Here is a 249,057-nt window from a genome sequence, read left to right as displayed (position 1 = left end):
TCCAATTAGACCCCTATCCTGGGAGCCTCCATATGCCACTCTAAAAAAAGAAAAAAAAAAAAAAAAAAACCCAAACCAAACAAAAATAAACAAACAAAAAGGAAGTGTTTCTCTCAGTATGGCAGTGTTCCTTTCAGATTTTGGTGCCCCACTTAAAAACAGCTGTAATTTTTTGTTTTTTTTATCTTTTCTTCTTGGCTGTGCCCACAGCATGCATAAATAAGTTCCCGGGCCGAGGATCGAACCTGTGCCACAGCAGTGACAACAACGTCGGGTCCTTAACCTGCTGTGCCACCAGGGAACTCCAAAAGCAGCTGTTTTGAAATATAATTTAGAAGTTCCCGTTGTGGCTCAGCAGTAACAAACCTGACTAGTATCCATGAGGACTCGGGGTTGATCCCTGGTCTTGCTCAGTGGGTTAAGGATCCAGTATTGCCATGAGCTGGGGTGTAGGTCGCAAACGTGGCTCGGATCTGGCATTGCTGTGGCTGTGGCGTAGGCCTGTGCCTGCAGTTCTCATTTGACCCCTAGCCTAGGAACTTCTGTATGCCTCGGGTGCAGCCCTAAAAAAACAAAACAACACAAAACAAAACAAAAAGAAAAGAAAAGAAATGTCATTCACACACCAGACAATTCATCCGTGTAAGGTGCAAAATTCGCTACCATCACCACTGCAGACAATGTAAAAAATTTTTCATCATCCCCCAAAGAAATCCTGCACCCCTTAGCCGCCTACCCAACCCCTCTCTTCCCCTTAGGCCCTGGTGACCATTAGTCTACTTTTTGTCTCTGTAAATTTGCCCTTTCTGGACATTTCACATAAATGAGATCATAGAACATGTGGTCTGGTGTGTGTTGTGTGTGAAGAACACAGTTTGAGATCCGCCCTTCTCTACCCACTTCTCCACACCCCCCGGGGCCCCCTCTTGTTTTCTGCTTCAATGAGTCTTTTATTAGGATTATTATTTTTGCTTTTTAGGGCTGCACCTGCGGCATATGGAGGTTCCCAGGTGAGGGGTCCAATCGGAGCTACAGCTGCCGGCCTACACCACAGCTACAGCCACGTGGGATCCCAGCCACGTCTGCAACCGACACGCCAGATCCTTAACCCACTGAGCGAGGCCAGGGATCGAACCCCCATCCTCATGGATGCCAGTGAGGTTTGTTACTGCTGAGTCACAATAGGAACTCCTATTATTTTTTTTAATTGAAGTAGAGTTGACATACACGTTGTGTTAGCTGCTGGTGTGCAGCATAGCAATTCAGTTTTACATATATGGACATTTTCTGTTTCATATGCTTTTCCATTATGGTTTCTTTTCTTTTCTTTTCTTTCTTTTTTTTTTTTTTGTCTTTTTGCCTTTTCTAGGGCTGCTCCTGTGGCATATAGAGGTTCCCAGGCTAAGGGTCCAATTGGAGCTGTGGCCACCGGCCTATGCCACAGCCACAGCAACACGGGATCCAAGCCGAGTCTTCGACCTACACCACAGCTCACGGCAACACCAGATCCTTAACCCACTGAGCAAGGGCAGGGATCAAACCCGAAACCTCATGGTTCCTGGTCAGATTCATTAACCACTGCGCCACGACGGGAACTCCCTCCATTATGTTTCTTACGGGATATTGAATAAGTTCCCTGAGCTGTACAGTAGGACCTTGTTGTTTATTTATTTTATATATAGTAGTTTGAATCTGCTAATCCCAAACTCCTAATTTATCCCTCCCTCCCCCCATGAGTCTGAGTATTTTAAATATATCATTTAAGTGGAATCATGCAGAACTTGTCCTTGTGTGACTGGCTTATTACACATAATGGCTCCCAGGTCAATCCATGTTGTCAAAAATGGAAGGATTCCCTTCTTTTTATCTTATTTTATTTTGTATCTTTTTAGGGCCACACCCGCAGCTTATGGAGGTTCCCAGGCTAGGGGTCTAATCAGAGCTGTGGCCGCCAGCCTACACCACAGCCACAGCAATGCCAGATCCGAGCCTCGTGTGCGACCTACACCACAGCTCTCGGCAACCCCAGATCCTTAACCCACTGAGCAAGGCCAGGGATAAAACCTGCAACCTCATGGTTCCTAGTCAGATTCGTTTCTGCTGAGCCACAACAGGAACTCCAGATTCCCTTCTTTTTAAAGGCTAAATATGGGGTTCCTGCCGTGGCTCAGTGGTTAACGAATCCAATTAGGAACCCTGAGGTTGCGGGTTCAATCCCTGGCCTTGCTCAGTGGGTGAAGGATCCGGCGTTGCTGTGAGCTGTGGTGTAGGTCACAGACGTGGCTTGGATCCCACATTGCTGTGGCTCTGGTGTAGGCTGGTGGCTACAGCTCCGATTACGCCCCTAGCCTGGGAACCTCCATATGCCACTGGAGCGGCCCCAGAAATGGCAAAAAGGCAAAAATAAATAAATAAATAAATAAATAAATAAAGGCTAAATAATATTCTGCTGTTTGGCTATACTTCTTTTTCTTTTTTCTTTTTCTGCACCCCAGGCATATGGACGTTCCCAGCCCAGGGGTGGAATCCGAGCCACAGCTGCGACTGATGCCACAGCTGCAGGATGCTGGATCCTTAACCCACTGCATCCCAGCAAGATCTCCTCTATCGCTTTTTCTTTCCACAGTCACCTGTGCCTGCACATTTGGGTTGTTTCCACGTTTGGCGACTGGGACTAAATAAGCGATCTTTGGGGTCTGTCTTCTTTCACCTGAGACGGTCATCATGTTGTAGCTCATGACACGACGTCATTTCTTTTATCGTCAGATAACATTCCACTGTATGGATGCACCACATTTCCTGTATCCATGTGTCTGCTGATGGACATTTAGGCTGTTTCTACTTTTGGAATATGAATATGGTAGCCCACTTTTTTCTAAGATAGTAAATATTTTCTTGGTTCCCTAGAAACTCTGACCTTACCCTGAGCCTCAGTTTCCACTTTTGTCAAATGGGAGAAAGGGTCCAAACAGTTGCATTAATTTAGCACCTACTGCATGCCAAATGCCATGCTCCCAAGGATTCACTCAACAAACTTGAAGATTTGGAAACAGAGGCAGGATGCAAATAAAGTCACCATCCAACGAGTTCCAGGGAAAGGACCCCACGTCTTACAAGAGGCCCTCCTCCAAGCGAGTGAGTGGGTTGGGGGCTCAGCCAGGGGCTTGTGTGTGATGCACTTGGCCCAGATCCTGACCCATGGAAAGCACTTGGAAAATATTAACCAGATTCTGGCAGAGGTGAGTTCTGGCTGGGGGACTGGGGCAGGGTGGCAGCTGTTTATTGGGTACAAGTTCTGTGTAAGGGGCTCCCTGAGTGTATCTTTTTCTTTTTTCTTTTTTAGGGCCACACCCGCAGCATATGGAAGTTCCCAGCCTAGGGGTCTAATCGGAGCTGCAGGTGCCAGCCTACAGCAACATGGGATCTGAGTCGAGTTTGTGACCTACACCACAGCTCACAGCAACGCTGGATCCTTTAACCCACTGAGCAATGCCAGGGATCGAACCCACAACCTCATGGATACTAGTTGGGTTCTTAACCCACTGAGCCACAAGGGGAACTCCCCCGAGTATATCTTAAATGCATAGCATCTCATGGCACCTTTGCCCTGGCCCTGGGAAAAGGAACTGTTTCTCTCTCAGGCAGGAAGCATGCTCAGAAGCTCAAGGCAGAATGTTAGAAGCAGTGGCCGGGATTTGAACCCAATCGGATGGACTCCACTGTCTGCAGGCCCCCATGCTGTGTGCTAGGCCGAGCACATGCCCAACTCACTGTACCCCAGGCCTCACTGCCTGGTCTAAGACAGCCTCCCCATCACCCCTGGGACATGGATGGTGTGACTGTTCCTGGTGCACTGATGAGGTCCCCAAGGCTCTGACGGTCACTCTGGTCACACAGCCAGGAAATGGGACGAAAGAGACAAAGCCAGATGGAGAGGGGACTATCCCTATGTGCCACGGCCGTGGTCCAGGCGAGAGGAGGCCAAGAGCCTCCAGATGGCTCTTCCCTCTGCTTGATTCAACTGGGATCAAAATGTGAAACCGGGAGTTCCCGTTGTGGTTCAGCGGGTTAAGAACAAGACTAGTATCCATGAGGATGTGGGTTTGATCCCTGGCCTTGCTCAGTGGGTTAAGGATCTGACATTGCCACAAGCTGTGGCATAGGTCCCAGATGTGGCTCGGATCTGATGTTGCTGGGAGTTCCCATTGTGGCTCAGTGAGTTAAGAACCGGACTAGTCTCTGTGAAGATGCAGGTTCAATACCTGGTCTCGCTCACTGGGTTAAGGATCTGGTGTTGCTGTGAGCTATGATGGAGGTCTCAGATGGGGTTCAAATCTGGTGTTGCTCTGGCAGTATCTGCAGTTCTAATGCAACTCCTAGCCTGGGAACTTCCATATGCCATGGTGTGGCCGTAAAAAGAAAAAAAGAAAAGAAAAGAAATTAAACATAGAACTACCAGATGATCCCACTATTCCACTTCTGGATATATACCCAAAATAACTGATCTCAGGGACTCAAACAGATATTGGTACACACACGTTCATAGCAGCATTATTCAGTGGCCAAAAGGGAGAAGCAACCCAACACTGACAGGATGGATAAACAAAGTGGTACATCCATACAGTGGAATATTATTCAGCCTTAAAAAAGGAAAGAGATTCTGACACGTGCTGCAAGATGGATGAACCTGGAAAACATTATGCTAAGTGAGATAAGCAAGTCACAAAAGGACAAATACTATGTGGTTCTCCTAATCTGAAGTCTGAACAGTCAAATTCACAGCAACAGAGCACAGAACAGTGGTTGTTGAGAGGCTGGGGCAGGAGGGAATAGGGAGTTGTTGTTTAACGGGCACAGAATTTCAGTTTGGGATGATGTAAACATTCCGAATGTGCTGTTTTATTTATTTTATTTTATTTATTTATTTATTTATTTGTCTTTGGCATGTCTGAAGTTTTTTATTTTTTATTTACTTACTTATTTTTAGTACTCAATGCATTTACTACATTTATGTTTGTACAATGATCATCGTAATTCAATTTTATGGGATTTCCATCTCACACCCCCAGCGCATCCCCCCACCCCGGGAACTGTCTCGTTTGGAAACCATGAGTTTTTCAAAGTCTGTGAGTCAGTATCTGTTCTGCAAAGAAGTTCATTGTGTCCTGTTTTTAAATTCCACATGTCAGTGATAGCATTTGATGCTGGTGTCTCATCATCTGACTGACTTCACTTAGCATGGTAATTTCTAGGTCCATCCATGTTGCTAAAAATGCTGGTATTTCGTTCCTTTTAGTGCTGAGGAATATTCCATTGTGTATATGTACATCTTCCTGATCCACTCCTCTGTCGATGGACATTGAGGTTGTTTCCATGTCTTGGCCGTTGCAAATAGAGCTGCAGTGAGCATCGAAGGACGTGTGTCTGGAGATGTTCTGTATGTGCTTAATGTCACTGAATCGTGCACTTAAAAATGGCAAAGATGGTCTATTTTGTCTTATGTATATAGTTTTTAAAACTTTGAAAACTTTAAGAAACTGAAGGTGCCAAAAGGGATTTTTGACATTCCAAAGCTTTAAGAAGATATCACTAGCAGACATGCACAACAGGAAATGCTACAGAAAGCCCTTCAGACAAAAGGAAAAAAGACACCTTCCTCTGGATCAACAAATAAGAATGAAGAGCAGCAGGAATGGTAACTATGTAGGTTCAAATACACACTGGTTTTGGTTTTTTGGCAGCACCTACAGCATGTGGAAGTTCCCAGGCCAGGGATCAAACCCCCATTAAAGCAGCGACTAGAGCTGCTGCAGTGACAATGCTGGATCCTTAACCTGCTACGCCACAAGGGAACTCCCAAACGGAAAAGAAAATTGATTATTGAAGCAAAAGTCCTTCCAAGGTGTTGTGGAGTGTATAACACATGAACAAGTAAAATGTGTGGCAGCAGCGCAAATGGCAGGAGGGGGAACATGCAAATGTGCTCTTACAATACTTGGCCTATTCTTACACCGTATGTGAATTAGGAGTAGGGCAGGTTACAGTTACAACAAACGCTAGAGCAAACACTAAAATAATAAAACAAAGAGCCAATAAACCTACGAAGAGAAAATGGAATCATCAAGAAATACTCAATTAATCCAAAAGAAGGGTTTTGTTTGTGTTTTGCTTTTTAGGGCTGCACCTGCAGCTTATGGACGTTCCCAGGCTAGGAGTCAAATCAGAACTGCAGCTGCCAGCCATAGGTTACAGTTAAAACAAACTCTAAAGCAAACGCTGAAATAACAAAGAACCAATAAACCTACAAAGAAGACAAAATGGACTTATCAGGAAATACTCGGAATTCCCATCCTGGCTCAGTGGTTAACAAACCTGACTAGTATCCTGAGGACTCGGGTTTGACCCCTGGCCTTGCTCAGTGGGTTAAGGGTCTGGCATTGCTGTGAGCTGTGGTGTAGATCGCAGATGTGGCTCAGATCTAGCGTTGCTGTAGTTGTGGTGTAGGGCAACAGCTACAGCTCTGATTTGACCCCTAGCCTGGGAACCTCCATATGCCGCAGGTACAGCCCTAAAAAGCAAAAAAAAAAAACAAAAAACAAAAAAAACCCACCAAAAAACAAAACAATTAATCCAAAATAAAGTTTTTTTTGGTTTGTGTTTTTGCTTTTTAGGGCTGCACCTGCGGCATAAGGAAGTTCCCAGGCTTGGGGTCGAATCAGAACTGCAGCTGCCAGTCTACACCCCAGCCACAGCAATACCAGATCTGAGCCACCTTTGAGACCTACACCACAGCTCTCGACAATGACAGATCGTTAACCCACTGAGTGAGGCCAGGGATCAAACCCTCACCATCATGGATACTAGTCAGGTTCTTAACCTGCTGAGCCACAATGGGAACTCTAAGAAATACAGGGTTTTTAAAAATTTTTTTTTGCTTTTTAGGGCCCCACCCATGGCATATGGAGGTTCCCAGGATAGGGGTCAAATCGGAGGTACATCTGCCAACCTACACTACAGCCATGGCAATGCCCGATCCTTAACCCATTGATCGAGGCCAGGGATTGAAGCTGCAACCTCATGGTTACTAGTAGGATTCATTTTTGCTGCTCCACAACAGGAACTCCCAGAAATTCAGTTTTTAAAGAATTGGTTCTTTGAAAAGCTTCATAAAATTGATAAAAATCCTCACTAGATAAAATCAAGGAAATAAATGGAAAAAATTCCTGAATTCAGAATGAAAGAAGGGACATCACTGCATTTCCTAAAGAGACTAAAATAATTTTAAAAAGAGCATTTCGGGGAGTTCCCATTGTGGCTCAGTGGGTTAAGGATCCAGTCTTGATGTGAACTGTGGTGTAGACCAAAGACTGGCTCGGATCCCGCGTTGCTGTGGCTGTGGTCTAGGCTGGTGGCTATAGCTCCAATTGGACCCCTAGCCTGGGAACCTCCATATGCCACAGGTGCAGCCCTAAAAAAGACTGATAAATAACTAAATAAATATAAAATGGTACCTCACTTTGGAAAACAGGTAGATGGTGTCCTGACTAGTTGGATCTACATTTCCCTATGATTCAGAATTCTCTTGGGTATTTATCCAAAAGAAAATTAAATATATATATATATGTATATAATTAAGACTTTACACAAATGTTCATAGAAGATTTGTTCATAAAATTAAAAAATTGGAAATAACCCAAATGCTCATTAATATGTGAGTTGAAACAAATTGCAGTATATCCATACACAGGAAAGTACCATTCATCAATAAAAAGGAATAGGACACCTCCATGCAACATCATGCATGAGGGAGTTCCCACTGTGGCGGAGTGCAAATGAATCTGACTTAGTATCCATGAGGTTGCAGGTTCAATCCCTGGCCTCGCTCAGTTGGTTAAGGGTCAGGCGTCGCTGTGAGCTGTAGTGTAGGTTGCAGACGTGGCTTGGATCCTGCATCACTGTGGCTGTGGCTGTGGTGTAGGACAGCAGCTGCAGCCCTTATCTAACCCCTAGCCTAGGAACTTCCATATGCCGTGAGTGCAGCCCTAGAATGCCAAAGAAGAGAAAGCATGAATCTAAAACCATTATGCTGAAAGAAAGAAGCCAGCTCCCAAAGTGTACAGGTGACGTTATTTCATTTATATGAAATTCTAGCATGGGCAAAGCTAATCAGTCATAATCTAAATCAGATTTGTGACGGCCTGGAGGAGCTAAGGAAGACTGGCTGGAAAGAGGCACAAAAGAACTTCGTAACATATATGCTCTGTACCTTGATTTGCATGGAGATTACGGAAGTTTTTCAGCACTCAAAGAACCACGCATGTGCAGTGTGAGCATTTTTATTACAGGCATATTATACTTCCACAATGTTGACTTTATTTTTTAAGAGCTGAATCTGTGGCATATAGAAGTTCCCAGGCTTTAAAAAAGAAAAGATTATTCAATATTAGCTTTTGTGTGTGTGTGTCTTTTTAGGGTCACACCTGCAGCATACGGAATTTTCCAAGCTAGGAGCTGAATCCGAGCTACAGCAGCTGGCCTACACCACAGCTCACAGCAATGCCGGTTCCTTTACGCTCCGAGCGGGGCCAGGGATCGAACCCATAATCTTACGCATACTAGTCGAGTTCGCTACCACTGAGCCACAATGGGAACTCCCATCATGACCTCATCTTAACCAATTACATCTGCAACAATATGATTGCCAAACCAGATCATGTGCTTTTGGTACTGGGGATTCGGGCGCCACATTTTTTTGTGGGGAAGACACCATTCAACCCTTAACAGATGCCAAAAGACAATGGAATGACGTTTAAAGCACCGAAAAGAAAATATAACTTGTTAACCTAGAATTCTATATGGTGGGAGCAACCTTTAAACATGAAGGTGCATGAAAGGAAAAATAGGTTAAGTTGGACTTAAAAATTGAAAGTCAAATGACAACTCACAGAATGAAAGGAAATATTTGCAAAGCATAGATCTGATGGGACATGCATCTAGAATATATAAAGAATTCGTTAAAAAAAAAAAAAGAATTTGTTCAATTCCCATAATGAAAAGACAACCAGGAGTTCCCGTCATGGCTCAGTGGTTAACGAATCCGACTAAGGACCATGAGGTTTCGGGTTCGATCCCTGGCCTTGCTCAGTGGGTTAAAGATCTGGCGATGCTGTGAGCTGTGGTACGGGTCACAGACACAGCTCAGATCCCGCGTTGCTGTGGCTGCGGTGTAGGCCAGCAGCTGTAGCTCCGATTCGACCCCTAGCCTGGGAAGTTCCATATGCCGAGGCAGCAGCCTAAGACATGTCAAAAAGACAAATAATAATAATAATGATAAAATTAAAAAATGAAAATAAAAAGACAACCCCAATTTTTTTTTTCCTTTGCTTTTTTAGGGCTGGACCTGAGGCACATGGAGGTTCCTAGGCTAGGGGTGAAATCGGAACTGCAGCTGCCGGCCTACACCACAGCCACAGCAACGCCAGATCCAAGTCCTGTCTGTGACCTACCCCACAGCTCAGGGCAACGCCGGATCCTTAACTCACTGAGCGAGGCCAGGGATCAAACCCGAGTCCTCACAGATACTAATCAGGTTCGTTACAGCTGAGCCTCCGGGGGAACTCCTAGACAACCCAATTTTAAAATGGGAAAATGATCTGAGTAGAAATGTATCAAGTGTCCAATTCCAAGTGTCCAACAAGCGCATGAAAAGACACTCAAGATCATTAGTCACTAGGAACATGCAGGCCAAACCTACAGCGAGGGAGTTCCCTCCATGGCTCAGCGGTTAACAAACGCGACTAGGATCCATGACAATGCAGGTTCAATCCCTGGCCTTGCTCCATGGGTTAAGCATCTGGCATTGCTGTGCCTGTGGTGTAGGCCAGCAGCTGCAGCTGCAATTCGACCCCTAGCCTGGGAACCTCTAATGCTGCAGGTGTGGCCCTAAAAAGCAGACCAGAAAACCAAACACGCCCCCCCAAAAAAACCCAGTGAGATACCTCTTTAACTCACTATCGTGGCTGCAATAAAAAGGACAAATAATAAGTGTTGGCAAGGATGTCGAGAATTTTGAACTATCCTACAGCCAATCCTTAATTCCTAACCCACAGAAACAGATAACCAATGACTGCTGTTGGGTTTTTTTTGCTGTTATTGTTGTTTTCCTTTTTTGGCTGCACCCCTGGCACATGTCAGTTCCCAGGCCAGGGACGGAATCTGAGTCACATCTTGGACCCATGCCACAGCTGCAGCAATGCTTTTTTTGCTTTTTAGGGCCGCACCTGTGCATATGGTGGTTCCTAAGCTAGGGATCAAACAGGAGCTACAGCTGCTGGCCTACACCACAGCCACAGCAACATGGGATCTGAACCACGTCTTCAGCCTACACCACAGCTCATTGCAATGCCAGATCCTTAACCCAGTGACAGAGGCCGGGGATCGAACTGCCCCAACCTCACGGTTCCTAGGATTCGTTTCCGCTGGGAACTCCCGAATGCCGGATCTTTAACCCGATGCACCATGTGGAAACTGAACTGGCAATGCCACAGAGATGAACTGGACCGTTAACCCATTGCACCACATCAGAAACTCCTGGGTTTTTTTTTTCTTTCTTTCTTTTTTAATCTTTTTGCCTTTTTCTTGAGCCACTCCCTCGGCATATGGAGGTTCCCAGGCTAGGGGTCTAATTGGAGCTGTAGCCGCTGGCCTACACCACAGCCACAGCCACGCAGGATCCAAGCCGAGTCTGTGACCCATACCCCAGCTCACAGCAACGCTGGATCCTTAACCCACTGAGCAAGGCCAGGGATCGAACATGGTTCCTAGTCGGATTGTTAACCACTGTGCCACAACGGGAGCTCCCCAAAGTAGATTTTAGGTAGAAGTATCCCTACCTAAAGAGTGAAAAGGGACATTTCGTGATTTTAAATGGATTAATTAGAAACACATAACAATCCTAAACTTGCAAGTCCCTAAGACATAGCTACACAAGCAAAAGCATCAGTTAACAGAACTAAAAGGAGAGGTAGACAAAGCCACAATCAGAGCCGAAAACTGCAAGATGCTTCACGCAATGATTCACAGAATGAGCAACAAATATATCAGAAACAATACAGATCCATACATAAAATTCATCAACTTGAACTGACACCCACAGAACACTACAACCAACAATGGCAGAATATACATTCTTTTCAAGTGTATATGGCTCTTTTATTTATTTTATTTTATTTTTAGGGCTGCACCTGTGGCATATGGAGGGTCCCAGGCTGGGGCTGAAGCAGAGCTGTAGCCGCCAGCCTACACCACAGCCATCGCAACATGGGATCCGAGCAGAGTCTGTGACCTACACCACAGCCCATGGCAATGCCGGATCCTTAACCCTCTGAGCGAGGCCAGGGATCAAACCTGCATCCTCATGGACCCTAATCGGGTTCATTTAACTGCTGAGCCCTGATGGGAACTCCCACATGGCCCTTTTATGTCACTGCTGTTTTTCCAGCTTTACCTGCCTGGAGCTTGGAAGCTGCCACTCCATCTTAACAAGTCAAAAGCTGAGCAGATAGAAAAATCAACAGCCCTGCTAGGATGCTTAAGAGAGGTAAGGACACAGGGCAGATGACTGCTCCCAAGACTGGAGAGACTGAAGAGTGAAAACAGAATAAAAATTTACCAGAGCAGAGGTTCATGAGCAGAACCTGCAGCGGGAACCAGCGCCAGGGGAGGAAAACCCGAGCTGTGATCCAGGACGTGCTGGAGGCTCAGTGTGGGCACCTCTGAGCATTAAAAACACCAGGGGGACCCAGTTACTGGAGGGCCTCCACAATTTTGTGCGCGGGACCTCCAGGAGCTGAAGCTCGTTCCCACATCAAATACTTGAGGAAAATGCCCCCCTGCTTTTGGCCGGGGGAGGGGGAAAGAGGGCCGTTTTGAAACTCATCAGAGGTCTCTGTCCTTCCTAACAGGGCCCGTCCCAGGGAGACCTAGTTAACCCGAGCCTCACTGCCTGGGGAGGGGAGTACCCAATTTCCGCCCACACCAGTCCTGCTCTCCCACTTAAGAGGGAGAAGAAACTTCAAAACACCTGGGAAGCTCATAGTCTAGAGGCATAAACCCACTGAAAGACGGAGCCCAATCGCAGGTCTGCAGAATTCTTCTCTGCCCCTCCACCTCACCACCGCATTGCTAAATGCCTATCTAGTTCCTTTTGCCCAGCATATCACCTATGGATAATAATAATAATAATAATAAAGGGAGTTCCTGTCGTGGCTAAGCGGTTAATGAATCTGACTAGGAACCATGAGGTTGAGGGTTCGATCCCTGACCTCGCTCAGTGGGTTGAGGATCCGGCGTTGCCGTCAGCTGTGGTGTAGGTCGCAGACGCAGCTCAGATCCTGCATTGCTGTGGCTCTGGTGTAGGCCAGCAGCTACAGCTTTGATTAGACCCCTAGCCTGGGAACCTCCATACGCCGCAGGTGCGGCCCTATAAAGACAAAAAAAAAAGAAAAAAAATTTTTTTTGAAAAAGAAGAGAAAAAAAAAGAAACCGCTGGAGAAGAGTGGAGTGAAATATTTAAAGTGTTGAGAGAAAGAATTCCGTGCAATTATCCTTCAAAAATGAAGGTGAAATAAGGACTTCCTGAAGCAAACCAAGATTGAGAGAATCTGTTTCTAATAGATCTCTTATGTTGTAATAATATTAATTATTTTTATTAATGTATATTATACTATATTAATATAGTATATTTATATTAATGTATATTAGTTATGTTAATCTACTATATTAATCTCAGCAGATTTCAAAGCAAGGAAAGTTATCAGGGATAAAGAAGGGCATTATAGGAGTTTGCTGGTGACCTAGTGGTTAGAGGACCCAGCATTGTCACCATTGCAGCTTAGGTCACCACTGTGCTATGAGTTCAGTCACTGGCCCAGGAACTGCCACATGCGTGTGGTGGGTGCCGCCGAAAAAAAAAACAACAGGAAGAAGGAAGCACATTACAAAGTAGACCATAGAATATTCTGAGCTATAAATCAAGCCTTTTAAAATGTCAAGGGATGAAAGTCATGGGGTATATATTCTCCAATCACTTTTTCTTTTTTTGGTCTTTTGTCTTTTTATGGCCGCGCCTGGGGCATATGGAGGTTCCCAGGCTAGGGTCTAATAGGAGGTACAGCTGCCGGCCTACCCCACAGCCAGAGCCACGCCGGATCCTTAACCCACTGAGCAAGGCCAGGGATCGAACCCACAACCTCACGGTTCCTAGTAGGATCCGTTTCCGCTGCGCCATGACAGGAACTCCTCCAATCACTTGTGAATTAAATTCCAGCACTACAGTAGTGAGATAATTAGAATATTTCCATGTTTGGAAATTAAGGAACATACTTCTAAATAACCCATGAATCAAAGAAGAAATAAACATGGGAATAAAGAATTTCTTTTAACTGGATGACAGTAAAAATGCAACACAGCCAAACTTGTGGAGGCTGTAAACATGACGCTCACCTGCTGTACAGCCCAGGGAACTGCATCTAGTCACTACTGACCGAACGTGATGGAGGATAATGTGAAAAAAAGAATATATATAAATGTATGGCTGGGTCACTTTGCTGTACAGACAGAACATGTAAATCAGCTATAATAAAAAAATTTAAAACGAACATTATGTTTAGAGGGTGATATACAGTTGTTGGTTTTTTGTTTTTTGGGTTTTTTTTTTTGTCTTTTTAGGGCCACACTCCTGGCATTTGGAGGTTCCCAGGCTAGGGGTCTAATCGGAGCTGTAGCTGCTGGCCTACACCAGAGCCACAGCAATGCAGGATCTGAGCTGCGTCTGCGACCTACACCACAGCTCACAGCAATGCGGAATCCTTAACCCACCGAGCGGGGCCAGGGATTGAACCCGCATCCTCATGGATACTAGTCAGATTCATTTCTGCTGAGCCACTACAGGAACTCCAAATGTACAGTTTTAATGCATTTGTCAGAAAAGTAAAATTTAAACATCAAATATCTAAGAAGGTAGAGAAAGAACAATTCAAAGTAGAGAATAATATAGATAAGAGCAGAAATCAACTACATGCGACTCTGAAAAAAAAAACAAACAACACGTGACTCTGGATTGGAACCCAGATAGGGAAAAAACATCACTAAAAAAGACATTATTGGAGTTCCCGCCGTGATGCAGCGGAAACGAATCTAACGAGCATCCATGAAGACTCGGGTTTGATCCCTGGCCTCACTCAGTGCATCAGCGACCAGTCGTTGCCGTGAGCTCTAGTGTAGGCCACAGACGCGGCTCGGATCCAGCATTGCTGTGGCTGTGGTGTAGGCCAGCAGCTGTAGCTCTGATTTGACCCCCAGCCTGGGAACCCAAATACGCCACAGGTGTGGCCCTAAAAAAAAAAAAAAAAGGCATATATCAGTGATAAATTTCCTAAGTGTCATCAAAGCATGGTTGTTATTAGGATAATGTGTCTTTGTCTGTAGAAATTACCTGCTAAAACATTTAGGAGTAAAGGATCATGATGTCTTAGTTGACTTTCAAACATTCACCCCCATCCCATCCCCGACATCACAAGTAGATGAGAGAGAAAGCAAATTAAGCCATATTCATGAGCAGTGACTCTAGAAGAACCATGTATAGATAGATACTAACCTTGTAACTTACATGGGTCTTTTCATTTTCAAAGTAGAACATTAAAAATAGCCTCACCTGTAATAGCTTCCTTTCTGTTCTTGAAGGGATCAAGCTTGATCCCAAGGTGAGGGCTCGCTCTTGCTGGGGAGATGGGTCTTCAGGTGTATTCCTGGAAGGGGTATGGCTAAGTATGAGAGAATATGCATCTGTTGTTTTGTTAGCTCTTGTCAAATTTTTCCCTACCTACCAGCAGGTGCATGAGAGTGTGTTTCCAGCTTAGTGAAAAATGCCACTTCAGAGCATTAAAGGGAATTGTTCTTACTATGAGCATCTTTTCATATAGTTAAGGACCACTCATATTTGTTTCTCTGTGAACTGTCCATTTCTTTCCCACTTTTTTTTGGAGGGGGGGGGCGCGCTCGTGGCATCTGGACATTCCCAGGCTAGGTATTGAATTAGTGCTACAGCCTCCAGCCGATGCCACAGCCACAGCCACACCAGACCTGACCGTGTCTCCAGCCTACACCACAGCTCATAGTAATGCTGGATCCTTAACCTGCTGAGCGGGGCCAGGGACTGAACCCGCATCCTCATGGATGCTAGTTGCGTTCGTTAAATGCTGAGCCACAACGGGAATTCCTCACTGCTTTTAATGTTCGGTATTAATTAGAAAGATTTTCCCACTCCCAAAATGGAAAGGAATTCATTCATGGATTCTTCTCGTTGTGTTTCCATTTATTCCCAGAGATTTCTGATTCATTTGGAATTTATGAATGTATATGGTGGGAGGATTGGGTCCAATTTTATACATATATAAATACACACTGGGGGGTCTCTTTTTAAAAATATTTTTTATTGAGATTTAACCCACATACCATAAAACTCACCATTTTAATGAGTACGATTTAGTGGTTTTTTTGTTTCTTTGTTTTGCTTTTTAGGGCCAGGCCTGCAGCATATGGAAGTACCCAGGCTAGGGGTCCAATTGGAGCTGCAGCCGCAGGCCTTCACCACAGCCAGAACAACACCAGATTCCAGCTGTGTCTTCGACCTACATGGCAGTTCACTGCAACCAGATCCTTTAACCCACCGAGCGGGGCCAGGGATCAAATCTATATCCTCATGGATACTAGTCGATTTCGTTACTGCTGAGCCACAACAGGAACTCCTAGTGGGTTTTAGTATTTCCCAAAGTTGTGCAGCCATCTTTGCTCCGATTTATTTATGTTTGCATCTATATGTGTGTGTGTTTGTCCTCAAATGACTATCTAGGGGGGGTGGGGGGATGTGCTTGGGTTGTGGGATGGAAATCCTGTGAAAATGGATTGTGGTGATCACTATACAGCTACAGATGTGATAAATTCATTGAGTAATTTTAAAAAATGTCTATCTAGTTGTCTCTGCGCCACATATTTAAAACTTCATCTTTCTGCCAGAGATTTGAGATGCAGCCTTGTCACTAAATGTCCAGGTATTCAGGGGTCCAACTCTGTTCTCCTGGTCTGCTTGTCCATCTGCTTCCGTGCGTGGGACATCCTTGCTAACATCAACAGCCCCCACCCAGGATTCCAGAGGGGGCAGGGGGTGGAGGGGGTGGGGGATGCCAGACAAGGTGCCACGCCTCTTCACGGCCTTTTATCCAGTTCTTTCTTCGTTGCACCAAGCCACATTGCCCTATTCCAGTTCACTAAGAGATTTAAAGACTTTAATCCCTGGCGACTGAGAAGAAACCAATTGGGCAGGAAGATGGTCAGCAGGATATTCTGGGAAGGAGAGGTACCAAGGATCAAGATACCCGCCACTCTTGGGTCCCCCATCTCCTCTCTTGGCTCCCCCAGCCCCCGTGGGGGCCCTCCCCTTCTCCGGACGTCTCCCCGCCCACTTCTTGAGGACAAGTGAGCCCGGGCCAGGTACTGTTCCATTGGGCTCTCTGCCTAGGGCCGCCCGGGGAAAGCACCTGCACAGCGTGGTTGAGGCATCCGGGGGTTTGGGAGGTGAGGTCAAGCGTGTCCAGGGCCTGCCGAGCGAAGTCTTCAGGCTTCATTACGAACAGCCCGCTTTTCAAGGGCCAGGTCATATTGGTTTCAACCACTAAGGGGCTCACTGTCTGCAGGAAGAAGGGAGGTCAAGAAAAAAACTCCTCTCCCCTTGGGTCTCCCAGGCCCTCTCTGAGCATCCCGGAGTCCCACCTTTCATGCTGGTCACGCCCACAGAGGGCCCCGGCCACGCCCTACACGCCACGCCCCCTCGAGAACCCAATGCTCCACTGAAGCTCTTCCAAGGCTGGATCCGGGGTCCTCTCTCAGACCGCCTCTTAGCACCCAACCGCGTACCCACCCTCCCACCCCGCACCCCACCTCTGCTCCTAAGAGCGTCCTAGGTCCAAAAGCTCCTCCCCCTCGTCGCAGCCCCGCCCCTCCTGAGACGCCACTCTTATCGTGGCCCCTTTTGAGCCGAGTGAGTCAGGCACCTGCATCAAGATCCCCTTGGAGCTGTACTCTGCGCCCACTGCCGCCGAGAAGCTTCGCACAAAGGCCTGCGGAGAAGGAGAGGGAGGGTCCCAGGACCAAGCGCCTTCCCTGTGCAGACTTCTCCAGCCCCCTCTGGCCCCAGATTTAGAACACTCCCAGCTCCTGGAGGCCCCCAGGCTTCTCGCCCAGGTCCTCATCCTCGTATCGTTATGCCTTCCATTTCCATACAATCGCTCTCCTCCAGCCCGGCCAGTCTCTGAATTTCCTGACCTCGACCCGCCTCACTGGCTCTCCGGACCCCTAGCCTCGGTTCCTCTTAAAAAAGGAACAAAAAAGAATTCCCGTCGTGGCGCAGTGGTTAACGAATCCGACTAGGAACGATGAGGTTGTGGGTTCGATTCCTGACCTTGCTCAGAGGGGTTAAGGATTCGCCAACGGCTCGGATCCCACGTTGCTGTGGCTGTGGTGTAGGCTGGCAGCTATAGCGCTCCGATTAGACCCCTACCCTGGGAACCTCCATATGCTGAGGGAGCAGCTCAAGAAAAGGCAACAAGACAAAAAAAAAGAAAAAAAAAAAAGGGAACAAAAAGGAGTTCCTGGTTAAAAGAAAAAAAAAAAAGGGAACAAAAAGGAGTTCCCTGGTGCTCTGAGGTTTAAGGTCCCAGCATTATTGCTGCAGCAGCTTGGGTGGCTGCTGTGGCGCTGGTTCCATCCCTAGGCCAGGAACTTCCTCGTGCCACCGTCAGGACCAATATATACATTTAGTTAGTTATTATTTATTTCATATATACGGAAAAAAATTTTTTAAAAGAACAAAAAGATCTGTCTTGCCCATTGGCTTGCGCTGCAACTATCTGTCTGATGTATGAATGGCCCGGGACTCATGTGATGTATCCCAGGCATTCTGGACTTTTTCACCATAACCTTCAAGGCCAGAATTAAGAACTATTACAGGATTTCAGCATGGCAGCCAGCCCTCCCCAGGCAGTGGGTGCGGGTACCTTGGAAGCTGCATATATTGCTAAGTACGGACAGGGACGACTGTCAGCTGATGAAGAGATGTTGATGATGATGCCTTTGGCCCTGGAGGAGGAAATATGCGTTGGAAGGCAGTCACTGCCAATGGGGAAGAGCCGGTCTGGGTGATTCCCCCACCTCCCCCAGGAGTCCCTGTCCTAATCTGAGAAAGATCAAAGAGACAGGGAAGAGTTGGGTGGGACAGCAGGGCAATGGAAAAAGCCCAGGGTTTGGAGGAGGAAAGATCCAGAGTGAAAGATAAAGAGACTGCCTCTTACCTGGCAACCATCTGGGGCAGGACGATTCGAGTCATCTGCAAGAAGGAATGGAGAGAAACCTGTCCATCCCTTCCCACCCCTTTCACCTGCCCAGATGCTTGCCCCTCCTCAAGTTCACTCTCATCTCCCTACCTCCCTCAGGGAATATTCCCCTAGCACTTCCTCCATGCCAGTGCTGGGGGATGCTGGGTACCACCCAGCATGGTCAAAGCTACACTGACCTTGGACTGAAGCCCTCCTAGGCCAGTCTCACCTGGGCCACAGACAGCATGTTGCAGTTTATAACATCCAAGATTTTCTGTGGGAAAAGGATAGAACCCATCAGTCTTTCCCTTTACCAGCCCTGCCACGACATCCACATTTTCTTATTTTCTAGCTTTTCTTTTAAAGTAGAACACTTTTAAAAATAGTAGTATCTACTAGAATTTAAAATGCACATAACCAGAATTCCCACTGCGGCTCAGCAGTAACGAATCGGATTCGTATCCATGAGGATGCTGGTTGGATCCCTGGCCTCCCTCAGTGGGTTAAGGCTCTGGTGTTGCTGTGAGCTGTGGTGCAGGTAGCAGACACAGCTCAGATCTGGCATTGCTGTGGCTGTGGTGTAGGCAGTTATAGCTCGATTCATCCTCTGGCCTGAGAATTTCCATCTGTCATGGGTGCAGCCAAAAAAAGAGAAAGAAAGAAAGGAAGGAAGGAAGAAAATCATGGAAACCATGATTCCATGGTTCCATGATTCCATCATTCCAAAAGTTTTTTCTTTGAAAAGTTTAATAAAATTGACATTTACACTGAGTAAGAGAAAAAAACACTGGAATTATCAAAATCAGAAATGAAAATGGGGGAGTTCTCGTCGTGGCGCAGTGGTTAACGAATCTGACTAGAAACCATCCAGGTTCAATCCCTGGCCTTGCTCAGTGGGTTAAGGATCTGGCATTGCCATGAGCTGTGGTGTGGGTCGCAGACGAGGCTCGGATCCCTCATTGCTGTGGCTTTGGCATAGGCTGGGGGCTACAGCTCCGATTAGACCCCTACCCTGGGAACCTCCATATGCTGTGGGAGCGGCCCAAGAAAAGGCAAAAAGACAAAACAAAAACAAAAAAAAAAAAAGAAAGAAAGAAAAGGAAATGAAAATGGGACATTACTACCAACTACGGAAATAAAAAGGATTACAAAAAGAACACTATAATGTTCTGTGGACAACTGTACCCCTATAAATGTATGATCTAGATGAAATGGACAAATTCCTAAAAACATAAAACCTACTATGACTCAATTAGAAAGAAACAGAATATCTGAATAGATTCATAACTAGTAAGGAGATTGAAGCAATAATCAAAAATTTCTCAAGAAAGAAAACCCCTGGATAGATGGCTTTGCTGATGAATTCTGCCAAACATTGAAAGAATTAGTGCCAATTCTTCTCAAACACTTCCCAAAAACTGAAGAGGAGGGAACACTTCTTCACTTATCCTATGAGGCCAGCATTACCCTGATACTAAAGCCAGACAGAGACATTGCAAGAAGAGAAATCTACAGACCAAGTGTTTCTCATGAATACTGATGCAAAAATCCTTAACAAACTGTGAGCAAACGGAATTCAGCAGTATATTAAAGGGATTATACACCATGACCAAGTGGGATTTGTTCCTGGAATGCAAGGATGGTTCAATATATGAAAACTGACTAATGTAACACAACTCATTAACAGACTAAAGGAAGAAAACCCCATGGTCACCTCAGCTGATAACAGAAAAGTATAGGACAACTTTCAACACCTTTCATGATTAAAACATTCAAACTAGGAACAGAAGGAAACGATCTCAACATAAGAAAGATATGAGTAATATGCATCTAATAATATGAAAAGCACCACAGCTAACATCACATTCGATGGTGAACTACTGAAAGCATTTCCTATTTCGGCCATTTCTTCTTCTTTCTCTCTCTCTCTCTCTCTTTTTTTTTTTTTTTTTTGGCTATATACATGGAAGTTCCTGGGCCAGGGATCAAACCTGCAACACAGCATTAACTTGAGCCACAGCAGTGACAACACCGGAGCCTTTACTGGGTGAGCCAGGGAACTCCGTGCTTTTGCCATTTCTATACGACACTATATTAGATGTTCTAGCCAGAGCAACTAGGCAAGAAAAGAACTGAAAGGCATTCAAATGTGAAAGGAAGAAGCAAAATTATCTCTGAAGATGATATGTATGATCTGACATGTAGACAATCTTACAGATTCCACAAAAAGTGAGAACAAATAAGCAAATTCGCAAAGTTGTAGCATACAAAATCAACACCAAAAGTCTGCTGCGTTTCTATACATGAACAATGAGCAACCCAAAAGTCAAGTTACAAAAACAATGCCATTTGCAAGAGCATCAAAAGGCATAAAAGAATAAATATACTTAGGAATTAACCAAGGAGGAAAGGCATATACTGAAAACTATAAAACATTATTGAAAGAGATAGAGAAGAGATAAATAATTGGAAAGACATCCCATATATATGGACTGGAAAACTTAACATTGCCAAGATGCCAACAAGACCCAAAGGGATCTGCAAATTCAATGCAATCTCTTTCAAAATCCTATCAGCGGAGTTCCCGTCATGGCACAGTGATTAACGAATTCGACTAGGAACCATGAGTTTGAGGGTTCGATCCCTGGCTTTACTCAGTGGGTTAACGATCCGGCGTTGCCGGGAGCTGTGGGGAAGGTGGCAGACACAGCTCGGGCCCTGCGTTGCTGTGGCTCTGGTGTAGGCCGTCGGCTACAGCTCCGATTGGACCCCTAGCCTGGGAACCTCCATATGCCGGGGGGGGGGGGTGGCCCTAGAAAAGGCAAAAAGACCAAAAAAAAAAAAAAAAAGTTCCTACCAGCATTTTTTGTACAAGTTTAAAAATCCAGCCCAAATTCATATGGACTCTCAAGGGACCTTGAGTAGACAAACTAGTCTTGCATCCATCATTTCCACTTCTGGGTATACGCCCCAAACAATTCAAAGCATGTACACAAACAGATATTTGGACACCAATAGTTCTCTGCAGCATTCTTCACAATAGCTAAAAGGCGGAAAAAACCCAAGTGTCTACCAAGAGATGAAAAGATACATAAAAATGCGGCGTATACACACAATGAGATATTATTCAGCCTTGAAAAAGAAAACATGGGAACACCCTGAAAACATTATGCTAAATGAAATGCACCAGGCGCAAAAAGACAGATACGGTATGATTCCACCTGAACGAGGCATCTAGAATAGTCAAAATCATAGAGATAGAAAGCGTGGTGGTCACCAGGAGCTGTGGGCAGGTCACGGTTTAACAGGTAGAGTTTCGGTATGGATTCTGAACAACTTCCGGAGGTGGATGGTGGGGACTGTTCCATAACAATGTGAATGTGCATAATGTCACTGACCTATGTGCTTAAATAGACTTAAAGTGACAAAATGCATAATATATATATTTGCCATAACTTAAAAATAAAGAAAATAAAAGGAATGAAGTCCTCATACTCGCTACCAACATGGGTGAAATTGAAAACGTGATGCTCGGTGAAATAAGCCAGACGCAAAAGAGCACCTATTCTACAATCCCCTGTATGAAGTATCCAGAATCAGCAAGGTCAAAGAACAGAAAGTAGAAATAGATGTTACCAGGGGTGGGAAATAGGGAAGAAGAGGGAGATACCGCTTAACAGGACTGGAATTCCTGTTTGGGATGATGAGAAAGTTCTGGAATAGATGGTGATGATGGCATGCCACACTGAACTTAATGCCACTGAGTTGCACAATTTAAAATGGTTAAACTGAAGAATCCCCATCATGGTGCAGCGGAAACGAATCCGACTAGGAACCATGAGGTGGCGGGTTCGATCCCTGGCTTTGCTCAGTGGGTTAGGGATCCAGCATTGCTGCGAGGTGTGGTGTAGGTTACAGACGCTGCTCGAATCTGGTGTTGCTGTGGCTGTGACGTAGGCTGGCAGCTACAGTTCTACTCTGACCCTAGCCTGGAAACCTCCATATGCTGTGGATGCAGCCCTAAAAAGACCAAAAAAAAAAAAAAATTGCTGATATTTTCATTATCTTGGTCAGATGTGGGCCTCATTACAGTATCCTTTATTACTCTTGCTTTCGATCATTATTTTTCCTCTGCTATTCCTGATTATATTTTTTTGCATGCTGGATATGTAGTGTTTTTAAAAAATCTGAATTGCTAATTGCAGTCTCTGGACTACATTGGTTTTCTCTAAAAATGATTGATTTGGTTTGGTTTTGCTTGTCCCAGGCAGCTAAATAAACTAGGGGGCGCTCAAACATCAAATCGACTTAATCCCAAGGGGAATGGAGGTCTTTCGAAAACCAGATTCAGTTCCTGTGAAACCTCCTTTATCTCTTGGATTACTGCTTTCAGGATCCCAACCTAGGGCCTGGGCTATTTTCCCAAACTTTGAGCTACGGTATTTGTTGCAGCCCCAGCAGTGTGTGGAAGGCTCTGCTTAAGCTCTTTAACCGCACATCCACATGGACAGCAAATGTTGCTTCAAAGGTCAAATGCACCTCCTTAGATTCTTTCTTCCCTCGAATCCTGGTACGACCATTCCTCAGGGCCTTAGCAGTTCTATGACACCTTCAAACAGTTATTTAAAAATATTTTTATCCAGTTCTCCAAATCGTTCTAATTTACAGGGTAAGTATTAGACCTCAACTTCCTTTAATACAAGAGGCAGTACACACGGGCTGCTGCTCCTTAAATTTTCTAAAATGAGCATATGCATTACTTGTGTGTGTGTGTGTGTGTGTGTGTGTGTGTCTGTCTGTCTGTCTGTCTGTCTGTCTTTTCTAGAGCCATACCCACGGCATATGGAGGTTCCCAGGCTAGGGGTCTAATAGGAGCTACAGCTGCCAGCCTATACCACAGCCACAGCAACACAGGATCCAAGCCGCGTCTGCAACCTACACCACAGCTCCCGGCAATGCTGGATCCCTAACCCACTGAGCGAAGCCAGGGATCGAACCTGTCACCTCATGGTTCCTAGTCGAATTCGTTTCCGCTGCACCACGACGGCAACTCCACTTTTGAAATAATAATATTTAAAATGTAAACGCCATCCTGATCTTCTATTTTGTCTATGTCTAATCATCACAGCCAACATTTAGGGAGCACATAACTTAGGTTTATGTGCTTTATTTTACTCCACTGTCATGTCAGCCCGCTGAGGCCGGCAAAAATACCGATTCCCGTTTGATAGATATGAAACTAAGCCACTGACTCTCCCACGGGGGTCATTTCCCCTTAAAGCGAACAGCGCGGAATATACCAGAGCAGAACTAGACTCAAGGTAAACCCTCGCCGGGTCGGGCGCTGCAGAAGGGCGCCCCCTGGACGGAGACCTCCTTCCGGTCCCGGGCAGCAGAGGGTCCCAGCTTTCAAGACAATTAGCCAAGCGCCTGTACTGATCGGGATGTTCCAACAGAAGGAGCAGTGTGAGGAAGAGGTGTCCGCGGATTAGTTTTTACTCACTTTGCCGATGTCCTCACAGTCCAGCAGTTTCCTCAGGTCACGTGTGTACGATCTGCCCACATTGTTCACTGAGTGAGAAGGGACAAACCAACCGTGTCACTCCAACAGCGCCAGGAAGAGGCGGTGGGAGCAGAGGGAGGGCGACCACAAGAAAGTTCCGGGTCAGGGTGAGCACGGGGCAGGTAAGGGCAGCGTCCCTCCCAGCAGGCACGGGGACATACCCAGTACTCCGATCTCCAGGTCCTTCAGTCCTGCCTCAATGGCCTCGTAGATCTCCAAGCCCCCGGTGAAATCCACCTGGATGACTCGTGTGCTTTTCCCATGAAGCCGCTCTGGCAAGAGGGAGCCAGGCCCTAAGCTGGCATCCAGTCCCACCTCTGCTCCCATGCCACCCCGGTCCCTGTTCAGCCCCAGCCCCTAACCCAAGCTTGCCGGGCCCGGGACGCGGAGGCAGCTGGCTCCAGGCGCCCGCCTCGACCACGCCCCCGACCACGCCCCCCTCTAGCCTCAGCCCCTGACCCAGAACTTCCCCCGCTGCCCTCTTCCCCTTCTCACCTATCTCCTTTGCCTCGCGCTCTAACTTGTTCAGATCCCGGCTGATAAGGACGATGTTCAGACCTCTGCGGGCGAGCTGCGGGGAATGGGTTTACGGATTGATTTGCCAACTCCACGAACATGCACCGTGTGCTGACAGCGTGTTCCCCTGTTGCAGGCGCAGCGGATGCGGAGGTGAAAAGAGAAATACCAAGATCTGCCTTCCTGGAGCATGCATCCTGGGGAAAGAGCAGGCCAGGCAGACGGAAAAGCAAGCGCAAAGGCCCTTGCACAAAGGCTAGCGGCTTAAAGGACGGCTTTCAGTCCAGCGAGCACTGAATGAAGTGACCAGTGGTATCGGAGCTCCTCCACGTGGTCGGGGAACCAGATCCTGGAGCCCTGGAACACCCCAGGAAAGGCTTCGCTCTTATTCTCAGTGACAGAAGAATCCAATCATTTATCTACTTTCCTGCCCTCCTTCACACATTTATTCAAAAGGTGTTGAGGAGTTCGCTTTGTGGCTCAGCGGTAAGGAACCTGACCAGTATCCAAGAGGATGCGGGTTCGATCCCTGGCCTTGATTACTGGGTTAAGGATCTGGCATTGCCGTGAACTGTGAGGTAGGTCGCAGATGTGACTCAGTTCTGGCGTGGCTGTGGCTCTGGTGTAGGCCAGTGGCTACAGCTCCGATTTGATCCTTAGCCTGGGAACTTCCATATGCTGGGGGTGGGACCCTTAAAAAAAAAAATGTGTTGATTGAGACCCTGCTCTTTGCTGGGTGGTGCTGGGAACACTGGCTGCCCAGGACAGACAGAGTCTCACTCAGCAGCCAGAGGGCTCGCTCTAAAACACAAACCTGGAGTTCCCACCGTGGTGCAGTGGTTAACGAATCTGACTAAGAACCATGAGTTCCCGGGTTCGATCCCTGGCCTTGCTCAATGGGTTAAGGATCCGGCGTTGCCATGAGCTGTGGTGTAGGTTGCAGACACAGCTCGGATCCTGCATTGCTGTGGCTCTGGAGTAGGCCAGTGGCTACAGCTCCAATTCAACCCCTAGCCTGGGAACCTCCATATGCCGTGGGAGCGGCCCAAGAAATGGCAAAAAAAAAAAAAAAAAAAAAAAGACAAAAAAAATTAATAAATAAAACAAAAATCTGTTTGGGGTGAGTAGATGCAAACTGTTACATTTAGAATGGATAATCAGTGAGGTTCTACTGTACAGCACAGGGAATTATATCCAATCTCTTGGGATAGATCAGGATGGAAGATAATATAAGAAAGGGAATATATATATATAGATGTATGACCGGGTCACTTTGCTGTACAGCAGAAATTGGCACAGCACTGTAAATCAACTCTAATCACTAAATAAAAAATAAAACACAAACCTGTGCCTGCTGCCTCTCTTACTCTGAACGTGCCCTGACTCCCCAAGATCTTAGAGATAAAACCACATATTCAGAACTGCCTCTCCAAGGTCTCCGAGGTAACACTCCACTCTCTGGCCCCAAGTGGCCTGGCTCCAGCCTGAGCCTCCAGCTTCCATTCTTGCCAGTGGCCTATGGGAATCCAGCCACAGCAGACAGTTCTTTTGATCCCCGAATTTTCCTACCTCTGGTCCTTTGCACATGCTGCTCCTTCTGCCTTGAAGGCCTTTGCCCTTGAAAGAGAATCGGCAGATCATTTGCGGAGTGGATGCTGAGCAGCATTTTGGTGCACCTCCCACCCACTCAACCTGCCTGTCTGAGGGTGATGTGTTATGTGAGACTGCGTGTCCATCACTTTGGAGGGAGTCTGGGCACAAATTTCTCAACAGCGCCTGAGAGGGTGATGCTGTGAAGGTCATTTATTCATTCAACAAACATCTGCCCAGGATCTGCTTGTGTCTGGCCCTGTGCTAGGCCGTGCTGACCAACACAGCCACAGCCCTGCCCTCGTGGGGCTCACCTTGCAGTGCTGGGACATCGCAGTTCCCAGACAGCAGTGACGCAGACTGGCCAGCATTACTAGCTGATGTGCATCCAGACACAAATACTCTCCCTTTCCCCCAGGGTTGCCCTTCTACTCGTGCGCGAGCCTCTGCTCCCTTCTTCCCCACTCCAGGACATCACTCCAGCTTTATCCCTTCTCTTCCTCCTGCATCACCCCTCTCCCTCTTCTGGATGATTCTCATCAGCCTGCAAACCTGCCAGAATGTCTCCCACCTGTCCAGGTATTGCGCCATTTCTCATGGCCACACCTTGCTTTACTCAACATTCCAAGCGAGGACTGTTTTCCCTGGCTCCCTTCCCACATCCTCTTGTCCCCACTCCAATCGGACTCCTGCCCCTACCGTGCCACTCACACCACTCTGGTCACTAATAACTTTCACGTTCGTAAATGCTATGTTCTCAGCACCTCCTGGCAGCAACTGACACTTCATTACCCCATTTTCCTAGAAACACTGTTTTTTGTTTTTTGTTTGTTTGTCTTTTCAGGGCTGTACCCGAGGCATATGGAGGTTCCCAGGCTAGGGGTCCAATTGGAGCTACAGCTACCAGCCTACACCACAGCCACAGTCATGCAGGATCAGAGCTGCATCTGTGACCTACACCACAGCTCACGGCAACGCCAGATCCTTAACACACTGAGTGAAGCCAGGGATTGAACCTGCAACCTCATGGTTCCTAGTTGGATTCATTAATCACTGTGCCACAACGGGAACTTCTGGTCTCAGTTCTTGTGCCTCCTCAATCTTCCGGGTGCTCCAGGGAGCACCTTGGGGTGGTTCAGACTGTGCTCCCCTTCTCCATCGACACCCACTACCGTGGCCATCTCATCTAGTCTCATAACTTTATTATTAATTTTTTTAGGGCCGCATATGCGGCATATGGAAGTTCCCAGGCTACAGGTCTACACCACAGCCACAGCCACCCTGGATCCAAGCCACATCTGCAACTTATGCTGCAGCTTGCGGCAACAGTGGATCCTTAACCCACTGAGAGATGCCAGGGATTGAACCCAAATCCTCACAGACACTGTCTGGGTTCTTAACCTACTGAGCCACAAAGGGAACTCCTAGTTTCATGACTTTAAATGGCATCAATTAAAGTCATGCTTCAATTTATTTCTCCACCCAGACCTCCGCTTTGAACTTAAGAGTGGCATTTGCAGCTGCACACCTTTCAACTTGGATACTTAACCAGTATCTCAAACTTAGAATATCTAAAACTTGACCCCTTCCTGCTTCCCCGAAACCTGGTCCCCCCCTCAGTTCAGCTCCATCTCAGTAACAGCAGCTGCACTCTTTAGGTATTCTGATCAAAAATCTTGTAGCAATTTGCCAAAAATCAAACAAAGATATTACAAGGAAAGTACAAACTAATAAACTCATAAACTTAGAGAAAAATTCTCAAAAAAGTATTAGTGAATCAAATCCAGCAACTTAGGAAAAGGATAACAGACAATGACCAAGTGGGTTTTATGGCAGGAATGCAGGTAGAGTTCAACACTTGAAAAATCAGCAGTTCCCATTGTGGCTCAGCAGGAAAAAATCTGACTAGTATCCATAAGGAGGCAGGTTCGAATCCTGGCCTCGCTCAGTGCGTTAAGGATCTGGCATTGCTGTGAGCTGTGGTGTGGGGGTCACAGACTCGGCTCAGATATGGTGTGGCTGTGGCTCTGGCTGGCAGCTGTAGCTCCGATTCGACCCCTAGCCTGGGAACCAAAGGCGGCGGGTATAGAAGGGACCCTCCTTAACCATATAAAGGTCATGTAAACACATATATACACACATGCATACATTCAAAAAACCTGCAGCTAACATACTTAGAGGTTGAAAACAGAATGCTTTCCCCTAAGATGAGGAACAAGGTAAAATGTTTCACTCTTTCACTCCTCTGAACATTCTGTTTATTATTTGTTGTCTTTTTAGGGCCATGCCCAAGGCGTGTGGAAGCTCCCAAGCTAGGGATGGAACTGGAGCTGAAGCTGTGGGCCTACACCACAGCCACAGCAGCGCCAGGTCCGAGCTGCATCTGCGAGCCACACCATAGCTCAGGGCAGTATGGGACCCCTGACCCAGTGAGCGAGGCCAGGGATCAAACCTGAGTCCTCATGGATACTAGTTGAATTCGTTTCTGCTGTGCCACACGGGAACTCCCCCTTCCGGGCTTGGCTCAGTGTTGTCTTCTCAGTGAGATTTCTGATCACCCTGTGTAAATACTGGCACCCGCCCACCCCCGGGTTCCCTGTTCTCCTCTCCTGACTGACGTTTCTCCTTAACTCTTTTTTCTTTTTCGCCAGGCTTCTGGAAAACTTAAGTTCCCAGGCCAGGGATTCGAACCTGGGCCACAGCAGTGACCTGAGCCACAGCAGAGACGATGCTGGATCCTTAACTGCTAGGTGACCAGCAGGTACTTCTTAACTCGTTTCACCATTTGTCACACTACCCATTCTGCTCGTTTACTCTATTCACACCTGTCTTCTCTCACTATATCCGAAGTTCCGTGAGGGCAAGGTCTTTCCTGTCTTTTTTGTTCACGGCTGTACTCCAAGCACCTAGAAGATGCCTAGCACAGGAAAGTGGCATATAAATATGTTTTGAGTGACTAGATCAGGGCAATGATGGGAGAGATCAATGGTCCCTAGAAGCCCAGGGTAAACACTGTCACCAGCCTGGGGTGCAGAGGGAAAGCCTCCCCGCGGAGAGGATGAGGAAACAAGAGGAAGCACAATTCTCAGTCTGGTAGGGTGCGCTGACAACAGCCAAGCAGATAGGAGAGGCTCCAAGCCCCACCACCCGCTAGGCTCCCACCACCCGCTAGGCTCCCAGCCCCACCGCCCACTCGGCTCACCTCATGTGCATAGGCCTTGCCGATGCCACTAGTGGCTCCTGTCACCACTAGAAAGGAGAGAAGGGGCAGGGGGCAGGAGGGGAGCTTGACCAGATCCTACCCCCTGTCATCCCCTCCCCTCTCCCTCTTGTCCCTTTTCATGCCTTTTCTTGGAACCCTCCTCACGGAGACCCAGCTCCTCCTGGTTCTTGTCCGCGTCCTTCATGGACCCCAGTCGCTGACTCCTGCGCCCATCACCAGCACAGGTTTCAGGACGTCATGCATCCCAGCGCCTCCCTTACCCTGGTCGCTGCAGCCTTCGCCTATCTTCATTCCAGGAGTCCCTGGCCTCGGCCCTGATTATGGGCCCTCACCTGCCACCCGTGCTCGTTCCTGCTGCCCCCACCCCTACCTGCCTGCCAGGGAGCCCTCCTTCCTCACCTGCCCAGGCTCCGTGCGATCGGAGCCAGGCGTTGCCCCGGCGCACCTGGGGCAGCAGGTAAATATACACCGTGCTGCCCACCCCCCAGATCACCCACAGCAGCAGGCACAGGGCGGTAACTGCTCCCAGCACTCTCAGCGCATCCCACTCCGACTCCATCCCAACTCTAGCCAGCAAGTCACCCAAGCGACGGCTGGGGCCGCAGCCTTGGTGAGCCTCTATTTCAAGCCTGGCCTGCGGCTCCGCGTGAGCCCCTCCCACTCCGCCAGGCGAGTGTTCCGCCGCGCCCCTCCCTCGAGCCACGCCCCACTGGAATATAGTCTACCCGATGGCCACACCTATCCGCCCAAGCACCGCCCCTGACGCTCTCGCCCGGCCCTCCTTGGGCCTACGGTGAGTCCCGAATGCCTGCGGAGCGGGTCGGCAAACAGCCTCCGCTCAGCCCACAGAGCTGAGCAAAGGCTGCTCACAGATGCCCTTTGTTTGGGTCACTGGAGTCCATCTATGGTTGGTGCGGGCCAGAGCTAATAATAGCAATCAATCGCGAAGGGCTTTTGTCAATACAGTGTGTCAGAAAAACTTGACTTACAGATACCTGCTTGCGGGATTACAGTGGTTTTAATTCCTTTTTTTGTTGCTTTTTAGGGCCGCGCCTGCGGCATATGGAGGTGCCCAGGCTGCATCAGAGCTGTAGCTGCCGGCCTCCACCACAGCCACAGCAACCCTGGATCCCAGCCATATCTGCGACCTACACCACAGCTCGTGGCAACGCCAGATCCTTAACCCATGGAGCGAGGCCAGGGATCGAACCCGCCACCTCAGGTTCCTCGTCGGATTCGGTGCCGCTGCGCCACGACGGGAACTCCCTTCCCCCTTTGCACATTCTTCTTTCTCCCCCCTGCTTTACTTTTGGTTGTTTAACAATAACGTATTGTAATTATTATTTAATAATAAATTATAATTAGGTGATAATGAATTAGAGTTATTATTATACGATACAATTGTTACTTAATAATAAATTCATGTGGTAGAATATATGCAACATAAATTTTACCTTTATTTATTTTTTTAAAGCCATGCCTGTGTCACGTGGAAGTTGTTGGGCCAGGGATGAAACCCAAGCTACAGCGTGGACAATGCCAAATCCTTAACTGCTAGGTCACCAAAGAACCCCAGATTTTACCATTTTAACCTTTAAGTGGATGTGTAATTCATCAATAATTCCAAATATTGTGCAAATTTTCACCACTATCCATTTTCAGAAATATTTCATCATCCCTGATAAAAGGCAGATAACAGGTCCCCAGTGCAGTCACTCGTGCTAACAGCCTGGTCAGAAAAACAAAATTTAATAAATAACCTAACTGCAGTTTTAACCTTCTGGAATTTAACCTTTAGCCATTCAACCTAGAATCACCTCCTCAGTACAGTGAGATAATCCTCCCAATAAGCCCTTCCATTTCCCTTAGGAAGGTGGCCTTGACTGAAACAACACATTCTTCATTTGTCTTTAGAAAACCTTCCTTTTCCACAGCTCAGTGGAGCTCCTTTCTGTTATCCAATTTATGAAGCATTGCCTAAAAGCCAATTTGATCTTTAAATTTACTCAGTTGAATTTCTGTTATTTAACAGATTTGGTGACAGAGGTGGAACCAAAGACTAAGGACAAAAGGAGTCATACATGAATGTGCCGGAAACTACATCCACAACGGCCACCCAGCTCTGTTTTGGATGCTTGGCCACAGTGAGTCTATTTTGACTTTTATTTGGTTTTTTGTTTATTTGTTTGTTTGCCTTTTCTAGGTCCGCTGCCCACGGCATATGGAGGTTCCCAGGCCAGGGGTCAAAGTGGAGCTGTAGCCGCCAGCCTATGCCAGAGCCACAGCCACACGGGATCCTAGCCGGGTCTGCAACCTACACCACAGCTCCCGGCAACACCGGATCCTTAACCCACTGAGCAAGGCCAGGGATCGAACCCGCAACCTCATCGTTCCTATTTGGATTCGTTAACCATCGAGCCACGACAGGAACTCCTAAATCTACTTCTTGCCCTAAGGAAAATAATAACATGCTGGAAGATGGTAAATAATGTAATGTAGATGTATGCCTAGGTCGCTGTACGTACAGCAGAAATCGACACCAACACTGTTCATCAACTATACTCTAATAAAAATAATCCATTAATCAATAAAGTCTATTTCAGCAACCCGGAATCCCCTGGTGGATCAGCAGGTTACAGATCCAGCATCACTGCTCTGGCACGGGTCAATCCCTGGCCCCAGAACTTGTGTGTGGCATGGGCACGACCCCCAAAATCTTTTTAATTAAAAAAAAAGAAAGTCGGAGTTCCCTTTGTGGCTCCGTGGAAACAAATCTGACTAGTATCCAGGAGGACTCGGGTTGGAGCCCTGGCCTCACTCAGTGGGTTAAGGATCCGGTGTTGTCATGAGCTGCGCTGTAGGTCGAAGATGTGGGTCTGATCCCGTGTTGCTGTGGCTGTGGTGTAGGCTGGCAGCTGCAGCTCCGATTCGACCCCTCGCCTGGGAACTTCTCTATGCTGCGGATGTGGCCCTAAAAAGCAAAAAAAAAAAAAAAAAAAAAAAAAAAAGTCCCTTTCAGCACCTGAATGACTGCAGCCTCAGCTGTCACCCCTTAGGAGCTGAAGAACCACCTGGCTGAGCCCAGTGAATAGTCCAGCCCGCGAACAGCGCTGTTGTTTCAAGCCGCCAGGTTTCAGGGCACTTTGTTGTGCAGCAATACACAACCCCAACCGTCCGCCTGGCTCATTACTGCATTCCCAACACCTAGTGCACTGAGTGCCCTGAGCGACAGCCCATCTGCAAGCCCCTCACCACGACAACCCTAGGAACCAGCTAAGGGTCTCATCCTGGCTTAAGAGCTGTACCACTTGGTGGGGCTGCCATAACCAACTACCACAGACTGGGTTGCTTAGACAGGAGCCATTTGTTTTCTCACGATTCCAAGGGGCTAGAAGTCCAAGATCAAGCTGCTGGCAGGTTTGCTTTCCCTGGAGGCCTCCCTTCCTGGCTTGCAGCTGGCCGCCTTCTCGGGGTGTCCTTACAGGGTCTCTCCTCTGCACATGCCTGGGGCTGCTCTTTGTGTCCGAGAATTTCCTCTTCTTAGTGGGTAGCAATTGGATTAGGACTCACCCGAATGGCCTCTTTTAACCTAATCACCTCTTTAAAAGCTCTGTCTCCCAGAGTTCCTGCTATGGCGCAGTGGGTCAAGAACCTAACTGCAGTGCTTTCGGGTTGCTGTGGAGGGTTTGATCCCTGGCCTGGTGCAGGGGGTTTATGGGTCTGGCGCTGCAGCTGCAGCTGCGGCTCAGATGGAACTTCCATAGGCTGTGGGTGTGGCCATTAAGACAAAAATAAAAATAAAAGCTAGACCTCTATCTCCAAATAGGTCACATTCTGAGGTACCAGCGATTAGGGTCTCAATACATGACTTCTGAGAAGACCCAAGTCGGTCTTTCACACTAGATAAGGACATTCCTGCACCGGGAAGCAATTTTCCCAAAGTCACACAGCTCAGAGGTGCAAAGCTGAGACAGGAACCCAGGCCAAGCTGGCTCCGGAGGCCCTGCCTTAACCGCAGAGCTGCACCACCTGCTGAAGCAGGAAGTGACCTGGTCTCAGCCACCACCATTCTTCCCTCGGTCTCGAAGAGGCCAAGGACTTAGCCAGAGTTAGACCCAGCAGAGATCCAGGGCCACCTCCGAGGCCCTGAGGTCTTCCACCAAGCCGGGCACTCAGCCCCCGGCATGGCTTGTGCCCTTGACTCAGCTCCTTGGTTCGGGGCATGTGGGCCGAACTGTGCTGCCTAGTGACCTCCATGTCTCACTCAGCCTTGGAATTCCCAGGTTACCTTAAATGGCCAAGGGGGGGCTTTAGAAGCAGTGACTAAATGAAATAAGAGTCTTGAGGAGGGGAGTCATCCTGGACTATCCAGATGGGCTCCAGATGTGATCACAGGTATTCTTATGAAGGGGAGGCAGGAGACTGGACAGAAGAAAGGAGGGGAGTTCCCGATGTGGTTCAGCGGTAACAAACCGACTAGTAACAAACCCCCACGAGGGTGCAGATTCGATCCCTGGCCCCGCTCTGTGTGTTAAGGATCCAGCGTTGCCGTGAGCTGTGGTGTAGGTCAACACATAGGCTCGGATCCTGTGTGGCTGTGGTGTAGGCCAGCAGCTGCAGCTCCGATTCAACCCCTAGCCTGGGAACTTCCATATGCTGCGGGTGCAGCCCTAAAAAGACCAAAAAAAAAAAAAAAAAAAAAGAGAGAGAGAGAGACAGAGAGGAGGCACAGTGACAACCTCAGCAGAGAAAGATCTGAAGGTCAGTGGGTTGTGCGGGGGGAGGATGGGGCCAGTGGGGCCAGGAGCCGGCGATTGCAGGCAGCCCCCTGAAGCTGGAAAAGGCGAGGAGACGGATTCTCCCTAGGCGCCTCCATAGGGAATCCAGTCCTGCTGATACCCTGATTTTAGGACTTCTGATTTCCAGAAAGGCAAGATCATACATCTGTGTTGCTTTAAGCTATTAAGTCTGTGGGACTTTACCACAGTGACAATAGGAAACTGTCCTGTCCATACCTGCATCCACGCTGGGGCCCAAGCCAGAAAGCCAGGAGCCAGCCTTGACCTATTCTTCCCTCCACCACCCAGAGCAGGTCTGTCGATTTCTTTCTAGAAGGCCTTTTATTTTTTCATTTTTTTTTTTTCTCTTGGGCCGCACCTGTGGCATATGGCGGTTCCCAGGCTAGGGTTCGAATTGGAGCTGCAGCCGTTGGCCTACACCACAGCCACAGCAATGAGGGATCCGAGCCACATCGGATCCCGAACCACAGCTCTTGGCAAGACCGGATCCTTAACCCACTGAGCGAGGCCAGGGATTGAACTTGAGTCCTCATGGATGCTAGTCGGGTTCCTAACCAACTGAGCCACACCGGGATCCCTCCAGATGGAGTCCCCTAGACTCCATCCACTTGCCTCCATCTGTCTCGTCCTCACAAGTTGGGCAGGTGGTGCATGCTACCATGCTGCCTCATCGAGACCCTTACACGAGCCTCCTGCTAACCAAGAGTTCAGAAACAAAGCCCCAGCGGAAATAAAAAGGTGTTTATCGGGGGCTTGTTAGTGTCACTGAGCAGGACCCTATGGAGGCCTTTCCAGAACGGACCTCCGCGCATGTCCTCCACCTGCCTTTTGTCTACAGAAAAACCTTAGTCAAAGATTCCATTTAATCAGAGAAGTGAGGAATTCCAGAGAAAAACAAAAGCAGGCAAAACAAAATAATAACAGTTTAGTCATTTGACGAAGGACCAAGGATCTTTCGTTCTTCCTCAAGAAGATATTCTGAGCCATGTCCTTGGAGCTGTTCAGCAGGTGCTGAAACCCCCACTGGGTGGATGAAGTTAACTGGATGCTGCCCACAAGCACATAGACCCCAGACCAGTTGGAACCAGAAGGTTGATGCCCCCGACACCCAATGACCTCAGCACCCACCAATCAGGACAGTGTCCCTGAGCTGACCACGCCCTGCTCCTTGAAGACCATGACTCCTCAATACCCCCTCCGGGGGGCCAGTCCTTGGGGCGCTAGCCTGCTGGGTTCCCCTCTTTGCCTGGCAATTAAGCTCCTTCTTCTGTTTCCTCCAACTCTGCCGGCTTTTCTCTTTGGTCTCAGTGTACAGAGGCAGCCGAGATTTCAGCTTGCAGCCCAGGAGACTCAGATGCAAGGAGCACTTGAATTGTTTTCTGCCAGACTACAAAGCAGGAGAGGCTCATAAAGGCAAAAACTACAAGGTTACAGCTGGTTCCATGAGTTGTTTCTTAAGGATTATAACTGGAGCTGGCAAGAAGGGTGCTTATTAAATATGGATTAGATTGGGGTCTGAAGTGGTTGCTTGGTAACAAGGGGAGACCTTGAGACCAGGAGGCTGCAGTTGGCAGGTGTGGCTCTGATTACGGCTGGGAGTGTCCTTGGATCGGGTACAGTTAAAGGAAGTTCAAGTTCTCAGTGGTGCAGAGAGGTGTCTGACTCCATTTGTGTACACTTGAACTTCAATTACCTCATATCATTTCAATTTGTCACCACTCCTAACTGGGCTCGCTGAGCCCAGTCTTGTTTCTTCAGCTAGTAGCTGATACGATTGTTTCAAAGTACAAATCTGATTACGTAACTTACTGCTTAAGTTCTTTTTTGATGTCCGGTTGCTCTTAGGAGAAAGGAACCCAATTCTTTGGTTTTTATTTTCTTTTTCTTTGTCTTTTTAGGGCCGCATGTGCAGCATATGGAGGTTCCTAGGCTAAGAGTCAAATCGGAGCTAGCCTATACCACAGCCACAGCAACACCAGATCCAAGCCGCATCTGCAACCTACACCACAGCTCACTGCAATGCTTGATCCTTAAGCCACTGAGCGAGGCCAGGGATCGAACCTGTGTCCTCACGGGTGCTAGTCAGATTCGTTTCCACTGAGCCATGACAGGAACTCCCAGAAACCCCGTTCTTATGGGGGCCCCCAGTCTGGTCTGGCCCTGTTGACTGTTCCATCACACTTCGCCCCCAGGTCTTTGCACGTAGTATGCCAGGCTCCTGCCTCAGGCCCTTTATCCCTGCTGCCCCCCTCTGCCTGGGACACCTACACTCATTTCTGATTTGCCTTCTGAAATATTTAAGATGTGCAAATATTACAAGGAACAATGAACACCTGTCTTTTTTTTTTTTTTTTTGGCCATGATCGCGACATGCTGAGGTTTCCGGGCCAGGGATTAACCCTGCACCACAGCCGTGACAGTGCCAGATCCTTAACCCACTGAGCCACGAGGGACCTCCCCCAAACATCCCTGTCTTGACCATTCAGTTCAAGAGCACAGTGTCATCAATTTAGGGGAAAACTGCTAATTACGCCTCCCTGATAACACCCTTCTCCTTGCCCACCAGAAGCCACCGATACTGCAATTGGGGGCTATTTTACTGCTCCCACTTTCCATTAAATTTATACGGTACTTGCTTATAAACCCAGCCATCCCCAACAGTCATGTGCTTGTTACTTAACGTTAGATGAAGGATAACATCCCGAATGTAGGCTGCAGCCTGCTGTGGTTTTCTGATGGTAAGTTGTGGGGAGGCGTTCCTGTCGTGGCTCAGCAGTTACAGCTACAGCTCCAATTCGACCCCTGGCCTGGGAACTTCCATAGGCTGTGGGTGCGGCCCTAGAAAGAAAAAAAAAGAAGTTGCGGGATTCTCCCTTTAGAAAAGTCCTGTCCCCTGCTGTATAGCATTCAATTCTACCCACATGGCACAATGTGTATCTTCATTCTTCCGTTAATTACCAGTGTCTCTATGCATAAAGAGCACGTGCTGGGGGGCGTGGGGTGGGTACATGACCAGCCTCACCAGGCACAGGTTCAGCTGCCTCCCAGGACAGTCCTGACCGAGTACATTTTCACCCCCGGGTGTAAGAGGGCTGTTGTTTCGCCTCCACACCAACAATCGGTATTGTTAGATTTCCAAAATGCTGCCAATCTGATAGGTGGGCAATGCTGTCTCGTTGTGGCTTTCATTTCATTTCCGGCCATTTAGAGCTACCCCAAGCACCATTTTTCAGCTATCAGATGGGCAAAGATAAAATCCGTTGCTGATGCTGTGTTTGCCATCGGAAGGAAGCGGGCACTTTCACAGGGAGTTTGCGGGGGAGGGAGGGGGTGTCACTGGCCCAGCTCCAGGAGGGGCAACTCTAATAGGAAGCTTGCATTTCTGTGTCTCCCTGTCTCTGAGGTCAGGTGCAGAAAGACTGTACATTCTCTCTCTCTCTCTCTCTCTTTTTTTTTTTTTTTTTTTTTTTTTTTGTCTTTTTGCCTTTTCTAGGGCCGCACCCGTGGCAGGTTTCCAGGCTAGGGGTCTAATCGGAGCTGTAGCTGCCGGCCCTCACCACAGCCACAGCAACGCCGGATCCTTAACTCACTGAGTGAGGCCAGGGATCAAACCCGCAACCTCATGATTCCTAGTTGGATTTGTTAACCACTGAGCCACGAAGGGAACTCCACATTTATTCTCTCAATGCCCATTTCCACAATGCGCGGATACCTCATCCCAGGCTGAATATTTTCTCTCTTATTCTCCCTTCCCCCTCCACCTCCCACTCGCAGGAGAAATCGCCAAAGCTTTTCCCAGAACACAGGAGTTGCTGTTGCTTTATGTGCATATAGGAGGGGCTATGGGGGACCTGGCTGCTTCTTAAACAGACTTCCTTTTTTTTTTTTTTTTTTTTGTCTTTTGTCTTTTTAGGCATATGGAAGTTCCCAGGCTAGGGGTCGAATCGGAGCTGTAGCTGCTGACCTATGCCCCAGGCTCAGCAACTTGGGATCTGAGCTGCATCTGCCACCTACACCAGAGCTCCCGGCAATGCTGGATCCTCAACCCACTGAGCGAGGCCAGGGATCGAACCCATGTCCTCATGGATACTAGTCGGATTCATTAACCACTGAGCCAAGACAGGCACTCCTTAAACAGACTTTCAGTCAACTCATCTTATAAGGAGAACAGACTGGTGGTTGCCGAAGGGGAAGGGGTTGGGGCAGGGATGGTGTGGGAGGCCAGGGCGAGCGGATGTGAGCTATGATACGTGGAGGCGACAAACGACAAGGGCCTCCTGCAGAGCACAGGGAACTATAGTCAGGGTCCGGTGATAAACCATAGTGAAGAAGAATACTTTTAAAAAGAATGCGTATATATATATATATATATATATATATAAAACCGAATGATTTTGCTGTACAGCAGATATTAAAATTGAGACAACACCATAAATCAAGTATACTTCGATTTAAAAAAAAATCAATTCATCCTATTTCTTCCTTCTCCCTGCCACTGTAGCTCTTTCAAATAACTCCTGCAGGAGTTCTCCTGTGGCCCAGCGGGTTAAGGCTCCAGCATGGTCACTGCAGCAGCTTGGGTCACTGCTGTGGCGCAGGTTCCATCTCTGGCCTAGGAAATGTGGCCAAAATATATATAAATATACACACGCATGCACACACACACACACACACACACACACACACACACACACACACATACATGAAAACAAAGCACTATAGTGTTATATTCCAGTTAATAAAATGTGCTGTTTAAAAAAACCCCTGTAACTTGAGGACATTTTGCTGCTGAAATTGGCCGGTTCTCAGCTGTCCATCTCTTCTAGGTTATTTTTCTCAGGACTGCTGAGACCTTCGCCACCCATCCGTGTGTGTCCCTCTTCCCAAGCCCTGCTGCTGTCGTATCCTCATCCCTTCTTTCCACCTCATAGGAGGTAGACATCCAACAGTCCCTTTTAGAGAAAACTAGAGCAAACCTGTGAGGTTGGATTTGGACTAGAAAGAAATACAGCAAGTACGTGCCAACAATCACGGTCCTTTGTATTCATCCAAAGGAGTCGAAGATGTATATTTATGCGAAACCCACACACGGGTGTTTCTTGTCGGAGACCACTGCACAGCTGAACCATGCGGAAGGCAAGCACCTGCTGACTCTGAGTTCTAAAGTGCAGGGTCTGCTGCAAAGACGTGATGCATAAACTGCTAGCCTGTGAGCAGCTGCACTATGTGCAGCTAGAGGTGTGCACCAGTGCTAAGAGTGTGGTCGTGATTCACAAAGAGGTGGCTTCGTCATCGCCTGTGCTGGCTCCTGCCCACGATTCTACATTTGGCACCTTCCTTAGTAAAAGTCGTGTGGACTAAAGCCTCGGCGCCTTTGTTCTGCAGCACAGAGTGCCTCCCGGTCCCCCACTTTCTAAACCTAAGTCTTGTGTGTTCTGTTACACTGCGCAGTCCCTCCTCCAGGATTCCCCGTTGCCCTGCAGCGCTGGACAGGCAGTTTCTATCTATTGGCTTTAAATGCAAAAAGGCTGAAACGTGGAGGCAGCCAAGATATCCTTCAGCAGGTGAATGGATAGAACAACTGTGGTCCATCCAGGCAACGGGCTGTTATTCTGTGCTAAAAGGACATGAGCTATCCAGCCATCAGAAGTCATTGGAGGAACCTTAAATGCATATCGCTAAGTGAAAGGCTAAGAACTGCATGATTCCAACTATACCATCTTCTGGAAAAGGCAAAACGGGGGAGGCAGTAAAAAGATCTGTTGTGGTCAGGGGTTGGGGGAAGGGAGGGAACAGGCAGAGCACTGAGGATTTTTAGGGCAGGGAAACTAGTCTGAAAAGACACTTCACTGGCAGATACGTATCATATATATCTTGGTCCAAACCTATAGAATGTATAATAAGCGTGAATGTTCATCTAATCTCCAGGCTTTGGGTAATAATAACATGGATGCAGGTTAGACTGTAACAAATGTGCCCCTCCGTGGGGGGGAGGGATGTTGCTAATGGGTGGAGGCTGTAAGGAGCAGAGATGGGGGCACAGGGGAATTCTCTTTATGTCTTGCTCACTTTTGCTGTAAACCTAAAACTGCTCTAAAAAGAGTTGATTTTAAAATCTGTGTTCACTCTAGCCTGGGAACCTCCATATGCCGTGGGTGTGGCCCTAAAAAGACAAAATAAATAAATGAATAAATAAAATGTATGTTCGGTATGTAGGTTAGACCGTTCTTTTGTTTGTTGCCTGGTTTTTGTGTCTCTTCTACGTCTGTGTATTGAGAGGGCCTGGAAGCAGCAACACCTCACGAGCAATGAGCACACCCAACACCCACATCTTGGCTTCTAAACACCATTTCCACTAAAAGGAACCAGGGACCCTTGCAGAGACGGCTGATTCCCAGGCTGAGGCAGAGAAAGACACAAAGTGTGCCTAGATCATCTTGTGCTGGAGACCAGGAAAGCATTCAAAGAAGAGTAGAGAAATGTCAAAAGGACATAGAAGCCAGCTTGAGAAAGCTCCTCCTGGCCAAACCGGAGACAATTTGAGCATCAAAATCATGAGAGTAAGATGTTGCTATAACCCATCAAATAAAATAGGAAGCTGGACCACCCCTGATGTGACCTCACAATCCCCAGAGGGTCCGAGGGGCTGCTGCTCTTCTGTCTCAGTTACCCCAAGGCAACATGAAAGAGACGAACCAAAAAAGTCAAAGGCTCTCCCACAGTCCACTCCCCATCTACTTGCGGTGACTTCAAAATAGATCCACAAATGGCGATACTCTCATCCATCAAAGGTGGATGTCACCCTTCCCCTACTCTGCCCCCGAATCTTGGCTAGACTTCAAGAACTTGCTAATAATTGACAGAAGGGATGGTGCCCGACTCTTGTGTGCCTCTGCTTTGCCCATGAAATATGTTGAGACCTGAGCTGCTATGTAAGGAATTTGATTACTGTGGGGCTGCCATGTCAGGAAGAAGCTCAAGCTCTAGGAGGAGGCCACATCCAGGCACTGGAGTCGGCAATTCTAACCCTTTAGTCACTGGAGTCGGCAGTTCTAACCTCTGAGTCAGTGGAGTCCAGCCACCTAGGTTACACGTGGCCAACTCGCCTGCCAGCTGAATACCTGAGTGACCCGCAAGGAGCCAGAGAGTCTTCAGCTGAACCGTGCTGGAGCTCTGGACCCCCAGCATCTGTGGGTCATAATAAAACAGTAGTTTCAAGCCACTGAGTTTGGGGCCATTCGTTACAGGGAAACAGGAAGCAGCACACTATGGCAGAGCACCTCTTTGTCCCTGAGCGCGTCTCAACATTTTGTTGGTCCTCAGATCCAGATTTCTTTTTTTCTTCCAGTTTCTCCAAGGTTAAATCTGAGGAAGGGAACCAGCAGCTCATACTAGTTCATCACTTTATCATCTCGTGTGCGCCGCACTTGTCACCTGTGAGCCGAGGCTGGGTCGCTATTAATCTGCTGTAATCCCACAAGAGGCCACGTGAGGGCGTATTTCCCGGCTTTGGCCAGAGGCTACCTGCCGTTGGTGTCTATGCTTGGTTTCCTGGACTGCTTCACAAGGGTGGATCCAAATCCCCATCAGGCCTGAAGAAAGGCCTGGGGTTAAGAATTTCCTGAGGAAAAAGTTCCTCCACCCGGAGCCCAAGCCCTAAGGGACAAGTTTCCTAGGTGCGCCTGGGTGTATCAACCAGCTTTTTTTCCTGCCATGTTCCTCCACCGAGGATGTAGCTGTTCCAGGGACCAGGTTCGATGCCTCTGCTTCTCTTCACACGGGCTGGCCCAAGCCCAGCAGCTGTTAAAAGTACAAGGCCCGGGGAGTTCCCTTTGTGGCTCAGCCGTTAAGGAACCGGACTAGTATCCATGAGGATGAGGGTTCGATCCCTGGCCTTGCTCAGTGGGTTAAGGTTCTGGCACTGCCGTGAGCTGTGGTTGTAGGTGGCAGACATGGCTTGGATCCTGCGTGGCTGTGGCCAGCAGCTACAGCTCTGATCAGACCCCTAGCTTGGGAACTGCCATGGGTTTAGCCCTAAAAAGCAAAAAAAAAAAAAAAAACCCCAAGGCTCAGGGTCTCTGGTATCAGCAAATTCCACTGGGGCAACTGTGGTTTGATGCAAGTTCTGCAATTTGGGCCCAGATTTCCCATATTCTCTCAGGGCTCAGCTCTACATATAAAAGCAAGTTTTATTTATTTTTTAATTTTACGACTGCACCCCATGGCATATGAAAGTTCCCAGGCTGGGGATCAAACCCAGACCTCTGCACTGACCAGAGCCACTGCAATCGGATTTTTAACCCATTGTACTATGATGGGAACCCCTATTTTTTTTTTTAATTTACTCAAATTTTAATTATTATTATTTTTATTGGCTGCACCTGTGGCATATAAAAGTCCCCAGACCAGAGATCAAACCCATGAGTTCGAAGCAGTGACAAGTCTGGATCCTTAACCCACTGAGCCACCAGAGAATCGGGGATGTCTTATTTGTAGCACACTGCAAAAACACCAGTCTCAGGGAGTTCCTGTCGTGGCTCAGTGGTTAACAAATCCGACTAGAAACCATGAGGTTGTGGGTTTGATCCCTGGCCTTGCTCAGTGGGTTAAGGATCCGGCATTGCCGTGAGCTGTGGTGTAGGTCACAGACGTGGTTCGGATAGATCAGTGGCTACAGCTCCAATTCGACCTCTAGCCTGGGAACCTCCATATGCCGTGGGAGCGGCCCTAGAAAAGGCAAAAAGACAAAAAAAAAAAAAAAAAAAAAAAAAAAAACCCACCACCCACCAGTCCCAGAGTCTCCTTCAAAAAACACATTCATTGGAGTTCCCGTCGTGGCGCAGTGGTTAACAAATACGACTAAGAACCATGAGGTTGAGGGTTTGACCCCTGCCCTTGCTCAGTGGGCTAACGATCCGGCGTTGCTGTGACCTGCGGTGTAGGTCGCAGACATGGCTCGGATCCTGCGTTGCTGTGGCTCTGGTGCAGGCCAGCAGCTACAGCTCTGATTAGACCCCTAGCCTGGGAACCTCCATATGCCGCGGGAGTGGCCCAAGAAATGGCAAAAAGACAAAAAAAAAAAAAAAAAAAAAAAAAAAAAAACATTCATCTAACGGCATCATTCTCTGCTTACTGGCTGTTGAATAAAGACCAAGAATCTTCCTGTGGTTTAAAAGCTCAGCTTCCTCCAGTCCCTGCTGGTACAGCACTCACCACCCTCAACACCCCTATCTCTCTCCGCTCTAGGTGGAAAACAGAAGCTATCACACTCCTTAGTTATTAAACAGGCTGGGCCTTTGCAGATGCTGTTCCCTTTGCTTGCAACTCTTTTCCACCCTCCCGGTTTCACCTATTTACCCCTTCAGGGCTTGGCTCAGGCTCACTCATCACTTTCTCAGGGAATCCATGTGACCTCCCCTGAAACAAGGTCAGACAGGAGTTTCTGTTGTGGCACAGCAGAAAGGAATCCGACCAGCATTCATGAAGATGCAGGTTCAATCCCTGGTTCAGTCTCAGTGGGTTGGGGATCCGGGTGTTGCGATGAGCTGTGGTGTGGGTCGCAGAAGTGGCTGGGATCCTGTGTGGCTGTGGCTGTGGTGTAGGCTGGCCCTGCCGCTCTGAGACGACCCCTAGCCTGAGAACGTCCATATGGGTAGGTGCAGCTCTAAAAAGAAAAGGAAAAAAAAAAAAAAGTCAGTGACATTTCAGTTGCACACTCACAAAACTCCTGTCCTTTTTTCCCACATCTTTTTAGGGCCTCACCGGCGGCACATGGAAGTTCCCAGGCTAGGAGTCCAATCAGAGCTGCAGCTGCCGGCCTACACCACACCCACAGCAAGGCCAGATCCCCACTGAATCTGTGGCCTACACTGCAGCTCACGGCAATGCTGGATTCTTAACCCACTGAGTGGGACCAGGGATTGACCCTGAATCCTCATGGGTACTAGTGGGGTTCTTAGCCTGCGGAGCCACAACGTGAATGCCAAAATTCCTGTACTTCTCCAAGGCACGAATCATAGTGCCCGAAAAATGACAAAGTATAGATTACAACGATTAACTATCCATTTATTTAGGAGAACATTCCATTCATGTCTGTCTCCCCAGTGGACTGTTATCTCCGTGAGGGCCCGGCCTGGCTGCTGCACCCCCAATGCCCAGCACTGGACAAGCACAGAACAGGAGCTCAGTAAACATGTGGTGAAGTAACAAAATACAAATAAGTGCAGAACCAGGGCCAAAATATCTGGGCCCTGATTTCCCAGCTACGGCTTCACCTCTGTTAAGTGAAGGGTCCCTTTCTTGGGACTGACATTTTGGGCGAAATCACCAACGCACCCCCAGCTTAGATGGCAGACAAGAGGAACTAACCAAATGAAGAAATGCCTTCTGTGTTAAGGAGTCTGCCTAGAGCGCTCCTGCCCACTTCTCCATCCTGGGGGCTTGGCTTCAGCTTGGGACAAGAGAGGGGGGAGGGGACCAAGTGCAAATGGGACCAAGGGACTAGGGCAGGGAAGAGACAGAGCAGGTGGGAGAGAGAAGGAGCTGAGCCCGGGCCCTGCCCCACCAGAAATCCAGGTCCCTTCAACATCCAGGGAACAAACAAAATGCACGTAGTCCTTATTTGGAAAGCCGTGTCACACTCTACCCAATGTTCCAGGGAAGGTCTGATTTGGCCCCTAAGTGCCAGCTGGGGGCCACTCTCGGCCTGAAGAAGCAGGAGGAGGCCTGTCTTGTACTGGCAGCCTGGGCAGGAAGCACCATCTTGGCCTTGAGGGTGGAGCAGACAGATCAGCTTGGGCCTGGAGAGCTGGGAGGAGCACCTCCTAGGGTCAGGAGGGGGCATCACCCTGATGAAGAAACCATCAGGGGGGTCCCCAGAGCCCAGAATTAAATAAGCTGGTAGTTTAAATAGGATGAAAGAAGCAAAAAGGAGAACCAAACCTAAGGGTACAGCTGGACGCAGGGAACAAGATCAGGCCAAGGGGGTGGCGCTAAGCCCAAGGAGAAGGAGCCAGGAGAAGGCAGAGCAAGGACTCGAAGGAGACAGAATCTGGGCCAAGCCTGGGAGCAGAGAAAGGGCCCAGACTAGAGGGACAGAATTGCAGAAGTGGGGCTAAGACCAGAGAGCCGGAACCGGAGTTCTCATTGTGGCTCAGTGGTTAACGAATCAGACTAGGAACCATGAGGTTGTGGGTTCAATCCCTGGCCTCACTCAGTGGATTAAGGATCTGGTGTTGCCGTGAGCTGTGCTGTAGGTCGCAGATGAAGCTCGGGTCCCACGTTACTGTGGCTCTGGTGTAGGCTGGGGGCTACAGCTCGGATTCGACCCCTAGCCTGGGAACCTCCATACGCAGCAGGTGCGGCCCTAGAAAAGACAAAAAAAAAGGGGAGGGGGGCGGAACCAAGAGAGTAAAGGAAGACATCAAGGAATCTGTGCCAGATTCTGGAGCTCCTGTGGGAAGAAACAAGCAGGACCAGCCCCTGTGAACAAAAACCAAACTCCAAACTGAGAAAGGCAGAGGAAAAGAAAGGTGAGGCTCCGTGAGCCCCCAAGATGGAGACAGATCAGGGAGCGGCTATTTACCCAAGAGTTAGAGCCAAGCTTCAAACAAGAGACTGTGAACCCCGGAGTAGGGGCCAGGGTCGGGGCTAGGGCCCGGCGCGGCTGCACACCTCCCCCCACCCCATCCCTCTACACAAACACGGGAGAGCATTTTCCAGGGGGCAAGGTCAGCCCTGAGGGTGACAGCAAGTTGGGTGGGTGGCTACACAGGACACAGAGCGACATCCCAAAGGCCGCCAGGGCGCAGTCAGGCAGGAGAGTGGGTCATGGCTAGGCTCGCGGTCCCGGGTCTTGTTCAGGCTCGGTTCCCGGCACGCCGCGGATGTCGGGCAGCAAGCGGCAGCCGGCTACGATGTCCAGGCGCTCCGCCAGTGCGCAGAGGTCCCCCCGCGCCAGGCGCACGCTGTGGGCCGCCGCCAATCCCGCGGCCTGGGCAGCCGCCAGCCTACCGGCCAAGGCGGCCACATCACGGCCCGCACGACGGTACACGCCGCTCACCGCGGCCGCTACGTCGTGGTCCAGCCGCGCCTGGCTCTCGGCCAGCCGGAGCTGCAGCAGCGAAAGCGCAGGGGCGGGTGCCGGCGTCTCCTCCTCACCCCAGGTCTCCCCGGCCGTCTCCCGCTGCACCACGAGCGGAGGCAGGTCCCTCGGCGCGGCCTTCGGCTCCGGCTCCGTGTCGGAGTCGGTCTCCGCGGCCTCGCCAGCCACCCGCAGCCCCGTGGGGCGGCCACGCGTCGGGCCCGAGGGGCCCAGGTACAGCTCCTCCTCCTCCGAGACGCAGAGAGCTCCGAGTCGGTCTCGGCCGCCTCCCCCGGCACCATCGTCTCAGGCCTCCGCAGCGGCCTCCGCCGACGACTCTGGGACGCCATGGAGCCGAGCTAGGGAGAAGACGCACGAAGGGACGATGTGAGAGGCGGGCGCCCCGCGGTGGTTAAAAGGTGCAGGTTCTGGATTCTCACCCCTCCACTCTTAGCAATTTGGGGCCAACTGCTTCCCTTGCTAGGGCCTCAGTTTCCTTTTCAGCAAACAGCGCTCACCGTCCCTAATGATGATGATGTGCGGCGGGGTGGTGGCTACTGGACCCCAGCCTCTTCAGCTGACTTAGGAAAAACTGAGGACCACCAGCTCGCTCAAGGCACGAGTTCCCACACTCCCAAACTAAGCTCTTTCGGATTTTGCCTCCTAGCAGAAGCCACACCCTCCGCACCGTCCTTCGCAAGTATACGGGCTCCTGAGCCGCGCAGGGACCAACGGCTGGGTCACAGACAGGAGGACAGTCCAGCTGGACTCTGGGGAGGGTGCACCAGTGGGGGCGGGGTGGGGAACGCTATCACCGAAGACCGTACCGGGTCACCGACGCTCCGAGCCTGCGGGATCCGCTACCCAGCTGAAGTGCGCTCTTTACCGAGAAAGGAGGAAGGCGGCAGCCCCAACCAATAGGAGGGCAGGTTTTGCAGGTGTTGACGGCCAATCACCTGGGCTTCTCGGCTACCAACTAGGAAGCTAGCCCCTCAAGACCAATTTTGAGGGCGTGTGCGACGAGCCACGTGAATAGGGGCACAACCAATAGGAAAGCGGCTGGGCTGGAGCTTCCGGGTTGTGGTGTGAGGCTAGTGGACAACTAGGGATTCTAAAAGGGAAGATGTCGCGTGTAACCAGTGACTCGGCCAATGGAAATGCTCGAGGGCCCAGAAACAGGGAAGAGACGGAGGGAAGGGCGGAGATGCCTGTCACGTGCGGCCAATGTAGGAAAAGCAAGCCCTCCCCCTAGTCTCCCAGGTTCACGCGCGCACCACGAGAGCCCAGGGAAGGAAGGCGGGGCTAGTCTGAAATACCAATGGAAGCGAGAGTAGGCGGGCTCGCGCTCAGACACAGGAGGCGGGGCTTCCCCAGCTGGGCCAATGAGAGCACGAGGCGCTGGGCGGTCCTTAGGCTCTAGAGGCCGGCACATGGCGGACGCGGCACTGTTCGAGTTTCTGCACACCGAGATGGTAGCAGAGCTGTGGGCGCACGACCCAGACCCCAGCCCCGGGGTGAGCGCCGGGCCCTGGGGGTGGGGAGAAGGGGAAAAGAGGCACGGGCCGAGGCAGGAAGGCCAGATCGAGGCCGCGGGCGGCGCAGGTCGAACTCCTGCCCGCACCTGCCTCGCTTAGGTGACCTCGGGCGACGGCTTCCTCCTCTGCAAAGCGGGGGTCGCAGCAGGGCCAGCCTCGCGGGTTACTGCTAGAACTGAACGAGACAGCTCGGAGTAAAGCCCTAAGCTCAAAGCCTGGCACAAAGTAAGCGGATAGTAATTAGAATAAGTATGATTACTAGCTATATACTGAGGACTTACTGCCTGCGTCCCTCACGCTGGCTGTGAAAGCCGATTATTCGATTTCTCTGTGCCTCATTCCCTGACTTGTAAAATGGGATCATAACAGCACCCAAGACCCAAAGTGAGGCATTCATTCATTCGACAAACTTACTGAACGCCTGCTGTATTCCAAGGACTATTTTCCTGTCCTCGCGAAGTTTACTCTTTAATAGAGAAGTCAAACAATAAATAAAAGTAGACCATGCCACCAGCTAGTGAGAAGTGCTGTAAGGAAAAGTTAAGTAGAATCGAGGAAAGAAAAGGGATGGATGGTGGATGGTGGAGGAAGGCCTTTTCTGAGGAATAGAAGGGGGAAGGGCATTTGGAAGGGGGCAGGAAGTCTTCCTCAAAGCTTAGGGTAAGAAGCGTGCTTGGCAGGAGTTCCCGTCGTGGCGCAGTGGTTAACGAATCCGACTAGGAACCATGAGGTTGTGGGTTCCATCCCTGCCCTTGCTCAGCGGGTTAACGATCCGGCGTTGCCATGAGCTGTGGTGTAGGGCACAGACGCGGGCCCGGGCCCGGGCCCGCATTACTGTGGCTCTGGCATAGGCTGGTGGCTGCAGCTCCGATTAGACCCCTATCCTGGGAACCTTCATATGCCACGGGAGCAGCCCAAGAAATGGCAAAAAGACAAAAAAAATTGCTTGGCAATTTGGAAGTTGATCCTTATAAAAAATAAACGCTCACGGAGTTCCTGCCATGGTCCCTTGGACTAAGAATCCTGTCAGGGTGGAGGTGGGGGTTTGATTCCCAGCCACACACAGTAGGGATAAAAGGATCCAGGGGCTAGGATTCAACTCTTGGCCCCAAAACTTCCGCATGCAAAACTTCCGCATGCTGCTCGTGTGGCCATAAACAATAAATAAATAAATGCTCTGACTTTAAAGCACTAAGTGCAACATCAACCCTCAATTATAAAATGTTTCCAAGAAGAAAGGGTGAGGGAGAGAGCAGGAACTTAGTAAGTGCGGGGGCTGTGCCCACTTTTTTCATTATTATTCCTTTTATGATCTCATCATGTACATGCAAGACACTTTTATTGGCCTAGGTCTTCTTCCCCATTCGGGAGCCCTAACAAGGGTGCTGCTTGTTATCATCTCAACAGGGTTTTTTTTTGAGTTCATTCATTCAATGAACTGTAAAACCTGCAAGGTGCCAGACCCTGCCCTAGGCTCTGGGGATTACTCAGCAAATTGTGCAAAACCCTTGCCCTCCTGGAGCTTACACTGTAGTGAGGGAGACAAGTAAGTGAACAGATTTTGCACATTGAGGAAAATGCTGTGAAAAAGATAAAGCAGAGGAGGGGGAGTGACTGGCCTGGGGGCTGGGGGGAGGGTGCAGGGTCTCAGCACCCCATCCGTCCCAGCTTTCAAACCCGAAATCCAGGAGTCCCCAACCTCTGCTTCTACTCCCTTGCCTCCAACCATCTGCCAAGCCCGGCCTGTTCTGCTGTCTAAATGTCTCCATCTGTCCCCTCCCTGCCCCACACCAGTCTCCTCCCTCATTTCCCAGCGTATTCCACCTGTCACCTCGTCACTGCCCTGACACCTCTAAATCCTCCTGGTCTTGGCTCAAATGCCCCTCCCCCAGGAAAGCCTTCCCTGAGGGCCCCCCCCCCCCCCCGCCCCGTGGAAGTAGGTATCCTTGTTCTGTTCGCACAGCCCCCTCCCCATATCGCATTGAATAGGGAGCTGAATGATGTCTCCGCACAGTCCTTTGATTCTCAGCTGCCTCCTCTGCCAGGCTGCAGGCCATGTGGCAGGCAGCAGGTCCTCAGTGTGGATGTGGGGAGGAAGGGCGCACAGCCCCTGTGCCCTGGAGGAGGGTGGCAGGGACGGGGATTTATTCAGTACTGTGACTGGTAATAGCCCCACCACCTGCCCTCCTGGGCCTCACACTCCCGGATTTCATTCGATCCTCCCAACAACCCACAGAGGTCAGCGCCATCCTCCTCGCTTTGTAGATGAGGAGATGGAGGCATTGATGGATGGAGTCCTCACTGTCAAGTTGCAGAGTCAGGAATGTAACCAGACCTCCCACTTCCAGAGCCTGGGCTATAAACTCTCGCTTGTCTTAGCACATCTTCCTCCGGGAGGAGTGTCATGGGTTTCTGTGCCCAAGCAGGAATGGGGAACACGCGGCTACTGAGGTTTGCGCAGCACAGGGTTTTCAGAGCACGAGTGTGCCTGGGACCCTCAGCCTGGCAGTCCCCCCGTGCCAGGGTCCCACGCCAGAGATTCCCATGGAGCTGGCCTGGCGGGGGGCGGGGGGGTTATGCTGGGCATTGGGCCTTCCGGCTTCTGGGTGGTCCCTGCACGTAGCCAGAGTGATGACTGTCGCCGTCTCCCCAGGTTCCCTCAAGCCAGGGAGCCCCATCTCTCAGAGGCACATCGTGGGAAGCTGCTGTTTTCCCACAGTCTCTTCTCTGCTGCCCCTGCCCCTGCCCCTGCCCCCGGCCTAGTCCAGCAAGCATTCTGTCTGAACCACCAGCAGGCCTCCTGTTTCTTGGACACTGATCGTGTCTCCAGCCCAGCATTTTATCTGATTTCATCCTCAGAACAGCCCTCTGATGTGGACATTATCATCCCATTTTACAGAGGAAGGCGGGCTTTCCCACGCCACCCAGTCCCCCAGCAGAGACAGAATCAGGACTCGGGCATCCGCTCCGGAGCTGCTCTGGAGCTCCTCGGTGGCGTCAGGCCTGCCCCTCCCACCAGCCCCAGAGCTCCTTGAGGACAGGGCCCAGGGGGTTGGGGGGGGTGCTGGCTCGACGCTGTCCCCACAAGCTCAGGCGCCCAGGAGCCACAGTCCTCCTTTAGGGCTTTCTGATTGCCCGGTCCTGCCTGGTTACCTCTGGACGGTTACAGGTTGTAGGGAAGCCTGGCTGGAGGAACCGGGAGTTCAAAGGGCCTTTGTTATCAAAGCAGGAGAAGTTCCAGGAGGAGGAGGAAGCTGTGGTTTCTCCACCTCAGCACCTTCGAAGATAAGGGGAGCCTGTGGGCAAAGGAGTGAACTCCTCTGTGTGCCTAATGAGCTGTCATCCACTGGCTGTTGGCCCAGGAGCAGCCGTGCTGCCACGTCCAGCGAGCGCCCAGGCCAGCCCTTTGTCCCAGGAGGGCCTGCGGTGGGTGTAGCAGCCATCAGATACGGCCCTTGTCCTCCGGCAAGAACCTGGGAAGCCAACTGGTTCCTGGCAGAGAGGACAGGACGGGGGCAAGTGCCTCTGAGGCTGCGGAGCCACTGGTGGGGTCTCCGTGCGGGAACTGGGGCTCTGTCCTGAGAGCCAAGGGACCCGTAGAAGGTTTAAACTGAAGTGAGCCAGGTTCAGGTTTACTCTTTAGAAAGACCTCCCTAGCCACGTGGGTGAGAAGTGGATGGAGACTGGGTGGGAACAAGCGCCGCCGCCGCTGCCGCTGGAGCCCGGAGCCTGGAGCAGAGGCTGGGGACAGATACAGGGGTCGGGGGAGGAGGGACAGGGCGAGCTCTGAGAGGGTCCGGGGAGAAGGCGGAGTTTGGCATCGTTTGGGTGGATGGTGGGGAGAGAGGCCAGGGTGACGAGGTGGGGGGTGCTGGCTTTTCCCCTCTCACTCAGTCACTCAACACACTTCTCTTGAGTCTCGCACTCGGGGGAAGCAGGAAGTATTCCCTCCTCCCTGTGTTTTCATGAGGGCAGGTTAAGGCAGGAACCAGGGCTGCTCCTTCCTAGTGTCTGCACAAACCACCCTCCCCGCCCCAGGCCTGGCACAGAGTGGCTCCGCAGGTGGGGGCCGAACCGCACAAACCGTGGGGGCAAGGCAGGCCGGGCACTGCAGGCCAGGACGGGAAGGGGGCACGGTTGGCTCTGCTCGTTTTCCGCTCATCCCCATGGGAGCTCTGCGGCCCTTCAGCCTGAACACCTGAGCCAGCCTTTAGCTGCGCTCCTTTGCCTCCTGCGTCGCATCCAGCTTCCCGTCCTGGGCGCGTAGAATTCCAGACATTCGGGATCTCGTCCAGGTGTCAGCCTTTTCTCATTGTTTTTTCTAATTTGTGGTTTTTTCCCTCAACAATCTGTGGGGTTTAATCCACCTTCCAGACCTGTCTTTTTCTCGGCTCCCTTGTGAACAAACGTTTCTTTTGGCTCCCACGTTTTTCATTTCCGAGAACTCGTCCTGTCCCAGCATCCCTTCCCTCGGGCGCCGGTGCTCCTGAGTGGGTACCCTTCGTGCCCACGCCGATGAGCCTTCCCCCAGGGGGTCCCCCTCCCTGTTTCTCCTATGATCCCGTTTCCTCCCAGTGGGGCCAAGGCAGGCGTGGGGAGACTAGAAACACACCGGCTCTGGGCCAGGCTCCAGGCTCCGGAGGCACAGATGGATGGGAGAGCCCTGCCTCACCCTCCGTAGAAGGATGAACCCCTAGCATCTGGAGAGAGATTCGCAAGGACCAGGGTGTGAATGCTGCCAAGTCCCGGGAAGTGGCTTCTGCCGCCTTCCTCCTCCACCCTCTGCCCTGTCACCCTGTCACCCCCTGCCCTTCCCTCCCTGCCGCCCCTCCTCCTTCCTGCTCGCCTCATCCCCATCTCCCAGCCGTCCCAAGTCTTTGCCATTCAGCAGATACTTAGCTGGCCCCTGCTGAGGGCTGGGGACTGTAGGGCCACCAGCAACAGCACTGCAGAGCGACACAGCCGCAGCGGCCTCCAGCGCCGGGGACGTGGAGGCGCAGGACCACTAGGTTGCTTGCTCCAGGGTCGTGTGTCCAGCCGGCACCAGGGCCAGAATTCAGACTCGGGCAGTGTAAAGCTCACCCGAGGGAAGCCCCCCCGCCCCAGCCCCCTGGCCGGGCTGAGGACCCTGCTGGCTCTCTGGCACTGGCCCGGGGTACCTTCCCTCCCCAGCCCCTCCTGGCTTAACTCTACCTGCTTCCTCAGAGGCGTGCGCCCTGGCTGCACAGCCTCCATCCTTCTTGGCAGCCACCCGAGATGGCCACGAAATCAGCAGGGGCACCACCCGTTCCCCCCACCCCCAGCCTCTCCCCCGCAACGCCAGCCCCACCGGGACAGGGACTGTGTGTTTCCTCAACCGCGCTGCACATCAGGAACCTTTGGGCAGCACTTGTCGTCACACGGGGAAAAGGCATCCTCTTCAGCCTGCTCTCTGGGGCCCCCTCCCCACCACGACCCCACCTCAGGGCCTAAGCCACGTTCTCAGGCTTTCCCTAGCCCCTCTCCTGCACACCTGGGGGGGCGCCCTCAGCCCTCCCCCGAGGTTGCCATCCCCGGGGCACCTGTCACCCCCACTAGGCACGGTTAGGCAAGCTCCTGGAGGCCATGAATGGGGGGTCTCGGGGTCCCCCCTGTCCCCTGGGAAACCCTCCGGACACAGATGCACTCTCCGGCAGAGCCTGGCCCGCCAGGAGCTGCCCCCTAGGAGGAAGGCAACACAGCAAGGGCAGAGAAGGCTGGCCGAGGGCTGGGCAGCACTCCGGGTGCTGGGCTCCGTCAGCCCACAGGACCGAGTCCTCCTTTGTGGGGTTTCCCTTCCAGCCCAGAGCTGCTTCCCCCATCAGCCAAGGCCTCCTCATGCAAAGCTGACAGATGCAGAGCCGGTGACAATGATGGTAATGCTTCCTGGGCCCAGCCCGGTGCGCCTGGCTTGTATTCACCAACTCCCTTAACGGTCCTCATTTTACACGCGAGGCACCTGAGGCACAGGCGGGACTCTGCCCCAGTCCCGCAGCTCGCACGGGTGGGGGGCTGATCTGACTCCTGACCCCGAACCCAGCCGCCAGGCCCGTGGCCCCCTTTGCATCTCGCGCCCCGGGCTCAGCTCCCACACATCACTCATTAGTCACTGGCCCTCCCTGAGAGGCGGCCCTGCTGTGCCTGCGGGAACCGGAGAGCCAGTGTCATCCAGCAGGAAACTGTCCTCCCCCAGGCCCGGTTCCTGCAGGAGGAGCACGGAATGGTGGGCCAGGGCCTGAGTGTCGCGCAGCCTAACTGCAGAGAGGGACCCTTGCTCTGAAAGGCAGGCCACCTCTGCTCAGGCTTCCCTGCTCCCAGCACACCCCCAGGCAGGCCTCAGCTCCCGCCACCTCATGAGGACAGAGAGCCATGGGGGTCACCCTGGATGCTCACCCCTCTGCCACCCACGCTCAGGATTTTTTTGGTTTTGTTTTTTTCTTTTTAGGGCCTGCAGCACATGGAGGTTCCCAGGCTAGGGATCAAATCAGAGCTGTAGCCACAGCAACGTGGGATCTGAGCTGCTTCTACGACCTACACCACAGCTCTGGCAATGCAGGATCCTTAACCTATTGAGTGAGGCCAGGGATCGAACCCACATCCTCATAGATACTAGCTGGGTTCTTAACCCGCTGAGCCACAACAGGAACTCCCCTCTGGGAGGTTTTACCTAACCCCTCTGCACCCTGGTCTCCAGGTGTGAAATACAGCCTACCTTACAGGGTTGTTAAAGTTTGTGGGTTTTTTTTTTTTTTTTCCTGTCTTTTTGCCATTTCTTGGGCTGCCCGCAAGGCATATGGAGGTTCCCAGGATAAGGGGTCCCGGCCTACGCCAGAGCCACAGCAACGTGGATCCGAGCTGCGTCTCCAACCTACACCACAGCTCAGGGCAACGCCGGATCCTTAAGCCACTGAGCAAGGCCAGGGATCAAACCTCAAACCTCATGGTTCCTAGTCGGATTCGTTAACCACTGAGCCACGATGGGAACTCCCGGGGTTGTTAAAATTAAACAAGGGGATTTGTACCAGGCGCCTGGCACAGCGTACACTCACTGTCCGTTCAGCATCTGTCTCTTGTGCACCTCCAGTGGGCCAGGCCCCGTACTGGCCACCACAGGCTGTCCTGGTATTTCTGATGTCCCTGGTGCAGGCCCCCCTCCGTCGGCTCTCTCCAGGTCACACAGATTGAAAACAGGTCACTCCTCCTCCAGCTATGCCATCCGCGCGCCCGGGCATGTGCAGACACCAAGTGCAGCCCTCCCGCTGCCCCTGTCCCTGTGCTGCAGCCTCTCCACCGTGGGGACCTGGCCTGCCCTCCAGAAGGCCACTTGACCACCACTGCCTTCCCGAGCAACCAAGGGAGCACTCCCCTCCACTGAGCCCCTGCATGTCCCTTCCAGAATTTTTTTTTCTTTTTTTTTTTTTTTTTTTTGTCTTTTTAGGGCTGCACCTCGGCATATGGAGGTTCCCGGACTAGGGGTCTAATTAGAGCTACAGCTGCCGGCCTACACCACAGTCACAGCAACGCGGGCATCCGAGCCGTGTCTGCAACCTACACCATAGCTCACAGCAATGCCAGATCCTTAACCCACTGAGCGAGGCCAGGGATTGAACCCACAACCTTATGGTTCCTATTCGGATTCGTTAACCACTGCGCCACGATGGGAACTCCCCTCCCAGAATATTTTAAGGCTTGATGATCACAACTGACTTTCACAGCTTCCTGCTGGCCAGGTCCCATGTGAGCCCCTGGGCAAGTCACCTTGGGCTTCCGGGACCATCACAGTGCTCCCCCAGACGGGTTGTAAGGGTGGACACTGCAAGTGCAAACAGGAAGCGTTGGGTGTCCTCAGGGCCGCAGCTGAACCAGAGCAGACCGCATTTCTCCTGGATCGAGGGGGAGCGGGTCCTGAGGGCTGGTGGGGGCCGTGGAGGTGTGTGAGGGAGTTGAGGAGTCATGGGGTGGAAGGACAAAGCCAGCCTGTCCGGCGGGCCCTGCAGGAAGACCCTCCCCACCCCTGCCCTGGCGGGGATGGCGGGTCCCCTGGCCTCTGCTACACCGGGTGGCTCCCGGTTGGAGGTGGCCGAGGCCCCTGAGCCTCTCTTCCTCCACCTTCTAGGGACAGAAGATGAGCCTGTCGGTCCTGGAGGGCATGGGCTTCCGCGTGGGCCAGGCCCTGGGCGAGAGGTGAGAGGTGGTTAGGGCCTGAGGTTGGGCCCCTTCCTGGGCGCACCTGGCGGGCGGGCAGAGTGCGTTGCTCCGCACAGGAACAAGCCTGGCTCTCTCCCTCTTCCTCACCCGGGGCCCCCCAACCCAGCCCCGGCCCACTGTGTCTGCTGCCACCCCCCAGGTTGCCCCGGGAGACGCTGGCCTTCAGGGAGGAGCTGGATGTCCTCAAGTTCCTGTGCAAAGACCTGTGGGTGGCCGTGTTCCAAAAGCAGATAGACAGCCTCCGCACCAACCACCAGGTGACAGCCAGGGGATGGAGCCCAGAAGAGCGGGGCGGGGACCCCCATGAGGGGAAGCGGCGGCAACCCCCCCGCCCCGGACCTGCCCAGGCTGGGAGGCAGGCGCCTGGGTTTCCCACGGCAGCCACCGCCCCCTGGGCACCTCTGCACAGTACTCCCTCCGAGGGAAGGCAGGAGGCTGTGGTGGGCGTGGCAGCTATTTCCAGGCTCCCAGGATGAGACCCCCTGGGGCTTGCGGCATCCGGCCTCGGCCTGACAGCCTCGGCCTGACACAGCTTGTCTCGATCTGGTCTGAGCTCCCATTAGGCGCCCACGCCGTGCCTGTGCCCGTTCCCCAGCTGAGCTGGCCGCTCCCCGGGCCTGGGCTGCAGCCACCCACCCGGGAAGTAGCACGACCAGCGGGGGCGGACACTGGGCCCGGCTGGAAAGGTCCTTGTGCCGCTTTAAAGGACAGGCCGGGACTGCAGTGGCTTTGAGGGAAGGGTCCTTCCAGACCTCAGTGCAGCAGGGCTGGGGCACTGGGCCCTTGCTTCCTCTCCCCCCACCAAAGGCACAGGCGCCACCCCAGCCCTCACGGGCTCCTTCTCCGTCCCCAGGGGACCTACGTGCTACAGGACAACAGCTTCCCCCTCCTTGTCCGGATGGCCTCAGGCCTGCAGTACCTAGAGGAGGCACCTAAGGTACAGGTGTGGGGGTGGGTGCCAGGGCCCCAGCCCCGGGCAGCCTCTCCCCGCAGTGGCCCCCCGTGGCCTGGCTGCTGGCCTGCCCTCTCTTCCCTTGGTGACCTGTGTCCCCTTGCCCCCAGTTCCTGGCCTTCACCTGCGGCCTCCTCCGTGGCACCCTCAGCACCCTGGGCATCAAGAGCCTGGTGACCGCCTCCGTGGCAGCCCTGCCTGCCTGTGAGTTGTAGGGGGGGGTGGGGTGGGGGTTCCCAACCCTTGAGTGTGGCCAGGGGCCCCCTACTCCTGGGGCCGGGCCACCCAGCCCCATTTCACAGCGGGGAGTCTTCGGCCCAGAGAGGGTGAGTCACAAGCCCAGGCCACACAGCTGGTGCCGCCCATCCACGCCCCTGCCCCCGCCGTCCCCCAGCCCGGAGGAGAGAACTGTCAACGAAAACCTGTTAGTGGTTTGGAACGTTCTTCCCAGCACGGGAACCCAGGTGACATGACGGAGGTCACCCTGGTTGGCACTGTGATAACGGACTCCAGAGGCAGCCAGGCGCCCGGAACCTGTGGCCCATGTGACGGGGCAGCCCCCGGGGCCCCCACAGGGCCCTCTGTCAGACAAGCCGAGGCCCCATCCTTAGCCAGAGGCGGCCTGCAGCTGACTCTCCAGCCCCCTCTTTCCCTCTGCTGGTCCCCAGGTACACTCATCGCGGGGGACCTAGGGCCTGAGTGGGCCAGGTCTGAGCAATACATGCCATGGACGCCTGTGCCAGGCCCCACCCTGGCGACCTACATGCTTGGCCTTGGTGCCCCCAGTCACCCACACAGCCCTGGGATGCAGGCCAGGTGGGAGGGAGCATCACCCCCTTAGACCAGCGAGGAAACAGGCTGTGGGTGCAGAGCAGGGCTGAGCACCTCTGAGCTGCTCGGGTGCTGCCCGGCCCCTCCGACTCCAGCCTCACGCTAAAGCCAGATCTTCTCTTCCAGGTAAGTTCCAGGTGGTGATCCAGAAAGCCTGAGGAGCCCCAGGCCCCACACCCCGCTGAGCCTCACCCCACCCGGACCCCGGCCGATGCCTGTGGTGAGGGCCAGAGGGCCGGTGCTGGGGAGATGGGGGTCCCACCGCTTCAGGGCATCACAGGTGCTGAACAAACGGGTGTTGCAGGGAGGTGGGGCATCCCAAGGCAAGAGGGTCCCTGTCACAGTGGGGGCAGGTGTGGAGGGCTGCCCGCATCAGACACGTCCCAATAAAGATTCTGTACGTGGAACTAGATTCATGGAAGATGGGGGGGTCATGCTCAGTGCCAGTGGGGGCGGGGAGGGCATTGGCAAAGCGACCGTGTCACAGGTACTGTGGGGGAGGCAGAGCACCCCGTGTGGCTCCCCAGCCCTCATTTCCTCCCCTCCTGGGTCCCCCTGCGCCCCAGCCTCTGCCCCAGCCCTGAGGCTTGCCGCCTCCGGCCCCGCACACCTGGCAGGGGAGGGCGGCCCCTGGCGCCGACAGCCTCTCCAGCATCAACAAGTCCAGGGCTGCTCTCTGCCCAGCAGGGGCCACGGAAGGGACCTCTCCCTGGGTGCAGGGCCAGGGGCCCCCGGAGCGCTCGCAGGGCTGGGCTGGGCTAGGGGCTGCCAGGACCGAGGATGGATGGAAGCGGGGTGCGTCACTCTCAGCCCCCCCCCCAACTCCCCAACACACACATGCTCCAATACACACTTCACGTGCCTGGCAGACACAGCATCATACCCAGAACAGCGGCCTGGGTGACGGGTCCCTGAGGAGCTCAGCCTCTGCGCGCTCGCCCATCCCCGGCCCCCACCTCCCTGTTCACATTCATAGCATCTGGGGCCCTCCTAGAGCTGGACTGTGCCGGGCTCTGCCACCTGCTGCCTGATGTGGGTAAGTACCCCTGTCTCAGAGCTGAAAACCCAGGCTGGGGTAAACCCCAATGGGAGGAAGGAGGGTCTCCTAGCTTAAAACACCCCCAGCAGGAGCTCCCACTGTGGCGCAGCAGGATTGGTGGGGTCTTGGGCGCTCTGGGGCACAGGTTCAATCCCTGGCCCGGCACCGTGGCTTCGGGATCTGGCGTTGCCACAGCTGTGGCTTAGGTTGTGGCTGCAGCAGATCTGATCCCTAGCCCGGGAACTCCGTATACCCTGCGGCAGCCAAAAAAAAAAAACCCTACCAAACAACAGTGACAACAAAACACCCCCAGCAGGGGCGGGAGGTTCCCCTGCCTCCACAGGGACCAGCACAGACACCCCAGCCAGCCCTTCTCTGGCGCACACAGCTGAGCACCACAGCCCCTGGCCTGTCTCCACGCCTTTGCACATGCTGTTCCCTTCCTGGGCTGCCCCACCCCTGGCCCACTCCCCAAACTCCTGCTCCTTCTTTCGTGTCCAGCAGCCACCTGGCCCCTGCTGAGCACCCTGTCCCTGGAGCGGTTACTCTGGTCCAGTGCCCGCACCCCTGGGTGGGCCTCTCGGCAGCCTCGTCCTGCCGCGCCACTGGGTTTAGGAGTTTACCTCCCGCCAGTCTTCCTCTTGGGTCCCTCTGGGTCCCTCTGGGTCCCTCGGCTGGGTGCTGGCACTGTCCAGCACAGAGCCTGCAGCTAAACTGTCCTGTGGCGGGGGGGGGGGGGCAGGAGATTGGGGGACTGGCTCAGTCCTGCCTTCAAGAAACCCAGGGAGGAGTTCCCGTTGAGGGGCAGTGGAAACGAATCCACCTAAGAACCATGAGGATGAGGGTTCGATCCCTGGCCTCACTCAGTGGGTTAAGGTCCGGTGTTGCCAGGGGCTGTGGTGTAGGTCACAGAAGCGGCTCAGATCCAGTGTTGCTATGGCTGTGGTGTAGGCCGGCAGCTGTAGCTCTGATTGGACTCCTAGCGTGGGAGCCTCCGTATGCCTCAGGTGCGGCCCTGAAAAGACAAAAAGACAAAAAAAAAAGCAGCCCAGGGAGGGAGATTCCCCCCTCTCAGACACCTGCTGGGCCCCCCTGATGGGGCTGGGGCACTGGAAGGGGGCAGAGTCCTGAATTGGTGGAGGACAGAGAGGAAGAAGCTGCTTGAAGGCCTGGAGGCAGGAGAGTCGCCCCGGGGAGGGAGGGGCCGTGTCTGCTCTCAGGGGAGCCCTGCAGGCCGGTCAGTTCCCTCTTCCCTCTTCCGGGCGCTGTTTTGTGGGTGTCTCCTCCACCTCTGGGGGCCTCCTGCCAGCAGCGACCGCAGGGAGACAGGACTCTGGGGGGGCGGGGGGCATGGTATCTAAGGCGCCTCCTGCCAGCCCCACCCCGCTCCTGCCTCAACTGGAATGTGTGCAAGGCGCCTCCACCTACCCAGCAGGAGGGAGCAGAGCCCAGTGTGCGTGCAGCTGAAACCCTGAACCACTGCCCGCAGTGCCCGGCTCTGCCTCCCTGAGACCGGGGGCAAGGACTCCGTGGGTCCAGGCCTCTGTGTCCCCATCACTCCCGCCCCACTGGGGCAGGGGCAAGAGGAAGGGGTTACGGTAGAAAAGCATGTATGCTACGTGTGGCTTCTGGTGAGCCTGGTACGTGCACACGTCGTCAGCATTTTATGCGAAGCATTTGGAGCAGCTGGTAAATGGGCTGGTTGGTGCCCGCGAGCGTGAGCTGCCGGTGTTGCTGTGTGCCGGGCCCTGGGCTCCGTGGACTCCTCCTGACAACCACGAGAGGCGGCCACGGCCGCCGGCCCACTCAGCAATGAGGAAGCCGAGGCTCAGAGAGGTGAAGTCACCTGCCCAAGGTCACACAGCTGGGCCCTGGAGGAACTGGCCTCTGAACATGGGATTGCATCCTCTGCGGGCCCGGACTCCCTGAGGCTCCGTCCCGGCTTCCTTCCCTCCCAGGGCACAAGTGCCCAGGCCCTGTAGGCCCTGTAGGCCCTCCGGCGGGTCCTGCCCCAGGCAGCACCGAGGTGTGCCGTCTTGGTCCCTTACCTGGGGTACCGAGCAGGGAAGCCCCCCCCTGGTCCTTGAGAGCAGAGCGCACAGGACAGGGCGGGCATCCTGGGGAAGGGGCGGGGACAAGGCGGGCAAACCGGTCGGGTGGCTGGGCTCCCAGATCCAGGGCCTCTCAGCAGTTGGGCCTGTGCTGACGCTGCCTGGCGGTGGGGCTGGCACAGCAGGTCAGCGGCGGCGGCAGCGGGGCAGGGAGCTGGGGCGGCAAGGCTGCTATCAGGTACAGGGGACCCCAGGCTAGGGGGATGGGCAGCGGGCAGGGGCCACACCCCTGGCCCCCAACCCTCTCTGACCCCGACTCCATTCCCACCCCCAATTCCTCTGGCCCTCGGCTTCCCCCGTCCCTGCCTCCAAACAGCATCCTTCCCCCCCTTCTGCTCTGGGCTCTTCACATTTGAAACCCAGTGCACCCCAGCTTATCCCCAGTTTGTGAGCCTCTCCCCAGATTGGACCATGCTGACTTCACCTGTTCCCCTCGAGTCCCCCACCCTCCAACCACTCACGGTCCCCAGGGTCCCAGCCCTGAAATTTCAGCAGCTCGGTGGCTCACTGACCCCCACCTCTCACCGCACGGGTTTCAAGTTCCTTCAAAAGGCACCAGCCTTCATCTCTCACCTCCCGCAGCAGTGCGCACCCCCAGAGCCCAGTGCCCCTCTGACTTTCCTCGGCTCCCAGCCCACGTCCACTCGGCACCCCGCTGTCCTCTCTGAAACTCCCAAAGCTCCCAAACACCCAACCCTTGGAAATCTCACCCACCCCAAATTACCCCCTAACACCCCCTAACCGTTCCCTGTGCTCCTGCCTCGGGCCATCCCTCCCTGTCCTGCCCTCTCACTGTTACTCTGAAGGGCACCTCTGCCCTACGTGGGTGACCCAGGACCCTAAAATCGGGGGTGGGGTCTCATCCATCCCAGGGCCCTGGGAGCCGTCCCCTGGGTGGGATCTTACCGCTGGTATCCAAGGGGCTGGGTGCTGAGCCCGGCCTCTCCCTCTTCCCCCTCTCCAAGCAGGCCCCCGGCCACCATGCACAAGCACTGCACCGTCCACTTCTCCAAGGGCGCCCTGCCCCTCCGGACCCCTGCCGAGGCCTATTTCTTGGACCCAGAGTTGGGGCACCAAAAAGGTAGGGGTGCAGTGTGGGGGAGAAGAAAGACCTGTCGTGGATGGGCAAGCCGGAGAGAGAAGCTCCCAGCGCTTACTAGAGAGCCATCTGCATAAGGGACCCTGAGCGAATGTGGGAGCCCAGGCTGGGGGTGCCTGCAGGGGAGGCCCACCTGGCCTGCCCCTTCCCTAGCGTGGGAAGAATTCCCTCCCCAAATCGCCAGGCCTGGGGGGTGGGGAAGCAGCACGGTGGGGGGTAGGAGAGCCAGCCCCGACCCCACACTGAGTGTGGATGGACCAGGCGGCATCCAGCCTGCCGTGGTGACCTGGTGACCGCAGGTGCTCCTGCTTGGGGGTGGCGATGGGACAGTTACCTCCCATTAGGGCTGATCCAGCCTCCTTGGGGCCTGCACCTCCCAGGGCAGCCCCGCTTCCACCAGCCTGGTCTGAGCCGAGGTGCGAGGCTCACCCCTCTCCCCAGTCGCCACCCTGCCCCCTTTCCCCTCCCATCCCTTCAGCCTCCTCTGGGCCAACCAGTTCAGCTCCCAGTGGCTTCTTCTCAGTCCCCCTCCCCCACCAGGAGACACCCCAGGGACTGAGGAATTTAGGGTAGCAGGGACTCCGCAGCGTCACCCCCCAGCCCCTCCCCTGGGAGAGCACAGGGCACGGCCTGGCCCACACCCCCTCCTCATTTTCTCTGGCTTCTCCCAACCTCCACCTCAACACCCGACCTGGTTCCTGCCAGGGCCCCTCCGGGGTCAGGGACCCAGGCCCGGTCACCCCCTACTTCCTTCCTTCCAGGATGCTGTCGCCAGTGGTGCCATGACCCAGCGGCACCTCAAGCCCACAGGCCCTGTCGGCCGTCCCCCCAGGTGTGCTGGCAGCTGGCCTACCACGGCCACCAAGGGGGTGGCGGTGTCTGTCGCCGGGGCCCCCAGGCCCCCATCCTGCAGCAACAGCAGCAGCAGCAGCCCCAGCCCCCACCTCCCAGACCCCTGCGGCAGCGGCTCTGCCCTACTCTGGGAGCACAGAGGGGGCCATCTCCAGCCACCACTGCCCCCAGGCAACTGGCCAGCGCCCTCCAGCCGCCCCCCGCACCCACCACCTCACCCACAGCAGCACCCGCCATGGCCAGAAGCAACCCAGCCCTGCCCTCCGCAGTCGGCATCCTCCTGGAGCCCAGCAGGCCCACGGAAGCCCGGCCCCTGCCCACCCCTTCAGCCTGCGGCTCCTTCACCTCCTACAACTCCGGTGCTCACCCAGCCTTCCCTTCCCAGGGCTCTGTTCCTGCCGCCTCGCTTCCTGCCTGGGCCTGGGGCCTGCCCTCCTCACCCCTCACCCTGGTCCCTGACCTTGGGCCTCAGGGCAGCCACCTCGGCTTCACCTGTCACGATCCAAGGCTTCCAGGCCAGGCCTGTCCGAGGTGCCTCTGTCCCGGCTGGCCCACTTCTCTCCCTCTGCTGACACCCTCGCTCTGCCTTCTCTCTTCCTGGCCCCCACCTCCGGGGCAGGGGGCTGATGAGCACCGGCTTGCTGGCCAGCTCTGGCGTGGGGGAGACAGGTCAAGGGAGCAGGTGCAGCGAGAGGGAGGGGCTGGGGGATGGAGGGAGCACATGCGCGCCCCCTCATTCATTCTGTGACTCGGTACCGGATGCAGTGCAGGGCCGGCTCTGTTCTGGGGGTGCCACAGCGAGCGGGGCAGGTAGAGACCGCTGCACTCACAGAGCTCACATTCTATTGGCTGTGAGGGCGGGGATACAGGGAACTCGATAAATCAGGTTCAACAGTGTGCCCCCAGGTGATGATGGGGCTGGCAAAGAATCAAGCAGGGCGCATCGGGGGTTGCAAAGGAAACAGGGCCATCAGGCGACATGTGAGCAAAGATGAGGCTGTGCTCTCAAGTACGGGGCAGCAGGATCAGCAAAGGCAAAGACTCCGAGGTGGCCTGTTCAAGGGACAGCAAGGAGGTCTGGGTGGCTGGAGCCGCGGAAGGGAGGAGGAGAGGGTCAGACAGGGTCCAAGAGGGCAGAGGGCAGCCAGATCCCGGGAGCCTCATGGCCAAGGTGAGGGCCTGACCGTCTCCCCCCTGGGGAGGTGGGAGCCACGAGGGACAAGATGACTCAGGATCTGACTGTAGGAGGCAGGGTGGGAAGCAGAAGTCCAGGCCAGAGGTGCTGGCAGCCTGACCAGGGAGGTGGCAGAGGACTTGGGGACACGTGCTGGTTTCTAGGTCTGGTTTGAAATTAGAGCAACAGGAGTTCTGGTCATGGCGCAATGGCAAGGAATCCGACAAGGAACCATGAGGTTACGGGTTCGATCCTTGGCCTTGCCCAGTGGGTTAAGGATCCGGAGTTGCCATGAGCTGTGGTGCAGGTCTCAGACGCAGCTCAGATCCTGCGTTGCTGTGGCTGTGGTGTAGGCCAGCAGCTAGAGCTCTGATCCGACCCCTAGCCTGGGAACCTCCATATGCTGAGGGTACGGCCCTAAAAAAAAAAAAAAAAAGAAAGAAAGAAAGAAAAAAAAAAAGGTAGAGCAACAGCTAAGCGGGGACTCAGCTCCAGGTCAGGCACAACCTCAGCACAAGAGCCTCTGGGCCTCATTTCACATACGGGGACACAGACGCTCCATGGGGTAAGGTCAGCCAACGATCAGGCAGAGCAGGCTCAGATCCTCCCTGGCCACCACCTGCCACCTCGGCCTCCCAGTTGTGCCTCCAGGCCAGGCCCCTGGCGAGGGACAGATGCTGCAGCCCACAAGGCTTCCATGAAATCGGGCGTGTCATCCTCACCGTGCCCCAGGAGGCTGGCTCCGCGCCCCCACTACCAAGCGCTGCCTTTCCGGTGCCCCAGCTGCGGGTCTAAGGAGTAGTGCTCAGTGGGCGCCCTCTGCGGAGTGGACGCTGGAGCGCTTGCACACCAAGTCCTAGGACCCGGATTTATACTTGATCCTGAGCCTTCAAGGGCCACTCCAGATCACAACATTGACAGAGGGCCTGCCCTTTGGCACCCACACTCCCTGGCATCTCTGCGCCCCACTTTCCAGAGGAAGGGACTGAGCCTCCTAGGGGCATTGCTCTGCCCGGGTCATGCGGGAAAAGGTGGTGGGGCCAAGACCAGAAGACGTGTCTGCCTGGGGGCAGGGGCTCACGGAGAAGGAGAGGGACCAGGGTAAGCGCTGAACAGGAAGCCAGCCGAGGAGCCTCTGGGGGTCGGAGCCTGTCCGTGCTTGAACCAGGCTAGCCAGCAGGAAGGAACTTTGCAGTGTGGAAATGGGGTGTCTTAAGTATTTGAGGGCGTGGCGTCTCAAGAAAAGCCCATGGGATTTTTTCCCCATGGGAACCATGAGCCTGGGGCCAGGGCAGCCAGGTGCCCGCACACCCCTGGGCCAGGGCCAGGGGGCATCTAGCCTCCCAGGCTTGGTCTGGTGGAGCTGGGGCCCGGGGCAGGGGCACATCGGGCCCTGGAGGAGGGGGCTGCCTGCAGCCACAGAGACCTCTGGCCGGGGGGGGGGGGGGGTGTGTTTAACCTGAGTCACAGCTGGGAGTCAGGGAGGGGGCTGCCGGTGCAGGCAGGGGCTGGGGGTGGGCACGGGGGAGGGCGGAGGGGAGGAGGGTGGTGCCCGGGCAGCCTCGCTGACTCAGCTCCCCCCCTCACCAACCCCGGCCCCCAGATATCCTGACAGAGGATGATGTGTACTGCAGCTGCCTGGCCAAGACCCTCTGCCACGTGCCTGTCCCTGTGACCGTGGGTTTCTACGCCCCCTTTGGCTGCCGCCTACACATGATGCTGGACAAGATCACAGGTGAAGATCTGTGTGCTTGGGGAATGAGGGCCGAAGGGAAACGGAGCCTCTGGCCCCTGCCCTGCCCCAGGCTTCCCCAGACCCGCTTGCCCCCGAGGCTGATCCGCCCCAGTCCAGGTGCCCAGAAGTAGGCCTTAACCAGGCCCCTCCCCACGCCTCTACTCCACCTCCTCCCCCCCCCATATCCCTAGCAGGGAATCTTTCTAAAATACGCAGCTAGCCCTGTCCTTCCCCTGCTCCAAGGCCTTCCAGAGCTCCCCAGCACCCGAGGGGGAAAGTCCAGCCTCCTCCCTGAGGCCGCAGGCTCCTGCCGTGTCCTTCCTGGCCTCTGTGCTCCTTCGACCCATCTCTTCTCAGCCCAGGGCCTGGTGCCCTCAAGACTCCCACCAGATGCTCCTAGCTCAAGACCGCAGCTGAAACTGGGCCAGTTTGGCGGCAGCTCGGCCCTGGTTCAAACCCTGCCAGAGCTCAGACCCCAGCCCCGGTCACGGCCAGAGAGGCCCGTGGTGACTCTTGCCTCCATGGGCCCAGCCCTAGTGAGCATCTACTGAGCAAGCACACGTCCTGCCCCCGTGCTGTCACAGAGCAGCCAACAGGGTCCTGGGAGGAGGAAAGATTCGGCTCGGAGGCAAAACAAAACAGTCGTGGGCAGCTTCGGTTCTGCATCGGGTGACTCCGACTCATGCCCTCTGGTTCACTCACTCGCCTCACAGCAGGCAGATCCTGCCCCGACCTCTCATGATCCATCCTCCCAAACATTCCCCCAGCACCTCCTCGGCATCCAGGGAACACAGGGTGACCAAACATCCGGGGCCCTGCCCTTCCTGGGCTCACAGACCAGCAAGGGAGACAGACCTGTCCCCAGACCGGGATGACCCAGAGTGGGCAGGGCTGGGGTGGGGGAGCCCAGGGTCACCTGACCCAGCTTGGGGGGTCAGGGAAGGCTTCCTGGAGGAGGAGACGGCTGAGCTGAGAGCTGGAGGAGGAGCAGTAACCCAGGAAAAATTGGATCGAGGGTGTACCGATGCCACCCAGCATTTGTCTTCCTCAGCACTGGCATTCATTCTTTCATTCCTTAGACCCCTCCCTGCCCCTACCCATCCTCTCTCCTCTGTGGGCTCCATTTCTGCCCTCCTCAGACGCTTGCCTGCTCAAGCCTGGCCCCAGACCACGCCTTCCCGCACTTCGGCACCTTCTCAGCTTTTTGCGACAGGCCCCAGTTCTCCGTTGACCCTCCAGGCCCCCCTCCCGGCGTGAGCCGGGTCTTGCGGCTCACGCGGTGCCCCGCGCCCTTATCCCCCGCAGCGCTGATGCAGCAGGAGGCGACCCAGCGCGAGGCCGAGGAGCTGCAGCGCGTGCAGTGGCGGCCGCGGCCCGTGCGCGGCTGGGGCTTCCCGCAGCTGCTGTGGTACCTGGTTTTCCTGCAGCCGGTCATCACCGAGGTGCACCTGCGGCGCAAGAACGTCAAGTTCCTCTTCATCCGCTTCAGCGCCTGGCAGTACGCGGGCACCGACAAGCTGTGGGCCGGCCTGGTGACCACGCTGTGCGAGGGCATCCGCCAGCACTACGGCGCGCTGCCCTTCAGCGTGTACTCCGTGCTGGGCAACAAGCCGGCCACGACGCCGGACTTCTGCCAGCGCGAATGGCACTGCCGGCGCCGCGTGTTGCTGGCGTTGCTGGCGCTGCTGGCGCGCTGGGCCTGGGCGTGGGCCTGCTCTACCTGTCGGTGGGCGCCCGTGCGTCGGGCCACGGGGGCGCCAACGGCAGCCTGCTCCGGGTGTTCGGCAGCGCGGCCACCACGCTGTCGGGCTCGGGGCTGCTCATGGCCGTGTACTCGGTGGGCAAGCACCTGTTCGTGAGTCAGCGCAAGAAGATCGAGCGGCTGGTGTCTCGCGAGAAGTTCGGCAACCAGCTGGGCTTCATGTGCGAGGTGAAGAAGGAGGTGGAGCTGCTCACCGACTTCCTGTGCTTCCTGGAGATCTACCAGCGGCGCCGGCTGCGTGTTGTGCTCGAGGTCACCGGGCTGGACACGTGCTACCCGGAGCGCGTGGTGGGCGTGCTCAACGCCATCAACACGCTGCTATCGGACAGCCACGCACCCTTCATCTTCATCCTGGTGGTGGACCCCAGCATCCTGGCCGCGTGCCTCGAGAGCGCCGGCTCCATGAAGGGCACGGCCGACAACGGCTACCTCTTCCTCAACCGCACTGTCACGCTGCCCTTCTCCGTGCCTATCATGGGCCGCCGCACCAAACTGCAGTTCCTGCACGACGCGGTGCAGAGCCGCGACGACCTGCTCTACCGCGAGATGACGCGCAAGCCGCGGCCGCCGGGCCGGGGCGGGGGCCGGGGCCGGGGCCGGGGCGGCGAGGGCGCCGAACTCCTGGCGGTGGAGACTCAGCCCGGGGCCCAGCGCGCGCACAGCCTCATCGACGCCGAGGCTGCGCGCTGCATCCAGGAGGCGCTCTTCTGCCTGCACGACGAGCGCGACTGCCTCTACGAGTACGTGCCCGACAACGTGGTGTCCATGCGGCGCATCGTCAACACCGTGCCCATCACCGTGCGCCTGCTGCAGCAGCAGCAGCAGGGAGACTCCGGGGGGCCGTCGCCGCGCCAGGCCGTAGCTTGGGTCGTGCTCGCTAACCAGTGGCCGTGCCGCCTCAGCTGGGTGCTGCAGTGCCTGGAGGACCGGCAGCAGGCCGGGGGCGCGCCCGAGGCCCGCGCGCGCCTCTGGGACGTGTTCTGCGACAACAGCCGCGAGCTGCACACCATGACCAAGGCACTGCAGAACGTGCTCGACCTGGACGGCGACCCCGAGCTTTTCGAGCGCTTCCTGGGCACCGACTTCCCCTTCACCGTGGCCGAGGCGCAGAGCCTGCTGCGCTGCACCGTCAACCTGGACCACTCCATCCGCCGCCGCATGGGCCTCATCCGGGCCGTCAGCGCCCTCAAGCCGCCCAGCCCGCCCAAGTCCCCGGCCCGCGACGCCCCCCATGCAGCCAACGGAGCCAACCCCGCCCCCGGGGCCGGGCACTCCCCTGTGCGGGCCAGGGAAGCCCACGACCCCCGGGACAGGGCACACGCGGGCAAGCCCAGACCCACGGCCTGAGCGCCCTTCACTGGGGGAAATGCAGCCCAGGTGGGCTTGAACGGAAGGCGCAGCAAGGGGCAACACCCGTCTGCCCCCCATGAGGGTGCAGGGGGCCTGACTGGCCCGAGGCCCAGGATCCAGTGTCCGCAATGAGGCCTGCGGTGGCCACATTCTCCAGACAAATCCGTGAGCCAGAGAGAGATATTGGCAGTAGCCATCGGGAGTGGGGAAGTAGGTCAGTGCCAGCGTCTGAGCCGGGGCAGAAGGACCCATGAGAAATGTGGGGTTCAAGCGCAATAAATGAAGATGTGAAAGCCTCGGATTGGTCTTGGTGCCCCAGTCTCCCAGGCTCAGCGAGGGCTGGGGACCGGCCTGCCCTGTCCTGCCAAGCCCACTTCATACCCGGGAGACTGGCAGCCTCCTGGCTGGCATCTTGGCAGCAGAAGGGGCTGCGGGGGCGGTGGGCGAGGCCGCGGAGGCAGGGGAGATGAGATGAAAGCCAGACGGATGTGCCGGTTGACTCAGGCAGTGAGAGCGCCCAGGCCTCAGGGGATCCAGGTCCTTGTCCCCACACCCTAGCTTGCCCCTCTGTGGGCAGGGCAGGTGCTGGCATTTCCGAGGGCGATGTCCCTGGTGACCTCAGCAGGCTGCTCCACTCTCGGGGGTGGCCCCTCCCCTGGTATAATGGGTTAGGACTCCCTGGCACCTCGGTCAGCTGAGGCGGGTAGCGCCACCTCCCCCCGACAAGTAACTGTCTGTCCAGGGGGTCACTCCAGGGCCACCTGATGAGCCCTTGATGAGGACAGGGAAGCTGAGGAACAGAGATGGGGCACATGTAGGACACGCTGATGGGCGCCAGAGCTAGGCCGTGGTGGGGGGTTTCCTAGGGCTGGACTCTACTGTCATCACTCCCCCTTCCACCAGTGCGACAGAGACCTGCCCCCTCCTCTGGGCAGACGGCCACCCTCTCTGGCCTGCGAGCCCAGCCCAGTCCAGCGGCGGCGGGGGGACCAACATTTAGCATACCCGGTGTGACCAGAGGTCTAGAGTGTGACTTCTGAGCCAGGACCGAGAGCTGAGGGGACATGCAGCCTGGGGGCGGTACTGGGCTCATGCCTTAGCTCCAAGGCTGGGCAGAATATGCCAACCTCCCGGGCCAAAAGTGGACACAGGACAGAGAACCAGCCCGTTCTGGTTAGAGGAGCTGCCGGGACAGAAGCGCTGACAGTCCTGACCTGTTGGGACATGTTTTCCAAAAGCAGGGGGAAGGCCTGCCCAAGAACGAGGCCACCACTGAGAGAGACACGCACAGGTCCTTGTGGCACTGTTAGATGGGTGTCTCTGCAGACGGTCTACTGGAGCCAACACACACCCCTTCCCTTTTGCTCCCAAGCCAGTATGACTTGGGCTTCTGTTTCTTTTTTATTGTTCTTTTGTCTTTTTAGGGCTGCACTCCCGGCATACAGAGGTTCCCAGGCTAGGGGTCGAATCAGAGCTACAGCTGCCGGCCTACGCCACAGCCACAGCCACGCCAGATCCAAGCCACGTCTGCGACCTACACCATAGCTCACGGCAATGCCGGATCCTTTACCCACTGAGCGAAGCCAGGGATCTAACCTTATCCTCATGGATGCTAGTTGTGTTCGTTAACTGCTGAGCCATGATGGGAAATCTGGGCTTGTTTCTTACCACCCAGAGTCCAGGTGGAAACAAACTGGCCCCAGGAGCGGGGTGCCCGGGAGGCAGGACTGGCCTATAGATTCCGGTGACGTCAAAGCAAGACTGAGGACCCCCACCCCAAGCCCCGCAAGCCCCAGGAGGATGCTGCTCCATTACGCGGTCCAACTGATCAGTGGTCAAACTGTTGCCCAATTTATCTTAGACTCTGACCATGTGCCTGCCAAAGCTAGAGCTTTGGGAGACTTTAAAAAAGTTCCTGCTGTGGCACAACAGGATCTACAGCACTGGGACGCTGCGGCCTGGCAGAGCGGGTTAAGGATCTGGCGTAGGTCCAGTGTGGGTTGCAACTGTGGCTCAGATCTGATCCCTGGCCTGGGGATTTCGTATGCTGCAGGGCGGCCAAAAAAGAAAACAAAACCAAAGCACCAGGGTGTCAGAGCGGCTGGGTATGGCGAGATGGCTCCCTGCCCACCAGCCTTGCGGTCCCTACAGCGGGGCTTTTGTTGGGAGCCTGCATGGGGAAGGGAGCGCAGGCGAACCCTGTCCCTCCCCCGCCGTGGCCACAAGAGGCAGGTTTACCCTCTCCACTCTGCTCCCCACTCGCCTGCCGGAGCAGCAGGGTCTCGAGGCCTGGGGGACGGCAGAGCCACCAGAGGGCGTGGGGCCTGGGCTCCGGAGTCACCTAGTGAGAAGAGCTGCCTGTCACCCTGAACACCCATGTGCATGAAGTGTCCTCACGGCTTCCCCCAGAGCATGTCCGTCCCCCTTTCACGTGGGATCAGGGTCCTCCCATTGACCTCGTTTTCCCTGATTACCCCGATAAGGACCCTGTTGCCAAAGAAGGCCCCCTTCTGAGGTAGCTGGGGGGTTAGGACTCATAGCTTTGCGTGTTGGGGGGGTGGGGGCACAATTCAACCCTAAGGAACAGTCGGGAAGGCCGAACTCCCCACCACAGGCTAAACACGGTGCAAGGAAGAGCAGGGACAGGGCTGGGGAGAAGAGCCCCCCGGGCGCCACAGGAGGGAGAGGCGCCCCTCCTGCCACCAGCCCTGGATCGCCAGCCTGGAGGTAGAGGGAGCGCAGAGCTCCCAGCACTGCTCTAAGGGCCAAAACCCCCACGGGGGTTGAGTCCTGGGCAACAGCTAAATCTGGCTCAAGACCTACTGAGAGTTTGAAGGAACTGTACCGACACACCCCACCCGCAGAGAACAGGGGTCTCTCAGCATCTGAAGCCAAGCTCACACCCCCCAGTCTCTCTGAAAAGGAGGCTGAGGGAGGGCAGCCTGGCGGGGCTGGTCCCAGCGCCACCTCACACCGGCCAGAGCTGTACCAGCTGGAGGACAGCGCTGTCCGTGGTTCGGGAACTGGCCATGGCGCAGGCATCTCCCCAGCAGGGTGGGAGCCACAGGCCAGTGCCCGATGTGCATGGCTCCCCCGAGTCCCCCACCCAGATGGGCGCCCTACCCGTAGCTGTGGTTAGGACACTTGAGACGGAAGTGACTGAAGAGCAGAGACGGGGCCAGATGGAGAGGTGTTCATTCCAGCCGCCGGGCAGCGTGGGCAGGAAATTCCCAGGTTCGTGCAGGAACTGAAGGGGTCCCGTCAGCGGCACTGTGAGTCTCGTAACCTTCGACCGCATCCCTCCCCTCCTGGAGCTGGCCTCCCACTCGGGAAGGAGAAGTGTGTGCCAAGGCCTTTCCCCTTAAGTGGTTCTCTCTTCCTCTGAAGGGCAAAGCTCAGATTTCCCAGAAGTGCCCAACAGCCCTCCAGCCACACCCCAGAAGCTGCCGGTGACCCGCCAGGCCCCAGGGGGCAGGGCGCTCTCCACCTAAATGTCTAGGGCTGCCAGGGATGGCCTGGTACCTCTTCTCCCTGGGCCACAGGTGACTGAGCAGCAGAATGACCTCTGAACCCAGGAGTGTGAGCACAGGAGGATGCGGCACCGACGTGGGGAGGGGGCTGGGAAGACGTGGCTCCTGCCCATCTGGCCTCTCGGCTTTCCTCTGGGTACCACTGCCTGTATCCTGGAAGATGCTCGGCCGCCGGGACCGGCCGGCCCCTGCCCACCCCTCTCTGTGCCCAGAAGCCCGGCAGGGGAGACCTGGGATGAGCGCAAGCAGAAAGCAGGCGGATGGGGAACGCAGCTCTGGTTTATTAGAAAAGGTGTGAACAGAGTTGCACCAACAGGAGCAGCCCCTCCCCGCCCTCTGCCCACCCTCACCCCACCCCCGCGCCACCCCACCCCGGGTTGTAGTGCCTTTCAGGGGCAGCCTCAAGTGGCCCGGACAGCAGGGTCTCCTGAGCCCTGGCTGCTCCCGACCCCAGCTCCCTGATAGATTTATTGCACTTAAGAAAAAGAAAGCTCTGGTCCTCTGCTCCCATCTCCCCCCCCGCCCCCAGCCCAGGCCCTCTCCCCGCCTGGAGCTGCTCTACAAATGCCAACCACCACCACCACCACCACCACCACCACCACTCACCGCCCCTCCCGAGCCTGCTGCCTGGTCCTGCGCCCGGGGCCACCGGGGGACCATCCCACCACCACCTAGGACTCCTGGCCTCGACGAGGCAAGCCTGGCCAAACGGGCCCCTGGGGAAAGGTGCCTGGCCTGGTGGCCAATGTCCTCAGAGCCGCACCCACCTTCTCCCGTTCCTCCTCCCATCCACCCCCAGCCCAGAGTCTTCGAGTGTCAGACACATAAATAGAAGTGCTTAAGTCAGGGTGGGGAGGGCCACTCCCTGTAGCTCCTGCACCCCGTGTAGTGTTGCTGCGAGGGGCAGGGGTCCCCAAGAAGGCCCCCCACCCCCTGGCGTCCTGGGCCTCAGGAAGGCTGGGGGTGAGGGTGAGCAGATTCTCATGGCTCTGGCCTCAGCTCATCGAAGACCGACCAGAAGAAAGGAACTTGGGGAAAAAAGATTGGGGGGAGGGGTCTGTCAGAGCCAGGGGCCCCATCACGGGCTCCCCAGCTCCCGGGGCCCCCGGCCCTCACTGCACCTAAAGTGTCACAGTGTCTCCTGCCCAGATTCCTGACTGGCTTCCAGAAGCAACTCCTCGAGCTCCTTCTCGTTCTTGGAGCAGCTCAGCTCTGAGCGGGAAGAAGGGGGGAAGCCTCCGGTCAGGCAGATGGGTTGGGGTGCCAGCCTGTCCCCGCCAGCCCTGCCCAAGCCAGACCCCAGGGTAGCAGAGGCCCAGGTGCCAACTGAGACCAGCGGACTCCGGTCAATAAATCTTAGGTGGCCCACCCCCAAGGGGCTCCCCGGGATCCAAGGGAAGTAAGGTGGGGACTGTGGTTCCAGTCCCACGTGTCCTGCCCCTTTCAAGAGGGGGAAACTGAGGCACAGCAACAAGCAGGCGCCTGCCGAGTCCCAGGTGGCACCCAGGGCCCCCGTCACCTGTCACCTGGCCCCGGAGCTCCTCTTACCGTGTTCCAGGCCACAGCTGCCCGCCTTGGCCTCGCACCCTGGCGGCGGCTCTGGGGGCAGTGCGAGGGCAAACTCAGGCTTCAGGCCGTTGGGCAGCGGTGGCCCTGGCTGGGGTGGCTCCGGCTGGGGCTGAGGCTCGGATGACCCTGGGTCCCGAGTGTTGATGGCCTCAGCTGGCGAGAGGGCAGGCGAGGTGGGAGGGGAGGCTGAGGCAGAAGGGGACGGGGGACAGGGAGGGGCAGGCAGGGAAGGAAGGGCATGTGGCACAGGAGGTGCTGCCCTCTCGGGTGGACTCTCCACCCGGGTCACCACAAATACCTTGTGGCCCCGGCCCGGGCTGGACACGGAAATGCGCTGCTCAGAGGGGGAGGAGGGGCAGCCTGGGGGGCTCCTGTCCCCAGGGCCCAGGGAGTCCGTGGGGGGCACCAGGGCTGGGCAGGGGGCCTCAGCCCTCTCCCCGTCCTCCTCCGCCCCGTCCTCGCCCTCGGAGTCTGAGTCTGAGTCTGAGTCTGGCCCAGGGCCGGGGGCTGTGGCCCCGTTCTCCTGCGCCTGGGCGGTGGGCTCCTCCCCAGGCCCGGGCTCGGCTCGGGCTCGGGCTCGTCGCCGGGCTGGGGCTCGGTGACGGTGATCTCGGGCATGGAGGCCGACAGCTGCAGCCGCTGCTCCTTCTCCTCCCGCTCCCGCGCCAACACGAAGTTGCGCTTGCAGCCGTTCTGGATCTCGGCGAGCAGCGCCTTCTGCGTCTCGATGAAGCTCTTCACCTGTGGGCGGAGCGGGCCGGGCTCGGGCTCTGGGCGGCCGCCCACCTGCCTGCAGCCGCCTGCCCGCCTGCCCTCCTGCAGCGGGCCCTCGCGCTGCCCCAGACTGGCCCAGCCCTGCCCGCCTGCCCGCCCGCAGGGAAGAGCCGGCTCACCGCCTCCTTCTTGGGCTCGCGGTCAAGGTCCAGGCGCAGCAGAGAGTGGTTCACCTTGAGGGCCAACGACAGTGCCATGAGCCCGCCCGTCTTGATCTCGTTCTCCCGAAGGTCCAGTCTCAGGAGGCGGGGGCTCTCGGCGATGAACTCCGCCACCGCCACCGCGCCTGGGAGGGGGACCGCAGGGGCTGGCCACGGGCCCACACCCGGCAGGCCGCCCCCGCCCGGCCAGCAGCGCCCCTGCGCCCGGCCCCGCGCCCTACCCTCGCACGTGAGCTTGGTAGAGGCCAGGCCGAGGCGCAGCACGCTGCGGTTGCCAATGAGGCCGTTCTTGAGGTTGCGCACGCCCTCGTTCCCGATGGGGTTGTGGCCCAGGTTCAGCGTCTCCAGGCTGTGCGTGTGCGGCTGCAGGGGCCAGCGGTCAGAGCCGGCCAGGAAGGAGGCAGACACACAAACGCATGTGACCTCTCCTCGGCAGGGCCCCCGCCCCAGTCAGAGTGCTGGCATGAGCCTGCTTCAGGCCGATCCCTCGTGTACCTACGAGTCTCCCAAGCATCAGCTGCCCTGTGCCCTGCCCAGCCCTCTGAGCGCCCAGCCAGTGCCCTCGCCGGCATCCCGAGGGCTCCGGGCACAGGCCTGGCTGTGGGTGATTCTGAACCTGGAAGGAGTCTTTGTATCCTGTGGGCTTGCTTTAAATACCACAAGACAAAAAGATGCAAGACTTACTCAATGCTTCCAGAAACACTACCTTTCTATGCAAAACATTTTCTCCTCACACAAAGCACGGTACTAGGCTCTGGTGCTGGATGCAGAGACAGTTAAAGAAGGGCCAGTGTCCTCAAGGGAAAGAGGGTGCAGAAGCTGAAGCCAGGACCAAAGAAGGCTGAAGGAAGGGCGAGGTCAGCCTCCCCAGAGGGCAGGAGCAGCAGACTGGGAGCTGTCGAGAGCTGGGGGGGGGGGGGGGGCACAGGCGGGGAACCGGGCCGCTTGCTCCGCTCTCGGGCCCACTCACCAGCGTCATGCCCAGGAAGGCCATGCCCGTGTGTGTCAGCTGGTTGTTCCAGAGCACCAGGGTCGCCAGCCCCTTCCTCTGCTCCTTGAGGCCCTCGCAGATGTAGGCCAGACCTGGGGAGGCCCGTGGGCAGGTCCTGTCTGTGGTCCGGGAATCCCGTCCCCACCCCCAGGGGCACGGGAGCCACTCTGCAAGCGAGCACCCCAAGCTTCCAGGGCCCCCCACCGCCCCCTCAGCCTGCCCAGCCCCCCAGACTCTGGCCCGGCCACCTCCTGTTGCTGCATCCCTGCCCTGGGCCTGGCACACATGGCTCCCCGATCCTCTGCTGGGCACACTCCTAGCCCATCTGCTCCAGACTTCTGCTCAGACAGATGTCACCTGCTCACAGGGCAATGCCCACCAGCCTAACCTCAGTAGACAGCTCCGCCCACCACTGCTGCTGGGTTTTTCTCCAGAGCACGTCTCCTCTTACTTACCTGGGCTTGGTCCCTCCTGAGGGCAGAGATCTCTGCCTCGTTGTGACCCCAGAGCTGAGAGGCCCGTCACAGAGCAGGCGCTCAGTGATGCTGACGGCCCAGTGCCCTAGAGGCAGGCACAGCCTCCGGTGCCACTCTGCGCCCCTCCCGCAACCCCGGCTACACACTGAGCCCGGGGACTCTGCTCAGCAGGGACAGGGATGAACTCCACCCTCGGGCTGCCAAGGCCCTGCTGACCACAGCTTCGTCCCCTCTCACTCTCTGCAACCCGTCCCCCAGACACCTAATACCTAAGCGCTTTCCTGCCTCAGGGCTGCTGCCCCTGCCAGGCCCTCGAGCTGGGTTCTTTTCCTAGGCTTTTAAAACGCCCAGTTCTGCCCCAGCCTCCTTACCTCTGCCCGGAGGCCCCTGCCCGTGCACCTCAGACAGCTTCCGACTGAACCCTTGTCCAACGTGCTTGCTCTCTCAGGGCACTTCCCCCAGAATGTGATTCCTTCAGTGATCTGGCCAGTACCCCGCCTCATTCTGCAGGGACTGTTCCCTCCTCCAGGACGCCCTCCCTAACCCCCAGACTGGGTCAGACACCTGCCCTGGGCTCCCACAGCCCCGTCCAGTCCGAGTCGTCGCTGCAGACAAACTGTGAGCCCCACGAGGGCAGGGCCAGGTCTGTCTGGGCCACCACTGTGTCTCTAGCACCACGAGCATCCAGCTGGGCACATAGTCGGGGTGGGGAGGCTGGACCTTGAACACACCTGAGTCCAGCACGTGGTTGTTACGGAGGTCCAGGATCTGAAGGGAGCAGTTGAACTTGAGCAGGTTGCCCAGCTGGGCCGAGTCCTGCAGGCCGTTGAGCTTGTTGTCAGCCAGGTACAGCTCCCGCAGAGTCATGTTCATCTTCAGGGCCGTGGCTGGGAGGGGGAGAGGGTGCTGTGACTGGCCAGGCGCAAGGGACCTGGCCAACAGCCCGAGCCCATCAGCCCGCTGCCCTGGGCTCACCGAGCAGCATGAGGGGCCGCCCCGACAGGCTGGCGTTCTCCAGGTGCAGCACCGCGAGGCTGCTGCGGATGCGCAGGGCACGGGCCACGAAGGGCGCCGAGTGGTCCAGCAGGGGTGTGTTGCGGGCATCCAGGTACTGTAGGCAGCTGGTCTGTGCCGCGGGCGCATGGGGTGGGGTCAGGCTGGCCCCAGCCCTCCCTGCCCTGGGGAAACCTCCGACCCCACATCCCAGCATCCCAGGGAACAGCAGGGCCATTCGTTTTTACAGCTGGGGACACTGGCCAGTGGGGATGAGCAAGGATGTGCTGGTAACAGCCGAGCACCCTGACTCCTGTTGGGCAGAGATGCCCCATGTGAGTGAAACGAAGCGGGGACCACAGCTGCCTCCAAGGAACACATCATGGGCAAGTAGAGAAGGGAAAACCATAGGGGGAAGGGGCCCTCGGGCCCAGTACCCGCTGTGGGCTCATGGAACCAGGCCTCTGGAGTGGGACGGGGCACCCAGGCGAGGGCAGGGGAGTGCCCACCTTGCGCATCATGTGGGCGGCAGCCTGCCAGCCCCGTGTGCCAATGTGCTTGTTGAAGGAGATGTTGAGGTGGGTGGCTGACTCGTAGTACTCGATCATGTCAAAGAGAGCCGAGGCACCCTGGGCAGAGACACGGGGCTCAGCCGCGGGGTGCGGGGCGCGGCCGCCCAGGGGTGGGTAGGAGGCAGAGGCTGAGTGCCTGGGGCGGGAAGAGCCCCGATGCTGCTCCCTCCACTCCCTGCTGGAGCCAGTCTGCTTCCTCTCACCTGCCCCCCAGAGCAGTCTAAGTGACGGGCTGAGTGACCTGGACAGGCCTCTGGTGTCCCTGGGCCTCAGGTCTCCAGGACACCCCCCACCCCTCCGCCCCCCGGCCTCCTGGTGGCCTCTAGGTCTGCAGAGGTGAGGCCATCTGGGCACAAATGAGGAGGCTGCTTTCCGAACATTTCCCATATTCTCCCCTGCAGATGCTGTGACACCCAGCAGGGGGGAATCCTGGCAAGGCTCCGGGTGGCCATGTGCCTCTCACCAGGCCTGGCCCCCCATTTCTCCAAAGCCCCTGCCTTTGGGGCGGGTCTATGAGACCCTTTCTCTGGGCCCCACCCAGAGCCCAACGTTCCCCCATCGACTCTTGGCCACACTGGTCTCCCTAATCCTGTCCCCCACGAGGCCCTTCCCCCAAAGGGCGAAGGGGCAGAGGGCTCAGGGTGCAGGTATGGATGGGGGCAGGCTGCTCACATCTTCATCCAGGTTCGTCTGCTCCAGATCCACGACCTTAAACTGCAGCCTCTTGAAGATCTCTTCTAGGGCCTCGCAGGTCTTGTAGTCAAGCTTCTCGCCTGGGACGAGATGGGGCGCACGTGCATGCGTCTGAGAGGGGCCTCTGCGTGTGCAGGGCAAGGACTGGCTGGAAACCCGGGCTCCGGGCCAACGGAGGGAGCAAAGGCTCTCGGCCCCTCCCCACAGCTCGCTGCCCCTGCTTCACCTCCGGGAGGACGCCGACACCTCTCGCAGCCCAGCCCTGCCCGCCCTTGGCCATTACCCCTGCCCATTACCCAAGGGCCCCTGCCTAGGTCCAGACACACACCTTTCAGGTCCAGACAATCAATGCGGTGCCCAAGGTCCGTGAACTCCTGGAAAAGCAGAGTGGATGCTGGTTAAGACAGGGAGACACCTGCAGTGGCCAGGCTGGACCTCCCCAACAGTGGGGCAGCAGGGGCTCTGAAATGTGCAACCTTGGAACATTCTAGAATGACCCATCTGGAGGACTGGCACTGAGGCAGTGCTTTACCAACGTGTCCAGGCTGGGTGGGTACCAGGACAGGCGCCTGTGAGAGATAGCTGGGGGCGAGCAGACGGGTACAGTAGCACCCCACTCATGTAAAGACGGAAGCCGCCTTGTGTCTATGTACCGCTTACAACAGCACAGAAAGCCCAGGGGACAAAAACCCCAAGCTGTCACCTGTGGGGACTCCTGGGGAATAGGACTCGGGCAAGAAGTGAGAAATAGACTTTGCTTTTTATATCTGCAGCAGTCCCACTTTTTAAAAAAATCAGAGAACATACATTACTTTTGTAATTCAAAATCTTAAATTTCCTATACCTAGCTTTCCCCCTGGGGAGGGGAATTGCTTTGGGGAGTGAGGTACTTGAAAAGCGATGTTGTGCTTTATATAATCCCGCACTGCTTCGATACCCAGCAAGAGTTCGATGACGTTCAGAGCTGAAAAGAGGATGTTTTTCTTTTTTTCTGCTTTTTAGGGCCGCATCTGCGGCACATGGAGGTCCCCAGGCTAGGGGCTCCATCAGAGCTGCAGCTGCCGGCCTACGCCACTGCCACAGCCACAGCCACAGCCACGCAGGATCCTTAACCCACTGTGTGAGGCCAGGGATCAACCCCGCATCCTCATGGACACTAGGTCAGGTTCGTAACCTGCTGAGCCACAACAGGAACTCTGAAAAATGCATTTTCAAAGACCTATTTACCCAGGCCCTTGGCTGGCCAGGCTGGGAAGGGGAATGCTCAGTGTACCCTCTCTTGCTCGGTGCCGGACCGCAGGCCCTGAGCTGGCTGGGGTGGGGGTGGGGGTAGGGGAGACACAGCTTCACCCCAGGGCCCTCCCCACCCTCCACCCCCGCCCCCCACCTGGCATACCTGAAGCTGCCTGAGGAGCTTGGGGATCTGTCTGCAGTTCAGCTTCTGGCAGGCCTGCTTGTAGGCGCCAATGACCTCATCCACGGTCACATTCTGGGCTGCAAGCAGAGAGGACCCAGGCCTGTGACCCTCCACCCCCTGGGCCGCTTTCACCCAGCCCCACCACTGGCCTCTGCCCGCTCCTTCCTCCTCAGTGTCCACAATGAACCTTTCTTCCAACAATCAACTGAGTTCAGTCTTGCCGCTGGAGGCTCTCGCTGTGACCACTACTCTGGGGAGGTGGCCCCGGGTGCCCCCAAACCAAGTTAGCCCCAGGCACCACACCTCCCCATGGCTCCCCAAACACCTTCACATAAACACTTCACAACTAATATCATGCCATGCTTCTACCTGTCAGCTGTCCCCCGTGCTAGACTGGGAAACCCAGTGCAGGGCTAGGGCTGTCTTGGTCACCACTGTGTCCCCAACACCGTCCAGCTCTGGCCCAGATCAAGCTGGAGTTTGGTTTGTGGTTTGTTTTTTTTTTGTCTTTTTGCTATTTTTCTTGGGCCGCTCCCGCGGCATATGGAGGTTCCCAGGCTAGGGGTCTAATCGGAGCTGTAGCCGCTGGCCTACACCAGAGCCATAGCAACGAGGGATCCGAGCCGCGTCTGCAACCTACACCACAGCTCACGGCAACGCTGGATCCTCAACCCTCTGAGCAAGGCAGGGACCGAACCCGCAACCTCATGGTTCCTAGTTGGATTCGTTAACCACTGCGCCATGATGGGAACTCCGGTTTGCGGTTTTTTTGAATGAGAAAATGAATCCACACTTCAACCCCATGAGGAAGTTGGGCTCAGAGAGGTGAAGCACCTTGCCCAAGGTCACACAGCTGCTAAGTGCTGGAGCCAGTATTCAAACTCAGCTCTTAACTGCAATGTCACATGGCCTCTCAAACTCCCCACTCCTAAAACATCCTCCAGAGCGAAACATTCCCTGGACGGTACTCAGGCTGTGGCTTCCTGTCCCAGGGACGCAGCTGCGGAGGCCCTGACACAGCCCCGGTGCCCACAGTAATGCAAAACGGACGAGGGATGCGTCCCAAACCCAACAACTGCACAGCCCTGTCCTCGGGAAGCGTGGGGCCTGTCACCGAGTAGAAGGTAAAGCTGGCCTTTCCGTCTGCACAGATTTGCCTCTTCTGGACATTTCATGGAAACAGTGGCAAACGCCAGGCGGCCTTTGATGGCCAGCTTCTTTCTGGAACATAGCAGTTCTGAGTTAGTGCTGCGCAGTACCCGTCTCAGCTGTGCATCGTGTGTACCCATTTGCCAGGTGGAAAGATACTTGTATTCTTTTCAGTTTAGGGCTATCAGAGCATGGGGTTTTGACCAGGAGAGGCTCCGAGCAGGGGAGGGACAGGGTCAGGCCTGGGAGCAAAACCTCTTGAAGTCAACAGAACGGAGTGGCCACGGGGATGGCGGGGGCACAGGCCAGCGGGAGCCACTGGGTAAGCATCTCTGAGGGGGTGCTGTGTTGGGTGGGGGTGCTGGAGGAAAGAAGCCGACCCACAGAGGCCCCAGCCTCCGAGGAGGCCAGACCAGTTCCTCGGCCCCATCTCTTCCTTCTCTTCCTCCTTGGGTGGAAGCAGGCGGGGTGGAGCCTGGGAGAAGCTACAGGCATCAGCAGCCCTCCCCAGGGTCCACCCCCCCACCCCCCGCTGACCTGGGGAGGGAGCTCTCTGACGTGTGTCCCGTGACGGCTCCCAGCTCTGGAGGGACAGGAGCAAGCCCTGCCTGGAAGGCAGCCCTTGGGACTGAAGCAGCTGCCTCAGGGTGTCCAGCCAGGCAGGGTCCATGATCCCGAGGGGACCCATGAATCTGAGTGGGGAGAAACCTCCTCTTTATTTTCACTAATTGAACTGAAATGAAATTTAGCATTTCCTTCTTATTAACACAGCACAAGAAAAAGAAAAGAAATACTGTTCAGCAGACTGCAGGACTGTCATCAATAGAAATGGCAGATGTTTTCACATGACACTCATTACAGATTTTGAAGGCTTATCATGACTTTGGTAATCATTTGAGCGGCTATATCCTATTATTTCATGTGTCAATGAGGAAGAGCGTAAATGCTAGGTTGTGATTTTTAAACTTTTTAATAAAGTCTACTTTAACTGGTATCCCTTGTGACCCTATTTTATTTTTTGCCTTCAAAAACCGTCACTCCGGAGTTCCCGTTCTGGCGCAGTAGTTAAGGAATCCGACTAGGAACCATGAGGTTGCGGGTTCGATCCCTGGCCTCGCTCAGTGAGTTGAGGATCTGGTGTTGCTGTGAGCTGTGGTGTAGGTCACAGACACAGCTTGGATCCCACTTTGCTGTGGCTCTGGCATGGGCTGGCGGCTACCGCTCCGATTAGACCCCTAGCCTGGGAACCTCCATATGCTCCAGAAGCAGCCCTAGAAAAGGCAAAAAGACAATAAAATAAAACAATAAAATAAAATAAAATAAAAAATAAAAACCATCACTCTGGAGTTCCCACTGTGTTACAGTGGGTTAAGAATCTGGCTGCAGGGAGTTCCTGTCGTGGCGCAGTGGTTAACGAATCTGACTAGGAACCCTGCCCTTGCTCAGTGGGTTAACGATCCGGCGTTGCCGTGAGCTGTGGTGTAGGTTGCAGACGCGGCTCGGATCCAGTGTTGCTATGGCTCTGGCGTAGGCAGGTGGCTACAGCTCCGATTGGACCCCTAGCCTGGGAACCTCCATATGCCATGGGAGCGGCCCAAGAAATAGCAAAAAGACAAAAAAAAAAAAAAAAAAATAGAATCTGGCTGCAGCAGTTCAGGTCACTTTGAAGGCACAGGTTCGATCCCCAGCCCAGCGCAGTGTGTTAAAGGATCTGATGCTGCTGCAGCTGCAGCGCAGGTCACAGTTGAGGCTCAGATTCAATTCCTGGCCCGGGAACTTCCACATGCAGCAGGTGTGGCTATAAAATAAAAATGATAAAAACCATCGCTCCAAGAAGGGGTACCCAGGTTTTTATCAGGCGGCCAAAGGGCAAAAACTGCTCCCCTAGATACACTTGCTTCAGTGAAGGCCCCCAGGCCAAGACTGGGAACGAAGCAGGGGCTGGGCACACACAGGATGATTGCCAGCGGCTCTCAGTGTCCTAGACGGCTACGGCTACGGGAGTAAGACCCCCAGGCAACCTCTCAAACTGCAGTGCGTCCTCCGGGTGTTCAGCTGTCATGTCCCTTCCTCCAGGAAGCGCCCCCTGACTGCCTAGGACTTCTGGCTCCCCACGTCCCCTAGGATCTGCCACCCCGGCCCTGCCTACTGTGTCGGTCTTTGTTCTGAGGAGCTTCCTGGTGAATGTGAGGCCCAGGGCCTCTGACCTTGCCACCTCCACACGAGACACATTCAGCCAGGCACCCATGGGGTTTGGATGTAGACACAGCCTCACACACGGTCACGGCCAGAACGCAGGGGCGGTGCACGGCTCACTCATGTACAGCAGAGGAAGCTGAGAGCAGGGGCAAGAAAGACAAATGTACTCAGAGAAGTTGGGGGCCCAAGGCCCAGAGCCACCGGAGATAAGAATGCCAACTGCATCCTGTCCCTCCTCTGACGCCAAGACACATGGTCAAGGTGGGGGCAGCCCTGGGGAAAGACACTAAAGGAACAAAAGCAGAGGTTCCGTCAGTGTGTTGCAGCCTGGGCTCAGCGGCCTATGGGCACCCCAACCCCAAGTCGACCTCCCCAACAGCATCACGTCCCCAGGCCTGGCCCGTCACCACTGGGCAAAGGCGAGAGCATCAGGTGGCTGGGGAAGGACCCTGCAGTAATCATTCCGTGTGTATATTTCATTCGTATACTAAAAAAAGAGAACTAGCACATCAAAACCAGCATTTTGCATATATTATCGCTCGGGACTGAATGAGATGAAACATATTCAAAATTTTTAAACGAACCAACTTAAAAAAAAAAAAAAAAAACGGTAAGGAAACGGCAGTACAGGTGGTCGGGAGAAATAACAGAGCATTTATACAGCACTTCCACTGCACCAGGCGCCACCCAGGCACTCTCTAAGCTGGCAGAGCTGGCCCAGGCAGGCTGGCTCAGGACCAGCCCCTACACACTCACCCATCTGTGATGATGTGAAATCATTAAGGCCTCCACCTCGGGTCATCCCGCCCACTCCCAACGGCTCCAGCCTGAACCTAACCCCCCGGGCCGTGGAGAGTCAACGAGCTGCGGCAGCTCCGAGGCTTCAGAGCTCGAGGCCCCAGAGCTCGAGGCCCTGGCCTCCAGGGTGCGTTCACGTAAGCCCGGCTGGACCCCAGGCTCACAGGGAACGGGGGCTGGGAGGAGGGCGCAGCAGCACGGACAGCTCCTGCAACGCAGTGATGGGACACTGGGGTGGGCCGGGCTGACAGGTCCAAGAACCAAGCTGGAGCCTGGGCTGCTTCTGAAGGGCAGGGCTGCAAAGCAGTGAGGACCCGCTGCAGCCTGCCGATCCCCGCCCTGCTCTCCGCGCCATGGGGAGGCCCTTCCCGGACAGCATCTCGTGCTCCCACCTGATACTTGGGGTCTCTCGGCAGGTTCGGGGCACAGGCTCTGGAGCCAGTCTTTGACTCCCAGTAAAGCGACTTAACCTCTGTGCCTCAATCACCTTATCCTGAAAACTCGTGTGACTCCACCAGGGTCACCATGGTGACCGAGCATGAGCCCATCCCTCAGCTCAGGGCTCAGCCCACACCAGCGATGGCTGTCATGATTCCTCCCCCACTGGAAGGCAGGGACCCACGACACTCTTGTCAAAGCACCTGTCAGTGACGGAAGGGTTGGCGGACACACACGTGGAGTCTGTGTCTCAGGCCAGGGCGTGTCTGCTTAGCTCAAGGCCACAGCTCTGAAGGTCCCACTGAGGCAGGGGCTGCTCCAGGCAGCTGGCAGGGAGGCGGGGTGGCAGTGCGGGCGGGAGGGAGAAGGCTGTGCGCTGGGCTGGGCTGCGCAGAGGTCGTGGCTCTGAGGAAGAGGACCAGTTCTCATCCGGTGAGGCTGTGCTAATGCTCACAACGACCTCTCCCCCGCTCGGAAAGGGACATCTGTAGGATCTCAGGAGATAAGGGTTGTGGGGGCCCCGCTAAGCAGCTGCCCAGCGCCTGGCCCGACTCAGCAGGAGACACGGCTGGGGGAAAAGATGACAATGACACTGGTGGTCACCACTTGCCCGTGTCGGGCAGCTCCTCTGCGTAAGACACAATGCTGAGCGCATTCCAGGCAGTTCGCTCGGCCAGCTCTGCGATCCTAGGAGACTGGCCATGACGCGCCCATCTTCTAACAGGGGAAGCAGCAAACTCAGAGAGCAAGCTGAGCGTCCAAGGTCGCGGAGCCAGGAGCGGCAGGGCTGGAACACACACCCAGCCCTGTCTTGCTCTGAGATTGGAACATGGCTTAATTTTCACACTACCCTGACAGGCCTGAGGGGGAGGCAGAGGCCAGGGGCAGAGAGTGGCCATGGCGGTCCCTGGACTCTGGCTGGGGCCAAGGGAAGGTGTGAGCTTTGGGGAGGGACGCAGCTGTGTGCAGCTGGCGCCAGCATCCCAGGAAGAGGCTGCGGGCAAAGACAGCCTGCTCCCCGCACCACCTGCCACAGCCCTCACTAAGGGACAGAGAGAAACCCAATGCCAGGCATCAGATGACCAGCAGAGACGGTTGTCTCACCTCTGCACACAGGTGCAAAAGCACCCACGAGGTGCAAGGACAGGTTGGGCAGCAGGGGGCAGCAATGACTCAGGCCAGCCATGCCAGCCTAGAGCTGGTGGGAAAGACAGTCATTCAAGTGGGAGTCAAAACCCAGGGAGCAACGGGGTGGGGGGGGGGGGCAGGGTTAGGGAGCCAGCTCTCACTGCTGGAGCTTCAAGAGCAAGTTGTGGACACAGATGAGACAGATACAAACAGAGCAGTGGGCAGTGGTCCCTGGGAGGGGTAGGTGTGACACGGTGGGAGCAGACTTGGCAGGACCCAGGGCATCAGGAGGTGAATGTGTGGGAGGGGTGGAGGTAGGAGGTGAGGTGGGGGACACAGGGACCTTAGCAAGAACTTTGCTCTCTGAAACAGGAGCCACCGGGGCTGGGTACAGAGCCACACTGGGAGCCACTCAAGTTCTGGGGAGGACTGAATCCATAGGACAGCCGGGCTGGGGAGGGCAGAGCCCACTGGATCCCCTAACAGGGACTGTCAGGGCTGGCACACCAGAGGTGAGGTTTAAGCGCATGGGCAGCTCCGAGCCAGGCCTGGGTTCTACCTGCCTCCATTAGCTAACTGCACGTGGCCTTGACTTCCCAGAGTCTGGCTACCGCATCAGCAGCTCCTACCTCAGGAGGCTGCCTGTCACGCCCTTCCCACCCTGCAAGGGAGGGGCACCATCGCCATCACCCTACTCGACAGGAAGGAAACCGAGAGTCTCATGGCAGGCAGATGACCAGGCCCACACAGGACCCTGGCTCTCAAGGCTCTTTCCTGCAAGGTCCTCAGGCTTTTGTGCTCCCACACCTCACGGTCTGTGGAACCAACCCTCCCTACCCAGACCCCTGGGGCTCACACCCTCGGCCTGGAAGGCTGGCTCAGAGGGGACCAAGCCAGTGTTCAAAAGGCACAGGGGGGAGTTCCCGTCATGGCGCAGTGGTTAACGAATCCAACTAGGAACCATGAGGTTGCGGGTTCGGTCCCTGCCCTTGCTCAGTGGGTTAACGATCCGGCGTTGCCGTGAGCTGTGGTGTAGGTTGCAGACGTGGCTCAGATCCCGCGTTGCTGTGGCTCTGGTGTAGGCCGAGGCTACAGCTCCGATTCGACCCCTAGCCTGGGAACCTCCATATGCCGCGGGAGCGGCCCAAAGAAATAGCAAAAAGACAAAAAAAAAAAAAAAAGAAAAGGCACAGGGGGAGTTCCTGCTGTGGCTCAGTGGGTTAAGAATCCGACTAGGGAGTTCCCATTGTGGCGCAGCAGAAATGAATCTGACTAGGATCCATGAGGTTGCAGGTTTAATCCCTGGCCTCATTCAGTGGGTTAAGGATCCAGCGTTGCCATGAGCTGTGGTGTAGGTCGCAAATGCAGCTCAGATCTGGCATTGCTGTGGCTCTGGCATACGCCGACGGCTATAGCTCTGATTAGACCCCTAGCCTGGGAACCTCCACATGCTGCTAGTGTGGCCCTAAAAAGACCAAATACAAAAAAAAAAAAAAAAAAAAGAATCCGACTAGTATCCACGAGGATGCAGGTTTGATCCCTGGCCCCACTCAATGGGTTAAGGATCCAATGTTGCCATGAGCTGTGGTGTAGGCCACAGATGAGGCTTGGACTGCATGCTGCTGTGGCTGTGGCGTACGCTTGGCTGCAGCTCCGAGTCCATCTCCAGCCTGGGAACTTCCATATGCATCAGTGCAGCCCTAAAAAGCAAAACAAACCAACCTCAAAGGCACAGGGAAGTGGGGGGCCTAAAGCTTAGAGCCCCCAGCAGCCCCACAGCAGCTGCCGTGTCAGACGTACAAGGTGCCCCTGTGCTGAGGCTGCCTTGCCCTGGGAAAGCACCAAGCGCCCTGCTTACCCGCCCGCCTTCCCCAAGGAGACCGCACTGGTCCCCCAGCTCCCTCATGACCCCAAGTGGGACACCTATGTTACTGCCACTCCCCACAGATCCCCGCCTCAAAGGGGCCCTGACCACACAGCCCCTATCACAGTGACTGGTGGAAGACGGGAAGCTGACCCTTGCAGGACCAGCCAGAGCCGGTCCCAAGGCCTGCGGTGGAGCTATCAGGAAATAAGGGCCTTCTTCCCACAGGGGTGGCTGAGTTTGCCTCCCACTTCTGGAGCTACAGACAGCCATCCTGGCATGCACCAAAAGGAGAGCGCCTCCTCCGAACAAAGCCAACTCGGAGGAAAAGGGAGCTCAGAGGTAAAAAGAGACAGTCCTGACGACGTTGTCTGGGACCCTGGGTCCAGCCGGGCCTGAAGCCAAACTATTCAGGACCCCTCGGATCCCTATGACAACAAATCCTCCCTTTTGGCTTCAGCCCCTCTGACTTAAGCTTCTAACTCAGAAGGATTCTAACTTTGATACCGCCTTGCTCGTCATGGGTCACATCTTCCAGGGTCTGCTGTGTGCTCTGGGCGGGTGAGGAGGACAGGCGTGGCTCTGCCCAAGCCCCTGCCTTTCCTCAGTTCCCATCTGGGAGGAGAGATACACAGATGATCCACGGAGGCCCTAGGAGAGCGCTGCGAATGCTCTGGGCTGAGCTAGGACAAGGCGGTCAGGAGGGAGCCAGGTCTCAGAGGCTCTTTTTAAGCCTCGTCCAGGAACTGGAGCCTCCCCACTCCCACCCTGACCCCTCCCTGCGCTGTGCTCTAGCCACACCCGAAACTCTCCCCTTTCCCAGAAAGGCCCAGTGCTTCACGGCACCTCATACCCTCCCTCCTCTTAGACACCACACTCATTTCGACCCTCAGCTCAGAGGTCCCCTTCTCCAGGGGACCCTCTGTGAGCCCTCAGCTGGTCAGGTCCCTCCTCTGGGTCCCCCTATCTCAGCCCTGCCCACACTCAACTGTCACTGTCTAGGGACCAGTCTATATCCCCTGCTGGACTGGGAGCCCCAAGGTTGGGGTCCATGCACATCCCCTACACTGCCCAGCTCAGGGCCAGGCACAGAGAAGGCACTGAGACAGGATCAGGGACTGACAGACACGTCTGGGCACAGTCCGAGGCCTTGAAGGGAGACTGGGCTTTCTGACGCTGGGGGGCAGGGTCCTGCTCCATCTGCAGAGACTATGGTGGAGGCTCGGCTTGAAGGCCACTGAACAAGGAAGCCTGGAGGGAGGTGAGCAGGATGCCAGGGCCCAGACCCTGCCAGAAACGACTCTGTGTGAATCGTGCTCTCGAATGCAGAGGCCCCTGCATGGAAGGATGCCAGCTGCTCCCTGTTCCACCCTCACTCGCTACAGGTGTTCTGCCTGGCACTTTGAGACGGAATCTTTAATCCTCATTGTAATCCCGCAGAGCAGAGATCCCAGGCCAACCACCATCACCGCACGGAGGAGCAAAGCTCTCAGACGCTAACTGTCTGCCAGGGTTGTACAGCTAGAACGGGGCAGGGCCTGTTCGCAGCCCACCTACGGCCCTCAGCCGCTCGGCTTCAGGCTGGACGAAGGAGTCTGGGGGGCCTAGAAATGCAACCTTCTCTAATAGAGGATGCGGAGGTTGCCAGAGATCACGGTCCCTGGGTCTGGAAGCTGGTCCTGGCCTCAGCAGAGCTGCCCTCCGGGGTTCCCTCACGGCGCCTGCTGAGATGGGGCTCCACCCATGGGGCCGGGGACTGCAGGGCAGAGGGGCGGGGCTGGCCAGTGTGTTCTCCCCCGGGGACAGCCTTCTCCCCTCCCTCAAAGGCCCCCATAAGCAGCCGCCGATGCCCATGTGCCAGCCCTGTCCCAGAGCCCCCCATGTGGTCAGGGAGACAAACCCGGAGGCTGCCGCACAGCAGCGTCACAGGCAGGAAGGCGGGGGGCACACGGAGGCGCGGAGCACTGGCAGGCTGTGATCTACTGGGGAGGGTGCCCCTGGAAAAGCCTCTCCGAGAAGCTCTTGACTGAGACAGCAGCGAGGGAATGGCATCCTGGCAAAGGGAGCTTTGTGAACACAGCACAGCAGCAGAGACCGCAGCACCTGCCTGCATGGTGGGCTGCAGGCCTGGGAGGGGCTAGGGTGTGTAAGAGGAGGGGGTCGGCGTGGAGGCTGGTGGGGGAGCGCCCATGGAGGGCCTCGGTCCGGAGCACGGGATGGGAGGGTCACCCTAGAGGTGCTGCTGGCAGCGCTTCCTTCCAGAGGCCCCACGAGACCAGGCCCGACGCCAGTGGTTCGCCTCTGTCCACGGCCACCTCCCAGCCCTCAGGTCCTGGCTGTGGGAACCCTGCCATGCGAGTGTCAGTCTTCACTGCAGCACCTGCCAGTCTTTCCAGGGTGGGGGAGGCACTGCCAGCCCCTAACCTCCCTCCTCTATTTGAGGGACTCCCCACGTGACGCCACCCAGACACCCACTCCCGCCCCTCCTAGGCCCGGTTCTCCACCTACCTGTGGCACCCTCCACCCCCTACACCTCTCTGCTGGGAATCCTGCAACCAAGAGCATGGGCCTCACACATGGGGTGACACCCAGGAGGAAAGCCCCAGGAGGAAAGTCCCAAGGGGGGTGCGGAGTGGGTGTTGAATCCAGGCCTATGCTTCTGATCCCCGACTCCAGCCACTGCCCTGCATTCATTAACAAAGCACTGCTCCGCCTGACGGCAGAGGAGCCGGGGAAGGGAACGCCTCTCTGGTGCCTGGAAGAGCCGTCGTTTTGCACCTACTTCTAGACAAAGTGATTTACAAACCTGATCTCATTTATGCCTCCTAACAGCCCTGAGAAGTAGGGGTTCCCTCCCCCCCATTCCAGACGAGGCCTGAAATGGGAAGTGACCTGCCCAAGGACGCTTTTCCAGCTGGAAGCAGAGGCGGCAGCTGATCCGGTCTGCCGTCCCCACATCCCGCATCCTCAGCCTCGGGGCTGGGGAGGGGCCCTTCACTGTGAGAGCTGTCAAATTCCCCGCCCTGTACCCCTCTAAGAAGGCCTCCTCCAGTCCACTCTGCAAAGCAGGAGACCGCGAGCCAGAATTCTTAAACGCCCTGTGATTCTCAGAATAAAGAGAAATTCCCATTCACACACCGACATGCCATTTGCCACCTTCCAGACAAGCCAACACCACCGACCGGACAGCACATGCTGGTGACACTACTGGGAGGCAGGCCCACCCGCCAGTATAATCCCCTTCGAAAGCCATGTGGCTACACCAGTCAAAATTCCAAAACACACACTCATGTCCGCTCTGGTGCAGCCACTCCCCTGTGGAGATTCATCTACAGACACGCTTGCAATAGTGCAGCGAGATACCTCGACGCTTCCTCAGAACAGCACTGTTTGCGAATAGAGAACTGAGCAGCCATCAGCAGGGGAGCAGTCCACAAACCCTGGTCTGCGCAAGCGCTGGAAGCCTCTGCGGTCAGAGACTGAGGACGCTCTCGGAGCCGGCGGGGAACCACCTCCAAGGCACAGATGAGAAAAGCACGGCGCAGAGCGGCGCCACCGTGAACGCCACCTTTATGACATGAGGGGGAGACATAAAGACAGGGATCATCGTGAGAAAGCAAACGAACCCAGATGGAGCCTCGAGGGAAAGCCCCCTCAGGACTCAGAGAACGAAGACCCCCAGTCCTGGGCTCCCCAGTGGCCCCAAAGCCACATCCCAGGGTTGGAGCCTCCTTCAGGCAGGGGGGAGGCTGTATTCTTCCCCAAGCGCCACATACAACCGCCCCCCACAGGCAGGGCCACAAGAGAGCAGTCTCGTCCCAGCCCTGGGGGGACGACAGCAGAGGACAGACAGTGACTGGCTTAGGGTGCAGTGCCCACTACTGCAGCAGCAAGGCAGCTCCCGGGAGCCGGGAAGTGGACCGACAGGTTCGTTATGCTCTGCTGCTGCCTGTGTCTGGAAATGTCCATAATACGAAGTTAAACTAAGCGGGGCAAAGCAACTGCTCAGAGCTGGTGGCCTGCATGGGGCCCAGAGGCAGCATTTGGGAAGGGAGGGACATCTGGCTCACGCCTGGGGCTGGCACCTTGGCTCAGGCCAAGGCCAGCCTTTCACAACAGCCTTAATTACAAAGCCAGGCCTGGCCTTGGTGGCAGCCACGCTGGTGGCTCCCTAGGGCCTGGCCCAGCAGGTGCTCAGCGAATAAGAATAAGGGCTGAAGGCAGGCAGGCAGCAGGCAGCAAAAACACAGGCCTCAGCCCTGGACCGTGAGGGACAGGACAGCTAGATGGAAGGTCGTCTAGGGGAATCTAAGGGGCACAGTGAGGAGGAGGGGGGCCGACAGTTCCAGCACAATCCTGGGGATGGGGTGTCCCCAAGTTCGCAGGGAGCCCTGTGACAGTGACACTGACTCGGGCTCCTAGTTGAGACTTCAAAGCTGCTCCACGGCTACTCGCCTGCCAGGAGGGAGCGTCCTTGGATGTCCTCGCCCACCTCAGGTAGAATCCAAGGCCTGGGACTCCCCAGCCCACTACCCCTGGGGACCTCTCCCTGTCAGGCCGGGGGCTTCCCCAGGACCCGGCATAGATCAGGGCACCACCGCCTGCTCCAGGGACCAGGGGCCGGGGGCCTGGACAGAGAATGAGGGCAGTGCCACGGCCCAGACAGAGGGGAGGGGAGCAGCTGCCTTTGCCAGCAGGTGGAGGCCCAAGCAGGGATTTCTAGCAGCTCAGCCTGTACTGAAAAAACCTCTGCTGGTGACTCTTCAGGATAAATGAAGGGACACTGGTCATGAGCTATTCTTCCCGAAGAAGAATCGCTAAGGCTTCCTCCACCCCCACCAGCCTTTGGGGAACTGAGAGGGACTCACACTGAGGCTAGAAATGCTAACCTCCCAAGCAGAGAGGGCCCGTCCCACTGGGTTCATGTCGCCAGTGATGACGTCAAACACAACCAGTCCCAGGGTCCACCAACACCAGGCGCCACTCAGGAGGATCTCCTCTGCCCCTCACTCCAGCCAGTCTGGTCTACAAGCTGGCTCCAGCCTTGGCTTGGGCAGCCCCTTGTGTCCCTGCCAGGGCCAAGGAGGGCAATCTGCAGGTGGTGGGTTTGGGTCTACACCTTCAGAACCACATGCCAGGGTGGGCGGTACACAGGAAACCCAGTGGGGGGGGGGTGTAGAGAGACACCCCCCCCCCCGGAAAGGAAACGCCATCACCTTCGCAGTCCTGGCCCCTCAGAGACAAGCAAGCCATAATGAGCTAACAGTGACCGCGCCGAGGAACGGGCCGGGCTCTGCTGCCGCTGCTCTCCACAGTCTGGGCCTGCCCTGCGACTGAGCCCTGACCTCCTCGCCCAGGACAAGGCCCCCGACGCAGCCCTGAAACGGGCTCGCCCCTTTCTCTGCTCATACACCCCTCCCGGCCGCCCGGTCGCTGGCCTGACCCTGTCTGTTCCTGTCTCCAGGTCTGCAACTGCCATTCCCAGGGCTCAGAGCTCCCCCACGCCCAGCTCTCCTTAACCTGTTGTTCAGGACTCAGCCCAAAAGTCACCTCCTCTGAGAAGCCTTCTCTAACTCCTCTCTAAAGCAGCATCCCAGGAGTTCCTGTCATGGCTCTTCCAACCCAACTAGGATCCATGAGAATGTGGGTTTGATCCCTAGCCTCGCTCAGTTAAGGATCCAGCATTGCCATGAGCTGCACTATAGGTTACAGACAAGGTTCGGATCTGGCAGTTGCTGTGCCTGAGTCACAGGCCCGCAGTTGCAGCTCCGATTCGAGCCCTAGCCTGGGAAATTCCATATGCCGAGGGTGTGCCCCCCCCCGAAAAAGCAGCACCCCACAGACACCTCCAACACCCATCATTCTCCACCGAGTCCCTCCGAGTCCTCAGGGATACAACTCAGTGTGTATCTGTTAACTTGCTTGCTCCATCCTAGACCAAGGGCCCCCTGAGTCTAGAGACGTCAGTGCTCTGTCAACGGAACAGCCTCCGTTCCTTTGGCTCAGAGCCCTGCGACGCGTGGCGGGTCATGCACTGTGCCCTGGACAGGAGGCCCCTTGGGAGAGGCTGGGATGGCCAGTCCTTTCCTCTCAAGCCTGTGCCCTCCCCAGGCCTGCTGAGGGGCCGTGATGACCGCAGCTTCCTGGGTGACAGGAATGTCCTTCCCTGACCCTCCTGGGAGGGAGGCTGGTGCTGCCTCTAACCCTAACCCTAACCCTAACCCTACATCCACATGCTGCAGGATGCCTGCTGCAGGGGGCAGTGGGCTGGGCTTCCACAACCAGCCAGGGGCTTCAGCCGGGGCCCTGGGCCCCAGACGGGGAAGAGGAAGGACCTGCCTACTCCCATGAAGGGCGCGGATGGCAGGGACCGCTGGCCTCACCCTTACATGTGCGTCCTGACCTTCCAAGCCGCCTGGCCCCAGTGAAGATCCTGTCACAGAAACAGAGGCAGTCAGAAGATGCCTACAGCTTCCCAAGCTCTGGGGGCAGAAGGAGCCCAGCAGATCCCCACCCTGCCCACCGCAGAGCCTCACACTCTGCGGGTGCTGGATAAAGCCAATGGTGCTCTAGGATGAAGGGGGAAGTCGAGGCCTTAATCCTGGGTCCCCGGCCGCATAGGGCGCACACAGAACCCAAGCTCCTGCTGCATGATAGACAATTTTCAATTCTTTTTTTGTCTTTTTGCTATTTCGTTGGGCCGCTCCCACGGCATATGGAGGTTCCCAGGCTAGGGGTCTAATCGGAGCTGTAGCCACTGGCCTACGCCAGAGCCACAGCAACGTGGGATCCAAGCCGCGTCTGCAACCTATACCACAGCTCACGGCAACGCCGGATCGTTAACCCACTGAGCAAGGGCAGGGACCGAACCTGCAACCTCATGGTTCCTAGTCGGATTCGTTAACCACTGCGCCACGACGGGAACTACACAATTTTCAATTCTAAGGTATCACTCCAACAACAGCCAACACTCACACGGCACTTTGCTAGAATCATTACTTCATTACCACTTTCGACGGCCCAATGAGGTAGGATTTCCTCCCCATCTGGACCTGAAGCAGAGGGCGTCAAGGAGCCTGGCCAAGGCCACGGAGCCAGGGAGGGAGGAGCTGGGATGCAGGCCTAAGCAGTGTGGCTCCACGGCCCCCGCTCTTAACCACCCCCCACCCTTCTGTCCACAGCCACTGTCTGGGGCCGATACCCCGCCCTGACCCTTTCCAGAGGCGGGGAGTGAGGCTCAGGAAGTGGAGAACTTGCCAAAGACGCACAGCCAGGACAGCGGAGCACGCAGGCCGGCCTGGCTCTGGAGCCCACCTCATCGGGCTCGGGGGGCGCCTGCCCTGGGGGACAGGCCGAGGTGTTTGATGTTCTTCCCTAAACCACAGCCTGGCCCGCCAGCCTCACCACCGCCTTCTCGACCCCAGGCTCTGGCCCACATCCTCCCCCAGGCTTTGCGGGTCTGGACCAGCAGCTGGCTGGCGATCTCTCTCTCCTCCCCCTCTGAACGGCGAGCCCGCGAGGCGGGGCCGCTTTACCTTGGCTGTGTCTGGGCACAGAGCTCAATACCAGCCTGAACCACCCGGAACACACATCCAACCCTGCAGTGGGTGGAGACCAATGACACCCACCGAACACAAGCGCCCAAGACTGTCCCTCTGACTGCAGGCTTTCTTGGGGTGGGGGGGAAAGCGTTGCTGGGAGGTCCCCTGCGGCCTCCAGGAGCCCCCAGCTGGAAGGGGTGTCCCCAGAAGACGTGTACCTCTGAGGACACTGGTGGCTTTCTGCCTCGTGACGTGAATCCACCTTCTGGACGGCGAGCTGTGCAGCCTGGGGGTTGAGGGTGTGGCCTCGGGAGTCAGTGTGCAGCGGCTGCCCCTATTTGGGGTGTCTTCGGAGCCCAGGCCCCCTTGTCTGAGAGCTGTCCCCAAACCCCCACAAGGGCGGGCCGGCCCTCCCAGGCCCCATCTGACAGGAAGGATGTGGGATCTTTGCTAAGCCTTCAGAGGCTCCCAGGTCAGGGACCTGGGCCGAGCAGGCCTGTGCTGACCACCAGATGGCCAGGCTTATCAGGCTGGTGACCAGACGACAAGAGAACAAATCGGCAGTACATGCGGCCCGGAGAGCTGGAACCAGCTCTGGTCCCTGTCAGCTTTCGGGACCCCCAGGAATGGAGAGAGGCCCCTGCACCCTTTCCACAGACATCCTCGTTTACCCCACAGGGCCCCAAGTGGATTCTAGCCCTGACAAACAGATCCCAACCGCCACGTCGGGGAGAAGGCCCTAAGCTATTGATGGTCGAGTCTCCTCTTCTGGAAAATGGAGCCAATGGGACTCTTTCTCCCCCGGCCCCCCCGCGCCCCCTCCCTCACTCCCTCTCTCTCAGCAGCCCCAGCCCCCCCCCCCACACACACATAGGGGCTTCTAGAAGCAGTCCCTGAGATCACTCATGTAAAGTGATTGGTATGAGGCTGGCGTGCGGTTGAACAGTTGTCGCACCGACACTGGTGCTCCTGAGAAAGCAGATGCTGGATGAGCACAGGACAGACAAGGTGACCGGCTCCGCCCGGAGGCTCCTCTGCGCCTCCCCCCAAACCAGCTGCCTCCACCTGTCCCCTGCCACCTGGCTCGGAAATACTGGTCGCGCCACTCCTGCTTGCACAGAAACAAATATTTACCCAGGGCTGGGCACCTGAGGGCACAGAAGTGAAGACTTAGGGACAAATGAGCACCAACCAAGGAGCAGGAGAAAAGAGGCCTCCAAGGGAGCCCAGGCCGGGCTGACTCCGTCTCGACACTCCAATGTGGCCCAGGGGCCGCATGACTGTTCCTCAGTGCACCGTCTACACAGGGGAGACACTGCTCCTGACCCCCCTGCCGGCTGTGAAAAGTCAAGTACACAGGACGGGAACTCTCTGCTCAGCGCTGCTGCTGGGCTGAAGGGCGCAGGCTCCTGTGGGGCTTCCAAGCTCACCTCCAACTCACCCTCTGCAACTCACGGTCCGCCCTCATCTGAGAAACGGGGCAACAATCCCAGCCACCTTGTGGGACAGGGTGTGGACAGACAGGCTGACTCATGGAGAGCATTAGCGCTGTGCCTGGTCCACAGAGGGCACTCTGCAGACACCAGCCACTGTCACTGACGGATCCACAGTGAGCCCAGCCACTCCTCTGGGACCCCACGACATTTGCCTTGTCCACTTTTGTAAGGGTGCACGTGGCCTCTTGCTCCTGCCCTTTTGAAAAGGACACCCACGCCAACCAGCTCCCAGAGGGTTGGGTGGCCCCACTCTTCGGGGAAGCCTGGCTGCCTGGCCCTGCCTGCCGCAGCTCCTCTCTCAGCCGCCGAGGGCAGAGGCCATGTCCCCTCCTTCTGCTACAGAGCCAAGCATGGGTCCAGGCTTCTTCTTCTTTTCTTTTTTTTTTTTTTTTTTTTTTGGCCACACCCATGGCATATGGAAGTTCTCAGGCCAGGAATCAAATCCGAGCTACAAGTGCAGCAACACCGGATCTTTAACCCACTGCCCCACAGTGGGAACTCCCTGAGGCCAGGCATCTTGAATGCTCAGCCAGGTGCAGAGGTACTGAGTGATGGGCCAGATGGGCCTGGGGCCCAAGTCTAAGGCCCGCCAGCATTGGATGCTGGACCCCACTTCTCCCTCTTGATCCCACCTGCCTCAAGAGTGAGTGTCTCAGCAGTAACTCAATAGATCCTTCACTGAACACCTGTTCTGAGCCCCACCGTGTGCAGGCGATGCTGAGGACCTGGCATCCAAAAGAGCGTGGCCCTGTTCCCAGTCCAGTGGGGGAGACAGCCCCGTCCCCAGACAGTGATGACCCCAAGTGGGCAGGAGAGCACCTAACCTGGTCTGGGGGTCAGGGAGGGCTTCCTGGAGGAGGGGCTGCCTAACAACACTGGTCACACAAGCCCAGGGACTGTGAGTCTCATTCACCATCACACCCTGGCACATAACTGTCCCTGGCACAGGGCAAGTGCTCCATGGGTATCTGTTGAAGGAAAGAAAAGGGGGAAGGAGAGAAAGGGGGAGAACGAGTAGGACTCAGACAGGTAACAGGGAAAAGCCAGTCAAGGGGGCTGGGCATCACGGTGTGAACATCCCCAGCCCTAGCAATGACACCCGGCAACGCCACTCCTCGGTCTGTCCTTGGGAGAAGTTCTTGCTCGCGCCCCGGGTGACGTACACACGGATGTTCACAGCTGCCCCAGTTGATGATACCGCAAGCCAGAAACAGCCCAAACGTCCAGCAACAGCGCAACAGACCGTCTAAGGCACAGTCACGCAATGGAAGGCTCTCAACTGTCTGCAAGGATGAAACTGGGAAACTGAACGTGAGAGGAAGGCAAGCCCAGGAGCCCACTCACGACACGATGCTGTTTTTATAACCCTCAAAACCGAGCAAAACCAAACAGCATACTCTTCAGCACACACAGACGATAAGACTTAAAAAAAAAAAGGCATGACCATCACAACGTGCGGAGAGGCGGCCACAGGACTCCGCACTCCCCACCTGTCCGGCCAGAGGCGGGTTAACGGCAACGTGCACCCCGAGTCTGGGAGGCCGGTTCACGGGTCTTCATTACATGACACTCTGACGTCCGTGTGTGTCACATACATAGTTCACATGCCAAGAAAAGAACTGAATGACCATCATTTTAAAAGCAGAGGGAGAGAGAAGAGTGTTGCAGCAGAAGGAACAGTGTGTGCAAAGGCTCCGAGGCGAGAGAGCTGCCGGTACCCCCGGGGAACTGAAGGTCATTGTCAGAATCAAGTGAGGCAAACGGGGAAGGGACTCAGCACAGGGCTGGGGCACCGAGGTGCTTGGAAAAGGTCTGCAAGTCATTCAGCGGCTCCCTGCTTCCCATCACTGCCGCCCATCAAAGTCCTAGGTGGGCGACAGGCCAAGCTCGGGGAAGGGGGCCTCTGAGAAAGCTGGTGCTCGTCGGGGGACAACTAGCTCTGTCAGAACCAGGCGGGCTATTTCAGGCTACCCGCCTTGGCTTCCGGTCAGGGGCACCAGATGGCCAGCTGGACTCAGAGGCACTGGGGAGTTTTAGTTCGGAATTTTAAAATCAAATAACTGTGAGCTGTTGACTGGCCCAGCCGAGGCTCCAGGGATGGACACGGGATGCCTGGAACGTCTCCCTGCCCGACCTGACTTTGCTCAGCTATGGAAAGTGAGGAACACCATTCACCCTCGTGAGGTCTGCTCAGAAACTAAAGGACCTATTCGCTCTTTCTTTAATCAGCAACCTGGGCTGGGAGACAACAGAGAACAAAACAGATCTGGATCCCAGCCCTTGGGGAGCAATTGCTAGGAAGGCAAAGAATCACACAAATAAAAACGACAAATTAGAAGAAAGAAAACACTCTTATAGGAAAACAGAGGTGATGGGGGAAGTGACTGGGAAAGACCTGTTAGACGAACATTTAGGCCTAAAATTGAGTTAAGAGCCAGAAATTCATTCATTCCTTCAAGTATTTTTCAAGTGCCTGTTTCGTGCCAGACACTGCTCTAGACGCCGGGACTGCAGCAGTGAATGCGACACTTAAACTTGCCTTCCCAGGTCACGCACACTGGAGCAGGTCGGCACGAGGCAGTAAGCGGACACGAGCAGACCAACGTAACCACAGAGAAGCTGGGGAACGGCTCCCAGGCAGAGCGAAGAGCCAGCGCAGGGGCCGGGCATGCGGATGCTGGAGGAACTGGGGTCTGGGGCTGAGCCTTTGCGTCTGTGGCAGACTGGACATGTCCAGAGACCGGGGTGCCCTGGCTTCTGCCACCTTCCACAAAGGAGCGTGACCTCAGCAAGGGACTGACAGCACCAAGTCAAAATGAGGGGACCCACTGGCTTCGGCAGGTTGCTCGGCCTGGTGCACAGCAAACAGCAGTTGCGGTTGTGTGTACAGGGAACCTCTCTGGAACCTGCTGTCCCTTGGCCTGGGTCTGGCCGTCATGAGCAGGCCCTTGCCCGCACTGCACTGCCCAGGGCCCGGGCTGATACCCCTCCTCTGCACTCTCGGACCTGCCTGTCGGTGCCCTCTACCCCACGCTGCTCAGGCCAGAAGGGCGCCCTGCTACCGAGAGCCACTGAAGAGTAAAGCGGGGATTGACTCCTAAGGAGGAAAGGAGGCTCGGCTGCCTCCACCTTTGCAGCAAGGCAAATGATAAATGGGAAAAAATATATCTGCACAATGAAATTCCAGAGAGTCAATATCTTAAATAGAGACAGCAGGCCTACAAGACATCGCCAATCAAATACGGGCACAGCGCATGAAGAAGCAACTCCGGAAGTATGCAATGTGGTTAACGATAAACAGGTTAACTACTAATTAAGGAATGCTCAGTAAAACACAACACCATCTTGGCACCAAGACACCCGAATGCAAGTGCTACTCATTCATCATTCATTCAGAAAAAGAAAAAAAAAAAATCAAGAGATACAACCAAGTCCTGTCCCTCCAGGCTTCCAGTCCTATGTGGGCACAGACAGTGTGTGAAACTTCAAAGGTTCCTACCCTCTGACCCTGTAGAACTACCTTCTAAGAATTTCTTCTGGGAAAGCTACCCATGATGAGCAGAAAGATTATGGGCCAAGATGAACAGCACTGCGTTATTCCTGCAGCTCAAGACTGGAAAGGACCTAGATGCTCAGCAACGTGGAAACGGCTGGAACAGATCACAACACCCTGACAGTGGATTTTAATCAGACTTTGTAGAAAACAAAAAAATGATGTGAAAACACAGGACATTCCACTGTATACACAGGATTCACCTAGTTTTATTTATTTATTTTTTTGCTTTTTAGGGCTGCACCTGCGGCATATGGAGGTTCCCAGGCTAGGGGTCAAATCAGAGCCACAGCTGCCAGCCTACACCAGTCACAGCAACGCCAGATCCAAGCCGCATCTGCGACCTATATCACAGCTCACGGCAACGCTGGCTCTTTCGCCCACTGAGCGAGGCCAGGGATGGAACCTGCATCCTCATGAATCCTGGTCAGATTCGTTGCCACTGCACCAGGACGGGAACGCCACCACCTCGTTTCATTTTGATGGATCTGTGGCAGCACATCCAGCCACAGGAAAGAGATGGGCAGGAAGTGCTCTGGCATTTCACGCTGACGACATCCCAGGTGGTGCGTGTCGTTTCTGAGAAGCCTCGCCTCTAGAATATATATAGATCTCTTACAGCTCGACAAGAGACGAACCATCCAGTTTTTAAATGGGCAAAGGATCTGAAGAGACATTTCTCCAAAGAAGATACACAGATGCCCGAGAAGCACGTGAAAAGGCGCTCATCAGCGTCAGGGAAATGCAGATCAAAGACCCCCACGAGATGCCACTTCATACCCTCGGTGGCCAGAGTCAAAAGGACAGTAACCAGGAAGTGGCTCAGAGGGGCTGGAACCCTTGTCTGGTGGAGGGAGTGCTAAGGGGGCCCATCGCTTGGGAAGACAGTCTGGCAGTTGCTCAAATGGCTGAAGTCCTCACACGACGGAGCGATTTCAGGCCTAGAAAAACGAAAGCTACGTCCACACAGAACCCGAACGTGACTAACCACGGCCACCTGAGGCAAACCGGCCAGACCGTGGAAACACCCCGCACACACCTCCAAGGATGGAGAGAGGACACGAGGCGTCTCCACGCGATGGAACATTACTCAGCCATAACAAGGAATGAAGTGCAGACATGGGCACAGTGTGGGTGAGCCCTGTAAACACGAAGCTCAGGGAAAGACAAGAAAGGCCACATGTGGCACAATTCCATTTACAGGAAAAGTCCAGAAGCGAACCAGAGAGAAGCAGATGAGCGGAGGCCTGCAGGCCGGGGGGAGGGCTCCCGGGCTTCTAGGGGGCTAATGAAACGGTTCCAAACCCGACTGTGACAGCAGAGCTACAGGTCTGTGAAAAACAGAATTTACACTTTACACGAGTAAAATGTACATGAATCACATTCCAAAAGAGCTTTTTTAAAAAATTCCAGATGGTGAGATGAAGAAGCAATTTTCATTTTCTTCTTCAGACTTCCCAACTCTTTAAAAAAAACAAAAACCAAAACCAAAACCAGTGAACGTACCCCACTTTTAAGTTAGAAAAGGACCAAAGCAGGGATCCTCCCCTAGTCACAGCCATCATGAGCTTCCGGGGTGACAGCACGTGCTCTCCCCCTGCTCCCTCACCAGCTCCGCCGGGTGGGGCGGGGGTGGGCTGAGCCTCACACAGCACGAGCTTCACGGTGGGCTCGAGAGGGAACCTCCGTTCCCACAGGGCCCAAAGCCCTTCTATAAAAAACAACACACGTGGAGTTCCCGCCATGGCACGGCGGGTTAAGGGTCCAGCATGCTACAGCTCAGATTCGATCCCTGGCCCTGGGAACCTCCATATGCCTCGGGCGCGGCCAAGAAAGAAAACACCACCTTCACACAGCAAGGCGGGGAGGGGAACCCAGATGCACAACCATGCAGGTCTCCTCTCCTGCCATCCCCTAGGACGTGCCACTCTGCCCCCCAAAGCTACAGAGGTGGCTGAGGAGAGCGGCAGGAGCTGTCCCGAGTGCCAGGCCATCTTCTCCTCCCCGCTGCCTCGCTTATAAAACAAGGAGGTTAGAGTTCCCGCCGTGGCGCAGCAGAAATGAATCCGACTAGGAACCATGAGGTTGCGGGTTCAATCCCTGGCCTTGCTCAGTGGGTTAAGGATCTGGCGTTGCCGTGAGCTGTGGTGTAGGTCGCAGACGCGGCTTGGATCTGGTGTTGCTGTGGCTGTAGCGTGGGCCGGCAGCTACAGCTCCGATTAGGCCCCTAGCCTGGGAACCTCCGTATGCCGCAGGTGTGGCCCTAAAAGGACAAAAAAATAAAAAATAAAAAATATAAATAAATAAATAAAATAAGGAGGTTATCCCTCCACCCCTGATAATATGGACGCTGCAAAGTGGGAAGAGGCCAGTGCTCGCCGCAGATTCTCAGGGCTGGGTGGGCAGCGAGCACAGGCATTTGGACCCAAAGGCTGGTGGCAGCACAGGGTATCAGATGGCCCTGCCTCCCAAGGCCTGCCTCTACCCACCAAGCCCACCAGCCTAGGATGTCTGCCCCTAGGACCAGACAAGGTGGGGGCTCTAATCAGGGCTCCGTCTCTGGGCTCTGCCTGTACCCACCCCTCAACTCCATCCTAATGGAACAGCACTCACTAAGCACCACGCTGTGCCTAGAGCGGCGGAAGGGACAAGTGGGACAGACCGGCCAAACCGGCCCGGCCCTCCCGGGGCTCACAGTCCAGTGGGGAGACAGGGAGAGGGCAGCGGGACCTCGGCGCTGTGGATCTGGAGGGCTGAGCCCAGCCCAGCAGAAAGAACATCACCACCCTCCTCCCTGGCCCGGAGGCAGGCGGCACTTTCTGGGCACTGTCATCAGCGGAGGGAGAGCTGGGTCAGGAAGCAAGGATCCTAAGCTCAGGAAAGAAGGGGATTACCGAGCACAAGGAGAGGGAGGAGAAGGAGTGGGACGGAGGCCTGAGCTGGGTGGACACCACTGGCGTCCTCCTCCCCCTCCACCTGCAACACCCCTTGCTGGTGGGGCAGGGAATCAGCTCGCCTGCCACAAAGGTGGACTCGTTACAGAAACCTGGGCTCTCTTGGTGCCCCCCCCCCCAATATGAGGAGGTCCGGGACTCACTCAGTGCCCTAAATGGGTGACGGTGACCTATGGACAGAGACAGGGAAACATGCACAGCGGGAAAAGACCTTGGACACCACCTCGCTGCACAGAAAGGGCAGTGCCTTGGCCTCCAACCCACAGCAAGACAGCAGCAAAGATGAGTGTGCATCCCAGACCTGCATCCCCCGCACGCCACCGGGCTGCCCAGCTCGGGGGTCTGCCAGGTCTGGCTGGGGGACACCAGAGGCGGACTTGGTGCCCTCCTCCCCTCTTCACACTTCCTTTTCTGGACCCAGGCAGCATGAGGGCAGGGCCTGCCTAGTATCTGAGGTCCAGCATCACATCTGGCTTCCTCCTCTACCAACCACATGAGCACCTGCTCGAGCCGGGCTCAGCACCACATGCTGTGGGTACCAGGGGGCACAGGGGCACCAAGCCAAACCCACCTCTGCCCTCATGATGCTCACAGTCAAGGGGGGCAAGAGAGGATACCTGCAGGCCCACAGATAAACAGATCACTGACCACCTCATGAGGGGGGTGGGGGTACAGGATTTAGAGGGCCAGGAAAGAGGGGTTTGTGGATACCCGCAAAACAAGCCAGAGCTGTGACAACAAGGCAGGCATTTCAGGACAGGATGTGGGGAGCACCTCGCACGTGGGAACTGAAAAGAAGTCATCGCTCTTGGACCAAAGAGGGCCCAGGGGAAGGAGAGCCTGGTGTGGTCAGCGAGGGTGGCAGGGGCCAGGCCTTCCAGGCTGTTTTGGGGATCAGGATTGGGTCTGGAAGGCGGTGGGGGAAGTGGTCCATAAGTGTGATCTGAAGCTGCCAGGAAGTAACAAGGTCTGCTTTTTCGGGAATGGAGCGGGAGCACAAGAGAGCACTCAGGACTCCTCCACTTGGCACGCGGCAGAGTGAAGCACAGGTGAGGGAGGGAGGCGAAGCATGAACAGATGACCCAATGAACATTTCCTTGGCCCCTGCTCTCTCAGTGCCCCGAGGTGCCTGGCCCGGGGCACTCGTTAGCAGACCCACTTCACTCGGAGTCCCCGCGGTGCCTGGGTGTGTTCAGTGGTTTGCCTCCTCTAGGAGCCAATCGGACAAGACGCGGTCCCTCATGGCACTTCTGGGCCCAATGCGGGGAGATGGACCCAAACAAATAACAATAGTGAGAGGTGGTGTCATGGGAACCCGGGAGAGCACAGCAGCATCTTATGGGGGACAACTCGTGCGCCAGTGCGGGACGGGTGAGCAGGAGCTGGTCAGGAAACGCTGAGCAAAGGGAGTCTGTGGGTCCAGACAGGGGGGACGGACACCTGCTTTGGGAAGGGCTCCCACCAGGCTCAGAGCCGTGGCCTTTATCCTGTGGTGAGGAAGCAGCCCTGGGAAGCTCCTGGGGACAGAGTGGAGGATGAGCATCCTTCCTTCGGGTCTGAGCAGGGCTCTTCCCCTCACTACCTGTGCGGCCCAGGCACCCGTGAGCCTCAGCCTTCCCCTTCCAGCTGCCGCGAGGACTGGGTACATGTGCATGAAGAGCTTAGATCACCGCCGCCGCCGCCATCCCGAAGCACGACCCTCAGCAGGTCACTTTCCAGGCATTTGCCTTCATCTTCTGGCAGCCCTGCTCTTCCTCCCTCCCACAAGCCCTGCTGCTCTGAGAAACCCAGAGAGTTTGGCTGTGAAGGTGCGGTGCTTTGCAGAAAGGGGAGGGCTGCACAGAAGCCGGCGGCTTTCCCAGGGCCCTGCCGACAGCCGGAGACTAAGGCTGGGCCACACGGAGGGGTGGGTGTGAAGGTGGCACACAAGTCTGACCCCCGCGGATACCAAGAAGGACCCGCCCACCCCACTGTGGAGGACATCCCAGCTGGGCTCCCGCAAGGCCTCCAGAGCATCAGATGCGGGGCTCCTGCTGGAGAGCAAGAGGGCGTCAGGCAAGTCACATGAGCCGAACGGCTGTCAGCAGACACGTCCCACCCACCTCCCCCACCCGGAGGCTACGGCTCCACACCAGCTGTGGAGCAAGGCAGGGGGGAGAAGGACTACAGAGCGCCTACTGTGTACCTCATCCACCACCAAGGTGGGGGCCTGCGGGGTGCCAGGCACTGTGGAAAGTTCTGGGGACACAGAGGGAAGCCAAACCAAGACAGGCCTTCGTGGAAGTGACTGGGGAACAGGCGGGGGGGGAAACACAAGCAAAGCATGATGGGCGTTGGGCACTCCCGTGGGCGTCAGCCGCAGAGCCCCCTCCTGGAAGGGGGCCCTCCACGTCTCCCAGCAAACGCAACACCAGACCCCAGCCTCTGGTCGCAGTTCTAGCCCAGAAAGCCCCCCCAAAGTGAGCTGCCTTAACCCGAGCAGCATCGGGGCCAGGATGGGCAGTGATGGTGGCTTCCCAGAAGCAATGACGTCCAGGACCAGGGCACTCTCACCAGACTGGCCTGAGCAGGAGTGCACTCCTGACGGCAAAGGCCTGGGCCTGGCTCCTCCCGGAGTCAGAAACCTTTGAAGGAGACTCCCCATCTGCCAAAATGGCTTCACAAACGAGCAAACTGTGACACGGGGAGGTTCCAAGATGTGCCCACATCCACAGAGCTGAATCCACCCTGGGCAGCGTGCTCATCCCTCCCAGCCCCGGGACGCGGGCTTGCTCCCAGAGAGCAGGGAGCCAGGCAGGCTCGGAGGGACACAACCGCGTCCAACCCGAATGAGCCCTTCCTCAGGGCCAGACGTGTTCTGGAATTCAGAAGTCCTGGCTCTTTCCCTGAAGGGTGACAGGATACCTACATTAGGTAGACCCCCAGCAGGGCCTGGGTCAGTTTTTAAAGTGTCTGGACCTGGGAAGTGTGCGAGCTAAGGAGACTTGCACAGCCCTCATGCCGCTCACCCCCCACCTGAGGGCAGGATGAACTAACGGGGGTGGGGAGACAGAGGCTGAGACCCAAGGAGAGAACGAATGGAGGGAACTGTCACCTTGGAAGTGTTACAGAGAACACCTCAATGGCAAAACCTCCTTGGGGAAGGGGAGGTTCAGATAATTCTGATGCATAGGAGTTCCCGTTGTGGCTCCGTGGAAACCAATCTGACTAGTATCCCTGAGGATGCAGGTTAGATCCCTGGCCTTGCTCAGTGGATTAAGGATCCAGCGTTGTCGTGAGCTATGGTGTAGGTCACAGACGCGGCTCAGATCCCGCGTTGCTGTGGCTATTGGGTAGGCTGGTGGCTACTGCTCTGATTTGCCCCCTAGCCTGGAAACCTCCATATGCCCCTAAAAAAAAAAAAAAATCTGATGCATAAATCAAGAAGTAAAATGTCAGCTACTAGCTACTGCAGGGCCACACAAAGGCGAGCCTACAGGCTCCTGACCCGTGGCCACCTCCCTGGTCCCCCAACCTCTCGCCTTCCTAATGCTACATTCCCAGAAGGTTCTGTAAAAACCTTCTGCGGGCTCCCTGCCACCCTCAGGCTAACACGCCTCAGGGCCCCACCTGAGTGCTCCCTCCCTGCCTCCTCCAGGCTTGCCTCTGAGCGCCCTGCCTCCGCCTCGGGACTCCAGTAAGACTAGCTTTCTCCTGTGCCTGGGATGCACCTGACTCACGCCCTCTGCCTCCCACCCTCTGCCCGTGCCTCCAACGGCTCTGCACACGGGAGGATTTCTTCAGGCCTTGGACGGCCCTTCCTCCAAGAAGCCACCTTTGCCCTGCCTGCCAGCCTGAGCGCTCTTCCTCCCCAGAGGCCTGAGCACCCTGCTTGCTGGGTGTCCCCCTCGCTCGACGAGGACCTCCTGGGCCCTAACGCTGCACTCACCATGTGAACGGGGGTCACCGGGTCAGCCGGAGGCACTGAGGACCTGCCACCTACGACACTGTGCGGCACAGGAAGACCTCGGGCCGGGAGTCCAAGCAAGAACCCAACACTGAGGACAGAGGAGCGACAGGCTCCCCGGGCTCCGGAAGCTGTCCGAGAACCACCGCGAGCCCCTCTGAGTGCTGGCTGGCCGGGCCCCTCGCGCTGGCTGTCTCCCGTCCCTGCTACCACCCTGCAGGGCTGGAAGTGCCAGCCACATTCTCCAAAGGGCAAAGGGCTCTGCGCCGAGGAGAAGAAATGCTACAGGCCGCAGAGCCGGAGGCACGGCCCACCGCAACTCTCGCAGGCCGTACCCGGGGGCTAAGAGTGCGGCCCGGGCCGGCTGCCTGGGCTCGAATCCCAGCTCCACATTCCTGGCTGTGTGCCCCCTCTTGGTGCTTCTGCTCCCGCATCTGCAGGCTGGAGAGGAGAGCACCTGCGGTGATGCCGCTGGCCCGGAGGCGGCACGAGGAGGGCAGCGAGTGGCGATGCGTGGGCTCAGCCAGAGAGCAGGGCTTGGGCCCGGGCCCCTCTGTGCTCTGCCGCAGCAGGCTGCTGCCCACGTCCAACCCCTGCATCTGCTCAAGCCAGATGCTCCGATCTGCTCTAGAAACAAGCCTCCGAGGCCAACCCCAGCCACCCCTGCACTGAGGTCTGGAAGGCACTCTTGGGATGGAGCGCCGAGTGGCCGAGCTGACTCAGGAGCCCTGAGCGAAAGAACAGCCAAACCTGGCTGCCTGGGGAGCTTTCTAGAAACATAGATTCCTGGCCTCCATTCCCAGAAGCCGCCTCAGCCACAGCAAATCCAGCCCGGGACGCCTGGCTTCACAATTCTGCATACTTTTGGGACCAAATGCCTCTGACGGACAGAAGAGTGGTGATGCCTGGCACTCAGAAACAGAAACACACACCACACACACACACACACACACACACACACACACACTTCCCACGACCCCTCAGTGACTGTGCACTGAGGGCCTGCCGTGCACGCCCCCAGCCCAGCACAGACAGACGAGACTCCAAGCAGCTCTCTCCCAAGTGCCACCGGCGTGGGCGATCTGAGGGAAAACCGCCCTCCCTGGCACTCGTCAGTCCAGTGCCTGAGGCCTCCCGGGCGCCAGACTGAGGTCACAGAGGGGACTCGCAGTCCTCGCCCTTGAAGAGGGAAATACGATGCGAACACAAAGAGCTGCAGGTGGAAAGAATGAGGGCGGCCCGCCTGAGCCTGAGTGCGCAGGCGCTCCCATCACAGTCCCGTCCGCGCAGCCCTGTCCCGATGGGCAGAGGGCTGAGGCCCATCCTACGGAGGGGACCAAGGCTCAGGGAGGAGCCGTAACTTGTCCACAGTCACAGCCGGTGTCTGGGTCTAGACTCTTGGTACCTTGCTGCCTCTCAGGTTGAGGGGCCAAGACACGCTGATTAAGTTTCAGTTCCAAGAGGTGAGGCAACCTGCCCAGAGTTAGCCAGCTTGTAACAGACAGGACCAGGCCTGGAGCCTGAGGTCCTTCCCCTGCCTAGTCAGGGATGTCGAGGATGCCTCTGAGGGACAGACGGCAGGTGGGGTTCCAACGAGGGAAGCGCTGGAGAGATGAGTGCAAATGCACAATAGTGACAGCAATGGCGCTAAGGGCTGGGGCTGTGGGTGGGGGCGGAAGGCTGGCGACGCCAGGAATAACAAGGGAGACACCCACCGAGCCTCGCTGTGGACGTTGTTACCTAACTGAGTCCTCACCATCACCCTACGAGGAGGGACTACTGTCAGCTGTATTTTATAGACAGAAAAATCATGGACAGAGAGAACAATTGCCCAAAGTCACACGGCAAATCGCCCAAAGTCACATGGCAGCGTCTACGTGCCAACACTGGCCATCAGAGGTGAGCTTGGGCCCCGGAGGGAAATCTGGGCAAGAGCATCAAAGCTGCCCCCACACCCCATTCCCTACTCCCCAGCAAGACCACCACTCCAGCCTTAACTTGGAAGAGAGCCTCTCTCCAACGCTGATAGGTACCTTTCCACCTGTCAGACCAGTTTCAAGGGCTAAATGTGCAGCACGGGTTTCAATGGGAACAAACAATAAGGCACTTCCTTCCTCTTTGATCCCCGTTTAAGAACAACACCACGGCCACTGTCCCATTTCCCCCTCCCGCCTGCCCCACTCAGGAGGCCAGAAGTGGGCTTGTTTGGGCCCCTGCACCCTGCAGGCACCTCCACGTCCCATAAGGAATTTCCTGGTGGGCAAAACTCCCTCTCCCCCCTCCAGGACAGACTCCACAGGCTGGAGGTCAGGGAGTGGGGAATGAGTCACTGGCGGGACTGGAGGGAGGGGGAGAGAGCCTCCCAGACTGTGGCCACTGTCACATGCTCCCTGATGCCTGCCTTGCAAACCCCGTGTCTCCTCCGCACAAGGCATTCAGCTGGGAAGACACCGAGCCTCTGGTCGTTCTTGCAGTTTGGTCTGAAGAGTTGCTGGTACAAGACTGGCCTTGGACCTCAGAGGAGCTAGGACCACAGGGCCCGCCACCACAGGATGGGGGGGATCGGGCTAGCCCCTCCTCCACTGGTGCCCATTCCCACCCCCCAGGGGGAGAGGAGCGCACACATGCCCAGCCTGGCAGGACGGAGGCAGCCTCCTCCCAGCTTCACTTCCCTTCTACTCGCAAGCAGCTGGCCACAGAGACCCTGCCCCACCAGGTCCAGCCCATGCACTCGGATATCCTGGGGGGTCAGCAGAGCAGGGATCACAATTTCACAGATGAGAGAACAAACAAGCTCAGCAAGAATAAAAGGCCTTGCCGGAGCCACAGTACACTGCTACCAGGCTGCCCCAGCGCACCCCGGCTAGATGGCTCCCAGGTACGGCCTGGCCTCACCCCTTCCAGAATGGCTGCGCACATGGCCCTGACGCTCATTCAACCACCACCGCTGTCTGCCTTCCGAGGGACTGAGTGGAAAGAAGGACGGATGGTGTCTACTCCTCCATTCCAGGGGGGAGGGAGCCCACCAACACAGAACAAACATGGATGGTGGCAGCAGATGGCCGTTAGTGCCATGAGGAAAATAACCAGGCCCCCAGCGCTGGGGCAGGCAGGGACACCACATGTGATGGGAGCCCGGGAAGGCCCTTCCAAGCGCTGGGGTGGGAAGAGCCTCTGTAGGACCTGAGACCCTCCCGCCTTCAGACATCTCACCTCCAGGAGTTCCCCAGGATGGGACCTCTGGGAGAGCCAGACGGGGCTCAGGCAGACACCCCCAGAGGCTCCCACCCAGTGGGACCACCACACTAAGTCCCAGTCCCAGCCCTCTTACGCCCCAGCCAGAGGCTCCAGCAGGGACTGGCCCAGCTTTCCTCCCAGGCTAAGGCTCTGCCAAATAGGCACCCTGTGCCGGGGCCCTGATTCCTCTAGTGGCCACCTGCTCCCAGCCCAGGCCGCTTCTCTCTCTTTGTGATGGAAACCAGCCTCCGAATGACCTCTCCTCCAATTCAGGCCCACCAACTCCTCCTTCACCCTTGGCCTTGGGGTCAAGTCACCACTGCGGCCCCAGAATGACTCCTTCATCACTCTTCCCACTAGAGCCACAGCTCATATAACATGCCCTGAGCTTTCTCACAGCTTACAGACCAACTCCAGCAAATCTCCTGCCCCCCACCCCCACCCCCCGGCCCCAGACTGGCCAGGTCCTTCCTGAAGCCCCCAGCCAAGACCCTTTGACCTCTCAACTAGGCAGCACCTTGGCCCAACTTTCTGCAGCCTGGCAAACCTCCACGCCACCGCCCCTCTGCCAGTCGCTGGCCAGCAAACCACTCCACTGTCCTCCCCAGGCACAGAGGCTAGCCACCTGCTGCTCAGTCCTGCTGGGCCCTCCAATTCCCCGTCCTGCAAATCCCATCGTCCAGACTCACCAACTTCACCCGTGATCCCTCCCCTGCCTGGGGCCCAAGATCACCCATCTTCTCCACTGGCAGGCCAAGTCCTCAACCCCTTTGGCCCACCCAGACAGACTAGCCCTCCCAGTCCCTAAGCTGGTCCGTTTCTCCAGTCAGACCCACTGACGCCTCCAGACTGTGGGTGCAGACCACTCCTTGCCGCCCCCCCCCACCCCCATGAAACTACAGGGAATGACAGACCCCTTAGCCTGCAAGCTAGCACCACCGCGTCCTTACCCCGGGCAGACTAGTCAGCAACTGACCTCCCAACCCGTCCCAGCCAGACTCCACCTGACCCTCCTCCTGGACATTCTTCCTCCTCTGGAACTCCCTCACTGCGTCTCCCAGACTGCCCGTGAGGCTCGAAAACAAACCAAAACCCACTGAATCCGCCCGGACAACAGCCGCTGCTGTTCATGTGGCAGGCGCTTACAAGAACGACCTGACTCAATCCTCACGACTGCCCCGCGGTAGACAGTAGCACCTCTGCTTGCACAGGAAGAAACCGGAGGCCCAGAGGGGAGAATGGCTTTCCAAAAGCCCGGCAGCTGGTAACACACAGCTGTTCCTCTTCTGGGGACCTGCAGACCAGGAACTCTGCCCCCTGCCCTGCCCACTGCCAGCCAGACTCTCCAGCTGCACCCCCACAACGCTCCAGCCCACAGACGGAACACCGTCCCTTCCCCTGGCCCCAAGCCCACAAACGGACCAGCAGGTCTGCCCCTCTCCTGGAAGCCCGTGAAGCAGAAGCATCCAGGCCCCGCTTTCCTGGACTGGCCCCTCAAATGACCAGTATCACCTAACATCGGCCCCCCTGCAACCTTAGGAAGACTCGACCCGGCCAGTTTTCACTCGCCATCTTACGGAGTCCTCGCTGAAGCCCCGTGGCGTGGGTATTCCCACCGACACTTGGGAAAACTGGGGCTCCGAGGAGTTAAATAACCCGTCTGAGGTCAGGCAGTGGGTAAATGGGAGTCAGGATTCGAAGCAGAGCCCTGCTCTGCCTCTCCGGCTCTGAACTCCCTGGACTGGATACCACGCTACCACCAGGGCCGACTCCAACTCTTCCCTTCTTCAGACCCACTTCTCCAAGCCCTCCAACCCCAAAGTGACCACCTATCCCCCTTCAGACCCACTCCTCCAAGCCCTCCCCCGATCCCACCTATCCCCGGGGCGAGAGCACAGGGGCTTGGCTGGCTCCCAAAGCCAAGAACTTGAAATCGCCCTCCGCCTCTTTGACAACTGGCCAAGATGCCATTTATGGAGGCTCCGCGTGTGTTCAGCTTCCAGTTACCACATTTCCCACTCTCGCATCAAAGCCACCAATTCCTCCACTGCCCACAGACTAGCAACGGTTCCTCCTCTCTCCCCACGGCCAACAGACTGACTTGTGGAGAGTCACACAGCCAGGCCAATCCCTCTCTTGGTGGGCTCCATCCCAGAAGGCGGACACACCTCTCCAGGACTCGATACTGCCAGTCGTCTCTGGAGCGACTGTCCACCTTCCCAGCCCAACGGATAAAACACACCCCTCCAACTGTCCTTTCAGTCCCAACACTGAGTTGACCTTCCCCAGAGGACTTATAACCCAGGCACTCACTCTCTCTCTCTCCCAACATCTCAAGCCACCAAACTTCTTCAACCCTCTCACCTTCTACTGACCGGCATCTCCCATTCCCCAACTCTTTCTCAAGAGGGAAGAGAAAAAAGGAAAGGAAAAAAAAAAAAAAAAAAAAAAAGATCCTTCTAGAGCCAGGCTCCAAAGTTTCTCAGTTCCTGAATGACTGACAATGTTCTGCTTCCCTTTTTTGGGAGAGGAAGAGGAGGCAGGCAGTAACTTTTTCTTCCTAATGCCAAGATCCAAAACACCTCCTCTGACTATCTCTCACCCACCTCCCACCCCAAATTGACCAGCAACTCAGCTCCTTTATTTACTTCTCAGGAAGCTTATTTACCTTGATTCCCTCTTCTCAACCCCCAGATTTACTAACTCCTCTACAACCATAGGCCAGGTTTATTCCTCTTCCTCCTTTCACCCAAGGAAGGGAGCAACAAGACCACCCCTTGCCCTGAGGCTTGCAGGCCAGCGATTTAACCTCTTTCCATCCCCATGGGCCCATCAAACTCCTTCAACGCCCATGTTGACCCACTCTCCCTCCTCTAGCTGCTCTATCCTCCTTCGAGGGAACTACGAACTCAAAGCCCTCCTAATTTTCCATGCCACCAAACTTTCTTCCCTTGCTCACAGTTTTAATTCCTAAAACGATCGCCTTCAGCGTCCCTTGGAGTGGGGACGTGGGGAACAGGTATAAACCAGCTACTTCTCACCTTCCCAACCCAAGAGCCACCTCCTCTCTAACACCCTCCAGCTCTAAACTGACAACTCTCTCCTTAAACCGTCATTAGGTGCAACTTATTGAGCTCCACCTCTGTGCTGGGCGCTGCACCGACACCCAGGTCCCCCACCAGCCCGCCCCCGCGCCCCAGCCCTAGCTACCGTGTCTCCAGGGGTCTTTGGGTTCCACAGCTCCGGACACGATATCTTCGTCGGAGGGGAATGTGACGCGTTTGGCCGCAGCCTTGAGGCGCCCGTCGGCCGGGGGCGACGCGGGGCTGGGAGACCGGGCCTCGGCGGGGGCCTCCTCGGTTTCGCCGTCCGCGCCCGGCCCGGGCGGCGCCTCTTGCGGCGGGATCTCCATCGCCGCCACCTCCTCACGGGGGCCCCGGGGACATGCCCCGGGCCCCGGACTTGTCTCTCCGGACCCTCCCGCCGTCCCGGGGCATGGGCTCCGCCACTGCTTCAGGCGCCGCCTCCGTCCGCTCTCCTGGTCGTCGTAGTCGTCGCCGCCGGCAGCTCCGGCGCACCTCCCCCGAGCCCCGTGCGCGCCTGCTCGTTCGCAGCCGCACTTTCGTTAAGGGCCTGTGAACCCGTCTCGTATTCAGAAAAGCAGAAAATCACTTCAAGCTGTTTTCAGGTAGAGCTGTCTAGTGGGTTGTTTAAAGGGCAAACAAAAGGCAGAAAGGGCCACAGGAAAAAGAAGCGTGAGCGGTGAATCTGCAGAGCCGGAACTGCAGAGCGGGGGGGCGGGGCGAGGTGGACGCCGTCTCCCAGAGCAGCGCGCAAGCGCGAACCCGAGCCGCCCCCTCCCGCCCCCCGCGGGCCTCTCTCGTCACGAGCTCAGGCAACCGAGAAGGGAACGGAGTAGATAGAAAGAAAAGCCATCTGCTTGGTGGGGCTGGGCCAACCGATAAGGAGAGAAGGGGTGGAGAACTTGAAAGGAAAGGCGATAGGAACTGTGTTAATATATGAGTACAGGTTGTGGATGCTGACAGAAAGATCCTCTGCCTGGGGACAAGCCCGTCGCCACTTGCTAGTCTCTAGCCTTCTGTTTGCAGACTACAGTTTCAATAATAACTCTGTATTTGGATAGCGTTGTATAAAATACAATTTAAATTTAAAAACTAAGCGTTTCCTTGTGGCTTAGCGGGTTAAAGATCCCGAGTTGTCACTGCAGCGGCTTGGGTCACTGCTGTGGCACTGGCTCGATCCCTGGCCCAGGGAATTCCACATGCCTGTGCGGGTGCGGCCAAAATAAGAAAAAAATAAATTTAAAAACTAAAATATGAGCCACACTAAAATATTACAGCTCTGATTTAATTTTTTTAAAAACTAGACCAAAGAAGAAATGCCAAAAGCAAGGGGCGAATCTGCCACCCAAACTACCAGGCGATGGACCAGGTAGATTACTGAGCCAGTAGCAAACTAGCACGAACTCAAGCCACCCCCACACAAGTGCTCATCCAGGCGCTTAATATTCGCTCTCGCACTTTCGTCATGCTCTGCCAGCCTTTCCAGCCGCGGGGAGGGGTGGGTGGGCGGGGCTAAAACCAAAAAAGGGGACAAGAGGAGGAGCAAGCGACTCGTTGCCAAGGCAACTTGAAACCCTGGCCCAGGAATCGCCAGAGGTAGCGTTGTGAATGGACAAATGGGAGTTTAAGTTCTCCACGTGCTCCATTCAGCTTCACCACTGAAGACAGACAAAGCGAATCTCCTCTATATTTAATGGAACCTTCCCTTACATTTTTTCCTTTTGGCCACGCCTAAAGTTCTGGGCCAGGAATCCATCCCATACCACACCCGAGCCGCTGCAGCGACAACCGGGACCCTCAGCCCATTGAGTTACCAGCGAATCCCTTCACTTACATGTTTAAATTGATGTGACTATAAAGAGGGTAGAAATTACTTTTTTAAAGTAAATCTGCTGAGGAGTTCCCATCGTGGCTCAGTGGCTAACGAATCCGACTAGTATCCAAGAGGTTGCGGGTGTGATCCCTGGCCTCGCTCAGTGGGTTAAGGATCTGGCCTTGCCATGAGCGGTGGTGTGGGTCGCAGACACGGCTTGGATCCTGCGTGGCTGTGGCTCTGGCGTAGGCCAGCAGCTACAGCTCCGATTAGACCCCTAACCTGGGAACCTCCATATGCCGTGGAAGAGCCCTAGAAAAGGCAAAAAGACAAAATAAATAAATAAACCTGCTGGAAGACTACTAAGTAACGGGGCTAAGCTAAGCAAGTGATGAGGCCTGCCATGCCACACAGCTGGGGCAAAATGAAGAGGGGGCGAAGTTTCACCCTAACCCATAACCCCTCTGCTTTTCCTCAGTGGCGCCACCACACACGGTCCGACCAGTCCGCAGGGACTGGGAAGAGAATGGGCCTACCCAGAAGCCAGGCAATAGGAGGAGTGCTTGTGAGTGACCATGTGACTCAATGTGAGCCTTACCCCTGTCCATCCCCACCTACCTGAAAGAGAAATCAAATCCAAATCTCCCAAACCGGGCATCTGGTTCTCTCTAGCCATTCCCAGAGACTAGGAGAGTCCAATCCTCCCATTCCCTTGATGCGCCCTCCCCGTCCTGGCCCAGCTCCACTGGGCTCAGCTCCTGGATAACCACCCTTCCACTCCCCAAATCTGGCTTCGTCCCTGCAGGTTACATTAAAAAACAACAATAACAACAAACAAAAGAAAACCAGAGGCATATTTTCCTGGGATAATTGGCTCTTTGGTGGGAGGGTAGTACTGGGGGGTATGTCCAAGGGGGTTGAACTGTGCAGCCTCTTCAACAGACATTTCCCACGAGGCAATCTGCCTTCCTTTACTCCCTCACCCCCGCCGCCCCAAGTCTTCAGGAACGGGTGACAGGCCCATATACCTGCAGCCTTTAGAGTTCTGTGAGGTAGAGCATTCCTTCCAACAGGATCTAAGACTCCTGGGATGCAGAATTTTACTGACTACACCCTGGAGGTCTTAAGAAGCCAGGGCTGCTTGGAGCTTGGCTCAAAATTCCAAGAGAATTCAGAACTCTATGGCCCAAAGGTCCCAGCTCGTGAGCAAATGGAGGCCAGGGAGACGGCAGCTACACCCCAGGCAGAAAGATGAGACGATACCAACTTCACAGCTTGAAGGCGTATGCGATAATGTCACTACACCGGAGCAGCGCCTCAGCCTGTACACCGATCGGGGTCTGCAGCTGCGACACATAGAAGTTGGCCACGTCCAGGTCCGTAGCTCCGAAGTGGGCAGTCACCTGCACGCCCTCGTGCAGCGTGAAGCTCACCTGGCGACCCACCATGGCCAGCAGGCTGCGGAGGTAGCGCTCCCGCAGGGCGGCTCGGGCCTGCTGTTCCTGGGATTCCTGAGATTCTTGAACTACAGGAGACTCCGGAGTTTCAGGAACCTGTGGTTTCAGGAGGCCCCTGCGAGCGTCGGGGGCAAAGCCTCGGCTCAGGCCATCCGGGCCCCGGGGGAGCCGGAGCACAGGCACGGGGATGGCCAGCGGCGTCTGCATTATCCTGGCTGTTGGGGGAAGAAGAAGAGTGGGGAGCCATGACGGGGAGCGTAGGGCCTCAGAAGGAGGGAGGCCGGGAGCAGAGGCCTGTCCACCGCATCTCCCCTTACGTGGCCGTAACCCAACTCCTGGCTTCCCTCCTAAAACCCCTGCCACCCCTCGGCCCGTGCCCTCTGCCCGGGCACCGTTCATGAAGTCCACGAGAGCAGGGCCTGTCACAGCTTTCACCACAGCCTCACCCCCAGTGCCTGGCAATAGGGATCTGCTGAGAGAACAAATCCTGGCTCCTCTCCTCTCTCGGGCACGGCCTGTCCAATCCATCAGGAAGTGCGTGCTTCCAAAAGAATTCCCAGCCACCCAGGAGCTAGCTTGAAAAGGCCAAATCTGGAGGGATCCATGATGGTTACGGATTATAACCCATTGAGTAAAACAGAAAACTGTGAGTCCATCCTCAAAAAGAAAGAAAGAGGAGTTCCCATCGTGGCACAGTGGTTAACAAATCCGACTAGGAACCATGAGGTTGAGGGTTCGATCCCTGGCCTTGCTCAGTAAGTTAAGGACCTGGCATTGCCACAAGCTGTGGTGTAGGTTGCAGACACGGCTCGGATCCTGCGTTGCTGTGGCTGTGGTGTAGGCCGGTGGCTATGGCTCTGATTAGACCCCTAGCCTGGGAACCTCCATATGCTGCGGAAGCAGCCCTAGAAAAGGCAAAAAGACAAAAAAAGAAAGAAAGGAGGAGAGGGGAAAATCCTCTTTTTTTAAGTACGTACGTACTTTAAGTAAACGTTGCCTCAGTGTGGACTGGCAGCTAAAATCATCAACGGATGCTGAGACTTGACGCTGAGCATTTGAGAAGGTCCAAGATATCGACATAAAGTACCTCCTCACGAGGTGCGCTTTGTAAAGAGTTAAGAGTAAAGAGGAGGGGGTTCCCAGCGTGGCTCAGCGGTAACGAATCCGGCTAGAATCCACGTGGACACAGGTTTGATCCCTGGCCTCGCTCAGTGGGTGAAGGATCCGGTGTTGCCGTGAGCTGTGGTGTAGGTCGCAGATGCGACTTGGATCTGGTGTTCTTTGGCTGTGGTATAGGCCGCCAGCTCCAATTCGACCCCTCGCCTGGGAACTTCCATATACTGGAGGTGCGGTCCTAAAAAGACAAAAAAACAAAAAAGAGTGAAAAGTAACTCTATATTGCAGAAACCTGGCGGACACCTTCCTAATTCAGGCATTAAAACCACCATGTGCAGCAATGGGACAAACACACACCATGTGCATCCTGATGTGACAGGCCAAGGACAGGGCACCACTTCTGCAGAATTCCTGCCAGAAATGGATGACCTGACTCCACCTGAATCTAATAATGAAGAAAATCAAATTGAGGGACATTCTCAAAAAAAAAAAAAATTATTCTGGTTCTTCAAAGATGTCAAGATCATAAAAGAATTTTAATTTCACATATATGTCGATATTCACAAGCTAAATCTTCTTACTTGGTCCAGCCACCGTCCCTTCCTGCCTCCTCTCCGGATTCCCGCTTCCCCCTTCCCCTGCTGCCCGTCCATCCCCATACAGCGCCGGAGGGACCCTGTTATCACCTGAGGCAGATCACATCTCTCCTCTGCTCAGAGGCCTCCCCTGGGTTCAGAGTCAAAGCCAAAGTCCTCACCACAGCCCGCAAAGCCCTGGGTGCTGCGGATCCCGCCAGCCACTCGCCCTCCGCCCCAGCCACACTGGCCGCCTTGTGGGGCCTCGAGCACGTCTGGCCAAGTCCCTTCGTGGGCCCTGGTGCCTGCAGCTCCCTCTGCCTGCACCTGCTCTCCCCTTCCCAGACCACCCTGCCTCAAAGATCCCTCGTCCATCCCCTGAGTCGGCGTCCCCGTCATTGGCGGCACACGCCGCTCCTGGACATGACGTTTTATATTGATTTTTCTGCTTACGATCTTTCTCCCCTAGGAAACGGCTGCTGCCTCACAGGCAGCCACCTGGCTTTTTGCCCCCTGCTGTATCCCCAGCTCCTGGAACACTGAGTGGCACCAAGCCCAGCCTCCTTAAATACTGTTTCTGCTGGAAGGAACGGAGTGGAGACTGAGCTCCCAGGCCTGCTTAGCTGGGTGACCTCAAGCAAGAGACACTTTCTTCTTCCACTGTATGGAGAAACAGCACCAACGGCCACCTCTGCTTGCTGTCAGGACTCAACAGGCTCAGGCAGGACAGGGCCTGCTACATACTAGGCTCGCCACCAAAGTCGTTACAGTTGAGTAACAGCTATATTCGTATTGGTACTGCTGTGTGACCGAGGGTAAGTTACTTAACTGCTCTGTGCCTCAGTTTCCCTGTCTATAAAATGGGGATGATATAAGAGGACCGACCTGACAGGGTTGTCCTGGGGACTAAATGACCTAACACAGGTGCACGTTCGGCACTCACCTGGACCATATTATGGGCCACTGCACGGATGCTGACTGACTGCATGTAGGGAGATGCTGGCTCTGTGGGCAGGAGGAGGAGAGAGGGAAGGACCTGTTTCTGGCAGCTGCCCCCCTCCTTGTGTCTCGGACCCCCTCCTCTCTAAAGTGATTCACTGAAGTGACTGACACGTATCAGGCACCCAGTGTCCCATCCCAGGGTCACTCACCATACACAGGTGACTGGGATTGTCCTTTGTCTTGTGAGGCTCTCCCTGTCTCTGTGGCTCAATTGTCAGCTCCCTGTAAGAGAGGATCCTGCAGAGAAATGGGCCAAGGCTGAAGACCAGGGTTTCTCAACTTCAGCACTATCAGTGCAAGGGTTGGATCAGAGTTCCCAGCGTGGCTCAGTGGAAACGAATCTGACCAGTATCCATAAGGACACAGGTTCGATCCCTGGCCTCCCTCAGTGGGTTAAGGATCCTGGGTTGTGTAAGTCACAGACACGGCTCAGATCCCATGTAGGCCAGCAACTACAGCTCCAAGTCAACCCCTAGCCTGGGATCTTCCACGTGCCACAGGTGCGCCCCCCCCAAAAAAAAAGATGACAAAGAAGAATATATAGGGTTAGATCATTTTTGCCCCACTGGGTGGGGGCACTGCCCAGTGCATTGGCATAGGGTTTTAGCAGCATCCCTGGGTTCTACCACTAGAGGACAGTAGCGTCCCCCACCCCTACTCCAAACTGAGACAATCAAAAAAGTCTCCACTGGTGCACAGAGTGGCAGGAGAATTACAGAATTACATCCCAATAAAGCCATCTTAAAAAAAAAAAAAAAAAGAAAGAAAGAAAGAAAGAAAAAGATCTTCAGGAATTCCCTGAGGGCCTAGTGGGCTGAGATCTGGCATTCTTACTGCTGTGGCTCGGGTCACTGCTATCGTGCAGGTGCGAGCCCTGGCTAGGGAACTTTCACATGCTGTGGGTGCAGCTGAAGAAAAAAGATCTCCATATATTACTAGATGTCTCTAGGTTACCCAAAAAAATCACCTCTGGTTGAGAACCACTGATGCAAACAGGAGGCAGGCAGGTAAGGATGACTCCTGAGCACGAGAACATATTCACAACCTAAGGGACCCCTTCAAAGAGGGGCAATTTGACAGTTTCTGTGAAAACTGCAAATGCACATGAGTCATTCAGCCCATGAAAGGGAATTTTCGCTGTCTAAAGTTTTTGTACCTTTTGAATTCTGTCTGAATTTGGATCTCTTTTGGATTTGTATAACTAATTCAAAAGATTTTTTTTTTTTTTTGCCTTTTTTCTTTTTAGGGCCACACCCTCCGCATATGGAGGGTCCCAGGCTAAGGGTCTAATCGGAGCTGTTGCTGCCGGCCTACACCACAGTCACAGCAACGTGGGATCCGAGCTGCGTCTGCAACCTACCCCACAGCCCACGGCAATGCCGGATCCTTAATCCACTGAGCAAGGTAAGGGATCGAACCTGCAAACTCATGGTTCCTAGTTGGATTCATTTCCACCGAGCCATGATGGGAACTCCCAAAAGAATTTTTAATTTTTTTTTTCTTTTTATGGCTGTACCTGTGGCTTATGAAGGTCTCAAGCCAGGAGTTGAATCAGAACTGTAGCTGCCGACCTACACCACAACCACAGCAACACTGGATCAGAGCCACATCTTCAGCCTACACTGCAGCTTGCTGCAACGCCAGATCCTTAACCCCCTGAGTGAGGCCAAGGATCGAACCTGTATCTTCACTGACATTTTATCTGGTTCTTAACCCACTGAGCCACAACAGGAACATCTTTTAAATTCTGACTTTAAAAAGGAAAAGATTGAGGAGTTCCCATCGTGGCGCAGTGGTTAACGAATCCGACTAGGAACCATGAGGTTGCGGGTTCAATCCCTGGCCTTGTTCAGTGGGTTAAGGATCTGGCGTTGCCATGAGCTGTAGTTTAGGCTGCAGACGTGGCCTGGTTCCCACGTTGCTATGGCTCTGGCGTAGGCCGGCGGCTACAGCTCTGATTAGACCCCTAGCTTGGGAACTTCTCATGTGCAGAGGGTGTGGCCCTAAAAAGACAATAAAATAAAATAAAAAGGAAGAGATTCACAACACTAAATCAACTATACTTCACTTAAAAAAAATAAAGTATGCCACAGATGTAGCCCTAAAAAGACAAAATAATAACAATAATAATAAAGTATCGTTCCAGCCTTATCTGAAAAAAAAAATGAAAAGAAAAAAAAGAAAAGATAGTGTCATCCTCCATATGTCTTAAAAAATGTTAGATTCTGGGAGTTCCCGTCATGGCTCGGTGGTTAACGAACCTGACTAGGAACCATGAGGTTGCAGGTTCGATCCCTGGCCTCGCTCAGTGGGTTAAGGATCTGGCGTTGCCGTCAGCTGTGGTGTAGGCGGCTGATTGGTGTATGGCTATGGTGTAGGCCAGAAGCTGCAGCTCCGATTAGACTCCCTAGCCTGGGAACCTCCATATGCGCAGGTGTGGTCCTAGAAAAGACAAACAAACAAACAAAAAAGTTAGATTCTGGGAGTTCCCATTGTGGTTCAGTGGAAAAGAATCTGACTAGTATCCAGGTTCGATACCTGGCCTCACTCAGTGGGTTAAGGATCCGGCGAGCTGTGGTGTAGGTCACAGACGTGGCTTGGATCTGGCGTGGCTGTGGCTGTGGTGTAGGCTGGCAGCAGCAGCTCCAATTTGACCCCTAGCCTGGGAACCTCCATGTGCTGTGGGTACGGCCCTAAAAAGAAAAAAAAAAAAAAAAGTTAGATTCTGGAAGTTCCTGTGTGGCACAGCAGGTTAAGGAGTCCGCATTTGCTGCAACTGTGATGCAGACCACAACTGCAGTGCTGCAGTGTAGGTTCAATCCCTGGCCCGGGGAACTTCCACATGCTGTAGGTGCGGGGTCCCGCCCCAAAGAGCTAGATCCTCCCTCAGGAATCTGAAGTCCCTCTCCCAGCCTTGCTTACTGTCAACCACTCCCCAAATCTTTCTGCCTCTGACCCAGACCTTTCTCAGCCTCCATGAACTGGTCGCCAAATTCTCCTGATCAGATATCTCACGGGTGGCCCAAATTTCTATGAACGGAACATACAGCAAAGGTCTGCAAATCTCCTTCATAAAGGGGCCGGTGGTAAATATCTTAGGCTTCATGGGCCATAGGATCTCGGTCACAACTACTCAGCTCTTTCAAGGCAGCAGCAAAGTAGCCAGAGACCAGGGAAACATGGCCATGCTCCAACAAAACCTCATTGGGACATGTAAATGCATATTGTCCGGAGGTGATATTTGCATTTTATATGCTTTCATGCACCACGAAAGGTTCTTTTGTTTTCCAATCACTGAAAAATGTAAAACCCACTCTTGGCTCTCAAGCCACACAAGAACAATCAGCAGGCCACAGCTCACCTCCAGGCTCAAAGGACAAGGACATGAACTAGGGGACACCAGGTGGGTCTGAGCCCTTCTGGATTCACTACAAGGGAGGTGCCCTGGGAAATAAAACATTAAAAAAAAAAGACCTCCTAGGGCTGTCGGAAGACTCATTCGGGCACAGGCAAAGGATATCCCACGGCATCCTGGACGCCTCACTTTCTCTCCCACCCATGTCCAATCCTTCAGTAAAGCTTGTCCCCTCCACCTTCAAAAAAGGCATCCAGGGAACTTTCACCACCCTACGCCAGCCACCATCACCTCTCACCTGGACTATTTCAGCAGCCTCCCCGATGGGCCCCGGATCCCACCTTCGCCCCAGTCTCTTCCCCATACGGCTGTCTGAGGGGTCCTCCTGTTAGAGCTAAGTCTGATCACACCCCTTTTCTGCTCAGGTCCCTCCCCTGGCTCCAAGGTAACAAGGCCCTATCGCCCTCTAACCTCATCTGCCAACCTCCTACCTTTTGGTCACTGTTGTTAGTCCTTGAACATGCCAAGCACATTCCTACCTCAGGGCCTTTGCACATGCTGTTCTTCCTGCTTGGATTCCTCTTTCATATGTGAGATATATATTTCCAGATACATGGCTTACCTTCCTCCCTTACTTCACTTGGGTCGCTGCTCAAACATCTTTTTTTTTTTTTTTTTTTTTTTTGTCTTTTTGTCTTTTATAGGGCCGCTTCCCATGGCATATGGAGGTTCCTAGGCTAGGGGTCTAATTGGAGCTACAGCCGCTAGCCTACGCCAGTGCCACAGCAACTTGGGATCCGAGTCTGCAGCCTACACCACAGCTCACGGCAACGCCAAATCCTTAACCCACCGAGCAAGGGCAGGGACAGAACCCACAACCTCATGGTTCCTAGTCGGATTCGTTAACCACTGCGCCATGACGGGAACTCCCAAACATCGTCTTTACAGGGAGAAATTGATAGCTCTTTCACCCTGCATTATCTCTTTTTTCACAGCACTATCGCCTCCAGACAACATGCATTGACTTGTCTGCAACGGGCTATCTGTTATGCCATAGAAGTAAGCCTTTGAGAGAAGGGATGTCTCATTGCTTCAAAACGCCATCCTCAGTCCCAGTCAGGGCTTGGTAATCAGGGGGACTTGGGAATACTTGTGGAAGGATTCACTCCCCCTGTGATTCGAGTGCCTGCTCTGTGCCTGGCTCATGTCGGGTGGTGCTGAACACACAACTGGGAGTGAAAGAGTCCAGCCCTGCTCTCCTGGGCTCACAGTCCAATGCATGACACAGACTTGGTCTCCAGAAAATGACGACCCAGAGTAGGCAGGGCTGGAATGAAAGAGCCCAGAGGGGACACCTGGCCCTGCCTGGGGGGGTAAGAGGTGGTTTCCGGGAAGGAGCTCAGGGAAGATCTCTCTGATAAGCTTACAGTGGAGCAAAGAGTGAAATGAGGAATTGAGCCATGTGACGGTCTGGGGCAAAAAGCATTCCAGTCCGAGGGAAGAGCAGATGCAGAGCCCATGGAAGGGTGACTGAGGCCCAGCCGGGAGGCCAGTGCGCAGGAAGTGGGAGCAGGACAGAGGGCCCAGGGGCCTTGAGGACCTGGGTCTCTCCATGGCTGCGTTCTGAGCAGAGGAGGGGCAGGGTCTGCCTACAGCCTTCATAGGATCCTGCTACCTGCTACAGATCAGATTGTGAGGGGCAGAGGGTGAAGCGGGGAGCCCAGGTGCCACTGCAGCGGTCGAGGTGGAAGACAGTGGTGTCAGGGACAGGGTGGGGGCAGTGGGGCTGGGGAGAAGTGGTCAGATTAAGGTATCTTTTTTTTTTTTTTTTTTTTTCCCATGGCATTCGGAAGTTCCCAGGTCAGGGATGGAATCTGCACCACAGCAGTGACCAGAGCCACAGCAGTGACAACCTTAACCATTGGGCCACCAGGGAAATCCTATGATACATTTTGAGGGTTGAGAGCCCTATTTGCTGATGGACTGAACAGAGCCCAGGAAGACTCCCAGGTTTCTGCCTGATGGGCACAAAGATCACAGTGAATGGAATTAATGGGATTTCTACATTTTCACTATCTCACCACTAGGGCTGAGAATGGGATTAAGCAATATATACATTTTCTAATGACCACTGCATTCCCAGTTTAGTCAAGGGTCATCAGCCCCCAGGGCTTTCTCCAACCTAGGCTACCCTTGAGTGTTTTAGGAGAAACACCCTCCTCTCTAGGGCTAGTCCTTCACTGAAGGATTGATGGGAATTATGCAAGAGGCCAAAAAGTTGTGTTCAATTCCTGGCCGAGACAAACTTAAAGTGGCCCAGTGTAGGACCTGTTCTCGCTATTCGGGGGGGAAAAAAAGTCAATCCGATTTGGTCATACCAGCACAATCCCCATTTTCCTCAAGAGGAAACTGCAGCTGGGAGAGGCCCAGTCATTTACAGGGTGCAAGCTGCTGCATGGCAGGAAAAGGGAGCAAAGCCAGGTTGGTCTGATAACAGAGTCAGGGCCATCTCTCCTGCCCTATGCAGAAGGGCAGTTTTTTCAGCCGTTGGAGGTTTGGGAGTCAAGGCGTGACCTGATAAGACACTGGTTTGAGAAAGGTCACACAGGGTGTGCCCAAGACAGCAAAAGCAGGCATTATCCATCCTCCCTGGTGACCAAGCCTCAGCGTCCTTTATCCTCTCAGACCCCAGCCAAGGATGTCCTGCCCAGGTTTCAGGGGAAAAAAACCTCTGAACTCATTCCCCACTGAAAAAAACTAAAGGCCCATCACTTGGGTTAATGGCAGGGTCAAGAGATTCACAGACCTTAAGAAAATGGCAATGACTGGATCGGTGGACAAACATGTAACAACACTTGAGTTGTCAGGGAACCCACTGAGTTTCCAGGTTAACAGCGAAGACCACCCAAGTCACCGAGGTACTGACCGGCCTACACCCCCCCCATGGGCGGGCCCCGTCTGGATGCAAATTCGTTCCATGGGGCCTCGGGAGAGGGCCAGAGGGCCGGGACCCCAAGCGCAAATACCGCCCCCCCCCCACCTCTGCCCACTGGGCCGGTCAGTTTCCTTTCCTTTCCGCCCTGGCCACCCAGCGCTCTCCTTTTCTTATACTAAGTAGGTCCTCCCGGCCCTCGGGCGTCCACTCCCCACTCCGCCCTGGGCTGGACGTTCTTCCCACCTCCCGGCTGTGAGGAGGCGAGCGATTCCACTGAAGCAAAGACGGGGGTCTGAGGACTGCAGCCGTTATTACTGCTATGAGCGTTGTCGTTATTATTTTTCCGAGAGGCTGCATTCCGCCCTGCCCCCTCCCCGGACCCCCCCGCCCCGTCCCGGCTGGAACGTCTCCGCTGCTGCATTCGGAACCAGAGTCCCGGGTGCAGGCGTTCGGGGACCAGAAAGTCGCAGCGGCCGGCGTGGCAGGCGCGGCGCGACCTGCCTCTTCCCGCCCGTCTGTCCTGCCACGCGGTGGGCGTCCCGGGCCGGGCCCAGCGAGCCGAGAACGTGCTCGCGACCCACCAGCAACACGCCCGCACTCACCGAGGTCCGCGGCGGCTGGCGCCCCTACTTCCGCCGGCGCCCCGGCCACTGAGGCTCGGGCAGACCGCGAGCTGCCGAGCCTGGGTTCCGCCCGCGCCGCCGCCGCCCCACGTGGTCGCGAGCGGGCTCGCGGGCTCGCGGGCTCGGAAGCCAACGCAGACCCGGGCACCACACTCGGCCGCCGGCTTCGCCCCGCGCTCAGATCTGTTCCGCCAGTCTGTGAGGTGGGGGCGTCCAGGATGCCCATTTTACGGACGAACAAGTTGAGGCTCAGAGAGAGGAAGACTTCCTCCTGGCTGGGTTAAGGGCAGAGTTTGGAGTTGGCGCCCCCACCCCCTTACACGTGCACGCTCCCACGCTCGCCTCCAGTCTGAACCCCACCTCCCCTACTTGCAACCCTGAGATGGTTCGCTCAGTAGCCACACTCGGAAAAAGCCTTGCAGAGCAACAGCTGGTACAGAACAGAGGCTGAGGTTTTGTCCTGCATCCCTGTCTCACAAAGGGGAAACTGAGGCCCTGAAAGGCAAAATGTCTGGCCTGAGCTAGAAACTCGCTGCTCTGGGCTCAGAAGTCATTTTTGCCACAGGTTTCACTAAGGGAGGGAGTCGGGGGTGGCTTGTGGCCATCTGCTTCCCCTCAGATCCCCAAGACCTAGTGCCTGGTACACAGACCCTCTGCAAATAGCTACTGAAAGAATGCACATAGGTTCGGGTCTTTGGAACATGATCCGCCGGTTCTCCTTGCCTGGACCTGCAATAAACTTTTCTCTGCTCCATAAATAAATAAATTCATAAATAAATAAAGCAGGCACATAGCGGGAGCTCAATACACAACTTGCTAACTAAATTGTGAACAGTTAGGGGCTCTATTTGTGAAGAAGACAGACTTGGGCCTGCCCTCTCAGAACCTATAATCTAGGGAGGCTGAGAGGAACAGATTAGGTTAGCACAGGAGCAAATGCATCAAGTTCTTCCAGGCTTGAGAAGGAGGTGAAAAGAATAAAATAAGAGCAAGGGGCTAGCAGGTGGCAGGGTTGGGGAAGCTTCTTTAATGGGAGGTGGGGCGGGGGGGGGGGGAGGGGGGGAGGACTGGCTTGAAGTAGAAGCCACCTCCAGAGACAGATGGGAAACCTGAGGCCAGGAGGGAACCAGGGACAGATGGAGGTCATGGTGTGTAAATTGTAAGGCCCTGGGCAGGGTGGGGCTACTTTAGATACTGTGGTCAGGGAGGTCCTCTGCTCCTGGGAGGACAATTGAGCTGAGACCTGAATAACAATATGAGAAACCCTCAGGCCTGCAGGAGATTAGCATGTGCAATTCCCTCGGAGCTGGGCTCGGGACACTCCGGGGAGGACTGACCCTGGCCCTGACCTCAGGGGGCTTGTGTTGGGGGGAGGGGCGAGAGGACAGTAAACAAACAGCTCTAGATCACGATGCGGTCGGTGCCAGGAAGAAAAGAAAACTTGCAGGGTTGGAGGGTGGGGCAGGGTGTTGATGCCACTTCAAATAGCGATCAGAGAGCGCTGCTTGGGAGGAGGGAAGTTCCAGGAGGCCCCAGCTGAGCAGGGAGGCAAGACTGTGGGCTATTTGGTTCTCCTGGGGATTCCAGGTCTAGGAGCAGAGTGGATATATGCGATCACAGCCCTTCTCTGCTCAAAACTCTCCCGAGGCTCCCGGCTCAGAAAACCAGAAGACCTTAAAGCGGTCAAGAGATCTGACTTGGATCTGACTGCATTTTCTCACAGAACTCAATCAATAGAAACTTAATCAGTACAGAGCCCACACCACGCCCCCCTTCCAATACCCAAGACCGGCTGGCTTAGGTCTCAAACTCCATCGTGCTTTTTCCCTGGCATGGGGAAAAAAATTGAACCCCGCCCCCACATTCCATAATCCTGTCCCTTTGTAACCCTTCCTGGCTTGATTTTGTTCCGTGGCCCTTGCCATCCTGGAAGGCACTCTGTGTTTTACCTAGCTATCACCTTGAGAGTCTTGTCTCCCTGAACAATAAACTAAGCCCAAGGCCACGGTTATTGACGGTCTCGTTCCCCGTGGCAGCCTCAGTGCTTAGTCCAGAACCTGGCGCACAGTAGGCGCTCAATCGCTGTTTGCCCAAGGAATTTTTATTGTAATCCGTCTGATGGAATAGACCAGACGACTCTCGGCGCCTGGTTAGGAAAGTGGCCCCTACCGTATTCTCGCGTGGGCGTGTGGGCGCACACCTTGTGCCTCAGTTTCCATCATCTCGAAAACGAGATCAGGAAGAGCTGTTTGTGTCCGTGATCGCGTCAACTTGATAAGGTTTGGTCATTTAGCCAAACGCAGTGGGCACGGTCGCGATTGAGTTAGGCTGAGGGTGGGGCAGTCCCCTTCCGCCAGGCCCCGCCTCGGTGGGCGGAGCCACGGGCCGGGCCAGCACGTGTAAGAGTTCGCGGCGGGTCGCCGCAGTCACTCACCTGGACGCCTCGGTCTGAGCGCGCACGGCCTGTGCGTCCTCCGCCCGCCAGTCCGCCTGCCCGTGACCCATGTCCCGCCGCAAGGCCGGCTGCACGCCCCGCCGAATAGACCCCGCGCCCGCCGCCAACCCAGACGACGAGACGGAGATGCCAGACCTCGTCATCTGCGTGAAGCCCGAGCCGGACGCGCGGCCCCTACAGGCCCCGGGGCTGGGGCCCTTCAACCCGAAGGAAGTGCCCGCGCCGGGGCTGTCGGAGGGCGAATCCCGCCACCCCCACGGCCCCGTGCCCGCCGCCGGCCTCATCCACGCTCTCGGCCTGCGCAGCCAGTGCGCGGCGTGGACGCCGCTGACCCCGAACCCTCAGGGTGAGCGCCGCCTGCCCCTGCTCCGGGCCCACCTCCCCTCCCCTCTCCCGGGTGGGGCCTCCTTCTGGGGGCACAGACGCCGGTGCGCCCCCCAACCCCCCGCCCCCGCGGCTCCTGCCCCTTCCCTATTTTCCTTGCCGGGTCCTGGGCTCCAGCCCCCGGGTTTTGACCTTCGGGTTTCCCCTCTGCCTCGGAACCCCCAGCCCCCATCCTGGCCCCACCCCACGCTCACCACCCGCTTCCTCCCTGCAGACCGCCAGCCGTGGACCGACAAACACCCAGATCTGTTGACCTGTGGCCGCTGCACGCAGACCTTCCCGTTGGAGGCCATCACTGCTTTCATGGACCACAAGAAGCTGGGCTGTCAGCTCTTCAGAGGCCCCAGCCCCAGCCAGGGCTCAGGTGAGTAAAGCCGGGATGCAGTCCTGGTCTCAAGTTCAAGGGCCCGGCTTCCTGTGGGAGAAGGGGCTGCGCTGGACAGGCGGGGCAGTGAGCACTACTTCCCCTTTCTGGCTCCCCGCCGGGTGCAGCCTAGGCGTGGCCAGGGCCTGCCCTGTCCTAGGGCTGGGACTACAGTGGTAGTGAGGGGGGGGCGGGGGCGGGCTGGGCAGGGAGGGAGGGCCACCCATAGGGTGTGGCCAGCCCCAGAAGACTGGTCGGGGATTTGCCATACACACACACACACACCCCCAATCTGGTTTCACTTCTCCTTCCCCTTGGCCAGAAATAACTGCCCAGGTGGCTGGACCAGTGTGGCAGTAGGGGGGACCTCTGGGGAGGGCAGTGGCCATGGGGGAAGGGAGCTGAGGCCAGCTGGACTGGGGGTGTTGTCTACCCCTCCCACCTCCTTATCACTTCTGATCGAGGCCCTGGGCACTTGCTCAGAGCTGGGGAAGGGGCTTCTGGTTTCCTTCCCTGATGGAATCTCCCAGCCCTGCATGCTGGGAAGCCCCCGTTTTGAGCCAGGTCCTCCCTGGTGTTCTGGATACCTGGGTTCCTCCTCTAGGGTGGGAATTAAAACCCTTAACTTGGTACCAAATGAGCTTAGCTTTCCTTTCCGGGTCAGTGCTGATCATGTGGGGCTTATGGCCCCTAGGGTGTGCTCCTGGGATTTGTGAGAGATGGAATTATATTCAGGGCTGGGCCAGGGAGAGGGTCCTGTAGTGGGAGAGGGGAAGAGGGATTGCATTGGCAATGGCTCCATTGGCCCTGGCTCCATTGGGCGGCTGTAAGAGTTAGAGCAGAGTTAGATCCAGAGCAGGGAGGGTGGCCCTCCAGGTGGGTGGGCGGGCAAGGGAGGGGCTGTGATGGAATGGGTGGAACAAAAACACTGTAGGTAGCATGTGGACCTGGGAGAGTGATGGAGCCTCAGCTAATGTTTACCGAGGCTTGATGAACTCAAAGTCAACTGTTGTCCATTTGAGGTCCAGGCACTCCAAAGGGAGAAGACCCCTGGGAGCCTAGCAAATGAGGAAAGTGAGGCAGAGAGGGTATCTCTCGCCCAAGGTCACGCTAGGGAGGAGGAGAGCCAGCTGGAAGTCAGGCCAGGCTGACCCTCTCCGACCCCCACCTGTGCTCTTGACCCTGGTGTCGCATCAGGAAAGCTACCCCCCCACCCCCCATCCAAGACTGTCTAGCATTCCAAAAATACAGGTGAGTCCATCTAGGAAGTACCTTACTGATGGTACCTGGAGGAGCCAGAGAAAACGTCCACTTGGACCGGGCTCTCAACTCAGGTTCCACGCAAAGGGCAGGGGACCTAGTTCACTACCCGTCACCCCTCTAGGTGGCTGCTAAGCCTCCTCCCCATCTAGACCTTAGCCCCCTCTTCTGCAAGGCAGGAAAGGGGGATCACGCGTGGAACCCGGGAGCTCAGGGCCTGGCACAGAAACCCACTTAGTCATCAAGAGCTGTTTTTTTTATTAAGCCGTTAATTTTTCTTGCAAAGCTCTTGTCTCTCACTCCTCAGGTTTCTGGATTGAAATCCCAGCTCCACCCCCCTTTCAAGCTGTGTGACCTTGGGGCAAGCAGCTGTCTGCCTCAGTGTTCCTGTCTGGAGAATGGAGGTCTTGTATTTCCTGTCCTGAAGGAAAGCCCGGGGAGGAAGCTGAGCAGGGCCTGTGCCTAGCATGCTGAACTGGGTCACCTCTTCAGCAAGGCCCTCCGGACCCCAGGATAAAACAGCATTCATGGTCCATCCCTCTGCTCTCACTTTTTCTTGAAGATTTTTCAAGGAGAATCCCCACGTACTCACCATCCGCTCTGTGGATTTTCCTTGCCTCCTGTCTGTCCCCCCACCTCTCTGAGCATCAGTTTCCGAGGGCAACGTGCAGTTTCTTCGCGTCTTCTTTCTGCTGCCTCTCAGCCCTTGGAATAGAGCCTCTGCCACAGCAGGTGTCCAGCTGGCAGCTGTCAACTGCAACTGCTCTGACTTGCCCGTCACAGTTACACTAACCCCGGCCCGTTCTCTTCTCTTCTCCACAGAACGGGATGACCTGAAGGCTCTGAGCTGCCTCCGCTGCGGCCGGCAGTTCACGGGGGCCTGGAAGCTGCTGCGCCACGTCCAGTGGGACCATGGACTGTCCATCTACCAGACGGAACCCGAGCTCCCGGAGGCCCCGCTCCTGGGCCTGGCCGAGGTGGCCGCGGCCGTGTCGGCCGTGGCAGGGCCAGAAGCCGAGGCCAAGGGCCCCCGGGTGGGGCACCCCCGGCGGAGCCCCACCTGCCCCATGTGCGCCAAGACCCTCAGCTCCTTCAGCAACCTCAAAGTGCACATGCGCTCGCACACGGGCGAGCGGCCCTACGCCTGCGACCAGTGTCCCTATGCCTGCGCCCAGAGCAGCAAGCTCAACCGCCACAAGAAGACCCATCGGCAGCTGCAGCCCCAGAGCCCCTGCTCGGCCGGGTCCAGCCAGGAGCTGGCCTCCGCCGCCCCTCCGGAGCCGGCCGCCCATGCCGCCGCCCCAGCCAGTGCCCTCCCGTGCAGCGGCGGCGAGGGGGCCGGGGCCGCTGCCACGGCGGGTGTCCAGGAACCCGGGGCCCCCGGCAGCGGGGCTCAGGCGGGCCCCGGCGGGGATGGCTGGGCAGTGGCCACCAAGGAGCAGAGGACTGACCCCACCAAGACCCAGAAGACGTCACCCAAGAAGGCGCCAAAGGCGGTGGGCAAAAGCCGAGGCCCCGGGCCCGGGGGCAGCTGCGAGTTCTGCGGCAAGCACTTCACCAACAGCAGCAACCTGACAGTGCACCGGCGCTCGCACACAGGCGAGCGGCCCTACGCCTGTGAGCTCTGCTCCTACGCCTGCGCCCAGAGCAGCAAGCTCAACCGCCACCGCCGCATGCACGGCCTCGGGCCCGGCGGCCCCCGCTTCGAGTGCCCCCACTGCTGCGTGCCCTTCGGCCTGCGGGCCACGCTGGACAAGCACCTGCGACAGAAGCACCCTGAGGTGGGCGGGGACGCCTGAGCAGCAGGGCTCCCCCCCCCCCCCCCCGCTGTCCCTGGTGCCACTGTTAACCACGTCTGTGACCTCCTTGTCCTTCCCCTGCGAGTAAATCCTCCCCCAGCTCCACATGTTTGGACTCTGGCTTTCTTGGGGTGTCGGAGGTGGGGGGGGAGGCTTCCCTCCTTGGGGTGGACAGCTGGACGGACCGGTTTGGAATGAAGGGGTGAGGGGAGAGGCCAGCCCCAGGTGCCTGGGGCACAGCAGGACTGGCACAGAAAGCTGTGCTCCCGGTTCCCGGTGTGGGCGAGGCCAGGGCAGGGGCCGAGGCGAGGGCGGGGAGAGGCCTGGACCTGTCACCAGAGGCCCCCGGGCAAAGTCCTGGCCCATCCTCCACATGCTGGGAGCTCAGCCCAGTTCCCACCGCATGGCACCCCTGCCCTCACCGAGTGTGGCAGGAGCAGTTTTCTTTACCAAGGAGCTGCTGCTGAAGTGCCCAGACGGGCGGGACTTCCCACCGGCCACATGGGTGCCTGTCCACCGAGCTCCTGGCCCAGCTGGCCTTGGCTGGTGGGCACTGGGGTCTGGGCGCCCTGCACCCACCACATAGACCACACGGAGGCCAGGTGAAGGGAATTAAATAACGTGTGATTTTATTTCATTAGAGATAAAACCAGCAGCATCACAGCTTGAGCCCTTGCTGCCCCCATCCCTCTGCCCCCTAAGCTTCTGCCTAATGTCGGTAATGGGGGCTTCGGGATCTGGATCTTGAGCGCCTGGAGAGAGAAAGGGGCGAGAGAAGCCCCATGAGGGTGGGCAGGAAGCAGGGGACCCACTGTGTGCTTGGGGACACTGGGGCTTCAGTGATGGGGAAGCTGCTGCAGAGAGGGCTGACCCTGCAAGGGGAAGGGGCTGGGAGTGGTGGAGAAATCGGGGCTGGAATCTCCTGCCAAAGGACAGCTGTGGTTCCCCAGGGAGCCGGGCCAGCCTGCTTACCTTCGGGAAGAGCTATATTCTCGACCTGGAAAGAAAGGACAGAGGTCAAGGACAGCTGAAAACAAGTGCCCAGGGCCGGCCTTCCCGGGTGTCTCTGGCTGTGGCAGCACCAGCCACTCCGGCCTGCCCACCACTGGGTCCCTCGGCCCACACCTGTGCATGGGAACCAGCTTTGCTCCCAATTCCTGCAATTTTCCCTTGTGTGTCATTTACGTGCATCTGAAAGGTTTAACTTAGGCTAATGTGGAGGATGGATAGTGGTTTTTCCTTTTTTTTTTGGCCACACCCACAGCACGCAGAAGTTCCAGCGGATCAAACCTGCACCACCGCATGACAACACTGAACCCTGAACCCGCTGAGCCACCAGGGAACTCCAATACTATGGATTTTTGTAAGCCAGTTTTTCTTTTTTGTTTTTTGTCTTTTGAGGGCCGCTCCTGTGGCATATGAGGGTTCCCAGGGTAGGGGTCTAATTGGAGCTGTAGCTGCCGGCCTACACCACAGCCACAGCAACGCCAGATCTGAGCCAAGTCTGCGACCTACACCACAGCTCACAGGATCCTTAACTCACTGAGTGAGGCCAAGGATCGAACTCGAAACCTCATGGCTCCTAGCTGGATTCATTTCTGCTGCGCCATGACGGGAACTCCTTGTAAACAGTTTTGAAACCTTTTGCTAACGCCCCAGAACCTCAGGCCTGGCTCTCCAGACCAAGCCACCAGGGGACACTCACTGTAACGGGGGGAGGGCGAGCGGCTCTGCCGGCTGTACTGGCGTTCCCATTCTTCTCTCTCCTTCTCTCGGCGTTCCCGCTCCCTGCAGGGGGAAGGGGCAGCAGACCAGGGGGAGGGGTGGGCATGCGGCTGCGCAGGTGGAAGGATCACCCGAGGGCACGTCCTGCTCCTCTCCTCACTTGGGAACAGGGGCACTGAGCTCAGAGAGGGTCCCTGGCTGCTGGAGCAGCCTCTGAATCAGTCCACCTTGCTAGGAAAGGCTTGCTGCACAAACACAAAGGCGGTGGCGGGGGGGGGGGGCATTCCCTGGTCTCCTGTCCTGCTCAGGGTGCAGTCAGGACACAGAGATTCATGTGCTAAGAGCCTGACTGGCCTCTGTCAGAGTGACTGGGATCTGCAGCCCCAAGGGCTACATTTCTCGGGTGCTCCTGCCCGGCCCTGGCGGCAATGAGCTCTCCCAGCGAGCCATGAGGGGACAGCTAATCCATCCCCCACGCAGCAGCTGAGCAAGCGGAGGCCCAGACAGGGACAGCCCACGGCGGGTGGGTGGCAGAGGCAGGCAGGCTGACTGATTACACGGCCGAGTCCCCAGGCACCCTGCCCCTCCAGTCGGGACGAGAGCACGCGGCATCCTGGGGAGCCCAGCACACTATGGGCGGGTGACAATCAACTAACGGCAGCTCCAAGCCCCGCACGCCAGAGCCTCTAACAAGACCCCACAGAGAGGGGCCGCCTGATCACGTCTGTCACACGAGTCCCAGCTCGGAGAGGTTAGGGTGCTTATCCAAGAACTCACGGCAACTACAAGGTGCAACCAGAAACAAGTACAGGCACCACAGCCTGGGGACTGAGGGACTGGCCTCCTTGCCCACATCAGCACGCCTCCAGTTCTGCCCACCGCCCCGGGTGGGCTGAGGCTTTGCGGGCACTAACCCCTGAGCTACCCTGTGTGGTCGGCACCAAGGACCGTCCTCACTCCAGAGTGTGGGCCAGCGCCCTCCCCAGGGCCACACAGGCAGAGAGGCAGTGCTGGGGCCGGACCCCGAGGCTGTCTGACCCCGGCTCCCGGCCGTTCAGCTCTGCAGAGTCGAGGTGAGAAGAGAAGCAGAAGCAGAGGAGAGGCGAGGAGGCCCTGGCTCCTGTGCGGAGCTGGCTTGCGTTCAGCAGACGTTTAACAAGCACCCATGGTCTAGGGGCTGAGCACCCAGCAGGAGCCTGGCAGCCGGGCCTGACTGAGTGGGGATGCCAGCAAGGGCAGGGCAAGGGCACAGGGCACACCGGGCCGCCAGGGAGAGGAGTGCTCTGAAGCGAGCAGAGTGGAGCCAGTGGACGGTGCTCTGGGGTGCTGCTCCGCACAGGACGGCCGGGGAGGGCCCCAGAGCAGCAAGGGAGGGAGGCGGGGGGTATGGGGCGGGGGAGCAGGAAAAGCCACCCAAGCTGGGCTGGGAGGTCACGGAGTTGGGAGGTCACGGCACTGCTTGAATAAGCTGGGGACGGGGAGGAGACGAGAGGCCTGAGGGCCAGGCGAGGGCTTTGCTTTTCATCCACCAGGGGGCTTGGCCAGGGCTCAGGCGGTGGAGAACGTGAGGCAACCCAAGGCGGCAACCAGGAGGCAGGCAGCGGGGATGGTCTTACTTCATTCGGATCTTGCGGGCCATGGCTCGAAGCTCGTCTTCCCGCTCCTGCAGCAGAGTCACCGGTGAGGGCGGGCCCGGCGGGCACCCCCTGGGAGCCCCATCCTCTCTCTGGCACCCTTACCTGGCGTTCATGCTCCTGCTGGATCATCTTCTCCTGAGCTGCCTTCTTATCTGCCTTGACTGTGGGGAGGGATGAACACTGAGGGAGGCCCTCAAGGCCCACGTGGCCCCAGGGGTGGAGGCTGAGCCTCAGCTTCTAGGGAAGGGCAGGGCCTCCCCGGGGCCAGGCTGCGGGGAGGCGCCGGGAAGAGCCGGGGGAGGCGGTGGGACATACACTGCCTGTTCAGTGCCTTCTGCATTCTCAGCTTCAGCTTCTCCTGCGGCGTCAGCTTGGGCTGGGGAAGGGGGAGAAGAGGCAGGAGACCGGGTGGGTGTCCTGGAGCTCCCACAAGCCACCACATCCAAGAGCCTGGGACTTGCGGGGAGCGTGTGGAGGACAGGCAGGCTGTGGAGACCGGCTGTGAGGGTTGGGAACCCCGGTGGACAGTTGAGGGGAGGTGGGGCACGGATCGCAATCCCGGGGGCTGGATCTCCCGGCCCACCCGGGCCCCCCTGCAGGCCCACCGGGCCCAGCTCTCGGGCACTGCTGCTGGCGGGAATTAGACGGGCGAGTTCCAAATTCTTACTGACTTTGGCAGCTCCTGTCTCTTTACCAGCGGCAGGTTCGGTCCTGGGAGGAAAAAGGGCAGCTGCCACCTTTGACCCCGTACAGCCTCAGCACTGCCCTCAGACGGGACAGCAAAGGCCACAGGCCTCAAGCACCCGCAGGAGAAACCATGTCCCTCTCGGATTCTGCGGACAGGGCCATGCCCTCCTCTGAGCCCTCACCAAAGGCAAGGCCATGACCCCTCGGACCCCCCAAGGGCTGAGCTGTGGCCCCCCCACCCCAGACCTCCCAGGGCAAGATCAGTTCCCTTCCAAAAGAGAACAGTGGCATCAACCCTCCCCACGGCGGGCCGACAATCCCCTTCCACCAGCTCTGGCCCCACTCACTTTTTCAGCTTCTCGCCCACAGCGGGGGACGCCGCCGGCCTGCTCAGCTTCTCCCTTGGGGGCGATGGCGAGTGACTCTGGCTGTGGCTGCGGCTGCGGCTGCGACTCTGACTCCGACTGCGGCTCTGGCTGGGGCTGCGGCTCCGAGTCAGGCTGCGACTTCGGGATGGGCTGAGGGACCAGCTGCTGCGGCTGCGGCTACTGCTGTGGTGCCGGGGGCCCCGGCCGCCTCGCCTGTACCGGTCTCCGGAGCGGGAGCGGCTCCTGGGGGTGCGGCAGGGCAGGAGGGGGGCCGTGAGGATCCAGGGGCCCCTCCCAAGCACCGATTCTACAGTCGCCCCCGCTCAGCCCTGTGGTTGTTCTGTCTGCAGGTATCTCCGCTGCTTTCCCTCAGAAATCCTCCCGGGCCGCCCCCAGTCTCCGGACACACAGGCCCTGAAACGGCTCTTCGCTTCTCGCTGGTCAGACACTCCTTCACCCACCTCCCTGGGAGGTGACCTCTGGGAGGGCAGGACTTGGCTGGTGGCCTCCCCCTGCTGGGGTCCAGGGGCTTGTCACCAGTGGGGATGCCTCCTCGCCCCCTCACGCCCACCAGACTGCAGCACAGACCCATAGGATCCATACTGAGGACGTGCAAGCCCCATGCTCCCTCTGCTCAGGGCCCTGGGGCTCCTCGGCAAGCGCCCACCCTCTGGCTGGTCTCCGATGTGACCAGGGCCCCCTCTCTCCCCTAGCCCTTCTCGGGCCATGGCCCTGGCTCACTACAGGGAACGAACTGGAAGGCAAACTTATGCCACCTACTGATTCCAGCGGTACTGTCCTGGATTTTACAAAACACAAATTTGTTGGCAATATTGAGAAAGTAAGCACCATTTTTTAAAAACATGACTCAATTTCTCTCAAAAAACTAAAAGACTGGGCAACACCACGCCTGCCACTGAGTGGCCGACAAGCCTGGGGCACGGCACGCGTGCTTCTGGTTCACCAGGGCCCACCTGGCCTCTGCGTTACCGGCCAGACCCCGTAGGTAGCTGACACCGTGATCCATGTAACAGTAACAACCACCTAACAGAGAAAAACTCAAGCGCCAGACCCTGTACCAAGAGCTTACACAGAATTTACCTGTCACACGACTCAAGCAAGGGGCTACTGTCATCATCTCTCTCAGAGATGAATTAACAGGCCCTGAGAGCTCCCTGGCAGGGCCAGAACGGCCGCCCAGCCAGCTGTTCCGCAGTCCGGGCTCTCAGCCACCAAGCCGTGCCCCCCCCCGCTGCCCCTGGGAAAGAGCAGCGTCCTGTCCCTGAGCGACTTCACTCCCACCCCACACGCAGCACTCCCTCCACACCTCGCCTCCCCTCCACAAGGGGAGCTGCCTTGACTTTCGGGCCGCTCCTCTGAGAAGGCTGCCCCGGGGACGGCGGCTGTGCTCCGGCACTGCCCTGCAGCCCCCGCAGGGGGCACAGCCCTGCCCCCTGCCACCCAAGGACTGGAAGAGAGGGGGCCCATGGCCAACTCAGGCCCTCCACCCCTCTGCACGCCCCCAGCCCCACGCACCTGCTTCTGCGCCGGGGCCCGTAACCAGCACGCCGGGCAGGCGAACGGGAGTAGCGGTGTCCGTCTCGGGAGCCCCCACCCGAGTGCCGTCGGCTGCGGCTGTGGGACCTCGAGTAGCGCCGGGAGCGGGACCGAGAGCGCGACCAGGACCGGGAGCGGGAGCGGGCGTGGCGGCCGGAGCGGTAGTAGCCCCCGCCGCGGCGGGAGCGGGAGCTGGAGCTGGAGCGGGAGCGGGAGCTGGAGGTCCTCGAGGCGGAAGAGGAGGAGGAGGAGGTGGAGGAGCGGCGGCTGCAGGTGCGGCACGGAGGGCCAGTCAGCACCCGCCCGGGCCGCGGCCCCCTGCCGTCCCGAGCCCCCCCACCAAGGTGGCCGGGGGGGGGGGGGGTGTAGGGCGGACAGCGTGAGCGTTACCGACCGGGCGCTGGCATTACGTCCCGGTGTGGGGCCGCCGGGCTGGGGAGGCGCGGGGGGCTTCCCTGGGGGGCCCCCGATGCAGCTGCTGCAGCTGCGGCTGCAGCTGCCTCCTCGTCGCTGCCCCCGAAACTGGTGATGAACGTGATCTTCTCCTCGCGGCCTGGGGTCGGCGAGCGGGAGCGGGAGCGGGATTCGGAGCTGGATTCCGAGGGCGACCTACGAGAGCAGCAAGCAGGGAGCTCCATCGCCAAGCTCCTTGAGCCTGAGCCAGCTGAGCAGCTAACAACACCTACTGGAAAGCAGGAGAAAGGACGCGCGGGGCACGGCCAACCCTGGACAGCCAGCACCAACGGCCAGAGCCGGGGCGGACACCAGCTCTGCGAGGACGTGGCTCCTGGGCACAGACGCCCTCTCAACACAGCCAGGCAGGGAGCGACAGAAAGCGTCCCGACTTCACCTGCCCGCTCAAGAGGCACGAGCAAACCGAGCGGGACCGTGAAGCAGACGCCTTTGGCGCAGGGGTCGAGGGAGGGAGAGGGTCGGCAGGTGCTCAAGCGGGTAACGGGACCCAACTGCACTTTCCTAACAGCCCGGACCAAGCACTGATCTGTGCCAGGCCTCTCACCAAAAGGTTCCGCGCCTTATCTCACCTGTCCCCGCTCCTTGAGCCTCGGGGCCAGGCCCCTCCCACCCCATTTGGAAAGGGAACCGGGGTCAGACTGAGGTCTGTCCACCCTCAAAGCCTCTGCCCCAGACACTCCCACAACCAGGGGATGCGAATGCTCGACCAGGCCATGCGGCGGTTGTTTCTGGGAGTTCCGGTTAAAGAGACTTGTTTTCTAAGTCACACCTTTCTCCCATGTTTGGTCATGTTTAACACAAGACTATGCTACCTACCTTTAAATCAAAACATTTTAAAGGTTCACATTGAAAGGAAAGAGAAATTGGGAAAGCAGACAAACAGTCTGGAAAACCAAAGAACGATCCAGACCCACAGCCCACACCAGGCGCTAAGACCCCCCAGAACACATGCCCCAGTCTGTGATCTCCGGGCAGCCTCCAGGGTGCCCCCCACCCCCTCCCCCCATCAGGAAGAGTGCTGGGCCCTGGGAACTCACCGCTTATAAGGGTCGTAGGTGGGGCTGTCTCGGCGGGCATAGCTAAGGAGCAAGGAACAGGAGGGGGGGGCAGGAAAGCCCGGGGTTAGTGTGCGTGGAATTAAGGCCAAACTCCCACCTGGGGCTCCCGGCCAGGCCCTGGGCCCACCCTCGATGCCTCCTGCCACCCTCCTCAGATCTGTCCAAAGCCTGAACCTTAGCCCCAACCCCCAATGTCCCAGGCCCATCCTGACCCTGAGCAACACGGACTGTGGCAGCCTCCCACCCAGCTGGCCTCGGGACCCCAGACTAGAAGGGTCCCTCCTCCCACTCCACGTCCCGGGTTCTGCTGGGTCCTGGCTTACTAATGACAGTGACAACACACCCAGGGGAGCTAACGTGTCATAGATGCACACCACGTGTCTGCCGCCAAGTGCTTTACTTCCTCATCTCGATCGCTCTGTACAACTTTCTTGCTTTGTCTTTCTCGTCTTTTTACAGCCGCACTCGCGGCATATGGAGGTTCCTAGGCTAGGGGTTGAATCAGAGCTACAGCTGTCAGCCTACACCACAGCCACAGCAATACCAGATCCCAGCTGCGCCTGCGACCTACACCACAGCTCAGGGCAACGCCAGATCCTTAACCCACTGAGCGAGACCAGGGATCGAACCCACGTCCTCATGGATACTAGTTGGGCTCGTTATCACTGAGCCACAATGGGAACTTCCTACAGCTTTCTGACACGGGTACTGCCATTAATCATACATTGCAGCTGAGGAAACAGGCCCAGAGGTGACTTGTCCAGGGTCACACAGCTCACAAATGCTGGAGCCAGGTCCCAAGTCAGGCCATGTGCCCTGAGCCCAAGCCTTTATGCACTACACTGACCTGCACCTCTATGGCCCAGATGACAGCAAGAACCACCACGACTCTATAATGAACACTGTCCAGACGGCACACCAAACCCTAAACCCACAGCAAATCCCTAAACCTCAAAGCAACCTTCACTGACTCCCCCTGAACAGAGGAGATATGGCAGAGAGGAGTGTGTCTGCCCAGGGCTGCCAGGCCTGAGAGGCTGCGGCAGGCTGGGCTCTCTGCACCGCACTGGACTGCCTCCCGAAACCTGCCAAGACCTGGCTGTGGGCACTGGCACAGTCCCCTCCTGGGTGGTGCTGGTGCCCCTCCCCAGAGAGGAGACTGGAGCCCAAGAGAGGAAGTCACTTACACAAACTGACAGTGAGGGAACGACCAAGCAGGACCCAGTCAAACAGAACCTGGGGCCAGACTCAGGCGCCTCCACTCTGCCCTCCATCCTTCCAGCCACCCCACGCCACCTCCCCGCTGGCTCCCAGGGAGCATGGGAGGGCAGGTGTCCCACGCCCGTCATGGCCATTCCAACTCCAAACCTTCCCTATTCGCTGTCCTGCCGGGACGACTCTCCCTACAAGTTGCACACTTGCCCCTAAAGTCTTCCTGAGCCCCCTGCCTTTGCCCAGAGCCTGAAAGACTGAGGCTGGCAGGGCAGGGGCCCAGGGCAGAACCCAGCCTACCTGGGTGGGCTGATCTTTCGGCCCCTCAGCCGCTTCTCCCGGAACTCCCTCCGCTGGCGCCGGGAGCGACGGCCCTGGAGCAGGGCAGATACGAGGCTGGTGAGGGTAGGCCTTCCACGAGGGACACACCTGCCCGCCACCCCGGCCCAGCCCTCACCGAGTACATGGCCTTCTCCTCCTCAAGGGCCTTGGCGTGTTTGATGGCCTCTGCCTCCTCCTTGTCTTTCCGGAGCATCCTGTGGAGGCAGGGTGAGGGGCGTGATGGAGGAGGGGGCATGCCACAGGGGGTCTAGCCTTCATTCGGCACTAGAATTGAGCACCTACAGCACGCCAGGCAGCAGCATTAGGGATTACTGAAAACAAAAATCCTCACCCTCATGGGCTAACAAAAGACTGCTACATTGGACAGCGAAAACCTTGACGGGAAAAGAAATCATGGAGGGGGAAAAGAAATCCAGGGGCCCGGCAGAGGCTGCTGCAGCTTTCCACAGGGAGGCCAGGGCACAACCAGAGAAGGTGACAGCTGACGAGAAACCTGGGGCAGTAAGCTACGCAGATGCCGGCAGAGCCAACAGAACAAGGGGTGGCCCTGAAGTCAGATGGGGCTCAGGTGCCAGAGGGGTAAGGAGGCCACGGAGGCTGGGCAGGAGTGGAGCAGGTGGGGAGAGGACCAGACAGCTGAGACCTTCTGGCTGTGGTGAAGAGGCTGACTGCCCCCGAGCGAGGCGGGAGGCACGGAGGGCTCTGGGAAGAGGGTGCGTGCGCAGACCTGGAAGTGCTCCTATTCTGGCCCCCTACGCTGTTAGTTGGGGCCAGACCCACAAGGCAGGGGCTCTATCAGCAGCTAAGAGCAGCGAGGCCTCTCCACTAGAGGGCGCTGTCCACCTGGCCCAGGACCGAAGAGCTTCCAGGGGTCAGATGGTCTTAGTTCTCACATTTGGGGCAGCCTCAGTTTCTACACAGGTGAGGCCAGTCACAACTGTCAACCCAGGAACTCAGGGGCCTGTGTGTGCAACGCCCCCGGCACCGAGCCCGGAACACCGGCACTGAGGGACAGGGGTAATGACAGAGATGCCAGGTCCACAGGGTACGGGGTGGGGGTCAGCCAGGAGGCCTCACCTGACGAAGTCACCATCAGCCATGCCATAGGTCGTGGCCTGTTTGTTGAGATCTGCCACCTGCTCCTGGTTCAGTTCATCCACGTCCACCTCCACGTCTGCACCAAGAGAAAGGCCGTCAGGGGCCAAAGCCAAGGGAGAGGAAGGGGAAGAGGGGCGGTGCCCACCAGACCGGAGGCCTCTGCAGGGCGGGAACGAGTCAGCTCATCTCAGCATCCTCAGGCCGGCACAGGGCTTGGACAGAGCCAAGCACAACAGACGGGCAGTGGGGTGGGAGTGGGGGGGCAGGTGACGTGACGTGGAGGGCGCGAGGTCAGCGTGAGGAGTGACTGGGGGAGGGACAGAGGGCTGGGACGATCTGGGTGGGCGGGAGGCAGGGGCTGTGGGTCGCGGGAGGCGGGGGCTGTGGGTTACGGCATTCGGGGCACAGATACATGATGGCGCAGTAGAAGGTGGGATGGAATAAAGAGCTGGCGGGCTGAGAGGAGGGAGGACGGCTTGGGCACGTAGGTGGGTGAGCGGCAGGGCAGGGCAGGGGAAGAGGGGAAGGAGATGCTGAAACTGGAGAAACATGTTTTCCAGAGAAAAGAGGAGGAAACTGAGAGGCTGACACAAGCAGAAGAGGACGGAGCCAGAACCAAGGCGGGGACAATGTCACAGAGGCAGAGTCCTAGAAAGAAGGAGCGCCACACAGAGGGAGGCCAGGACCAGGATGGCGAGGCTGGAGCGCCCCGGAGCAGGGGAGGGAGAGACGGGGCTTGTAAGCACGGGGCACCCACAGAGGGTGAGGGACGAGACACGAAAACGATGCCCAGGGACTGCAGGAGGGGAGGGCAGAGAGGGGACCCCACCGATGTCGGGGATGACCTCATCTTCGTCCGAGTTGCTCTCCTCCTCGGCCGGTGACTCCTCCTCCTCCGGCTTCTCTGCCGCCTTCTCCACCTCGGCCACCGTGCTGTCCTCGTAGGTGTAGCCGATGGAAGCCTTCTTCTCTGCCAGCCTGGGAGAGGGAGCCGTGAGCCAGAGCAGTGCCGGGGAAAGGTGGCCACAGGCGGGATGCAGCCCAGGCCAAGTCGGGGGGCCGCCCACCTCCCTCTCAAGTTCCAGGACAGCTGCTCGGCTCCCGCCTGCAGACCTTCCTCAGCCCGGAACCCTCTGCGTCTCTCCCGCCAGCTCCTCCCTCTCCCTCCAGCTTCAAAGCAGTACCTTCGGGGAGTCCTCCCCGGGCGGGATCAGGCATCCTCAGCTGCCTCACCCCACTCACACTGGATCTGTCTCCCCCACCAGAGTGAGTCCTGCGAGGGCAGGGCCCAGAGTGACCTGGAGGTAAGAGGTCACTTCTCCAGCCTTGTCCAGAACAAAGCAGGGGCCTAGAGCACATCTGCAGCCGAATTCAGACCACAGTCCCTCCCCTTCCCAGCACCAGCCTCGCCCTGAACGGGGCTCGTGGATAAGGGCCTGAGTCACATCCATGAAAACTCTTCAGATGGAGGGACGCAGCAGGCGGTAAGGAGTCAGGGTGCCAGGAACAAGGGGAACGGTGGCTGCCCTGCCGGCAGAGGGAAGAGCCGGTCCTCGGGGACAACCCCTGAGAAGCCCCTCCGCAGCTCTCAGACCACAGCGTGTTGCCCGGCAGGCAGGCAGAGGCGCCGCCTGCAGCCCCCTCACAGGGCAGCATGCCGAGGCTCAGGCCTGTCCCAGCCCAGGGCCTGCCCTCCTAGCTCACGCCCACCATCCCACGAGTTGAAAACGCAACGCGGAGGGGCAACCTTTCCCCTCCAGCCGCCGCTTCCTCCTCTCAACATTGGTTAAGCGAGCACCTACCGTGTGGCGACCACCAGCTCCAGCTCTGGGGAGCCCAGGCTGGACAGCATGGATGAGGCTGTGCCCTGACGGGGCTCACAGTCCTCCCGCCTCCCTTGACCCTACCGCACCCCAGACCCGGACTCAGTTCTTTTTTGTCATTTTAGGGCTGTGTCTGCGGCACATGGAGGTTCCCAGGCTAGGGGTCAAATCGGAGCTGCAGCTGTCAGCCTACGCCTCAGCCACAGAGACTCGGGATCCTTGACCCACTGAGCAAGGCCAGGGATCAAACCCATGCTCTCCTGGATGCTAGTCAGGTTCGTTAAGGCTGAGCTAGAAGGGGGACTCCCCCAACTCACTTCTTCTTCTCGTCCTCACTCGGTCTCTGGAGGCCTCCGTACAACTCGTCAATGTAGATCTGGTACAGGCACTGCTCCTCTGAGACTGCGGCAGGGAAGGCAGCACACGGGTCAGAGTGGGTTGGGGATGCTGGGAACTTGGGGCGGGGGGGCGACACAAGAATGCAGTGGGGGATAGGAGGGCAGGCGTGACCCAAGCACAGCCAGGAGCAGAGTCACGGATCCCCAGATAATCACGCTGTGTGTAGTGGGGACACAGCAGGTGCAGGCCCTTGGTGCCTCAGGTTCCTCTCCAGGAAAACAGACCCAGTGGCAGAATGAGCGCTCAGTACCTGGGCGCCACAGTTACTAGCTAGGGAGGCCTTTGCTGGACCCTTGGCAACAATAAGCCCATCCTGAGTGCTGGGTGTAACCTGGACCCCATGGGCCACTCCACTGTGCGCCTCTGTGGCCCAGTTGAAATGAAGTGTGGTTAACCTGGGCTCTCACTGATCCACAACACCCAACCCAAGGAGCTTGGCGACGCACTGGAACCTGCCCTGATTTTCCTGCAGCGAGACACGTGCCCAACCCTGGGCAAGTCCCCTGCCCTCATTGGGTCTCGGCTGTAGAGCCAGGTGGGTGGGCTGGGCGAGCCTGGCAGTGACAGAGCACAGCCCTCCCCTCAATCCAGGTTCTGCCCAGAGTCTACAACGCTCCAGAGGAGGGCACGGCTGGCCTGCCGCATATGAGTTCCAGCCACACTGGCCTTCTCTGTCCCCCCAGCGCTGTCCATGTGGCCCAGGGTACCGCAGCCCAGCTCCCCTCCCTGGGGGCCCTGCCCGCAAACTGAGCCAGCCCCAGCCAAGCACATCTCTGCCGTAACAGCGCCTTAGCCTGTAATTACCACCTGCTTTGTGGTCATGTGTCTCCCCCACTAGAACCCTGCTTCCAGAGGGAGCCTGACACCTCACAGGTGCTCAGGAGTGTGGGAACGAATGAATGAACAAATGAACGAATGCAGAGTCAGACAGAACTAAGGGAAACCCTGGCTCCATCACTAAGAGTCTGTGTGGCCTTGGGGGAAGACAAAAACCACAGTGGCGGTGATGATGCAATTCTCTGCTTCTAAGACCTGGCCGATTACTAGAATTTGACAATCTCTGATTTTAGAGATGCTAAAACATCTATCTTAGAAACAAGGAAATACAAGAATAGCGAACCCACACGGAGGGCCAACTGCCAGGCCTGGTGCCAGGGCCTTATGCCCCATCATGGAGCCTTCACGACCAGCCCGAGGGACAGAATCCGCCACTATCCCTTCTCCAGGAGGAGGCCAAGGCCTGCTGGGCTAAGGGACACACGTGTGGCCCATCCTCCCCTTAATGTCCCAGGGAGGTCCTGGGAGGCGAGCTAGAGCTCAGAGCCATCCAGCAGGAGGCAGCAGCGGTGAAGGGCAGGGTGAAAACCCCAATTCCTCCGACACGGTGTCCCCCCAACCCCTGAGCCGTGACTTCCCCATCTGTAAAACGGGCACCACCCCTACTTTGCTGGGTGGTCGTGAGATAACAGAGACGAAAAAGCCTGAGTCTGTCAGGGTCTGGAACTCCCCGGGCAAGCCCAGAGTTGGGGAAAGTCTCTCCAAACCCGTTTTCTCATTTGTCAGGTGTTAAAGGTGATGACTTGGAAAAAAAACACTGGACATACACGAATGCTTGGCAAACTGTCAAGCTCTGTCTAAACATTCATCTAAAACAAGGAGAAATTTCCTCTTCAGAGCTGACACTCTGACCCACACAGGGAAGGGAAGACACACGGAAGAAAAAAACGTGTTCCTGCCGTTTTTTAGGAAAAAAGCCATAGGAGTTAGAGAGCATGGGATGTGAGAGCGACCTTGGCGGGACCATCAAGTTCAGCAGACATCTCCTGTACCAGTTCCAGAGACGGAGGTGCCGAGATGGGAAGGGACATGGACAGAGCCGGGACCAATCTCATGGCCCCTCAGCAGAAAGTACAGGGACGACTTTTCTCAGCCTTGCAGGGGTCTTCCGGCCTCTAAGGACCCTCCCAAACCCACTCCCACAGTCCAGATCACTCACTGCCAGCAAAGTCGTTCTGCACCAGGCCTCGGTAGCGCTCGTAGTTACACTTCCGCTCGTCTGACTCCTGCTCTGGGGAGCTTCAGGGGAGGTCAAGGTCTTGAGATCACAGGCAGAGGGCAGATCCCACCCCGAGCCAGCAGGAGAGGGGATGAGGGCCCCTGCGTGCCCATTCCCTTCCTTCCCACGGGGGTGGCCCGCAGGCGAGGGCTCGGGAAAGAAGAGGTGCTGCAGGGCAGCAGTCCCCGCCGGGGAACCCGAGGGCGGAGCTTACATGGTGGTGAGCAGCGGCGGGGTGTAGTCGGGGATGTGGTCCAGGTGGGCGCGGACATCAAAGCGGTCGATCATGTTGTTGGTGTCCCCCTGCCAGGGCATCCTGAAGTGGGGAGCGGGGAAGCAAGAAGCCTAGGGTCCCCACCGCCCAGGACACAAAGCGCCTGCTCGCTGCCACCTCATACTTGGGGGCCTGGCCCTCAGCCCCTCTGATCCCCATGCCAACCCCATTCTCACCCCCCACCTCTCAGTCCCTTATGCCACAACCCCCCCCCCCGCGCACCGAATCTACACGTAGGCTCCTGACCTGAACAGGAGACCTGAATAAGGCTCTGGGAAAGCTGGGGTCCTATTTCTCAGAACCATGCAAAAGCAGGGAACTTGAACCAGGTCCGAGGGGCCACTTGCTGAGCCCAGTCGCCCCCAAACACTCCCTCTGGCAACCTACTCTCTGCTGTATCTTGGCCTCTGGCCCTGGGCCCACCCACTCCCCTCTCAGTCCTTCAACCACCACATGCTGGGGCCTTTGTCCCAATCCCTACTGGATCTCCTTAGCCGGCAACCTTCACCTTCCCGTGGAGGCCAAGCCTTCCCTGCCTGCGACTCCAAAGGTCTGTCCGTACCCCAGGTCCCTTCCAACACCCACCCCCCAGTCACAGACACCACCCTACCCCCAAACCCAGTCTCACATGTTTACGGGGCTCTCAGCAGCCAGGGCAACTGCAGAGTCCAGGTGCACCTTGCAAGCTCGACCGTGCACCTGCAGGAACTGGGCTGGGTCCTTCTTCTACAGGGACGGATAGCACAGAGGTCACCACCCAACTGAACCCCAAGCACCACCACCCCCAACCAAGTTTAGCAGCAAGCTCATCTCTGATGTCAAGGCGGCCATGCTTCAGAGGTACAAGAACTTGCCTGGGGTGAGAGGTGGGCAGCACTGATGCAGGCCACCTAACCCCCGGGGACAGGGGAAGGGTTTCCTCTCAGGGTGGTGGGAAGAGATCCGAGCTCTGGCCCAACCTTCAACACAGTCAGGACCAAGACCGCCTGCCCTAAAATATTATCCCCCAACTCTTCACCCCCCCCCACCCCACTCCAGGGCCACTCATTCAGAGCCAGGACCAGCTTCTTTTTTTGTTTTTTTGTTTTTTGTCTTTTTTTGTTGTTTTTTTGCTATTTCTTTGGGCCGCTCCTGCGGCATATGGAGGCTCCCTGGCTAGGGGTCTAATCGGAGCTGTAGCCATTGGCCTACGCCAGAGCCACAGCAACGCGGGATCCGAGCCACGTCTGCAACCTACACCACAGCTCACGGCAACGCCGGATCCTCAACCCATTGAGCAAGGGCAGGGACCGAACCCGCAACCTCATGGTTCCTCGTCGGATTCATTAACCACTGCACCACGACGGGAACTCCCAGGACCAGCTTCTAAGACACCAGGACTGCATAAGCTCATGGAAAGATGACCAATGTCACTACTCATCACAGAAAGAGCCAAGTGAACTGCAAGCCGCCACCTCGCGTTCACTAGGACGGCTGCAGCTGAAAGGCCAGAGCAAGTAACACTGACGAGATTATGGAGAAATGTTTAGCTTCCTCAAGAAGTTAGCCCAGGAACTGCCATGCGATCCAGCAATGCCACTCCTAGATATATGCCGAAAAGAACTGAAAACAGATCCTCAAATGCTTGTACACAAATCTTTACAGCAGCACTATGCACAAGAGCCCCCAACTGTAAACAATCCAATGTCCCTCAACAGACGACAAATAAACACAACACGGCGTACCCAGACGATGGGATGCGGTTGGAAATAACGGGGAACGGGGCAGTGATCCACTCTTCAACGTGGATGAACGCTGAAAACATTATGCTATATGAAGGAAGGGAGTCACAAAAGGCCATATACACATGATTCTATTTATGTGAAATGTCCAGAAGACACAAACCCATAGAGACAGCCAACAGACCCTGGAGGCAGGGGGTCTGACTGCTAATGAGTCTGGGGCCTCTTTTTGGAGTCGGGAAAGAATGTTTAAAGTCAGACTGTGGAAACAGCTGCACAATCCCGTGACAATGAACTGTGTCTCCATAAAGCTATTTTTTTCAAAGGGCACCAAGATGGAAGAGAATGTCCCGAATCACCTGTTTTCTCCAAATGTTCCACTTGCATTCATCCATCACCTTAGGCCTGAGCCCTCGTGTGAGAGTCACAATTCCAAGTCACCATAATTACACCAGGAAAGGGCAAAATCTAGGAGCAGCAGCTCCTGCCACTGAGCTTCCTGAGTGCCGAGCCCTGGCTTCCCACATGCCACGCCAGAGGAAGCCACAAGAGCCACAAGCCAGGCTGCCGGAGCACCCACTAAACCCTGGCCAGGCTCCCAGCAACACCTCCCCAGGCTCCAACCCCCTCCCACCCCGCCTCCCCCTCCAGGACCGCTGGGGCTCCCCGTCTGCCCCTGCAGCCCATTCTCCGCTCAGCAGCCTGAGGGGCCCCTCCTCCCCTGACCGCCCCCAGCCCCAGGGCAGCCGGCTTCCAGCACAGGCTCCACCAGGACCTCTGCATGGGCTCTCGGCTCAGCCCACACTGCTCTTGCAGTTTGCTCCTGACTTGTTTCCGGTCTCCCTCTTGCACCTTCCTCATCAGCTCCCCCCACAGCCCCGTTCCAACTCCAGCTCCCTGCACCTGCCTCCTTCCTTCAGAGCACCCCCCGCCCGCTGAAGCGACACCCCCCGTCCTGCATCACCTGTCTGTCTCCCCCACTGCCGTGGAGCTTCCAGGAGGCAGGGTGCTCTGTTTCACTGGCTGTTGTGTCTCCAGCAGCTGGAGCAGGGCCCAGCCCACAGCAGGTGCTCGGGAGCCTGCCTGAAGGAGAGCACGCGTCCTCACTGACAGACAGGAGCCTCAGCCCTGCGGGGGCACCTGCAGCAGCAGGTTCCCAAGAGCCCGTGCGGCGTCTCCGCCTCCGCCGCCCAGGCCCAGGCCGCGCCAGCAGGTGAGCAGGAGCCGCAAGGATGGGCACTGGGGACAGCGCTCCCACCCGACCTGTGCTGGCCGGCTGGGGGCCAGGCGGCTCTCTTGCTCCTCTCACACCCACAGAGGCCGAGGGCGGGGTACCCCCCAAGACCCCAGGGTCCAGCGGGTGGCCCTGCTGGCCTCCAGCTCCTCACCCTGCACCTCGCCTGCCTCCCTCAGCCCGTCATGGCCCCCGGCCAAGCAGGAGGCCCAGAGCCCTTCCTGCGTCGGCGGCTGCCCCAGGCCACACGCCCAGCTCCCGCGGCCCAGACTCAAGGGACGCTGTTCACAGGATGGACTTTGGCCTGAAGGGCCACGACAGTGCCGGCCCCTCGGGGAGGAGGAGAAAGCCCTGGGCTGGGAGCAAAATGCTGAGGTGGTGGGCTGGCCCTGGAGCACGGTGGTCTGCAGGGAAATGCTCGAGAGCGCGGGCCCTCGATATCAGGATCCCTCTACCACAGGAAACTTCGGGAAAGTCAATCAACTGTACCAAAACCCGAGCCCTGACCTGCGTGTTTCCTGTACATCCTCTCACTCAACTTTCTCAACCCGGGCGGGAGGCGCCGCTCTCACCCCCAGGTTCCAGCGGGCGCGGCTGGAGCTTGGCACGGGCAGCTCCTAGGTTGCAGAGGGCACCCGGGCAGGACAGAACGAGGCTTTGAGCCCAGATGGGCCTGACTCCCAAATCCACTCCTTTTTTTAAGACTAATTTTTTTTTTTATCATGGCAAAAGATGTATACTATAAAATCCGCCATCCTGACCGCTTTCAGTGTACTGGAGCATTAACCTGCATGACGTTCCTGTGCAAAGGATCCTTCTAGAGCTTTCTCAGCCTGTGAAACTGAAACTCTGCGCCCACAGAACTACTCCCCTCTGCCCCCCTCCCCAACTCCTGGCAGCCACGGATTTCTGTTTGTAATAAGGGCTTGACAACTCTAAATCCCTCACACAGGTGGAATCTGGCTTATTTCACTGTTCCCGAGGTGCCCCCCCCCCACTCTGTGGGACAGGATTTCCTTTCTGAAGCGGAACAACATTCCACTGTACAGAGACCACGTTTTCTTTCTCATTCATCTCCCGACGGACACCTAGGTCGTTTCCACATCTTGGCTGTTGTGAATCACACTGCAACGAACATGGAGGTACAAGTATCTCAAGATTCAAAATCTATTCTTTTTTTTTTTTTTGCTTTTACGGCCACACCTGCAGCACATGAAGGTTCCCAGGCTAGGGGTCCAATTGGAGCTGTAGCTGCTGGCCCACACCACAGTCACAGCCACACCAGATCAGAGCCACGTCTGCGACCTACACCACAGCTCACGGCAACACTGGATCCTTAACCCACTGAGCGAGGTCAGGGATCGAACCCGCAACCTCATGGTTCCTAGTCAGATTCGTTAACTACTGAGCCACAATGGCAACTCCCTCAAAATCTATTCTTAACCATTGCCGCTACGCCTCCAGAATCAGAGGGCAACAGAAGAGTTCGTGGAATCTTTTGCTCACTCACTCAACCATTAAGCCAGGCCCCTGCGATGCCGTGGTAATGACTGAGGCAGCCAGCGCTGCCCTCACAGCTCACAGTCCAGTGTGAGGGACAGACCCAACCCCTAGAGCCAGGACCCAGAGTGGGCAATGCTGGGATGGGGGAGCAGGGGATGCGCCACTCAGCCTGGGGCCTCCTGGAAGAGATGCCGGAGCTGAGATCTGTTTTATTTCCCGCTTTCATGTCCACAGGGAATTCATTCTGCTTCTTTATCCAAATCACTGATTAGAAGAAAGCTGACAAGGACAGGAACCATGACAGAACCAGGGCAGCTAGGGGGAGAGAGCAGGCACCAAAGACAAATCAGGAGCCGAGAAATCAGCCATCTGGACACAGCTGTCTGGCCTGCCACGGCCTCCCTCGGCTCCTTCCACTCCCGCCTCGGCCTCCTCCCTTGGCTCCAGAGGGAGATGAGAGACCTCTGGGAGCAGCACCATCCCCTTCGAGAAGCAGCCACCATCCACAGCTTGGTGGCTCTGATCTGGATGCCGGTCACGTTCTGGTCCCAGGACAATGACTGCTTGTACAGGCCTGTACCACAAAGCACCCCACAGACACTGCTCTATTCTTGAGCCTCTTCCTTGTCACCCAGGGAGAGGGGCTGGTCAGCACCGCCGTCCCAAGGGGGCAACAAGCTCAGGGAGCTCCTCGGCTAACAGGGGCGAGAGCTGGAGGCCCAGGCCTTCTGAGAGACCTGGCTTCGGCCTTCGTTCCTCCACACCAGTCATCGACCTGGATGCAGTGCCAGCTTGACCTGGAAACCTCAGTACCAACAAGAGCCGGCACTTCCTGAGCAAGGGACCTGGGCAGGCCCACCTCGGTGGTCTCCGAACCCCATGCCATGCCTGGGAGGGAGGTGCTGCTGTGTCTGTGGCAGCACATTAACTGGCAACATCCATACCCCCTTCCTGGACAGTAATGACACTCCCAACATAACTGGCACAAGACCACCCGGAATAACGCCTAGCCTCTCGGCCTCCCTTGCAGCTGTGTGTGACCGTGGGGCTACTTTCTGGCCAGTGGAATATAAGCGGACATGTCATGTGCAAACTTCTAGAAGCTTTCTTAACAACTGGCATGAAAACCTTGGCCCCCTTTCCCTCCCTTCTTCCTCCTTGCTGGATGGAAAGAAGGCATGGCGGCTGGAGCTTGAGCAGCCCTCTTTTTTTTTTTTTTTTTTTTGGCTGCACTGGTGGCATGTGGCAGTTCTTGGGCCAGGGATCAAGCCTGAGCCACAGCAGTAACCCACACCACAGCAATGACAATGCCAGATCCTTAACCCACTAAGCCACTAGGGAACTCCTTGAGCAGCCCTCTAAGACCCTGAGACAAAACAACACTGGGAAGAGAAGCCATGCACAGCTGAACAAAATGGTCCCTGAGCAGAACTGGCCACTTCTGGGCTCTTATGTGAAGAGGAAATAAACTTCTGTCTTGTCTAAGCCACTGATGTTTTCCGTCTGCTGTTCACAACCGAATTTGATTTTATGATACATCATCTCACATGCAAAAGAGGAAACGAGGCTCAGAGAGACAGCTGCTTGCCCAAGGTCATGCTGTATGTAAGTGCAAAGACTGGAAGGTGAACTCACAGCCCGGCTAAGGGCTTAACCATTTCAGTATTTTGCCTCCTGGCTGTGTCACCTTGGATAAGCTGCTGTACCTTTGTTTTGTTTTCGGCCGCACCACAGGCATGGGGAAGTTTCCAGGCCAGGGGTCGAACCTGCAGTGACCCAAGTCCCTGCACTGACAACGCTGGATCCTTAACCCATGAGCCACATGGGCACTCCAAGCTGCCGTGCCTTTCTAAACTTCTGTTTCTACAGCAGAAAGCCCAGAGGAAGACCTAAGAGAGGCTCAGGGTCAGAGAGTCTGGGTTAGAAGCCAGCTCTGCCCTCTTGCTGTATGACGCTGGGCCACGACTCTCGGAGCCTCAGTTTGCTCACATGTAAAACAGAGCTAATGAGAAGCAAACCAGGAGTTCCCGTTACGGCGCAGCAGAAATGAATCTGACTAGTGTCCATGAGGATGCAGGTTCGATCCCTGGCCTCACTCAGTGGGTTAAGATCTGGTGTTGCTATGAGCTGTGGTAGAGGTTGCAGACGCGGCTCTGATCCTGCACCACTGTGGCTGTGGCGCAGACCGGCAGCCGTAGCACCAGTTTGACCCCTAGCCTGGGAACCGCCATACGCTGTGGGTGCAGCCCTAAAAAAAGCAAAAAAAAAAAAAAAAAAAGCAAACCACCTCCCGGCTGGGATGAGAATTTGATGGAACAGAGATGCCTGTCAAAGTACTCAGCACAGTGGTTGCCACATAAACACTCAAGAGCATTAGCCGTCATTATGAGCCTCACCTTTAATGCAGGGATTAATACCAATCTCAGGCCTGCCAAAGTAGCAGACAAGGCGCCTGGCGCACCATGGGCTCTTAACAAATGGCAGCTACTCATTCCTGAGTGCTGTGCTCCTGGCCCACTGCCGGGGCCTCGACTATAACCAACAGAGATGCAAACCGAGACCTCGTGGTCACGCTGGTTAGTCTGATACCACAGGAGACGGGCTCTCCCTAAGCCCAGTGGTTACTTCCTGGTTGACAGGAGGCAAGTGAGGCAAACTGCTAACCCTGTATACATCTTTTGTTAGAGAGTAGCCCTAGGTGCTGAGGAGGCCTGACGGCAGGACAAAGGAACCAGGCAGGAAGCAGAGTGGCCTGGAGCGGGTGGTAAAAGCCGGACCATGCAGGGTCTTGAAGGCTGTGTTGAGTAGCCTGGAACTAGGAAGCCATGGAGTTCTGAGCCAGAGAGGGAGTCAGCTTTTGCTTTGGGAGGACCCCTCTGGCCCCGCGAGGAGGGTGGATTAGCAGGGACAGGCCTGGAGGCCAGGACACCAGGGGGAGGCTGGGGCAGTGATGCAGAAGTAAATGGAAATTTCTATATAAATACCACCTGACAGGAGACCTGAACCTAGGACCCCTAGACCGTTTCAAGCTGGGGTTTCCAGGGCAAGTCACAATTAAGCAGGTGAGAGGAGGCCCTATGGGCTCAACACCCTGTGGTGACAGAAATGGAAAAAAGGCCAGCAGAGCTACCTAAGGATGACGCTGAGAGACCAGGAGAGGCCAGACCACAAGGGCCTTTTGGGTCACAGGATGGAGTGTGGTCTTTTCTCCAAAAGCAACTGAGGCATCAAACAAGGGAGGGAAATGGTCCGAGTTCACCTAGTGACTGTCCAGGGCACTGCTTTGGGTGCCAAGTCAAACCCCGAGAACAGCTGAGCTCTTCCGGGCACTGGGAATACAGCAATAAGCAAGACAGACAACATTCTGGAGGTGGCCAATCTTCTGTCTGGACTGCTCTGAGTGTTAGACTTTCCTTCTTCCTGCTGGCACCTGCTCTGTACTCGAATCCACACCAAACAGCACAGTATACGCCAATAAACTGAATGCCTCAGGTTTTAGTGACGATCATGCTCCAAAAAATGAATTTCTCTTGGGGATACTGGGCTCTTGGCTTCATCTATTTCCAAGCCCAAATCTTACCAGGATGACCAAGGCCCCGCCCTCCTGGGGAGCTCCCAGCCCAGATTAAAGGTTACTCACGATCTTCTCATAGTACTCTCGCCGCCGCTCTGCCCTCTTCTTGTAGTCCACCATCATGCCTCGAAGCTTCCGCTCATGCTTCCGAGCCTCGTGCCACATCGTGGTGAGGCCAAGAGTAGGGCCTCAACCTGAGGGATGAGGGGAGGGGTGTGAGATGGGCTGGAAAAACCATATGGACAGAATCAAAGTTACCTAACAAGATGGTGACAGAGCTGATCCTGAACATCAGCTTCAGAACTGTGTGCCAGATGCTCAGCCGGATACTGGACCACTCTGGTCCAGTGGCTTGGCCATCGTGAACCCGCCCCCCTGCCCCCCCCGGGGTTATTCTGGAGTGAGCCTCCCTGGGAAAGGGGTATCCTCTATTCAAGGAGCCAGAATCAAGGATGAGAGATTTTGGAGTGGAAAGAGCAAGTGTTTGAAGTAGATCTGGGCGCAGATCTTGAGCAGCTGGGGCTAGAGCCCAAGGGAGGGGGAGAACTGAAACGGCTCCCATCAGAGCCATCCGTGGGGATGGGGTGCAGGGCCCTGGAGATGTAGGCAGGTGGGGGAAGAGTAGAAAGATTTTATGGGAACAGAGCAGTAGTTTGAAGATGGGGTCGAGGGCAAGTGAAGGGCGTGAACGGAAGACACTTAGGGGAGGAAGGGGAGCACGGGGGAGTGCTGAAAGGAAAAGCCTGAGTGCCGGTGAGGTCTAAAGAAGGAATCGAAATCGGGGGTGGGGGCCGGGGATGGTACAGAGATCGAGCGCGCAGACAGGAAGGGGTGGGCTGAGCTTAGGGGGAAGGCTGGTGGATCGGGCAGAGCCCCGAGGATCTGGACAGGGCTCGAACGTCGGGTCTGGACCTGAAGGTTCGGGTTAAGTTTTTTTGACAAGGGGGCGGGACCTGTGGCAAGCTGCGGGTCTGACGGCGCGAGTTCGGGCCGATGGCGGGGGCAGGGCGAGGCCTGAGGCCCGGCAAGCAGACGGGGTGCGGGGCGGGCGGCCCTCGGGGCCAGGGCCGAGCGGAGGTTCACAGCAGAACGGAGAGAGGCTGAGGCAAGGGCGAAGCTGGGCTGACGTCTACCAGAAGCCAGGAGACCGGGGCCCGCCGCCTGCACTCACCGGCTCGTCGCCGCCTCCCACCTCTGCGCTCTCGCGCGGCCCGCACCGGAAACGGAAGTGGGCGGTGGAGGGGAAGGGGGACACGGTGCGGCGGAGGCGCGCTTCCGCCGACGCGAGGGGCGGGTCCAAGGTTAGGGTGTGGACGGAGGGGCGGGGCCTGGAGGAGGGCGGAGCGGAACCGAGAGCCAAGGGACTTTGTACCCAAGGAGCCGGGGAATTTTCTCAAGTGCAGAAGAGATGAGACCCCCCCCGGGCTCAAAAATTCGTCTTTATTGGGAAGACTGTGAACAATTACCCCCCCCACCTTCAGGCGTGGGGAGGGAGGGCTAGGGATCTGCGCCCCCCTCCCCTATTTACACTTTAGAATCCGCCGGGAGAAGGCACCCCAGCTGAGGCAACTTTAAAGAGCTAGTATTTGGAAGCCAAACCCCTTTTCCTCTCCAGACTCAGTTTTCTCATTTGTAAAATGGGCTCAAGGGAAACCGATGCTACGGCGTTTCTCTCCAGCACTGAAGATGTCCGATTAGGAAGGATGAGGACGTCGGAAGACGGACCAAGGGCAGCCCAAGGGGATGGGGGTGCTGGACATCCCGGTTGGGTTTGCACGGCCCCTTCCACCACCCTCCCCACCCAGTGCCTCTCCTCCAGTGCCGCAGGGGCTACGTGGCCTCAGGCCCGGGGGACAGGAGGCCGCTTCCAAAGCCCCCCTCGCGGTACTGGTTGGGGAACATGTTGCTGCCCACGAGGCTGGCAGTGCCTCCATCCCCGGAGCCCGGGGCCTGGTACGAGTCCAGCGTCAGCGGCTCAGGGCCCGGGGGCTCCGCGACCGGGGCCCCTGCCCCCCCGTTGCCCGCGACAGCGCTGGAGAGTGGTGGCGCTGGGGGCAGCATGTCCAGCATGGTGAAGAGTGTGGGGGCAGCAGGGTCATAGGCAAAACCATCGTCCAGGAGATCCGGCCCGCCGGGGGGCTCCAGGCCAGGGAGGGATACAGTGCCTGGGAAGAAGTCTGTGTCTGGCAGCAGCGCTGACGGTGGGAGGAACGGGCCTGCAGGGAGGAGGAGAAAGAAGGAAATAGGGTGGACTTTGAGGATCAGCCTCCTGCCGGGTCCTAACTCAAATGCCCAGTCTGTTACTAAATGCATTTTCAGTGCAGTCTCCATTAATGTCAAGAAGAAAACCCTCAGTAAAAGCTATCACCATTCTCTCTTTTTTCTCTTTTTGGTTACCATAAAATTTTTTTTGAGGTATAGCTGATGTACAATATTGTATGTTTCCAGTGCACAACACAGTGATTCACAATTTTTTAAGGTTATATTCCACAGTTATTATAAAATTCCCTGGACTGCACAATATGTCCTTGTGCTTATTTTTATTTTTTAAATTTTATTTATTTATTTTTGCTTCTTAGGGCCGCACCTGCAGCATATGGAAGTTCCCAAGCTAGGGGTCCAATCAGAGCTACAGCCGTCGGCCACAGCCACAGCCATAGCAACACAGGATCCAAGCCATGTCTGTGATCTACACCACAGCTCATGGCAATGCCAGATCCCTGACCTGCTGAGCGAGGCCAGGGATCAAACCCAAATCCGCATGGACTCGAGTCAGATTCGTTTCCGCTGCACGACACTGGGAAGTCCCTATTTATTTTATACATAGTGGTTTGTACCTCTTAATCCCCTACCCTCTCTTCTCCCTCCCCCCTGCCCTCTCCCAGCTGGTAACCACTAGTTCTCTATATATCTGTGAATCTGCTTCTTTTTTTATTTTCACTAGCTTGTTTTCTTTTTTAGATTTCACATGTAAGTGATATCATACAGTCTTTGTCTTCCTCTGATTTATTTCACTAAGCATAATATCCTCCAAGTCTATCCATGTTGTTGCAAAGGGCAATTTTTCACTTTTTATGGCGAGTAGTATTCCATCGTGTATATATACCATATCTTCTTTATCCATTCAGTTGTTGATGGGAACTTAAGTTGCTTACATATCCTGGCTATTGTAAATAGTGCTGCTATGAACCCTGGAGTTCATGTATTTTTTTTCTGAATTAGTGGAGTGGAATTGCTGGTTCGTATGGTATTTGCAAGTGAGATGCCAAATCAGGGGTTAGTATCCAAAATATATAAATAGTTCATACAACTCAACATCATAAAAACAACTGATTTAAAAATGGGCAGAAGACCTGACAGACATTTTTCCAAAGAAGAGATACAGATGGCCGACAGGCACATGAAAAGATGTTCAACATCGTTAACCATCAGAGAAATGCAAATCAAAACCACAATGAGATATCACCTCACACCTGTCAGAAGGGCTATCGGCAAAAAGACACAAATAACAAAGGTTGGCCAGGCTGTGGAGAAAAGGGAACCCTCCTACACTGTTGGAGGGCGTGTAAATTAATGCAGCCACTGGGCAAAGCAGTGTGGGGGTTCCTCAAAGCAGTAAAAATAGGACCATTCTTATTTAATAAGCAAACAGGCAAAATAAGTCACAGTCCACAGGCAAGTCATAGAACCAGGGTTGAGACCACACTCCTGCAGGGCTAGGGGGTTTTCCCCAAGAATGAGGAAGAAGAGGAGGCTCCAAAGCCCCCCAAATACAGAGACAACCCCCAAAGCAAAGTTTTCACACCAAAGGAGACCCAAGTGAGAATTCACAAGTGCCAAGGTTGGAAAACAAATGATAAGTGTCATTATGGGAGAGTCTCTCTCCTTTTTTTTTTTTTTTTTTTTTTTTTTGTCTTTTTAGGGCCATACCCACAGCGTATGGAGGTTCCCAGACTAGGGGTTGAATCGGAGCTACAGCTGCCCATCTACACCACAGCCACAGCAATGCAGGATCTGGGCCACATCTTCGACCTACACCACAGCTCATGGCAACACCAGATCCTTAACCCTCTCAGCAATGCCAGGGTTGAACCTGCATCCTCATGGATGCTAGTCAGTTTCATTTCTGCCATGCCATAATGGGAACTCCAGAGTCTCTCTTTTTGAGACAAGACAAACTTCACCAGCAAAGGCTGACTACACTTATCTTAGAAAGGGACACAATGCTGCTGGGACTCTATTTCCCAGCTTCCTTTGTAGCTTGATGAGGTTATGTGACTAAGTTCAGCAGGCTGGAATATGGGCATGATGGCTGGAGGTGCAGCAGCCACTTTGGACCATGAGATAGAAACTACGAGTTGTAAATGGCAGGAGCTTGAGTCTCTGATGATCATGCAGCCACCTAACCATCCCTGGGCCACCTACCTCTGGACCGTGTTTATGTGAGAGGAGAAATAATGCTCTATCCTGTTGAAGCCCCTGTTATTTTGGGGTTCACTGTGAATGCAGTTAAACATGATCATAACAAATTAGGTAGCATTCCTGGTTTCTGGCAAGTTCCTAACATCTCCTAAGGACCAACTCAATGCCAACCACTGTGCCAAGTAACTGTGACATGACCTCACTACAAATCTGGAAAGGAACCTCAGCGGGAGAGCCAAAGAGGTCACGTGGTGGCTAAACTGTGACCTCAGAATTCAAACTCAGTCTGATGCCAGAGGCCTTGCTCCAGGGCAGATTTGCCACAAGAGTGACAGAGCAGAACTCAGATGCTGGGAAATTGGGGTGAAGGAGCATGTGTATGGATGATAAGTGGCTGATGAGCAAGGGCTTCGGGGATGGGAATCGAAGTCGGCTGAAATGGACTAGGATTGGGGCTTTCTAGGGGCAGAGCTCCTGGGCCCTGGGTACCAGCTGCAGGGGGCCGGGGAAACAACAAGTGATACTTGAAACCTTCAGGGTGGGACTGGCTGGAGTGGTCCAGGCTCAGCAGACTGAGTGATTGGTGACTGGCTGGGCACCATAGGGTGGCTGGGGTGTTGGGGACAGTATTCTTAGAGCTAGCGGTCAGTGAGTGGGGAGGCTTCAGATGGCAGCCAGATAGAGTTCATGGGAACTGGAGGCTGTCACGTGAGTTGAGATGAAGGCAGCCATAGAAGAGGCCCGAGGGTGGCTGAATTCAAGGCTGCCTGCCTCTGACAACCACCCTCATTCATCCGCCATCAACTCCCTGCTACTGGTTTCACCCATGTCATCACTTGCGCCCGCCCCACCACAGACTGGCTGTGTGACCTTGGGCAAGAGACTTCACCTCTCTGGGCCTCAGGTTTTTCACTAGGAAAACAGGGGGAGGGGATGGTGGGTAGGACAGCACCCACCTCCCGGGGCGATGCACAGATTAAGTGAGTAAGGACACACAGAGCAGTTATGTGCTCATCACATAGTGTCTATAAAAATAAATACATTAAATTTTAAAAGGCCAGTGAAGTAGGTAGGTGATGAGACTTTTCACAGGAGCTCTGAGGCTCTGAGAGGTGAGCCGCTTTGTGAGGGTCGCACACCAAGTAAATGGCCTGCAGAGGTCGGAGCCCCTGGACTGGGTCCAGAACTGCTATTCTTGCCACGTTACGTTGCCAGCTCAGTGGTGAGACACTGGCCTCGTGGGAACTCTTGGGGGACCTGAAGAGGCCAGAAGAGCAGGGCCCCAGCTCCCCCTCGGCCCACCTCGGGGACGGGCTCATTCTGAGCCGGGACCCACCTGAGCCATGGCTGGGCAGGAAGTGATCCAGGAAGGCCGGCTTTTTCCTCCGTCGTTTGCTCTCGATGCCATGGGGGTCTGAGGGAAGCCAGAGATGAGGACCCCTGGAGCCCGAGCCCCTCCTCCCCAACCCCGGGGTGGTGCAGGGCAGTGGGGTCAGCCATCCCCCGCCCCAGGGGCCTGGAGAGGGACGGGTAAAGGGGCAGACGAGACACACCAGAGCTATTGAGCTCCCCAAGCACGTCAGGCATCCCCCGTTTCCGCTTCTTGTCCACTCCGTAGCTGTCTGTTCAGGAGATACCAGAGGCATACAAAGTAATCCATTAAAAATAAGAATTAATCACAGAGGGAGTTCCCGTGGTGGCTCAGTGGGTTAAGAACCAGCCTAGTATCCATGGCCTCACGCAGTGAGTTAAGGATTCAGCATTGCCGTGAGCTATGGTATAGGTCACAGATGTGGCTCAGATCTGGTGTTGCTGTGGCTGTGGCCTGAGAACTTCCACATGCCACAGGGGTGGCCCTAAAAAACAAAATGCAAAATACAAACAACAACAAAAGAGAGTTAATCATAGAGACCATTGAGGAAGTTATTGAGCTGTTCTGGTTCTGGCCCAATCGACGCAAATAGATGTCCGCATTCGAATCAGACTAAAACTTGAATCCACTTCTAGCTACACTGGCCTATTTGTTGTTTCTGGAACATCCCAGTCACAATCCTGCCTCAGGGCCTTTGCACTTGCTGTTCCAGCTGCTTAAAACACGCTTTCTCAACTCTTACCACTTCCCTGGAGAACCATTTTTTGTTTTGTTTTGTTTTGCTTTGCTTTTTAGGGCCACACCTGCAGCATATGGAAGTTCTCAGGCTAGGGGTTGAACTGGAGCTACAGCTGCCGGCCTACACCACAGCCACAGCAACACAGGGGCCGAGACTCGTCTGCGACCTACACCACAGCTCATGGCAATGCAGGATCCTTAATCCACTGAGCAAGGCCAGAGATCAAACCCACATCCTCATGGATACCAGTTGGATTCTTTTTTGTTGTGCCGCAATGGGAACTCCCTGGAGAATTGTTTAGTTATCCCCCCAAGCTCAGGTCAGCCATCCCCTCCTCCAGAAGCCCTCACTGATCCCCAAGTCTGGCTCAGGCATCCCACTCTAGGCAATCTGAGTCCCTTAGGCAATGCCTCCCAGCCCTGCCTACTCTGGTCGTCACTGTAGGAAAGTGGACCTGTCCTCCTCATAGCACTATGAGCCTCCCGAGGGCAGGACTGGGGCCATCTCGGTCACAGCTGTGTCCCCAGCTCTATCCAGCCGAAGGCCAGGTATGAGCGGCCATGCTGAGGGCAGGAATGATTAAACACTCCCCGAATGCCATAAGACGGGTACTATAATTACTGCCATTGTGCTCAGGAGAAGCCTAACACTCAGAGAGGCCAAGGTCTCACACGCAGGAAGCGGCAGCCCAGGGCTTGAACCCCAGTCTTTGCAACACTTAGCCTGCATTCTCCTGCCCCTTCCCCTTTGGGTCACCCCCAAGCAAGGCCAAAGATCTGTTCTCTGGGGTGGCGGTTCGCCCTGGGCTGTCATGGTTACCGTGGTCCCGAGGCAGGTACGTGAAGGGCAGAGGCTCACTGCAGACCCCGTCCGTGAGCCGCTGCAGGAACACGTTCACTGTCACCGGTTCAACGATCTCCAGGTCCTCGTAGGGCGGTGTCTTGAACACGATGGCGATCTGGCGGTGCACGTCGGCCTGGGAGAAGTCCGCCCGGCCTTCCCAGGAGGCTCTGCTGAACACCACTGAGATGTCCTCTGTGAGAAAGGGGGGATGTCGTCTGAGCCAGCACACTGGGTCCATCCAGGCCCCGACGCACTCGGCCTCCCCTCAGAGCAACACCGATACTCCCAAGAATAAAGTTAATCATAGAGGCAGCTCACTTTCCCTTGAGCACTGACCGCATGCCAGTCACTGTTTTAGATATTTATATAAATCGTATCTTTTTGTATGTTTGATTTTAAGTGAGAATGGTAATGATTTTTAATTTTGTTTATTTATTTATTTTGCTTCTTAGGGCCACACCTGTGGCATACGGAGGTTCCCAGGCTAGGGGTCCAAGTGGAGCAACAGCTGCCGGCCTGCACCACAGCTACAGCAACCCAGGACCTGAGCCGCGTCTGCAACCTACACCACAGCTCAGCTCATGGCAACGCCGGATCCTTAGCCGGATCCTTACTTAACCCACTGAGCGAGGCCAGGGGTCGAACCCGCAACCTCATGGTTCCTAGTCTGATTCGTTTCTGCTGAGCCACAACGGAAACTCCTCTTTAAGTCTTATCTAATCCCATCTAATCCTTTAACAACCTGAAAGGCAGGCATAATTAATATTCCCACCTTGTCAGGGGCCCCCAAGTCCACCATCAGATTCAGTGATCCTCTAAGGGGACTCACAGGACTCAGCATCCAGTTAAGACTCATGGCTCTGATTTATGGCCACAAAAAGAGAGACGAATACTCAGAAAAGAGGAAAGTTACCTGGAACAAAATCCAGAGGAAACCACGTACCAGCTTCCAAGCATCCAGGCAGAGGAATCACGCAGGGTAAAACCAGTAACACCCCCACCACTGCCCCCAGCAGCAACACACACGAAATGCTTCTACCAAGGAAGCTCATGAGAAACACACTGCCCAGGGGTTTTACTGGGGGCTGGTTACTGTCCAGGGGTTTTACTGGGGGCTGATCACGTAGGCGCCCTCAACGTGGCACACATCAAAATCCCAGACTCCCAGAAGGAAAGTAAGAAATCCACACAAACCACGTTATATGGTTTAGAAACAGTGAACCAGCCACTCTGAACGTCAGAGGACGGTAGGAACCCTCTCAAAATCCAAGTTCTCAGAAACCATCCCAAGGTCAAGGTCATAAGCGGGTCTTTCAGAGCAAAACCAGGCTCAGACTTGCTAAGTTAACTCTTTTCTATACACCAACTTTATAGATGGTGAAACTGATCCTTGGAAAGTTTAAAAGACTTACCTAAGGTCACACACTGGTGGTGGAATAGTCAGGATCCAGTGTGCTATTCTGCCTGCTATTTCTCTTTCTTGTCCTATTGCGCTCTTCCCATCACACTAACTGTATACACTGAGGCTTTAGCTGGGTTGAACACACACAGATGGCCTCTAAGAGACAACACCTATGAGAAAGCTTTATAATGGACTTTAGGAAGCCCATTATATTGAGGAGAAAGCAAAGGCACAGAGAGGTAAAGTCACCTGTCCAAGGTCACACAGTGAGCAAGATAGGAATCCACATAGACAATAGATCTTCACCACCCACAACTGGGGCTTGGAGAAGTTCCTGAAATCTCTGTTTCCTCATCTTAAAGGGGAAAGTCCTAGAACTCACCTCACAGGCGTTGTTAGGAGGATTAAATTTTTCACGCCAAGAAAAGGGCTTACGAGAGGGCTTAACCTAAGAGGCGCTCCGTCCACGTGAAGTATGATGGTATCTGTCACCATTCTGCAAAATACCAGCTCCAGGTCTGGCACTCAGTAAATCCTCAGTAAACGCTAACGCGTTGTGGTATGGTTCCTGGGTAGCTGGATCCTATGCCATCCTTACACCAGCTTATTTTAGGGATGAAGAAACAGAGGCTCAGGTGGTAAAGCCACCTGCCGGAGATCAGCCAGGGACTGAAGGATGGAACAGGACTCACGTCTACCTCTAGGCATTCACCCCGGGCAGGAAGCGTTTTGCGGCCCTCATCCCAAACCCCGGGCTCCTAACAATCTCTTTGGCATTCCTCAGATCTCAGCTTAAATATCGCCTCCTCTGGGAAGCCTTCCCAGATACCCAGACCATGTCTGATCTTCCTGTTGTTCCATCTCAGTACTTCTTTTTCTTCCCTCTTACCACTACTCACGTTTGCAACTGTATTTCTTTCCCTACCTCCCGCTGACCTGAGAGCCTGGGCTTGTCTCTCACCGCCGTGCCCCAGAACTGCCTAGCACAGAGCCCAGCAGAGAGCAGCCACCTAATAACCGGGTTCTCATTCATTCAAAATGTCATAAGGCCCTTCCACTCCTGGCTACCTATCCAAAAGGATTGGAAAAGAGGTGTTCAAACTTATCCATGAATGTTCATAAAAATATCCATAACAACCAAAAGGTGGAAATGACCCAAATGCTCATCAAATGGGACAGAGCCATACCATGGAGTATTCGCCATAAACGGGAAGAAGGCTCTGCTGGCTGCCACGGCGTGGAGGAAGCCTTGTGACACTGCGAAATGAAGGCGGCCCCCGCGGTGCAGCGGATAGTAGAAGAATCCAGACACAAAAGACCACATAGTGTACAATTCTACTAGTGTAAAATGTCCGGAATTGGAGTTCCCATCATGGTGCAGTGGAAACGAATCCGACTAGGAACTATGAGGTTGCGGGTTCAATCCCTGGCCTCAATCAGTGGGTTAAGGTTGGGTGTTGCTGTGTGTAGGTCACAGGTGCGGCCTGGATCCCATGTTGCTGTGGCTGTGGCGTAGGCCAGCAGCTGTGGCTCCAATTAGACCCCTAGCCTGGGAACCTCCATATGCCACGGGTGCGGCCCTAAAAAGACAAAAATAAATAAAATAAAATAAAATAAACTGTCTAGAATAGGCTAATCCATAGAGACAGGAAATAGAACAGTGGTTGCCAGGGGCTGGAAGAGAGGGGACTCAGGTGTGACTGCCTACACAGGGACCAGGTTTCTTTTGGGGGTGCTGAAAATGCTCTGGAATGAGAGTGTACTGTTTGCACAACACTGTGAATGTAGTAATTGCTGCTGAATTGTACACTCTTTTTTTTCTTTTTCTTTTTTTGCTTTTTAGGGCTGAGCCCATGCCATGTGGAAGTTCTCAGGTTAGGGGTCGAATCTGAGCTGTAGCTGTCGGCCTACACCACAGCCACAGCAATGCTGGATCCAAGCTGCATCTACTATCTATACTGTAGCTCATGGCAAAGCTGGAACTTTTTTTGTGTGTGTCTTTTTAGGGCTGCACCCGCAGCATATGGAGGTTCCCAGGCTAGGGGTCTAATTGGAGCCACAGCTGCCGGCCTATGCCACAGCCACAGCAACGTGGGATCCAAGCCGCGTCTGTGACCTACACCACAGCTCACGGCAATGCCAGATCCTTAACCCACTGATCGAGGCCAGGAATCAAACCTGTGTCCACATGGATGCTAGTCGAGTTTGTTAACTGCTGAGCCACCAAAGCTGGATTCTTAAGCTATCGAGTGAGGCCAGGAATTGAATCCACACCCTCATGGACTCTATGTGGGGTTCTGAACCTGCTGAGCCACAGTGGGAACTCCTTGTTTGTTTTTAAGAGCAAACTTTGTGGCAAAAAAAAAAAAAAAAATTGTCCCCCTGAGAACCTTATGTGTGCTTGGCTCTGGACTGGGTGGTTCTGGGGACAGAGCTGTTCACCAGGACACCCCCAGGTCCTGCCCTGACAACCCAGTAGTGGGGGTAGGTGGGTGGCGATAGACAATAACTGTGCAGTCATACAGCCTGAGAAGGGGTTGTGAGGGGACCTGGCACATTCTCCCCTCTCCTCCCCTCCCGCTGCCCTCTGGCCCATTGGCCTCCTTATTCCTCCAACAACTAGACCTGCTCCTACCTCAGGGCCTTTGCACTTGCTCCTCCTCTGCCAGAATCCTCTTCCTCAATGGCCACAGAGATTCCTTGTGGTTCCAGTGTCATCTCCTGAGAGTGGGCCTCTGTGGCCCCACTAAGTAAAACTGCGCTTCAGGCCCCTTCCATCCCCTTTCTCAGCATCATCCGTCTCCAAATACTACTTTTTCACCATCTTCCTGAATGTTTTCAACTCTCTTTTACTTTTTTTTTTTTTTTGCTTTTTAGGGCCATATACGAAGGTTCCCAGGCTAGGGGTCCAATCAGAGCTACACCACAGCTACAGACAGCAACGTAGGATCCGAGCTGCATCTGTGACCTACACCACAACTCATAGCAACACCGGATCCTTAACCCACTGAGCAGGGCCAGGGATTGAACCCGCAACCTCATGGCTCCTAGTCGGCTTTGTTTCCGCTGCACCATGACAGGAACTCCATCAAATTTTTATTTATTCTTAAATTTTTGGCCTCACCCATGGCATGTGGAATTTCCGAAGCCAGAGATTGAACCCATGCCACAGTGGTAACCAGAGCCACAGCAGTGACAACACCAGATCCTTAACCCATGGAGCCATGAGGGAACTCCCAACTCTTATCGTCACTCTTCTTCCCAGAAGAATGATTACAAGCACAGACCGTCTGGATTCAAATCCTGTCTCTACCTGCCCAGCCATGTGACCGTGAGCAAGTTACTTAACCTTTCTGTGCCTCGGTTTCCTCATCTGTACAAGGGAGATAACAGAATGGACCTCAGAGAACCATTAGGCAGTTAGATGATTGGATAAATGATGTATAAGGACGTGCTTATGACAGAGCTTGGCAATATAATAAGAGCGGGAGAAATGTTAGCTTTGCTGTAGCTACCGATGTTATTTATAGTAGAGTCACATGACAGAAGATGCAAAGGATAGAGAAAAGATATACATGATAAATGCAGAGTTCTCCCCAGCCACACCATCCTGCGTGGGGTTTTTTTAAAACCCTATCTGAGGAAGGGACATTTGAACAGATGTGAGGCAAGTGGAAATGTCCCCTGTTTTCTCCATCCATAGACCTTATTATAACTGTCACAAAGCATTTATTTATGCACCTCCATGATTTTGAGTCCCCGGAGCTGGTGCTGGCGAGGACCACCCGGCACCCAGTATGGCCCAGCACAAACAGGCCTCCCTCTCTGTCCACGCATGAGCGGGTGAGTGAGGGAGGGACTCAGTGACTGAATGAATCAATCAGCTGTTTCTGTCTGACTCTAAAACCAGAGTTCTGGACCCTTCTACTCGGCTCTCCTGGTTAAGCAGCTCTTTCTCGCGCTCTCACCCTTCTGGGCTCCGCGGCTACCCCTGCAAGCGCCAGACTCCTCGCTGCCCCAGGCGCCTCACCTTTCTGCACCTTGTCACACAGCAGGTAGAGCTCCTCACCACCCGTGCATGGCCCGCTCTCCTTGTTGATTCGGCAGATCCGCAGCTCTGATGTGTTTGTGGACTCTGGGAAAGAGGAGAGGAAGAGGTGCATGAGAAAAAACAAGAATTCAGTCATCAAACCCTCACCACCCTGGGCTGTGGAGTGGTGGGAAATAGAGAAGCCAGGGTGAGGGTGCCTGATCCTTCTGGAACCTGTAGTCCAGATGGAAGAAGAAGATGCTCAGGCAGGAAGGGGTTAATGGACAATCATGAATCCTGCGTGCTGAGGTCTGCTGAGTGTCTGACTGAAAGGGAGACCCTCAGACTTCAGGGAGGGGTTGGTGGGGTCAGGAGTCAGGGATGAGGGCAAATGGCCTGAAACTTGTAGTGGACACAATTTTATTTTGCCTGTCCAGCAGTCCTGGCCCTTCTTCTGTCAACATCCCTCCAATTTTCCTTCAAGGGACCACCCTCCGCATCAGTCATGGGGATTGGGTAGGGCTGAGCCTGCTCCCAGCTCAAAAATGATCATGTGCCCTAGACCTAGACCTGGCCAATCAGAGCATCGCCTCCTCTGGCCACAGCTGATTGGTCAAAGAGGAGCACGTGACCAAATCTAGGCCAATGAGAGACAGCCCTAGGACTCTGAGCAAAAATGTTGGGTAAAAGAATTTCTCTTTGGGAGTGGGGCAGTAAGTGTTAAGCTGGTAGAATGTCAGACTAGAGCTGCACACGGTTATCTTGCGTCACATGAGAGGGCCCTGCCAAGAGTGACTTTAATGTGGAAGAAGTATGACTGACAGATGGAAAGAGACCCCTAATGATACCACAGAGAACCTGGATACAGCCAGACCTGAAGCACCGTGCTACCTCTGGATATTTTTAGTTAATAGAACAAATAAATTCTTCCTCTTTTCCTTATTTGATTCAATCTCTTGCATCCATAAAAGTCCTTACTCAATTAATTCCTTCCCCATTTTGATGCTTGTGGCAGTCACTGCAGGCCAGCTAAAAATCTAACAGCCATTCCTATATCACCTCTTTCATGCCTATACCCCTGTAAAGAGGATGGAAATAAAAAAACTTATATACTTGCTTTCCCAGACTCCCTTGCAACTAGGGGTGGCCATGAGGCCAAGTTCTGGCCAATAACACATAAGCAGACATCTACCAGGGCGATTCTGAGGCATATATTATTTTCTCTATAAAACAGAGAGCTATAGGAGTTCCCATCCTGGCTCAGTGGTTAACGAACCCAACTAGGAACCATGAGGTTGTGGGTTCGATCCCTGGCCTTGCTCAGCGGATTAAGGATCTCGCGTTGTCATGAGCTGTGGGGTAGGTTGCAGATGCAGCTTGGATCCTGAGTTGCTGTGGCTGTAGTGTCAGCCTACAGCTGTAGCTCTGACTGGACCCCTAGCCTGAGAACTTCCATATGCTGCAGGTGTGGCCCTAAAAAAAAAAAAAAAAAAAAACAAAGCAAAGAGATATTATTACTCGTGCTGCCTCTTCCCAAGGGTCGCCTAGTATAGTTGTACTGGTTGCGTATTCTACAAGACTAGAAGGCCCTGTTTCTTTGGGCTACACAGTAAACACTAACCTCTAGAACTGGGCAGTGTACAGCCTGCACAGTACACAGGATGATATGGCCCATCATGCCTTGAACACAGACACAATGTCTGGAGCTGTGGCAGCCAGCTCATGACAATGAGGGAAAGGCCAAGAGAATCAGAGCTGCTGCACCAGTGTGCTGATACAGCTGAGCACCTGAGTCAGTAGGAATGGACTTGGTAAGTGAGAAAAGAAGGAAGGAAGAAAGAAAGAAAGAGAGAGAGAGAAAGAGAGAGAGAAAGAAAGAAAGAGAGAGAGAGAGAGAGGAAGAAGGAAAGAAGGAAGGAAAGAAAGAGAGGAAGAAAGCAAGCCCCTGTTTGTTCAGGCCATTGTATGTGGGGCTTTTTGGTACCTGCGGCCAAGGACAATCCTAACGGACATAGCATCCTTGACTCACTCTTGTCGTAGACGGGCTCAGAGAGCACAGGGTCCATCCGGCGCATCTGTCCTTGTGGGTCCCTGTACGAGGCCTGGAAGCAGATCCTCACGACATTCATGTCCACCTCCTGATGGTTCTTCAAGGACCCAGCTGTGACACAGAGGGAAGGCTGAGCGCGGTGGTTGGAGACCCTGGGCGGGGATGGGGGCAGGGAAGGGACGGGGCTGGGGCGATGGCGGATGCTGGAGACGGCGAGGAGGCCAGGGGTCTGGGAGGATGTGATGGCGAGGCTAGGCGTGGGGACTCACCGTTGTAGGGGTCGATGCCCAGCTGAATCTTCCGCTCGATGGCGGCCTCGATCTCCTTCTTCCTCACGCACTGGATGCCCAGGTTGTTAAAGCTGAGCGGAGGGGAGGAGATGTGAAGGCAGGTCCTCCTGAAGGGGCAGGGGGCGCCCTAACCCACAGGAAGATGCTGCCTGGGACTCGTCTCAGAGGCTGAAGCCCCCAGGCCCAGGGGTCTCAGCAGTGGGAGGGGACTGGGGTTCAAACTCTTCAGGGATGTAGAGGAATTTTCTTTCTTTCTTTTTTCTTTTTTTTTTTTTTTTTTTTTTTTTTTTGCTTTTTATGGCCACACCCGCAGCATATGGAGATTCCCAGGCTAGGGGTTGAATCAGAGCTACAGCTGCCGGCCTACACCACAGCCACTGCAACGTCAGATCCAAGCCACATCTGTGATCTACACCACAGCTCATTGCAACGCCGGATCCTTAACCCACTGAGTGAGGCCAGGGATCGAACCCGAAACCTCATGGTTCCTAGTTGGGTTCATTTCTACTGCACCACAACAGGAACTCCAGATGTCGAGGATTCTTGAGAGAATCTGGGAACACATCTTATCTTTACCACATGAAAACACTGGTTGACCTCATTTATAATTAGAAAGTTACAAGTCAGACACCAATGTAATGCGGATTTTTAAAAACTCACCAAAACAGCAAAGATCAAAATGTTTGAGGGAGTCCCCATTGTGGCTCAATGGGTTACAAACCCTATTAGTATCCATGTGGCTGTGGGTTGGATCCCTGGCTTTGCTCAGTGGGTTAAGGATCCATCATTGCTGTGAATTGTGGTGTAGGTCACAAACGTGGCTTGGAACTGGCATTGCTGTGGCTGCGGCATAGGCCAGCAGGAGAAACTCCAATTCACCCCCTAGCCTGGAATCCATATACCTCATGTACAACCCTTAAAAGCAAAAAAAAAAAAAAAAAGTTTGATAATACCCTTTGCTCTCGAGGTTGTGGAGAATCAGACACTCTCACCTGTTGCTGGTGGGACTGTACTGCCCCAGCAATCACATATTGGAGAAAAACATGGCAGTATTCATTCATTCCACCAGTGTTTCCTGAGCACCTACTGTGTGCCAGGGACTGTGCTAGGTGCTGGGGAAGACAGCAGGGAACAAAAGAGGCGAAATCCCTGCTCTCAGGGAGATGACATTTTCACTAAATTATGAATCACTGAAAGTATCAATGCACAGACTTAGGGCCAGCAATTTCATTTCTAGGAATTCACCTTAGAGAAGAAAGGGTATATATGTGAAGCTATTCATTGCAGCACAGTTAGTAATAGACCACCAAGAGATTGGAAGCATTGTGGATGCCCATTAACAAAAACTTATTCAATTAATTGTGTACATCTGTGTACTGGAATACTATGCAGGCAATAAAAAGGATAGGACGACTCTAAGTGTATTGATAGAAATGACCTCTAATTTGTTTCCTGTCGTGGCTCGTCAGAAACAAATCTGACTAGTAACCATGAGGAAGCATGGCCTCACTCAGTGGGTTAAGGAGCTGGCATTACTGGAAGCTGTGGTGTAGGTTGCAGACATGGCTGGGATCCTGCATTGCTGTGGCTGTGGTGTAGGCTGGCGGCTACAGCTCCTATTCAACCCTTAGCCTGGGAACTTCCATATGCCGCGGGTGTGGCCCCAAAAAGCGAAAAAGAAAAGAAAAAATAATGAAAGAAATGACCTCTACAATGTACTGGACCATAAAAGCAAGGTCCACGAGTTCCCTGGTGGCACAGCAGGTTAAGGATCTGGTGTTGTCACTGCTATGACGCAGGACCAATCCCAGGCCCAGGAACTTTCACATGCTGCGGGTGTGGCTAAAAAAAAAAATTCCAACTACACAAAAAAAGAAAAGCAAGGTGCATATGCCTGTAACCATTTACAAAGGAAGGAAAAAAAATATACGTACAGCATATCTTCAGTTGCCTCCAGGAAGGGGCACTGGTGGCTGGAGAACCAAAGATGGAAGGAAATGTCTTTTACTTTTTTTTTTTTTTTTTTTTTTTTTTTGTCTTTTTAGGGCTGCACCTGCAGCATGTGGAGGCTCCCAGGCTAGGGGTCTAATTGGAGCTGCAGTTGCCAGCCTACACCACAGCTACAGCAAGGCCATATCTGAGCCGCGTCTGTGACCTACACCACATCTCACGGCAACGCCGGATCCCAAACCCACTGAGCGAGTCCAGGGATCGAACTTGCAAACTCATGCTTCCTAGTCGAATTCGTTTCTGCTGCGCCATGACGGGAACTCCAGGAAAAATATTTTTCACTGCACACCTTTTAATTTTTTATTCATTAAAAACATATAATTCGTAAAGCAAAAGAAAGAATGGGTCTTGCATGACATCAGGTCTGGAACCAAATCCCAGCTGTGCCATGGCCCTCTGGGCTCCTTCACCTTCCCGAGCCTCAGTTTCCTCCTCTACAAAATGGGCATAAATGTAATGCACAGGAATGTGTGCGCAGCAGGGCTGAAGGCCTAGGGAGGACCCTCCACTGCCCCCAGGCCTCGGTCTCCCCATCTAGGAAATGCAGGGGCTGGCGAAGCTGCCCCTGGCCCTAAGGCTTTCCAGGGTGGTCCTCAGCCCCTCAAAATCTCCATGAGCAAGGGTCAGGGGTCAGGGGTCAGGTACCTGTGCCGGGGGCTGACATGAGGCCGCAGCCGCACCCTGCAGACGCCGTCCGTGCAGTCCTTGCCCACCAGGCTGTGGGGGTGAACTCGGTGAGGCCAGTCCTTCCACACCAGGCACGCAGTCACCTCCACCTCCCGCAGCCCTCCACAGTCCCGGAGCTGCAGGAAGACAGGTGCTCTTAGAGTCCCACTGCAGACACCTGCACGCATCCCCATGCCCTGGGCCCCTGCTAGCTTCCCAATGCTCTCCCCTCTCCCCCCATTGATGGCCGAGTGTTGATTTAAGATCTCCCCCCACTTTTTTTTTGCTTTTTAGGGCCACACCTGCTGCATATGGACGTTCCCAGGCTAGGGGTGGAATCGGAGGCTGCCAGCCTACACCACAGCCACAGCAACGCAGGATCCGAGCCCTGTCTGCGACCTACACCACAGTTCATGGCAACACCGGTTCCTTAACCCACTGAGGCCAGGGGTCGAACCCACAACCTCATGGTTCCTAGTCAGATTCGTTTCCGCTGTGCCACGGTGGGAACTCCTAAGATCCCTCTGAGATCCTAAACGGGAGGCTTCCATCCTAGGGGCCTCATAAAGTGAAAGCTGCCCCACAGACATACTTTCATTGGCCACTCGACTTTTACAAAACTGGTTACACGCACAGTCCCCAAGTGTGGCCCTCATGTAACATGCTAATATGGAGAGACCTGATAGATACCACCTGGACCAGGTGGTCAAGGTCAGTGTCACCAACATGGGGCCAAAATAACACAGGCATCCCCTTCTAGGACTTCTATGACAGCCCCTCCGAAGGCTTAACACCTGAATCTAATCATGAGAAAACATCAGACAAGCCCAAACTGCGGGCCACCCAGTCAAAAATATCAGTGTTGGAGCTCCCCTTGTGGCTCAGTAGTATAAGAACCTAACTAGTATCCATGAGGACTCGGGTTCGACCCCTGGCCCCGCTCAGTGGGTTAAGGATCTGGTGTTGCTGTGAGCTGCGCAGTGCAGGTCTCAGACATGGCTGAGATCCTGCACTGGTATAGGCCAGCGGCTGTAGCTCTGACTAGACCCCTAGCCTGGGAACTTCCATATGCTGAGGGTGTGGGCCTAAAGAAAAAAAAAAAAGGTGTCGGAGTTCCCTGGTGGCCTAGTAGATTAGGGATCTGACTTGTCACTGCATAGGCTTGGGTCACTGCTGTGGCAGGGGTTCAATCCCTGGGAACTTCTGCATGCTGCAGATGTGACTGAAGGAAAAAAAAAAAAAGATGAGTGTCATATTTTGGGTTAAAAGACAACAAAATAATGTATTTTGACCTGGCTGGTAGTTACACAGTATGTACATTTGTCAGAATTCCTAGAGCTATATACACTTAAGATTTCAGCACATGTAACTCCATTTTTTTGTTTTGTTTTTTAGGGCTGCACCCTAAAAGTTCCCAGGAAGTTCCCAGGCTAGGGGTTGAACTGGAGCTGCAGCTGCCAGCCTGTGCCATAGCCACAGCATCGCAGGATCCAAACTGCATTTGCAAACTACATCACAGCTCACAGCAACACTTGGCTCCCCAACCCACTGAGTGAGGCCAGGATTGAACTGGCATCCTCATGGATATTAGTCAGATTCATTTCCACTAAGCCACAATGGGAATTCCCAAATATAACTCAATTTTTAAAAAAACGCAAAGTGGGAGTTTCTCCACCGATGGGATGGGTGGCGTCTCTGCAGCACAGGGATGCAGGTTCTATTCTTGGCCCAGCACAGTGGGCTAAAAAGACAGCTGCGGTGTAGGTCATAACTGCAGCTCAGATCTGAACTCTGGCTCAGGATCTCTGTATGCCATGGGTCGGCCGAGAAAGGAACAAAAGAAAGAGGCAAAGTGGAGTTCCTGCCGAGGTGCAGTGGGTTAAGAGTCCAACTGCAGTGGCTCAGGTCACTGCAGAGACACGGGTTTGATCCTCATCTCAGCACAGTGGGTTAAAAGGATACAGCGTTGCCACAGCTGTGGCATAGGTAGCAGCTGTGGCTCAGATTCAGTCCCTGGCCTGGGAACTTCCACATGCTGTGAGCGCAGTCATAAAAAAAAAAAAAATTAGATAAAAAATGCAGAGAAGGAGTTGTGGCTCAGTGGTTAATGAATCTGACTAGGAACCATGAGGTTGTGGGTTCAGTCCCTGGCCTTGCTCAGTGGGTTAAGGATCTGGCATTGCCGTGAGCTGTGGTGTAGGTGGCAGATGTGGCTCGGATCCCGTGTTGCTGTGGCTGTGGCATAGGCTGACAGCTATAGCTCCGATTAGACCCCTAGCCTGGGAACCTCCACATGCTGCAGGTGCAGCTCTAGAAAAGGCAAAAAGACCAAAAAAAAAAAAAAAAAAAAACCCAAAAAACAAAATTTTTCCCCATAACTTTTTTTTTTTTTTTTTTTTTTGCCACACCTTCGGCATATGGAAGTTCCTGGGCCAGGGATCAAACTCATACCACAGCAGTAGGATCCTTTACTGCGAGGTCACCAGGGAACTCCCTCCTGTAACTTTCAAATGCACTGAATTTTCAAGGCCTGGCAATCATCACGCTAACTGAGAGAAGACTACATTTTGTTCAGACTGAAAATTGTTCACTTTGGAAAATCCTGTCACCGATAGTAACCCTGGATATGTGCTTGTTACGTCACCATGTCCACCGGGCTGGGTCAGGCTGTGTTCATGGCTGCAGTATTAACAAAGTCAAAAGCAACTGCTACTTTGTTTACATTTCCCTGAGGCTGCACTCAAGAGTTTACACACTGAAATAAATGTGTGTATATAGGCTATTATCGTTTCCTTTTATTTATCCTTCATACTAAAGTTGGGGCATTATAAAGGAGTTCCCTGGCTGCCTGGCAGTTAAGGATCCGGTGTTGTCACTGCTGTGGTGTGGGTTCCAGCCCTAGTGTGGGAACTTCTGCATGCTGCAGGTGTGGCCAAATAAGTAAGTAAATAAATAAATAAATGAATAAAGTTGGGGCATTACGGATGTTCCATCCCTGGTCTGGGCTGATGATGAGTAGAGGTAGGTGATATTGTCTATAAATTTCATTGAGTCCTACAGGATTAAAACCATTCATTTAAACAGCTGTAACCTCAGGAGATTGTGAAAATTCAGAGTCAACAGTTTTAGGAGTTATGAAGAGTGTAAGGCTGAAAGGTTTTCATCTCTGAGATGTCACATGAGGTTGTGTGTGGAGAAGACATTACGCCTTGGAGTCCGTTAGATCTGGTGCCAAATCCAAGGTCTACCACTGGCCACCTGCGTGATGAAGCTCTCTGCTCATGCCATCCTTATCTGTAAAATAGGTCTTATTAAGTACCTGGCACACAGGACCACCTAGTAAATGGCAGTAATAACTAGAATAAAATTGCTGTGTACACCTGAGCAAGTAACTTACCCTCTCTGAGCCTCGGTTTCGTTCTCTGAAAGATGGGGATACAATGTTGGCCATTTACTGTTCTAACTCTCTGAAATCAAAACTAACACAATGGGGAGTTCCCTGGTGGCCTAGCGGCTAGGACTTGGTGATTTCGACTTCAGCCTGGGTTCCATCCCTGGTCTAGGAACTGAGATCTTACATGAAGCTGCTGCATGCTCAGCCACAAAAAAAAAAAAAAAAAAAAAAAAAAAAAAAAAAAAAAAGAGTTCCCTTGTGGTACAGCAGGTTAAGGATCCAGTGTTGTAATTGCAGTGTCTCGGGTGGTTCACTCCCTGGAACAGAAACTTCCATATTACACAGGCATGGCAAAAATAAATAAATAAATAAAGCAAGAAGAGAAAACCCCAATACTAGAAAAATCGCCTGGGGAGACTTAGAAATAAAAAGCTGGGGAAAACCGAGCCTCATAGTATCACCCCACAGATAATTTACTAATTACAAAAGGAAAGCTGCACCTTTACCATTAAGAGACTTTTTTTTTTTTTTTTTTTTTTGTCTTTTCAGGGCTGCACCTGCGGCATATGGAGGTTCCCAGGTTAGGGGTCTAATCGGAGCTACAGCTGCCGGCCTACCCCACAGCCACAGCAATGTCAGATCTGAGCCGCGTCTGTGATCTACACCACAGCTCATGGCAATGCCGGATCCTCCACCCACTGAGCGAGGCCACGGATCGAACCCACATCTGCATGGATCCTAGTCAGATTCGTTTCCTCTGCACCAGAACGGCAACTCCACAATGGAGAGACTTGTTGGTCACTACCTGTTGTGAGCTAAGCTGCACCCCCTCAAATTCATACATTGAAGCCCTAGCCACCCGGTACCTCAGAAGGTGACTTTATTTGGAGATAGAGCCTTTCGAGGAGTATATTTCCTTTTTATTTTTATTTATTTATTTATTTTAGGGCCACGCCTGCGGCATATGGAGGTTCCCAGCCTAGGGGCTGAATCAGAGCTATAGCCATCGGCCTCCACCACAGCCACAGCAATGTCGGATCCAAGCCACATCTGTGACCTACACCACAGCTCATGGCAACACTGGATCCTTCACCCACTGAGCAAGGCCTGGGATCAAACCTGTGCCCGAATGGTTACTAGTCAGGTTCTTAACCTGCTGAACCTCAATGGAAACTCCAAGAGGTGAGTAAATTATGGAGGCCTCAGGGTGGGCCCTAATTCAATCTGTGTCGTGACCACATCAGAAGAGGAAATGTGGACACAGAGACATCAAAGCCGACGGGGAGGAAAGACCATGTGACGACATGGCAAGAAGACGGCCATCCGCAAGCCAGGGAGGGAGGCCTCAGAAGAAGCCAGCCTCGCCGAGAGCTGGATTGTGGAGCCCAGCCTCCAGAACTGTGAGACAATAAATTCCTGTGGTTCAAGTCACCCAGTCTGTGGTAGCTTGTTACGGCAGCCGGAGCTGACCTCATCCACCACCTTAACCACAGGCTCCCGCTCGGCCTCCGATACTGGGACGAAGCAGCGCCCCGTGTGCCGTGATGTGGGACTCTGAGAGGGGAACAGCATCGCTGCTGAGGTGTTCCCGCCGCCACAAAGAAGCTGATCGCATCTGGAAACGGCCCATGAGCCCAGAGTGTGGGACTTTCTATAAAACACCTTTCCTGTCCTCCGCAAACGTCCATATCCTCAAGGGCGAGGGCACACTGAAGAACTAACTCAGGTCAGAGGACACCCAAAACCCCTCGGGCTGGAAGCCCAAGATCAGGGCGCCGGCGCAACTGGGTTCTGGTGGCACTCTTTCAGGTACAGGCTGTGTCACCGTGTCCTTACATGGTGGAAGGGGCCGGGAAGCTCCCTGGGGCCTCCTTCTTTTTTCTTTTTAGGGCAGCAACTGTGACATATGGACGTTCTCAGGCTAAGGGTCGAATCAGAGGCGCAGCTGCTGGCCTACACCACAGCCACAGCCACGCCAGATCCGAGTTGTGTTTGCGGCCTACACCACAGCTGATGGCAACGCCGGATCCTTCACCCACTGAGTGAGGCCGGGGATTGAACCTGCGTACTCATGGATGCTAGTCAGATTCGTTTCTGCTGAGGCATGACGGGAACTCTGGGTTAGGGTTTAAATATATGAAATGAGGGGGGACACAGACATTCAGGCCATAGCAAGACCTGGCACCTGGATGCAGCCCAGGACCCTGGACTGGATATTAAACAAGAAGACAAGAGAACCACAGCTATAAAGCCTATCTGGGGACAGTGGGGATCATTGGAATATGGATTTAATCTTAATATCTTCACATGAATTAGAGTGTGATCATGGTGTTGGGATTATGAAGATCCTACATTGTAGGAAAATGTTCTGGTTCTTGAGAAATCGACACTGAAACATTTTGGGCCAGGAATCACACGTCTGACTCACTTTCCAATCTCCCTCTGTCAATATCTATGTAGAGAGAGAGACACACAAAGCAAACATGGCAAAAAGAACACGGGCATTGGCTGTGCTTTTCTTTTTTTTTTTTTTTTTTTTCTTTTTTTCCTTTTTTCTTGTCTTTTTTTTTCACTGCGCTATTTTTTTTTTAATTTTTTTCCCCACTCATTGCACTATTCTTGTCTATTTTGTGCAGGTTTAAAATTTTTCCTAAAATTGAGGAGTTCCAAAGTTCTTGTCATGGCTCAGTGGTTAATGATCCTGACGAGGATCCATGAGACCTCAGGTTCCATCCCTGGGCTTGCTCAGTGGGTGAAAGATCCGTTGTTGCTGTGGCTATGGCATAGGCCGGCAGCTACAGCTCCGATGTGACTCTAGCCTGGGAACCTCCATATACTGCAGGTGGGGCCCTAAGAAGACAAAAATAAATAAATAAATAAAAATAAAATAAAATCAAGGAGTTCCCACTGTGGCACAGTGAGTTAAGGACCAGTATTGTCTCTGCAGCAGCGGGTCACTGCCGGGACTCGGGTTGGCCCCCACATGGGTGGCCTGAAACGAAACAAAAACGAAAAACAAAAAAACCTAAATTTCCAAAAATTCAGGCATAAAGTTCAAAAAAGAGCCCTTATCAAATTGGAAATACAAATTTTTTTTATTTTTTTGTCTTTTTGTCTTTTCTAGGGCTGCACCCACGGCACATGGAGATTCCCAGGCTAGGGGTCTAATCAGAGCTACAGCTGCCGGCCTACACCACAGCCACAGCAACGCCAGATGTGAGCCGTGTCTGTGACCTACACCACAACTCACCTTACGGCAACACCGCATCCTTAACCCACTGAGTGAGACCAGGGATTGAACCCACAACTTCGTGGTTCCTAGTCGGACTTGTTAACCACTGAGCCACGACGGGAACTCCGGAAATACAAGTTAAAGATAGATAAGGGGCTATGCAATTGCCCCTCAATCATCACACTTGGCTGTTTCTGAAAATTCAGTGATGGATTGTACACGTGAAAGTAAACCTTTTTTTTTGGCCACCCTGGCAGGGCCAGGGATGCAACCTGTGCCCCAGCAGTGACAATGCTGGACCCTTAACCACTAGGCCACCAGGGAACTCTGAGTAAACCATTCTTTTATACCCCACGCCCATGTTTTTTGGGGGGTATAAAAGAATGCTGCTTTTGGCTATGATGCCTGGAGCCAAATCCAGCCACCTGGCTAGTACGGGGCCCTGCACGCCCACGCTGGGCCATCTCCCTGTTTCCTCACAGTGTTCTCTGAGGGGCGGGAGCTTCACCCCCATTTTACAGATGAGGAAACTGAGGCCAGGAGAAGCCGTGGGCTTTCCCTAATCCCCACAGCTGGTGTGACAGAACCAGGACTCCAACCTGAGATGTTCTGACTCTAAAATCCAGACATGTTGGGGGTAGGACATCGTTGTCTGCTTGTCATCTAAATAAAGCCCCGAGGACAGACCCCACTGAGGGAGAGGAGAGGGAAGCAGATCGCACACCTGGGACCTGGGACCTGGGGCCGGTGTCAGGGGAGGAGTTGCTCAAGTGTCTGAGGCTTCACGGGTGAACAGGAAGTGACCAGGCTGCGCGCACAGAGCACTCCAGGTGGGAGGGTGGCAAGTGAGGTGGGGCTGGAGTTCACCTCGTGGCACAGCGGAAACAATCCAACTAAGAACCATGAAGGTGCGGGTTCGATCCCTGGCCTCATTCAGTGGGTTAAGGATCTGGTGTTGCCATGATCTGTGGTGTCAGTTGCAGACGCGGCTTGGATCTGGTGTTGCTGTGGCTGTGGTGTCGGCTGGCAGCTGCAGCTCTTATTCTACCCCTAGCCTGGGAACCTCCCTATGCCATGGGTGAGGCCCTTTAAAAAAAAAAAGGAAAAAAAAAGTAAGGGGGGCCCTGGCTGGGAACAGGTAGCAGATGGCAGACCATGAAAGGTCTTAGAGTCCCAGGGAGGAGCTTAGGCTTCCTCCTGAGGACACGTGGGAGCCAAGGGAGGAATCTGAAAAGGGGAGGGGAGCAGATGTGTGATTTAACAGCACCCCTCTGGCTGTCCCGTCAGTGGAAACCTGGAGGAGGCGGAGAGCTGGGTCCCAGGGAGGAAGCTGGAGGTCAGGGAGCAGCTGGGCCAGGACCCACAGCTAGTGGGAAATGAGGACACAATCCAGATTCCGTTTGTGCAAAGATCCAGAAACACATGAAGCCTCCATAGAGAGACACAAGGAACCAGCAATTCCACTTCCAGAAGTTATGTGAGTGACACACAGGAAGGGGATTAGAGATGAAGCGAGACACTTTCTACGACCCCACTGTAATAGCGGGAGTCAGCAAACGACCTAAACACCCTTTGGTCAGAGACTTGCACATTATATGCTCACCTATCCGCACAGCGGGGAAGAGATGCTGGAGAGACTAAGGCAGCAGTTCCCGTTGTGGCTCAGCAGTTAACGAACCCACCTGGTGTCCATGAGGACAGATTCCCTGGCCTCGTTCAGTGGGTTAAGGATCCGGCATTGCTGTGAACTGTGGTGTAGGTCACAAACGCAGCTTGGATCCGCATTGCTGTCGCTATGGTTTAGGCTGGTGGCTACAGCTCTGATTCAACCCCTAACCTAGGAACCTTCATATACTGCAGGTGCACCCCTAAAATACATATATATATATATATAAAACAGAGAGACTAAGCTTCAGTCATGCTGATATGATCTCAGCTCCAAGATATATTCGGGGTTTTTGGTTTTTTTTTTTTTTTGGCCATGCCCAAAACATGCTAAGTTCCTGGGCCAGGTATCAAACCCACACCACAGCAGTGACAACCCTGGATCCTTAACCACTAGGCCACCAGGGAATGCCTTTTTTAAAATTTTTATTTATTTAATTTCTGTTTATTTTTCTTTTCTTATTTATTTATTTATTTATTTATTTTTGTCTTTTTAGGACCACAGCCATGGCATATGGGGGTTCCCAGGCTAGGGGTAGAATCAGAGCTACAGCTGCTGGCCTACACCACAGCCACAGCAACGAGGGATCCTAGCCAATTCTGCGACCTATGCCACAGCTCATGGCAACACTGGATCCTTAACCCACTGGGCAAGGCCAGGGATCGAACCTGCGTCCTCATGGATGCTAGTTTCCGCTGAGCCAGGAACTCCAAGGAATGTCTTTTTTAAAATTGCAGTGTAGTTGATTTACAAATGTTGTGTTAACTTCTGTACAGCAAAGTGACACAGTTATACATTCATATATATTTTTATAATACATATTTTAGGAGTTCCCGAGTGGTTTAGCGGAAACAAATCCAACTAGGAACCATGGGGTTGCGGGTTCGATCCCTGGCCCCGCTCAGTGGGTTAAGGATCTGGCGTTGCCTTGACCTATGGTGTAGGTCGCAGGTGCGTCTTGGATCCAGGGTTGCTGTGGCTGTGGTGTAGGCCGGTGGCAACAGCTCCGATTAGACTCCTAGCCTGGGAACCTCCATATGCATGGGTGCAACCCTAAAAAGACAAAAATAATAATAATATATATCTTATATACGTATATAGACTGTTTTTTTTGGCTTGAGTATAATGTTTAATGTAAGATTCGTGGATTGGGAGAGTCGGTACAAAGCTAAGAGATTCAGTTCTAGTCAGTGAGTTAACAGCTTAGGCATCTGACCTATGCCACAGCTGTAGCAAGGCCAGATCCTTTATTATTTTTTTTGTCTTTTTGTTGTTGTTGTTGTTGTCTTTTTAGGGCGGCACCCTCGGCATGTGGAGGTTCCCAGGCTAGGGGTAGAATAAGAGCTGCAGCTGCTGGCCGACACCACAGCCACAGCAACGCCAGATCTGAGCCTCATCTGCAACCATTATCATGGCCCATGGCAACCCCAGATCCTTAACCCACTGAGCGAGGGCACGGATCGAACCCACAACCTCACGGACACTATGTCCAGTTCTTAACCCAGTGGGGCACGATGGGAACTCCAGATATTATTAGTATTTTCCCGTTTGGAGAGGGGGAGGCACACAGGGACTAAGTAACCTGCCCAAGGCTGCACAGCTAGTAAATGGAAGAACCGAGATTCGAACCCAGGCACTCTGATTCTTAACGATGGTGAACCAGGAGGCTACACTGCCCTACCTGCAATGGTCATTTTGATCAACACCGTCAAGTTGCCAAAAAGAAGGTCTTTCTTTAAGTGCTTTTTTTTTGTCTTTTTAGGGCGCACCCACGTCATGTGGAGGTTCCCAGACTAGGGGTCTAATCAGAGCTGTAGCTGCTGGCTACGCCAGAGCCACGGCAACGCCAGATCCAAGCCGAGTCTGCGGCCCACACCACAGCTCACGGCAACGGCGGATCCTTAACCGGCTGAGCAACTCCAGGGACTGAACCGGCATCCTCATGGATCCTAGTGGGGTTTGTTAACCACTGAGGCACGACGGGAACTCCCTTTTTAGTGCTGTTGTGAATTTAAGGCCAAATGACTGTACTATCATCCACTCAACAATAGCAACGGCAATAATAATAACCACCATCAAATACATGAATAAATAAACACAGGCATATGAATTTGGGAGGCAGGGGAGAACGCGAGCCCCGCTGACCCCGGTCCCCACCTCGATGGCGGGCAGCGTCTTGCTGGCCTCGGTGCTGCTCTCCCCCAGGATGCTGCCGGCGGAGCGGCCCTCGCACTCGTAGCGGAAGCGCATCCCGCGCTGCTTGGGCTGCTCAGTGATGACCAGGTGCGGCCGCGGCCCGGGGCCTGGGGGCACCAGCCGGCCCAGGGGGCAGCCCCAGGCGGGCGGCGTGGCCGGGGGCGCCGCGGGGCCGAGGGTGACGGTGCTCAGGGAGGCCGCCCCGCGGGACACCAGGCGCGGCAGCCCCTCGCCGGCGCCCGGCGGCGCCCCCTCCAGGCCAAAGCCATTCTCCTTGATGTACTCGTCAATGATCTCTGCGGGAGAAGCAAAAACTGGGGGTGACCCTGATTGTTAAAGAAAAGGCCTTCTGACCCCCAGACTTGTGACTCCCTCGCCTTTTCCTGTCCATTCATTTCTTCAAGACATATTTCTTGTGGACCAAGCACAGGGGCTTTAGTGATGAACCCCAACACGACCCTACTCTCCTTCTTGCAAATAGTGCCCCAGCCTCAGTCCCCCAAGGGTCCCCCAGTTCTTGAAGCCGTAGACCGGAGGGATCTGCGCGGGGAGGGGGAGTGCGGGTCTGGTTTCTCCTTCTCCTGCACCTTCAGGTCCACTTGCTTCCAAAATAGCTGCTGCATCCATGCCTCCATCACCTCTCTCCTGGATCAAGGTAGGGCCAAGTGACAGGTACCCCTACCTCCACCTTGCTCCATTTAATAACAGAAATGGCAGCTGCTCTACCCAAGCTGTTCCCATCTCAGAAAGCGGCCCCACTGTCCAGAGCCCTCAAGCTGCAAGGCTGTGCCTCTTGGGCAGCAGCTCAGCATCCCACAGCCGCTATGTCCAGTCCATGAACTTCTGCCTCTACCTTAAATATGTATTACATTCCCACCGCTTCTCCCTGCCCCACCGTCCCCATCGTGTCCCATCAGAACCATTGCCCCAGGTCCCCACCTGGCCTCTTCCAGTCTGTCCCCCACACGTGGGCAGAGGGATCTGATGTCAGACCCTGTCCCCATCTGCACAGAAGCCTCCTGTGGCTCCCAGCCCCCTCAGAGTCAAAATCAACACCATCTTCACATAAAACCCTCAACTCCACACTTGTCTTTGACCCTTGACTCTGACCTAAGAGCCTTGGGTGGATGCCCCTCCCCCGGATCCACCCCCAGCTGTCCTGGGCCTCTCCCCTCACCCCGCTCACCACCCTCTAGTCTCTTTTCTGTTGCTTGCACCCACCATGCTTGGCCCTCCTCAGGGCATTGTACTTGCTCCTCCATCTGTCTGACCCATGCGTCCCCCCCCCCCCCCGCTTCAACCCGTACTGACTCCTCATCCTTCCAGTCTCAGCTCGCCTCTTCAGAAAGCCCTGATCTAGGAGGTCCTGTTGTGGTTCAGTGGAAACAAACTCAACTAGTACCCGTGAGGACACGGGTTCGATCCCTGGCCCTGCCAAGTAGGTTAAGGATCTGGCATTGCTGTGAGCTGCGGTATAGGTCGCAGATGCGGTTCCAATATTGCACTGCCGTGGCTGTGGCTGTGGTCTAGGCCGGCAGCTACAGCTCTGATTAGATCCCTAGTCTGGAACCTCCACATGGCGTGGGTGAGGCCCGAAAAAGCAGAAAGGCCTGATCTAATATCTTTTCCCCAGGCCTCTTCCCCTGTTTCCTTCACAGACCTTAGTCCAATCCAACATCATCGTGTTCTTTATTCTTTGTCTTACTCTCTCCATCACTAGAGCATCTGCTCTGAGAGGGTGGGGACTGGGGTTTGTGGCTGAATCTCCGGTGCCTAGAACAGTGCCTGGCCTGCAGCAGGTGCTCAATACAATTCACTGAGGGAATGAACAATAGTCGTAGTAATAGTAACTAACCCTCAAGACAGCGGACATTTGCTGCATCTAAGTGTCGAGTGCTGCTAAGTACCTTGGGGACACATGACTTTGTTAAAATCCCCCAGCCGTCCCAGCAGTTATACTGTGACCCTCTCCCCAGCTAAGAAGGCCAAGGTCCCCTTCCTTGAGCACTTGGAGTCCTCAGCCTCCCCCCAGAACTGCCCTGTGATACTCACCCAATTCATCTGTGGAAGGAAGAGAAAGAGAAAAGTGAGGTCCGTGAGGCGGTCAAGACGTTCATCTTTTAAGACTGATTCCCCAGCCCCCAGCCCCCAATTCTTCCCCCTTGCCCCTCCCTCCGTCCTGTAGGAAATGTTGGGCTCAACTCCCTGGGGTGTCTAACCCCAACCCCCATCTCCCCCTCCTGGCCTACCCTTCCTTCAGCTTCCAATGTTGGGGTCCCAGCTTGGGCTACCCTCAAATGCCTCCCCCAAAACATTTAGTCCAGGGATTATGAAACATTGTTGAGGAGTTCCCGTTGTGGCACAGTGGAAATGAATCTGACGAGTATCCATGAGGACTGGGGTTTGATCCCTGGCCTTGCTCAGTGGGTTAATGATCCTTGTTTCAGTGAGCTGTGGTGTAGGTTGCAGACACGGCTCTGATCAAGTGTTGCTGTGGCTGCGGAGTAGATTGGCAGCTGCAGCTCCAATTCGACCCCTAGGCTGAGAACCTCCATATGCCATGGGTGCAGCTCTAAAATAAAACATAACAAAACAATTCTCATTGAGAATCCGAGGAAAAGTCAAAGGTCTCATTATCACTAGGAAAAAAATATAGTCACCCAAGATTTTAAACAAAATGTTGGAGGCGTTCTTGTCATGGCTCAGCGGTTAACAAACCCAACTAGCATTCATAAGCAGGCGGGTTCGATCTCTGGCCTCACTCAGTAGGTTAAGGATCCACTGTTGCCTTGAGCTGTGGTATAGGTCACAGGCTTGGATCCTGAGTTGCTGTGGCTGTGGCTGTGGCCTGTGGCTACAGCTCTGATCCAATTGGATCCCTAGCCTGGGAACTTCCATATGCCATGGGTGCGGCCCTGAGAAGACAAAAAAAAAAAAAAAAAAAGTTGGAGTGACCCTTGGGAGTTCCCTGGTGGTCTAATGGTTAGGATTCAGAGCTTTTACCCCTGCAGCCTGGGTTCAGTCCCTGGTCTGGGAACTGAGATCCCACATCAAGCCACTGCACGCTGTGGCAAAAAATAAAATAAAATAAAATAAAAATAAAGGCCTTCCCTTGAGGCACAGTAGGTTAGTGATCTCATGTTGTCACTGCAGCAGCTTGGGTGGCTGCTGTGGCACAGGTTCGATCCCTGACTTGAGAACTTCCACATGCTGCAGGAGAGGCAAAAAAATAAAAAAGGCCACCTCGGACCCTGAGAGGATGGTGTCTAAAGATCCAAGGAGGCAGATCCTCCACCTCCGGGCAAGCACCCACTCTGCATCCCGTGCCAGTCCCCCAGCAGGGCCCACTCGGTATCCAGGATTCGCTCCTGCTTGCTGAGCAGGGAGGCCAGCCGTGCTGGAGAAGCCCCCTATCACCTCGTCAGGAAAGCTCAGCCCTGGAAGGAGTCGTGGAGGAACTGAAACCAAGCTCCTGACATTCCACAGACAGAAGAAGGTGGAGCCCAGAGGGAGCAAGGAAGCCTTGGGGTCACATGGCAAGGAACGACAGGCCAGGGCCAGATGCCCCACCCAGGGTTCCTGCACGGGCCACTCGCCATGGAATTATGGCTGACCCGCCCTGCTGCCAGGCCTGTTCTCCTCCTCCACTCTCTGGGAGTGGCTCCTGGCAGCCAGACCTTTGCTCCATCTCATGCGATCTGTGAAGTCAGCCCGCTTGGTAGATGGGGACCCTGAGGCTGGGAGAAAGGAAGGGACATGCTAGAGATCACAGACAGAGGCCAATCTCAAGTCACTTCAGCTCAGAAAAACCTTCTCAGGCATCTGTGCTGGATGACCCGGAGCCCAAAGACGACTTGGACTTTGGCTAAGCCCTCAAGGAGTTCCCAGGCTGTGGGTGGGGAACCTGAGCCACTGTGGCTGAAGCTTTGCACCACCTCAGTTCAAATCCTGGCTCTGGGAGTTCCCTTTGAGGCTCAGCAGTAATGAACCTGACTAGCATCCATGAGGACGCAGGTTTGATCCCTGGCCTCGCTCAGTGGGTTAAGGATCTAGCGTTGCCGTGAGCTGCGGTGTAGGTTGCAGACGCAGCTAGTTCAGATCTGGCATTGCTGTGGCCATGGTATAGGCCGGCAGTTTCAACCCCTAGCCTAGACACTTTCCTATGCCACTGGTGAAGCCCTAAAAAGACAAAAAAAAACAAATCCTGGTCTGTTCCTTGCTAGCTGTGTGGCTTTGAGCCCATGACTTAACCTCTTTTTGTGCCTTGGTTTCTTTATCTATAAAATGGACACAATAATAATCCCTGTCTCACTGGGCTGCTGTGAAAATTAGATGAGTTCCCACTGTGGCACAGTGTGTTAAGAATCAGACTGCAAACATGATGGAAGATAATGTGAGAAAAAGAATATATATATATATATATATATATATATATATATATATATGACTGGGCCACTTTGCTGTACAGTAGAAATTGATAGAACACTGTAAATCAACTATAATGGAAAAAATAAAAATCATAAAAGAAAAAAGAATCCGACTGCAGTGGCTTGGGTTGCTTGCAGAGGTGCGGGCTTGATCTCTGGCCTGGAGGATTCACCATTGCCACAGCTGAGGCTTGGATTCAGTTCCTGGCCTAGGAACTTCCATGTGCCACAGGTGTGGCCATTAAAAAAAAAATGAAATGAGTTAATATATGGGAAACTCTTAGAACTACCATAATAGTAGGCAGGACATAAATGCTGGCTGCTATTGGGTAAGGTGTTGGAAGACATTATTTCATGGACTTGGGTAAACTGCTTCCCCTCTCTAGGCCTCAGTTTATCTGTCTATAAACGGGGATGGTGGAAGACATAGTTACAGAGCATGGGTTACGGAGTCACCCAGCTGTTAGTTTGAGTTTGAATCCCAGCTGTCATTCACTGGCTGTGTCGCCTTGGCTAAGTGGTCTAGCCTCTCTGAGCCTCCTTCTCTAATATGAGGTCTGCTATATCTCAGATGTTAACATGAGGACTTAGGATCACACTGGGAAATTGCTTAGCCAGGTGCGGGCCTAGAAAAGACAAAAAAAGAAAAACAAAAAAACCCCTACCCCCCACCCCAATCTCCCACACAGATTTACCACCATTCAAGAGCAGCCAGGATGGGCCATGCTTGAGCGGCTACATCTTTCCTACCTCAGGGCCTTTGCACAGGCTGGCCTCTCCCAGAATGCTCTCCCTTTAGTTCTTTGCCTGGGCTCCTCCTCCTCTTTCAAGGTCCCTACTCAAATGTCACCTCCTAGACAGGTCTTCCCCGACTGCTTTATCCAAGATGGCCCCAGAACCCCGACTCCAGAAACTCAGTTAAGCACCTTTGTATTAGCGTTTTCAGCGCACCGGTTAGGATTCGACATGACCTTATTTATTTATTTATTTTTTGGGCCACACCCGAGGCACATGGAGCTTCCCAGGCTAGGGGTCGAGTTGGAGCTGTAGCTGCTGGCCTACCCCACAGCCACAACAATGCCAGACCCCAGCCACATCTGTGAACTACACAGGTCACAGCAACACCAGATCTTTAACCCACTGAGTGAGGCCAGGGATGGAACCCACATGCTGGGATCCTAGCCGGGTTTGTTACCACTGAGCCACAACAGGAACTCCTGATTTGATCTTATATTAGAGTGATTCATATCTACCTGTCTTCTGTAGACTGTGAGTGCCAGCAGGAAATACATCTGCCCCCTTCCCAGTGGATACCCAGGGTCCCATATGAGGGAAAATGAGGGAAAATTTCCCTCCCGCTCTATTTCAGTAGTTGTCCCATCCTCACCAGGGCATTTGATGTCACTGACCCCAAGATTTATTGGTAACCTGTATCACATTTTACAATCCTACTTTTTTTTTTTTTTTCTTTTTAGGGCTGCATCCGAGGCATATGGAAGTTCCCAGGCTAGGGGCCAAATCGGAGCTGTTGCTGCCAGCCTACGCCACAGCCACAGCAACTTGGGATCTGAGCCGTTTCTGTGACCTACATCACAGCTCATGGCAACGATGGATCCTCAACCCACTGAGCGAGTCCAGGGATCTAACCCGCATCCTCATGGATTCTAATCAGTTTCGTTAACCACTGAGCCATGAAGGGAACTCCCTACAATCTTACATTTAATTCATCGTGTATGTGTCTGCCTTCATATCTCGGTAGGAAAGCCCATGAGGGCAGAGGCAGGGCTGTCTCGGTCACTGCTGAGTCCTCAGCACTGCCCAGCACAGGGCCAGGTACGGAAGAGACACTCAATAAATATTTACTGAATAGCTAACATCAGAAATTACTCTCAATTGAAACCAAAGACCTAGATCTCAGGTCAGAGAAGTCTCAGGCTTGCTTGAGTGCCAGTGCCATCTCCCACCTTTCAGGATCTCCCAAACTTGCAGACCTGTTAGAGAACCCACAGAGCCTCCTCTGCAGCCAAGCCAGCACTGCTGGGGCCCATCTACTGGGGTTCGGACTCAGCCCACTGGGGCCACTGAGTTTTCCTGGTGGCAGGACTCATCCTCTGCCCTCCACACTCCAGCGCATTTATGAGTGAGGACATCATGGCCATGATTCTGCATTTCCTTGGGCAACTTTAATTCTGGATGGCACACGAGGAGGGACCTTTTAGGCTAGTGGTTCTCAGCATCTTTTGGGAACTTGCTAGAAATACAGACTCTCAGAGCTCATCCAAGACCTACTAAATCAGAAACTCTGGAGGTGGGGCCTCCAATCTGTTTTAGCGGCTCTCAGGGTAACCCTCAGGCACACAGAGGTTTCAGAACCACTCTTAGAGACTGTACTAATAATTATTATGATTATACCACCAACAGTTAACACTTAGTGAGCCTTTACTGTGTGCCAGACACTGCTTTGAAAGTGTAACTGTATCAGGAGCTCCTGCTGGGGTGCTATGGGATCTGTGGTGTCTTGGGAGCGCTGGGATTCAGGTTTGATCCCTGGCCTAGTACAATGGGTTTAGTAAGATCCTGTTGCCGCAGCTGTGGCTTAGGTCAAGACTGTGGCTTGGATCTGATCCCTGGCCCCGGAGCTCCATATGCCCTGGGGCGGCCAAAAAAACCCAAAAAGTTTAACTGTATCAGCTCATTAAATCTTCTCAGTCCTCCTAAAAGGGAGGCATTGATCTTATGCTCACCTTACAGATTAGAAAAACTGAGGCCCAGAAAGGGGAAGTGATCTGCAGACATTCACATAGTGAAGGGGTGGTGGCACCAGTGTGTAATTATCACCCTCTGTACTAGGACCTTCAGAAATAGTGAATTTCTAAAGAGGACTCCTCTTAGAGAGTGAACAGTTGGTTTGACTCGCTCAGCTCCTTAAGATTTGGGAGGTAGGTGCATCTGGGGATCCTATCTCAAGGAGCAGGGAGGAACACATGTCAGCAGAAGAAAAAAAAAAAGCCGAGGTGGACCTCTGCAAAGCCCTCAGAGGCGTGGACAATGCCCCCTCCATGAGATCCCCCCCTCCCCCGCGTACTGAGTGTGCAAATGGTCAGGAACTGTGGAGGGCTGCTCACCCGTGGTCCGGGAAACGGCTAGCGAGAGCGAGGAGAGGTCAGTGGACCCTGCAGGGAAGGAGGCATGTCTCAGGAGGTGATGGAGATACAGCGGGAGAGGCCGAGAATCTCCCAAGCCCCACCCGGTTTCCCTCCTGGCCCGGGGCCCTTTTGTTCGGCCCCCTCACCCTTACAGTCTGGCCTTACTTCCTTAACTCAGGGACAGGTTCCCTAGTTTCTGTCATTCCCTTCACCCTTCATCGCATGCAGGCCCTGCTCCTCTCCCGTAAGAAGGTAGAGAAGGGCCTGGAGAAGCCCTTCTCGACCTCAGTTAGGAAAGTCCCCACCTCCTTCCTTATTTCAGGGTCGACCCTACACCTTCACCCTGCCAGCGTCAAGCCCGTCCCCTTCTCCCTCTCAGACCCTGCCACTTCTCTCCTGAGGCAAGCCCCACCCCCTCTTTCTTGTCTGAACCGGATCCCGCCCTCTTTTTTTTCAGAACAGGCCCCGCCCCTCTCCCCTCTATGCGCGCGGCCCGGCCCCCTCCTCTCAGTCCCCGCCCCCTCACTCTGGGTCGGAAAGACCTCGCTTCCCTCTTTGAGCTAGGCTCCACCTCCTTCTGTGAGCCAGGCTGCTCCTTTTTCGCCCTCTCTGGGTCTGGCCACGCCCAATCTCTCAGGAACAGCTCCCGCTCCTCCTTCTCCGAGTCAGACCCCGCCCCCTCTGTTTGTCGCGCCCCGCCCCCTTCTTTGCCTCAGGGTCAGGCCCCGCCCCCTTCTCACTCTCTAGTGGGACTCCTCTCTTACCCTGGCCCGGTCCATGTCACCACACTCTGCCTCCTTCCTTCTCTTTGATATAGTGTCCCCAGAACCTTCACACTCGCCCCGTAAAACCCCTAGACTCCCGTAGGAACTACAGACTACTCCAGGACCCCCAGGACTCCTACATCTCTGGTCCCGCCCCAGACTCCTCTCCCGAACCCAGCCCGCTTACCCAAGGCCCCCAGCTCCGGCGCAGCGGACGATCTGGCGACGCGGCGACTCGGCATGGCCCGACCAGTGGGGACTGACGGCCCAGACGCCAGTCCAGACCAAAACACACACGCGGGCAGGCCGGACGGCCAGGTGGCACAGTCCGGCGGACGATTTCGGGTCGGGAGAGCGGCGCAGGGGCTGGGGCCGCAGGCCGGGCTGGACGCGCGGCGCCCGGGGCTGCGGGGGGCGCCGGGCCGGGCCGGGCGGGAGGCGGGCGGGGGCGGGGCGGCGGAATTCCCCGGCGCCGCCGGCCTGCACGCTCATTGGTCTGCACCCTGTCGTGACGTCACGCTAGGGGAATGGGAAAACCCCCACGCATCACGTGGCCGCGGGGGCGGGGCCGGCCGGGAAGAAGAAGCCAAGCGCGCAGGAGGGGTCGGGCCGGTGATGCTGCCCGTTGCTCTGCGCGAGACCACTGAGTCCTGCTTGAGGCCACTCACAGTCTACCCATGGAGCAAGTAAGGAAACTGAGGCCTGACCCCCAGGTCTGCCAACGGGACTTGATTTCTTCCCAACCATTTAGAACATGTAAAAGTTACACAAAACTGGAAAAAGCCGGATTTGGCCTGCGGGCTGTAGGCTCCATATGACAAGGGCATTGACAGGGAGGCTGTGATTTGATGTTCTAGAATCAGGATGTGTGGGTTCAAATCCTAGGTCTTCCACTTACTAGGAGACCTCAGACAACTGACTTCTGAGCCTCAGTTTCCTCATCTGAAAAATGGGTCTAATACTGGGATGGTTGTGAGGATTAGACACTTAATAGCTGACACTTGTATAGAGCTCTGACATGTGCTAGGTGCTGTTCTAAGCACTTTATCTTCTAAATGTTGCATCACATTACTTTGTGAGACTTTGGACCAATTAACCTCTCTGGGTTTCAGTTTTCTCACCTGCTCTTGTGAACATTTGACTTAACAGAGCTATTGCACACAGTACTGTTCCAAGAGCTGGGGACATAGCAAGTAACACACCAGACAAAAGCACCTGCCATCATGGAATTGAAATCCAAGTGGGGGAGACAGAGGGAGAAGAGATAAGCAAATAGACGCCTGGTGGTAATGGCGGTATTACACAAGATAAGCAAGATACATGGATTGAGCTTGGAGGTTATTTGGGTTAGGATGTTCAGGGAGGGTCTAAGGTGACATCTGAAACGGTGAAGGACCCATGTGAATATCTAATGAAGAGTGTTCAAGTCTTAGTGAACAGCATGTGCAAAGGCCCTGAGGTGGGAATGCGCATGGCATGTTCAAGGAACAGCAAGGAGGCTGCAGTGGTGACTGCTGGGGAAGGAGCCAAGATGAGGCTAGAGCGATGGCCTGTAAGGTGATGGGGCCATTGGGTAATATTAAACTTGCTGAAGCAAACCACATACAGCACTTAGACTAGAGCTTTGCTCGTGATTAAAGTGTTGAGTAATGGCTCCTACATATAGGATCGGGAACCCACCTCATCCTCCTCCGCTCCTTGAAAGGTCAGGCTTCAGAGACTGTTGGGTGAATGACTGTAAGGATACATCAGAAGCCCTCAGTGCTCAGGATTCCCCTGGGGCTCTGAGTCCCGTGAGAGCAGGCCTGGGGCTGTCTTGGTCCCTGCTGTGAACACAGAATCCCCAGCTCAGAGCACAGTCCAGGGGAGGGGCTCAGGGAAGGTTTGTTGCCTGACTGTATCAGTCTCCCCACCAGTGCCTGAATGCAGGCCCCCTCAAGATCCACACTTCTGCATGTGCCTATGTCTGTGCAAGTCAGCACTGTGCAAACATGCACGGAGCAAACTTTCCCCAAGTGACGCCTGTGCCGAGGACACAGTGTGACCAAGACAGCTCTGGCTCTGTCTGTCCTAAGAGGGCTCCAGTCCAGCGGAGAATGACCTGTCCCCAGGTAGTGACGATCCACAGCAGGCAGGGCTGGGATGTGGGAACCCAGAGGAGTGCCAGGAGCTAAGAGAGCACAGCAGTTATAAAGTAGGGGAGATAAGGTCTCACTCTCCACAGCTAGGAGCCTGGGCTCCTCTAAGGGTACTGGGGAGCCATGGTAGGTCCTGAGCAAAGGATGGGCAGGGTCAACTTTGTGCTTTAGAAAGTTCTGGTTGCTGGAATGGAGAATGGGAGGGGCAGGAGACCAGAGAGGAGGCTGAGTGGGGACCCCAGGGTGTGAAGAGGAGCCTGAACTGGGTGGTCTCAGTGGAAGTGAAGAGGTGAGAGTCCCAAGCACCTGTGGGGTACAGCTGATGGCTGTACCATGGCAAAGGCTGGGCTGTGCAGCTGTGGGAAGAGGAGCTGGGCGTGGGGTGACGAGACCAGTGAGCCTGAGAGCCCCTGCCCCCTTCGGTCCTAGGAGTTCAGCAGAGGGGCCCTGAGAGGAGTGGGAGCCATGAAATGACACAGAACAGGGGAGGGGGCAGTGGAGCCTGTCAATGGCTGTGGCTGCCTGAAGAGTGGCATGTGTACATGTGTGCGCATGCGCGCTCTGTGCATACCTGGGACCTTGTGGATGCCCTGCCTGGCCCTGCCAGGCAGTATGGCAGCTGGAGCCTCAGGGAACCTGCCATGGTTCTCAGCCCTGGGCCTCCTCTCCCCTAAGTATTGATGAGACCACTCCCCAAAAGTAACCCTGGAAATGTGGGGTCCCAACCCCTCCAAGTGCACAGGCACCAAGGGCCTCAGTCTCCTCATCTACAAGGCAGGTGAACAGTCCCAGCACCCAGCCTGCTGAGAAGGCATACACGACACTGAGTTTGGCTGGGTTCTCGGCACCTAATAGCCATGGAGCGCTACAGTGGACACCACTCTGTGCCATGACTCACCCCCGGGGCCCCTGGAGCCCAGAGATGCAAGGTCAGCTCTCCAGGGTCCCAGGACCACTGAATGAGGATGGCTGACGGGTCCGGATGGGGCGATGGGTACACGCCCCTGCCCTGCCTGGCGGCATGAGGCCAGGGGACAATCAGTGGGCAGTGGTGAGGCGGGCTCGACACAGCCTGGTGGGTGACAGCACAGGTGCAGTGAAGCCACAGCAAACAGCCAGCCTCCCCGTCCATGAAATGGGCAAGGTTATGGAAGCCCCTTCAGTCTCCTGGGAGGGGGAGGAGGGGGAGAAAGGGGCCTGGCCCAGAGGGTCACTGTCCTGCATCCTCCAGGTGTCCCTGCCAGACTCAGGAGAGCCACCACACCTGTTCTCCAGGGTGGCAGAGGAAGGAAGGCACGAAGTGGTGGGGTTGTGGAGTTTAAGTTAAACACCCATGTGAATTTATTAAATCCAGACTGTGTTAAAGGGCGGCGGTCCGGGAGGAGGGGGGCAACGGGGGATCGAGGGACAAGATGATGGATGGCCACGGGCGTCCCCAGAGGGGCCCCGGCCCCTCCCCTGCCTGGCCCACCCCCTCGGCAGCGCCACGTCGGCTTCACCATGATTCCCAATGGTGCTGGGCTGGCGGGGCAAGATGGCTAGAAACACAGAGGAACAGACGGACGGCGCCTCCACAAATGACGTGCCCTGGCCTGCCCCGGCCCCCACATCACACCCTGGGCCCGGCCCGATCTGTCCAAGGGAAGGGCAACGGGGAGGGGAGGCAAGGGGGCCGGGGCGGCGGGGATGGTGGTCACCGGGAGCCCGAGCGGATGAGGAGGACCAGGAGCAGCTAATCCCTTTTTTTGTCCTCTGCTGGCTTTGGAGGGGCTTCCTGGGGCTCGCTGGCAGAGCGGCCCCCTGGGTAGGCTTGGCGGGCAGGGGCACGGAGGCCTCCTCGCTGGCGGTGGCGGGGGCAGGAGGGAGGGCCCCTGCGCTGTCGGGGCCTCGGCCACGGGGGCAGCTGCTGTCGGAGCCTCGCCACTCATGCCAAACTCGTTCACCCGCGTGGGGTCGACGCGGTAGATCCACCGTTGGTAGAGGTAGATGAAGAAGACCACATCTGGGGGTGGGGCGAGGGGGCAGGGTGAGGGGGCCGCCCAGCTCACCGTCGGCTGGGGGTGGGGTAGTCCTGCACAGAGGGGGCTGAGCCCTCGGCCGGAGCCCCCAGGCCCGGCCTGTGCCCGGCTCTGGAGGGAGAGGGCTGCGGCCAGCCCACCCCCACCCCCCCCCCGCCCCCCGCCTCACCGTCCCGCAGGCAGCCGATCCGGTACATAACAGGCATCTTGATGACAAAGGCAAACAGGTCATCGATGAAGGTGTTGAGGGCCTTGTAGGTGAGCATGCGCCAGGGCAGGTGGGCTACGGACTTGAGCTTGTAGTTGATGAAGAGCTGGGGTGTCATGGTGATGAAGCCTGTGGCATCGGCAAAGGGACAGCCGTGAGCAGAGTCAGCCTGTCTCGACCTTTCTGACTGTAGTTCCGGCCTCTCCCCACTCACTGCTCCAGCCACACTGGTCTCCTCGCTGTTCCAACGTCCCAGGCACTTCCTACCTCGGGGCCTTGGCACTTGCCATGCCCTGTCACCACATCTTTGCCTGGGGTTCCGTGGCATCCTTCAAACCTCAGCTTACTTTTTATTTTTTATTTTTATTTTTTTGTCTGCTGTCTTTTTAGGGCTGCACCTGGGGCATATGGAGGTTCCCAGGCTCGGGGTCTGATCAGAGCTACCGCCGCCAGCCTATACCACAGCCACAGCCGCGGCATGCCAAAACTGAGCCGCGTCTGCGACCTACACCACAGCCCACAGCAACGCCAGATCCTTAATCCACTGAACAAGGCCAGGGATCGAACCCGCATCCTCATGGCTCTTAGTTGGGTTCCTTAACCGCTGAGCCACGACGGGAACTCAGACCTCAGTTTACACATCGTCTCCTCGGAGGGGTCTCCCCGGCCACCTCCGTGCAGCCCTCGCTTTGGCCCCTTTGCAGCCTTGGGCACGTGCTGTAACTCACTTGTCTGCTTGTTTACTCTGTGGGTTCCCCTGAGGATGAGGACTGAAATGCCTTGCTTGGGGGTTCCCGGAAGCCCTCCCTGACCCCCAAACTGGACAGGGCACTCCCCTTTTGAGGCTCCCCACGTGACACCCCTGCCCACCCTGAGTGTCCCTGTCTGGGGACGAGGCTGTCTCCTGAGCGCCAGGAGGGCGGGGCCGGGCTGCCGTGATGACCGAGGAGGGCCCAGCAGCGTCCTAACTCGGGGAGCTGAGTGTGCGGGGCCGCTCACCAAAGGTCAGCAGGAAGCCGTAAAGCATGCTGAGCACCCAGGAGTACCAGCCCTTGTGCTCCAGGTAAAGGAGGCTGTAGACAGCGTAGCAGCCCAGGAGTGGGAAGAGGATCCAGGACAGGTACCGGAACGCCATCTGTGGGTGCAGGGCGGGGCTGGGACCTGGCTCCCTGCCCCATCCACCCATACCTGGTCTGGCAGGCCAGCCCAGGGGAGTTTCCAGGGGCCCTGGGAACCCTGGACTTGGCCAGGAAGTATATACGGCAGGCAAGGGACTAGAGGGTTCGACACAAACCATAGAGTTTGGCCTGTCGGCTCACAGGGAGACATCCTGCCCCCCCGCCCCCCGCACGGCCCAACCTCTGGTCCGCGGTGCCGGGAGACCCTCCCTGGGGCCCACTGTGGGGACACTCACATCGTCATACACTTTTGTCGAGGACTCAACGTATGTGGACTTGTCTTTGAAGGTTGGGCGGGGGAAGAGTCCTGCCACTTGTGCTCCCGGTCCAGCTGCGGTCAGGGAGGGAGGCCGTGGCCAGCTGCTGTGCTGGCTCCTGCCTCCTGCCCCCCACCCCCAGCCAGTTCCAGCCCCTGCCCTTCCCCACTGTTCCCAGTTCCCCTGCCCCACGTGTGACCCGAAAAATCCCCTGGTGCAAAAACCCCCTTGGTCCTGGGAGCGCGGCAGGCCCTGGGAATCCCCCGGGGGCCGGCTCCAGGGTCTGGCTGGGCCAGGCAGCCCCGCTCCCAACCCCGGCGGCTCCCGAGACGGCTTGGTGGCCTGGCCTTACCCGGACGTCCATGACCTTGGTGATCTTCCAGAGGTCGATGAGGACCCCGATGAAGACGCTGACCTGGACCACGAAGTTGGTCTCATTGTCCAGGATATAGAGGAGGACCACGAAAGACTGGAAGACGCCAAAGAAGACGGAGCGCACGGACAGGCCCTCCAGGGACTGCCGGCTGTTCCAGAACTGGATATCTGCTCGCGGGAGTTGGGGGGAAGCCGGGAGGTTGAGGCGCCTCCGAGTCACTCCTGCAGCCCCATCCTCCTCAGACCCCGGGCAGCGCCGGGTCTGCCCAGAGGGAAGGGGGCACACCGCTTCCCTCCCCAGGGAGCCACCGGAGTGCTAGGCAGGCAGGATCCCTGCAGCCCTCACATCAGACACCCCCACCAAGGGTGCCATTGTCACCTTGCTTGACTTGCAGTGATGGAGACAGTGACTGCTGCCATGTCTCGGGTGCTCACCACTCACTAAGTGCTAGGGGCCGAAGTGCTGGGTGCCCTAAGGCCACACAGTCTGACCTGGCAGTCTGCCCGCAAGCCGGGTCTGTATGACCCCAGACCCCAGCTGTCCACCCTGGTGCCGTGGCACCTCCCCTGGACGAGCGCACCTGGGACATGCACTCCAAGACGGCGTCTTCCAGCCCACCGTCTGGGTCCACCACCCCCTTTCCTCCAGGGCCCAGGTGAGCCCTCCGAGTGCTGGCCTCCTTGAGGCTAAATGGGGTTAAGAGCACCACAGGAGCCTGCCTGGCCTGCTGCCATAGCACAGTGCCTGCATCTCAGAGAGGCCAGGCCCGCAGTCACGCAGGGGCACATGGGGCACTGGCTGTGCACCCGGCTCCAATTCTGATTCCGGGGCTCCAGTATGCTCGGCAGGCTCATGCCGCCCCCATCAGACCATGAGACCCTGTGGAGATCTGCAGGGGACACTCACAGGACCATCCCCAGCCCTAACTGGGAAGGATGGGGCTGAAGACGGGGCTCTGATGGGGTGGGTGGGTGGATCCTTGTCCTGCCTCAGGTACGGGTGTAAAGCCGGCTCGCCCAGGGCCCACACCCTTGCTGTGTGACTCGGAGTAGGTAAGCACCTGTTCTGTGCCTTCATTTCTCATTAGGAAAAGAGGCACCCTGGGGGCCCAGGCACAGTGTGCACCGCAGCTAACAGAGCCCTCCCTATCGGGGTTGGCTCCACTTGACTATTCTGTTTTGGCGTTATAATTTTCCAGAAGGTAATTCAGTCTTGGCAGCGTCCTCTTATTGATGATAATAGTAATAATATTCACACCACGGCCACTTCCAGAGCATCAGGCTTCCTTCAGACTGGGGTTGTCTGGGGAAGGAAGAGGCCAGCAGGGCCTAGCATACGAAGTGGGCCATAAGCCTGGAGCTACACCCTGGCAGTGCCACCTGGGAGTTGTGAGACTGTGGGCCAGTAACGAACCTCTCTGAGCCTCTGCGTCCTCACTGTACACATGGGGGTAATGACCCTTCCTCCCAGGGCGGGGGCTGCAGGGACTCAATGTGCTCACTGAGGAGGGTCCTTGGAATAGTGCCTGGCGTGTGGCCAGGCCCCTCAAATGCTGGCCGTCACCATGTTGGCCTTTGGAACGGAGGGGCCCTCTGGGTACAGGGCTGTCACCGCCCTGCTCAGGTGGGCCCAGTCCATTCAACCCTGAGGGGTCTTCCCCAACAGGTGGCCTCCAGGCAGGGTGGCAGGAGCAGCTCTGGGGCTTCCCTGCTCCCAGCCTTGGAGTTCCCCGGCCCTGCTTCCTGGTGGTGCTGGCCCGGCTTCTGCCAGAACAGCAGGCCCAGCCCCTCCCCCAGCGCCACACCCGGAGGCTGGGAGTTTCTGGCTGGGACTTTGCGGCCAGTGCCCTCACCTGCTCCCTAGGCCTCAGCGTGGGGCTAAGAGGCCCCAGGTAGGAGGAGGGCTCAAGGGGAAGAGGGAGGGGCAGGCTGTCCCTGGTCCCCCACGGCCTCTCAGGACCAGGGTCCCACCCCTACCGTTCTTGAAGGCCAGGAACTCAAAGACGCTGTGGACGATGGACACGACGATGGTGAGCGCCAGCAGGTAGGGGTTGGTCTCCAGGAGGGCAACCTGGGGGTGGGGAGGATGGCTGTGAGCACCGGCCCACCCTCGAGCAGGGCGGACGATGCGGCGCCTCCATGAGCCACCCGTCTCACCCCCCGAAGAACCTGACATTCCCCACAGCCCTAACCTCTGGGGGCTGCCCAGAGGGGGAGAGTGCTGGCCAGGAGAGCAGGCCCCAGGCGGGCAGGTGGGCACAGAGGTGGGCAAGGGATGCATGGAGAGGGAGGGAGAGAGATGGAGAGAGAGAGGGGGGATGCGGGGCAGGGGAGGCAGCGCAACTGAGACGAAGGGACAGAAACCCAACACCAAAGCCAGTGCAGGCAAGCACGGCCACATCTCAGCATGATGGACACGGCCAAGACAAGGATGACAGGCAAGGACCCAGCGAGAGGGAGCAGAGACCTCGAGTCGGGGCTTAAAGTCGGGGCCTAAAGCAAGGCGGACAGGTCTGGACCCAGGAGGTCCTGGCCGGGCAAACAAAAAAGCCTCGGAGACAGGCCCCCCGGAGTCGGCTGGGGCCCAGGGCCGAGTGCCTGTTTCCCCACCCACCGCGGGGAGGTTGTGAAACTGGGCAGGGGAGCGAGGGCCAGAGGTCCCCAGGCCCGGCAGCCGGGCCACTTCCCCTTCCCTGGCTGCAGCCCCAGAAGGTGCTGGAGCCCCGCCCCCGCCTCACCTTCACTGAGTCCTGCTCCTCGTCTGACTGCTCGTATAGCTCATCACCCAAGAAGTTCCAGGGGGACTTGGTGCTCTGGGCGGCGTAGAGCTGCCAGCGCCAGAGTGAGAGCGGGCAGAAGGAGACGCGGAGCGGCAGGCTGGCCAGACTCTCATTGATGGGGTAGTAGTCCTTCTGCAGGTTCCAGTAGTCATTGAAGTAGATGATGGGGTAGTAGTCACCGCTCACCGCGTCAAACTTCACGTCTGCAGGCAAGCAGGACACGGATACCACTGAGCCCGGGCCGGAGGCCCCAGGCAGCCGTGGGGGTAGGGAGATCCCTCAGCTTCCGAGGCCTAAGGTGCCAAATCCAGATATCTGCAGGGACCTGATGCCCCCCCCCCAAACCCCTGACACAGACTGGAGGACAGGAACGTGCCGGGCGCTGACGGGCCGCCTGACCTCAGCGGAGAGGACAAGGTGGAAAGGTCTGGCTGAAGGGGACTGCCGAGCTCAGCCCCAGACCGCGGCTGCCCTGAGGGTGGCCATGTGTCAGCGTTGTGTAAGAGAAGTCAGAAATCTGGGTTTTTAAGTGATGCTGCCCCAATTTCCAAGATTGGCAACAGATACTTCTTTTTTTTTTTAGGTCTGCACCTGCAGCACATGGAAGTTCCCAGGCTACAGGTCAAATCCGAGCTGCAGCTGCCAGCCTACACCAGGCCACAGCAACGCCAGATCCTTAACCCACTGAGCCAGGCCAGGAATCAAACCTGCGTCCTTATGGACACTAGCCAGGTTCGTTACTGCTGAGCCATAATGGGAACTCCCAGATGTACGTTTTCTCAAAAAAAGCTCATGAGCTGGATGAGACTGGTTTTGGCACATGCTGGGGTCACCAGGGGCATGGCAGGGAGAGAAAGGAGAGTGGTTAGTGGGGCAGGGCGGGGGCATGGGAGGGGCTGGGATCTCAGGGCCAGGGGTCGGGGCCAGGCTCACACTGGTCCAGGGGCGGAGGCACGCTGCCCTTCACCCACGGCGTGTGGTCGTCCACGATGTTGATGGTGATGTTGGGGTGCCAGTGGGAGATCACCTCCACAGGCCCGTAGTCCTCGGCCCTCTGGGGAGAGACGGGGTGGTGGGGCCTCGGCTTCCTCCCGAGGACCCCTATCCCATTGCTACATGAGAGCAGCCACCACAGCGACCACTGGCCAAGGGCTCCCCTGGCCAGGCCCCACACCCGCCCTTAGAGACCCCCTGTCCTGGCTCCCCCAGGCACCTGACAGGGCAGAAGACCCAGGCTGGCCTATCTGGATGGGGAGACAGACCAGGCTGCAATGTGCAGGACCCCTCTGGCCCAGAATCATCTTTCGGAGAGAGGAGACCCCCCTCAAGTTACCAGCCCTGAATGAACCGGGAGCGTTCCTTCTGGGGCCATGTTATCGGGTGCCTACCCTGTGCCAGGTCGAGCCTGGCCTCTGGGGCCTGGCTCTTTGGGTGCAAATCCCGGCCCTGCTACTTCCAAGATGTGACATTTCAGGCAAGCCTCCTTGTGACAGGGCCCCCGCAAGAGGGCTGGCGAAGGGCTTCCACGTGGGCTCGTGTACAGTGCACAGGGCACCACTCTGTGCTGGATGCCAGCTGTGACCTGGGCTGGAGCCCTTGCCATTCCCTGGGAGGTAGCTCAGCCTCCTGACCCCATTTCCGAGGAGGGAAACAGCAGCTCTGAGAGGTGAAAGCCCCACACGGCTCAGTGGTGGCACCGGAAGAAAAGCCCTGGGGGCAGGCCGCCCAGGCCGCTGTAGGACCCGACGCTCTGTTGGTGTTTACCTTGATCATTTCTGGGTCAGCTTCTGTCTCTCCCGTCAACAGGTTCTTGGTTTTCTGAAACCGCCGGCGCTTGTATTTGTTGATCACTGTGGGAGGGGAGGCAGGGGAAGGGGCGCGTGAGGTGGGCCGAACTTGTGGAGCCCAGACCTCTGCCCACCAAAAGCGCTCACTGGCCTCCGGGCTGCCAGCCGACGGACGGCAGCAGAGAGCCTGCACTGCCTTCTCCAATCTCAGCCACTGCCTCCCGTCCTCACAGCGATATCAACGTCCACCCAGCTGTCCAGGCAGCCACCCGGAGTCCTCCGTCTCCAGAACTTGCTGCATCTGTTCCACCAGCGCGTCCTGGAGATGTCCCCTCCAGCACACGCCTCCAATCCGACCACACCTCCCATCTCCAGGGCCCCACCCCGGGCCAGCTGCGGCGTCCCCTCCTGGATGATCTTAGTCACCTCCTCACTGCCCCTGTGGCCACTCTTGCCCCTTAAGACCCCCTGTGCCAGAGAGTCTCTGAAACCAAGCATCTGATCAGGCATCCCGTTGCCTCAGAACTCCAGGCAGCTCCCGCCACCCGAGCAGGACCCCAGGTGCTCACCGTGGCCCCACGGAGCTCAGCCCCCACCCCCGCCCACTCCCTTCTCATACAGCCAAGCTCGGGCCTTCAGCCTAGCACGGATCCAGCCTGGCTGGACTCCTCCTGGTTGGCGCCTTCTCGCCCTCCCAGCCCCTGGTGAAATGCCCCTCCTTGCACAGGGCTTTCCAACCACTCCGCCGAGGCAGGCTGCCCAGGCCCACTCCCGGCCGTTCCCGTTTCCTTCACTACAGCTCAGCTCTACCTGCCCTCTGACTGACTTGTCTGTTGTCCCCTCAACCAGCCTGTGGACCCCAGAGGGGTCTGAGCCCTTTTTGGACCCTGCACAGGGCCAGGCCCACAGTGACGAACAGCAGAACAAGTGAATATAAACAGCGGGGCTGCGACGGTTGTGGAGAAGGCTGGAGCCAGCGATGTGACAAATAGTTTGGGGCAGTGAATCCCCGGCCAGGAATGGACCTCACTTCCTCTTGCAGAGCCCAGGCCAGCCACGGGCTCCCTGCCACCCGGCCTGCCCGCAACCTCGCCAAGACATACAGAGAGGAAGGGGCTGGAGCCTGTTTATGCCCGGCCCCTGCCTGCATCTGCCCTGGCCTGGGCAACTTTTCAGCTCCTCCTTACACTGGACACACTCCGTGTCTTCTCCATCCCACTCCCAGGGGCTAGAGGGAGTTGGGGAAATGGGAGAGGGAGCCAGCCAAGCACGGGGGCCCTGGGGTCACACCCTGGGGTCTCCATCACCTCCCCGGACCTCAGTCCCTCTGCCTGAAGAACAGGGATCAAGGCTTCACCCCTTCCTGGTGGCACCCGCTGGACGTGGCTCTCTGCTCCCCAGAGCCCAGCCAGGCGGTGTCCCACTCGCTTGTCACAGTCATGCAAAGCCCGGGGCCGGATCGCTCCTGCCCGCTCAGGACCAGGGGCTTCTGGATTCTATGGACAAGCTCACTTCTGGGAACTGACTTAGGGGTTCAGCGCAGGGCCAGCCGCTCTCACTGTTGCCACGAATATCATCCAGTCCTTTATCGGCATTAACACACTGGAGGCCTTGCCCCCAGGTCAGGGAGAGCAGTGAACCCCCAAGGGTGGGCTTCCTGGAGGATAAATCCCTGGGGACAGGCTCCGCTGTTTTCCACACCTGGAGGAGGCACCTGGAAGAGGCAGTCCAGGGAAGGGAGGAGCCGCGCCCCGCCAGCCCCAGAGAACCTGGAGCAGGAGGCTCGGCAGATCAGCCCTGGCTCAGGTGGAGAACTTTCTGCGACTTGGCGGCATCCAGCTGGGATAATGACATGAGATGGAACTGGCTTCTTCAGGGGGGAAGGAGCCTTCTTTTCTTGGAGTTAAAATTTCTAAAATCACACCAGCCAGGTTGGGGGGTCACCGGCCACGCGAGACCACTGAGCACTGACAACGTGGCTGCTGGAAAGCAGGAGGTGCTTGAGTGCACGACACGCTGGAAAATGGGAAACTCAGTGCAGGAAAAAGAAAAAAGAGTGTAAAACGTCTCGGCAGTTTTTATACTAATTTGAAAGTTGAAATGACATGTTGACCTCAATAAAATGATGACTAACATTAATCTTACAGCCTTTTTAAAAAATGCGGCCACTAGGAATTCCTTTTGTGCCACAGCAGAAACAAACCCGACTAGGAAACATAAGGTCGAGGGTTCGACCGCTGGCCTCTCCCAGTGGGTTAAGGATCCAGCTCCGGCTGTGAGCTGTGGTGCAGGTCGCAGACACGGCTTGGATCCTGCGTTGCTGTGGCTGTGGCCTAGGCCAGTAGCTGTATCTCCAATTTGACCCTTAGCCTGGGAACCTCCGTATGCCGCGGGTGTGACCCTAAAAAACAAACGAATATATATCTATGTATATATATAACATATAGCCACTAAAAAACTTAAATGACTTCTGCAGCAGGAAGGCCCTGGAGCTCTCTGGGCAGTGCTGCGCTAGAGTCCTGATCAGTGGCCTTTGGGGAGAGCGCTTTTCTGATCCCATGCTGGCTCTGTGCCCTGGAGTAGGCCGCTGGCGGCTCCATGGGCGCCTGTGTCCCTGCTCCCAGGGGGCCCCGCTGCGGGGCAAGCCTGGGTGAGCCCGCAGTTTCTCAGGTTCACAGGCTACAGATTCCATTTCGCAGACGGCACCAACAGCTGTCACACTGACCATGAGCACAACCTCGCCACACAGTGACAAGGCTCGTGCTCACCAAAGACAAAACCACAAAAGACGCGGGTGTGGGCAGATGTGGACTGGGGGCAACTGGGACGCAAGCGAGCAGCTGCCCACCTGGGTCACGCTTAAGGCAGCCTCCAAGGCCTCAGGCACAGACCCTCAGCGAATCCCATGTGCAGGGACCCCGCAGGCCACACCCCTCAGCCCGCCTCGGCCGCATCTTCGCTGGCTCAGGCAAGGGTGGCCGGTTGGCCAGAAGCGCCCGCAGGGCAGGGCTGCAGAAACACTTCTCCAGCACAGAGCTCAGCGCTCCCAAGGGACATGCCCTCATCCGTGCTGGGGACCAACACAGGGTCACCAACGTTTTGGTTCATCCAGTGTAGGTGGTAACAACAACATCTCATCTTCGGGATGTTTTTATACCAAAAGAAGTAGGAAAAGACCTCACCCACACCAAGTAAAGGACACCTGCTGCTGCGCCACATCAAACAGCTGCGGGGATTGTAACCAAGTCTACAGGTGCAGCAGAATCAAGGCAGAGGGGGCACATGAAAGTCACGTGAAGGGGACAGGGGCTTTCTGGGGAGGGGTCTGTCCTTCGGAGCTGCTGAAACGCAAGTGTGGAGAGAGATTCCCACGACTGCCCGTCAGGAGACAGGGGACGCAAGGACCGAAGACACAAAGGGCAAGTGAAGAAATGCCAACACTAATTAACCGCCTGCAAAAGGAGAAGTTGGACCCGAAAGGGAAAATCAGCTGCGTGCAGGATGTGCTTCAGTGCGGCTGAGAGGCACATACTCAGACCACCTGGATGCTGCTATCATCTAAGCAAAACGCCGTTCCTGACCTCAGACTCCCTCCTCAGCGTCGGAAGTCGAGAGAGAAGCCTGAAATGCCAAGAAACTGCACGACTGTCTAGTTACTGGGAGCCCTGGAGACTGAGTAGCAGAAACAGCTAAAGCAGGTGCCTGTGGGGAGTGGAAACCGGAGGAGACGGGGTGGACGTGAGACTGAAGAGTTTTGCTGTTGGTTGAATTCCTTGAATTTTAAACCATGTACTTGTAAAAAGAGACTTTTTAAAAAAATGTGTTTTTTGTCATTTTAGGTCCACACCCATAGCATATGGAGGTTCCCAGGCTACGGGTTGAATCCAGAGCTACAGCTGCCAGCCTACACCACAGCTCATAGCAACGCCAGAGGCTTAACCACTGAGCAGGGCCAGGGATTAAACCTGCATCCTCATGGATGCTAGTTAGATTTGTTTTCAATTGAGCCAAGACGGGAACTCTGATTAGAAGTTTTTTTAAAAGACGACGCCCTGGGCAGAAAGAACCTCCATTTCACTATGAGACCATGAAAAGAAGTCACACATGGCCCGCTCTGACCTGAGGTTTCTTGGGGCCACGGGCAGTTTGGCGGTTTGCTCGCCTGACTAGGATTCTCAGAGGGGCAGCCAGCACCCGGCGGGTGGCCAGCGAGAACGAGAACCGGGCCAGTCGGTGACCCGGCCCTCAGCAGCTTTCTTCATCAAAGGAGACACAGCTGAGAGGTTCGAGAGCGGCAACAGAGGCTCACAGCACAGCCACGCAGGACACATTCAAACCTGCAGTCTGGGAGCAGAACCCCCGGGCGGCCGCTATGCGGCAGCCACTCCAGGAGCAGCTGACACAGATGCAATCTCAGAGACCCCACTGGATGCAACCAATGGCAGAGGGCCTGCTGGTTTCTCTCCGTTCCTTCCGTTCAGCCATTGCTCACTGGCACTGCTCCTGAGCACCCGCTGTACTGGCCGCCCCATGCACCTGCCCACCCTCCCCTTCTGTGAACGCCGACGCCTCCCCCTCAGAAGCCCCCCTCCGCACCTGCTTCCTCTCCTGCCTGCCCACAGGTGGCCACAGAGGCATGTAGGGGACGCGGGGTTTGAGCCTGGCCGCCAAGCCCACCTCCCCAGGACGAGGGGGGACTTACTCCGAGACATGTGGACTGTGGCGAGCCGGCGGTACAGCGCCTTCTGCCGGGGGTCCGGGTGGAAGCCACTCTTGGTGAAGTAGACGTGGATGTAGATGGAGCCGTTCTGCTGGACACTCTGCAGGCGGGCGACGGGGACAAGGGAACAGTGAGGCCCCTCCCGGCACCCGCCCCCCGCCCCCAGGCCTCCTGTCCCCCCTTTCTGAGGGCTCAGGGAGGGCAGTGGAGCTGAGGGGTTAAGAGCCAGACACGAGTTAGACAAGAATTCTCAGTGCTAAGTCCCAGTGTTCACCCGCGGGACGGAGATGATCAGTACTGAGGGCACCGCAGGGCTGAGGGTCATCTGAGATGGCCAAGCAGGGTCACTCGCACACAGAGCAGGAGCTCAATGAGTGACCTTAATTCATTAAACAGCAAAACAGGAGTTCCTTTCTTGGCTCAGCAGAAACAATCCGACTAGTAGCCATGAGGAAGCAGGTTCAATCCCTGGCCCTGCTCAGTGGGTTAAGGATCCGGCGTTGCCGTGAGCCGTGGCGTAGGTCGCAGATGCGGCTCGGATCTGGCGTTGCTGTGGCTGTGATGTAGGCCAGCAGCTGCACCTTCAGTTCAACCCCTAGCCGGGGAACCTCCATATGCCCTGGCCTTGCTCAGTGGGTTGAGGATCTGGCGTGCTCCAATTTGAACTGTAGCCTGGGAACTTCCATATGCTGAGTGCGGCCCTAAAAAGACAACAACAACAACAATAATAATAAATAAAATAAAATAAACAGCAAAACAACAAAGGCCAGGTCTGGCTCTGGGCACTTCAAATGGTAACTGCCCAATCCAGTGAGTTGCCGTCCATACCGCGCACGTGAACCTGAGGTGGAGGTGACTAGGGCTCACACGGAGAGGCTACAAGCAGCAAGTAAGTGGATCCGAACCCAGTCTGTGGGCTCCCGGGCTCGTGGCTCTGCCTGTCACCTTTCTCACCCCCTGCCACCCCACACAGACAAGAAAACTGAAGCAGGCAGCCCCCTGCTGAGGTTCGAGGCCACCACGGAGCCTCTGTCTAAACTTTGTGGTGAGCTTGGCTTCACTCGGCCAGGCTGTGTCCTCACTTCGCTGCTTTGAAGGCCACCTGTGTGTTAACCATGTGTTTTATATTCTTTTTGGGGGGGGGGCGCACCCCCAGCATATGGAAGTTCCCAGGCTATGGTTCAAATTGGAACACGCCAGATCCACTAAGCGAGGCCAGGGATCGAACCTGCAACCTCACGCTTCCTAGTTGGATTCTTTTCTGCTGCGCCATGATGAGAAGTCCCTTTTTTTTAAAATGTGTTTTCTATTCTCTGTTGGTTTACCATTTGGCCCAGAAGAGCTGAGTCCTATAGATAATAAACAACTCGCTGGCCTTTGAACACTCCTTTTAAAGTGCAAACCAGCCAACTCCAAGTCCACAGCCCCAACCACCCCCTTTATCTGCCTCTCACACACACCAGGCTGCACTGAATCGCCCAGGGCAGGTACCAGACAACCAGGGATCACGCCTGCAGCCCAGAGGCCGCAAGCCCTCCAAGCTGGTCAGTCCTAAGCTGTTTCCCCACCGGGCCTGCCCTCCCTGTGGGACCCTCGATGAAGCCTTCGGCTAGACCTCCCCTTGCCACTTCTGCTCCTGATCAAACCTGGTACTTTCCCGTGTGGCCCTGTGTGGTGTGCTGGGTCCCCTCCTCTCAGGAAACATTAAGTGGTAAATTCTTCTTTCAAGGGCATTGGACTCCATCTCACTCAGTCACCTCCATACTTTAAAATCAGGTACAAATGAGACAGCACCCCCCCCCATCCGCCCAAAGCTGGGAAGGAGGGTTAGTCCTTGGGAGTGGCTCTCACTGCCTGGCTTACTGCCCCTGGCCTTCCAGGGATCTCAGGGAGGGGTCTAGGGGCTATGAGGTCTGAGTGGGAGCCACGCCTCAGCGCAGGTCATCCCATCTCCTCAGAAAGGCGGCATCCAGCCCTGCTTCCAGCTCCCCAAACAGGCCAAGACACAGCCAGGCAGTGCAGATATGCCTGCTCCTCCCCAGGAGGCCAAGGAGAGGACCTGATGGGAGGAATGAACAAGAGGGCAGCCCCAAAGAGATGTCAACTTTCACGGATTCATCAAATTAACTGATTTTTCTTTTTTTTTTTGCTTTTTAGGGCATATGGAGGTTCCCAGGCTAGGGGATAAACTGGAGCTGCAGCTGGTGGCCTACACCACAGCCACGGCAATGCAGGATCTACGACCTATGCCACAGCTCACGGCAACACCAGATCCTTAACCCACTGAGCAAGGCCAGAGATCGAACCCACATCCTCAGGGATCCTAGTCAGGTTCATTAATCGCTGAGCCAAGAAGAGAACTCACTGATTTTGCAACAGTCACTGACTCTGCCTCCAGTCCCGTGCTGGGCAGAGCTGAGGACCCAGTGGGGACCAAGGTGGTCCTGGCCTTCCCTTCCAAAGCTTCACAGTCCCACGGGGAAAACAGACCCATATCCAGGTAGTGACGGCCCCCCAGACCTGGGAGGGCTTGGGTGCAGGAGCCTGGCGGGGGGCACTGCCTGCACGTGGGTGTCAGGGAGAACTTTCTGGAGGAGGCAGGATTTGAACCTGGGGCTGCCATAGTCCAGAACCAGAAAGCCCGAGTTCAAATCTCTCACTAGCTGTATGACCTCAGGTGTTGCCTCTCTTATCAACCTACCCATCACAGGTTGCTCGGAGGTGCCCCCGGGTCAGCCTAGCCTGGTGCCCTGCACACAGTAAACAAGCACTTAAGCAACACTAACTACTACTTTCAAAGCAGGCTCCCCGACAGATGAGCGATGACTGGACACCACCCTCCCAAACCATTCCTAACCTCCACTGGTTTAGACCACAGATTTACCCAACCCTGAAAGTAGCAGGGAGGACCCTAGGCCCATTCCAACTCCGTCCACACGGAGACGTGGGGAGGACAAGGCCCAGAGACCTCAGGGAACTGCCTGTGGTCACACAGCATGTGAACTAAGTTTGGGGCCGGGCTTGGATCCTGCACTGCTGCAGGGCTGGGAGCTGGTTCGAGGCAAGGGCCTTAGTGCTGGCCGAGCAGCCATGGGGCCAGAACCCAGGCTCAGTCCCCACCTGTGGAATGTCGAGCTCGGCGAAGTGCTCGTAGCAGCCATCTGAGTTCTCGCCGCTAGTCCAGTCGCCATACACGAGGTCGTGCTGCTCCCAGAAGAGCGCCGACGTGGCATTGAAGTCTGTAAAGTGCTCGTGCTCTGAGATGTACACGTGCAGGTTCTGTTGGGAGGGAAGGGAGGGAGCTGAGGGCTGCCGGACGTCACGCGGCTAATCGCACAGCCAGAGGGCAGAGGAGCCAAAGGCTGCACTGGCATTGCTCAGGCCCCCGGCACGACTCCCGCTGCTCGGTAGAGGCCCGTGTAGGGGCCCAGGTCGCCCCTTCCTACTATCCACCTCCAATGCCGCCACTTCTACCGAGCCCGGCTTCACCGTGGCGCTCTCCCTGACGCTGGAGAACAGGATCCAGAACACGGCTCTCTGTGCTGACCTCAGTGGAAAACAATGTCCTGTCACTCAGGGCCAGGACATGGGCGCTACCAGGTGCCCTGGAGCCCAGACCACGCGGGCACCTACAAGGTCAAATTCTTTGACGAGGAGTCCTGCAGCCTCCCGAGGGAGGCGCAGACAAATACTGAGGACACTACCATCGTCCCACCTCTGTTCGGTCAGCGTGGACCATCGGGGCACTTGGCGTGGGCCCCGCGTCTCCACCGAGGTACCGGCTTTGCAGCCATTGGCCTAGTGACCGATTACCTGGCTTTCAGCAGGGAGTGGTGCGCCAGCTCTCCCGCTTCTTTCAATAAACAGTTACCAGCCACACCGGGGTGTGAAGAGCCAGGAAGACACTAATATGAATGATCGGAGAGGTAGTGGAGAGAAGAGTAGAATAAAATTGGCAAAATAAATTTTCGTTGTCCAGAGAGTTCCCGTCGTGGCTCAACGGTAACGATCCCAGCTAATATCCATGAGGATGCAGGTTTGATCCCTGGCCTCACTCAGTGGGTTAAGGATTGGTGTTGCCGTGAGCTGTGGTGTGGGCTGCAGTCGTGGCTCGGATCTCACGTTGCTGTGACTGTGGCGTAGATGGCCGGCAGGTGCAGCTCCGATTCGACCCCCAGCCTGGGAACTTCCATATGCCATAAAACAAGGAGAAAAAAAGAACAGCCAGTCTGCCAATTAGAACTTGGGGTAGGAAGGAAGGATCTGGAGCTCCGTGAATCAGCTTCTCTCAGCCTCTCATGGGCTCCTTGGCCAGGGCCGTAGGCTTACAGGCAAAACACAAAGTCGGGATGTGCAGGAGTGGAGTTCCCTGGTGGCACGGAGGTTGAGGATCCAGTGTTGTCACTGCATGGTGTGGGTTGGATCCCTGGCAAGGAATTCTGCGTGCTGCAGGTGGGCACCACTGCGCCCAAAAACAAAGGTGTGCAGGAGTGTCGGCTGGTTCCTGAGAACCCAGGGGAGCTGGGGGAGCCGGCCTCAGAACTGCCGCCTTTCTCAGGTCCCCGGGGCCACCTCTGTCCGGAGCCCTGAAGGCTCATTGATGAAGAAGAGCTGAGTGGTGATCAGCCTGCCGGCCAGAATTCCATGAAACCAGGAATCCCAGAGCTGCAGAGAACCGCAAAGGTGGGAGAGGCTGAGCTCACTGGGGTGTGAACACCTGTTGCGGGGACTCCCAGCCCGGGTGCCACCTGCCTGCAGGGGCGAGGGCGCGCTTCTCCCACCTCCTTCGCCCTTCCGGCCCCTCGCGCTCTCCCTCCAACTCCTCTTCTCACCCCCACCCCACACACCTCCCGTTGCGAGTGTTGAAGCCTGAACATCCTTTTGAAATACAACTTGTAAGGACTCTGTTGAGATAGTTTTTAAACGACGGAGTGACACCTCTGATGGCCCTCTTCCCCCAGAGGGAACCCCGCCATGAGACCAAAGAACTGACCTGCTGCTTTTGCGTGTCACTTGAGTCACTCCAGCTTCATGGGTGAAGATAACCCCAGAGTTTCTCAACCCTGGACCCATTACAGACCGGACAGCGAGCAGTCTGTCCCGACTGCCCAAGTCACCCCCACCCCCTCCCCCACCTCCTGGGCTTGGCCCCCCAGCCGGTGGTTACCATTAAAGTGTCTTTGGGGAACAGGTTGCGGCTGGCGACGCGTGGGGCTCCTCCGGGGCCCGCCTGGTCCTGAGGGGCTGGCCCTCTGCGGAACCAGCTGCTGATGGCCCAGATGATGAAGATCCTGCGGAGGCAAGCAGGGCAGGTGCTGGGTCTCCAGGCCTCTCCAACCCGAAGCTGCCTGACCTCCTGCTGGGGCCTGCCAGGTGCTGACCAAGGTGGGAGTGTCCCTGAGTAGGCAGCTGCGGGGCTATGGAGAAGACGCCCCAAAGGCCACGTCTGGGGAGAGACCTTGGATACCCCTGTGGGCAGTGTGGGCACCTGGCATGCCCTGGTCTCCACACGGACTGCTCTCCAGAGGCGGGTGGCCACAGGGCGGCTGGGACTTGGAGCCTTGAAACTCCAGAAGCAGGAAACCTAGAGCCCCCGTCCCACAGAGTCCCAAAGTGAGAGAACCCTAGGATCTGGAGTCCCAGCATTTTAGAGGCATAGACCTTAGAGAGAACAACATTTTAGAACTTCAAATTGGAGTTGTCACTGCTGTGGCGAGAATTTGATCCCTGATCCGAGAACTTCTACATGCCACAGGCATGGCCAAAAAACATAAAAATAAAAAACAAATAAATAGGAGTTGGGAGTTCCTGCCATGGCTCAGCAGTCACGAACCTGACTAGTGTCCATGAGGATGTGGGTTCGATCCTGGCCCCGCTCAGTGGGTTAAGGATCTGGCATTGCCATGAGCTGCAGTTTAGGTCACAGACTCAGCTTGGACCCTGAGTGGCTGTGGCTGTGGCATGGGCCTGTAGCTGCAGCTCTGGTTCAACCCTCAGCCTTAGAACTTCCATATGCTGCGGGAATGATCCTAAAAAGACCAAAAAAAAAAAAAAAAAAAAAAAGAGAGAGTTCTCTTGTGGCACAGCAAGTTGGGGATCCAGTGTTCTCACTGCTGTGGCTCAGGATGCTGCTGTGGCATGGGTTTGCTCCCTGGCCTGGGAACTTTCACATGATGCAAGTGTGGCCAAAAAACTTTTTAAAAATTAATATAGTAAGAATATACCAACACTGGCTTTATATATATAATTATATCGATAATTTATATTCTACATATATTTTCTCATATCTAACATACATACATGATATATGTAAACATACATCTTTTTTTCTTTTCTGGCTGACCTGGGGCATACGGAGTTCCCGGGCCAGGGATTAGATCCCCAGGGATCAGATCCGAGGTACAGTTTCCACCTACGCCACAGCTGTGGCAACACTAGACCCTTTAACCCACTGCACTGGGCCAGGGATCGAACCTGTGTCCTGGCGCTGCAGAGACGCCACTCATCCAGTTGTGCCACAGCAGGAGCGCCTTAAATATGTTTTAATGAACAAAATAAAAGCCCCACAATAAAACTGTACCAGATTGCTAGCTGTTTCCCAATACTCATTTTCCCCTTCCAGCTCAGAAAGAAAATTCCTAAATTTTAACTGGACCCCTTGGCTAACTGGAATAAAGACTACAATTCCAGGGAGTTCCTGCTGTGGCACAGTGGAAACAAATCCGAGTAGCATCCATGAGGATGTGGGTTCAATCCCTGGCCTCGCTCAGTGGGTTAAGGATCCAGCATTGCCATGAGCTGTGGTGTAGGTCACAGACGCAGCTCGGATCCTGCGTTGCTATGGCTGTGCTGTAGGCTGGCAGCTGTAGCTCTGATTGGACCTCTAGCCTGGGAACCTCCACATACCACAGGTGCAGGCCTAAAAAGCAGAAAAAAAAAAAAAAAAAAGACAATTCCATCCTTGCCTACAGCTCAGTGTGGACACATGGTGACGTCCCAGCCGGTAAACTGCAAAAACAGTGCGTTACGGTGGACTTTTGGGAAATGTCTTAAGGAGAAAGAACATCTCTCCCTTATTTCTTCTTCCTCCCTGGAACATGGACATGATGCCTGGATCCTGAGCAGCCATCTGAGGCCATGAGGGTAAGAGGCAAAACCCAGCAATGGTGGAACAAAGAGCAGGAAGGGCTCGGGGATGCAGAAGACCACAGAATCCTGGTCTGCCCAGGTCCAGATCGGTACATGGGAAACTTCTATAGTGTTAATTCAGGTCTCGCAGATACATGCAGCTCTGTAGTTATTAAAGGAGACAAGTACTTATTGATCACAGGGTAAAAAGCAATACATTTGATTCTTGAACAACAAAGGTTTGAACTGAGCAGGTCCACTTATACATGGATTTTTATTTATTTATTTATTTTTGTCTTTGAGCTACAATACAGCTCACAGCACGCTGGAATCTTAACCCACTGAGTGAGGCCAGGGATTGAAACTGCGTCCTCATGGATGCTAGTCAGGTTCCTTAACTACTGAGCCATGACAGGAACTCCTGGATTTTTTTTTCAAGAGTAAATACTACCATACTACACGATCCGTGCTTAGTTGAATCCATGGATATTGAACCACAGATATGGAGGAATCGCCAGTACAGAGGGTCAGCACCCCTGATCCCCACACTGTTCGAGGGTCAAGTGTCCAGTAGAGAAGTTAAGTGCTTGGCCTCTAAGCTGCAATATCTGGATTTGAAGCCCAGCTCTGCCACTTCCCAACATGTGACCTCTGGCAAGACTCTTCACCTCTGGGCCTCCATTTCCTCAACAATTGAAACAGGGATAAACTACCTATCCTGTAGGGTTGTGTACAGGCATTAAATGCACTGACACACAGAGACAGACAGACAGACAGACAGACAGACAGACACACACACACACACCACAAAAATCTAGAACGGAGCCTGGATCCAGCACTGCTACAGCTGAAGCATAGGTTGCAACTGTGGCTCAGATCGGATCCCAGGGCCAGGAACTCCATGGCGCGGCCCAAAAAGGAAAAAAAAAAGGATGGAGCCCAGTACACACTTAGCAACTGCTTTAGAAGTATTAACTATCATTGTTCTTTCGTTTTTGGCCCCACCTGCAACATACAGAAGTTCATGGGCTAGGGATCAAACCCCAGCTGCTGTGAGGAGCCAGGGATCAAACCCAAGTGCCCCAGACACAACGCCCAATCCCTAACACACTGTGCCCCAGTGAGAACTCCCTGTATTGTTATTCATCATAGGAAAGAGGCATAGAGAAAACTCTGAAATTGAAAAATACTACAAGGGGATTCTAGTGTGTGGGGGGGGTGACTCCCTGCTGAGCCCCGAACCATACCAAGGGCAGGATCAGGCACAGGGACTTGCCTCTGCCTGTAGAAGCCATGAAGCCCTAGGCTCCGGGGTCTCAGGGGCCATGGCCCAGCTGAGCATCTGCTGCCTCCCCGAGAGGTGCCTGACGGACACAGCTGGGAGGGTCTGGAACTGGCGATCTCTGGGGACCCCTCCACTTCCAAGAGGCCATCTTAGGAAACACGCCAAGAGAAAGGGTAGGAGCAAGGATACACAGACAGCTGTGCCCTGGCTTAGCACATGGCCTGCAGGTGGCCCACTCACTCTGGGCCTCTGGGACCCCAAGTGCTGGGTGAGGCAGACTGGCCGACTTCTCAGAGGATTCCAGATGCCCAGTCTGCTGAAGACCATCTGTGTGTGCCCACATACTCACATTCACACGACCCTCAGAGGGGCCACGGATGCCGCCCTGCATCCCTGAATCCCAGGTCAGGAGGCCCTGCCCTAGGAGCTGGGCCAAAGGGGGCTGGCCCTCACCTAATGCTTTTCAACTTACTGGAGTAAGAGCCAAAAAAAGACTTGAAATCCTCCCTCCCACCCCGAACAGGCATGCTACAGTCACAGAAAAATATTAAATACATGAAAAGACTTAGGGAAATCCTCCCTCCCACTCCATCCATTTAATCTGCCTAGTTCCTACCCCGCCCCCACTCCAGGTAACCACTGGGAGAGCCTGAGAATGAGCTGAAACCCACGGACTCTACCCTCAACCCCCCAAAAAGGCCATTCTCACGCACTCTGCTTGATGCTGCAGAGAGTTCACAGGCCTCGGAAAACAAACCCCGAATCCCACTTGAGAACTGCAGACGAGACGGTCTCCGAGCACCCCGCTGGCCTGATCGTTGGTGCTGCCTGGTTCTAAGGAAGGAAATTAGCCTACGCTGTGGCTGATGAAAACCGTCTCTCTAAGGGAAGCTCCCTTAAGTACTGATGTGGAAAGATTCCCGAGATACGCTGTGAATGAGAAAAATCAAGGTGCGGACTGTGTAAAAGAGGCTGCCTCTCAGGTGAAAGGGAAGGGAAAGATCCCGACCATCTAGTTCACAGCCGCTTGAGGCACGAGAGGAAGAAAGTGAGACACAGGAACCGTCTAAGTCCTTGATGCCCATGGGGGGCGGGGAGGGAATGGCCCGGGGAAGAGCAGGGAGGGGCACAAGGATGAAGAAACTCGGGGTGCACGTCAGGAATGACGCCCAAGTGTCCCAGCTCAACAGTGGGGAGTTTCTCTGGGGCCTGTGGACACTCCTGGGGGACTCCAGGGAGGAGGTTCTGTGGCCCCCCAGAATGTGACTGCGGCGGGGATGGTGGGCTGCCTGGGCTGTTTCGTTCAACCCTGAGCCTGTGCCAGTGCCCGCACCCCCGCCACAGACACGGATCCTCGTGGAATCCTTTCGATGACCTGTGAGCTAACTGCCAGGACTCCTCTGAAGTGGAAACTCAGGCACGAGGGGGTGATCACCTGACTGGGTGCCACGGCTCAGAGGTGGGGGGGCTGAGGTGTCACAGCAGGCCTGTGCTTACACGCTGGGGGATGCTACCTGCCCCCCAAAGCTCGGCAGCTGATCCCCTACCTGGACGAGCAAGCTGTCCCCGGCTCCTCTGGCTACAACAGCTCTGTCTGCGAGCATCCTCCAGGAAGCCCACCTAGGGTGGCCTGGGCGTGTGTTTACAGGATGGCCGCCGACACGCCGCCTCTTCATTACTGCCGCCTTCATACTGTTCAGTACTGTTTGAACTGTTTTCTTTTGTGGGTTTTTTTGTTTTTGTCTTTTTAGGGCCGCACCTGAGGCATATGGAGGTTCCCAGGCTAGGGGTCCGGCCTAAGCTGGAGCCACAGCAACGTGGGATCCGAGCCGCATCTGTGACCTACACCACAGCTCATGGCAATGCCGGATCCCTAACTAATTGAGCAAGGCCAGGGATCAAACCCATGTCCTCATGGATGCTAGTCGGGTTCGCTAACCACTGAGCCCCGACAGAACTCCTGAACTGTTTTCTTTTGTACGATAAGCACACGCCACCTATGAATCTACAGGAAAATCCAAGAACACAGGACAGAAGGGATGAGTAGTTGCCTCCCCCAAAGCGCAGTAACAGGACCCCTGCTTTTCAGCAGGGGCTCAGTTTCCCAGAATAAAGACAATTTCCAGGCTCCTGTGCATCTGGCCATGGCTGGGTCCACGGGGCCTCGCCAAGGAGATGACCGTTTCAAACAACTCTGCTGTGTATTTCCTTACGCCGGATAAAGGGAGGGAGGGGCTGCCTAACCGCATGGCCTGCTCTCTTGACCATTTTGCTCAAGCATCTCTCCAGAGAGGAAATGGCCATTGTGCAGATAGGTAAGCAAAGTCCTAGAGCAGAGAAGGGGGCTGTCATCAGGTCTAGACAGGCAGAGGCAGAAGCCAGTCCCAGGTACATGCCCCTACGCCCACCTGGCAGATCCCCCGGGCCTTAGTCAGCGGCCGGGCTTAAGAGGTGATGGAGGCTACGTGAGGTCAGAACTTAGGGTGGGCCCTGATGCAACACGACTGCTGTTCACACAGGAGAAGGAGATGAGGACACAGACACACACAAAGGAAAGACCACATGGCCACACAGGAAGCCGGCCATCCACGGGCCAGGGAGAGAGGCCCCAGAGGACACCCGGCAGGCCGACACCTCGGTCCCAGACTCCCAGCCTCAGAGTCATGGCGGAATGAAAAGGCCTCCTCCCTTCACAGCCATGATGGCCATCCTCAGAGATGCTGTGCTTTCCTCTCTATGCGTTTCTTATTTTGAATCTTTTTCGATGAACAAAACCAAAGCCGAATCTGCTCACCTGAACAGCACGCCTTTGATGACCTGCCAGGCGTTGGGTGCTGGCTGGGGGGGGGGTTCTGGGGCTGGGTCTCTGCCGGCGGGTCCCTCCCGATGCTGCCATTGCTGGTCACCTGCAGGGACAGAAGCCAGGGTGAGGAGGGAGGATGGAACCTAAGGACCGAGGCCATCACTGGCACCAGCGCGTGCCAGGACCCACCAAGGGCTGAGCACAGAGGGGGCGCCCGGCCCTGCCCGGGGGTCAGGGAGAGACCCTGGAGGAGGGGACGTCGGAGCTGAGATCTCAGTCACAGCAGCTTGGTGCACAGGAGGCAATGAGGGAAGCAGCAGGTGCCAGAGCAAAGGTCAGGAACACAGTCTAACTCCAAGGAAGGATCAGTGCTCCGTGGGGCCAGAGCCCAGGACGCAAGGAGGTGGCTACTGGAGACAATGCAGAAGGGGTCACACAGCAGCTGTCCAATTTTGCGAGGCTTGGATTTATCTGAAAGATCCTTCCCTGGGCAAATAGTTCTTGAGGCCCCCTGTGGGGGGGCCATCCTCCAGGGGCACTGGATCCAGCCGTCAAAACAGACATAGAAAAACACAACCAAAGTGTGTTAAGGATCCAGCATTGCCCTGAGCTGTGGTGCAGGTCACAGACGAGGCTCGAATCCCACGTGGCTGTGGCTGTGGCATAGGCCGGCAGCTGCAACTCCAATTCGACCCCTAGGCCAGGAACTTCCGTGTGCTGCAGGTGCGGCCCTAAAAGAGAAAAACACAACCAGAGCATGAGGAGCCACCCGGAGGTGTGTGAGATGTACACACAGCACAGGCTGCCCTGGGAGGCCAGATGTGTGAACATCTCCATTTGGCGGCCAGTGGCTCAGGAAGCCAAAGCCCTTGTCCAGGTCACTCAGGAAGGACAATGGTGGCAGGACGACAGGAGCTGGGGGTGGGGTGTGGGCAGTCCAGGGCGTCAAGGAGAACCGCCCAAAGAAAAAATCTTCACTCAGAAGCAGCAGCTCGGAAGCAGAGAATGTCTCAGTGTCAGGCTGGAAGGGCCCGAGGTGGGGAAATTCCCTCTGCCCCTCTCTGTGCACCTGCTGACTCCCTCGTCCTGCCCTCTTCCCTCCTACCAGCTGTCCCCTCACCCCTCAGCTCTTAAGAGGCAGGACCAGGATGGCCAGGAGCGCTGGTGAGTGGGAGCCCAGCCCAGCAGGGGGTGAGCAAGGAGCAGGGGCTCCATAAGCACCTGGGGAATCAACAAGTGCTCCCCGAACACCCAGGGCACCCAAACCCACCCGTTCCTGGGCCTCCTCAGCCCCCCACTGCCACCTCAGGCCCATGCCTCTGCAATGTCTTCTTCCGTTGGCTCCAGGTGCCCCGAGAGGAGGGACAGAGGCCTCCACAGCCAGATGCGGCTGCCACAAAGCTGAGGCCGGCATTTGTTAAACATGTCACTTCCATCTCCTTTACCAGGGAGAGCTCTTTCCTTTTGCCTCCCAGAGCGCAGGACAGCACTGTGATAAAGGGGGGCTCTGGGGCCCAACAGACTTAGGCGGTGGGATCTTGGGTGGGTCACGTCCCCCCTGACCCAAGGGCCGGCCTGTGATGAGGCCCATACATTTAGATTTCTTTCATATGTCAAAAAAAAAGTCTTTCCTGAGCACCTACTGTGCACCAGGCCCAGTGTGGGGCGGTGGGCTCAGTGCTGGCCACGCAGCTCTGTGCCTTGTCCTCCCAGAGCTCAGGGTCTACAGGGAAACATGGGGCAGAACAGTAAACAGGATAATTAACAATGGTAAACGAGGGAATTTCTGTTGTGGCTCAGTGGGTTAAGAACCTAACTAGTATCCATGAGTATGCAGGTTCAATCCCGGGCTTCATTCAGTTGGTTAAAGATCCCATGTTGCCACAAACTATGGCATAGATCGCGGATGGGGCTTGGATCCTGTGTTGCTGGGGCTGTGGTGTAGGCCGGCAGCTGCAGCTCTGATTCGACCCCTAGCCCAGACACTTTCATATGCGGCAGGTACGGCCCTAAGAAGACGCAAAAAAAAAAAAAGGTAAATGAAAAAGTGGCAGTCAGCTGGGGTGACAGCAAGGGGAACCCACTTGGGTCAAGTGGTCAGGGAGGCCTCCCGAGGCGCCACCTTTGACGCTCCAGTGAAGGGTGTTCGAGGGAAAGAAATGGTGTGGGCAAGGGGCCGGTGCGGTCCAGTAGGCACCGGGCCCCCTCGTTTAGGGCTGGCCTCGCTCCTGGGGGCACTGGAGGCACCAAACAAGGGTTTCCAGCAGGTCTAAGCTGATTCTGGCTCAGGAAAAGGAAGCCTGAAGCCAGGATTTGAACCCACGTCTGGCAGACTCCCAAGTCTGTTCTCTTACGCACAGTGGTGGGCAAGCTGGCTGCAAACCCTCCCAGGGGAATACAAAGGTAAACCACCGTTAGGTGCTACTTCACTAGCATGGCCACAATCAAAAAGAAGGATGTGGGAGTTCCCGTCGTGGCGCAGTGGTTAACGAATCCGACTAGGAACCATGGGGTTGCGGGTTCGGTCCCTGCCCTTGCTCAGTGGGTTAACGATCCGGCGTTGCCGTGAGCTGTGGTGTAGGTTGCAGATGTGGCTCAGATCCCGCGTTGCGGTGGCTCTGGCGTAGGCCGGGGGCTATAGCTCCAATTCGACCCCTAGCCTGGGAACCTCCATATGCTGCGGGAGCGGCCCAAAGAAATAGCAAAGAGACAAAAAAAAAAAAAAAGAAGGGTGTGAGTTCCCACTGTGGTGCACTGGATTAAGAATCCGAATGCAGCAGCTCAGGTAGCTGCAGAAGCATGGGTTCAATCCCAGGCTCAGGGCAGCGGATTTTAAGGATCCAGCGTTGCTGCAGCTGCAGCTCAGAATCAATCCCTGGCCCAGGAGCTTCCACATGCAGCAGGTGCGGCAGAGGTGAGGGGAGACAAAGTCACCAGTGCTGGCCAGGATGTGGAGAAATCGAAGCAGTTCTACACTGCTGGTGGCAGAAAGGGAACTGCTGGTTTGAAAAATATGGCAGATACTTAAAAAGTGAAACATGCCCCCACCATCCAAACCAGCAGCCCCACTCCAAGGTCTGTACCCAAGAGAAATGAGAACCCGCGTCGAACATCATACAAGCTTATATGCAAATGGCCGTAGCAGTATTATTCGTAAAGCCAGCAACAACCCCGAAGTCTTTCAGTGAATGGCTTGTGCTGTATGGGTGCAATGGAATACTACTTAGCAACAAAAAGGAACGCTGCTGGGGGCAGAGTCACTGTAAAAAGAAGCAAGGGAAGTATTGAGGGAACAGAGGTGTTCTGGGTTTGGTTGCACTGCACAACTGCATAAATGTACTCAATACCCCTGACCTCTACGCTGCCAGCAGGTGAATGTGGCTAAATTACCCCTCAATAAAAAGGTAACTCTCTCTGTGGCTTCCACTGCCCTCGGAGTAAAGGCAAAGTTGTTTCCATGGCCGCCAGGGCCTGGCATGAGCTGGCCCCCTCCCCTCAGTCACCAGCTCCAGCCTCCTCACTGCTCCTGCATCACACCAGGCACCGCCCACCTCAGGGCCTTTGCACTGACTGTTCTCTTTACCTGAAAGCCCCCCCCCCCCCCCAAGCGTCTATGTGACTCCTCCTCCCTCATCTCCTTCAGGTCACCTCCCCAGAGGGCCCTCCTTGATCACCCTATTTAAACTGCGACCCTCCTGCCCATGGCTGGGAGTTCCTACACTCCTCCCGAGCTTTGGTTCTGTCCAAGGCACTTACCACCATCTGTCCCACCATATATCTTTCTTATTTACCTTGTTCACTGTCCCGTCCCCTACCCCACACCATCCCCCAACCTCCAGCCCTCAGCAAATACCTGAGCTCCCGGAGGGCAGGGCCTGTCTTGTTCATTTGTATCCCAGCATGGGCATGAGCCCAGCATGTAGTGGGGACTTCCTACGCATTAGGCGAAGGATGGTTATCAGAGCTGGGGGCCCTGTGTCTGAGCCCCTGGCTGGAGGAGCAGGCTGACTGGGGCAGGAGATTGCGGAGGGCCCGCCCGTGGGCAGGGGAGGGTGGTGGCGGTGGCTGAGGACACAGCAGTGACTAAGACATGGTTCCTGCTCTTCGACCCGCATGCCCGATTTCACACACAATTCTCAGCAACACCCACTACAGGGCCCAGGAAGCCGCTGAGACCATGAGGCTGGGCCAGGGGCCGGGAGGGAGTCAGGCATTCTCCTGGACTGCTGGACCCACCAGGGAATCCCGCCCCGGCCCAGCCTCTGCCTCTGAACCCACCCACTCCACAGATGACAAGTGCCTGCTCTGTGCCTGGTCCTGAGCTGGGCGGTGCCAGGGGCACAGTGGTGACCAAGACAGTTCCGGCTCTGCCCTCCAGGGGCTCCCGGCCCACTGGAAGAGACAAGACAGTGACAGGCCAGAGTGGGCAGGGCTGGGACAGGGGAGCCCTCTGAGAGGGTGACAGGCTTCCTAGGGAAGAGAACACCTGAGGCGTACACGACTAGTAAGGATCAGCCAGGTAAAGAGGGGAGAAGCCTGTGCAAAGGCTATGAGGCAGGACACAGCCAACAAGGCAACCTCCTGGAAATAAAAGAGCCTCACAGCAGCTGATGCTCCTTTGCCCAGTGTCTCAAGCTGGAACAATTTTTTGGCCCCCAGGGGACATTTAGCAATGTCTGGAGGCATGTTTTTCCATCTTTTTAGGGCCACATTTGTGACATATGGCAGTTCCCAGGCTAGGGTCTAACTAGAGCTGGAGCTGCCGGCCTTTGCCACAGCCACAGCAATGCCAGATCCGAGACGCGTCTGCGACCTACACCACAGCTCATGGCAATGCCAGGGATTGAACCTGAGTCCTCACGGAAACTAATCAGGTTCGTTACCGCTGAGCCACGAGAGGAACTCCCTGGAGGCATTTGTGATTGTCACTACTGGGGATGGATGTGTGTCCTACTGGCATCTAGTGGGTAGAGGCCAGGGGTGCTGGCTAACATCCTCCAATGGACAGGACTGCCCCCTACAACGAAGAATTATCCAACCCCAAATGTCAACAGTGCTGATGCTGAGAAATCCTAGTCTAAAGCAAAAAGGCAGATCATGCAAAGCCTTGATCTGCCAAAGAATTCATACTTAATCCTGAAAGCAAAGGCGTTAAGTCTTGAAAGACGATACGGAGAAATGGGACAGGAGGAGATCTGGGGGCCAAGGGGGTGTCTCTGTAAACTCAGGGCATCAGGGCACCCTGAGACCTAGTCTCTCTGACCACCTCCCACCCAGTAATCAACAGACACTCAAGAGGAAGAAAGACCTTCTTTTAGTGAGACTGGAAGGCCCCTGAAGTTAGGGGCTGAGTCTTCACTCTAGCCCTCACTCAACAAACACTTCCTAAGGGTGCCCCAAGGACCAGGCCCTGGATGAGGATGCTGAAAAGATCCAGACCAGGAATGGTGGCTCTGCCACACAATTCTCACCCCAGTGTCTTCCCCAGGTGACATTATTTGCCCCTCCTCTGGGCTCCTGCAGTCCCTGATAAAGACTTTGTGCCATCACCCTTGTCAGTCAGGACTATCATTCTTTGTTTACACGCTAGTCCCTTCCTCAGTAGAGTGAGAGAGAAAACACCAAAGGGCTGGCCCTCCTGTCCAACCCCTCCATGTACCCCTGGAGAACTGAAGGTCCAAAGGGGAAAAGGTACTTGCCCAAGGTCACATAGAGTCAGCTTCGTTCCCCCCACCCAACCTGCACTCCTCTCCCCCAGCTGCCTCCCACGTGTCAGTGACATCCTAGTGGGTGGGTCGGCAGCACCTGGCTGTCACTCCATTGATTCCCTAAATGGCTGAAGGATGGCTGCCTGAACTAGTATGTTCTGCAGCCTCAGTTTAGTTTAAGTGGCAATGGGTCAGAAGCCATCAGCACCAGGACTAAGTCCCCCATAGGGCTAATTTATGCTGCAAATACACCTAGCTCAGCCCCCACTACCCTGTTTCAGCAATGTCTGGTAAGTTCTAAAGGAAACGGCCCCCAAATCTAACCTGGGTGACCTTCTGCAAGCACCTTCCTTACTCTGCTCTTTAGACTCCTGTCTGTAAAATGGGTCTGTTCAGCGCGTGCCCTTAACCCATGACGGTCACCTAACTTCCCCAGACTTAGAAAACTCCCAAGTAATCAATCATTGCCCATACCTCGGGCACCGAGAAAAAGACCCCGTGAACGCCAGCCCACTGTGAGAACGGTCTTGGAGCCCAGGATCGCGGAGTCAGGAGAGAACCCAAGGCGCCTGGGTACAAGTCTGCGCCCCTCCGCGCCACTGTCTCTTTGGCTCGAGCAACGAGCCGGGTGGTAGCCCGGCGCGAGCGTGCAGGGGACCCGGCGCGCAACAGGGCCCCGGTCCCCGCACTGTCCGGCCTCCCGGATCGCCCGGCCCCGCCTGGGCCCTGTATTCAAGGTCCCTCTGGGCAAGGAGCCCCCAATGCACGGGATTCCGTGAATAGAGGCAGGACACGCCCCGTGGGAGGCCCCCCGAGTGGGGAAGAACCCCTCAGGCCCCTCTCGGCCTCCGTACCTGACCGGAGCCGCCTCCCCCGGCCGCCACTACGGCGCTGCCGGCCCCGTCCGCCTCCTGCGCCGCCGCCATCTTCCCGCTCCGGGTCCCCGCCCCCGCCGTCAGCCCCGCCCCATCCCCGACGGCGCCAGCGCGATCGCGCGAGATTTCACGCTTTGCCCGACCTGCCGGCCACCGTATCCGGCAAGAGCGCTTCAGCCACCCTCTCAGAAGCCGCTTCCGGTTACGGAAGGGCGAACCAGGCCACCGTAACACCCCCTCCTTCCCGTTGCAACCTGAGTATTTTCACCTGGTGGGCACTGCGTGCCCCGAGCGCCCCAGACTTCTTTGGCCAATATGTGTGCTTCCCACAGCTTCCATTCTTTCTGTCCTCTCCCCCCAACAACCCCGCCTCTTCCAGTTAATATCATCCTCGCCGATTCTTGAGCACTTTCCTTTCCAAGTTTCTTGGGCTTTCCCGGCCACCGTAACCCTTCAAGGTGCTCTGCTTGAATCACGCCCCTGCTGCGTTAAAGGAACTTTACTGGCCTCCTTACCGAAGACTCGGAGGGCAGAGGCTTTGGTCAGTGACCTCGCTTCCTTTTTTTTTTTTTTTTTTTTTTCTTTTAGGGCCGCATCCGGGCATATGGAGGTTCCCAGGCTAGGGGTCAAATCGGAGCTACAGCCGCCGGCCTACACCACAGCCACAGCAACACCAGATCCGAGCCGCGTCTGTGATCCACACCATAGCTCACGGCCACACCGGATCCCGGACCTACTAAGCGAGGCCAGCGATCGAACCGCAACCTCATGGATACTAGTCAGATTCGTTTCCGCTGAGCCACAACGGGAACTCCTGGCCTCTCTTCTCAACACTGCCTTTTCCTGTGTTAAGTCTCTCTAGGTTATAATCCTGTGCATTGAGTTACTATTTCAGCGTTCTCACGTCACCACACTTCCAAATTGGACCCTGTCAGCGCTTCCCTAAGTCTTCGGGAGGCCTGGCTTAATGCGCACGCGCGTTCCTTTGCGGTCTTTGCTTTCTAGCAAATCTCGCAGCTGTGGACTCGCAGTTTCCAGCGTTCTGAGAACTTCATGTCTTTTCTTTAGCTATTTTCCTACAGCCCCAGGCCCGAACACGTGTTGAGACCCTTGGCCCAAGGAGGAGTTATAGAGGCCCAGAGAGGACGGAAGACTCAGCGGTTTTTAAAACTTCACCAGTGAATTGGGTGGAAGTCGGACCTGGGTTCAAACTTTGGTTGTGCTACTGCCCGGCTAAATGATCCTTGACAAATAACCTATCTCTTTGGGCCTCATTTTCTTCCTCTTTTACAAACTGGGCATTATAATCATACCCCCTCTTCCTTCACCCCTTTGCTCCGTGGGGTTATTGGAAAGACTCAGATTAAGAATGTAAAGCACCTGGCCGCTTAGTAAATAATATCACACGCCGTTAACTACGTATTACCTGGAAAGGAGACCAGATTTAGCACTGAAATGTTCTAGTTATTTATTTTTCATTTTACTAGATAGATATAAATACATAAACTGTAGATACACCCTCCTCGACTTTCCTCAAGGTCTCAACTCAATAGTATTGTCCCTCCTCGAGGAGTGCCCTCACAGCCCCAGACTGGGTGTGGCCTCGCCTCCCAGTCCTCCCAGATCCCTGGACTGCCCGCTCCGCCCCTGCCCACTTTGCTTCATCCCTGACAGCGGCAGGTGTGTCTTGGAACTTCTCTTACAGATAACAATGGTAGTGGTAACAATTCTGTGAAGTTGTAGGGCCGGTCTTCAAGTCTAAAGGTGAAACAAGGAGTTCCCTGGTGGCCAAGTAAGTTAAGGATCCTGCACTGTCACTGCAGGGACTCAGGTCACTGCTGTGGTGCAGCTTTGATCCCTGGTCCGGGAACTTCTGCATGCTGCTGGTGTAGCTAAATAAATAAATTGAATAAAGGTGAGGTCCCGTCATGGTGCAGCAGAAATGAATCCGACTAGGAACCATGAGGTCTCGGGTTCGATCCTTGGCCTCTCTCAGCGGGTTTAGGATCTGGCGTTGCCGTGAGCTGTGGTGTAGGTTACAGACATGGCTTAGATCCGGCGTTGCTGTGGCTGTGGTGCAGGCCGGCAGCTGTAGCTCTGATGAGACCCCTAGCCTGGGAACCTCCCATATGCCATGGGTGTGGCCCTAGAAAAGACAAAAGACTAAATAAATAAATGTGAAATGAGCATACTGATTAAATCCCGCAGAAGGCAGGCAGATTTGAGATTTTGTGGGACTCTTTCTTAAAGGTACAGAATTATATGTACAAATTTATTTATTTTTTTCTTTTTAGGGCCACATCCATGGCATATGGAAATTCCCAGGCTAGAGATCTGTCTAATCGCAGCTGTAGCTGCCACCCTGCACCACAGCCACAGCAACTTGGGATCCGAGCTGCGTCTGCAACCTACATCACAGCAGCACTGGATCATTAACCCACTGAGCGAGGCCAGGGATCGAACCCACAACCTCATGGTTCCTCATCGGATTTGTTTCCACTACGCCATGATGGGAACTCCTATTCTCCCTTTTTTTTTTTTTTTTTTTTTTTTTTGGTCTTTTTGCCATTTCTAGGGCCGCTCCCTCGGCATATGGAGGTTCCCAGGCCAGGGGTCTAATCAGAGCTGTAGCTGCTGGCCTACACCAGAGCCACAGCAACTCGGGATCCAAGCTGCATCTGTAACCTACACCACAGCTTGCGGCAACGCCGGATCCTTAACCCACTGAGCAAGGCCAGGGACCGAACCCGCAACCTCATGGTTCCTCGTCGGATTCGTTAACCACTGCGCCACGACAAGAACTCCCTATTCTCCCATTTCTAACAGAGCATCACAGGCCAGACCCGCTCTGCACTCCACTAGGGGACGCCCAACACCCAGAAGCTGTGATTTCAGGTTCTAAAGGAATAGAGGGCTGGGGAACCGGAATTTCTGGGTCCTGAGGAGAATGGGTTGGGGGTCCTCAGTTCTGGGGGAGGAGGAGTCTGGGGGCCTGGACTCCTGGGGTCCTGAAGGGAGTGGGACTGGGGTGGAGGCTGAGAACGGAAGGAGGAGTCTGGGAAGGGCACCAGGATTGGTTGGAAGCAGAACAGTCCTGGGCAGTGGTTTGGTTTGGCTTGAGTCTGTGGGAAACAAGTGGACAGAGCAGGAATTGTTTCTCCAGGGTGTCCCCCCACCCCTTCCCGTCACCCCCTGAGCTTGGCAGCCTCAGCTCTTCCCAGGCCCTGGGGACTTGGGGGCATTTCCCACAACCCCTCCCTAAGACCTCTGTTTGCTGCTAGACTCACAGCTGCCCAGGCTCCGGACTGGGAAAAGTGCCCCAGGGGTGCCGAGAAGATTGGCCGGAAGTTCATGCCAAGTGGATGAGGAGAACGCAGGCCCCACATCCTCAGAAGGCAATAGCCCCACGCAGGGGATGTGGGGCCCAGGACCACCCTCTGCTCCCTCCAGATGCAAGAATCCAGACCTTCAGCCCCTCTATCCAGGGGCCCCAGCACTGTCCTCTCTCAGGCTGCAGAGAGTCCTCTGCTCGTGTTTGTACACCCTGTGCTTTTGGCCTGGACGTCCCCACTGCCCAGTCACCCTCTCCCATCCGCTCGGACCTGGGGACCAAGGGAATGCTCCCCTCCCCTGCCCTCCTTTCCATTGCCAACAGCCCTGACCACCCTCCGTGGTGATGCATCCTCGGTCTAGCCAGGTCCTCCCTGCCCCTGAACCTACGACCTACCCAAGGTGGCCACACCCGGGCCTTGAACGCCTCACTTCCTCACCTTTTCTTCGTTGTTGTCTGAAGGTATCTTCTCATTGGTCGTCTGGCTCATCCTCTGCTTCCCACCCCTCAGCCTCTCTGTTTGTGGCCTCCAGATGGACCAGAGTAGGAAGGAGCTCAGGAAAACTTTTTACTGTTGCTAATAAGAGAATGGCCAGGAGTTCCCACTGTGGCACAGGGGATCAGCAGCATCTTGGGAGCACTAGGATGCAGGTTCGGTCCTGAGCCCAACACAGTATGTTAAGAATCTAGCATTGCTACAGCTGCAGCTTAGGTCACAGCTGCGGCTCGGATCTGGTCCCTGGCCTGGAAGCTCCATATGCCACTGGGCTGCCAGAAAAGAAAAGAAAAAAAAAAAAAAAAAAAACACAAAGCTGTAATCAATAAAACTATATGAGGGAGTTCCCCATTGGCCTAGTTATTAGGGACTTGCAATTGTCACTGCTGTGGCTCAGGTTCCTGTATGCTATGCGTGCAGCTGAAAGAAGACACACACACACACAACTGTGGCATTCCTGCTATGGCACAGTGGGTTAAGAATCCAGCTGCTGCAGCTGCAGCTGGGGTTGCTGCAGAGATGTGGGTTCAAGCCCTGGACTGGCACTGTGAGTTAAAGGATCTGGCAGGGCCATAGCTAGGATTCAATCCCTGGCCAGGGAACTTCCATAGCCATGAGTGTGGCCATAAAAAAATCCAGAAAAACAAAAAGTATGAAACTGGGTCAGGACCCGATCAGTACCTTTTTGAGGCCACATGAATACAAGACTGTCTTTTTCCTGCTGTGTCTCTAGTGCCTGGTTGCATTTCAATAAATACATGTGGGACAAATGTTTGGAACTGGCACAGAGCAGAGCTTTTGCAGTTCTACCCTCTTGGGTCCCAGCCCAACCTGGGTGCTGCCCTCCCGTGCTTGGCAATGACTCGTGGGCACCAATCTCCCCTCCAACACATCACCATTGGACCCCCCCCCCACTGCAGCAGCATGAGTGTCAGCCTAGGACCTGGGCACTGTCAGAGGCCACTGCCGTTAGCTGTGTCCATTGTCATTTTACCAGTGAGAAAGCCAAGAGCTTAGTGAAAGGCACTTTCTAATTATTGTTGTTCAGATTATTCATGCTGGCATTCCCGTTGTGGCTCAGTGGTAACAAACCCAAGTAGTATCCAGGAGGATTTAAGATTCAATCCCTGGCCTCGCTCAGTGGGTTAAGGATTCAGCGTTGCCGTGAGCCGTGGCGTAGGTGGCAGACATGGCTCAGATCCTGCATTGCTGTTGCTGTGGCTGTGGCCAGCAGCTGTAGTTCCATAGGCTGAGGTGTGGCCCTAAAAAGCAAAAAAAAAAAAAAAAAAACCAAAAAAACCGAAAGGAGTTCCCATCGTGGCGCAGTGGTTAATGAATCCGACTAGAAACCATGAGGTTTCGGGTTCGATCCCTGGCCTTGCTCAGTGGGTTAAGGATCCAGCGTTGTCATGAGCTGTGGTCTAGGTTGCAGACGTGGCTTGGATCCTGAGTTGCTGTGGCTCTGGTGTAGGACGGTGGCTACAGCTCCGATTGGACCCCTAGCCTGGGAACCTCCATATGCCTCGGGAGCAGCCCTAAAAAAAAGAAAAGATTATTCATTTTTATTAATCACCTCTTTATTCCTGCTGACCAGGTTAGGGCTGTATACATAGAAGCGGTGCTGAATAAATGTTGGCTGGATGGCATGACAGCATCAGCCCCTCTATCTTGGCCCCTGAGGTCTCAGCAAAGCAACCACATTGAAGAGAATGAACTGGGCATTTTTTTTTTATTATTGATAAGAAGTCAGGTCAGAGAGTTGGGAGCAGGATGCTGAGTTGCTAGGAAGTAGGGGGAGTAGATCAGGGGAGCCAAGGGCTCGCCCCTCTCGCACACTTGGGGGTCCAGTTCTTAATGGTCTCCAGTCAGTAGAGAAAGGACCTGATCAGTGAAAATCCCTGCATAGATGGTCACAGCTGCCGTGCTTTTGCTGTACATGTCCCTGCGGAGAAAGGACAGAGGGTCTGAGGGAGGAGGGGCTGGGGGCCTGGATCCTGGGTCCGAGGGAGGAGGGGCTGGAGCCCAGCATTATGTGTCTTGTGGTGGGGGGTGTGGAGAGTGGCTGGAATGCAAACTCCTGGATCCCCGGGAGGGGCAGGGCTGGGATCTCAGAATCCCGGGTTCTTGTGGGACCAGGGGCCAGGAGCTGAGATACCTGTGTCTCAAGAGAGAGTTCAGGTTTGAACCTGGACTCCTGGGCCCGAGGGAGAAGGGGCGGGGCGCTGGGACTCGCGGTGCCTGGGGTAGGGGCGGGAGACAGGAGATACCTGATTTTCTCGTCCACGGTGGGCAGGTAAGTCTTCCTGTACAGGTCCTGGGCAGTGGCCTTGGCTGTATCCCAGTAGCCGTAGAGGGATTCCTGCACCTTGGTGAGCAGGGCCGGGCTGTCGGGCTCATCTTGCGGCGGCACGTGGGCCCCCTGGGCCTCTGCGGGAGGAGAGTGAGTTAAGGGGGCTGAGAGCCCGAAGCAGGGGGTGAGTGAGGCAGGGAAGGAGCGGAAGGGGATCCTCCTCCTTGTCCCCTCACCTGCTCCTCCCGGCGCCCCACCCCCGTGGACCATACTCACCGGATGCCAACAGCAAGAGGATGAGGAAGAGAGCCAGGAAGGATCGGGCGCCCATGGCGTCGGGGGACCTGGAACACTGAGGAGGGCGTGGGGCGGAGCCAGGGGCAACCCCTCTTCCGGGGGTCCCCCAGCACTCAGGGATGTGGGCTGGGTTCCCCTCTCCCCCTCCTCTCCACCTGAGCCCAGTTCCTCATGGCTCAACTTGCACCTCACTTCCTAACCTCCTAGGATGCTATTCTTGATTTTCAAGCTCTTCTCTCTCTCTTTTTTTTTTTGCCACATCTGCAGCATGGGGAAGTTCCCAGACCTGGGATGGAACCCGGGGCCACAGCAGTGAAAGCACCAAATCCTGACCATGAGGCCACCCGGGAACTCCCAATGTTCCCTTCTTAGTTCTAACATTCATTCATTCATTCATTCAAGAAGCATTTCTTCAGCAGCGACTATTATGGGCCAAGCACAGTTCTGGGCACATCAGACCTGCCCCTAGTAAGCCGACCCAAGAGAGGAATACAATGAACAACTATCACATGAAGGAACAGAGCTGGTCACACTGATAAGTGCCCTGGAGCCCGGATGCTGTCTTGCGTTGCCTGGGAAAAGCTCAGCAGAGAGTGACACTGATGCTAAAACCCTATCGGTGCAGGGACACGTGCCACAGACTTGGTTAAGAGCTGCCACCACCTGGATGAGTGTGTTCCCTCTGCCCTGCGCTGTGTTCTACCCGCATTCATTTATTTTATCCAGATCCAAACCCTGTGAGGGGGGCATGTCAGTGACAGCTGTGCTCAGCCCACCGTGTCACCAGGCACATCTTGGAGATGAGGAAGCTGCAGCGTGGATGTTGAGGTCTGACCCAGATGGGGGTCGGCATAGGCAGACATTCTAAGATTCTAAATTCCATTCCATTCCATTCCAACATAATGATTCTATTATTTTTTTTTTTGGCGGAGCCTGAGACATGTGGAAATTCCCAGGCCAGGGATCAAACCCCCGCCACAGCAGTGCCCAGAGCAGCGACAGTGTCAACGCCAGGTCCTTAACCCACTGAGCTTCAGAGGAACTCCTTGCAGTTTCTGATTTAACAACCTGGCCCCCTCCCTGCTGCTCCCCCTGCGCCCCATGTCTGTCCCCTCTCTTACCGGACTCTGGCGGGCTGTCCTCACCAGCTCCACGCGGCAGAGAAAGGCTTTATAGCTCTTGAGATCCACCCCTCCGTGGCCACCACCCCCACCTCGATGTCTAGGCCAAAGTCCTGGCCAACATAACCACAGGGGGGTGGGGGGAGGGGGGTTGGCGTGGGGGCAGGGAGGGCAGTGACATCCCCAGGGTCAAGCCACAGGGAGCCCCCACTCTGAAAATTCACCGAGGGAGCAGGCTGGGGTGGTGGCGGGTGTGGGGGTTCTGGGTGCCCAGCAGGAAGGAGGCCTGGGGTCTCCATGGTGTGGGAAGTGGAGCCAGGCCGCTGGGAGGCTGGCTAATCCCGCCTCCCCTCCAGCCTTCGCCCTCCCCCCAAACTGAGAAGCGGGGAGTGTTCCACCCCCCACAAACCCGAGGTAGTGGGTCTCAGCCCTGGAGGTGGGGTGGAGGGTCCCTGCCACTCCTTCCCCCCACCCCCAGGGCTCGCCTGTCCCGTTCGTCCTCTACCCCTTAACCTCTGGGGGTGGGGGGTGGGGTTATCTCTGGCCTCTGGCCCTGTTGGAGAAGGACTGGGACAGGGACAGGGACACGGAGGAGAACTTCTTTATTGCAAAGCCTGTGAACCCTTGAAACCTAGTCCCTGCTTCCGCAGAAAAGCTGGGGACACAGGCTATGGGCCTTGTTCAGGAGGCTGTCCTTGGAGCTGTGGATCCAGGCCTTGGTGCGGGAGCCCAGGTCTCTCAAGTGATCATCGTAGTAGGTCTGCACAAAGCCCTGGAAGGCCCCGGGGCCCCTGCGAGGGAGAGGAGGTCACAGTGGAGACGCCAGCTACCCCCCAAGACCTCTGCTCCATCACCTTCTCCCTCTGACCCGGGAGTTCCTGCTCTCAATTCTTTTTTTTTTTTTTTTTTTTTTGTCTTTTGTCTTTTCAGGGCCACTCCCCTGGCATATGGAGGTTCCCAGGCTAGGGGTTGAGTTGGGGCTATAGCTGCTGGTCACAGCCACAGCCACAGCAACATGGGATCTGAGCTGCATCTGCGACCCACACCACAGCTCACGGCAATGTCAGATCCTTAACCCACTGAGTGAGGCCAGGGATGGAACCTGCATTCTCATGAATACTAGTCAGATTTGTTTCTGCTGAACCACGGTGGGAACTCCCCTCCTCTCAATTCTTATCCTCTACCTGGCTCAGACTGGGAGGTCACAGCCCCACCCAAGCCCACCCTGCTCCCTGGAAACCCCCTAGGTCAGACACAGCCCCTTCTCCCTCAGACCCAGGATCCAGGCCCCCGGCCCCTCCTCCCTCAGACCTAGGATCCAGGGCTCCAGCCGCCTTCGGGGCACACTCACCAGAACCACTCCCACCTTTCTCTGGTCCTGGTCACCAGCGGCTGCACCCACTCCTTCATCTTGCCCGGAACCAGGCTCCAGGCATGACTGGCCTTCGGCTCCGGCGAGGGGGTGGGGGATTCCTCCAACACAGCTTGCTGGCATGCTGGATGGGACCGGAGGGCAACTTGGGGCGGCTGGGACCCCAGAATCCTTCCATGTCCCCTTCCGTCCATGCTCACCATCGCTGTCACTCCTGGTGGCCCCCTGCCCGTCCTTTCACCATCTTATATACCCTCTGGACCTCTTGCTGCCATCAGTCACCTCCTTTTGCCCTCTGTGCCCGGGGTCCCCAGGCACCACTCGGTCACCCTGAGGTTTTCTCCCTCAGTCCGCATCAGCGCCTCTTGGCCCCCTGTCCCCCTCCTGACGTCTCCCTCATCCCCAATCTCGCCGACCCCTCAGCTCTCCTGTGACGGTCACACAGTCTGAACCACCTCTCCAGGCAGTGAGGGAGCTCATGGGAGGACTTCCTGGCTTCAGGAACAGAGGTTGGCAAGGCCATGTATTGGGCTGGTGGGCCAGGGGCTCTGCCAGGAATGGCCCACACCTGTCTGTCCCACACCTGGGCAAAGCCTCCCCTATAGAGACCAGCCATCACACGGGGGCACAGCTACACACAAGGACAGAGGCCCCGCCTGTGTCTGCGGTGTGCCCTCAGCCAATGACTTAACCTCTTCAAGACTCAGTTTCCCCATCTGTGGAATGGGATAATGACAAGATCTAGCTCGTAGGGTTATGGTGAAAGTTCAGAGTTAGCACATATAAGGCATTTTGACAGGTTTCCCGCATGTAGTAGGCATTGTATATATGTGTTGACATTTTATTTTATTTATTATTATTATCCTTGTTATTATTACTGCTTTTTAGGGCTGCACATGTAGCATATAGATGTTCCCAGGCTAGGAGTGGAATCAGAGCTACAGCTGCTGGCCTACACCACAGCCACAGCAACACAGGATCCAACCTGCATCTGCCACCTACACCATAGCTCACAGCAATGCCGGAGTCGTAACCCACTGAGCGAGGTCAGGGATTGAACCCAAGTCCTCATGGATACTAGTTGGGTTCATTACCACTGAGCCACAACAGGAACTCCTGTGTTGACATTTTTATTTAAAAAACAATTTTTTTTGTCTTTTGTCTTTTTAGGGCTGCTCCTGCAGCATATGGAGGTTCCCAGGCTAGGGGTCCAATTGGAGCTGTAGCTGCCGGCCTACACCACAGCCACAGCAACGCCAGATCCGAGCCGAGTCTGCAATCTACAACATGGTTCAGGGCACTGCCGGATCCTTAACCCACTGAGGGAGGCCAGGGATTGAACCCGCAACCTCATGGTTCCTAGTCGGATTCGTTTCCACTGTGCCATGATGGGAAGTCCCCGTGTTGACAAATTTTAAATGTATGTTCGGGAATTTCTTGGTGTGGCACAGGGGGTTAAGGATCCAGTGTTGCCATAGCTGTGAGAGGTTGCACCTGTGGTGCGGGTTCAGTCCCTGGCACGGGAACTTACACATGCTGCGGGTGCAGCCAAAAAAAAAAAATGCATGTGCAGAACTGACATACCAGCGCACATAGACACCATCCCACGTGACCAGACCCACAAATCTTTTGCATAAATACCCCCTGAAGACACACATGTGCACACAAGTGTACAGTTGCATGCTCACAGACACGCATGTACCACCACTGCATGCTCTTCTGCTTAGACGCACACAGACGTGTATTCACGGCCACTGTCATCTACACCAACCCCAAGTTCACTCTTCACACACAGCCGCCGCTAACATGTACTCACAGGCAGACACACACACCTGCAGGCCCCAGAGCTGGTCACACTCACACCCCGTGCTATAGCGGGGGGTCCCCACACCCTCCTGCCCGCTGCTCCTCACCCACAACACAGGCCAGGACCAGAATGCAGAAGCAGAGGGAGGGCAGGGCCCAGGGCCTGCCTCCCAGGAACAGCATTTCTGGGGGCTCTGTCCCTCTGTCCCTCTGTGCTCACTCTCTAGGCTGGGGGAGGGGGAGGCTGCACTGAGCAGAGCCCTCCCCTGGCCACCTCCCCACGCCCCTTGGCAGGGACTTCAGAGAGAGAGGGACCCAAGTGACAGTGACAATCAGAGGCTATGCCCGCCCCTGCTGGCCTCTTTCCATTCTTCTTCCTATTCTCCCACCCCTAACCTGACAGGGGAAGCTAGAAGGCTCTTTGGCCTCCTGTGCTGAACTAGGTCCAAATCCTGGCTCCATCTCATGGGACGGCCCCTCTTTGGGGCCTCAGTTTCTTCCTCTGTAAAATAGGCCCACAATCCATACTTTAGGACATTAATTAAATGACATGATAACAAGGGAAATTTTTTTTTTTGCTCTTTTCTAGGGCCGCACTGGCAGCATATGGAGGTTCCCAGGCTACGGGTCCTATCGGAGCTGTAGCTACCGGCCTACGCCAGAGCCATAGCCACATGGAATCCGAGCCACGTCTGCGACCTGCACCACAGATCACGGCAACGCCAGATCCTTAACCCACTGACTGAGGCCAGGGATCGAACCCGCAACCTCATGGTTCCTAGTCGGATTCGTTAACCACTGAGCCACGACGGGAACTCCAACAAGGGAAGTTCTTAAGGTGGAGCCTGGCAACATAGGTGCTCACAGAGCAGAGCTGTTTATCATTATTCCTTTTTTTTTTTTTTTTTCTTTTTAGGGCCAAATCCACGGCATATGGAGGTTCCCAGGCTAGGGGTCCAGTTGGAACTACAGCTGCCGGCCTACACCACAGCTCACAGCAACGCTTGATCCTTAACCCACTGAGTGAGGCCAAGGATCGAACCCGTGTCCTCATGGGGACTAGTCAGGTTCGTTCTTGCTGAGCCATGATGGGAACTCCCTGGAGTTTCTGTTTGGGATAATGGAACATTCTGGAAATGGAAGGGGATGATGATTGCACAAGCCTGCGAATGTACTTAAGGCACTGAACAACTAAAAATGGTTGAAATGGTAAATGTTATGTATTTTCCCAGAGTTAAGAAAAGAAAAAGGAAAAACCCACTTTGCAGGGTGTTATGAGAAGCAGCATGATGTCTGGCTTAGAGTCTGGCTCCACCTCCTTCCTGCTGTGTGACCTGATGCACCTTGCTCAACATCTCTGGGCCTGTTTCTCCATCCAGGAACCAGAGTCATGGACTACATACCTATCTGGGCGAGTAAAGCAGGTCGTTTTACCTAAGGTGCTGCGAGCATCACCTGACATGCTGCAAAGCCCCTCAGCAACACCGCTCTGTCTTTATGGAGCTGTGCCTCCTGAGCTCACGCTATGCATCAGGTGCCATGGCCGGGCTTAGTGAATAACTCGTTCAGTGGAGCTCAGTGCTGGCAAGTGGGCATCTTTTTCATTCCCATTTTACAGATGAGGAGAAGCCTGCAAGTGGGAAATTGGAACCCAGCCCTTTCGTGCTACCTGGCCAACCCAGGACAGCCTCTGCCCTCACCTCCCCACTGGAATCCTAGAGGGCAAGAGAGCTGGGGGCAGGGCCGGGGGTGGGTGGGCCCAGGGGGAGGGCTCTGACCCTGACCTGGCTCCAAGGTCAGCATGAGCTGTTTGCTGTTTGCCGTTTGCAATGTTTGCCCATCTCTGCGATCAGGGCAGGAACAGGCTGAAGGTCGTTCAGGGTGGACCTCAGAGGCAGCTCAAAAACAACTGTGGGTGGGGAGTGGGGACAGAGGGTCACAAGGAGCGGGTGGGAGTGGGGCCTCTGGCCCTGAGACCCCAGCCTGTGTGTCTGGGGAGAGGGAACATCTCTGAGCCTGAACTTCTGAGCCCTCAAGGTCACCATTCGCAACCACTGGACCCCCAAACCACCCTTTCTGTCCACCCCAGGGTCCCTGCGTCAGTCCTCGTCCCCTCTCCCCGGAATCCCCTCCAGCATCACTCACCACCCGCCGCCCTGACTTCTTCCGGTGGTGGCAGGGAAGTTGAGGGTGGAAGAGATGTGGCATCCTCACCTCTTTCATCTCTTCTTTCCGCCTTTGTCTGGAAGATCGCCATTCATTCATTTTTCAAAAATTGAGGTTTTCAAGGGAGTTCCCATCGTGGCTCAGTGGGTTAAGAATCCAACTAGTGGGAGTTCTTGTTGTGGTGCTACTACAGTTTTCTTTTTATTTATTTATTTAATTTACTTATTTATTGTTTTTTTGTCCTTTTAGAGCCACACCTATGGCATATGGAGGTTCCCAGGCTAGGGGTCTAATCAGAGCTGTGGCCACACAGCAATGCCGGATTCTTTACCCCCTGAGTGAGGCCAGGGATAAAACCTGCAACCTCATGGTTCCTTTCTGATTCCTTTCTGTTGCACCATGATGTGAATTCCCAGTTTTCTTTTTCTTTCTTTTCTTTTTTTTTTTTTTTTTTGGCTTTTTAGGGCCGAACCGGCGGCATATGGAATTTCCCAGACTCAGGGTTGAATAGTAGCTGTAGCCGCCAGCCTACACCACAGCCATAGTAACACCAGATCTTAACACACCAAGGGAAGCCAAGGCTCGAACCCAAAACCTCGTGGTTACTAGTCAGATTCGTTAACTGCTGAGCCACGAAAGGGATTCCAACTTTTTTTAAAAAAAATTATGTAATTATTTATTATTAATATTTTTTTGTTTTTTTGCAATTTCTTGGGCTGCTCCCATGGCGTATGGAGGTTCCCAGGCTAGAGGTCGAATCAGAGCTGTAGCCTCCAGCCCATGCCAGAGCCACAGCAACGTGGGATCTGAGCCTCATCTGCAACCTACACCACAGCTCACGACAACACTGGATCCTTAACCCATTGAGCAAGGCCAGGGATCGAACCCGCAACCTCATGATTCCTAGTCGGAATCGTTAACCACTGCGCCATGATAGGAACTTCTAAAAAAAGTTTTTTTTTTTTTTCCGAGCCTCAGCGGAAATGAACCTGAGTAGCATCCATGAGGACGAAGGTTCGTTCGATCCCTGGCCTCACTCAGTGGGTTGAGGATCCAGTGTTGCTGTGAGCTGTGGGGTAGTTTAAGATGCAGCTCGGATCCCACGTTGCTGTGGCTGTGGTGCAGGCTGGCAGCTGCTGCTCTGATTCGACCCCTAGCCTGGGTACCTCTATAAGCTGTGGGTGCAGCCCTGAAAAGACAAAAATTAAAAAAAAAAAAAAAAAGAAGAAGAAGTGTAATAAATGCCTTCTGTGTGCCTGGTGGTGAATCAGCCCAAGATAATGTTCCTTATCTTGGGCAGCCCAGCCCAGGAGGAGGGTAGTGGAGTGATTGCCTGAGGCTGGGGGGCCCCGATCCAGTTGTCCGCATGCTGGCTGTGTGACTTTACATCTCTGGGCCCTCTGAGGGTATTACCCCTCATGGCCTTAATAGTGCATAGCACCCAAGTTCTTGGAAGGAGTCTTTTTTTTTTTTGTCTTTTTGCCATTTCTTGGGCCGCTCCCATGGCATATGGAGGTTCCCAGGCTAGGGGTCCAATCGGAGCTGTAGCCGCCGGCCTACGCCAGAGCCACAGCCACACGGGATCCGAGCCACGTCTGCAACCTACACCACAGCTCATGGAAAAGCCGGATCCTTAACCCACTGAGCAGGGGCCGGGGATCGAACCCGCAACCTCATGGTTCATTTCCGCTGAGCCACGACAGGAACTCTGGAACTTTGCTGTTCTTGACCACTTGGACACCCTAGGTCGTCTCATGGGTTTTTCCAAATTTCATCCCCTTTCTGGGGATATAGTCCAAGAAGCTGATGAGGCCTGGGGTCACCTAGGCTGGGGCTGAGCCTACCCAGAAAAGGGGCAGGGGTGCAAAACATTCAGTATTGGGAGCTCTTGGGGTGAGACTCCAGGGATGGTAAAGGAGATCCTTGAATGTGAGTCTTGGGGGTCATGGTGTTAAAATGTAGGAGAGGGTACTAGAGCGACCAGGTGGGGCTCAAGAGGCTGTGACGTGCTTTCCTCTCAGCACTAGACCAGGACCCCACCCTTTCTTAGCTGTAAAAGCAAGACAGCCATCCCGGAGGAATGGGCATGACTACGTCATTGGCTGCCAGGGCTCCCCTGGGCAGATCACCACCCCCTGGGGGCAGCCTGAGAGAGCCTGAGCGGAACCCGAGAGAACCCAGGTGCAGCTCCGATTCGACCCCTAGCCTGGGAACCTCCATATGTCCATAAGCCGCCGGTGCGGCCCTAAAAAGAAAGAAAGAAAAAAGCCAGACAAGTAATTCAATTTACACTGTGTCCCCAGGCCACCTCTATGGCCCCCGCCCACTTTTTCTTTTTTTTTCTTTTTTCTTTTTCTTTTGGTCTTTTTGCCATTTCTAGAGCCGCTCCCACGGCATATGGAGGTTCCCAGGCTAGGGGTCGAATTGGAGCTGTAGCCGCCAGCCCATGCCAGAGCCACAGCAATGTGGGATCTGAGCCTCATCTGCAACCTACACCACAGCTCACGACAACACTGGATCCTTAACCCATTGAGCAAGGCCAGGGATCGAACCTGCAACCTCATGATTCCTAGCCATTTCTTGGGCCTCTCCTGCGTCACATGGAGGTTCCCAGGCTAGGGGTCTAATCGGAGCTGAAGCCGCTGGCCTACACACCAGGGCCACAGCAACTGAGCCACGTCTACAACCTGCACCACAGCTCACGGCAACGCCAGATCGTTAACCCACTGAGCAAGGGCAGGGATCGAACCCGCAACCTCATGGTTCCTAGTCGGATTGGTTAACCACTGCGCCATGACGGGAACTCCTAAAAAAATTTTTAAATGGAGCTCCCATCGTGGCTCAGTGGAAACAAATCTACCTCAGAGGGTTTTATGAAAATGTCATGTTTATTTATTTTCTTTGCATAGGTAGCATACTCGTTTCACCAAATAATGAGTGCCCGTGCCAGGCCTAGTCATGTGCTGGGTTATGCCTGAGCATGGTGCCGATGAAGCCCTGTCCCTGTCCCCCCAGGGCTCACGGTCCAGTGGGGTGGGGTGGGGTCGGGGGGACAGGCCCATCCATCCCCAGAGAGTGATGACCCAGAGTAGACAGGGCTGAGATGAGGGGCTCGATTCAACCTGGGGTCAAGGAGGGCTTCCTGGAGGAGGGGACATCAGAGCTGAGACTTGGAGAGGGGGGTTGGTCGGTCTGTTTGAGGGCTCTAGCCCTTGTCCACCTTTGACCTCTCTCACATCCCCCTTCATTATCCTTTGAAAGTGTAATCAACAGGAGTTCCCATCGTGGCTCAGCGGAAATGAACCTGAGTAGCATCCATGAGGACGTAGGTTCGTTCGATCCCTGGCCTCACTCAGTGGGTTAAGGATCCGGTGTTGCTGTGAGCTGTGGGGTAGTTTAAGATGCAGCTCGGATCCCACGTTGCTGTGGCTGTGGTGCAGGCTGGCAGCTGCTGCTCTGATTCGACCCCTAGCCTGGGTACCTCTATAAGCTGTGGGTGCAGCTCTGAAAAGACAAAAATTAAAAAAAAAAAAAAAAGAAGAAGAAGTGTAATAAATGCCTTCTGTGTGCCTGGTGGTGAATCAGCCCAAGATAATGTTCCTTATCTTGGGCAGCCCAGCCCAGGAGGAGGGTAGTGGAGTGATTGCCTGAGGCTGGGGGGCCCCGATCCAGTTGTCCGCATGCTGGCTGTGTGACTTTACATCTCTGGGCCCTCTGAGGGTATTACCCCTCATGGCCTTAATAGTGCATAGCACCCAAGTTCTTGGAAGGAGTCTTTTTTTTTTTTTGTCTTTTTGCCATTTCTTGGGCCGCTCCCATGGCATATGGAGGTTCCCAGGCTAGGGGTCCAATCGGAGCTGTAGCCGCCGGCCTACGCCAGAGCCACAGCCACACGGGATCCGAGCCACGTCTGCAACCTACACCACAGCTCATGGCAACGCCGGATCCTTAACCCACTGAGCAGGGGCCGGGGATCGAACCCGCAACCTCATGGTTCCTCGTCGGATTCGTTAACCACTGAGCCACGACGGGAACTCCTTTGTGAGGATTCTTTTAAGATCATGAAGTTCAAAGTCCTCAGCACAGGCCAAGTAGAGGAGGCTCAGTCCATTTGCAACCTTGCTGCTCTTTCTCAGAAAAGAATCCCCGCCCTGGGGAATAGCCCTGGCCGCACGGCAAAGACTTTCGCTGCAGCTCCGATTCGACCCCTAGTCTGGGGACCTCCATATGCTACAGGTGCAGCTGTAAAGGGAGAGAGAGAGAAAAGAAGAATTTCTCTACGCGCAGAGGCGATAGGGCACGTTAGGGAGGAGGTCATCCATCTTTTCTTTGTTGGCCGCCCTGGGGCATGTGGAGTTCCCAGGCCAGGGATCAGATCTGAGCCACAGTTGTGACCTAAGCCACAGCTGCGGAAACACCAGATCTTTAACCCACTGTTCTGGGCCAGGGATCAAACTTGTGGCCCAGGAGTTCCCATGGGTGGCGCAGCGGAAACGAATCTGACTGGGAAGCGTGAAGTTGCGGGTTCCATCCTTGGCCTCGATCAGGGGTTAAGGATCCGGCGTATGAGCTGTGGTGTCGGTGGCAGACGCAGCTTGGATCTGCTGTTGCTGTAGCTGTGGCGTAGGCCAGTAGCTGTATCTCCAATTCGACCCCTAGCCTGGGAACCTCCATATGCCAGGGATTCGGGCCCCCCCCTCCCCCCACCGCCCAAAAAGTGAAAAACAAAAACAAAAAGCCTGGGTCTCAGCAATCCCAAGACGCTGCCCATCCTGCTGAGCAACAGCAGGAACTCGTTCTTTTATCCTTTGGGCTGTGCCTGTGGCATGCAGAAATTTCCGGGCCAGGGATGGAACCTGTGCCTGTCCAAGCCCAGCCCAGCACTGACAACGCTAGACCCTTAACCACTGAGCTGCCAGGGAACTCCTGGCCTGGCTTTTGAGGCCCACCATCTCTCTCTCTCTCTTTTGTTCGGGTGGCGGGGGGAGGCACACCCACAGCATATGGAAGTTCCCAGGCGAGGGGTCAAATTGGAGCTGCAGCTGCTGGCCTACACAGTCACGGCAACGCTGGATCCTTAATCCACGGAGTGAGGCCAGGGATCGAACCTGCATCCTCATGGGAACTAGGCGGGTTTGTTTCCTCTGAGCCACAGTGGGAACTCCAGGCCTGGGGTCTTCACCACCACCCAGGACCATCTCGGCAGTGTGGCTGAATGGGAGTCAGGAACCTGTCCCCTGAGATCTGAGAACCATCTGTGAGACCACAGGACTTGGTCAGCCTCTCTAGGCCTTAGTTTTCCCAGTGTGTAAATCCATCCATACCCCAGCCCTGCCTTGCCCTGGAAAAATTCCGTACGTGGCCTTCGGAGGAACTTTGCTGGTTTTTTCTTTTGGTTTTGCTTTTTGTTTTGGTTTTTTTAGGGCCACATCGGCAGCAAATGGAGGTTCCCAGGCTAGGGGTTGAATCAGAGCTACAGCTGCCTGCCTAGCCCACAGCCACAGCAACGCCAGATCCAAGCCGCCTCTGCAGCCTACACCACAGCTCACAGCAACACCGTATCCTTATCCCGCTGAGCGAGGCCGGGGATCGAACCCGCAACCTCATGGTTCATTTCCGCTGAGCCACGACAGGAACTCTGGAACTTTGCTGTTCTTGACCACTTGGACACCCTAGGTCGTCTCATGGGTTTTTCCAAATTTCATCCCCTTTCTGGGGATATAGTCCAAGAAGCTGATGAGGCCTGGGGTCACCTAGGCTGGGGCTGAGCCTACCCAGAAAAGGGGCAGGGGTGCAAAACATTCAGTATTGGGAGCTCTTGGGGTGAGACTCCAGGGATGGTAAAGGAGATCCTTGAATGTGAGTCTTGGGGGTCATGGTGTTAAAATGTAGGAGAGGGTACTAGAGCGACCAGGTGGGGCTCAAGAGGCTGTGACGTGCTTTCCTCTCAGCACTAGACCAGGACCCCACCCTTTCTTAGCTGTAAAAGCAAGACAGCCAATCCCGGAGGAATGGGCATGACTACGTCATTGGCTGCCAGGGCTCCCCTGGGCAGATCACCACCCCCTGGGGGCAGCCTGAGAGAGCCTGAGCGGAACCCCGAGAGAACCCAGGTGCAGCTCCGATTCGACCCCTAGCCTGGGAACCTCCATATGTCCATAAGCCGCCGGTGCGGCCCTAAAAAGAAAGAAAGAAAAAAGCCAGACAAGTAATTCAATTTACACTGTGTCCCCAGGCCACCTCTATGGCCCCCGCCCACTTTTTCTTTTTTTTTCTTTTTTCTTTTTCTTTTGGTCTTTTTGCCATTTCTAGAGCCGCTCCCACGGCATATGGAGGTTCCCAGGCTAGGGGTCGAATTGGAGCTGTAGCCGCCAGCCCATGCCAGAGCCACAGCAATGTGGGATCTGAGCCTCATCTGCAACCTACACCACAGCTCACGACAACACTGGATCCTTAACCCATTGAGCAAGGCCAGGGATCGAACCTGCAACCTCATGATTCCTAGCCATTTCTTGGGCCTCTCCTGCGTCACATGGAGGTTCCCAGGCTAGGGGTCTAATCGGAGCTGAAGCCGCTGGCCTACACACCAGGGCCACAGCAACTGAGCCACGTCTACAACCTGCACCACAGCTCACGGCAACGCCAGATCGTTAACCCACTGAGCAAGGGCAGGGATCGAACCCGCAACCTCATGGTTCCTAGTCGGATTGGTTAACCACTGCGCCATGACGGGAACTCCTAAAAAAATTTTTAAATGGAGCTCCCATCGTGGCTCAGTGGAAACAAATCTACCTCAGAGGGTTTTATGAAAATGTCATGTTTATTTATTTTCTTTGCATAGGTAGCATACTCGTTTCACCAAATAATGAGTGCCCGTGCCAGGCCTAGTCATGTGCTGGGTTATGCCTGAGCATGGTGCCGATGAAGCCCTGTCCCTGTCCCCCCAGGGCTCACGGTCCAGTGGGGTGGGGTGGGGTCGGGGGACAGGCCCATCCATCCCCAGAGAGTGATGACCCAGAGTAGACAGGGCTGAGATGAGGGGGCTCGATTCAACCTGGGGTCAAGGAGGGCTTCCTGGAGGAGGGGACATCAGAGCTGAGACTTGGAGAGGGGGTTGGTCGGTCTGTTTGAGGGCTCTAGCCCTTGTCCACCTTTGACCTCTCTCACATCCCCCTTCATTATCCTTTGAAAGTGTAATCAACAGGAGTTCCCATCGTGGCTCAGCGGAAATGAACCTGAGTAGCATCCATGAGGACGTAGGTTCGTTCGATCCCTGGCCTCACTCAGTGGGTTAAGGATCCGGTGTTGCTGTGAGCTGTGGGGTAGTTTAAGATGCAGCTCGGATCCCACATTGCTGTGGCTGTGGTGCAGGCTGGCAGCTGCTGCTCTGATTCGACCCCTAGCCTGGGTACCTCTATAAGCTGTGGGTGCAGCTCTGAAAAGACAAAAATTAAAAAAAAAAAAAAAAGAAGAAGAAGTGTAATAAATGCCTTCTGTGTGCCTGGTGGTGAATCAGCCCAAGATAATGTTCCTTATCTTGGGCAGCCCAGCCCAGGAGGAGGGTAGTGGAGTGATTGCCTGAGGCTGGGGGGCCCCGATCCAGTTGTCCGCATGCTGGCTGTGTGACTTTACATCTCTGGGCCCTCTGAGGGTATTACCCCTCATGGCCTTAATAGTGCATAGCACCCAAGTTCTTGGAAGGAGTCTTTTTTTTTTTGTCTTTTTGCCATTTCTTGGGCCGCTCCCATGGCATATGGAGGTTCCCAGGCTAGGGGTCCAATCGGAGCTGTAGCCGCCGGCCTACGCCAGAGCCACAGCCACACGGGATCCGAGCCACGTCTGCAACCTACACCACAGCTCATGGCAACGCCGGATCCTTAACCCACTGAGCAGGGGCCGGGGATCGAACCCGCAACCTCATGGTTCCTCGTCGGATTCGTTAACCACTGAGCCACGACGGGAACTCCTTTGTGAGGATTCTTTTAAGATCATGAAGTTCAAAGTCCTCAGCACAGGCCAAGTAGAGGAGGCTCAGTCCATTTGCAACCTTGCTGCTCTTTCTCAGAAAAGAATCCCCGCCCTGGGGAATAGCCCTGGCCGCACGGCAAAGACTTTCGCTGCAGCTCCGATTCGACCCCTAGTCTGGGGACCTCCACATGCTACAGGTGCAGCTGTAAAGGGAGAGAGAGAGAAAAGAAGAATTTCTCTACGCGCAGAGGCGATAGGGCACGTTAGGGAGGAGGTCATCCATCTTTTCTTTGTTGGCCGCCCTGGGGCATGTGGAGTTCCCAGGCCAGGGATCAGATCTGAGCCACAGTTGTGACCTAAGCCACAGCTGCGGAAACACCAGATCTTTAACCCACTGTTCTGGGCCAGGGATCAAACTTGTGGCCCAGGAGTTCCCATGGGTGGCGCAGCGGAAACGAATCTGACTGGGAAGCGTGAAGTTGCGGGTTCCATCCTTGGCCTCGATCAGGGGTTAAGGATCCGGCGTATGAGCTGTGGTGTCGGTGGCAGACGCAGCTTGGATCTGCTGTTGCTGTAGCTGTGGCGTAGGCCAGTAGCTGTATCTCCAATTCGACCCCTAGCCTGGGAACCTCCATATGCCAGGGATTCGGGCCCCCCCTCCCCCCACCGCCCAAAAAGTGAAAAACAAAAACAAAAAGCCTGGGTCTCAGCAATCCCAAGACGCTGCCCATCCTGCTGAGCAACAGCAGGAACTCGTTCTTTTATCCTTTGGGCTGTGCCTGTGGCATGCAGAAATTTCCGGGCCAGGGATGGAACCTGTGCCTGTCCAAGCCCAGCCCAGCACTGACAACGCTAGACCCTTAACCACTGAGCTGCCAGGGAACTCCTGGCCTGGCTTTTGAGGCCCACCATCTCTCTCTCTCTCTTTTGTTCGGGTGGCGGGGGGAGGCACACCCACAGCATATGGAAGTTCCCAGGCGAGGGGTCAAATTGGAGCTGCAGCTGCTGGCCTACACAGTCACGGCAACGCTGGATCCTTAATCCACGGAGTGAGGCCAGGGATCGAACCTGCATCCTCATGGGAACTAGGCGGGTTTGTTTCCTCTGAGCCACAGTGGGAACTCCAGGCCTGGGGTCTTCACCACCACCCAGGACCATCTCGGCAGTGTGGCTGAATGGGAGTCAGGAACCTGTCCCCTGAGATCTGAGAACCATCTGTGAGACCACAGGACTTGGTCAGCCTCTCTAGGCCTTAGTTTTCCCAGTGTGTAAATCCATCCATACCCCAGCCCTGCCTTGCCCTGGAAAAATTCCGTACGTGGCCTTCGGAGGAACTTTGCTGGTTTTTTCTTTTGGTTTTGCTTTTTGTTTTGGTTTTTTTAGGGCCACATCGGCAGCAAATGGAGGTTCCCAGGCTAGGGGTTGAATCAGAGCTACAGCTGCCTGCCTAGCCCACAGCCACAGCAACGCCAGATCCAAGCCGCCTCTGCAGCCTACACCACAGCTCACAGCAACACCGTATCCTTATCCCGCTGAGCGAGGCCGGGGATCGAACCCGCAACCTCATGGTTCATTTCCGCTGAGCCACGACAGGAACTCTGGAACTTTGCTGTTCTTGACCACTTGGACACCCTAGGTCGTCTCATGGGTTTTTCCAAATTTCATCCCCTTTCTGGGGATATAGTCCAAGAAGCTGATGAGGCCTGGGGTCACCTAGGCTGGGGCTGAGCCTACCCAGAAAAGGGGCAGGGGTGCAAAACATTCAGTATTGGGAGCTCTTGGGGTGAGACTCCAGGGATGGTAAAGGAGATCCTTGAATGTGAGTCTTGGGGGTCATGGTGTTAAAATGTAGGAGAGGGTACTAGAGCGACCAGGTGGGGCTCAAGAGGCTGTGACGTGCTTTCCTCTCAGCACTAGACCAGGACCCCACCCTTTCTTAGCTGTAAAAGCAAGACAGCCAATCCCGGAGGAATGGGCATGACTACGTCATTGGCTGCCAGGGCTCCCCTGGGCAGATCACCACCCCCTGGGGGCAGCCTGAGAGAGCCTGAGCGGAACCCCGAGAGAACCCAGGTGCAGCTCCGATTCGACCCCTAGCCTGGGAACCTCCATATGTCCATAAGCCGCCGGTGCGGCCCTAAAAAGAAAGAAAGAAAAAAGCCAGACAAGTAATTCAATTTACACTGTGTCCCCAGGCCACCTCTATGGCCCCCGCCCACTTTTTCTTTTTTTTTTCTTTTTTCTTTTTCTTTTGGTCTTTTTGCCATTTCTAGAGCCGCTCCCACGGCATATGGAGGTTCCCAGGCTAGGGGTCGAATTGGAGCTGTAGCCGCCAGCCCATGCCAGAGCCACAGCAATGTGGGATCTGAGCCTCATCTGCAACCTACACCACAGCTCACGACAACACTGGATCCTTAACCCATTGAGCAAGGCCAGGGATCGAACCTGCAACCTCATGATTCCTAGCCATTTCTTGGGCCTCTCCTGCGTCACATGGAGGTTCCCAGGCTAGGGGTCTAATCGGAGCTGAAGCCGCTGGCCTACACACCAGGGCCACAGCAACTGAGCCACGTCTACAACCTGCACCACAGCTCACGGCAACGCCAGATCGTTAACCCACTGAGCAAGGGCAGGGATCGAACCCGCAACCTCATGGTTCCTAGTCGGATTGGTTAACCACTGCGCCATGACGGGAACTCCTAAAAAAATTTTTAAATGGAGTTCCCATCGTGGCTCAGTGGAAACAAATCTACCTCAGAGGGTTTTATGAAAATGTCATGTTTATTTATTTTCTTTGCATAGGTAGCATACTCGTTTCACCAAATAATGAGTGCCCGTGCCAGGCCTAGTCATGTGCTGGGTTATGCCTGAGCATGGTGCCGATGAAGCCCTGTCCCTGTCCCCCCAGGGCTCACGGTCCAGTGGGGTGGGGTGGGGTCGGGGGGACAGGCCCATCCATCCCCAGAGAGTGATGACCCAGAGTAGACAGGGC

The 249,057-nt window shown here is 55.5% G+C and overlaps 12 protein-coding genes, 2 long non-coding RNA genes and 1 pseudogene across 27 annotated transcripts; 5 read left to right on the top strand and 10 right to left on the bottom strand.

Moving 5' to 3' along the window:
- Positions 15,471 to 30,003, bottom strand: LOC110261008 (very-long-chain 3-oxoacyl-CoA reductase-B-like). The gene is made up of 11 exons (XM_021094536.1): positions 29,720 to 30,003; positions 29,300 to 29,346; positions 24,487 to 24,562; positions 24,153 to 24,263; positions 23,932 to 23,999; positions 18,658 to 18,702; positions 18,405 to 18,439; positions 18,111 to 18,192; positions 17,109 to 17,174; positions 16,596 to 16,745; positions 15,471 to 16,401 (listed from the first exon to the last, which is right to left on the bottom strand). Exons 1-11 carry the CDS (start codon positions 29,877 to 29,879, stop codon positions 16,264 to 16,266), a joined length of 978 nt encoding a protein of 325 aa, XP_020950195.1. The 5' UTR covers positions 29,880 to 30,003; the 3' UTR covers positions 15,471 to 16,263.
- Positions 30,850 to 40,346, top strand: LOC110261007. The gene is made up of 2 exons (XR_002344690.1): positions 30,850 to 31,464; positions 38,946 to 40,346. It is a non-coding gene; the product is annotated as an uncharacterized LOC110261007 (long non-coding RNA).
- BLOC1S3 (biogenesis of lysosomal organelles complex-1, subunit 3) lies at positions 45,836 to 46,561 on the bottom strand. Its single transcript, NM_001098586.1, is given in 2 exon segments — positions 45,836 to 46,455; positions 46,458 to 46,561. Coding segments are annotated over 2 exon segments (597 nt in total). The 5' UTR covers positions 46,552 to 46,561; the 3' UTR covers positions 45,836 to 45,952.
- On the top strand, positions 47,562 to 58,152 carry TRAPPC6A (trafficking protein particle complex 6A). Its single transcript, XM_021094535.1, has 6 exons — positions 47,562 to 47,715; positions 55,871 to 55,938; positions 56,102 to 56,219; positions 56,816 to 56,899; positions 57,025 to 57,118; positions 57,872 to 58,152. The coding sequence occupies exons 1-6, from the start codon at positions 47,584 to 47,586 to the stop codon at positions 57,901 to 57,903; spliced, it is 528 nt and encodes a 175-aa protein (XP_020950194.1). The 5' UTR covers positions 47,562 to 47,583; the 3' UTR covers positions 57,904 to 58,152.
- On the top strand, positions 58,289 to 69,163 carry NKPD1 (NTPase KAP family P-loop domain containing 1). Its single transcript, XM_021094534.1, is given in 6 exon segments — positions 58,289 to 58,781; positions 61,861 to 61,976; positions 62,756 to 63,205; positions 65,624 to 65,755; positions 67,061 to 67,441; positions 67,444 to 69,163. Coding segments are annotated over 5 exon segments (2,484 nt in total). The 5' UTR covers positions 58,289 to 58,781; positions 61,861 to 61,876; the 3' UTR covers positions 68,865 to 69,163.
- On the bottom strand, positions 72,659 to 114,100 carry PPP1R37 (protein phosphatase 1 regulatory subunit 37). The gene is given in 14 exon segments (XM_021094533.1): positions 72,659 to 73,425; positions 73,519 to 73,609; positions 73,946 to 74,540; positions 74,543 to 74,707; positions 74,860 to 75,026; positions 75,123 to 75,264; positions 75,872 to 75,984; positions 77,100 to 77,255; positions 77,344 to 77,494; positions 77,871 to 77,990; positions 78,606 to 78,706; positions 78,955 to 79,000; positions 80,023 to 80,120; positions 113,557 to 114,100. Coding segments are annotated over 13 exon segments (2,139 nt in total). The 5' UTR covers positions 113,759 to 114,100; the 3' UTR covers positions 72,659 to 73,425; positions 73,519 to 73,526.
- GEMIN7 (gem nuclear organelle associated protein 7) lies at positions 116,079 to 129,681 on the bottom strand. Of its 11 annotated transcripts, XR_002344688.1 has the most exons (5): positions 129,399 to 129,681; positions 126,285 to 126,580; positions 119,542 to 119,629; positions 119,334 to 119,395; positions 116,079 to 116,914 (listed from the first exon to the last, which is right to left on the bottom strand). XR_002344688.1 is itself a non-coding variant. In XM_021094531.1 (4 exons), exon 4 carries the CDS (start codon positions 116,904 to 116,906, stop codon positions 116,511 to 116,513), a length of 396 nt encoding a protein of 131 aa, XP_020950190.1. In that variant the 5' UTR covers positions 116,907 to 116,914; positions 119,334 to 119,395; positions 119,542 to 119,629; positions 129,399 to 129,665; the 3' UTR covers positions 116,079 to 116,510. The 11 variants fall into 11 exon arrangements, 9 of the variants coding, with proteins under 9 accessions (XP_020950190.1, XP_020950184.1, XP_020950186.1 ...); XM_021094531.1 differs by lacking the exon at positions 126,285 to 126,580 and having other exon boundaries at positions 129,399 to 129,665; XM_021094525.1 differs by lacking the exon at positions 119,334 to 119,395 and having other exon boundaries at positions 129,399 to 129,662.
- On the top strand, positions 128,774 to 132,674 carry ZNF296 (zinc finger protein 296). The gene is made up of 3 exons (XM_021094523.1): positions 128,774 to 129,106; positions 129,359 to 129,508; positions 131,591 to 132,674. The coding sequence occupies exons 1-3, from the start codon at positions 128,809 to 128,811 to the stop codon at positions 132,565 to 132,567; spliced, it is 1,425 nt and encodes a 474-aa protein (XP_020950182.1). The 5' UTR covers positions 128,774 to 128,808; the 3' UTR covers positions 132,568 to 132,674.
- CLASRP (CLK4 associating serine/arginine rich protein) lies at positions 133,171 to 156,579 on the bottom strand. Its single transcript, XM_021094518.1, is given in 22 exon segments — positions 133,171 to 133,319; positions 133,540 to 133,564; positions 134,273 to 134,355; positions 135,909 to 135,955; positions 136,032 to 136,090; positions 136,245 to 136,305; positions 136,601 to 136,640; positions 136,964 to 137,227; positions 138,521 to 138,808; positions 138,936 to 139,002; positions 139,005 to 139,150; positions 140,053 to 140,094; positions 141,586 to 141,659; positions 141,743 to 141,821; positions 142,705 to 142,801; positions 143,555 to 143,703; positions 144,866 to 144,950; positions 146,944 to 147,023; positions 147,218 to 147,319; positions 147,906 to 148,003; positions 155,376 to 155,503; positions 156,481 to 156,579. Coding segments are annotated over 21 exon segments (2,028 nt in total). The 5' UTR covers positions 155,475 to 155,503; positions 156,481 to 156,579; the 3' UTR covers positions 133,171 to 133,276.
- On the bottom strand, positions 156,708 to 192,388 carry RELB (RELB proto-oncogene, NF-kB subunit). Of its 3 annotated transcripts, XM_021094522.1 has the most exons (13): positions 192,146 to 192,386; positions 191,174 to 191,221; positions 185,674 to 185,682; positions 183,583 to 183,917; positions 173,113 to 173,270; positions 172,392 to 172,430; positions 170,437 to 170,528; positions 170,147 to 170,278; positions 168,118 to 168,222; positions 162,662 to 162,877; positions 161,285 to 161,353; positions 161,068 to 161,145; positions 156,708 to 157,525 (listed from the first exon to the last, which is right to left on the bottom strand). In XM_021094522.1, exons 1-13 carry the CDS (start codon positions 192,198 to 192,200, stop codon positions 157,140 to 157,142), a joined length of 1,722 nt encoding a protein of 573 aa, XP_020950181.1. In that variant the 5' UTR covers positions 192,201 to 192,386; the 3' UTR covers positions 156,708 to 157,139. The 3 variants fall into 3 exon arrangements, with proteins under 3 accessions (XP_020950181.1, XP_020950180.1, XP_020950179.1); XM_021094521.1 differs by lacking the exon at positions 172,392 to 172,430 and having other exon boundaries at positions 192,146 to 192,388; XM_021094520.1 differs by lacking the exon at positions 185,674 to 185,682 and having other exon boundaries at positions 192,146 to 192,336.
- On the bottom strand, positions 175,513 to 176,740 carry LOC110261003. The gene is made up of 2 exons (XR_002344689.1): positions 176,531 to 176,740; positions 175,513 to 176,427 (listed from the first exon to the last, which is right to left on the bottom strand). It is a non-coding gene; the product is annotated as an uncharacterized LOC110261003 (long non-coding RNA).
- CLPTM1 (CLPTM1, transmembrane protein) lies at positions 195,414 to 225,284 on the bottom strand. Its single transcript, XM_003127223.6, is given in 18 exon segments — positions 195,414 to 195,890; positions 195,893 to 195,973; positions 195,976 to 196,098; positions 196,284 to 196,451; positions 197,322 to 197,457; positions 197,737 to 197,816; positions 197,819 to 197,831; positions 198,110 to 198,300; positions 200,110 to 200,203; positions 200,871 to 201,115; positions 201,846 to 201,966; positions 202,677 to 202,762; positions 207,402 to 207,519; positions 210,540 to 210,698; positions 212,587 to 212,710; positions 218,627 to 218,675; positions 218,678 to 218,738; positions 225,198 to 225,284. Coding segments are annotated over 18 exon segments (1,983 nt in total). The 5' UTR covers positions 225,270 to 225,284; the 3' UTR covers positions 195,414 to 195,828.
- LOC106509514 lies at positions 210,704 to 211,492 on the top strand (annotated as a pseudogene).
- APOC2 (apolipoprotein C2) lies at positions 230,756 to 232,839 on the bottom strand. 2 transcript variants are annotated; one of them, XM_005653279.3, is made up of 4 exons: positions 232,754 to 232,839; positions 231,612 to 231,679; positions 231,313 to 231,472; positions 230,756 to 230,987 (listed from the first exon to the last, which is right to left on the bottom strand). In XM_005653279.3, the coding sequence occupies exons 2-4, from the start codon at positions 231,664 to 231,666 to the stop codon at positions 230,897 to 230,899; spliced, it is 306 nt and encodes a 101-aa protein (XP_005653336.1). In that variant the 5' UTR covers positions 231,667 to 231,679; positions 232,754 to 232,839; the 3' UTR covers positions 230,756 to 230,896.
- On the bottom strand, positions 233,339 to 236,149 carry APOC4 (apolipoprotein C4). Its single transcript, NM_001174132.2, is given in 3 exon segments — positions 233,339 to 233,544; positions 234,105 to 234,249; positions 236,039 to 236,149. Coding segments are annotated over 3 exon segments (381 nt in total). The 5' UTR covers positions 236,115 to 236,149; the 3' UTR covers positions 233,339 to 233,384.

The sequence above is a fragment of the Sus scrofa genome, chromosome 6 (genome assembly GCF_000003025.6).
Source record: "Sus scrofa isolate TJ Tabasco breed Duroc chromosome 6, Sscrofa11.1, whole genome shotgun sequence".
Lineage (NCBI taxonomy): Eukaryota > Metazoa > Chordata > Mammalia > Artiodactyla > Suidae > Sus > Sus scrofa.
This window is presented reverse-complemented; position numbering and strand designations above follow the sequence as displayed.

Coding starts and splice junctions, on each gene's coding strand:
- LOC110261008 (XM_021094536.1), bottom strand. CDS start 29,879: ATGGAGTCGGAGTGGGATGCGCTGAGAGTGCTGGGAGCAGTTACCGCC. Junction 18,440..18,657: donor ACATGCTGTCTGTGGCCCAG/GTGAGACTGGCC, acceptor TCCTTCTTGCAG/ATGACTCGAATCGTCCTGCC. Junction 17,175..18,110: donor CAATATATGCAGCTTCCAAG/GTACCCGCACCC, acceptor CCTTCTCCGCAG/GCCTTTGTGCGAAGCTTCTC.
- TRAPPC6A (XM_021094535.1), top strand. CDS start 47,584: ATGAGAGCACGAGGCGCTGGGCGGTCCTTAGGCTCTAGAGGCCGGCAC. Junction 47,716..55,870: donor ACCCAGACCCCAGCCCCGGG/GTGAGCGCCGGG, acceptor TCCACCTTCTAG/GGACAGAAGATGAGCCTGTC. Junction 56,220..56,815: donor GCCTCCGCACCAACCACCAG/GTGACAGCCAGG, acceptor CTCCGTCCCCAG/GGGACCTACGTGCTACAGGA.
- GEMIN7 (XM_021094531.1), bottom strand. CDS start 116,906: ATGCAGACGCCGCTGGCCATCCCCGTGCCTGTGCTCCGGCTCCCCCGG.
- ZNF296 (XM_021094523.1), top strand. CDS start 128,809: ATGTCCCGCCGCAAGGCCGGCTGCACGCCCCGCCGAATAGACCCCGCG. Junction 129,107..129,358: donor GCTGACCCCGAACCCTCAGG/GTGAGCGCCGCC, acceptor TCCTCCCTGCAG/ACCGCCAGCCGTGGACCGAC. Junction 129,509..131,590: donor CAGCCCCAGCCAGGGCTCAG/GTGAGTAAAGCC, acceptor TCTTCTCCACAG/AACGGGATGACCTGAAGGCT.
- RELB (XM_021094522.1), bottom strand. CDS start 192,200: ATGCCGAGTCGCCGCGTCGCCAGATCGTCCGCTGCGCCGGAGCTGGGG. Junction 170,529..172,391: donor GAGGCAACTGAAGATATGCT/GTACGTATATTT, acceptor CCCTCCGCTCAG/CTTTAACAACCTGGGCATCC. Junction 170,279..170,436: donor GGGCATCGACCCCTACAACG/GTGAGTCCCCAC, acceptor TCTGTGTCACAG/CTGGGTCCTTGAAGAACCAT.
- APOC2 (XM_005653279.3), bottom strand. CDS start 231,666: ATGGGCGCCCGATCCTTCCTGGCTCTCTTCCTCATCCTCTTGCTGTTG. Junction 231,473..231,611: donor CCTCTTGCTGTTGGCATCCG/GTGAGTATGGTC, acceptor CTCCTCCCGCAG/AGGCCCAGGGGGCCCACGTG. Junction 230,988..231,312: donor ACCGTGGACGAGAAAATCAG/GTATCTCCTGTC, acceptor CTTTCTCCGCAG/GGACATGTACAGCAAAAGCA.